Source organism: Fundulus heteroclitus, unplaced genomic scaffold (genome assembly GCF_011125445.2).
Source record: "Fundulus heteroclitus isolate FHET01 unplaced genomic scaffold, MU-UCD_Fhet_4.1 scaffold_42, whole genome shotgun sequence".
NCBI lineage: Eukaryota > Metazoa > Chordata > Actinopteri > Cyprinodontiformes > Fundulidae > Fundulus > Fundulus heteroclitus.
This window is the reverse complement of record NW_023396835.1, coordinates 1076086-1323496: the sequence shown is the minus strand read 5'-3', so window position 1 is coordinate 1323496 and position 247411 is coordinate 1076086. Positions and strand designations below refer to the sequence as shown.

Here is a 247411-nt window from a genome sequence, read left to right as displayed (position 1 = left end):
TATAAATACTAAGCATGACGGCGCGAGGGTTGTAGAGAAAGACACAGTTTTTGTGTTGAGGGGTCAGATGATTGAGAGAAAGCGAGATCTCCCCCCTTGTGTCTCCTCCCGCGCGGCGCTTCGAACAGGTTGAGTATTATTTTAACTGCTTACTGACCGAGTGAACTTATGACCCTCAAACTGACAGGGACCTGTAGAGTGTATGGACTTATTATGTTCTAAGCTGCAACTGGTAAGCGATCAGTAACGCTTGCTGTTTACAGGGAGAGCTGAGGGGTTGCATCGCTGGATTCTGGCTGAGCGAGAACCCTGAGCTTTTTATTTACAGATTCCGGATGGGGAAGCTTATGCGTCTAAACAATTTATATAGTTTTTATTTTTAATCTTTATTTTGAAACTTTAAGTATTCAGAGTCTGACTGCTTTTACGGCTGAAACAAAGACTGATTTCCTCCCACCTTAAAGATTGGGTGCGCGTAACGGAATTAAATAATTCAAAATAATCGTAATAATACTAATAAAAAGATTGGGTATGTATAACGGAGTTAAATAATTATAAATAACTTTAAATGATTACAATAATACTACTAAAAAAGGTTGGATGCGCGTAACGGAATTAAATAATTCAAAATAATTATAATAATACTAATAAAAAGATTGGGTATGTATACCGGAGTTAAATAATTATAAATAACTTTAAATGATTACAATAATACTACTAAATAAGGTTGGGTATGCGTAACAGAATTAAATAATTACAATAATATCAATGAGAGTAGTAATAATATTATTAATGATATGAATATAAATGAAAATAATAATAATACAATAAATAAAAGAATAATTAATTTAATAATGATTAATGTGGGGGGTGTCACATGAGGGGTCACGTGGTGGGGTCATATGGAGGTCACGGTAGGGGTCAATGATAGGGTGTCACATGAGGGTCACGAGCAGGGTCACGTGACGATCATGTGATCACCTAAAAGGTCAATTAAAAAATAAGCCCCGCCCCTTTTTAATCGCCCCGCCCACTTTTAATCCATCAAAATCGGATTAAAAAGTGACAGGAGGTATACCCCTATTATCTCTAATATGAAAGAAAACAGTATTTTACAACCCCGTTATCAATAAACACATTTATACACAAATATACTAGAAAACATTCTTTATGTGGTAATGATGCTTATTCATTTATTCTGGAGAGGAGAGATCAGATATTTAGCTTCTATCTCAGATGTCTTGGTTGGATTTATTTTTTAGTTTATTTATTATGTATCGTTTTGTCAGATATTTCCCCATTTCTCTCCCTTCCCTCATCCTACTCCCATTGGTTTGTGCATCCAGGTCTTTATATGTACAAAGTTTGCTGACCACTGGTGCAAAATGTCAGTTTTCTAATGCTTTTTGAGCCACTTTGTCGTCCAGTTGGCATTGTGACAAGGAGCTCCGTGACACTGGAAAGTTCTCAGATCGTTGACAAACTGCTGCAAGATTAACAGAAGGGTTTTTTCCTGAGGAACATCTTGATCCCGCTCTTTGGTCAGACCACTGTTCTCGGACAGAGGTGGGAGGAAGTCGGGTTCCCTGGGAGAGACGCAACCAAACAGCAGCACCAGAAACAGAAGCTCTGACCTTTTTCCGTTAAAGAAATCATCCCTAACAGTCAAAATGAGGATTCAACAGAGAAAATAGGCATTCTACTATTGTACTGCTGAATTTCACTCTAACCTTGTTTTTGTTCCTGAGCAGCTGTAGCTTCTCTGCTGCCCTGCAGCTGGGCGTGCAGATGCACTCATAACACCTGCTGATGATGTTAAGCATGGTCTGCAACAGGTGGCCGCCCCGGCCGCAGCCTGCTGCACTTCCTCTGCAGCTCAATCTCTCAGCTTAAAGTTCTGGATCCTCCACAGGACCGTTCTTCTCAACGCCATGTTCTCAGCTGCAGTTTCCTTCATGTGAGTTGATGCAAAGCAATGATGGCTGAAGTTTTATTTCTCTGTGGGTAACCACTGCTGACACCAGAGGAATGTCTTCTCAGGCTAAAACCTTTGGCCGAAGATGAATCAAAACGACGTTGGGTGTTCAACACGACGATTTAAACACCTAGAAGAGAATCCACATTCTTGTATTTTTGCTTTCCACTTCCCAGCATTAGGTATTTTATGTGGGAATTAAGAATTTGTTCTCTCGAGGTATTCCATAATTGATTTCAGTCTTGATTGACATTTAAGTTAATCCTGACAACAGAAAACATAAAAACGTTCTAAGAAACATGTAATTTTCAGCTGTTTTCTAAATGCACATACTTAATCTCAACAACACTGGCTCACGATTGGTGTCAGGTGAATACAGAATGAGGTAAAAAAAATATATAATTTAACAAATTCAACACAGACCTTGACATTTCTGAAGAAAACTGCCTTTTATTTTGTGAACTGTGCTTCCTAATTTATTCCAGAGAGATAACTCTTCCGCCTCGGCACATTAGACATTCAGATTCAGCTCCAACTTTATTTGCTCTCTGCATGCCGCGGTTTTATATCCCTGTGTTACATTTGTTCACTGTTGCTTATTTTATGCTACAGTGGGCAATTTTTTTTTTTATTTTTTTTTTTATCGACAACTTATTGAGTGTCCGGCTGTTGCAGCCATGCATGCAAACATCAGTTCTCCACATGAGTCGCAGGATTCATAATATGATTCATATCACGCCCGCTCAGATATGGAGAAAATCAGCTTTGATGTAGAGATAAATACGTAGGTAAGTATCGTAATTATTTTAACTAAATAACCGAAAAAGTGTTTTCAATCATATTTCGGACCAAAGATAGGAACAATCTAAACGCTTTAACTAATAGATATCTGAAGCATAAAGGGACATTTCCCTGTAGCTTCTGGTTTATAAGGGAAATTATTTTACACAGATTTACATATTTCTGTCCTGACTTTACAGACAGTCTGTTTTAATGAATCTAACTTAAATTGTCTGTTGTCACTAATGGGTGAAGGTCCCCTGGGGCTAAAATTAATCAGAGACCTTCCACAACCAGGAGTCAGAAGCCCAGGTTTGAGCAAAAATGTTAGAGGAAACAGTCATTAATGCTTTTGAGGAGGACAGACATAAAATCAAAAAGTCGAAACTGAAATCCTCCTTGTAACTCGTTCTTTAAAGCGACAATTTGTAACTTTTGGCCACTAGGGGCGCTAAACCTGGACCTTTGAGGTTTAGCGCACTTGTAGGCCGCTGGCATGTGGTAGTGTTTGAACTACACAACAGGAGTACTTTCTATATTAGATGGTAATAGAGGATGATCTGGATTCCCTGGATGATGTCACAGCTAACAGGACGCCAGACCAGGTGTACCTTCTATGAAGAGAGAAATGACAGAGAACAAGAAGTTAAAAGCTGAAATGACAACATTCCTAATTTTAAAGTAGGAGGATAGTTGCATTTATCCGTATGAAATAATATTTTATTCTCAAAATGTCTCCCCAGAAAAGGGAAAAGAAATCCCACCCTCCAAAAGGTGGTCACCAGTCTGAGGAATTGTTTGTTTTAGGGGGTTGCAGGCTGAAAAGTTTGGGAACCCCTGGTGTCGATAGCTGCAAGAGGAGTTTGGAAATATAATGCTTAGTAGTGTTTAGGACATTAGCACAGCTTCAGGTTACCTTCCTGGGGGATGTCCCATTGTAAGCATGGCTCTAAGGAATAAAATATTGTAATTTAGCCACAAATTACACAAATTATTGTTTTCACCTGTTGCCCTGACAGCTCAATAAATAAATAAATAAAGGAGAACAGCTGGAGGTGCTTTACGTCCCTGCAGTCCTGCCTCCCTCCAGCTGCCCCACAGTCAGCCCTGGGCTTCTGCCTCCACAAAGCAGAGAGCAGCCGGGACACACAGGGCTGCTGAGGGCTTTTTCTCTTCTTCCTATGCTTTATCTCCTGGCCTGTGGTCCACCCAGGATCTCACTTCCACTGGCTCCAGGCACTTCCCTGTGGTTACTAATCACTTTGTTCTGGCAGCTTCAGATCCTTTGTGATCGACCGCCTCGATCTCAGCCACACGCTGCTTTTACCTCCCTGTATGTCCTTTATATCAGACACAAAAAAACAATCTCAGCTAAAAATAATCAAGTCACAAACAGTACAAAAGACTGGAAATGATCATTATTGCTGCAGAAACATTTTAAAACCTTTTAATGTCAGCTCTTGGTTAAAAGGGGCCTCCGCTAAAGCAGTTTTGGTGGTCATCACTTGAGGGCCTCTTTAGTTCAGAAAATGTATTATTTTACATTCAAGAGATGATTTTCTACAGAGGAAGGACCGCTGTCTGTTTTACTGGATAAAAGTGAACAGATAAATAACTGTTTTAGAGGATAAAGGAATTACAAAGAAAATTCTGTTTTCAAAATGCACACATAGCCCTCCCTTCTCTTCCTTCAGCTCATAATTCTTTCATTCAAAAAATCCTTTTAAATTGTTTTACTTTTTTTTTTTCAAACTTGGATACAGATGGTCCAACTGCTGCTTCCAGATACAAAGTTTTTATTTTTATTTTGTCCTTGCATGTTTCCAGGTTTAAAAATACCAAGAGTTAGAATTTATTTACACTAAGAGAAAATAATAACATTAGTTTTAGATGTTTTAGATTAAAAATTAGAAAAACAAATCAATAGAAATAGTCCATAAAATGTGCAAACTGTCTCTAGAAGCTGAGACTCGCTGTGGAAATGATGGGGCTCATGTTTTTAAATGGAAGAAGCTGCAGTCAGTCAGTAAATCAGGGGGAAGCCTCAGGTTTCCAGTCTGCAGCCTCCAAACCGGAATCATTTACTCTTTCTGTTGTTTTTCCAGCTCCTGTTTTCCCAGAGGCTTTGTAAAACCAGCAGGTTGAGAAAAGAGGGTTCTCCCAGAGAAAACAGACCCAGATCAGAGCCGAGACGACCAACGCCGCCCAGCACAGGCTGTTTTTGGTACGTGGTGTTTGTTGATGTCACGCATGAGAGCTGCGTGGTGGAGGGAAATTCATTACCATCAGTGTCATGCCATCAAGCTTCTCCCCTCCATATCTGCCCGCCTGCAGCGACTCGGCCTCCCGCTGCTCCTGTCGGCTTTCATGTGAGCGTGTGTGTTTTCGTGTGATTACAGGCGAGGATGCAGGGGAGAAGGAGCAGATCTGAGCCCGGCCCCTTCAGCTCCACTATCACCAAATCTTTGCTCCAGCGCCGTCCTGCCGAGCTCTTTCAACGTTTCCGTCCTCGTTGCTCCTGCAAACGTCTCCGCCTTTGTTTGCAGAGTTTCTTTCTTTATTCGCTTCCTCTGCTTCCTCTTCAGCGTTGGTTTCTCCCCTCTTTTCTAGCACCTTGTGCCCAATCACGAGGGCAGAGCAATACAAAGTAGGTCCTGTCTATGAATATTAGGTTATTTAATTCCAGCAAATGGAGTGAGACCAAATTAAGCCTTTAGGGGTGAAAGATGAAACCTTCCTTGACCCCAGCAGAAATGAGAAGAAATTATTTTTATTCTCCTGAATCTTTACTGAAGAGCAAAATATTTCCCTAAAAGCAGCAGATAAGACATAAGAGACCCTGATCTTTTTGTATATCTATAATGAGATCATGTTTAATCGGTCCTCAGGCTTCTTTCCTCCACCAGAGGCCCTGGAGTTTAAATTTTCCTCTAAACAACCGGATCTTTGATGGTTTGATGAACCTTCCTTCAGATGAGCTCCTCTCTCTGCTGTCCTGCGCCTGAACTACAGGAATCACCAGGAATAAAAAGACTAAAGTCAAACCGCAGGTGTTTTATCAGAGGAACAGATCTATATAGCTGTAGTCAGTCAACTCATCAACAAAAGCACTGAAGTTTAGAGCAAATTTATAAAACTTTGTGGTTAAGAGCCTTTTTTTGCAGGTATAATTTGTTTACTTTTGGTTTGCTTCGGTTGATGAGTTTGTTAACTTGTAGCTTTGGATAAAACTCCAGGTGAACTAAAAGCTTTCACTATGAACCAGGTGGGTCAGTTTATCGGTCCTACGTGTCCGCAGCAGGAGAACCAGACCTAAAGACAGGAAGGAAATGCTAATTTAAACATATTATTAGTTTGGTTTTCATTATAATATCATGTAAAAAGATCTGAGCAGTGTGTTGAATGATTTTGAGAAGAAAGTTGCCCAGTTGTCTATTGTTCATTAGCTTGTTTCCCACAATGCAACACGTGCCTGGCTATGGAAAGCCTAGCTTGCTGCTCACACCTGATAGCTTTGTTGGACTGAGGCTGGATCACGGTTGTCAGCGTTATAATTGTGCAGAGTAGAGTAGAGACTGCTCTCTTCTGGGCAGAGATCCTTTAGGTTCTGATGGAGGCGTCGCTGAGCGTTGCTGTTGCTTGGAGCCGTCTAACAATATGGCCGCCTCGTCTTCCTTGTCCACCACCACAGGGTCAGGCAGGGCCGCCTTCACCGGCTCGTTGGTCCGGATGGAAAAGTCCAGCAGGATCTTTGCTGGTTCATCTTCTCCGCCTTTGGTGATGCCTCCACATCAGGACATGCAGCTCAGATGCTCCTGTGCCGTACTCCAGTGACGTTGTTCTCTTTTTGTGTGGATGCTTTATTTGCCAAGAAGTGACAAAAGGTCACAGCTCTTCTTGGAAAATCACAGAGACCTTATGTCTTCCAGATTTTGTTTGTGGATATTTTATGTTCAACATGTTTTTTTTCTCTAATATAAAGTTGCCTTCATATTGGAGAAACCAAACAACCTCTCCACAGACGCATGGCTCAACACAGGAGAGCTACCTCCTCAGGACAAGACTCTGCTGTCCACCTACACCTAAAGGACAAAGGACACTCTGTGAGGACCAACATGTTTACATTTTGGACAAAGAAGACAGATGGTTTGAAAGGGGCGTGAAGGAAGCCATCTACGTTAAGAGAGAAAAAAATATTTTAAACAGAGGAGGAGGACTCAGGTTTCAACTTTCAAAAACTTACAACACAGCAACAGGTTTGATTCCTTCCAGTCATCACCTCAATCCTCACCTCCATGCAGGTGATCATAACATCTCCCCTGTAAGCCAGGCCAATAACGACCTTAACGACTCCCCATTACTAAGAGGTTGACTAGTTACGGGTTAATCTGCATTTTATCTAAACCATAAGGCCTTTTTGGGCAAAGCTATAAAGCTAACGTTTGAATAGAGAAAGCTTTCTGGATGGGAAGCGAAACGTCTTTAAACTCTGGAAAAAAGTCCAGTTGTTTTGTTTTTTTAACTTTTTTTGTGTAGAGACGTTTTTCTTTCCTTTTCAGGGAACTTTGTGCCATTCATGATCACCCCAGACTCCTCATGGGACCCTAACTGGATGAAGCCGGAGCCATTCAGGGCACACGTCATGTGACATGTCGGCTCATCATCACCGACCCCGCCGCAGACAAACCCACCCTCCACCCGACCCACCGGACCTTCCCGGCATCTGGACCTTCTGCCTCAGCCTCCTCGGCCCTCTCCTTCCACCAGACACACATTCCAGCACCCCTTCTTGCTCCCTCTCTCGCTGCACCACACCTGCACCGCTGCATCTCCGGCACCGACTGTCATCTGTGAGCGGTCGCTTTCCGGCGTCCTTTGGCGCGCCTGTTGCCTCGGTCTTCGTCAGGAGCAGCCCTTCCTCAGCAGACACACACACACCCACAGCAGACACACACACACCCACTCCTCCTTGGTGGTTGAGACGCCACGCGCCATCTGCTCCCATCAGGAGCGGCTGATTGATGCGCCGCCGTACAACAGCCACAGGGATGACTCACCGACTCCCGCGGTGAAAAACTCTGAGTGTGTTGCCTGAGAAACCCGCCGCTACGCTCTCCTTCTCAGCGACACACTCCTGGGCTTCACCTCGACAGGAACCAGTCGACTCGTTTCTAATGTAGGAATCGTTTTCGATTCACTTTGTTGGGGTCTTCTCCAGCCTCCAAAGCGGCTTTTAACCTCTTCTGATTATGATGCTCGTTGATATCATGCCATAAAATGCACAAACCGGTGGTGGGGAAAAGGCCCTAAGTGCAGAAGAAAAGTGTTTTTGTTGTCTTGTTGTGCTGCGGATGTATTTTCATATCAGAAAGCATCTGTCCCAGTGTATCGGATTATGCTGCAGCCTCTGAATGCCGAGATGTGATCAAATTCCTCCATTGACATGCAAATGACGGGGGCCAACCTGCTCCAAGCTCAGATCGCCGGGTTTTGTTTGTTCGTTCTGTGATTTTTAACTCATCATCCAGAGCACAGACTAACAGGGTCTCCTCCTCCTCCTCCTCTTCACACGCAGCGGCACAGCCACTCTACCTCTGGGTGGCCTTATTGTGGCGCGCTGAACCGCCATAATGACAAAAACACGATGGCACCCTGTCAGTAAATAATGTTCCTGATGTAAATCAGGAACAATGTTGCAGCTTTAGAGGGCGAGAGATCGCAGTGCAGGTATGGAAATATAACACCTGACAAGCTCTCAGTGTTGCAGAAAAAGGCTGATAAGATGTGTTAATATGTGAGGCAGACACCCCGTCTGCTTTTAACACTAGGCTTGAAACTTTCCTTTTTAACAAAGCTTCTAGTCAGAGTGGCTCATGTTACCCTGAGCTACCTCTATAGTTATGCTGCTCTATGCTTAGGCTGCTGGAGGACATCAGGGCCTATTTTTCTCACTCTGCTGAGTTCTCCTACTGCTCTCCAATCTGCATTGTTTGTTGTTAGTTCAGCTTTTAACTTTTGTTCTCTGTCTTTTTTCTCTTCATAGAAGGAACACCTGGTCTGCCGTCCTGTTAGCTGTGACATCATCAGGGGAGGCAGATCATCCTCTATTACCATCTAACATAGAAAGTACTCCTGGGTCAATGTGAGCTTCTGTGCTTTCTGTGTCTCTGCTCTGTCTTCTCTAAGCCCCAGTGGGTGGAGGCAGATGAGCATTCACACTGAGCCTGGTTCTGGTGGAGGTTCTCCTCCCTGTTAAAGGGGAGTTTTCCTCTCCACTGTCGCTTCATGCATGCTCAGTATGAGGGATTTCTGCAAAGCCATCAACAATGCAGACGACTGTCCACTGTGGCTCTACGCTCTTTCAGGAGGAGTGAATGCTGCTTGGAGAGACTTGATGCAACCTGCTGGGTTTCCTTAGAGAGGAAACTTTCTGACCAACCTGGAGGATCTGATCTGGGCCGGATTTTAGCAGGGGCTTACCGGGGCTGCAGCCCGGGGCCCCGGCATTTCGGGGGCCCCGAAGGATGTTTTCTATTTTTGTGAACGGCCGGCACCACAGCGGCGCTTGGCTGCGCAAACCCCGCCCGCCCGCCGGCCGCCGGTGCGCGGACCCCGCCCGCCCGCCGGCACCGCAACGGCGCTTGGCTGCGAGGGCCGATCGACGCCGCTTGCGGCTTTAACATCCTTCATATGCGGCCTATCAGCGTACCTCGAGTCGCTGTTGCACGTTCCATAACAACAATGTTTAAAAACCATGGTTAGTAGACATCTTAGACTTAGAAAAAAAAGTAGTTTTACTTTTTTAAAGTTTATCTGCTAAATGAAAGTAAAAATTTAAATGAGTGTAGATACAAAACAAAGATTGTGCATGTCTGCATTATAAGACAGGCTCAAAGTTTCAAACTTTGAGTATTGTTTTCTTATTTGGTTTGCGTTTGAGTAAATGTAGGTTGTGTTTGTGGTTCGAGTTCCTACAAAGAAGTTGAATGCAAAAGTGTCATTAATAAATGGAAATCTGTATTTTGTTCTTCATATTTTTCAAGATGTTCTCTGTAAAAACCTTAGTCTAGAAGATGAAAATTGTTCATCTGCACCCACCTCTGCTTTTATTGAGAACCGGGGGCTGTAAAAAATCCTTCAGAGGGCATGAGGGCATATATATATATATATATATATATATATATATATATATATATATATATATATATATATATATATATATATATATATATATATATATATAGGGTAGTTCACGCGTGAAGTCAGCGATACATCCGGGTCCCGCGGGTAGGCAAAAACAGTACTGTTCTCGTCTACTACATGACAAAACGGGTGATTTAGAGCGTACTTTTAGTTTGTTTATTTTTGTAATCTAAGCAATGCCTACGACTTGTTGTGCTCCCGGTTGCACACAGAGGCATTCCAAATCGTTGGATGTACGTTTCTGTCGTATACCGAAGGACGAAGAAAGAAATGGATATTTTCAATGAAAAGAGCGCAGGCAGACACTCCCAATGGACTGGGGGAGCCATCATACTACGACAGAATTTGCAGTCTACACTTCATCTCCGGTAAATACAACTTAATTCTGCTCTAGTCATTGTTCTACTTAAACAGCGGCGGAGGGGAGGTGGCGATCACTACACGGGCAAGAGAAGCAGTAGCAGCAGCAGCCGCTGCTGCTTCAGACAACTGCGGCAGAGCAGGCAGCGGCTGCTCCGCCCGTTCACGGGCTGCGGCAGCATAAGCCAGCGGCTGCTGCGTAAACACTACACGGGCCGGAGAAGCCGCTGCTAGCAGCGGCTTCTCCGGCCCGTGTAGTGTTTACGCAGCAGCAGCGGCTACAGCAGCTGCTGCTGCTATTACGCCCCCATTCACGGGCGCTAGTACTTCTGTGTTTACGCTGCAACGTTGCCGACACCGACACCCATTTTAACAAGACAAAAACACCTAAATAATCCGTAGTGAAAAATGGTTTTTTTAACCTACCAGGCCTCTGCTGAAATGCGGCCTGTGTCCGACGCCGCTTTGTGCTGTTGCACAAACATGTGTGAACAACATCCATCCATCCATTTTCTGACCGCTTAATCCCTCATGGCGTCGCAGGCGTTGCTGGAGCCTTTTTCCTGATATAAAATAATTGTAGCCGTCCAGTGGTTTCAGGGGCTTTCGTGCTCTCTTGTCCATACTGGCCTGCCGTGTTTATAAGGGAGCTGCATATGTCGCAGTACGGAACCCTTGGCCAGCATTTCACAGACTCGCTCCGTCCCTTCAGGCTTTTGCTGTGTGGATCTGGCAATCTGACACCATCAACCATCAACTTACTCTTAAAACGATCTTGTGATACGTTATCTAAAGAAGAAAAATACGTGGAGAACTCGTCAGTTTCGCTGTTTGCGTCCGCCATTGTGTTCGCCTTTTGCCTACCAGTCCGGCGCGCATGCGCGAAAAACCCGCATCAAAACAATAACAATGAACTGGTCTATATATATAGACTCTAGCCCAGGGGCCCCCATCCTGACTCCAGCCCAGGGGCCCCCATCCTCCTAAATCCGGCCCTGGATCTGATTGAGTCTGACTTTAGAAAGAGCCTTGAGATGACATGTTGTGAATTGGCGCTTTATAAATAAAATTGGATTGAATAAAGGTATACTTTATTGAGTGAAGAATCCATCAGCATCAGATAGTGTGTGCCATAGAACGAAGTCCAAACAACGTTGAGCTTCTTGAACAGCTAGCCGGGAGTCAGACCGCCTGCTGCACCTTTTAAAGGACGTAAAGGCCGGATCGAGTTTCAGTTAAAGGAGACGGTTCGGCCTTTAAGAGACGTAAACGGGTCCGGTTGATGTTGGAGGAGCTGCTAATTCTGTTGTCATGATGGAGAAATAAAGAACAATTCATAGACTGAGCCATTTTAACTTTGCTTCTATTATCCAATAACTGTTAAAGTTCACCTTCCCTTTTATTTATATTTCACCTATCCCACTGAAATTCAATCAGATTTACCCAAATATTGTGCAGGAACTTAAAATTTGATGCCAGAGGCTGTGCTAATTAATCTTATTTCTAGTAAAACTGTATTTTATACAATATAAAATGTAACTGCAATCCAGACATTAAGGTATGGAGGAAAACTTTATTTCTCCGGTGCCGGTTTTTGACACCGTCACACCCGAATTCCCCCATTGTGGGACAATACAGGTTTTTCTAGCAAATACTGCCTCTTTATTTGTATACATACCTAAGGGAGACACCAATTAACCTAACAGGCATGTTTCTGGGCTGAGGGGGGAAGTCAGAGCACCCAGACGGGAACCCGCACATGCAGAATGACCCCAGGCTGGGATTTCAACCCAGGACCTTCTGTTGAACCAACAACAGTGCTACCAACTGTACAACTGGGCAGCAAGCTTCAGCAAATCTAGGGAATAAATTATAGTTCTTAAATAGGCTCATATTTTGATACTTAACAACATAAAATCTATTTATGATTCAATGAGACACGTTAGAAATGCACAGTTTGAAATTATTATTTATCAAGCAGAAAATCTGAAATTAAAAAAAATTAAAGATATTTTTGTTTTGTTTATTTGCATGTTTCAGACACCTAAGAGCAACCAGAGGAAAAGTGAACCCCCTGAAGTAGAGGAGTATGGGGTCCCATTTGTGCCAAAAATATGTTCATGCGTCTTCTGACGTGTCCATGTGTCTATGTAAGGTGTGTATGTATCGTGCTTATGTAATGTAAGCTACATATGTCTGATGCATATGTCGTGTCCATATGCTGTGAGCATATGTATTGTGTCTACATGAGGGATCAGGTGCATGGCATTTCTTCTTCAGTTTATGTTGTTTGACCTTGTTGTTGAACCTGTAATCACATGATCTCGGTTTGCTGTTGTTTTCCCCGTCATCTCCTCTGCTGTTACAACCTGTCATCACAACCTGTCGTTTTCCCCGTTATCGGGCCGTGTTGTCTCCTGACGTCGTCATGCACTGCTTTTACACTGTTGGGTGCCTGCTACCCAGACAGGGCGGCATGGGGGGGCCGTGCCCACCCGCTGAGCACGCAGTGCCCACCCTGGACTGGAAGCTGTCTTTTTTTTTTTTTTACTTCGGAGTGGCCATCATTCTATTATTACTATCTTTGATGTGTCAATCATTCAACCAATTAAATCAACGCCTGAAGGCAACATGCTAGCCAACCACAGCTGGAGAGGGGCGGGTCGCTGGGTCAGACATTCAGCCTTCAGAGGCTCGGCTGTGGTTATATATATATATAAATATATACTACCCCTCACTGTCAGCACTCAGTGAGTCTTATGTCCAAACCAAAAAAAAAAACCTGAAAAAAAAAACTTTTTAGAAACATTAAACATTTAAACAGTTTATTGCGAACCAGTAGGTCAAAGGTTAGATTAACAGCCCTGCTCCTTATCCTGCAGGCTGTAAAACCTGATAACCGTCCCTGTTCTTCCTGCTCTCAGACACACCTTGAAGCTGGTGGAGCAACATCTGCTGGAGGTGAAAGCTGATTGGCTGCAGCCTCTCTGCTCTGACACGTGATTCGTAGATCAGAGCTCAGAGCTGTTGCTGTTTACAGGAAGTGAAACTCACACAGTCACTGTGACCGAGAGGAGAAATGGAGCAGAACCAGCTGGACCGAGAAACCTTGTCCTGTTCGATCTGTCTGGATCTACTGAAGGATCCGGTGGCTATTCCCTGTGGACACAGCTACTGTATGAAGTGTATTAAAAACTTCTGGGATGAAGAGGACAAGAAAGGAATCCACAGCTGCCCTCAGTGCAGGGAGACCTTCACACCGAGGCCCGTTCTAAAGAGAAACACCATGTTAGCAGCTTTAGTGGAGCAGCTGAAGAAGACTGGACTCCAAGCTGCTCCTGCTGATCTCTGCTATGCTGGACCTGAAGACGTGGCCTGTGATTTCTGCTCTGGAAGAAAACTGAAAGCCATCAAGTCCTGTTTATTCTGTCTGGCCTCTTTCTGTGAGAAACACCTTCAGCCTCATTATGATGTGGCTCCACTAAAGAAACACAAGCTGGTGGAGCCCTCCAAGAACCTCCAGGAGAACATCTGCTCTCGTCATGATGAGGTGATGAAGATGTTCTGTCGTACTGATCAGAAGTGTATCTGTCTTATCTGTTTAATGGATGAACATAAAGGCCACGACACAGTGTCAGCTGCAGCAGAAAGGACTGAGAGGCAGAGAGAGCTGGAGGTGAGACGAGAAAACATCCAGCAGAGAATCCAGGACAGAGAGAAAGATGTGAAGCTGCTTCAACAGGAGCTGGAGGCCATCAAGCACTCTGCTGATAAAACAGTGGAGGACAGTGAGAAGATCTTCACTCAGCTGATCCGTCTCCTCCAGAAAAGAAGCTCTGATGTGAAGCAGCAGATCAGATCCCAGCAGGAAACTGAAGGGAGTCGAGTCAAAGAGCTTCAGGAGAAGCTGGAGCAGGAGATCACTGAGCTGAAGAGGAAAGACGCTGAGCTGAAGCAGCTCTCAGACACAGAGGATCACAACCAGTTTCTCCACAACTACCCCTCACTGTCAGCACTCAGTGAGTCTACACACTCATCCAGCATCAAGATCCGTCCTCTGAGCTACTTTGAGGATGTGACAGCAGCTGTGTCAGAGCTCAGAGATCAACTACAGGACATCCTGAGAGACGCATGGACAAACATCTCACTGAGACTCACTGAGGTGGATGTTTTACTGTCAGAACCAGAACCAAAAAGCAGAGCTGGATTCTTGAGATATTCATGTGAAATCACACTGGATCCAAACACAGCATACAGGAATCTGTTACTATCAGAGGGGAACAGGAAGGTGACATTTATGAATCAACCTCAGTCTTATTCTAGTCATCCAGACAGATTCACTGGTTGGTCTCAGGTTCTGAGTAGAGAGAGTCTGACTGGACGTTGTTACTGGGAGGTGGAGAGGAGAAAGGGAGTTTTTGTAGCAGTCGCATACAAGAATATCAGCAGAGCAGGAGGAGGGAATGAATGTGGATTTGGAGCTAATGACAAATCTTGGGCATTAGATTGTTACCAAGGAGGTTATGAATTTGGTCACAACAGCATCTGGACCTCCATCTCAGGTCCTGGTTCCTCCAGAGTAGGAGTGTACCTGGATCACAGAGCAGGTATTCTGTCCTTCTACAGCGTCTCTGAAACCATGACTCTCCTCCACAGAGTCCAGACCACCTTCACTCAGCCGCTACATGCTGGAGTTTATGTTTACTGGGTTGGAGGTTCTGCTGAGTTCTGTAAACCCAAATAGACAGAATCCACTGAAGGTTCAGTGAGTTTGATTCTGGTTTTTAAATCTCCAGCAGATTATTTTCTTGATGGTTGTTGTTTTATGTCTAAACTGCACAGAAATCAATAGTCAGAGATTGTCAGCACTTGTTTTCCTTCAGAATTGATGTTCTGGTTCTGTTGGGTTTGTTCATTTCTCATCATTGTTTTATAAACCAGCTGATCAGCACCAGATTATTTGCTGTTTTTCCTCCTTGTTGCTTTTAGCAGCAAAGACTGTGAACTCAGTAATAAAATGTGTTGGGTACCTTGACTTTTTCGGGGGTTTTTTGTCCAGAAATTAGTGAATTATGTGACCCATACGAGTTCTAAAATGCTACCAAACAATCCCCTCTGTCACTGTAATTTTTGAGGGGTGCAGAAATCAATCCACACACTTTGTTTTAATATTTAAGTAACCACAAAACAGAGAACGTTTTATCATTCTCTTCCTTTTATCTCTTCTTTCTTTCACCTCTTCTCTTTCTTTTTTTTGTCTTCTTGTTTTTCTTTTACTCTCCTACTTTCCCATTGTAGTCTCCATATAATTTGAAATTCTCCCTGCAGGAATCACAATAAACTTATTTATATACACAGATCAAGCGGAGCATTATGGCGAAAGCTGTTTGCTCCACTTGTGAAAGCAAAATCTGTCGAGCTCTATTTGGCATTAAGACATAAATTCTTATTGCCACATTGCTAGACAGGACACTGGAAAAAAAAAAAAATATATATATATAAGTAACCAAAACTTGAGCCTCTCCTTCCTGACCCTCCCAGTTTCTCCTGTTCACCATGTGGACCTCTGCAGAAACATCTCCATGTTCTAATCTCCATCAGGACGCTGTCCTCCGTCTCTCTCAGAAAGATTTGCTGCAGAAAAGCTTTTTATCGTGGTCTGATGGTGCTGTTATCACCGTACCCTGGGGCATCTCCAGACGGTAACCTGTGCGATGCTTCAGAGGTGCTTTTGGATCAGGAGACGGCCGTGGTGAACCTAGAACCTGCTTCCAGCTCCTTCACCCTCCCTGAAGAACAGAGCCGTGCAGAGACCACTGAAGGAGCAGGTGCTCAGAGTAAAAAGGGATTCTAGAGCTGAATATTAGTACAAATATCACATCTTTACAGTTCAATGTACCATGATGTATTATAAAATAGTTACCAGAGTTATACGACAGATTTAAATCTAGAGGAAATGATAGAACACAACACCACACATAGATTTGGTCAGTATTTTATTACATTCAGAATTTAACTCTTCAGGACTCCTTTGATTACAGAGAGGTCATTAGAAACCTAGACCATCAAACATATTCTGGTTTTACACAACTGCTCTGTGTTGTGGGAGGTTTGGGTTTATCTTTCCTAAAAAGATAAACAGAGTGGCCACAATACAGCCTGATAGTGAACTGTAATAAAGGCCCTAATAATAAATCAAGCAGCCCAGATGTTCTCTACTTACAGTGGAGGTGTAGACGGCCTGTTCAGAACAGCACAGCTGGATCCATTTTAACATGAAACTGCAAAACAACACATTCCAAAAAAAAAAAAGTAAAAAACAAAACAATTGGACTTGTTTCAAAAGTTTGAAGACGTTTTGCTTCCTATCCAGGAAGCTTTCTCAATTCAAAAAGTCTGGAGTAATGTGGAGTATCAGGTTTTATACTACTGCCCAACAAAGGCCTTGTAATGTCTTAGATAACATGCAGATTCAACAGAAACAGGTCCACTCCTTAGTAATGGTGGGTTGTTATTGGCCCCGCCTAAAGGAACGATGTTTTGATCACCCGTATGAAAACACAAATAAATATTTTTTAAACCATGGTATTTATAATTTAAACTGAATTTGGACACTTGGACTCTTATCCATATTTAATATTCTACGTCGATATTCAGCGTCGGCGACATGTACCTTATCAACACTCCAGGCCAGAACACATGAGAGAGCATGAAAGCCGTGAAATCACTGGACAGCTACAATTATTTCATATCGGGACATGTTTAGATATGTTTGTGTAACATATGAAAGCGGCGTCGGACACAGACAGCGCCTCAGCAGAGAGGAAGACCCGCCGCCGGTAGGTTAAAAAAAAACATTGTTCACTAAGGATTATTTTGGTGTTTTTGTCTTATTAATCCTTTTCACAGACTCATGCCAGAGGGTCTATTATTACGAAACGAACGTTTACATCTTGACTTAAGTATATATCCTAATTTTTTATTTATGTAATTATTTATCTAGAACAATGACTAGTGCAAAATTAAGTTGTATTTACCCGTGATGAAGTGTAGACTGCACATTCTGTCGTAGTATGATGGCTCTCCCAGTCGATTGGGATTGTCAGCCTGTGTCCTTTTCGTTGAAATTATCAATTTCTATCTTCTTTCTTCTTCCTTCGGTAAACGACAGAAACGTACATCCGACGAATTGGAATGCCTCTCTGTGCAACCGGGAGCACAACAAGTCGTAGGCATTGTTTAGATTCCAAAAATAAACTAAAAGTACGCTCTAATTCACCCGTTTTGTCATGGCAGTGGACGAGAACAGTAGTGTTTTTCCTACCAGCGGGACCCGGATTTAGTGCGTACGTAGCTCGTGAAGTCACGCGTGAACTCGTCTATGCTCTCAGTTCTGAACAATTTCTTTGTGCTGCTCTCCGTTTTTATGCCAACGGCAGATTTTTAATAACGGAGGAGGTGCAGAAAATCTTTCAGAGGCAGCTGGATGTGGCGCTGTCAGGAATGTTACTGTTACACTGTTCCATAGTCAGAGACCCACAAGATTAATAAAAGAACTTTACAGAATGAAAGCAATAATTTATTCTGTGTCTAATTTTGGCACTTCCAGCTTTACTTTTCTATTCATATATTTTAGTTTCCATTCACCTATGTTTCCCCCAACACTGTTAGGGCCATTGCACATTTCTTTGCTTAAATCACACCTAGCCTATATGATAAATATAATGTGAGATTGGAACAAAATAAACTCAAGACAATTAATGTCAATTCATTTTTAGAAGGATGGGTGAACAATGCTGGAAAAAGATGAACATATCAGTTATTTCAATAACTCCCACCATCCATCATAAACTGTATATGTTGAATATAGACAATTAATGCTTTAGTTGAGTACCGTTAAACATAAGAACACTTAGAACTTAACTTTACCTGATTAAACTGTATTTTCATACTTCATCATGAGTTTCTGCCATGTCCTTCAAAAGCCTTTTCTAATCAATCCCCCTTTGTTGTTTAAATGAGTGAAGTGTGAGAAAACAGCTGTAATTCTCCATCAAATAACTCTCATATCACTCACGCATTAACTTTTTCAGCTGTTCTCTGCCACCAACTCGCCTTTTCCGCAGCAACATTATTGTTTCTTATGATTTAATATTCTCCATAAAGGTTTCTAACTCCACTCGTGGGAAATTCCACTTCCAGGCTTCTTGTTTCCTGCCGTTTTCATGCTGAATCACCTTATCTGCGTTCAGGAGGACTTTTTTCATGCTCCTGCTCGCCTTCACCTCCTGGTTGATCGGACGCTGTGTTTAGTTACCTGACTGATATCACCTGTTCTGAAACCGGAAACGCTGAGTATGACACAGTGAGGTAGAACTACTCAGAGCAGCAGCTTTCTAATCAGCGTAGATCAGCCATTCTTTCTGAAACGGAGCCCAGAACAAAGACGCACACCGCAACCTGCCCAACTATAAAGACGTCAGCCCCACCCACCAATCAGCGGTGAGCTCCGATCAGCACCTGGCGCTCACAGAGCGAGACCGTTATACCATTGCAAAATGGTATAAAATAACTGTTCACAGTTCAGATTGGATTTTATTTTCTGCGCAGCATAAATTTGCTGTGCGCGCTGAATCCAGATGCCATAAGCGATTGCACACGTGCAGCTTAGAGGGAACTCTGATGTCACGTTTTCAGGCCCTACTTTCAGCATGAAATCAAACATCTCACCCTGGGGCAGACCCGGCGGCATGGGGGGGCATAGGGGGGCCGTGCCCGCCTGCTGAGCACGCAGTACCCGCCCTGGACTGGAAGCTGTCTTTCTTTTTTTTTTTTACTTTCGAAGTGGCCATCGTTCTATTATTATCTTTGATGTGTCAATCATACAATTCAACCAATTAAATCAACGCCTGAAGGCAACATGCTAGCCAACCACAGCTGGAGAGGGGCGGGTCGCTGGGTCAGACATTCAGCCTTCAGAGGCTCGGCTGTGGTTATATTACGTCTCTGGTGGTCACCGTCGCTGTCTGTAGAGCAGGATGGATATTCCGTCTTAAACAATTACAAGAATCAAGCATGAGCGAGCTGGAAGCAGCGCTATTCATTTATGTTTGAAGCGTCAGCATTGAAGTCAACAGTGGAGTAAACGTTTAGCTAGGAGGGTTAGCTAGACAGCCAGGAGCACCAGGAGCAGAACCAAGCAGGAAAACTGCCAAACTGAAGAAACTTGAGTTACTAGCAGGCAGAAGGGAACTCTGCTTTGTTGTGCTCCTTGTTCTCCCTACCTGCTGTAATTACAGAACCTCTTACAGTCTGAATTTTTACGTCAGTGTTCAGCCTGACACCAGCGCTCATGTTTATCAGCGTGTAGCTGATGCTGGACTTTTGAGTTCCAGCCCAAACTCAGATAAAACCTGCCCAACCTAAAAGAAAACCAAGCCCAAATCTCAAACTCTCTTGTGTTAAAAGCACAGAACTATTAAACACATCAGAACATGCCATTATCGCACAACTAAGCTGAAGCAAAGACAAAACCTTTGCATACGGGCTCCGTACAAAATTAACAGCCAGGCAACCAAATAACACACAAGATCACTTTAACAATCATGATATATCAACCGGAAAAAAAAACTTTTATCAATAGCTTCCCATCATGAGTTGTAGATCTACCTTAATATAAACTTAATTTCTCTTAGTATAGCTCAAACAAACATTTCTCTTTCACAGCCATGACGTATTTTTAAGTTGATCAGTAGAACTCAACCCCTCTAGGAGCGTTTACATTGACCAAAACCATGTCATCTTGACACTTGATTAATCATTATTCTTTTCTTGTTTTATTATAACTATTGATCAATATTATTAATTATAACTATTGTTCATTGATGATGTCAGATTCAACTCATTTAAAAACATAAATTGACAAGTAAAATTAGTTCAAGGAGATGGCTTTTTTTTTTTAAATGAAGCTGAAGCGCAAGTTTAATTGAAGAAACTCATCGCCTGCCTCCATACAATCAGAGTCCGATCCGCCTCTGATGTGAGCCAATCAGCTACGAACCGCACTTCCATGAAGCCAATCAGCATCCCGCGCTCATCTTAAAAGCAACTTCAAATCCACGTCTCAGCCTGCTAACCAGCAAGCGCAAACGGATTGCATGTCGGATTTCGAATCAGATGTCCGATTCAAGACGATAACAACTCATCCTCAAATCCTGCTGCTCATAGGAACGCCATCTAGCCGCGCATCCATCCTCTGCAATCTCTGTATTCGCTCCAGCATATCTTAACCAGCACTGACCTGGATTCACTCTATTAGCTGGCCTTCTTCTGCTGTGGCGTCTCATTCCGTCTCCCAACCTCTGTTTTCATCAGCTCCGATTCCTGGCGCTATGAACTTGCAAATAGACCCTTTTCACATGACGTCACTCAACTTCCGTTTTGAAGCGGAGCAGGGTATCTTTACTTCCGGCTACATGCTTTTACATAGAAAATTCGGGAGGTGAAGAGGTGTTTCACTGATAATCAGCGCGATTTCATAAGGTAAGACTGAGACCACAATGTGTCGCATTGACTATCTTTATTTTCCTTAATATTTGTAGCGATCATTGCTGTTATATAGATGCTTTGATCGGGACAGTAACATGAAGATCAAAGCTAACAGGCAGCAGCTTGTTAGCTTACTTTACCAAACTTTTACCTATCAGTAATCAGCGTGATTTCATTAGGTAAGACTGAGAGCACAATATTAAACGTGTCTTATTGACTATCTTTATTTTCCTTAGTATTGGTAGCGATCATTGCTGTTATAAAGATGCTTTGATTGGGACAGTAACATGAAGATCAAAGCTAACATGCAGCAGCTTGTTAGCTTACTTTACCTATCATTAATCTGATGTAGATGTTATAAAATGATTACTGTAGCTTTGCTATTATAGAAATAAATCTTGTTCACTGAGTGAAAAAAGAGACATTTATCTGCTACATTGTTCCCTTTACTTGATTATGGTGACGTGTTATATATATATAATTGCAGGCACTGAATTAAAAAGATCTTATTCCATTTGAATCTTTTTGTTCATTCCTAAAAAAAATTACCGTGGGTCTATTGGACAGTACTTCTGTTTCTGAATTTTCTGTGTATTATAATGAATTTTCTTCATAATATTATTTGCACTTATATTAATGCACTTTTTTTTAGTTTTTGTGCAAAATACTGTATATTTTAAGTAGAAGCCTGAAATTGTTTTTATTATACTGTATTAGTAATGACATGTGCTGCTGACCTCTTAGTCAGATCAACCTTTAAAAAAAGAGATCTTAATCTCAATGGGAGTTTATCTGGTTAAATAAAGGTTTTAAAAAGTATTATAGTTAATCTATTTTTTTCTCCCCTTGTGTCCATCTCTCAGCAGCATCATATCCACCAAGCATGGCACAATCACAGAGAAACCGCTACTGCAGTGTCCCAGTGTTCGAACAACAAAAAAAACTTTCCATATCTCAGTTTTCATGACTTCCCGGCTGATGCTGAGACTGGAGCCCGTTGGGTGACGGCAATAAGAAGAGACGAGGGGCCAAATTTGAAAATCCTTCGTGGCAGCACTTACGCCTGCAGTCAGCACTTCTCTTCCGAGGAGACCTATGTTTCTGCAAGTGGTCTTTAACAAATTAAACTCCATCTTTCTTTCTTAAAGATAATTGAGTTATAAGTTAATTTAGCTATTCCCAAGATAATTTCAGTGGCTCACCACGTAAAATTTTATTAGAGCTGTCAAAATCAATTTGTTAATGAAAGGCAATTAATCTGAGAAATTAATTAATTTCTGCACATACAAATGGTTTTTAAAAATACTCACCTGTACACTGTGATCGCACACTGTCTCTTTCTCCTGCATTGTTTACATTTCAATTGTTTACTGTTAAATCACTGCTGCACTTTATCGTGTAATTTACTGTAATTCTCAAGCTGTATGCAAACGGAATTTCGTTCTGTACGCACTCTGTGCATACATAATGACAAATAAAGTTGTCTAAATCTAATTTGTCTATGGATGAACCCAGAACCACACACAAGGGACTTAAAATGAAAGTCTTTATTGAAGGTTTGATGGGATGGAGGGTGATGTAACCAGCGAGGTAGAACTGCACGGGAACAGGGTGATGGTGTTGGCAGGAGCTGACGGCCCGGAGAGAGACTTCTTGGAACCAGGAACAGGCATCAGGGTCCACACCTCGGCAGAGAATTGACAGTTCAGGGGAGAACCCACCAGAGCTCGGCAGCAGGCTCTTCTGTAAGGCAGAGGGGAACCGGAGCAAGGCAGCAGGATAAACAGGACAGGTAAAATGGACAGAGCTGCTATGAAGTATCTATGTAATAAATAACTAAAATATATGAAGTGTGATGTCTGAAGTTTTTTTAAATCCATGTTTTTTTGGTCAGTTCCTGAAAAATAACAGTATAGGACACAAGGGGTTTGCCTTGACAGCAGCATAATCCATAAATACTATAGTGAACTGATTATTAGTGTGCATGCAGTGTGCTTGCAACATTATTGACAGCGTCTTTCTCAGTCTATGATGTCCTAAACTATCACAGTTTTATCAGGAATGGGCAGAATTATTTTATTAATTGAGGCTCCAGATCTACTGACGAGACTGAGAAACACACTGAACCCACAGAGGAATTTTGAGGGATACTGCAAAAGTCTGCAACCTCAGTAAAATACTACACAAAAAAAAAAAAAAAACGGGAGGGAATGAGGCTCCTCATTTTTATTCATAGAGCTGTGACCAAGTGGCCAACAGCATTGACACTGTTCCAAAACAAAGTAAGAAAAGGCTCAACATTATACATCAACTATATCCCTGGTGTGACTCATTGACTAAAAGCTGTGAAACAGAATAGCTGATATAGCAATAAAGCTAGCGTAGCAATATAATGGAGAAATAGAAAACTAATAAATGACAAAAGTCCTGTTGGTAGCATAGCTATCATTATCCTAGCATCTATGCTAACAACAGAGCTAAGAAGACAAAGCTCTTACCTTCATAATCGAAAAGGTATTGTTCCACAAAGAACTTGTAATCTTTGTGGAGTCTGGAGGCTTGTGTGGCTGAAAGCTTTTGTGCCAGTCTGTGCACGTCTCCCAAACGAAATTTGGGTAGATTGGTGAGGGACTGTGTGAATTCCCTATGTAAAAACACTGCTCGTGGAGAAAGCGGAAGTAAAGATACCCTGCTTCACCGCAGAACGGAAGTTGCATGACGTCACTGTGAAAAGGGTCTATCCCCGCTTTTCACAAGCGACGTAGACGCCGTCCCAACTCTGACTCAGTTCCGGTCCCGCTCTGCTTCGTAGCCGGGAGCGGCTATCGTCCTGCGCAACTTTCAGCCGGATCACCTCTCATGCCCGCTCCTAGCAGCTCAAGGTAACACGTATCCACTCATGTTTTCATTCTTATTACATGCATTTCGCTCATCATGCTCCTGAACTGTCCGTCTGTTAGGCAGAAGTATCCCATCCATTCTGTTTGTTTTCGTTTTCTTCTTCTCCTGGTTTTGGCGGTTGGCAACAGGCTTGTAGTAGCATTACTGCCACTTACTGGTTGCAGTATGGTTCGTGATGGACTCCATTTATCTTCTCTTATTTGATAATTATGTCATTCTAATTTTACTCATTGTTCATATTTTCTACAGTAATTTCTTGTCCAAAGTATGCTTGATTTTAAGTGTTAATTAAGTTTGTAAGCTGAAATGTTACCCTTATCATTCTCCTCTTTTGTTTTTTCCCATTTCTGTGTTCTCTTACTATCTTTGATATGGTAACGTTCTTCACTTCTCCCCTTTATTATCAACCTGCAGGCTGTATTAGCAAATGTCTCAGCATTTTAAATCTCTGATTTTGTCATTCAAAGACTTCTATTGGCAATCCTTCCGCATTAAGTACCTTCAATGTCATTCACGTTCAGTTTAACCGGACAGTAGGGTTGAGTTGTTACTTAACCCATTTTATTTCAGAAGTGCATTTTAAATCCAGCGATTTATACCAATTGTTGTTAAAACCGCTGCAACTCTGGTGCAATTCGGCGTCCGTTTGGAACGGTCTGTACTGGTTCAGACCTCTTATTCATGCTGACCTGGCCACTTTGTCATTCTTGTCATTTCATCGGTCAGTTTTATGTTTTGCTAATCAATTACTTCAGGTGTTGTGAAATTATACACGTTAAAGTTGTTTAAATGTTCTTGTTTGTAGGTATTGTCTGATGAATGTCAGCTGGGAGCTGACGTCAGGATGGCTGTGGGGGATGATTTTAGTATTGGCGATCTTTTAACAGCAATTGCTCATGTATTTTAGGGATTGACATATTTCTTTTCAGGTTCAAGAATCTATTTTAAGATGAACATCCGGAGAGCATCACTGTGGGTGCTGTTGTCTGGTTGATAGTGTTGTGCAATTATACACTGTTTAAAGTTATTTAATGTTTCATAAATAACTCTCTGTCTGTTGGGTATTATCTGGTGATGATCGGCTTTTGGGCTGATATCGAGACAATGGTTGAGAGGGATGAGTTTGAGCACTGGCAGTCTTTTGACAGTAGAACCTGCACACACAGGGTAAAGGAGTAACAGCTTCTTTTCAGGTTCAAGAAATTAGTAACAGGTAAAACGAACATCCGGAGAGCATCACTATGTGATACTGTTTGCCTGAATTAGCACAATGTTCGATTGGTGAATCCTCTCTGCTAGGCTGGTGAGACTTGACTGGGCTACTGGGCAAAATGAAGATAGAGGCTAAGGAACTATTTGCAAACAAAACAAAGGACAAACCAGGGTGGTTGATCAGGATAACCCGGTGAATCCTTGTTCACTGAGGGTCTGATTCCAAGAACATGGCATGGAGTTGAGACATTTGCCATGTATTTCAATCCATTCACAATGCGGGGACCAAGTTAAACAGAACATTATTTGTTGAAATAATGGCTCTGCTGCCATTTGGTCGGGTTGGAGGCCTGGTGTGAGCACGTTCTCTGAACCGGTTGCGGTCCGATTTGAGCAGAGTTTTTCCTCAGAATTCCACAGCTTTCCGCTCCCTCTAGGTTCGCTCCTCTGTACAGGCTGAGTAGAAATACACAGAGCTGTTTCGCATGCAGGATCTTTGCTCCTGCTACCGGTTGTGAGGTCAGGACAGCAATTTAGCTCTGTATTTGCCCAGACATGTTCTCCAGGCGATGAGAGCCTCTCAGATGCTGAAGCAGGTAGTCGAGTCTAGCAGACCCAGGATGAAGCGTGGCTGGCCCAGGCACCTTCCCTCAGCTGCTGGCTTGTGTGTTGGTCAGGGCCGACCAGGCCTCATGGTTTGGCCTTTGTCTGCTCTGAGAGAGCTGCTGAAGAAGTCTGCAGGAGTGAGCTGAAGATAAGAGAGCTCTTCGTCTGTGGGAGGAAGGTTTTTATTTGTAAGGAGGGTTCTCAGCAGGACCCCGGTGGGAAGAAAGCCCGTCCAACCCTTGAGGGTCTCATGTTGCAGCAGGACAAATTTCCTGTTACCTTCCCCATACCACAGTTCAGAATTCAATCCGAGATCAATTATTTATCATGCCGTTATTGCATAACATAAGTTTTCAATTACGGATCCTGTCTGTAGACTGGTGAGGCTAATTAAGCTAATAAGTAATGAAGATCACCAGTTTTATCAGAATGTAGTGCAGAATCTAAATAAAGTATTAATTTATTTTCAAACATCATGGAATGAGCTAAATAGCTTAATCCGTTCATGACAGCATTTAGTATGCGTTCGGCAGTTTATGCATTAATGAGTTAAGCAAACATTATTTGATAAATTATGTCTTAAGACATGTTACCATCTTCATCCTCTTCATTCATTCATCTCGTGGTCACTTCCTCTCATAGATCTTCCTTTTACTATTCTCAGTTTGTCCTTTCTCAAATTAAACCTGTCGGCCTGCAAATCGAGTTCTAGGTATTGATCTCAACTTGGTTCCAGCATGGCTTCCTGCCTGCAGTTCAGCTCTCGAATTCACAAGATATCAGTCTCATCCCATATCAGTTATTTCCAACCGTCAGCTGCCCTCCTTGCTCGGTCGCCTCAATCTCACAAATGCATCATTGCCAGAGTCACGCTTTATTTCCAGGCAGCTCGAGTTCATTAAATTTGTTCTTTCCTTCTTGAACAGGATACTCTGGTTGAGAGCTGCCGTTCTGACCGTCTGGTCTGCTTCTCGCCTGGATCGAAATATATTTCTATAATGCCTTTCTGTCATGGATGTGTTTAAAAATGTACGGATGCTGCCATCCGTAGGTTTTGGGGGGTTCTTTATAATTGTTTCACAGATTCCTGATCACTCAAACAATGGGCCATGGTCATCATCATCATGCCTCACACATCGTTCTGAGCATCCATTCATTTCAGCTGCTCAATGCCCTCTCAGCTTTAAGGTAATCTAACTGCAAATACTGGTGATGGATTGAAACTTTCACATGTCTCGCCAGACCCTTCATGTTTCACTCTTTCAAATTGAGTTTATCATTCATAATCATCACAGTCCGTAACTCTCATGCATGCGTCAAGCATTCTGTTATGCATCCTGTCATGCATCCTGTCACCTGTGTTGCATCTTGTCATGATCACTCATTTCTCTATGTGCATCATCTGCAAGACATCTTCCGCAAGAAAGCATAAGCAAGACATCTTCCGCAAGAAAGCATAAGCAAGACATCTTCCGCAAGAAAGCATAAGCAAGACATCTTCCGCAAGAAAGCATATGCAAGACTCCTTCCGCAAGAAAGCATATGCAAGACATATTTCGCAAGAAAGCATCTCTGCTCACTTCTCCTTGTTCATTTCTTTCATTTCATTCACCTAATCATCTCCCATTCAAATCACTATCCCGTCACACTGCCTTATGAGAATACAGACGCTCTGACCTCAGCATTTTTGGGGGGAACATCCCTGTTGACATACATCTACTTATGCATATTAAAGTATAATTCAGCATTAATGTTCCTGCCGAGGTCTCAGCGCCAAAGACTTAAAATATTGTGTCAATAAAATCCTTCTAATTGCCATTTCTTTCTCTGTGAGTTTTTCAGATTGAAATGAAGCTGAAGCGCAAGTTCAATTGAAGAAACTCATCGCCTCCCTCCATTCAGAGGCCGATCCGCCTCTGATGTGAGCCAATCAGCTATGAACCGCACCTCCATGAAGCCAATCAGCATCCCGCGCTCATCTTAAAAGCAACTTCAAATCCACGTCTCAGCCTGCTAACCAGCAAGCCTAAACGGATTGCATGTCGGATTTCGAATCAGATGTCCGATTCAACCCACCCCCAACCCTTTTCTCCACCATCGTAGCTGAGTTCATCTAGCTTCCAAGACGTTCCTCCATCCTCAACCCATCAGAGTGTTTTCTCCCTTCAGTCTTCAGCACTCCCTATCACCTCGTTATTGGTCCGGCAGAAGACCACCATGTTGGGCCCGGTTCTGCCAGAGGTTTCTTCCCAAAGGGGAGTTTTTCCTCTCCACAGTCGCTTCAAGCTTGCTCATCATGGACAGTTCATGCAAACCTGTGTTTATTAAGTTGGACATCTACCTTAAACAGATCATCATATGGACTGAACAAACTTCTTCTATCTCCACTCCACCACCAGTTTCAGACCTGGGGGGAACATCCCTGTTCTCATACATCTACTTATGCATATTAAAGTATAATTCAGCATTAATGTTCCTGCCGAGGTCTGAGCGCCAAAGACTTAAAATATTGTGTCAATAAAATCCTTCTAATTGCCATTTCTTTCTCTGTGAGTTTTTCAGATTGAAATGGTTTTAGTTTTCTGTCATACATTGACAACTATTTTGATATATTTTGTTAGTAAATCTTTCTAAAAGGCCAACAAATGTTGTGAAAAGCTTCCCAAACTTTTACAACCTGCCCAAAAGCTATTTTTGTTCCAGCTCAATGTGTTCAAAAGCCTAATTGGGGGGAAACCTGCCTAATCTGGCAACACTGAATACTCTATTGCTTTTTATTTGTTAGTTTTTTTAGATTTTGGGACTTTATTGAGAATTTCTTTCTCAACACTGTAGGAGTAGTCGCAGAGCAACTGTTCAGCCTGAAGCATATACATTTTTTTTGTTTTGAAAAAGTGTGCCCCCCTAAAAAATGAAATGCCCCCCTGTAATTTGTTTATGCAGCCGGCTCTGCCATGGGGGAAGGATTGGCCCTGGAAACTTTGCCTTTTACCCATTGTCCGGACTTCTCTGCTTCCAGACCCCCTTTTTAATTTTTTTTGTTTTATTGATCCTCTTCGAGGTCGACCAACCAAATAAAAGGAATAATAAGAGAGAATTCTCCTTTTCAAATCTACCTCTGTCTATATAGAGGTCAGATGCTTAAGCACACCTGCCACTTTCATCCAGCACTGAAACACTGGAGAGCCTCATGCCCCTCCTGACCAGAAGTCTTCTGTTTCCAGGTGAAAATCATTAGTACCCACCTCCCAGCAGGAGTGCTCATATTTCAGCTGAAAATTTTAATTTAATGTGATTTAACTTAAAACTTGTAGTCACTGTTCTGTATTTGTGAATCTTATTTTATTTGCTTTAAGGACTAAATATAATTCATTATTTCTATAGACTTTTGTTTATTACTATTTTGTAGCTAGAGTTTTGCAGATTTTTCTCTCTTATTTTTAAATTTTTTGCAGTATTTTAAATGAGGTTGAAATTTTAAAGCTTGCAAGCGGTTTGAAGCAATGCGGTACCGCGCGCGAGCTATTTTTAGAAACACAACGTCACGATGACGTCACATCACGTGGTACGCAGTAGGGCATGCTTGCATAGTCCGCCGCTGTGTCGCTGTAAAAGAGACGTGCGTTACCCTTGGTTTTACTCGGTAAACAAATGCTTTTTCCAAATCTAAGACCATGGTTTTTAAACATTGTTGCTATGGAACGTGCAACAGCGACTCGAGTTACGCTGATCGGCCGCATATGAAGGATGTTTTCTTCAAGACTGCCAAGGAGAAATGTGCGCTTGGTACACCGGGCGGTCGGCCTACACAACAGTTCAACCCGGAAAAAGTTACCAAATTCACCTACATATGTAGCAAGCATTTTGTCGGAGGAAAGGGCCCAACCGAAGAACATCCTGACCCAATTCCAGCGACATCAAGTCAAGGTAAGAGTATTTTGGTGGCCGACATGTTAATAAAGTAGCGCCTGCTACCATGATAGCATATAGGCTATCATGGTAGCAGGCGCTAACATGATAGCCTGCTACCATGATAGCTTACTCAAAAACATTTCAAATGAGACAAACATTAAACATATACCGATTCCTGGACGGTGATTGCAAACAACAACAAAAAAAAACGGCCGACGCTGCCTTGATCGCCGCGCAGGAAAAAAAAAACAAAGCTTACCGTTCATCAACTCGGCCAGTTTTCCGGTTTTTTAAGCCCTCGAACCTCAAGCCATCGTTTGAGCTGAAGGTTGGTGTGTTCTTCGACATTGCGACCAGTAATCCGTGTGCCTGGGACATCGTCTTGGGAAAGTTTAACGGCTGTAAAGTCGGTCATATCTGTTATCCGTGCGTTCTCTCCTGTATGCCCTACCTAAGCGGCAAAAGGGGCGTTGCTCTTGAGACGGTGACGTCACGTGCGCGGTACCGCATTGCATTTAAAATGTGCTGAAAAATAATCCTCTCACCGTCTCCTGAAAAGATAAGGTTTGAATCTGACGCCCCAGAATCGTCTAGAGACCAGGAGCCACTCCTCGTCCCTTAAATCCGTTCGGGGGATCAGAGACGAGAAAACTTCTCCACACGGCCAAAGCTGCTCCTGTCCTCGGACTCCCTGGCTCCTTGGTTGGAGATTCTGTTCATTGACGCCAAATGTGGTATGAAAATCAAACAAAAGACTTCCCAGACTTATTGAATAAGGAAACGGTGAAGTGGTCAAGTTCCAACACTTTATTGAGAAACGGAACAGAGATCACATAGATGGAAGTAATCACAGCCAACGGTCCGGCTGCAGCCTCGTCTGCCTTGTTTCTGTCTCTCCTCTGCTCTCTCCTCTCACTAATAGCCGACAGCAGCCTTGTGTCAGGAACAGAACAGAGGGACCCAGTATTCAGCCAGACAAGCAGGTAGTATGTTTAAGAAGGTTTATTGTAAGGAGAGGTACTGATCGGGATAACAGGCAGGTAGAGACAATGCCCAGGGCAAGACAGAGCTTGTGGTGGATAAACAGTCCTAAGTCAAAAAGCGGGTAATCAGAAGTGCTAGATCCTCCAAAACAGAATATGGTCTTGCAGTCGGGTAATATCAACAGGTCAATCAGAAGAGAACGCTGGACAAAACTCACCAATCGGCTCATAAATGATCTGACAGAGAACGGAGGAGTGAAGCAGGTATAAATAGGGCAGTGAGCAGGTGAACGCAGTAGAACTGATTACAGGAAACGGGTGGAGCTGATCTGAGGAAGGGTGGTGAGGAGAGATAGAGCTAAACTGATTGGTCGACTGGTGACAGGGGAGTGACTGAAATGGAAACTGAGCTGACTGAATAACTGTCTGCTGAAAATGAACTAAAACACAGTTTGAGAACAAATCAGGACAAAACCAAACTAAAACAGAACTCAAACTATGACACCTTGCTGTGAGACAAAACAGAGACCGTCATATCCTGTTTATTAACCCGCACAGCAAATACGCCAGTTTTGGCCTTGGCAATCAGTGGATAGTAGAGATGATGTGCAGTTCTCGTGTCTCCAGTGCTCACATGTCTGAAGTGGCGTCAGGTCATAGTGACTTTAGGATAATATTCCAGTAACATTCATCCAGAAGTGATGCTGCCTGTTCAGATTTGTTAAATAATCTTTAGTTTAAACCACTAAATGATATTTACCTTCATGTCAGTCATTCCTGCCGCATTGAGCTTAAATCTTTATTTAATGTAAATATTCTTTCACTATTCTGAACCAATTATAGCAATAAATTGTGAAACACCCCCTAATGACCGTAATTTCAGCACTATGTTCAGGGTATTCATCAGTTTAAATGACCAAACTCCAATAGCTGCACTACATCTGTCTCCGTGGAAATAAATACTTTACAATTTTAACTTTTAAAATATGCATAAATTTATTTTCAGTGCTCCACACGTCTAAATAATTTCTGTTTTCCAGACATTTCTTAAACACTCTTTTTCCTCAAGTCCATAAATGATGGACTTGAGCTCTTCTCATTAATAATATGCTGTATAGATCCTGCATCATCACCTTTTTAAACCTAATTCACCTTCATAATAATAAATTTACTTTGAAAATGATAGTGTACTAATCATTAAAACTAAACTGATATGTCTACAAATCTCTAAGAAATTACAATTCCTGGCTTTGTAACCTGAAAATGTTTCCAGATGTTGTGAACACCTGTTGGCTCTTCAAAGCCTGGAAATTTTCAAAGCAGAAAAATAAGCTTAATATAAACAACAACTCCTTCTTAGCCATCAGCCCACTGGTCTGTGAATGGTTACCAAATATTCAAGGATAAAAACATCCCTAACCCTATTTTAATATTCTCAAAACTCCTACATCCTGATCTTATCCTAATACCTAGCATGCTGCTATATTAAGAGCTTACATCTGAATTTGTTCATTAATTCCAAAGTGTTCCTCCTGGTAGTTGTAAAGTCATTTAGAAAGAATAGATAACCTTTTTACACCAATATTTAATGACATTTTAAAGATTCCAAGCATCATCTCGTTATTCAGGCTCATCAGAAGCAAGTGGCATGATTGTTGTTAAGACATAATCTATTTAAAGGAAGAGCAAAAGTTAAATGTTTTAAAATAGTGAGGATTTTAGACTAAAGTGTTTGTCAGGATTCTGCAGGCTGTGCTGTCTGCATGGTCTGTTCTCTGCTAATTCTCCTCCACAGGTGACTGTAGTTGACAGGTGGGCGTGGCCCGCACCTGCAGCTCTGGCTGGAGCTTAAAAGGAGTTCTCAGTCAGCTGAAGGACGCCGGAGTGTTAAACCGTTGTGGTACACTTATTGGCCACTGTCCTATCGACAGTTCGCCCTTCCTGTGAGTCTGATATTCCAGATCCTAGTTCTAACTTTTGTCTCCTATTTCTCTTAGTTCGTTTGTGCTTTCGATTACTCACCTGTCGTGTCTCCGTGCTCTGAAGACTGGTTCCTGAATCCCTGCCGCTTTGATCCTGCTCTGGTATTCCCCTCAATCCCACTTTGTGTTACCAAATTGAACAAAGAGTTTCCTTCCCTGGACTCACCCTGGTTCCTTCAGCTGCTCACCATGCCTACTCTTCGCTGTGGTGCTGCTGGGGCTCCCCACCTTTGCTCCACCTGCCAGCTCACCTGTCGCTCAGTCACCTCGTTCCACCAGAAGTAGAGAACTGCAGAGTCCGTTCTTCCACCCACCCTCCCTGGAGAGGTTCTCCATACCTGCCGGTAAGCTGAGCTTCAGCAGCGTAGATTCTTGAACTAAGCTCTTGTTAACCTGTCCCCTTTCCCTCCTGCAGTGTTTCGGAACCCGACGTTCCCATCTTCATCTGCGGTTCATTTCGTGATAAATTATTTGTACAATTAGCCTAATAATCATCTTTAACTGCTTATTGTTTCCCGACTGTGTTCTGCATGTGGTCCAAACACCTAAAAACCATGACAGGGTTAAGACCTAAAGTTCAGACATTACTCCATTTCACCTCAAAAAATCCTAATTGAAATGAAAATGTTGAACATGTGTACAACTAATTTTAATATTTCTAAAAAACAATTTTGTTCTACTGACACCATGTTTCTTTAATATGTAGGTTAACAAACATTGTTGTTGATGTAGCAATACGAAAATTTCCCAGAACACTATGGATCCGTTTAAGGATATTGTTATATCCTTAATTCTAATTCTAAGGAAATTACAATTAGTCTTTTAAAAGTCATTTGTTCCTGTGTTTTAAACAAGTTAAAAGTGTAATTACCTGTTAGATATTTTAACTTCCCTCTAACATATTGTCATGGTTCTGAGGCGTTTAACCCACATGCAGAATACACGAGAGGAGCAGAGGAGTTTAAGAGGTTTATTCAGTATTGGGTTTTGACAGATGCTGACTGCGTAGATAACCTTCAGCAAGTAGTGCTGAGAAAAGGACGCGAGGATTGGCTCCAGCGATCTGTGGGTGAGAGAGAGTTAGGTTTGCACAGGGAGTGGGGAAATGTGAAGTAGTGGACCTAAGGCTTACCGCCGAGCACTGCAACCTAGCCGGGGGGAGTGGAGTGGAGAAACGGACCTCCGAGACGGCAACAGGTGACTGAGCGGCTGGTGGGGGGCTGGTGGTATCCGTGAAGGGGAGGATCCGAGCAGCGGCGGCGTGGTGGGTGGTCCAATGACAGCTGGAGGAACCAGGACGATCTGGTAAAATCCTCAGCCCGGCTTGGTAACACCAATGGAGCGTTGGGTTAATAATTGAGCACGGGGAACGTAGGAGCAGGACACGGAGGGATCCGAACCGTGCTGCTCGTCTTGGAACGACAGAACTTGGGCAACGCTGGGCACAGGGTCCAGAACGTGAGGCCACCTGAGACACAGGAGACACGTTTTTAGCACAAGAAGGAGGCCAGTTTTCACGAGCCAGGGGCCGTAGAAGCGTACCAAACAAGGTTAACACTCTGGCGTCCTCCAGCTGTCAGAGCGCTGCTCTTATAGAGCAGGTGTACGAGCTGCAGGTGTGAACCATGCCCACCTGCCTGCTGTGGTCACCTGTGGAGAGAGCAGAGAAGGCAGGGCCGGCGGAAAACTGCACGGTGCTGCCTGCTGCATCCTGACACATTTAAGACAAATACAAATTACTAAATTTCCCATGTACAATACCTAGGGAATGAATTCCATGTATTAATCTCCAAAATGTTTTGTTTACCAGTGAATATTAACCTAATATGTCACTTAGGTCAGGTTTCCCGTCGGTCACCACAGGGGGTTGGAGCAGTATTGATTATTTAGAGTCATCTGCAAAACAAAGATAGCAGAGAAAACATGATAAATGATGGTGAGACATAAATCACTGATAATTAATCTGTCTTCATTCACCTCTTCAGTATTTTTCTTATCTCTCACTCTTTTGTTCTTCTTCTCTCTTGTCTTTTCTGTCTCTCTCTGCTTGACTTCATCTCTTAACCTTCTCATTCTCAGTTTGTCGTCATCTCTTTCTGAGTTTCTTTCTCTCCTTCAATTTATCCTAAATTCTTCTTAATTTATCCTGATTATTGTCCTTCTCTTTTTCAGTTTATCCTCATCTTTCTGATTTTCTTCTCTCAGTTTCTCATCATCCCTTTCTCTCTCTCTAAACTTTACTTTGAGAATATTTGCATCAGCGAATCTTTCATATCTAACAATTTTATCATGTGTTGCTCAAATGAAAGAATAGCCAGGAGGTCAGCCTTTCCTGTGTCATGATGGTTTGCATGTTTTACTTTAGAACAGCTTCAACCAGAAGTTACAGTAAGAAGGAACCTAAGTGCAATGCTTAAACTTGGATCCAGGTCAACAATGTTCTCCTTCTAGATGGGATTTAGCATCTCTGATGGTGGGAAGGTGTGTGTGGGGAAGGAGTGAACTGCCCCCTCTACCTCCAGCCTCAGGTCCTGAGCTTCAACATCTTCTGCTGCCTGCTCTGATTTGTGGCAGCATTCAACCAGCCTCCCTTAACCCTTCCTGCTTTTCTTCTGCTCCTTGGAGTACAGAAATCCATGAAGCTGGGAAAACCTTTCTGTGAGAGTGACCAGAGCTTTATCCATAGAGGAAGAACAACTTCTCCTTTGAAGATCTCTTCTGCTGTACCCTGTGTTTCCTCTTCTCCTTGATATTCAAACTGTCTCTGGCCAACTCATTTCTACCTCAATCTCCTGTGTGATTTCACTGGCATCTGTTTTCATGGAGCTGAATCCCATTTATCTGAATTCCTGTAAGAAGCCGGTAACTGGTTTAGTGTGTGACCAGCACAGAGAACACATAATGCCTCGCTGTAGAGATCTAGCACTCTCCTCTGGACCCCCTGGTTCTTACCCTGCATATTGCTGCCATTATCATATGACTGGCCATAACAGTTAGCAAAAACCAAGCCTAGTTTTTCTAGGTGGCCTAAAAATGCCTTTGGTATCAGGGGCCAACAAAATCTTCATTGACAGTGATGCCTTTTTTTTAAAAAAAAATCACAGTTTACGATTTGCAGCCCCACTGACAGCTGTATACTGTTATTAACAAACAATACTGGCTTTATTTACTCTGTCAACAATGGCATCTGTTGTGCACTTGGACACAAGTGAGATGACTTAATTTTTGATCCGACTACTGATGTAAGTGCCCAAGGCTTCTTTAGCTTATATTTGTCTCAGATGCTCACACAAAACAGGGTCAAACTGATCCATTAACCCAACCTGACCCAAGAAACTTCCATTGCTTGATTCTTGTAGTTTGCCAGGATTGCCACACAGAGAAAGACTTCTCTCTGACAGGTAACATATATTTGCCTCTAACCTGGATAAAACCTCATTCCATCATTTTACTTCAACCTTATTATGATAGTCTACTGTTCTTTTTTTCTCGATGTGAGAACTGCTGCCAGCTACCTGCATTTTTTCTGTGCTTTTCAGACCTTTTATAGTTGATTAAATGCATTGTGAGGTTTTACTAATTGTTAAATCCTTCTTAACTCAGTTGCACTTTTTGTTTTTCAAAAAGGCAACAACAAAAGCAAAAAACAAGATCTGCACTTTCAATGTGAACTAGCCACCCTATTGCCATTTTTCATGAATTTTTAATAATTTGCCTTTGTGAATTTGCTGCACCCTTTATTCTGTGGAAAATCTGTCTGTTTTACTCAGATTGGTCCTATTTTCACAACTGAGCATTGATGTGTATCAATTAGAAGCTTGGGCCATAGTGCTGGGTCATTCACAAGTGTATTGAAGTCACTGAGGAGGGAGGGAGAGGTAGGAATGTTGTCACTCACCGTAACCGCTTGTGCGTGATAGTCTTTCCCCTTTGTTTTTTAGTCAGAAAAAATCTTCTGTCAAAACCAACAAAAAAATTTGAAAAAAACTTTTTAGAAACATTAAATATTTAAACAGTTTCTTGTGATCCTTATTCTGAAGGCTGTAAAACCTGATAACCCTCCCTGTTCTTCCTGCTCTCAGACACACCTTGAAGCTGGTGGAGCAACATCTGCTGGAGGTGAAAGCTGATTGGCTGCAGCCTCTCTGCTCTGACACGTGATTCGTAGATCAGAGCTCAGAGCTGTTGCTGTTTACAGGAAATGAAACTCACACATTCACTGTGACCGAGAGGAGAAATGGAGCAGAATCAGCTGGACCGAGAAACCTTGTCCTGTTCGATCTGTCTGGATCTACTGAAGGATCCGGTGGCTATTCCCTGTGGACACAGCTACTGTATGAAGTGTATTAAAAACTTCTGGGATGAAGAGGATCACAAAGGAATCCACAGCTGCCCTCAGTGCAGGGAGACCTTCACACCGAGGCCCGTTCTGAAGAAAAACACCATGTTAGCAGCTTTAGTGGAGCAGCTGAAGAAGACTGGACTCCAAGCTGCTCCTGCTGATCTCTGCTATGCTGGACCTGAAGATGTGGCCTGTGATTTCTGCTCTGGAAGAAAACTGAAAGCCATCAAGTCCTGTTTATTCTGTCTGGCCTCTTTTTGTGAGAAACACCTTCAGCCTCATTATGATGTGGCTCCACTAAAGAAACACAAGCTGGTGGAGCCCTCCAAGAACCTCCAGGAGAACATCTGCTCTCGTCATGATGAGGTGATGAAGATGTTCTGTCGTACTGATCAGAAGTGTATCTGTTATCTCTGCCCTGAGGATGAACATAAAGGCCACGACACAGTGTCAGCTGCAGCAGAAAGGACTGAGAGGCAGAGAGAGCTGGAGGTGAGACGAGAAAACATCCAGCAGAGAATCCAGGACAGAGAGAAATATGTGAAGCTGCTTCAACAGGAGCTGGAGGCCATCAAGCACTCTGCTGATAAAACAGTGGAGGACAGTGAGAAGATCTTCACTCAGCTGATCCGTCTCATCCAGAAAAGAAGCTCTGATGTGAAGCAGCAGATCAGATCCCAGCAGGAAACTGAAGGGAGTCGAGTCAAAGAGCTTCAGGAGAAGCTGGAGCAGGAGATCACTGAGCTGAAGAGGAAAGACGCTGAGCTGAAGCAGCTCTCAGACACAGAGGATCACAACCAGTTTCTCCACAACTACCCCTCACTGTCAGCACTCAGTGAGTCTACACACTCATCCAGCATCAAGATCCGTCCTCTGAGCTACTTTGAGGATGTGACAGCAGCTGTGTCAGAGCTCAGAGATCAACTACAGGACATCCTGAGAGACGCATGGACAAACATCTCACTGAGACTCACTGAGGTGGATGTTTCACTGTCAGAACCAGAACCAAAGAGCAGAGCTGGATTCTTGAGATATTCATGTGAAATCACACTGGATCCAAACACAGCATACAGGAATCTGTTACTATCAGAGGGGAACAGGAAGGTGACATTTATGAATCAACCTCAGTCTTATTCTAGTCATCCAGACAGATTCACTGTTTATTCTGAGGTTCTGAGTAGAGAGAGTCTGACTGGACGTTGTTACTGGGAGGTGGAGTGGAGAAAGAGAGTTTTTGTAGGAGTCGCATACAAGAATATCAGCAGAGCAGGAGAAGGGAATGAATATGTATTTGGGCGTAATGACAAATCTTGGGCATTAGATTGTTACCAAGGAGGTTATAAATGTGGTCACAACAACATCTGGACCTCCATCTCAGGTCCTGGTTCCTCCAGAGTAGGAGTGTACCTGGATCACAGAGCAGGTATTCTGTCCTTCTACAGCGTCTCTGAAACCATGACTCTCCTCCACAGAGTCCAGACCACCTTCACTCAGCCGCTACATGCTGGAGTTTGGGTTGATTATGGAGGTTCTGCTGAGTTCTGTAAACCCAAATAGACAGAATCCACTGAAGGTTCAGTGAGTTTGATTCTGGTTTTTAAATCTCCAGCAGATTATTTTCTTGATGGTTGTTGTTTTATGTCTAAACTGCTCAGAAATCAATAGTCAGAGATTGTCAGCACTTGTTTTTCTTCAGAATTCATGTTCTGCTTCTGTTGGGTTTGTTCATTTCTAAACCAGATGATCAGCACCATAATATTTGTAAAGTTTTTACCTCCTTGTTGCTTTCAGCAGTAAAGACTGTGAACTGACTAATAAAATTTGTTGAGTGCCTCTCCTCTTTTGTTTTTTTTTGTTTTTTGTTTTTTTTTCTGTCCAGAAAATCAGTGAATTATGTGACCCATACGAGTTCTAAAATGCTACCAAACAATCCCCGCTGTCACTGTAATTTTTGTGGGGTGCAGAAATCAATCCACACACTTTGTTTTAATATTTAAATAACCAAAAATTGGCCTCTCCTTCCTGACCCTCCCAGTTTCTCCTGCTCACCATGTGGACCTCTGCAGAAACATCTCCATGTTCTAATCTCCATCAGGACGCTGTCCTCCGTCTCTCACAGAAAGATTCACTGCAGAGAAGCTTTTTATCGTGGTCTGATGGTGCTGTTATCACCGTACCCTGGGGCATCTCCAGACTGTAACCTGTGCGATGCTTCAGAGGTGCTTTTGGATCAGGAGACGGCCGTGGTGAACCTAGAACCTGCTTCAAGCTCCCTCACCCTCCCTGAAGAACAGAGCCATGCAGAGACCACTGAAGGAGCAGGTGATCAGAGTAAAAAAGGGATTCTAGAGATGAATACAAATTTCACATCTTTACAGTTCAATGTATGGTGATGTATTACAAAATAGTTACCAGAGTTATACGATAGATTCAAATCTAGAGGAAATGATAGTACACAACACCAGACATTGATTTGGTCAGTTTATTATTACAGTCAGAATTTAACTCTGCAGGACTCCTTTGATTACAGGGAGGTCATTAGAAACCTAGACCATCGAACATATTCTGGTTTTACACAACTACTCTGGTGAAAAGATAAACAGAGTGGCCACAGTACAGCCTGATAATGAACTGTAATAAAGGCCCTAATAATAAATGAAGCAGCCCAGATGTTCTCTACTTACAGTGGAGGTGAAGACGGCCTGTTCAGAACAGCACAGCTGGATCCATTTTAACATGAAACTGCAAAACAACACATTCCAAAAAAAAAAGTAAAAAACAAAACAACTGGACTTGTTTCAAAAGTTTGAAGATGTTTTGCTTCCTATCCAGGAAGCTTTCTCAATTCAAAAAGTCTGGAGTAATGTGGAGTATCAGGCTTTATATTACAGCCCAACAAAGGCCTTGTAATGGCTTAGATAACATGCAGATAAATAACACCTTCCGTGATTTCTACAAAACTTTATACACATCACAGATAAATCCATCAGACAATGTCATCAAGCAGTTTCTGGATAAAATTACACTTCCTAAACTATCAGATAACCAAAGAACGACACTGGACTCACCGCTGAACAGTTGAAGTTCAGGAAGCTTTAACAAGCATGGCCAATAAAAAGGCTCCAGGCCCAGATGGATTCCCTACTGAGTTTTATAAGGAGTTCTGGAGTATTCTGGCACCAACGTTTCACAGAATGTTGCAAGAAATTCAGGAAAATGGCAGATTTCCAGCTAATATGAACTCTGCCACCATCAGTCTTCTGCTTAAGCCAGGCAAAGATCCTATGTTGCCCACCAGCTATCGTCCCATATCCTTAATCAACGTGGATATTAAAATAATATGTAAAGCTTTTGCAAAACGATTAGATAAAGTCACTCCTTTCATAATCCACCCAGACCAAACTGGCTTTATCAGAGGAAGGCAGTCATCCACAAATACACGCAGATTACTTAATTTAATAGATTATTCCTACAGTACAAATAATAAAACTATTATAATGTCCTTAGATGCAGAAAAAGCATTGGATAGAGTAAATTGGAATTTTTTATTCGCTACTCTGCATAAATTTGGTTTTGGCAATTTTTTTATAAATTGGTTAAAAATTTTATACAGCTCTCCAAATGCCTGTGTCAGGACAAATAATCAAACATCTTCCAGCTTTTGTCTCCAGAGGGGCACCAGGCAAGGATGCCCTCTTTCTCCATTACTTTTTGCCATTTTTATTGAACCTCTAGCAGCAACAATTAGACAAACAAAGGTTATTAAAGGTATAAAATGCATGAATATAGAGCATAAGATTAGTCTTTATGCTGATGATGTATTACTCTATCTTCAGCACTCAAACTCTTCCCTTTCTCAAGTAATTAGATTACTAGAATCCTTCTCAAAGGTTTCTGATTACTCTATAAACTGGTCTAAATCTACGGTACTGCCAATTAATTGCTCTTTCCAAAACCCCCTAGATTTACATTTGCGCTCAGGAAACATCACATATTTGGGTATCACTGTGTCGTCTAAACTTGCGGATTTAGTAAAATCTAATCACATCCCACTTTTAAAAAAGATAGAAGATGACCTGGATAGATGGAAATCGCTTCCAATTTCACTCATGGGTAGGGTAGCTTCGATTAAAATGATGGTCTTACCTAGAATTAATTACTTATTTTCAATGATCCCCAATAAACCATCATCTGACTGGTTTAAATCTCTAGACTCTTCAATCTCTAAATTTCTTTGGAAAGATAAACCGCCCCGTATCAGCTTAAAGACGCTACAGAAAACTAAAGACAGAGGTTGACTAGATCTGCCTAACTTCCATAATTACTACTTAGCAAATAGACTACAATATATCACTAAATGGATAAAGCAAAATCCTTTAGACGAGCCCTGGATAGATATAGAACAGAAAATATGCAATAATATCATGATTTCAGATTTGCCGTTTATTAGCTCAAATATAAAACGGCATACATGCTTTAAAAATATCAATATCAGCTCTACTCTGACAGCATGGTGGGAGTTTCTTAAAATGACAAAGTCGTCACTTATGCCATGCAGTCGTACACCCATCTGGAACAACCCTGACATCCTACAAAATAATAATATGATAAACTTTACATACTGGAAGAATAAAGGTATTGAATATCTGGAACATTTACTTGATGGAACAGAGTTCATACATTTTTCCAAACTAAATATGCAATATGGCATTAGTCAAAATAAATTTTTGGAATATGAACAACTTAAGTCTATAATTAGAAAAAAATTTAAGCATATTAAAGGTGGTTTACAAATTCCAAGTAATATATTAGAGTTCCTAGATTTAAACACCCCCAAACTACTGTCTAAATCATACAGGACACTGACTAAAATAGATGATTCAGTATCTCTTCCTATTATGAAATGGGAAAAGGATCTATCAGTCAGCTTTGAACAAAACTTCTGGGCTCAGATGTGTCTAAGAACTTTCAAATTGACTAGAAACACCAACTTACAACTAATACAATACAAAATCCTTCACAGAGTACACTACACAGGACAAAGATTATTCAAGATGGGTCTGGCACAATCTAATATCTGTCCACACTGCATAGGCAATCATCCTGATAATTATATTCATGCGTTATGGTTATGCACACCAGTCCAGAGATTCTGGACACAGATATGTAAGGACTTATCAAAGTGCTTGAGCTGTAAAATTACACCTTCCCCATCAGTTTGCCTGCTTGGTAATTTTGAGGAAAGCCCTCTGGGGAATAAAATAGTTTACATGGTTTTCACTGCACTATGTATCGCAAAGAAAACTATCCTCATGAATTGGAAAAGTAAGGAGAATCTCAGTATCAATCAGTATAGAGATCTTTTGTTGGATCATATTAATCTTGAGACAGCATCTGCATCCACATCTGTTCGATCTCTTTGGGCTCCTCTGATCAACACCATCACTTAGTGGAATGGGGGGCAGTGGGTTGCTTCCTGCAGGGCGCAGTGGCTGGGTGGAGGGGTTCCTGGGACTCTGGGGGCACTTGGAGTGGGGCGCTTGGTGGGTCTGACTCCAGGGTCTGTTGCCCCCATCTGGGAGGAGCTTGGGAGGCCTACGGGTGGCCCACAGCACCGCTTGCGGCGCTCTTGGGGAGCTACGCGGTGACGGACGTGGGTTACTGACCTGGTAGCTGTGGTGTCGCTGGGTGGGTCCTGGGTGGGTCCGGGGGCCTGGGGTCCCTGGGGTGCGCCGCCCTCGGGCGGGGGCCCCGGCGGGGCATCGGGGGTTCCGGTTCCGGGGGGTGTGCCGCTTGGGGTCTGGGCTGGCGTGCGCCCGGGTGTCTGCCCCTGCACGGGGCCTCTGGTGCGCTGGGGAGCCTCGGGGCCTGTTGAGCTGGTAGGGGGGCATGGTCATTAACATCTCAGGGCAGATGTTCTTCCCCTTCTTTGGGTTGGCACTCTGCTAGTGGGGGGAGGGGAGGGAGGGGGAGTAGTGGCTTACCCAGCCTGGATCTCTAGTGTCGAATGTATGGTGAGATGTTTGAATGTTGGTGTTGGGGAGGGGTTAAATCTATGGGTGGGGTGGGGGTGGGGGGGGGGTTTGGTGGACGTTCTAGTGGGCTTGTGTCCGGCCCCCTGTCCCGGTCCTGGTCCGTGTCGTCTCCCGGTGCGGGTTTCGCCTGGGGGGTGGGGTTTGGAATGGCTCGTGCGGGCTGGCTGGCCAGGGTCCCCCATCTTATTAATTTGTTTGTTTATTTATTTATTTATATATTATTATTATTATTATTATTATTATTATTATTACTTTTTTTTGGGGGGGGGGGGGGGTTAAAGCCAGGAGGCTTGGGGGGTGGGCTGGGGAGGTAGAGGTGTTGGTCCTGGTGGGTGGTTGGCTGGCGGGCCCTGCGGCCTCTCCCCGGCCCCCGGGTTATAGTGGTGCCGCTGGAGGGGCCCCTTTCTCCGGGTGGAGCTTTCGGGGAGGGGGGGTGCCTATTGGAGTCAGTAGGGGAGCTGGCTCCCTGGGTTGGCTCCCCAGTCCTTTGCTCCCCATCCCCGGACTCCTCCCTCTGCCTGCTCCATCACGCCGCCACACATGTAGGTCCTTGGGGAGGGGGCGTTACTGGAGGTTGCCACCTTTTGGTGACATCCCTCTCCCCAATTTTATCATGCATTTTAGACACTTTCACTCCAAACATTTTCACAACGCACATTCATGTAGGTCACGATATGGGGGGTGGGGGGAAGACGTCTGGGGGGGGGGGGGGCTAATGTTGTGTGAGCCTCGCCTCGGGCGGCTCCCTTCACCCCCTCTCGCATTTAGACATTGAGGGTTCTGGGCAGTTGCTTGGAGGGGGTGCACTGGCACCAGCTTCCTTCCGGAGGGGGGTGGGCTGTGCCGTGCACCCCCTTCGGTGCTCCCAGTTTTAAACACACCTGAGATCAACATGCAACAACACAACATCTGAGCGGGCGTAGGGAGGATCGGGGGTCTTTTGCACATCCCCGATCTCCGATCGTGGCACGGAGTCTGGGGCCTGGAGGAGGTGCGGGCCACTGGGTCCGGGGTCTTGGCGGGGGGCTGCTGCGGCTAGCCAGCGGCTTACCGGATCTGGGGCTGATGCCTCTGCTCTCCCCAGGAAGGGATGGGGGGCAGGGGTGGCTAGGGTAAGGTGGGAGGGGGTTTATTTGGTATATAGTGGGTGGGGGGGGGGGGGGCTCTGGTCAGGTGGCCCGTACGGATCGTGTCGGCCCCCCCTCTTTGGGGGGCCTGATCCGGGGGGCGTTTGGTCCGGGGGCGGGGCCGGGGGTCGGGCACAGGCAGTCGTATTGTTGAATTGTGGTGACCCCCCTACTTGGGATTTTTGGATGTGAATGCTATGTGGGAATGTGTGTACAGCGTCCTTTTTTTTTATGTGTCTGTGTGTGGCAAGTGGGGCACAAGGGAGGGATGGTGTGAATGAGTTTTTTTTTTTTTTTCCAGGTTCGGGTTCAGTCCGCTCCCTCTCCCAAGAACATCTCAAGTCTCCGATAGGTGCGGAGCCCATCCCCCCACGTCCTGCCCTTCTCCGTTGCGGTGGCAGGCGCCTTGGCCCTCTGGCGCGTTGACGGTCCCCGGGTTTGGGGCGGGTTCCCGGGTGGGCGCCGGCCCATTCCCGGCGGTGGCTTCGCGGGGCCTGGCCCCCCGGGGGGCGGCCGGGGCCCCTGCCGCGGGGGCGGGGCGCCCCTGGGGCCTCTGGCCCCCAGGGCCCTTGGCCAGGACCACTTCAGCACGGCCGGCTGCCGGCGGAGCCCACGGGCTCGTCCCTGCGGCTCTTGGGGGCGTCGGGGCATTGCGGTGGCTGGGGGATTTCCTCGCGGTCGTCTCTCCTCTTCCCTCGGGGGGGGGGGGTTGCAGATTTCCTGTGAGGGCCCCTCTCAGGCGCACTGCTTTGGGGGCCCCTTTGGGAGTCCTGGGTTACGGGTCCCCTGACTCCTGCCTCTGTGCTCAGGGAAGGTGGGTCTTCTGTTCTCCACAATCACTATCGAACTATTTCCTTCTGGATAATTTTCACCTAAACTAGTGCACTTTCACAAACTCCTACAGGTGCTGGGTCCCAGTTATTAAATGTTCACTTACATACAGAAAGGCTATAATCTATTTATTTATTTTCTTTTACTTTCTTTTTTAGGTATCACATTACACATGTCAGCTTAAAAAGACTTCCGGTGGCGCCCCTGGCGGCAGCAGCCGAACACAGCTCTGTACCAACTCGCGGACTTTTTGCATAAAAATGCATAAAAATGCCGCCAAACTCGCTGGAAACCACTCATCTACCCAGCCGATCAGTACTTGACCGCGAGCGCCTGTTGTAGTTACGATCAAGTTGTGTTTTTGGACTTTTAAATACCACGCTTGACTGCTTACGTGACTGTGGCGTCCTACGGAGACCAGCCCCGGAGGCCTGTGAAGCGGTGGCCTCGACAAGCAGCTCACGCCGGAGGAGAGCGACGCGGAAGCGGTGTAGCCGGCCGAAGAAGCGCGGATGCCGAGGAGGCTTAGCAGCGAGGCTAAAGGCTAACCCATTCAGACCGCCGCTACCATCCATCTGGCTTTCCAACGTTCGCTCACTGGACAACAAAATGGACCATTTACAACTCGAGCTCTCTACAAAGAGGGAGTTCAGGGACTGCTGCGCTCTCATTCTGACCGAAACATGGCTTTCATCATCAATCCCAGACAACGGCGTTAGCCTGGAGGGGCTAGCTACTTTCCGCGCCGACAGACAGTCAGAACTCTGCGGTAAGTCCCGAGGAGGCGGACTACACCAATAACACCTGGTGTAAAAATGCTAGATTAGTCACAAGTCTCTGCTCTCCGGACATTGAGCTTATGATTATTAGCTGCAGACCTTTTTATCTGCCTAGAGAGTTCACTGTTGTTATCATCGCAGCGGTTTACGTCCCTCCCAGCGCTAATACTAAAGATGCTATGGGTGTACTCTATCGGACTATCTCTGAGCTGCAATCTGCACACACAGAGGGTGTTTTCATTATTGCTGGGGATTTTAACCAGGCAAATATGAAGACTGTTCTCCCTCATTTTTACCAACACGTGGATTTTGCAACTCGGGGAGAGAACACTCTAGACTTAGTCTACACAAACATTAAAGGAGCATTCAGAGCAGTCCCCCGCCCCCACCTGGGCTCTTCAGATCACCTTTCCGTGATGCTATTCCCAGCATACAGGCCCCTGCTGATCAGAGCAAAACCTACAGCGAGGCAGGTGAGGGTGTGGACTGAGGGAGCAATGGAGGCGCTCCAGGACTGTTTTGAGTGCTCTGACTGGAACATGTTCAAAGCTGCTGCAACTTATGAGGACAAGATCAACATTGATGAGTACGCCATGACTGTGTCAGCCTACATCAACAAATGCATTGAGGACGTCAGCACCACCAAGACCATCATCACCCGAGCCAACCAACGACCCTGGATTACTGCGGAGGTCCGTCAAGCGCTAAAAGCACGGAACTCAGCCTTCAAGTCTGGAGACAAGGAGGCACTGAGGACAGCGAGAGCCAACCTGAACCGTGCCATCAGGCTAGCAAAGCGGAACCACAGTCAGAAAATCCAGGAGCTTTTCCATGACGCCAGCAACACCAGGAGCATGTGGAAAGGCATCCGGGCGATCACTGAATACAACACGCCCTCCCCCCCGGTGGGTGAAGTTGATGCTGACTTCCTCAATGGACTAAATAACTTCTTTGGGAGGTTTGAGGCACTAAACAGCACTCCAGCAGTGAAAGCTGTTCCCCATCAGGAAGAGAAGGTCCTCTGCCTTGACACTGCCGACGTGTGGAAGACTTTGAGAAGAGTCAACCCACGGAAGGCCCCAGGCCCCGACAACATACCTGGGCGGGTGCTCAAGGAGTGTGCAGGTCAGCTGGCTGGTGTCCTCACAGACATTTTTAACACCTCGCTGGACCAAGCCACAGTGCCAGCATGCTTCAAGTCTGCCTCCATCATTCCGGTGCCAAAGAAACCTCAAGTCACCTGTTTCAACGACTACCGGCCTGTTGCACTGACTCCCATCATGATGAAGTGCTTTGAAAGGCTGGTAAAGGAACACATCGTCTCCAGTCTCCCATCAACACTCGACCCGTTCCAGTTTGCCTACCGACGGAACCGCTCCACTGAGGACGCCATCTCCTCTGCTCTTCACCTGAGCCTGGCACACCTGGAGGAGAAGAACACGCATGTGCGGATGCTGTTCCTGGACTTCAGTTCAGCGTTCAACACCATCTTCCCACAACATCTGGTGGGAAAACTGGAGCATCTGGGCTTCAACACACCCCTACGAAACTGGCTGCTAGACTTCCTCACCAACAGACCTCAGTCAGTCCGGGTCGGACAGTACACCTCTGATGTCGTCACCCTCAGCACGGGCTCCCCTCAGGGCTGCGTCCTGAGCCCCCTGCTGTTCACCCTGATGACACACGACCGCGTCCCCAGGTTCACCACCAATCACATCGTGAAGTTTGCTGACGACACAACGGTGGTGGGCCTGATCAGAGACGACAACGACCAGGACTACAGAGAGGAGGTGGAGCAGCTGGTGGGCTGGTGCAGAAACAACAGCCTGATCCTGAACGTGGAGAAGACGAAGGAGATCATCGTCGACTTCAGGAAAAACCGGCCTCACCATGCTCCACTGCTCATCAACAACTCAGCGGTGGAGGTGGTCAGCAGCACCAAGTTCCTGGGGGTGCACATCACGGACAACCTCACCTGGACTGTGAACACCACGTCACTGGTGAAGAGGGCACAGAAGCGACTGTACTTTCTGCGGAGGATGAGGAGAGCCCGCCTGCCCCCGCCCATCCTCACGACCTTCTACAGAAGCACCATAGAGAGTATTCTGACCAGCTGTCTCTCTGTGTGGTGTGGAGGCTGCAGTGCCTCCGACTGGAAGAACGTGAGGAGAGTGGTGAGGACAGCAGAAGGGATCATCGGGGCTCCTCTTCCCTCCATTAAAGACATTTCATCGCAGCGCTGTGTGTCTCGAGCCCGTAACATCATCAGGGACCCCTCACACCCCCACCATAGACTATTCTCCCTGCTGCCCTCTGAAAAGAGGTTCCGCAGCATCCGCTGCAGGTCCACTAGGTTCTGCAAAAGCTTTTTCCCTGCTGCCATCAGACTGTTGAACTGCTGAAGTATAAAAGTGTACCACACTAGATTCGCTGATTTTCACATTTGCACATTTGCACATTGTATCGTATCCTGCAAAATTGATGCTGCACCTTAACCGGAAACGTACTGCAAAACTGTGTACAATGCAACTGTCTACTTTTAAATCACTGCTGCACCCTACTGCATATTTGTCTACATTTGGTTTACATTGTTTACATTTCAACTGCCTACTGTTCACTGCTGCACTTTATCCGGAAGTAAATTGAAATTTATCCTGTAAGTGACTGCGATTGATCACTGCACTTTATCCTGTACTGTAATTCACTGCAAGGTATCCTGTAGAGTTACTGCAATATTTCTGAGCTGTGTGAAAACGAAATTTCGTTCTGTATGCACTCTGTGATACAAAATGACAATAAAGAAAGTCTAAGTCTAAGTCTAAGTCTAAGTAATAATACATATGATTTAGCAATGGTATCAAGGTGTTACACGATTGTATCTGTTGCTTTATGTCTGTTGGTTGTGCTGTTCTTTTTGTGTCTCTTTCAAGGTGATGGAGCAGACAGAGGACGTTTTATCATTCTCTTCCCTTTATCTCTTCTTTCTTTCACCTCTTCTTTCTTTTTTTTCTCTTCTTGTTTTTCTTTTACTCTCCTACTTTCCCATTGTAGTGTCCATATAATTTGAAATTCTCCCTGCAGGAATCACAATAAAGCTATTTACATGCACAAATCAAGCGGAGCATAACGCAAAAGCTGTTTGCTCCACTTGTAAAAGTAAAATCTGTCGAGCTCTATTTGGCATTAAGATATCAATTCAATTCTTATTGCCACATTGCTAGACAAGACACCAGGGAATAAAAAAAGAAAAAAAAAAAAAGAAAAATTGATGACATCCAGATTAGACTCAAACAGGTCCACTCCTTAGTAATGGTGGGTCGTTATTGGCCTGGCTTAAAGGAACGATGTTTTGATCACCCGTATGAAAACACAAATTAATATTTTTTAAACCATGGTATTTATAATTTAAACTGAATTTGGACATTTGGACTCTTATCCATATTTAATATTTTACGTCGATATTCAGCGTACCTTTTCCAGCTACAGTATTCATGACAGAAATGTTACTGGTCCATTCCCAAAACACATCCCTGCGCAACGCTGCACCTCTTTTAGTTCCGTTTTTATGCTTTTTATTTTTACTTTAACTTTTTTTCCTTTTTATTTTTAGTACTGCAATTTTAAATGCACCCCTTGTTGAAATCTGTATGTTTAATCCAATAATATATGCATGTCATGCTTTCAGAGGCTCGGCTGTGGTTATATTACGTCTCAGGTGGTCACTGTCGCTGTCGGTAGAGCGGGATGGATATTCTGTCTTAAACAATTACAAGAATCAAGCATGAGCGAGCTGGAAGCAGCGCTATTCATTTCTGTTTGAAGCGTCAGCATTGAAGTCAACAGTGGAGTAAACATTTAGCTAGGAGGGTTAGCTAGACAGCCAGGAGCACCAGGAGCAGAACCAAGCAGGAAAACTGCCAAACTAAAGAAACTTGGGTTACTAGCAGGCAGAAGGGAACTCTGCTTTGTTGTGCTTACTTCTGATTTTGCGTTGCAAAGTCAGAAGTAAGGACTTGTCTATTAAACCCACAGAGCGACTGTAAAGTTGCAAATATTAACAGACTTGATGAGAGTTGAATGTCACGGTTTTAACACTCAGTACCCTGCTTGTAAAACGTGTTTCCTGGACTCATTTTCCAATGTGCAACAGTGTAATAATACGACCAATAACTTAAAACCACTTTATTATTTTATTTAGTATTATTTGAACAGTTGTGTCTTTTTCTGTTTTAGCCCACTAAATGAGACGGAGCTGACAGGACCGGCTTTTCCTGGGTCCAGTTAGCTCCGCCTCCAGCTCCGCATCACCCCCGAAAATTAATTTAATCTCACTCATAACTTTTGATAAAAGTTGAGAGGTCTGTCTAAGAATGTGTTTAATGTTCGATGAATGAATTGGTTCTGATAGTAAACCCTAATTAGTTTATGGATATTTTAATGCAAATGGAAAATACTAATATGCTTGAATGATATTGAACTTTTTCTTTTACAAAACTGAGTTTATGAACCATTGAGGTACATTATCTAAATTGTGAAAGTAATGCCTTTATGCACTTTTTTTCTTAATCCAGTATAGATCTCTTGCTTGGTTCATTATTCTTTAGTTTCAGCAATTTGAAACATAAAAGTAACTTCATTGTTCATGTGAAACAATTACTTAATGAATTAGTAAAAGGCAACATTGTACATATTGTTTATTCAGCTAAGACAGGCATGGTCTGTTTCCTTGTTTATTACTTTTATTATTTATTTATTATTATTCCTTTTACTTTAACTGGCATTTACTACAGCTAAGACAGGAACATAACTGACCCTTCATAGACATTCAGGTTTAATGTATTGCCAGAAAACTTAATGAAGATAACAAGAATGGGAGTGGGGCAGGAGCGGGAGTCATTCTGAATGGGAGCGGGATGGGAGTGGGAGTAATTTTACAAGGATTTGGACGGGACACAATTTTTTCAGTGGGAGTGGGATGGGACAGGAGTGAAAATCCACTCCTCATGTCACCCTCTACTACATACACACAACTTCCGGTTCAACTGAGATTTCAAAATAAGAGTCCTTGACACAAACACTTCCTTTTGCAGCAAAGTTGAGCTTCAATGCTATTAAAAGGAGCGCCACCAAATTTGTAATTTCTAAATTTCTCATCTGTTGATATTTAGAATTCCAACCTGTGATGATGCTTAATTATATAGTGGAAAGAAATGATAATTTTAAGAAATATTGTCACTCTGGGGAAAAAAATATTTTCTCTGGATTTTAACCCACACTGTTTAAAGGGAGCAATAGGTTGCACACGTATCCACTAAGAGGGCACAAAGAGAGAGATAAAACCAGCAATCCACTGGTTACAGGATGAAGTCCAACCTCCTGAGGTACTGGCGCTCCCAAACCATGCTTTACTGTATTTAATTTTAAATTGCATGTATTTTGTCGCTGAAAATAAATGGAGAGTTTGAACAACTCATGCTTAGATTCCACCATACTTAGTAAAATGCTACTCTTACCGTTAGGAAGAAAACACAACCTAAACAAACCTCCAGTATTTTCAATAAATACATTTAGAAAACTCCCACATAACAGCTTATTATAAGATAAACCCATAGAAGAGGATAGATCATTTATCTTAAGAGTTTTTTTGGGGGGGTTTTTATGTCCAACTTTACAGTATAACTTAAATTCAAGAAATCTTAGTAACTGGGATAATGTTCGTATACATACTTTCACTTGCTTTGAGTACCTTTAGCCTCAGATTTTTTTTCTTTTTTTATAAATCCATTTTTTTTGCAGAGCACCAACATCTTAAACACATAAGGAACTCTGAAGTATAACCATCTCGTCTTATTAAATATATGCCAAGCTAAAAGTGACAAATTAAACAGTAGCACACAAAACACCTTCACATTTTAAACAAGTCAAATATTTCTAACTTTTTCTTTTTCACCACAATCAGTGGGACCTTTGACACAGCCATAAAGTTTAACATCAGTTAATAGGTGACATGCAGCATCCAAAGCTTCCAACAAAATGTCTACTCCAAAGTACAAACTTGGGTGAAAAGGATCAATTCTTCCATATAGATGTGAAAAAAATAGATTTTTCAGACCTTCAGGTGCCTCTGGAATAGCTACAGTCCCATCACCATCGAAGGTAATTGGTCTCTCCCAATCAATGCCAAAGTCTTCAAGGTTGTCCTACGTCAAATATAAGTTATTCAGCAAAATGTTTTTTAAGAAATGGATCACACTTGCAACCAATAGACAAGTACTAAGAATGCCTTGAAAATTACAGTTTTATCAATGTCTATTTTTGCCAATCAGTAAAATCTTTTTATGGCAATGCTTAACTCATGAAGCAAAAATGACTTTTGAGGACCTCTTCAAATCCAGGGTTGGAGACTGGACATGTTCCCCTCAGAAACCATAGCTGCTGAGGTGAACGTCCACGCCCTGTTGATAGGGAGTGGCGGTCCATGCTGGCTAATCTTTTACATCTCTGTTGAGTCTGGGAAGATCTCAAACCATATCTGCTCTATCTCGTCAAATAGTCACTGAAAGCAGTTTAGAAAGATTTAGAAAGACAGTTTAATGCTGAATGGTAGATGATGGTGACGGCACTCCACACATCTCTCCATAACCTCTATTCTTTGACTATGGACACTTTGGCCAGTAATGAAACTCCTTGCACCACTTAAAACACAAAGGGAAAAGTTGAAATGCATGCTCCACTTTCTTTCTTTCTTTCTTTCTTTCTTTCTTTCTTTCTTTCTTTCTTTCTTTCTTTCTATTGATCGATCGTGTTTTACAGGTAGAAGGTTTAGATGAAGCTAAAATTCCAAACAGTTCAGACACTATCTATCTATCTATCTATCTATCTATCTATCTATCTATCTATCTATCTATCTATCTATCTATCTATCTATCTATCTATATGAATGTATATGTATGTATACGTTTGTATGTCTGAGTTGAATACTTTTAGAAACAGTTTAAAGGGTTAGTGATGCATCTGTTTTTCTATCTGTGGCCTAACATTTATTGCAAAAATGTCAGACATTGGCCCGAGCTATTTATTTATTTAATCATGTAGTGGTTTTTGAAATGAACTCTCAAATGATTGGCCTAGGAACCAGGAAGTAAGTACAGGTTACACTCTGAACCAAAGTAGTTCTGGACCGTACCTCTAGGTTTGAACAGAGAAAACAATTGACTACGAAGTTGTTGATTGAGCGGACCGAATTTTACTTCCATCCCGGTTGACAAATGAGAATGACTTATTTATTTTACTGTAAATACCTTACTTATAGTTATATACGTTGCATTTTGCATTAGACAATGTAGCTCCTGTGTATAATCACCTTCAATGTAGAAGGTGATTATACACAGGAAGCTGGCTCCCCGGTTTATTTTAGAGCTGCGTGCTTTTAAAAATCAGTGTTAGGAAATTGGGGAGAAAATAGCGCTCTACACACCACGAGGAATTCTACCTAATCTGAAAACTGTTGTATAAAACAACCCTTCGCTGAGTTAGAGCAGCACATTTTCTAATCATTAATTGAGAAGAATAAAAGTAATCCTAGATTTCTCTTCAGTAAAGTTGCCAAATTTACCCAGAGTCGTAGCTCTGTTGATCCATCTATTCCTTAAGCAACAGTACAGTATTTTTATAGGATTCTTCATAAAAAAATTATTCCATTAAAAATTAAATAATTGGCATCCTCCCAAACATGATTACCTTGTCCTCAGCAAGTGATGCAGCGTTGGAGGAGTCTTTAGAACCTGTGCAGTGTCTGAACTTTTTAGATTTTTAGCTAACCTGACCGGTGTCTGAACTGTTTAAAATTTTAGCTTCATCTAAACCTTCTACCTGTACAGTACAGACCAAAAGTTTGGACAGACCTTCTCATTCAAAGAGGTTTTTTTTTTTTCATGACTATGAAAATTGTAGATTCACACTGAAGTCATCAAAACTATGAATTAACACACGTGGAATTATTACTTAACAAAAAAGTGTGAAACTGAAAATATGTCTTATATTCTAGGTTCTTCAAAGTAGCCACCTTTTGCTTTGATTACTGCTTCGCACACTCTTGGCATTCTCTCGATGACTTAGGATTTATACAGTTTTGGTGTTTTTCTTACCAGATGCTGTTTCATCATTCCTGTGTTCATATCACTTTGAAATGTTTTGTAGGTCAATTTCAAAGTAAACAAACCATTGCAAACTTTTGAAAATTGTCTTAATTGTTTTACATTTTTACATGAATGTGAAAGAAACATTTTTACAAAGTATGATGAGTTCTTGGTATAGATTGTTGAAAATCCCTTTTTAAATGAAAAACTGAGATCTAAAATGAAATACAAGACGCATGGTGGTGCTCATTTTAATAGCTTTGAAACTCAACTTTGCAGCTAAAGGAGGCATTTGTGTCAAGGACTCTTATTTTGAATTCTCCGTCGACCGGAAGTGGTGTGTACATAGTTTTGTCATGACCCCGTATTGACCAGCAAGTGAGTAGTCACAGCGTTTGCCACAGCTAATTGGTGTGAACAGTCAGATTTAAAGGGAGTTATTACTGTTGTGACATTACAAATTAAAAAATAAGGATGAATAAAATAAAGGTAACTGCACATGCTGACGGCAGCAGGAACCCACCCAACAGTGTAAAAGCAGTGCATGATGACGTCAGGAGACAACACAGCCCGATAACGGGGAGAACGACAGGTTGTGATGACAGGTTGTAACAGCAGAGGAGATGACGGGGAAATATGGGGTAAGAGAGCTTTCTTAATAAACTTGTACATAAAAGGATAGTTGTGTCCATATTAGTCAGAAGTTGTGCATAACAAACATTTGTAAACTCATAATAATTTAAATTGTATTCAAAAGATATAACATACAGGTTAAATAGTTACAACTTCAATAACTAATAAATACAAATTTCAAGTTTAAATTTGTGCTTTACTCTTTATGAACACAAACAGCAGCGGCTGCTTGAGAATACGGATTTTTTCTTTGAGAATACGAATTCACAACAGTGGTCTGACGTCACGGTTTCCAAGGCTGGTTAATGGAGCACAGAGTGCGAAGATAGGAGCCGCGCATGCGCTCTTCAGACTGACCGTCTCTGAATGCACCGCGGCTGCAGCTTCATTCCAGACAGCGCAGAGCTCACAGTGGTAAGTTAAACACTCCCTTTTCTGCTGCTGTTGTTCAAAAGTACGTTTTCAAATCGTTTGAGGCGAGAACATTATACTTTTAAGCTTCCCTATGTGGCCTGTTTACAGAGTTAGTGCGTAATTTTAATAAAAAGTCCGACGTTGAGTGTCTGTGCCAACTGGTAGGTTTTTTAAGATTGACAACCTATTTCCTACTTTTATCTTTAAAAAAAACAACATTGAGGATGGTATTAAACATGTGATCACGTTGAAATTGTGACTATTTATCTGTAAAGAATTAAAATGAAAACATAATTTGTATATATTAGTAACAGTAAAGGGAGTAGAGTTAAGCTACTTAACAAACCTTCACAGCATTGTTCATTAAGGAAAAGTTATTTCTGTCTGCCCACCTTTACCGTGATTACGGTTAGTTCAGTTAATTCTTTCAGTGAAATGGTAGAAATACCAGAGAAGGGAAGCCATTTGTTACATTTGACCCTTTCTTTCTTGAGAACTATAATAATCTGCATGTTAACCACATATAGTTTTATGGTGTGAAAAGGTGAGAATTGAAAAAACAATTATGGTAACATTTGGCATTTTTTATTTACAGGAAGAAAAAGAAACAAAATATGTGAGGATAAACACTTCTGTGCCAATCCTCCAAATATTTTTTAATGAAGGGGACCTGAAACCAGCCTTCAGGCTAAACAGGGCCACCATCGTCCTCCTCCTTCAGCTGCTGCCCATCAGAAGGTCCATGGATGGCCACAGGAGATAGAGGTGCTGGTAACCCTCTACTGGCTGGCCCGCAGTGAAAACAGCTTGCCAGTAAGATCTCTTACCTTCTTGTCCTTAAATAGAGCCAACAATGACACACAATTGATACATAGATTATATTAATTGGATAGAAGATTAAGACATATCAGCATATTACCTAAATTACAAGTTAATTTTATATTTGGTACAGGTCTAGTGGAGGCACGCTACAACAGGCACCACGACAAGGCTGATTAACATCATTGAGCGTGTCTTTGGTGGTCTGAAGACACGGTGGTGGTCCATCTTCTTAAGGGTGCTGGAGGTCCGCCCGACGTTTGCCCCAAAAGTTATTACCGGCTGCTGCATCCTCCACAATATTAGTATAGAGGCAGGTAACTTGCTAGATGAGGAGGTGGACCCAGAGGAGGATGACCATCCGGCGGCTCCAGCTGGCTGCATGTTTAAGTGAACATGACTACATCTAACCTAATGTAGATCAGTTCTAGTCATGTTCACATGCTGCTTCATTTCATTTTTTAAAATTTGTATTTATTAGTTATTGAAGTTGTAACTATTTAAACTGTATGTTATATCTTTTGAATACAATTTAAATTATTATGAGTTTACAAATGTTTGTTATGCACAACTTCTGACTAATATGGACACAACTATCCTTTTGTGTACAAGTTTATTAAGAAAGCTCTCTTACCCCATAGGGAAAATGACAGCAAACTGAGATCACGTGATTACAGGTTCAACAACATGTGATGAATTTAGGAGGACCCAAGAAATACCCGAAAACAAGTGAGTACAAAAATAATATCAGTCTTTATTTTGACGCTGCGGCTCGGTCCCTGGTTCGGCTCGCACTCTGCGACTGGCCGCTCCTGAAGGCAGAGTCGCAGGTAGTGACCAGCAGATATTAACAGGCTTGTTAGAGAGAAGTGAGGTCACTAACCTGGACGTGCTGAGGGCAGAACTCTGACTCCTTGTTACGAAGGCGTCCGAGAGGGGGTTATCCAGGGCTCTTTTGTCCAGGTCCGGTCCAGGTCTTTGTCAGGGGGAAATCCGTTTAGTTCAGGCAGCGGTCTCCAAGGGGGAATCCAATAGAGCGTCCAGGTCCAGGTCCAGGTCAATCCAGAAGGCACAGACAGAACAGGGGGGCAGGCGAACTCGTTTACTCACGGACAGGCTGGGGTCGGAATCACGGAGAGGCAGTCCAAAACTCTGAGGCTGACAGGCAGGACCCAGGCAGGCAGACAAATCCAAAGGGGCAGGCAGGTATCCAAAAAACAGAGGCAGAACAGGTCGAGAGGCAGACAGGCAGACAGGAATTTCAAAAATGCTGGAAGCGCTCACCGTATGGCTAGAGACGTTCTGGCACTGGAGGCTACGAGGAACAGAGCTTTTAAGCAGCCAGGGTGGAGACAGACACAGGTGTGCTGATTGCAATCAGCAGCTCCAGTGCCAGAAACGTTACAGAGCCCCCCCCTCAAGGGCGGATTCCAGACGCCCCAGGTTGGTCTGGACGGGCTCTGTGGAAATCCCTAATGAGGGATTTGTCCAAGACGTGGCGAGCCGGAACCCACTGCCGTTCCTCAGGACCATAACCCTCCCAGTCGATGAGGTACTGGGTGCCTCGACCCCATTTACGGGACTTAAGGATCCTCTTCACGGTGTAAACCGGAGAGCCATCCACCAGGCGGGGGGGAGGTGGGGGCGTGGTGGTGGGAGACAGACTGGAGGTGTTGACAGGCTTGATACGGGATACGTGGAAGGTGGGGTGAACCTTCATGGTTGAAGGCAGACGGAGACGGACCGCCACTGGATTGATGATTTTGATGATGGGAAATGGTCCAATAAAGCGTGGCGCCAGCTTCTTGCTGTCCACCCTCAGAGGAAGGTCCCTGGTGGACAACCAAACCCTATCTCCCACTCGATAGGTTGGAGCAGGAACCCGCCGACGATTGGCTGCACGGGACTGACTCTGAGATGCGGCGAGTATGGCCTTCCTGGCCCTTCTCCAGGCTCGCCGACATCTCAGAGCAGAAAGACGGGCGGACGGGACTCTGGACTCAACCTCTTCAGTGGTAAAAACTGGCGGTTGGAAACCGTAAACCACATAGAAGGGAGAGAGGCCAGTAGAGGAGGAGGGTGTAGCGTTTATCGCATGTTCCACCCAAGGTAAGTTCTGCGCCCATTTAGAGGGGTCTGCCTGGCAGAAAAAGGCGGATCTTCGTCTCGACCTCCTGGTTCATCCGTTCAGTTTGTCCATCTGACTGGGGGTGGAAACCGGAGGAGAGATTTACAGAAATCCCCAGCATCGCACAGAACTCCTTCCAACAACGAGCCACAAACTGGGGACCCCGATCTGACACAATGTCAGAGGGCAGACCGTGCAGCCTGAAAACCTCCCTGGCAAGGATGAACCCCATCTCCTTGGCAGAGGGAAGCTTGTTTAAGGGGACCAGATGGACCATCTTAGAAAAACGGTCAACGACCGTGAGGATGACCGAGTGACCGTCTGAGGAGGGGAGACCCGTGATAAAGTCCATAGAGAGGCTGGACCACGGTCGAGGAGGGACTGGGAGAGGATGAAGCAAGCCAGAAGGGGGACGACGAGACACCTTAGCCTGGCTGCAGGAGGAACAGGCTGCGACAAACTCCCCGACATCTCTGACCAGAGACGGCCACCAGAACTGAGACCTGATGAGGCGAATGGTCTTGCTCACGCCTGGATGGCCGTATAACCAGGAGCTGTGACAGAACTCTAGCACCTTAGATCTGAGTTCAGGAGGGACAAAGAGCCTGTCCTTGGGGCAGGCTTCGGGCATCTGGACAGAGACGAGGGATTCCCTTACCTCCCTCTCAAGTTCCAGGCGGGAGACAGCACACCTCACAGAATCCGGCAAGATGAACCCCCGTTCCTCCTCCGGATCCCCCTCGTTAGCCTCGAAGACCCTTGACAAGGCATCCGGCTTGGTGTTTTTAGACCCCGGTCTGTAAGAGAGGGTGAAACTGAACCGACTGAAAAATAGTGCCCACCTGGCCTGCCTGGGGTTGAGTCTTTTTGCTGTCTTGAGGTACTCCAGGTTGCGATGATCAGTCCAGACTAGGAATGGTATCTTGGAGCCCTCGAGCCAATGCCGCCACTCTTCAAGGGCCAGTTTAACTGCCAGAAGTTCACGGTTGCCCACATCGTAGTTCTGCTCAGAACTGGATAACCTCCTGGAAAAAAAAGCACAGGGGTGCACACGACCATCCTCCCCCTGCTGGCTGAGGATGGCTCCGACTCCAGAGCTAGAAGCATCCACTTCTACTATGAACTGCTTCTCAGGGTCAGGAGAAACGAGGACCGGGGCTGAAGTGAACAGCTCTTTAAGGCGCCTGAAAGCCTTGTCTGCCTGTTCATTCCACATATACTTAGTTTTACAAGAGGTGAGGGCGTGGAGAGGAGAGGCTACCTGGCTGTAGTTTTTGATAAACCTCCTATAAAAATTTGCAAATCCCAGAAATCTCTGGAGTTGCTTACGGTCCACCGGAGTAGGCCACTCCGTTACGGCCCGAACCTTGGCTGGGTCCATGGCAATCTGCCCAGGCGACAGAATAAACCCAAGGAAGGAGGTAGAAGTAGTATGAAACTCGCATTTTTCTGCCTTAACGTAAAGTTGATTTTGAAGGAGGCGGAGGAGGACAGAGCGGACGTGTTGCTTATGAGAAGCCAGGTCCTTGGAATAAACGAGAATATCATCAAGATAAATGAAGACGAACCGGCCGATCATGTCCCCAAGAACCTCATTAACCAGGTTCTGAAAGACTGCTGGGGCGTTAGTTAGTCCAAAAGGCATCACCAGGTATTCGTAATGGCCGGTGGGGGTGTTAAAAGCGGTCTTCCACTCGTCTCCCTCCCTAATCCGGACTAAGTGGTAGGCGTTGCGGAGGTCCAACTTGGTAAAAACTTTAGCCCCTTGGACCTGGTCAAAAGCAGAGTTCATCAAGGGAATAGGATATCGATTTTTAACCGATATGTCATTTAGGCCCCTATAATCAATGCAAGGGCGGAGGGAGCCGTCCTTCTTTTCAACAAAGAAAAATCCCGCCCCAGCTGGAGAGGACGACGGACGGATGATGCCTGCTCTTAGGGACCCATTAATGTAGTCCTGCATGGCCTGGGATTCTGGAGAGGATAATGAGTAAAGGCGGCCTCTGGGTGGAGCGGCGCCTGGCAACAGGTCGATCGCACAATCATATGGGCGATGAGGAGGTAAACTCGTGGCCTTGGCCTTATTAAAGACCTCCTTTAAATCATGGTATACGGAAGGAACTCTGGACAGGTCCGGGTAAAACTCGTCTGCTTTACCTTCGGGAGAGCGGGGAGGGTGAGCAGAGGACAGACAGGACTCGGAGCACGAAGAGGCCCAACCCGTAATCTCGTTACGCCTCCAATCAATCTGGGGGTTGTGTTTGCGGAGCCAGGTAGCGCCCAGGATCACTGGAACCTGCGGGGAGTCAATAACCATAAAGGTGAGTCTCTCTTTATGATTACCTCCCAAGGTCATCTCCACCGGCTCAGAGACGAGGCGTGATTGGTTGAGCTCGTGCCCATCCAGGGCGAGAACACTGCGGGCTGAAGAGGCGTTCTGTAGTGGGATGTTAAGCTTCCTAGCCAGGCCCTCGTCCACAAACTCAGTGTCGGCTCCTGAATCAATAAAAACCGAGAGCCTGTGGGACTGTGAGGAGAAAGACAAGGTAGCAGGAATTAAACGGTTAGGTGGGACAGCAAGCTTGGTGTAGCTCAGTAGGGATGCCCCACCCCCTACTGAGCTTGGTCTTTTAACGGGCAGTTCCGGACTTGGTGGCCCACCCCTCCACAGTACAGGCAAAGTCTCTGCTGTTGCCTGCGCTGGTACTCATCCTTGGTTAGGCCCACCTTACCCAATTGCATGGGCTCTGGCTCTGAAAGCTTGGGCGAAACCGGTGACGTAACAGGGGAAGGAGCCGAAACTCGAGGGGGAACAGAAGACGTCGAACGACGTTCCCTTCGCCGTTCCATGAGGCGGAGATCCACTCTGTTAGCCAGCTCCTCGAGCTGCTTCAGGGATTTAGGGTACTCTCAAGTGGCAAGCTCATCCTTAATCTTATCGTTGAGCCCAAAAATAAAAACGTCCTTAAGGGCATACCCGTTCCAGAGGCTGTCGGCAGACAACAAATGAAAATCAATAACATAATCTGCCACAGACCTATCTCCCTGTCTCAGGGTCAGAAGCCCCCTAGAGGATTCCCGGCAGGGCAGCAAGGGACTGAAAACTCTAACAAGCTCCGTGGAGAAGTCATGATATGAGTGGCAGATGCGCGAGTCATTTTGCCACTCGGAAGTTCCCCACAACCTGGCTTTGCCGGCTAGCAGTGAAATCACGTACGCTACTTTGGACCGGTCTGAAGGGTATGAGGAAGGTTGCAATTCAAAGTGTATCTCACACTGTGTGAGAAAAGCCCTGCAATGTTCTGGATCACCGGAGAACATTGCCGGCGGGGAGAGACGGGGCTCCGACGAGGATGACGTCACCGGAAGTGACGGAGGGCCAGAGGAAGCGGCTTGCGGAAGTGAAGGCTGCGTGCTCCCCTGAGTACGAAGATGGCCTAAAATCTCCGAGACGCCGGCTTCTAATTCAGAAATGGATTTCTCTACCCCCGCGCGCCACTGGGTTTCGGGTACAGGGTCCATGTTTGGCCAGAACGTACTGTGATGAATTTAAGAGGACCCAAGAAATACCCGAAAACAAGTGAGTACAAAAATAATATCAGTCTTTATTTTGACGCTGCGGCTCGGTCCCTGGTTCGGCTCGCACTCTGCGACTGGCCGCTCCTGAAGGCAGAGTCGCAGGTAGTGACCAGCAGATATTAACAGGCTTGTTAGAGAGAAGTGAGGTCACTAACCTGGACGTGCTGAGGGCAGAACTCTGACTCCTTGTTACGAAGGCGTCCGAGAGGGGGTTATCCAGGGCTCTTTTGTCCAGGTCCGGTCCAGGTCTTTGTCAGGGGGAAATCCGTTTAGTTCAGGCAGCGGTCTCCAAGGGAGAATCCAATAGAGCGTCCAGGTCCAGGTCCAGGTCAATCCGGAAGGCACAGACAGAACAGGGGGGCAGGCGAACTCGTTTACTCACGGACAGGCTGGGGTCGGAATCACGGAGAGGCAGTCCAAAACTCTGAGGCTGACAGGCAGGACCCAGGCAGGCAGACAAATCCAAAGGGGCAGGCAGGTATCCAAAAAACAGAGGCAGAACAGGTCGAGAGGCAGACAGGCAGACAGGAATTTCAAAAATGCTGGAAGCGCTCACCGTATGGCTAGAGACGTTCTGGCACTGGAGGCTACGAGGAGCAGAGCTTTTAAGCAGCCAGGGTGGAGACAGACACAGGTGTGCTGATTGCAATCAGCAGCTCCAGTGCCAGAAACGTTACACAACAAGGTCAAACAACATAAAGTGAAGAAGAAACGCAGTCATGTAGACACAATACATATACTCACAGCATATGGACACGACATATGCATCAGACATATGCAGTTTCCATTACATAAGCGCGATACATACACACCTTACATAGACACATGGACATGTCAGAAGACGCATGAACATATTTTTGGCACAAATGGAACCCCATAGAGGAGAGGTGGAGGAGAGGTACAGTAGAGGCGCCTCTGAGGAAATCGATCAGACGTTATAGATTTATTTGCAGACTGAAAGCTTTAGACTTTCCTGCAGACACCGTCGATCTCAGAGCCGACCCGGTCCATGCTGTCCAGCTGCTCGGCACAAAGGTGCGCTGATGGCACGGCGCTGCGTGCATGTTTGTGCGAAGACGAGTGCGCACACACTTTGCTCACAGAGGAAGATGATTTCCAAATGTCAAGTGTTTGTGGAATAAATGTCAACCGGCTGAGGGATGGGAAATCAAAGCCTCCTCAGCGCCGGCTGCAGCAGATATTACAGGAAGAGAGAAAAATGAGCGGACCTACAATGAGTTTTGAAGGACAGGGCGGGGGGAAAAAAAACATGATTGATTTTTCTTTTAAATCAGTCTGTGGCATGTCTGGAGGAGAAACCCAGGAATCAACATGTGGAGGAGCACAATGTGAGCTCAGCAGAACCGGCGATGAGCTGGACGGACCTCCTCGTCCTTTTATTTCAGACCAGACTGCCAAACATTGAACAAACTGCTCATCTGACGTGTTGAAACTGTAATGAGTTGAAGGGAAAGTCCTCCTCGGTCTCCTTTGGGCCCAGTCTGAGCTCAGCAGAGGCTTTGCTTACATTTCAGAGCCATGAGAGAGAAGAGCAGCAGGACTGCAGCTCAACTCTGCCCTCTATGGCCGGAAACTGTTACTGCACGTCTCTGCCTCCATTCTCCCTCACATCTTTTTTCCCTTTGCTGCTTCTAATGAAGCTCAGATAACAAACAAACACTTCATTACCCACTGTGGCATGTTTTCTTATAAGATTTACTCTGGGAAAAAAAAGCTTATGTCAAGTTATAAAAATGATAATTGCTCTTAATGTTAAGAAGAAAAAGCAGCAATCTTATGAATGACGGCTTACGTTGTGAGATTTAAGCGGTTTAAGCCTTGTTTTTTCTAGATTAAGCCAGACAGAAATCACAGCTTCACATCATCATAAATGTATCACATATTTAGCTGAATTCAGATTTTTACATAGACTGCACACAATCTGATTCCCTTCACCGTCTGGCAATAAATCAGACAAAACTTTTCATCAGCTGACGTTACAGAATTTCTTCCTGTTTCTTGATTGAAGCCTCGTTTCCTGCAGGAAAACTGCATCGTTGCTCCTCCTCATCCTCAGCCTTTTTTGTCTCCTCTTCCTCTGTGGAAGATGACTCATTGTTTTCAGTTTTTTTTTTTTTTTTTTTTTGGTGCACAGACGTTTTGATTGATGGCAGTGGGTTTATTTCTAGCTCTGTGTGCTTTGTGACTGCTGCATCGTCAGCTGGAGCGTCACCAGACTCGTCCTGCTGACTTGTCAAAGTTGTCCCGCACTGATCGTCTCCAAACTTCTCCAAGAATCGAGGGTTCCTCTTTGCAGATTGGAGATTTAATAAAAGACCAAAGCAGAAGTATTTTTAAAGCAATGTTTAAAGCAGAGTCAATTGAAACTAGTTTCACCTCCAGTCTGCGAACTCTGCCAAGCTTGGAGTCTGCACATCTGGAACTTTTTACGATTAAAATAAATACTGACCCATAAATCCTGACAAGAACTGTACGGTTTGTGTGTAGAACTGCTTGTGAGGCCGTAATAAACACCCGCATGGAGGGACTGGTACCACACAGCAGTCCCAGCAGCTCCAGGTGCAGAGGTGGGCAGTAACCAGTTACATTTACTCAGTTACATTTAGTTTAGTAACTTTTTGAACAGAATGTAATTTTTCCTTTTACTTAAGTCATAATATTAATCAAGTATCGCTACTCTTACTTGAGTAAAATATCCGTCTACTCTACCTGCTGTAACTTGAATAAATAACAAAAAAGTAAATACATACATTTTGTTTTTAGCAAAGATACACTAGAGAGACAAAAACCTATAGTTTATGTTAAAGTGAGACTTCTTGTTTGAGCACCAGCTTTGTTATTTTAATATTATTTTCTATCTGCTGAGCTTATCGAGCCATTTGGAGGTCAGATTAATGTACAGTAAACAGTAGATATTGTTACTGGAAATACTTTGCACTGTTCTCACATACTGTATATACATTAACTGCTGTAAGAATTGCTTTCAAGATTAATATTAAAAAAACATAAAAAACTGTTCTGCCTGAATTCATTTGTAAATTTCTTTACATTTTCTTGCACATAACATTATATTTATGTTTGTCTGATTGCATAATTTTTAAATATTAAATCGTACTTGAGTAGCCTTCTTACTGAATACTTTTTTACCCTTACTTGAGTAATTTCTTGGTTGACTACTTTTTACTTTTACTTGAGTAAAAATATGTTGAAGTCAAGCTGCTCTTACTTAGGAACTATTTTTGGCTCTTCTACCCGCCTCTGTCCAGATGTCAAACTATCCGAGGGCAGGTTTGTCATAGGGAATTGAAAATATACACGTGTAAATGTTATTAGTTTAATGTTTCAGACAAAAAAAGCTGGATTTTAACATCAGATTATTTTCAGATGTAAAACAAACGCTGTAAATGTACTGTCTGACATTTTTTCTCCAACGTTTCTACCCCGTACAGCTCTCTCTGATATCCTCACTGACGTTTTACCGCCTGGCAGGATTCATAATGTCTGATGCTTCACAGACTGGATCCACTGGTCTGCCGGGTCGAGTCCAGACAAAGTTCTGCAGCAACGCCTTTTATGATGAGCCATAGCTGCAGGGAGAGCAAGAAACCAACTTCTTAAACTCTGTCTGGCAGAACTGAGAGAAAATACAGTCAACTGTCTTCACCAAACTATTTTCCCTGTGTGCTGAAAATCCTACAGTTTCTCTCCCTACTGCTGGGTTTATAGTTTAGATTTAATATTTGGGCTGTTTCTCTTAAATCTGTGGATAATGTTGATTGCAGATACAAGCCCACAATTATCTCAGAGTATATAAAGGTGTTAGTGAGTTGCTGGTCCTGAGAAATTGCTGAACGTTGCAGCTTTTGTCCTGTTTTCGTATATCAGCGGCTTCCTGTTGGTTTAGGGCTGGTTCTGATCCACGTCCTGGACGCTGTTACAATAAGAACCTACATAGTGAATGATCTAGCTCTCCTGTTTCACCTGCTTCACTTACAGCAAATAGAAATAATTTTGGTAACCCTAACTGGGTGATTTAATGACAGCCAGGAAGTAAAAAAGGTGACACCTTTTCTCTTCACCTTCTACTCTGCAGATTTGTCCGTCAGCTCTCCAGGTTGCCACCTTCAGACGTCCTTTGATGACTCTGATGGTCGGTGTCACCACAGGAGGACGAGTCCTAAGCCTAACTCCAGAGTCAGTGGATCCAGAGCTGTGTAGACTGGTACCAACAGAACCACCTCATGTTAAATCCAGGGAAAACCAAGGAGCTGGTGGTGGACCCACCTGAAGAATAAACTGGACTGGAGTCACACCTCCTTACAGGAAGAGTCAGAGCAGACTCTACCTGCTGAGGAGGCTGAGGTATTTTGGACTGCAGGGGGCGCTCCTGAATACCTTCTTTAACTCTGTGCTGGCCTCAGCCTCCTTCTGTGGTCTGCTGGAGCAGCAGCTGATCTGTAGCTGAGAAGCGGCTGCATAAAGTCATTAGGGAAACCATCTCTGTCCTGGGCTGCCTGCTGGACCCAGTGCAGGTGGTGGAGACAGAAGGACAGTAAAGAAAATCCCATCACTGGTGGACAATGTCTCCCCCTCCATGCATGGAGCTGTAGCAGAGCTGCAGATCTCTTTCAGTGACAGACTGCTGCATCTCAGATGCTCTAAGGAGCGTTTCTGCAGGTCCTTCCTCCCAGCTGCTGTCAGACTTTATGATCTCTGCTGCTCACAACAGACTCAATAACTGCTTACATCATGCTGATGGCTGCAGGGGTTCTGATCTGATCATGAATAGTTTACACTGTCTCCAGATGCTAAGGTAACTAGCGCACGCTTCAGCTACTCTGGGTGTCGTTTGTACAATCATACATATTTCTTATTATTTTCCCATCGCTGTATAAATCGGCTGCTGTATTGTTTTTGGTCTACTCCACTTAGCTTAGCAGCTAGGGAAACTGAACTCAGCACACTCAACCTGCAACAATGGGAGACGATCACATTTTCACACAGGGAGGTCGGTTTGAATCCCCCCCATAATAAACACCTTCATGTACACACTGACTTTAGTGTTTTCTGAAAGATTTATGTCCGACCAGTGTCTAAAAAAACAAAGAAATCATGAGGGGGAAGCACTCATGTTCTTACCACTGCATGTGGTAAGACTTTTGACGGTCCCTATGAGGTTCTCTAACTGTTCTTGCTGTACAGCAGTTTTATAGAAATACATTTACAGAAATAAATTTGGCATAACACCCACGTTTACACATTAAAGGACACAAAAACGTCAAGTTTATTTGTAACAAGATTGTCCAAAGTGCTGTACATGAACAGAACATAAGAAAACATTGCAGAGGAATAGTAGCAGCAGGTCAAGATATAAGACAAGTTAGACTATAAACTTCAATATTAACATTTAAAGGCAACTCTAAACAAATGTGTTTTTAATCTTGATTTAAAGAAAATCAGGTTTTTGGCACTTTGACAGTTTTCTGGAAGTTTGTTCCAGATCAGTGGAGCATAGGAACTAAATGCTGCTTCTCCGTGTTTGGTTCTGGTTCTGGTTCTGGTTCTGGTTCTGCAGAGCAGGCTGGAGCCAGAAGACCTGAGTGGTCTGGAGGGTTGATGCCCTGATAACAAGTCTGTGATGTATTTAGGTGCTAATTCAGGGATTTATAGACTAACAGAAGTATTTTAAAGTCTATTCTCTGAGATACAGGGAACCATGGAAGGACTTCAGAACCGGGTCCATGTTCTCTACTTTCTTAGTGAGGACTTTAGAACCGGGTCCATGTTCTCTACGTTCTTAGTCTTAGTGAGGACGCGGGCAGCAGCGTTCTGGATCAGCTGCAGCGTTCTGATCCACTTTTTAGGCAGACCTGTGAAGACACCGTTGCAGTAATCTATTCGACTAAATATAAACGCATGGATTAGTTTTTCCAGATCATTCTGAGACATCAGTCCTTTAATCCTAGAAATGTTCTTCAGGTGATAGAAAGCTGACCTTGTAATTGTCTTTAGATGCTTTTGAAGGTTCAGGTCTGAGTCCATCACTACTCCCAGATTTCAGGCCTGATCAGTGGTTTTTAGCTGAAGCGACTGAAGCTGTGTGCTAACTTTTGATCTCTCCTCTATTGGTCTAAAGATTATTACTTCTGTTTTGTTTTTATTCAATTGAAGAAAGCTTTGGCACATGCATTGGATTTCTTCTAAGCATTTACAATTTTATACTAGTGTTTGAATGGGTTTATAGTCACATGGTCACATGGTGATGCATGTCATGATTTAGGTTTTTGTTTGCTTTGTTCTGGACTAATTAGTTTCCACTCTCCTCAGCCTCCAGTCAGCCCAGTCATCCCCCCCCCACCATTTCCAGCTGTTGTCACTAATTAGTTCCAGCTCAGCTCACCTGTTCATCTGCCTTCATATACCTGCCTCACTGACCCACTCGCTGCCAGATCGTCATTTCACAGCATCGCCTCACTCGTGCCCTGTCGCTGTGTTTTTTTCAGTTTGTCTCTGTGCTCCACCTGCTTCAGTTTAAGGCTGGCTCCACCCACATCTCCTGGTCTGTTTTTGCTTTTTCCAATAAACACCTTTGTGTTCGGCTGAATTTTGGGTTCACCAGCGCTAACCGTTATAATGTAGAACTGTGTCGTCTGCATAGTGATGGTAGCTGATGTTGTTGTTTTTTATGATCTGAGCTAGAGGGAGCATGTAGATATTGAAGAGGAGGAACCCAGGATGGACCCTTGGGGAACCCCACATGTAATTTTTGTCATCTTTGATGTAAAATTACCTACTGACACTAAAAGTCCTTTAAGTAGGATTTAAACCAGTGGAGAGCTGTACCAGAGAGGCCGACCCAGTTCTCCAGGCGTTCTAACAGAATGGATGATCGACAGTATCAAATGCTGCACTGAGGTCCAATAGAACCAGCACTGTGGTTCTTCCACAGTCTGTATTGGGGGGGGGGGACACCTGACAGAAGGTTTTTATTATCCGAGTCAAATCAGTCGCTATGACAGGCGACAATTTCTTAAAGAAAGCTGTGGGTAGGACATCGAGACTTTAGCTGGTGCATGATTTCTAAGCATCTGATTATCAAAAAGCAGCACTGTTAGTGGCACAGGTCTCAGAACAGTGGGCATGGATGTCACAGGTTTAATTAATCCTCTTTTCCACTGACCTGGTGTCCATGTGCTCCCACTGAGGTGCACTGCTATGTCCAGGATCAACGCCGCATACCATAAAAACACAGGTGAAGGATCTAACCAGGATGTAGCCAATGCTTCACTCGTTGAACTCTGGACATATGACACCCCAACAACCCTAAAGAGGGGTAAATAAACATTAAAAAAACAGATGAAGTAAAAAGAGAGTTATATGGTCCAAATCACAGACAACAACCGTCTCTAACTTTTTTTAAAGTTTTTATGTCTTCACTTCTCAAAACATTATCACAAAATGTGTCTATTCTTCTTATCCAAAATGCAGTTTGCATGAGTTATGGTGTGTTTTTTGTCACTTGGGGGCTGCTGCTGAAATGTGAGTCTGGGCTCATTTTATGGGCTGTCTGGTTTTTATATCACCACAGAAAGAGCAGTCTCCACAGGTAAAGGTTGTTCTCAGGGCATCGCTTGGAGCATCGTCATGGATCCTGCCTGTCGCGTTCATGGACAGCAGCTTAAGGCGCAGCCATGCAGCCGACGGTGCCTGGTTTACAGATAATGTGGTTCTGTTGGCGTCTGCCAGCTGTGATCTGCACATTAGAGGATTCCTGAGGTGAGTGGAGAAAGGCCTGGTTCTCAGCAGGACACAGGTGGAACAATCTGGGGGTCAGTCTCTGACTCAAGCAAGGGTGGCATTGCTGCAGTATGTCAGGGTGTAGAAGGAGCTCTGCTGAAAGTTGAAGCTTTTGACAAACAGGTCTATGTCCGTTCCAAGCAGAACGTGATCCTGGATACAAGCAGTATAATATCTTTCAGCAGGAACCAGCTGAGATGCTTAAATTGGATCCCGACGCCTCCTTGGAGTTCGTGTCTTAAAGTTTTCCGCTCACATCCCGCCGGGGCAACTGAGAACTACAAATATTTTCCTTTTGGCCAGGGACAGAGGTGGCTAGTAACTAGTTACATTTACTCAGTTACATTTACTTGAGTAACGTTTTGAACAAAATGTACTTTTAGGAGTAGTTTTACTTCTCTGTACTTTTTACTTTTACTTGAGTCATTATTACTCAAGTATCGACACTCTTACGTGACTAAAATGTCTGGCTACTACTGCGAATTAATTAATAAAGGGCATACTAGTAATACTGCTTATTTGTGCACTAACTTGGTTATTTTACGTTATTTTCTATCTGCTGAGCTCAATGAGACATTTGGAGGTCAAACTAAAATACAGTAAACAGTAGATATTGTTACTGGAAGTACTTTGCACTGTTCTAACACACTGAATTTACATTAACTGATGTAAGTATTGCTTTCAAGTTTAATGTTGAAACAAAATAATTTAGAAAAGTGTTTCTTCTGCCGGAACTTACTTTGCATTTGTGTTATTCTTTGTATATTTTTTTCATTTGTGTCTTTAAATTACCAGAAATTGCACATAACCTTATATTTTCGCCTGCCAAATTAAATTTTTTTAAACATTAAATCATCAGCTGTCTTGATTATTTACTCAGTACTTGAGTCGTCGTCCTCCTTTGTGCCTTAATCCCTCGGATCACCGTCAACCTTCAGAATCCTAGAGGACGGGATGAAACCCAGTCCCATTAAAGGGTCTGAAGGACTCTTCAGTCCTGCTGTGGCCACAGTCTTTCTGGATTTCACCTGCGTCCACCAGTATCTTCAGGTATGTTGGTATCCGGCTCGAAGGACCAAGTTAATGTCAGGTCTAAATACCTAAAACATCATACAACACAGAAAAGCACAAAGACAATTAGTTTGGTTTGGCTTGCGAGGAGAGTAGGAAGAGACCATACAGTTACATTCTCCAACCCACTCTGCCGGTCTCAGCGTTTTCCTCGGTTTTATTAAGTTTGGGGCGTTTCCCTAGTTACATGACTGAGGCTGTACTGAAGGGTGGGGAAAGAGATAGTTACAGCCTCAGTTGTCAACAAAGATACACAGCTGAGTAATCACGTCCAGTCAGCACATAACCTTGTAGCTGAGTCTTCTTGTTTCAGGAAGGGAAGAAACAGAGTGTCTTCTGTTTCTTCACAGGGACATGATTAAGCTATCATGTGAGTAATATGATTATATCAGAAGCTTACATTACTACATCATAACAAGATAAATTGGTTAATGAAGTATAAACATTAATCCCAACACCTTCTTACAGAATACTTTTATCCTCTTGAGCAATTTCTTGGCTGACTACTTTTTACTTGAGTAAAAATATGTTGAAGTAGAGCTACTCCTACTTGAGTAAAGTTTTTGGCTCCTCTGGCCTGAGATTCCCCAATATGAACTGGGAAGTTTCACGGTTCAGCTCCAGAACCCTAAATCAGATAATCAGAAGAACATAGATGGATTGATGTTTTGTATTATTTTTAATCTGCATAAAGCAAACTCTAATAACTAGAATTTTAGTTGAATCCCACCATAGCTGAATGCTGTGCTAGAATCTCTGTTTAAATCAACCTGGGTGACCGCAGCCTGCTGCCAAATCTGTTAATGTTTTCAGCAACCACATGTTGTCAGAAACCACGCCCCTTCCAGCTTCATTTTAATCCTAACTCCGTCACTCTGCACAACGGTGACATGTGGACGGTTCCTGCATTAGAGTAATTACACCAACATCATCTCCTCAACCTCTTTTTTTTTTTTTATTATTTTCCCCCATGAGGCCCGGGCGCTGCCGGCCGTTGTCACTCATTTGACTTTAACACGCTTGGCATGCCATCTGTGAGGCCAAAGCCTTTAATCAGCCTTAAGTCCAGGGGACGGTGCAGCAAAGGTCCTTAAGAGCTTAAAAAGCACAAACGGAGCACTTTCACATGCATTCACACATCGGCCTGGGGAGATGTTTTCACCCCGGCTCTGTGATAATTACCGTCTGCGGGACATTTGTGTCCCAGTGATGATTTTAATGACAATCATTAGTGATGTTGAAGTATTCAGTCATACCTCTTCAGCTTTTATGAAGTTATGGAGGACTATCAAAATGACTTGTGAGACTAAACGCAACAAAAGTTACTCATTTGTAGCTTGAAATGTTGTGGCGGAAAGGATTTTACCTGTCCTGAATGTCCCCATTATCTCCTTTATAACATGCATTGCTAACATCTTCTCTGTCAACCAGTGAGTTATTAGACTGGATGGTGTATTGACAACTTAAAAGCATCATGGTTGGAGAGTGTTGGATGGGTTTATTTACCTGACTAAGATGCAGACCTTCCCCCTGGGGGCATGGTCTGGACAGAGTGTTGCAGACGCACCATCTGCAATCTTCCAATCCACCTCAGAGTCCATAAGGAGCAGTCAGTCAGCTCTGGCCATATCCATCCATTCATCCATAGTGTTCTGCAAGCGCACCATCTGAATCTGAGGTCCAATTTACACGTTTTCTGATGAAAACAACAGTTTGGTTGTGTTTGTACTGTTCATTTACAGATTTATAGATTTTTTTTCTTACAGGCAACACCTGATTAATGTGCAGTGTGACAGAAATCAGCAGAAATTAAGGCGGATGTGCACAACATAATGACTTCTTAGAATTTTTAAACACCACAGAAGAAGCTAAATCAACAATGACAGACAGCGGAGTACTGTTTGAGCCGCTGACTCTTCTGAATATAACCAAAGATGGCAGGGCTATAATTCAAAGTCAACTTAAAGGTAGAGTCAGATTTTTCCAGAAGTTTCTCTAAGTCCCTTTGTGAATAACTGTGCGTGGGCAACACCATCTTACCTGCTCTTCCACTCCTCAGGGGAAACGAGCAAAATAAATCTCCCAAATCGACTCTGGTCTTATTTCTTTATACTGAGTAATTCTTCTTCTTCTAATAAATGTGCTGCTTGTGACTCTCAGCCATGATCAAAGTATACGACGAGAGCAGCAGAGACACAGTGAATGGCTAACTGCTAAGCTAACTGCTAAGCTAACCAGATACATAAACACTAGAAGTGTGCAGCCAGCAAGCGGAAACTAAAAAGGAACGAGCACGCAGACTGGCGTTACATGAAAGTGTCAGAATGATGGCATGTGTCCTCTGACTGTCCCCTTCAGAGGACACCGTTCTGCAGACACACCTTCTGGATTGTCCCCTTCAGAGGACACCGTTCTGCAGACACACCTTCTGGATTGTCCCCTTCAGAGGACACCGTTCCGCAGACACACCTTCTGCTCTGTCCCCTTCCGAGGACACCGTTCCGCAGACACACCTACTGGATTGTCCCCTTCAGAGGACACCGCTCCACAGACACACCTTCTGCTCTGTCCCCTTCCGAGGACACCGTTCCGCAGACACACCTTCTGCTCTGTCCCCTTCAGAGGACACCGCTCCGCAGACACACCTTCTGCTCTGTCCCCTTCCGAGGACACCGTTCCGCAGACACACCTTCTGCTCTGTCCCCTTCCGAGGACACCGTTCCGCAGACACACCTTCTGCTCTGTCCCCTTCAGAGGACACCGCTCCACAGACACACCTTCTGCTCTGTCCCCTTCAGAGGACACCGTTCTGCAGACACACCTTCTGGATTGTCCCCTTCAGAGGACACCGTTCCGCAGACACACCTTCTGCTCTGTCCCCTTCAGAGGACACCGTTCCGCAGACACACCTTCTGCTCTGTCCCCTTCAGAGGACACCGTTCCGCAGACACACCTTCTGTTCTGTCCCCTTCAGAGGACACTGTTCCGCAGACACACCTTCTGCTCTGTCCCCTTCAGAGGACACCGTTCCGCAGACACACCTTCTGGATTGTTCCCTTCAGAGGACACCGTTCCGCAGACACACCTTCTGCTCTGTCCCCTTCAGAGGACACCGTTCCGCAGACACACCTTCTGCTCTGTCCCCTTCAGAGGACACTGTTCCGCAGACACACCTTCTGCTCTGTCCCCTTCAGAGGACACCGTTCCGCAGACACACCTTCTGCTCTGTCCCCTTCAGAGGACACTATTGCAGACACACCTTCTGCTCTGTCCCCTTCAGAGGACACCGTTCTGCAGGCACACCTTCTGCTCTGTCCCCTTCAGAGGACACCGCTCCGCAGACACACCTTCTGCTCTGTCCCCTTCAGAGGACGCTATTGCAGACACACCTTCTGCTCTGTCCCCTTCAGAGGACACCGTTCCGCAGACACACCTTCTGCTCTGTCCCCTTCAGAGGACACTGTTCCGCAGACACACCTTCTGCTCTGTCCCCTTCAGAGGACACCGCTCCGCAGACACACCTTCTGTTCTGTCCCCTTCAGAGGACACTATTGCAGACACACCTTCTGCTCTGTCCCCTTCAGAGGACACTGTTCCGCAGACACACCTTCTGCTCTGTCCCCTTCAGAGGACACCGTTCCGCAGACACACATTCTGCTCTGTCCCCTTCAGAGGACACCGTTCCGCAGACACACCTTCTGCTCTGTCCCCTTCAGAGGACACTATTGCAGACACACCTTCTGGATTGTCCCCTTCAGAGGACACCGTTCCGCAGACACACCTTCTGCTCTGTCCCCTTCAGAGGACACCGTTCCGCAGACACACCTTGTGCTCTGTCCCCTTCAGAGGACACCGTTCCGCAGACACACCTTCTGCTCTGTCCCCTTCAGAGGACACTATTGCAGACACACCTTCTGCTCTGTCCCCTTCAGAGGACACTGTTCCGCAGACACACCTTCTGGATTGTCCCCTTCAGAGGACACCGTTCCGCAGACACACCTTCTGCTCTGTCCCCTTCAGAGGACACCGTTCCGCAGACACACCTTGTGCTCTGTCCCCTTCAGAGGACACCGTTCCGCAGACACACCTTCTGGATTGTCCCCTTCAGAGGACACTGTTCCGCAGACACACCTTCTGGATTGTCCCCTTCAGAGGACACCGTTCCGCAGACACACCTTCTGCTCTGTCCCCTTCAGAGGACACCGTTCCGCAGACACACCTTGTGCTCTGTCCCCTTCAGAGGACACCGTTCCGCAGACACACCTTCTGCTCTGTCCCCTTCAGAGGACACCGTTCCGCAGACACACCTTCTGGATTGTCCCCTTCAGAGGACACCGTTCCGCAGACACACCTTCTGCTCTGTCCCCTTCAGAGGACACCATTCCGCAGACACACCTTCTGCTCTGTCCCCTTCAGAGGACACCGTTCCGCAGACACACCTTCTGGATTGTCCCCTTCAGACGACACCGTTCCGCAGACACACCTTCTGCTCTGTCCCCTTCAGAGGACACCGTTCCGCAGACACACCTTCTGGATTGTCCCCTTCAGAGGACACCGTTCCGCAGACACACCTTCTGGATTGTCCCCTTCAGAGGACACCGTTCCGCAGACACACCTTCTGCTCTGTCCCCTTCAGAGGACACCATTCCGCTGACACACCTTCTGCTCTGTCCCCTTCAGAGGACACCGTTCCGCAGACACACCTTCTGCTCTGTCCCCTTCAGAGGACACCGTTCCGCAGACACACCTTCTGCTCTGTCCCCTTCAGAGGACACCGTTCTGCAGACACACCTTCTGCTCTGTCCCCTTCAGAGGACACCATTCCGCAGACACACCTTCTGCTCTGTCCCCTTCAGAGGACACCGCTCCGCAGACACACCTTCTGCTCTGTCCCCTTCAGAGGACACCGTTCCGCAGACACACCTTGCCTCGGGCTGCTATAATTAGCCGCCTCTCCGTGGCTCCTCGTGTGTTTTGGTTTGTTTGCTGCTCTCACTTCCGTGTTGTGTGTGTCTCCGTAAAGCAGGAAGCAGGGCAGTGATGTGTGGGAGCTAATCTGCTGCTGTCTACCTTCAGGTATGTCCCTCTCTGCTCTCACCGCTAACCTGTGCGTTAAACCTCCGCAGTGTCTCAGCGGCAGCTCGCTGAAACCCTCCCGGACAGCAGGGCTGTCGGTGCGGCTGTAGCTCGGTGTGTCAGCGGGCTTTCCGCCCTGACCGGAGCCGCCTGGCTGTCTGCTAACCGGCTGATTTCTGTGTTTATCGGCCACGGACAGGTGATCTGCGGCTGCCACGGAGTGTGTGTCCGGGCGGCAGGTGAAGCGGAGCGGCGGCAGCAGGAGCTACATGGAGGCTAACTGACGGAGCTGTGCGGGGACAGGCTGCCGTGCTTCAGCTCCAGAATGCCAGCCGGTAAGCGCTGCGTGTGTCCGTGGAGCTGTGGCCGTGGGTGACTGCGTGGACGAGGCTGGAGGAGCGGGCTTCGTGTTTGAGTGTAAAACTGCTGCGTTTATTGGGCTAATTATGACAACGACGCCATGGTTCAAGTAAAAAAAAAAAAGAACTGGAGTGGTGCGTTCACGGACAGCGGCTGTGTGGGATACCTGTTGTTTGGTAATTGACGCAGAGATAAAGGCAGGGATCCTGAACGTGGGGGTCGGGGTCCCACTGTGGGCCGGGAAAAAACAAAATGCGGGTCTTAAAATGAACATCAGTAATTAAAATACATTTAAATTTCCACTTTATTGTTAAAACAGATTAACAGCCTCGACAACCGCCAAGGTCACATTTCCCTTTGTTTTGCTGGGAGCAGATTAGATGGAGTCATAAACTCCAAGACATGGATATAAATATTGACTAATTAATCTGACAATAACTTCCCAATTAGTAAAATTATCCAGGTGTTTGCAATTAACACCAGGAAATATTTGGATTATTAATTTTTGTCCATTTATTTATAATTTAAAAAAATTATAAATAAATGTGTATTTATTGCTTATAAATCTTTTCACAATTTCTTATTCTTTTGTATTAACATCATAAATCCAAATACTAGAAGCAAAATATTCTAAACTAAAAATATTGTAAAAAAAAAAAAAATTATAAACTAAAAATATAATAAAAATTATAAACTAAAATATGACAAAAATAATGATGATTACATAATAATGATGATGGTGATAATAAACACTGTAACAACAAAATAAAATAAGATTCAACCAATAATAATAAAACCAAGATAACAAATTTGTTAAAGTCATAAAATACACAAATTTTAAATTAAAAGAATATAAGAAGGTGGTGGCAGTAGTGAAAAAAAATTATTTAAACAAATATAATAAAATATAGATTGACACAATGTTAATAGTAAGATTTAATGGTCAAGAACCGTGTATAAGTTAAACTCATGACATATCAAATTACCAAATGGTTACAAAACAATGTATGTATGGTATAAACACAAAGAAATAAAGCCAGTAATGGTAACAAACATGAAGTCAATTAACTGGTCCTGAATAACACAATAATCCTATTATAATTAACAAGATGGTGAAAAAAATACTAAGTCTAATAGACTTAGAAAAGCTTTAGACTCACAATAGAATGACGAATATTAAACAAAGTGGATAAAACAACTATAGCTGCTGTCTGTTTATAAAACTAACGTCAGATTAATGTATTGAAATGTGTTTTTCTAAATTATTGCTTGGGACGGATAAAATCAAATCCCATCAAAACTCTTTGTAAAGGATGTATATTTATTAAGATCCTAGGGGGAAAAACAACAATTTCTAAGTCTCAGAATAAGAAAGTTGTACTTTTTCTGCCAAATAGGTGTTGGGTTTATGTAAATATGTAAAGTGCAGGAAATATTTAATAGAAACAGCGTCTGTTTTCACACCAACACAGTCGGCGGCTGGGAGAACACCTCGCAGTCTGACAGCCTCCTGACTGCTGCTGGCTGGGAACCGGCTATATTTAAAACCCTCAGCAAAACAACATGTGCAGGTCACCAAACCCTCGGCGTTTAATAGATTTTCGGAGAAGCCGACGTGCATTTGAGGGACGAGCGGAGCAGCTCTGCGGGGACGCTTTGTGGTCTCAGAGGAAATTTAACAAATGGGTCACTGCAGCAGAAGACACCACAGAGCTTTTCATCCTGCTCTTATCATGTGGAGGAAGAGGAGAAATTAGGAGGGCATGTTGAGGCTTTTATCATTTCTCTACCCAGCAGGTTCTGATTGAAGTCACTAACGGGGGGTAAAATCCTTTCTAAGGGTTCTTATGGTGACGTCGGTTCCTAAGACTTTTTTACAGGAAGGAATCTGCATGAAAAGTGTCCAAACCGACCGACCAGCCGTCTGTCCTGGCAGATGTGTGGCCAGACCGCCTGCAGGGTTTTGTGTTTGCAGTGGTGACACGTCGCTGGTCTGGTCACTGATTAGCCTAAAGGTCCAAACCAACGTTGTGAACCATGACAGCCGGGCTTTTCTCTCGTCTTTGGCTGAAGCCGTAAGACTCGATCTCTGTGAGACTCTGATCTAGACCTGTCAGCGTTTCTAGCTCAGGCCTTCATGGATCTGAAAGTTCAAGCTTTTAGTCATAGAAAAACTAATCTGAGGAACAATCCAGAGCCTGAAACATTGAATTCAGCTTCATGGATCCACCTTGTGCAGATTTTTAAGAAGAAACTCGTTCACTGAAACCTGTTTGTCTTTAATCAGTTTCTGCACAAGACGCCCATCTGTCTGCAGGGAAGCAAAAGCAGAAGAAGAGTAGGGATCTGTCACGTGCCACAGTTCAAACATCGTTGTTACACTAGGGCTGCACCATTAAGCTCATTTGGAATATAAATCGCAATTTAAAAAAACACATTTTCCAAATCGCAGACGTCTGCAATTTTTTGGCTGTGTAACATTTAGTGAATCAGACGCGTCCTTTAGATGTTGGAAAAATTTTTAAAGTGGGTTTACTCCACATGGAAGGGAAGAGAGTGAGATAATCTAATTTTATTGTTTTAGAGTTTATATAATCAAACTGTTTTACCAGAAACCTTCAGGAATCTCACCACAGCGTTAAGTTCTGGTCAACCAGTTTAATACATAGACTTGTTTGTTGGTTGCACTTTATGTTCAACAAGAAATGATGTCCACATCAATTAAAAGCCGTTCTCTTGAATAATATTCTGATTAATAAAAAACATTAAAAGTTCTTGTTTTAAATAGTCCTTGTTCTCAAACATCTTTATCTAGAGGACATTTTTGTTGCTTGTGGTTTAATGCAGAGAAAAGTCAGAATCAAATCGCAGTTTAGGTTGAAATGTATCGTAGTCAGAACTCGATCATTTCTGCTCCGAGTTGAAATGCAGCGGCTCTTTTAGGTCCTGATCTACACAGCGATAAATCAGATTGATGTGTTGTTTGTATGTGTTTAAAAATAAATTATAAATTAAACTGGAAAAAAAATAATCGCATTAAAACGCAATATTAAGACAAAAAAAAAAATCACAATTATTTTTATAAATCGTTCAGCCCTATGTTACGCCATGCAACAACGTTTAGATCTGGGTCCAGCGGCCTTATTAGGGCTGGTCTGAGTCCAGTAGGGGGCGCTGTTCTGTTTCCTCCGCTACCTGAGGATGAAGCTCAGGTAAAAAGCTCCAGTGAGTTCTGCTGGGAGCCGACCCGGTTCTGCCGTAACGTTCCTGTGATTGTTCTCAGGCTGGAGACGAGTGCAGTTCTGTGAAGTGGACCCAGCGCTCAGTTTCCTCTTTTTGTCTTTGCACAACATGATTATTCCACCGTCCTGGCTGGTTCTGCAGAAATGTTTTAGTGTGGCGGCGGTCCGTCCTGTTGGCTTCCCCTCCCAGCCCAGAACCAAGCGGTTCTGGTAACGGGCCGCTCCAAGCTGCCCCGTGTCTCTGTGACGGACTGGGATCGGCTCCAGCCTCGGCTCTATTCATGAAAAGGATTAAGCGGGTATAAAAGAGGCTGGATGAATGGGATTCTCTACGTCTGGTGTTCAGCCTGTTGCTCCGGTTCTCTCACTGTTTAGCCACGAGCCATGTGGAGGAAACATGTGGAGGAAGGTGGGCTGCTGGAATCAGAGTAAAACTAAACACCCTGCCTACATGGAGGAGAACTGACGCTGCACTTGTCCCTGAACGCACCACCCTCACGCTAAAACATGGCAGTGGCAGTATCATGCTGTGGGGAGGATTAAGTTGGACATGAAACCAGAGCTTCAACAGACTGGGTCAGCTCAAAGCACATTCACGTGTTTGACAATGGCCTAGTCAAAGTCCAGACCCAAATCTACCAGGCAGGACCGCCCTGAGTCTCTGGTAATAAGATCCTGCTGGCGTGACGTTGATCTGTTTGCTCGTTCGCCGCCAGCCTTGGACTCGTCTCCGGTTCCGCCCAGGGCGTGGCGACGTTTTAGGCCTGTTGGGGCACGGTGCAGCTGACGGAGCGAGGTGAGGGCGCGACCGGAGATGGAAAACTGAGCCTCATCAGACCTTTTTCCTAAATGATTGACATGTTCTAATGGGCCGTGCAGCGCTTGGCTGCGTCTTTATGTGTGAGGGGTTCTTCTAAAGGTTTGGCTGGTTTAAACCGGCGTTTTATGAAGAAATGGTGCATTTAAATGTAAACGTCTCGCTGTAGGACGGCACTGAATACTTCCTATTGACATCTTCACCGTCACCTGATGCAACAGGAGCCAAAAGCTGGAATTATGTGCTCTGAGTTGAGGGAGAGTCTTAAAATGAAACTTATTTTACTACTTTAAAATACAGTACTTCTGTTAGTCTATAAATCCCTGAATGGCTTAGCAGCAAAATACATCACAGACTTGTTGTCAGCGTATAAACCCTCCAGACCACTCAGGTCTTCTGGCTCCAGCCTGCTCTGCAGAACCAGAACCAGACATGGAGAAGCAGCATTTAGTTCCTATGCTCCACTGATCTGGAACAAACTCCCAGAAAATTGTAAAAGTGTGGAAAGTTCCTTTTTTAAATCAAGATTAAAATCACATTAGTTTAGGATTATCTTTGACTGTTCTAGTTAAACAGTTTTACTGAAATATAATTAGTTTAAGTTTGTAGTCCGACTGTTTTTAATTTTTGCTTTTAGTTTCTATTTTGTCTCTACATCTTATTCCAAATTTTATTCAGTTTTATTTTCCTGTATTTTAATCATCTTTAGCACATTCCTTTGTCTCTGCACTGAAATATGCATTACAGATAAATTTGCCTTGCTTTGCTTTTATTACTAAATGATTAAATGTGTGTGAGCGTTGCATTCCTCGCCTGGTTTAAGTCCTCTCCGTGTTCTGGAGGCTGGTGGCGTGGATGCAGGGACCGTCCCCGGCTGCAGAACATGCATGTGTGCCGTCATGTCTGCTGCTATTCTGAGAACGTCTGCCCCCCCCCCACCCCCCCTGTCTCTTCTCTGGCTCTGACAGGAAGCCAGCTGCCGTTTCATGAGGACTGTTTCTCCAGTTAAATCCCACTCAGCCTCCGAGTCGAGTCGGACGGGAAACCAGAGTCTGAGGCTAAAAAAAAAACCACAGGAGAAGCGTCTCTGTGGATAGAGTGGTGGTGGTGATATTTCAGACTGCTGATGCGTCTGGACGCTGGATCCTGCATCCCTGCCAGACAATCACTCCCTGTGGTAAACTGCTGATTGCATTAGTGGAAATGCGATGACTGTGGTATCGATCGCTGATTGGTCAGAGTGGCAGGAGGAGGCAGCGTGATGAAATGGAGACGCACATTTTAGATCCATCTTAGCAGTTATCCTCTGCAGAAAGTGGCTAAGAATAACCTTTGGAGTCTTCTGTGGTTTATCAGGTTATCAGGCCTGCTGACTGTATTGACCATAGAGTAGTGCAGCGCTGCCCCACCCCTACCTGTTGCTGATCACCTGTCTGAAAGAAGGCTGCTGCACTATTCTCCTGCTTATAACATAGATTCATCTTTTTTGTGCAGATGTCTAGTTGTAGAAACACGGGAATGTGGAAACTGAACCGACTCCTCCTTATAATTAACATAAAATAGTTTTCATACTGCACCAGGTTAGCTACCAGAAGCATGTGCTCTGTGCAGCTGACTGCAGGCTCTACCTGAGCAGGTGTTCTGACTAATTACCCAGCTTGTTAAAGGGGCCATGACAGCAAATGTGATATTTCTGTGGTTCTGGGAGCATAATAGAATCTGTGAATGTCTAAAGTGAATACCAGAGGACCTGCTCAGGGAAGGTCAGCTTTATTTTAAACAATCAGAAAACAGTTTATCTTTCTACCTAATTCACGTTCTCCAATCAGAGCACAGCATCACGCAGACAGCCTTCCCCCTCCAGCAGAGGATGGCTGACAGGAGCTTTTATGTCCGAGGTACTCAAAAACAAGAGAATGAGAGCAGACGAAGTTCCTTTATGATTATAACTCCGTGTTGAACCGTGATGGAGTTAGATTTAGGGTGAACACTGGATACTGGTGACTGTCTGCTGTTATAGTCGGTACAGGGACGCTGATCTGGGGCTGGATATCCAACCTAAAACCTTTTACTGAAGTAAATTCAGGTCGGGCTCTTTGAGTGAACTGATTTTTAAATAAACATCTGTACCAGCTGTGAAGTTTGGGACGACAACGGTGACATTACAACGCTGTTTATTTAATTTCTAAATGCTGTCTCTTCTGATAAACTGCTCTGCCGTCCGCCTCGGGACGGAGAGCTCGCTGCTCTGCTGAGCGCTGAGGGTTAAAGCCTTTGGCCACATGCCCCCCATCCTATGACCCACACCAGAAAACCACAGTGTTAATTTGTAACAGAGTGTTGCACCCAGAAGAGGTGCGTCTGTGGGTTTGACTGGTTCTCCAAATATGCTGGTAGCCAATCAGAACGAAGGCAGCTAGGTAGAGCTGCAGATCATTACCCCACCCAACCTTTTACTGAGGAGGGACATTTGGCCTGACAAAACAACAACACTGCAAACACAGATCTAAAAATAAGTAAAATGTTCTTAAAGTTAATGTATTTGTCCTTGATTTGAGCAGGTAAATAATATTATTAGCCAATGGAATGAGTATTTTGACCCCTAATATAAGATAATTAGACATTCTGCACTTGAAATAAGATGATGGAGATGAGTTGTTCCTATTTGAAGGTCAAAAATCTTGTTCCATTGGCAAACCATCTTATTTACCTGCTCAAATCAAGGACAAACACACATGTTAAGAACATTTTACTTATTTTAAGTTCTGTTTTTGCAGTGAAGATGACCTTATTTATTTATTTATTTATGAAGTGCTTTGGAGAATTTACACATGCAGCGATATCAGCTACATGACAAGGTTTATACGTTGATGTCATGGCAACTTTAACGTTACTTAATCTGATATTCTGTGCAATGAGGTTTACGTTAGAGCAGGTTCTAAATTTTAGGCTTTAGTCGATGTTAAAATGACAATGAATGGTAATAACACTGTAACTAATCTATAGTGAGTCTCCCCGGCCCGTGCCTAGGCTGCAGTATTCAGTAGAAACGCTGCTCCGACTTTCTGGCCATAAAGTGAGGCGGTTAAAGCCAGAATGGCGCTGAGGTCATCATGATAGCTTTGTACTCCACGCTGAGGAGGGAGAGGAGCATTTAGCCTGTAGCCAGCAGCCAGGCCCTGTGACCGGCTGCTTTCCTCTCCTGTGACGTCCAGCAGAGACTCTAACATATGCTGCGTCTTTTCCAGAGACACGCCGACGCTTCGCACCAGAGCAACGGTAAAAAAAAAACACGTTGGGCATGATCAGAAAAGAGCAACAAGCCGATCAGAGGAATATTGCTGGAGCTTTTGTCAGGGCTGCTAGAAACCCTCCTGGTTCTGTTCAGTCCGGCTCCAGCAGCATCCGTCGTGGTCCAGAGGCTCTCATTATCCTTAAGTGTTAAACACCTCAATTAAGTCATTACGCAGCAGCAGAAAGCCGCCGTCGCTCGGCTGCTGCTGCTGCTCTCACTGAGCAGATATGTGATAAACGGAGAGAAATGGGTGGGAAGATGGAGGCATTCCTGCTGGGAGACCCTTTATTTCTCTCCCTGCTATCATGTGGAGACGTTCGTGTTCTCCTGAACTCTGCAAAGAGCGATCTGCTAATAGGAAAAAGCCATTTCCTCGGAAGAACCCAAAGGTTTATTTCAAAGTAAACCTGAGCAACTTGATGCTTTTTGCCTTTATAGATCTGCAGCACACAGATATCCCACTTCCTGGCGTGTATCTTGGTTCTAGCTGTTGTAGATCCTGAGCGCTGCGTCCCAGGCGGAGCAGGAGTCTCTGCAGACGCAGAGGGAACCGAACCGGATCAAAAGCGCTGTTGTGACGCGGCGCCGGCTCATCGCAGATGCAGAGCGGCGCTCTGAGGACGCTTCCTCCCTCAGTTGTTGCCTCTGATTAGTATTCATAGAATAAGACGGGTTTGTTCTGCAAAGCAGGATTTTTGGCCTAAATATAACTTCAAAGGGACGCGGGCCTCCCTCTGTTTTTCTCCGCCGGTCGGGGCTTTGCAGAGCGGAGAGGCTTTTATCGCCGTCTGCTTGTTGTGAGACGCTCAGCTTGTTGCTTTTCAGCACTTTCTGCGAGGATTTGCTCTCTTCTCGCCGTGCTTTTGGGTTCAGACGTGATGCTCGACATCAGGCAGAGATGATGAGCTGAAACGAGAAATATCTGCAGTACAGCACCTGGTGGCTTTTGCTCAGAATATTATGCAAAATAAGACGGGATGGACTGAAACGGAGTGGACTGGCGACCAGTACGGGGTGTAAAAAGGTTTTCCCTGCTTACGTTCCACCTGCGCTTTGGAGCCTTGATGCACGCTGCAGGCAGGAAGCTCGTATTACCTGTGCAGTGTGAGCGATGGCGGCCACCAGGGGACACCACTCCTGTAAGGACGTCTGACGGGGTGTCCAGGGTCAAATATTATTGGATGTTTAGGGCAGAGTGCAACAATCTTCCCTCAGTGTCGTCCATCTTGGACAGGCAGGACCATTAGTGATCGCCTGTCGGGTCAAATTGAGCTTATTGTCTGGATCAAAGAGGGCAAAAGTGCAGATAAACAGATATTAACACAAGCATTTGTGGAAAGTCTGTAAAATAAGTCTATTTAAAATGGAATGGCACCAATTATTACTGCTAAATGAAGTATAATCTGTTATAATTGTAAAAATGTAAGCATGCCAGACGAGCGGCCTGCAGTTTTTAGCTTCTAAGGCTGATGGGTCAGGTTCCTCTAGTTTCCATACCATGACTCCTTGTGTTTCTGTTACTATCAGCTGAATGTGTCGTCTTCTAAGCGCGAGGAAAGGTGTAGGGACCGTTCAGCAATGTGCAGCAACAGGTGGGGGAGGGTGTTGTTACTCTGTGGACCATGCAGCTCTTTCTCTATCATCTTCTTAAAGGACTGTAGCAGAAAATATTTTCTTTTTCCCTCGCTGGTTACATTCTGGAGTCCTGTTGAACCCCTTACTTCGCGTTGGGTCCTCAGAGGTCCAGTAGGCGTATTTAGTGCCTTGCAGGCAGCTAACATCATGGCTACCGATCTTCTACCAAACCAGCTTACTGCAGGGGCCTTTCAGGAAGGAGTACAGGGAAAATGAGCCTTCAAAGTAAAAGCACAGGTTTCACATGGTTAAGAAATTTTTCTTCTTAGTGTTACAACAAACAATCATTAACACTCCTGCTGCATTATCCACGTGAGACGGGTGGAAGCTCAAGGCCACTGGCAGCCATGTTGTTGCTTCACTTCGCCCATCTAGTCAAGTTTATCTGTTTATTACGTTTCAGCAGCAAGTGATTTACACAATGAAACCATAAAAACATCATAAATACACAGAATCAGTCACTGGTTGTGAGACCAGTTATCCAACATTAAATCATATCAGGTGAAAACATCATTATGTTGGTCAGTATTCCTGTTATTATGGCTGAAAGCAGCTCTGAACAGGAGGCTTTACAGTCTGATTTAAAGTGTTTCTGCTGATTTTATAGTTTTCTGGAAGTTTGTTCCAGATTTGTGGAGCATAGAAGCTGAATGCTGCTTCTTCATGTCTGGTTCTGGTTCTGGTTCTGGTTCTGCAGAGTGGACCAGAACCAGAAGTTCTTAGTGGTCTGCAGGGTTGATGCAGCAACAACAGGTCTATAATGTATTTATGTGCTAAGCTGTTCAGTGATTTATAAACTAACAGAAGGATTTTAAAGTCTGACCTACAGAGAGCCAGTGGAGGGACTTCAGAACCGGGTCCATGTTCTATCTTCCAGGTTTTAGTCAGAACGTGAGCATCAGCGTTCTGGATCAGCTGCAGTAGATTTTTTTATGGCAGACCAGTGAAAACACTGTTGCAGTAATCAATGCGACTAAAGATAAACGCACAGAGGAGTTTCTCTCGTTGGGACGTCAGTTCTTTAATCCTGGAAATGTTCTCCAGCTGATAGGTCCACTTTGTGACGGTCTTCATGTTTTCACTGATTAGCTGATTAGATCTGTCTGCTGATGGGAATCACGTCATGTTTGACAACAGATTGCTCTTTGCTCAGACACGCGCAGAGCTAAATTTACCCTGAATGAACATCTGCTTTGCATCGAGCTAAAACATGAGAGGAGCAGTGGAAACGGACCGACCTTTCCTGATAAACCAAATACGAGTGTTTACCTCACAGACGGGAGTAGGAAGCTTTGGGTTGTTCAGCTGAAGTGCGGCGCCGTCATGTGAGGAGACCGGTGACATTTACACCCCCACATTTCTCCTGCATGTCACTCTGACCTGTTAGCATTTACTCAGGGAAGCGCCCGGTCTGACCAATCATTCAACAGAACCTGCAGTTCTGCTGGTTGTTCTCTCTCTGCTGCTAAATGATTTCCATCAGCAACTGTTTTTTAAGGATCTCTGTGACAAACCTTCACATTCCACGTTTTGGTTGTTTAGAAATGAAATACTCACCAAAAGTTTTGAGGCTGGTTTCTCTTTTCCTGTCAGAGACCCGTCGGCTCTGCTGTTTGTCCTTTTTAGGATGCAAGTTGCTGCTGAAGAGGCCTTTGGAGAACACAGATCAACATACTCATACTTTCATCCAAACACAGACACACTGTGTGTTTCCCATTTATTTATAGTCCCGGCTAAAGCTTTTTTTAAGTGACGCTGTTGCAGAAAGTTTGTGGCTTTGGGTTTCTCTGCTGCTTTGTGGAGAACAAACCGATGTATGTATTGGATTGGAAAAAAAACATTTTATTAAAAATAAAAAGCAATTTCTATTGTTTTTTTTTGCTCAAAATGATCAGTAAACCTAATTTTAGTCATATCGTCAGCAAAGTTGAAACTAAAGAGATTTTAAATCCATCAGTCTAAAGCTTCTGTGCTTAAATCTCTCCCTTCCTGTGTTGACATTGGTAACCACTGATGAAAACCATGCGGCCAACACTTGACATCAAAATGTCCCCTCATGCAGCAACTTGCTGCCGACAACTTTGCTGGTTTAGGGTCATGTTGGTCTGACAGATTCCCGTTTAATGGTAAATGGATATTGTCCGTTCCAGGTTTTTTTAAGGCAGAGACCGATACTGATTACTCTGACAATGTCTAGCCTATACCCAATATGTGCTGCCGATTTTTATTTATCCTTTATTTGTATAGTGTCCTGTCTGGCAATGTGGCAATAAGAATTGTCTTAATGCCAAAAAGAGCCCAACAGATTTTACTTCCACCAGTGGAGTATTACTGCTTTTACCATAGTGCTCCGCTTGATTTATATATGCAAGAAGCTTTATTAGACTTTATTCTGGGACTGTTTCATTGTAAATGGACACTGAAATGGAAAGGTAGAAGAGGAAAAAAGGAGGGAAACAGATGAGACAAAATGCTAAAATGGATGAAAAGGTGAAAGAGGAGAGGAACGGGAGAGAGCCATATAACATCCTCAGTCTGCTTCTACACCTGCAAAGAGAATCAGAATCAGACATACTTTAATAATCCCAGAGGGAAATTACTTTTGTTACATAGAGAAATATAAAAAGAACAGCAGAACCAGCCGATAAAGTGTTACAGGTTTAAACAACCAACGCCTTCATACCGTCACTGAACAATATGCAGTATTCATTAATACGACATGTATAAAGTGACAGCTGAAGATAATAATAGGGGTTTTCTGTATGGAAGTGAGTCTGTAATTACCTGAATCCAAGCACCTGTAGGTGTTTGTGCGAGTTTGCTTGTGTCTGTAAGGTTTATCCATCAGAATTTTATTTATTTATTTATTTATTTTTTTTTTTTGGGGGGGGGGGTGATTCTTGAGGCCAATATTTTTTTTTCTACATGATAAAAATGACACAATGACAAAAAACAATTGAACAAGAGTCCATCCATCCATCTTCCAACACGTTTATCCCTGTTGGGGTCCTGAGGGTTGCTGGTGCCAATCTCCAGCTGTCAGTGGCTCAGAGGCGGGGTTCACACTGAACAGTTTATTTATAACCAGCTAATATTAACAATCAGCTTCAGAACGCCGTTTGGAAGGTACAGAGAAAAAACATGCGTCACAACTCTTATGGCAGCGCTTTGTATGGTCACAGCGAGAAAAGAGCTTCTTTAGTTCAGTGGGGAGTAGAAAAAACACTGACCACCATGTATGGACATTATTCTAAGGAAAGTTAGATGCTGTACGCGTAGTGATTGGTAATTACTTTTATGTGGATACATAATTCTCCATGGGAACAAACACAAGCACAGCAGTGGCAGCTCGCCAGCTGGCGAGCAGACGTGGGTTTTTAGATACAGAAACAGACGCACCACTGTTTCCTCCCGCTCATGCTGAGAAAGCAACAGACTTTCAAAGGCCAGATTCAGCTAAATTAGGCAAATAAAACTACATCAAAAGTTGAACATGTGCCCTTGTTGTTGTTGTTGGCACCCAGTCTTGCTTTACCAGCCGCTCTCTGCCAGGGATGGAGTGGTAATGTATGCACTTCACGCGATCTCAAAGCTGCTGAATACGCTAATGAATCGGTATCAGCCTGTCATGATTGGAGTTTTGTTATTGGTTTGTTTTTGTACTTCTTTCTATTTTACCGATTCTGTCCTAGGTTTAGGTTGTGTCTTAGTTTTGGTTTATGGAATAGTTTGAGTTTTGTTGTGGTTTGCTTTTGTTCTTGGTTTTATAGTATCAGTCAAGGTTCTGCAAGCTTTTAGTTCAGTTCTGTTCACCTGCCTGCTCACCTGCCTGTTTTCACCCAATCAGTTTGTCACTCCCCTGTCAGTCAGTCACCAACCTATCAGTTCGGTTCTACTGGTGTACCGACCTTGGATTGTACTCTGACCACTGAGCCTGCCTGTCCCTGTCTTACCAGACTGCCTTTAATAAACTCCTCTAAAGCTCATCTGCTTGTCTGGCCTGAATACTGGGTCCTCTGTCTCTGGTTTCGTGACAAAACGATATAGGACAAAACTGCAAATATCGACCAAAAATATGGACTGGCCGATATATCGGTTGACCTATAATGGTAAATCTTTCACTTGCACCTGAGCTATGGAGTCCCACTGGGTCCAGATTCTGAGCCAGATGCTGTAAAGATAGGTGATCTGAACTTTTGCATTGTTGGTCAGGAAGATCCCCAGATTATAATCCCATTAAGAACCGACGGTTGGTTCTGAAAAAGCAGCTGGAGACACTGGTTGACTCTAACCGCTAAGAAGACACCAACGTTTGGTCACCATCCATCATGATACCAACACAGATGACTTTCAGATATCTGTGTTGGAATTTATGAAACCAAAACTTGCCTCATGTTTCAGATTTAAAAGTAGCCCGCTGACAGATGGAAGTATTTTATCTTTATTACACAACCGCTGAGGCCCACGCATACTTATACCCAGAAAAACTGATGTTCACACGTTCTAAAATGCTGCAGTCCTTCATCAGCAGGTTGTCTCAGTAAGTCAGCAGGACTCCGCTCCAATCAGGTTGATTGAAAAGGCTTTTGACTGTCATAATCCCAGCAAACAAACACTTTGCCGTCCATTGGGCTCTGTTTCCTGTGTTTCTCTCAGAGGAGTCATTAGAGAGTTTAAGGGCGCTTTAAATGCACACACTGGGCTCTGCAGAGCTGCTGCTGCTGCTGTCGGCGAGGGGAAACACAAACACTGCAAGGTCAGTGATGACTGCCGGTGTCTGAGGTAGAGGAGGGTGGCAAAGAGAGGCACAGGGGGAGAGAGACGGTGGGCACAGAGACGGGACCAGACGGAGGCGTCCAAGTCCACCTGGGAGGCCATTCGCTGCTTCAACTCCAGCAAGATGGATTCAGAGAACAATGAGTCGGGTAGGAGGCTGTTTTTTTTTATTTCTGACTCCTGCTTGTGTGTGTGTGAGACAGAGATAGAGTGAGGGAGGTCAAAAGAGTCGTTGAACAAGCCCACGCTCGGCCACGGCCATCGATCTGCTCTGAAAGAAGCACTGAGGCCTAATAACCAATCAGCAGACTGGTTCCGCCTGACTGACGCGCCTTGAGACCAATCAGAGTGAGGGAGCTGATGCCAGGTAACCATAATGGTGAGGGACGAGCCGCAGCAGGGCACTGATTGATGGAGGTACTTGCTTTTTTAATCCCACTGCTATGTGATGGTCTGTTCTCCTCAGCAGCTGCCGTGTCATTGTGAATTTACTCATATTTGTCTTAAAAGGTTAAACAGGGCAAAAAAATAACTAGAAGGTTACAGTTTGTTCTCCTGAGAACCTGTATTTGAGATCTAAAGACTTTTGGCTTGCATTTATTGTTCTGCCCCAAGTGGGGACGTCTTCTTCTGTGGTTTATGTTCATAATCCATATTAATCCAGTTATCCCCCCCCCTCCCCCTTCGTTCAAGAAAAATAAATTAAACTATTTTAAAAATCTGCTTTTATGACAAGCATTTCGTCTGAGAGGTGACCTGAATTCAAAGTGCAACTAAATACAACCTGTGAAACATGCTTGTGAAACAAGATGGCCGTCCTGCTGTTGTAAACAATATAATAATATAACAAAATGTTTGCTGCTGGTGGTTTTACACAGTGAGCTAAGAACAGGCTTCACTTCACTTAACTTCACACTAACTTAACTAAAATAAATGAGTAAATTAAAGTGCCTCGTATTATGGAAAAAATTTTCCTCTTTACAATATCTTGACAGTATATTTTCCTAATCATATATAAATTCAGCATTGCATCCTATTATCTTCATGGAAGCCCAATGAGTGCATTGGCAAAATAACCCCCCCTCCCAAAAAAAAAAATATACCCATATTTTTACGTACAAGGGTGGTAATGTGTTTAAAACAGGAACTCTAGATAATCATTGAGCAGTCCGATAAATGGACCTCTGCTGCATTTGACATAAATCATCAAAAGAAATCTCAAGTTATATTTAAAGAAAACGGTTCTAAAAATAGTTTGTGTGAGTAAAAGTAGAGGAAAACGTACAGAGACATGGGGAGAACATGCAAACTCCACACAGAAAGGCCCCTGTGGAGCCCGGGACTCGCACCCGGGACCTTCCAGCTGTGAGACAAGAGTGCAAACCAATGCACCACCATGCAACATTAACTCTGTTTAACTTTGTTTGATAGTAAAGTTCATTTGAGCTGAAAATGTCATGACGGAGCAGAAGAGTACATCTTTAAGGGGCAAATAGAGTACTTATTCACTGTATGACTCCTCCAATAATTGAAAACTTTGCCGTTTAACATAGATAGTGGTGTACAGTGTGTTTCAGGGTGAATCGGAGCATGAAGGACTGTGCGTGGTTGTTTTGGACAACGTCCTTGAGCTTCATGCTGGCAGATGTTTGATTGGCAGCACAGCTGAAAACACCAGAGGTCATCTGACACCTTTCATGCTTAATTAAGTCCCTTCCATGCTTCCCACTACCTCACTGAGAGCAGGGACAGAATTCCTCTTCTCTCTTTGGTAAACATTCATGTCACGTAATTCAAAAACACAAGCTGGATTAGATGCCTGGAGATGAATAATTCTGGAATGCAACAACAGAAAAAAATGGCACCACAGCTGACTGCTATGGTCTTCTGACTGACAGCTCAGATCTGTTTAACTTTTGCACACTAATAAGATATTCAAGGAAGAGTATATAACTATGCATGTGAAATAAGGTATCATAACTTGGCCCTGCACACCTGAATCAAACGATTGCAGTACTCTCCAGCAGCCATCAAGGGCTGCAGAGGCCTCTGAATCTCCCATTTATCTAAGTCAGGTGTGTGGAAGCAGGGAAACGCCTAAAATATACAGGTCAGTGGGTCTTGAGGAACAGGCTTAAAAACCACTAGCTTAACCACTCTTTGGCTAGTCCATCTACCCATTTTCTGAACCGCTTAATCCCTCATGGGGCTTATGAGTTTAGCCACTCTAGTTGCCATTAATTTAGTAACTCCTAGAATAGCATTAGCTGGGATATTCCTTGGCTAATTTGAGCGTGACTACTCCTAGGCTAGCATTAGCATGTTTACTCCTAGGCTAGCATTAGCATGTCTACTTCTAGGCTAGCATTCGCTAGGATATTCCTTAGCTAATATGAGCATGACTACTCCAAGGCTAGCATTACCAAGGCTATTCCTGGGCTAGCATTAGCATGTCTACTTCTAGACTAGCATTAGCAAGGCTATTCCTAGGCTAGCATTATCTTATCAACACATCAGCCGTCAATAATTTGGTAACTCCTAGGCTAGCACTAGCTGGGATATTCCTTGGCTAATATCAGCGTGGCTACTTCTAGGCTAGCATTAGCATGTTTACTCCTAGGCTACAGTTAGCATATCTACTTTTAGGCTAGCATTAACAAGGCTATTGCTGGGTTAGCATTAGTTTGGCTATGCCTGGGCTAACATTAGCTTGGCTATTTCCATGGCTTCAAAGTTAACATTTGCCTACTTCCTTGGCTTGGATTCCTTGTCTTGGCAGCTATTAAATCTATGTTTTTTCCTATTACAGCTCAGATTTTGTATGTAAAACATATGAATATACATGTTCAGAAATGTTAATCAGTGTTACGTTGTTTTATTTGTGTAATCTTTTGCTGAAAGGTAAAGCTAGTCTAATCTGATATAGGCTGTGGAGCTTTTAATGGAACAGCTCTCCTTGTGAATTAGAAACGTACATTCACTTAGTCAGTTTAGAGACACCCACCAAGTAACACTGGAAAACAGATAGTCTCCATGATCACACATTCCTTCAACAGACATCACTTGAGGAGACCACCCCCTTGGAGGAAATGTCGGAGCTTAGATAAAGCCATGTTTTCTAGGAGATCAGGGCTGTTTGTCTGCAAGATGATGCCTGGAATGGTTTTGTTATGAGTCCAGCGCTGGAAACCTTATTGTTTCTCTGCCATTTTAGAATAAATGGTAAAACTAAACTCTGCAGTTGCATCGTCCTTGGAAGGAATTTAAAGTTGTAAATTTTGTACTGATATCTACTACCAGCTACTAGCCTAGCTACTAGTACTGTAGCTAGGCTAACCATATTAGGTACTTTGCTAATCGTCAATTTGATCAAATATTTTTCACCGTCACGTTGCGCTATTTTAAATTTGGATATATATATCGGACAGAGCAGTGAGTGGGTCACTTGCACCCCACATGGGCTTTGTAATTTTTCTGCATGAGGAACGTCGCATGGCGTGAGTACAGGTGGAGTCAGTAAAATTGTGTCTCACGCTCATTGCATGAAACTTGACAGCTCTGTCTAAAGCTAAGCCAAAATTAGTTTAGCTAATCTTTTCTTTTACCGTAACCTACTGCTCCAGAGTAGATTACATTTTCTTTCTGTTATGTTTGACCACAAATGTAATATGAAAATTCTAAACCTGAGTTCAGACCAGTGAGTCTCAAAACTTGTTCTGTTCTGCCCCTCTGGGAAGATTTCATCATAAAACCTCTGAGCTTTGTCCTCTGTGTGACTGAGGAACTGAAATGGCTAATGGTGTCTATCGAACAAGAATTGTATTGCCTCCTCAATCAGAGGTTAATCCAGTAAAGCAATGAGCAACCAGTTTGTGGCGATGCTGTTCTGGTTTAAGTTCTGGCTACTTTTCATTTTTATTGGGTAAATTGGACTTAAGTCAAGATGTTTGTTGCATGCCAAGGTGCTCATATTGGTGGATTTACCTGTTTCTAGTAGTGCATTAGTTTACTATTTGTATAAATTTTGGACACAGTCACCATATGGATTTTGGGTTATCCATTGCATCAAACCTTAAATGTAAACTTTTACACAATGTTTTTTGAGCTGTTGACTGCATGCTCAATCACACAGCTTTATAAATTGCCTGCAGATCCTGGAGCAGCTACTGTAATGTATCATTGAGAATATTTTCACTCTGACATAGAAGAATTAGATTTTGTACCAATCCTGATTTCCCTTGAGGACCTTTTTTTTGTAAAGGTTTTTCCAAATGGAGAGCTGTCAGAAAATGTAGCACTGGACTTTATTTTAGAACGTGACCTGTTCAGTTTCACACCTTTGGCTTTGGACTGAAGTATCTTAATAGATTTTTAAATTAAACCGGTGTAAACGGAGACGACGCTGGTTCCCAGAACACCCGGATCCTGGAATCAATCTTGCAGGATTAATTGACATTTCTCTTGCCTGTGTGTCCCGGTCATCTTGATTTAGTCTGAGCCTGAGCTGAATTCAGAGACCTGACTGTCTGCTCCATGCTCAGACCTGTAGATTGTTAAGATGGCCCGACATAGCTGCATTGCAGGGCACCATACACGCTATTAACACGGTCTGCTGCTTCGCTCTCCCACTGGAAGCTGAGCCTCATATCTCTGCTGCTGCACTCACATCGTCTACATCCTGATGTTTGGAGTCTGTCGGCTGTCTCGTGTTCCCTCAGGTGTTGTCAGGCTGCTGGTTGAGACAGTTCAGATGTCTGATATCACACTGATTATAATATAATGTGAGATCAGGTATTCACCTTAAATTACATTAAAGTAATAATTACCAGGGTAGCTTCAGATGTCTTTTTTATGCAGTAATGGCTTTAATCTCTCCGTAATCTCCTCATATGTTGTTGATTTTTATTTTTATTTTTTTCCAACATTGGATTTATTGGTTGTTTGGGTGGTTAAAAAGTAAACAGATGAGCTTTCTTTTTTTTTTCTCTTTTTTTTTCTCTCTTTGTAGTAAAGCTGTTAAACTGTCATATTCTCTGCAGGTGTGTTATGCAACAGCAGAAATTAGAGACACAGGAGGGGTTCTGCTTTATGTTTGATAGATCAGAGACTGAAGTTTTGCTGCACATGTCTTCTTCTGACTATTCAGGACAAGCTAACAGACACAGAAAGTTAACTGGTCATATAGTTTCTAACCCCTTTAACCTGGCTGTGATAAACAATTAGGAGAACCCAGTATTTAAGCAGTTAAGATGTTTTAAACTTTGTCCTGATTTGCCACTCATTCATCATTTTCTGCTCCAACACAACATCAGTCGATTTAAAAAGTAGAAAATCTATCACTTTAGTAGTGTTTTATCAAAAGTGGTAAAATTGAGTCTATAACATTTGACTTTGCTCAAAGAACCTAAAAAGAAAACTGACATTTCCCAACTTGTGTGGAAATGTTGTGTTTAAGGTTGAGCTTTATTGTATTTTAGATACATTTTAATATTGGACAAAAACAACTTGCCCTGTGAAGGACTGTGAACCTGTCTAGGGTGAACCTCGGCCAAGATGGCGATGGGCACCAACACCCCCACAACCTTCCACGGATAAACGAGTACAGACAATGGATGAGTGAATGTTCTTCCCCATAAGAGATTATAATTTGAAAAGGACAAACTGTCATGAGCTTTGGTCAAGTAAAATAATGCTGAGTATGACTTACAAATAATCACTGGTCTCTACCAGAAAATCAGTTCATGACCTTCAGCCCACACTCATTTGGATTAGACAGCCACCTGTAAAAAAACAAACAAACTGAAGGTCCTGGAGTGGCCTAGTCAAAGTCCAGGCTCCAGTCTGATAGTGATGCTGTGTTGTGACCAGGTCAGCAACCTTCCTGGAGTTAAATCTGCGGTGCAGCTGTTGAGTTTGGAGCACGAAGCTCCTGATTAGTCCTGATTTCAGGGTTTCAGTCTCTGGTGTTTTTCACACGCCACCTTCTGAAAACGTTCCGGTTCAGTTTGCTTTGTGTAAAATATGATGTTGGGAGGAAAAAATTCAATTCAATTTTATTTATATAGCATCAATTAATGAAACATCATCTCAAGGCACTTTAGAAAGTCAAATTCAATCAGATTATACAGATTGGTCAACAAAGTTCCTATATAAGGGAACCAGTTGATTGTACCAAAGTCTTGACAAGCTGCATTCACTCTCATCGTGCTCAGAGAGTATCAGATAACCTGGTTGCTTCTTCATTTTGATGTTGAAACCTTGTTTTGAAAACGTGACGCTGGACAGAAGATTGTTCCTCTTTTTAAAATCGGTTATTATGCAGCTTTGGTTCCTTCAACCTGTAAACTTCACAGGAAGTGGAGAGTTTCACATGGAAAAGCACAAAGTTCAAGATGCTGACCACAAATTTTTAAAGATAAATGTGACTTCCTCTAAACAACAGATGCATTTAAAAATAGAAGAACCTGTTTACTGATCAGCAGTCAGATCTGATCTGATCAGATTTGAGGGAAGATTCAGGAGCTAAACAGATTAGGATTGAGTCTTTTCCTTCCTGTCCGTCGTCTCCTGTAGTTTCCCCAGAGTCCCCCTGTGGTCCTGATGCTGCGTCAAATATTTCCTGCTTCAGTTTCAGGTTTAGACTTAACCAGCGAGATCAGCTGGATCAGAACCATCAGCAAATTCACTAACCTCAGTGGAAAATAAAAATGTGCTTTGATATTTTTCCTACAGAAAAAGATCAACCATACTAATGTCAACGGGTAGTTATCCTTTTAGGGGTTTATGTTTTTTAAAAAAAAATGGGAACGCAACTAATTGTTCCGTTAAAATAATTTGACTATTTTCCATAAACATACATTGATATTATTTATTTATCCATCATTCGTGACATACTTCCTTTTTGCAGATTAGCTCAGCAGGAAGTTGGACAAAGTGCAAAACTAGTGAATTATTGAAAATAAACCGTAACTCCTATAATTTAACATCATTATGTTCTGAGATTATTGAAACCTGATGTTCCTGATTTAATGGGATAAAATCCAAGCATACATTCTTTACAGATTTCGAGCAGATATGTTACTGCAGCACATAAATATTTCACAGTTGATGTGAATAGTGAGTTTTGATTGATTCCCATAAACCTCCATTCTAAGATAAATATGCTTCCTCACCATTATGTCCTGATTGGTTCTAATTAAGTGGAGGGAAAAATGCAGATTAGGCATCTTCCAGGTCTGCGTTAACATGGAAAATGTCTCATCAGACTTTATTCCCCGTCTCGTTGTCTAAACGTTGTTTCTCAGTCTGACCGACCAGAAACGGGAAGGAATCAGGACGTCTGCGATGGATCACTACCATTAAATGAACCTTAAACTGGAGACAGAGCCCAAGTTTTACAGATTTATTCCTGAATAATTCCTTGTTCTGCTGGTAAAAGGCTAAAAAGGCTCATGTTGTCTCAGCCTTCCCCCTCAGCTTCTATAACTGCTTCACCCCGTTAAATCCAAATGCTTTAGCAGGTGAATTAGTGATTTCTGAAAGGTGCATCCTGTCGGTCTTTAGGGTGAGATTTTGTCCGTCAGATCTCATCAGTGGGTCTGCAGTCCTCTCCAGAGATCCGTTGTCTGGATGTTGATGGAGGCTGGATGCAGGAGGGAGCGCTGACTTTAAATTGGTCTCATTCGTCTCTCTGCTGCCAGCCAGCCTCCTATCTTTCTCCTGCCTTCCCTCCATCTCTCCATCCTGCCTTTGCTCCGTCTCCTGACTCCCTACGGCTCTTTCACATCCTTTCCTCCCGCCTTATCTCTCCATCCATCTCCTGTCCTCCTTTCACCAGTTGCTCTCTCTCCCTGATGGTGGCTGTAATTTGCTCTGAGATGGATGGTCTGCGTCTGCCGCCCCGCCTCCCTGCTGCGTGTGATGGATCCCTGGGCTTAGCCGTGGCTGTGGCCGTCGTCTCCGGGGCCTGTGAGGCGGACTCATGAAGCAGCCGCCTGGAAGGACCGCAGCGCCTGGCTTTAGTGCGTCTGAAGGCCCCAGGATCACCGGGGGGGGGGGGGGGGGTTGCTATGCTGTGTGGGAGCCCCCCGCTGGCTCCTACTGCAGCAGGGAGGCAGAAAGCGTGTGCTGGAGACGATTCTGGAGACCTCTGAGCTTCTAAAGGTTTATTTTGTGATGAGTTCATTAGCTGGGTCCTCCTTTAGCTGTGCAGCATCAGGATGTTCGTCTTTCCTGGGTGGAAGCTGGACATTTGTCTCTGTGTATCCAGCTTTAAAATATTAGTTTTGTCGGTGAAACACGACGGCGTCCCTCATGTCAGATTACTTGTTTTTTTATATTTGTTCGGATCAGAGATGCTGATGTTTGTTAATCTTGACTCACAGCCGATGGTAATATGGGCAAATTTCCCTCAGGGTTAGTGGAGAAGATTTCACACATCTGGATTAGAGTGGAAAATGTATTAAGTTCAATATTTCAAACTCCTTTCTCACTGTCCGTCCATCCATCCATCCATCTATTGATCCATCCATCCATCATCCATCCATCCATCCATCATCTATTGATCCATCCATCCATCTATCCATCCATCTATTGATCCATCCATCCATCCATCCATCCATCTATCTATTCATCCATCCATCCATCCATCCATCCATCTATTGATCCATCCATCCATCCATCCATCCATCTATTGATCCATCCATCCATCTATTGATCCATCCATCCATCCATCTATTGATCCATCCATCCATCCATCCATCCATCCATCATTTATTGATCCATCCATCCATCTATTCATCCATCCATCTATTCATCCATCCATGTATTGATCCATCCATCCATCATCTATTGATCCATTCATCTATTGATCCATCCATCCATCTATTCATTGATCCATCCATCCATCTATTGATCCATCCATCCATCCATCATTTATTGATCCATCCATCATCTATTGATCCATCCATCCATCTATTGATCCATCCATCATCTATTGATCCATCCATCCATCCATCCATCCATCCATCCAGTGCCTCTCAGTGGCCTTTCAGCTCCTTGTTTTGTACAGGACTCATCTCACTGTGACCTCCTTCAGGTCAGGCCTGCATCTTGTTGATGTGTTTTGTTTTCCATGGGTCTCCTTCCCGACCGACGGCTGACCAGCCACATGTGTCTCCAAGGATGACTTGGAGACAGTTTTTGGGATCATCTTCCCCAGAGCTGAGCCGACACAAGGACACGGCGTGTCTGAGGCGTGCCTCCGGCTAACTTGCGCTGTTTGTCCTGAATTAACATTGCATGCTTACAAAACGATGACATCATCACCCTGACTTTGCCAGATTTAGAGCGTCTATCATCATTGTGAATGTGAACTTCAGAATTTAAAGGAGATTATGAATTATCTTCTCATTTTGGCATCTAGCAAAAACAAATTCTAAATCTATCTGACTTAAAACTGGAAAAGTTTATTCTGATTTAATGTTTTGTATGTAAATATCTACAGGAAACAGTCAGCCCACTTTTCCTCTGCAACGTTAGGCTCTTTTTTAAAATAAATGCTTTGGCTTTTTAAGCAGTTGTTTCATTGTTCATTAGTCTCTGCAACGGTTTATTTGCACCTAGTTTTCACTTGTGCTTGTGTTGTTATTTCACACGCGTGTCAACAGCTTCTACCGTTTCACCCTCCTCCACTTCCTCCTCCATCCAGTTAGACGCAAACCTGAGCGTTCAATGCAACACGGTTTCTGTTTCCTTCCTCCTTTCTGTCCTCCCTGCAGGCGGTTTAAACGGAGAAGCTGCCTCAGATCATGGTTCACATTGAACGGATTCATTTTCAGCTGCTGCGGCGCGGCTAAATGCTCACCAGGTGGACGCGTCCACCTGAAAGCGCTCAGCGGTCAATGAATGACCTGCTGTCACACAATATTTATACTAATCCGTTTCTCTACAAGTGAATTAAGAAATAGAACTTCTGTATTCAGCTAAAAAAGGATAAACAGCTTAAGTTTAAGTCTCTCTGAAGAGTATTAAAATGTGGAGAGAAGATGCATTAGATTTTAACTTCTCTTAGAGGGCCAAGGGTGAGACATAAAAAAATGATTACGATAAGGACTGAGCATGGTGGGTCGGGTAAGGCAGGTTTATTTATTTTGGACTATTAATACACAAGCCAATTCCAAATACTTAATAATTAAAGGAAAAGTGGTACAATAATATTGCATGCTTGCAAATAACAGTTTATTTGTTCTTCTAAAACTGGATCTGGAGGCTTCTTCCTAATCCTAATTTAACAAGGAGAGAAAAAAAAAAAACATGACAATGACATAGAGAGAGTTTGACTGGAAATGGTAAATATTTAGGGAAAATCTAATCATTTTCAGTTTTAAATGGAAAAACGTTGACATAAACAGGTTTTGTTTTGTTGTCTGCTTTAAAGCTCCTTCTGCCTGCAGACTCTGAAAAGTTTACATTAAAAGTAAGAGCAATAAATACTGATATCTTTAAAAATATGATTAAATGCAAGTGTTGTGTGTAATTTAGGGATAAAATTGCATTCATTAATAGTTTCCTATCTGCAAAAAAAACCCCACCAAAGCTAGTTTCCTGATAAATGTTCAGTAAGTTCTTTGATGGAGTGTTTTCAGGGCAGTATTTGCTTCGACTGCAGTGACTTGATCTCAAAGCCACACGATCTATTTTAAAAACGACTGCAATGGATTTTAAAATTCCTTTTTTATCATTATTGCAATACAGATCATAAAATATGACGATAAACGTTAAAGCCCATATCGCCAATCATTAAGCGCACAGCATCACTTTTTTATCAGCTAAGACTTCAGTCCACCAGAAACGTCGCGTAGGAAACATGGTCAGAAGCTTCTGGTGGGCAAACATTAACGGTGATTTATGCTAGAGATTTGATGGGTTAATCAGATTCTTCATTTCCTGATGTGAAAGCAGTTCACAGCAGAAATATAACTGGAGGTAATCAGAGTTCAACGGGTCGCTCTCTGCAGCCTGGGGGGTTTGGACAGGAAACCGCGAGTCCTGCTGCAGTGGGAGACAAAAAAACTCTTCATTTGGATGTAAAAACTTTAATTCTAACAGATTAATTAAAATCTTTTCATTAGTGCGCATTAACTCAGCACAGATCATAGAAAACAAACAACAATTGGTCTTAAACTCCGTATAGTTATGTTGTACTTTGTTACGTTCATTCATTCATTGTTTTTTCCATCAACTTTTTAATGAGAATTACTTTCATTGGTAATTTGTAGTTCTCGCTGAAGAATTCAGGTGTATGCTGTAACAAAACTACAAACCCCATAGGCAGGCCCAGCTGAATAGCGTCCAAGCTTCCCCCGTCCAGCCTGTGGAGAAATCTTAATCCTGAAACCGTCTTACCTGTGTTTGTTCCAGGCATAAAGATCAGGACAGTCATGTTGTTCGCCTGCATCCCGGGGAACTGTTTATTTCAGGAGGTTTGGCTTGTAAACGGGGATTTCAGGGGGTAACTAGCTGAAACCTATCTGTGTTCTGCAGGAAGACTTTGGAGCTATCATAACCAGGTTAACTGAAAAAAAAACCCACAGATTTAAGTAAAAATGTACCTTTATATGATGGTCTTATGTACATTTTAATAAGTCAAGTATGTGTATTTATTGAGTCAAATCTTATTCATCTTAAATTTAAATCAAAATGGCCCTAAGAACCTCTTAAAAAGCCTTGCACACAGCATGGCGAGTGATGCAGAAAATGTGCATGTATGCAGAGATCTGTGTGGTCAGGATGAGCAACAGGAGGCCTGCAGATTTATGGCTCATCATCTCTGCTTGTGGACGCAGCCTTCAGGTTATAAAAAACATTACAAGTCAATGAGCCCAGCAGCAGCTTCAGCCAGCCGGCAAGCAGGTCTATAACTACTATTTATTCCCCCATTTGTTTGTTATAAACTCACAGCGCTTTATGATATTTAGTCTGAACAAATGGATATAAAGCTTTCTCTCCTTTTATCTTAATAAAGCAGCAGAAAACGATGCTGATGATGTTGCATATGAAAGTTGGATTCATGCAGAATCGGATCTCATAAATGGGAGCAAATGCATCATAGACTCTACAGGATGAGGTGGTTCTAGATACTGTTGCTGTAATTTATCTTAGGAAAAGTTGCTCCTACATATGGAGTAGCCTTCTGTGGTCCCTTTTCTTCATAATGTTATCAGTTTCTCATTGAAACCATAGAAAAATGGTTAAACGTTAACCATTAAAGTTAAAGTTTGCTGTGTTGATTTGAAAAGTATGTCAGGTTTCCATTAAAACTTGATCCAATGCCTTCACTCCTGTTACGTTTTACTGAATACTCTGCAGTAAAATGTAACACAGTTAATTTTTCGGATGGTGTGCATGGTGCTGTGAAGATCATGATAGTTTCTCTGAAGATGTCGTCAGTTTCATGATTAAGCTCCATAGGAACAGCTTTTCTGAATCACCACATGTTACGCATCCTGACAGAATCCTCCGATTTGCACATAATTTGGACCGAATGCAGAACAGCGATGGGGATGGAAATCAGTCAGATTGCAAGAAGCTGGGATGCCTAGAATCAGCACCACGAGAAAATAAAAGGTGGCAACACTGGTATCATTAAAGCTATGGTTGGTAATCCTGTTCAGAAACACTTTTTGTTATACTGGGTGAAATCATCCTTCTATCCTGAAACTAGTCAATAAATTATGTATTCAGAAAAAGGAGGTTAAAATAGTTCTCTGTGGGAGCTGCAGGCCTGTAAAAACTAACCAATTCCTAACACTTCTAGTGTTTATGGATCCGGTTAGCTTAGCGGCTAGGTTAGCGGCTAGGTTAGCGGTTAGCCTTTCATTGTAGCTCCACTGCTCTCAGCCATAGACTTTGAACATGGCTGAGAGTCACAAGAAGCAAACCGTGTTCATGTTTATGAGAGGAAGAGGAAGGCCTCCATAGAAACAAATAAGACCAGAGTGGATTTTTAAGACATTATCCATTGAAGATGGATAATGTCTATCTTGGCCAGGTCTCCCTTGCAAAAGAGATTTTTAATCTCAATGGGTATTACCTGGTTAAATAAAGGATAAGTAGAAAAAAATAAAAATAAAAAGAGCAGGTAAGCTGGCCTTGCACATGTGAAGTTATTCAAAAAGGGTACCTAAGGAAACTTCCGGAAAAATCTTCTTTAGATTTTGCTCTATATATATAAACTGAACCTAACTGGAATATGGACGAGTTCATTAGATGGAACATGACATATACATACCTAAAAGAGCTTGAATAGTTGTTTAAAATCTTCATGAATTCATGTCAGTTGCAACAGCAAAACTAAAACCGTATTGAGGAGCTAAGGTATAAAACTGCTAACTCTTTGATACATTTTTAATTATGTAATGTACGCTGATAGAAAATGTACCACATTTAAATTCTTCATCTTCATCCACTTTTCTATCAGGGTGTCTGTAGCTGTCTTGTCCCCTGACTCTTCACAGCTTTATCAAGCTTCTATGTTTATGTCTTAAATATATTATCGTTTGTGAATCTTTAAGGGTGTCTTCATGTCAGCTACTCATGGATATGTTGCCCTCATATCCGACCTGAAAACCGGCGTGTTGTGGGAATGATGTCAGTCGACTGTCGGTGCCGTTTTGGCTTTTATGCTGCTGTCAAAGGCTGAAGTATTAATCAGAGGAGGAGAAGGCCACGTTTAATCTGTTCAGATTATGTGCCTTGGGTGTAGATTAAAGCACAAAGCTCTGCTGGTGTGAGCTTTACTCAAACCCTGAGCAAAAGTGTTTACTTCGAAATGTTGTGTACCGGGAACCAGACAGAAATATTCTAATTATTTCCTCTGTGAGGCTTTGCTCCTGATTTATCTGGGCCCAAATGCAGAGGTGGAAGGGTGACAGTTTTAGTCTGGAGGCTTCCTCAGAGGTTCAGATATATGAACAGAGCAATCTTCAACCATCGTTCTCTTCTGACAGTAAACCTGTTGGTGATCTCAATATTTTAGGAAAAGAAAGTGAAAAAGTCCACCTCTGACTCAAGGGATGAGTCAAAGCTGTTGACACTATATCTGACAAAGCACAATATTTTATACCCAAATAGTTTCGTTGGAAACACGCAAATAAATAAATAAATCAAAGACGCACATGTGACTATATTTCTTTTTGCATATGGCTGGCTTCATGAAATTTCATGTTGAGTTTGAAGCAATGGATTTTCATGCCGGTGCCAAACTCCAATGAGTCACGTCCTTTCCCTGTGCTGAAGACAGATGACCAAAGCTTTCAGTGTGCAGTATGATGGCGGAGAGGAGAGAGAGGGACTAACATGAGGTCAGAAAGAACGTGGGGGGTGCAGGGCTGCCATCTTCCATTTCAGTACTAAGGCAGGTTTTCTAAAAGAAAGTCAATGAAAGGCAACTGAGGCTTTACATAAGATGGCCTTCACCAGAAGAAAGTTTGTATAGGTACCATTTATTTAAAAAAAAAAAAAATCAATTTGAGGCTTTTGCATTTGTTGGAAACTTAGAGTAAACTGTAATGTTGTCAGTCCTTATTTTAGATGAGATATTTATAAACGGCAGTTTAATCCTGAGCTGAGGAGAATTTAAACTTAACATTGTACCAGCTTGTTTAGTCCTGGTTCTAGAAACACTAAATAAGCAGATGACCTGATTGCAGTACATAAATTCAGTGATGGGGAGCATGTAGATTTTTAATAAAAGGGGCCCGAGAGTAGAGCCTTGAGGTACCCCAGACACACAGCTGGGGTACCAGACTGTTTTTGTCTGCTGAGAATTAATTTGTGCAAATGTGAAGAAGTGATACGAGTAAAGGCCCATTCATACCTCTCGTAAAAGACGGATACGGATACGTATGGAGTGTTTCATACGTTCTAACCGACGATTTTGTCCGTATTTTGACACGAAAATTGGGAGTTTACGATTACGGACGAAACGGATCAATACGGATCAATACTACCGGAAACGGTGGGGGCGCTATTGAGTTTGTAGTACAAAATGTCAACAAAATCACGAAGAAGGTTATAATTCTGGGCTTTAAACATGGCGGGATTCGAGGAATGACTTGCGGAGCTTGTCCGAGACTACCCACACATATGATGTGTCGTGTCCGGGGCACAGGGACTAACAAAAAGTTTACTTACGGAGCAAATACAACAAAATCACGTCTTGGACCGTCGCCATGTTTGATCAGTGACGAATCATTGGCACGCAGCACTGCCACCTACAGGAAATATTGGTTATTGCACACCTCAACGGACGGAGGTATGAAGGAGTCAACGGATAGAACGTACGGACAGAAATACGGACGTGTAGGCCAAACGTAGGGTATGAATGGGCCTTAAGATTACCTAAATTGTTCCTTTTTTTGTTGTTGTTTTCCATCACTAGATATTTGCCTTTTTAGACCAGCTCTATTTCCAACAGTTTGTAAACACGATACATCGTCTCTAACTATTAGAAATAAACACATTCACAATACTCTCAGCCCTCAACATATTAGGCTATGAATTTGGTCATTATAATTTTTTTTTGTTTTACTTGTGATTTTTCTCATACGAGGCATAATGAACTTAAAGACACTAAGTAATACTGACACCTTGTGGCTCAAACTGGCACAACAGCTTGCTTTACATTTAAAAACTTGCCTTGCCGTTTTTAATTGGCAAGGCAAGTTTATTAATAAAGCACTTTTCAGTAACGAGACGATTCAAAGTGCTGTGAAACCCTGCAGGATTTTTACTACCACAGGACGGGTATATTATGATGTATTCTGTTTTACTTCTGCTCCGCTTCTCTTACTGGCTTCCATGTCTGCAGGCTGCTGCTCTTTTGTCACGATAAAATATCAAATGCTGCGCTCTACTTTAGGAACCCTGGGAACTCTCATCTGATTGGCTCAGGAACCAGGAAGTAAACACAGGCTGCACTCTGAACCAAAGTAGTTCTGGACCGTAGCTCTAGGTTTGACAGGAGAAAAATGTACCTAAGGCATCATTGATGGAGAGGAACGATTATTTATAGGGGACGTTACTTCAGTCCCAGGTGAGAAATGAGAATAATTTAGGTTGATAAAGTCTTGCGTATTGCTCCTTTTTAAATAAAAAAATCTGTGTTGTTACACATAATTTACATTAGGTGGTTCCTCATTGCACACCTGACTGAGTCAGTGAAAACAGACTCGCATCAGGTATGAGCGCTCGTCTGCAACATTTGGTTATAATTTGCATCCCATGTACATGGAAACCTGGCTTCCTACAGCTTCTCCGGTTCCAGAATGGCCCCTTTACCTCCGTGTTGGATCATTTTCCTGTGAACACACAGGCCGGTAACCCGAGCCTCTGCCGTCGAGGCCAACATTAGACCAAGCGGAGTCTCATTTTCGCTCTCACAAAGTAGGGTAATTCCAGGTGATTCTATCACACGGACTGAAGGTGATGCTCATTGGCCGAACTTGGTGTCCATCACCTATGTAAAGTTGGACCAGAAGCAGAGCGGATCTAAAAAGGTGTGGCAGAGATGTTCGCTGCTGCCTGGACTCACCTGTTCAGGTACAAACAGAATCTGCAACCTTTTGGATGTAGCTGTCCCATGAAGATCGTCCGGTGGATTACTTTAAGAAGAATTAATTTTGAGCCTGAGGAATCATCCTTCGGAGGACCGCGGCTGGACTTAAACCCGCTCCCTTCATGCCGTCTCTTTGTGGTATCCTGCGGAGGTACCGCCAGGTGCCTCAAACCGAGGCTGATGGAGCGTTCAACTATAACAGAGCCACAAGCAGAGGAGGCTTCCTCTGCTTTGGTAGGTGGAACCTTCAGGCAAAGCTGAGGGTGGCATAATGTAGACCCTCTCCTCTAGGGTTGGTGTTGAGTTGGAGGAGGTTGTCCTCCCAACCAACCGTGTTGGACCGGGTCTACCATGTTTTCCCGCAGTTCACATCTTCATAGCTCTTCCTGTCACTTGATTTAGGGTGAAAACTTCATCCTCATCTCACTTGGATGATGTTGTCTGGTTCATCATGTTGGACTCTGCAGTGCAAAGGTGACTTCTGCCACCGGAGTCGGTACAGCAGCAGATTCGTTCTGGCTAAACCACTGCAGTCTGTTTCTGCTGCTGGCATGGCTACTGGATGGTTTCTTTGGAGATTCGGTTACGTAAACAAGCTTGAAGAACCCTGATGGAGAGACCGCATGTGGAAAACATCCAGTTTGGTCAGGTCCTGTTTGAGAACGGTACTGGTTTCTTTAACACTGATATAATGGATAAATTATTTCAGTGTTAAAGAAGAATCAGGTTTTCTTCCAGATGGTCCATTGCAGGGATGCTAACCCAAAGTTACGGTGTTGAAACGGTCTTTTCCTCTCAGAGCTAAACTCCTGGACTTGTTGGATCAGCGGTTCTGAGATTGATGTGTCCGTCATAGTCTGATGTGAGGACTTTTATCTTGTTCATAGTGATTTTTAAGTACCAAGATGATGTTTTGAGCACTTGACTCAAATCCTACCAGAAGAAGCCCAAAATCTGGTCGTATGTCCCAAACATGCTACATATATCCAGTATTGGGAGCAAGAGGCTTTTTATCCAATAACAAAGCTGATTTAAACATGTTTGCAAGCATTTCAGTAAACATTTAGCTTTAGGAACCGAGGTTTAGCACAGAGGAAATGCTTAGTATATTTAAGCTTGTTCAGGTGAGTTTTATTGGCGTAAAGCCTTTTATTCAACAGTCTGATGCATATGATGAGTGGATTTCTACAACCAAGGGATCAAGTTCTGCAATATTTTTACCAGCATATTTTATCAGGATGTAAAAAATGCAGTTTAAAAGAGATGTTTAGTAAAATTAAGCTAATTATTTTGTCTTTAAGACTTCACTCTAATAGTAAACACTGATCTTCTAGAACATTTAGGATTTAGTTTTATCATCTTTGTTTCTTTCTAACACACATTTAGGATTAAAAATACAAGAACAAGTAATTAGCCAGAAAGCAAATAAGGGCCTTTTTTTTAAGTATTTAGAGGGAAAAAAGAACACATTGCCTGCAAACTGGTTGTGTTGGTTCAGTTTACAGCTCCAGAATCCTTCCACCCTGGTGTGATTATTTATTCATGGCTTGTTGCGTTCGATGGCCACCAGGGACCTTCTCTGTAGGACAAAGATCGTGTTGGTAACCTTCCCTGGTCTCAGAAGGTCAACAGTAGCTACGTTTACATGGACAAAGGTAATGGGAATAAAAACGTACCATGTAAACACGCCAATCTGAATATTGTGATCGGACTAAGCTCAATCGGAATTAAATGATAACCTGAATGAGAGAGGTGGTTTCTGCTGGTTGATAATCTGGTCAGCATGAATATAAACGCTTGTGAGGCTCAAGTTATTCTGAATGTGGCAAACTTACCCGAGTGCGCATGTTTCTGCGTTGGTGAGTGCTGGACATACGTCGGGAAGCAAAACCGTCGGGGCTCAGATTTGTTGCCTACTCATTAACGATTGAGCTGTAATTAGGAGTCCAGCCTGGACGTTTAGAAGACAAAAAAACTCGTATAATCCTGCTTTGGTTACTGTTTTTTGTTGTTCAGCAAAGACAGAAGTTCTTCTTCTTCTGTGTTTTAACTGTGTTTAAGTGTGATAACTGCGCTGTCAGAGTGGTTCTGTTCTAAATAAAGGCCTGTGCATATATACAACCACGTTATGATTGGATTGTGTGCCCATATAGACGGTACAATCAGATTATGTTTTATTTATTTTTTTGGATTTTATTACCAATACATTTCAGTCTGATTGTGAAACTCCGTGCATGTAAACATAGCAGGTGTGTTGTTATGTATAAAAGCTCTTCACCTTCTCTCATTCCTGTCATTGTAATTCCTACATTCGGAACACTTTGCGCTCCAGGTGTGTGACAGCAGGTGGTCATGTAATTGCTGCAGGTTGGTTTTGATCCGTCCTCGCCGTCGTCGCTGGGTCCCAGCAGGATGATGGATCTGATCGGCTGTAATTGCCTCTCCTCAGCCGGCCGAGTTGGTCGCGTCTCGCCGTTATTCATCAGGCTCCGTGCGCGCCGCAGACCTCGGCGTCTCGGCCCCGCTGTGCGCCGTGATTATGCCGCCCTCTCTGCAGATTCATCGGCGGACACTAACATTGATGCATTGCTTCTATTACAGTATTGAAGGCACTGTGCTCTCAGCCAGAGTGGGCCTAAATGTAATTCAGAACCGCTGTCATTCAGTTTTTGCTGCTTGACTCTCCTTAAAAACAAACAACTGAATACAGTCACAAGCTGCAGGTATATCTAGATTTAATATATACGCATTGTGGGCCTGAGTATCATTGAGCTTTTGATGATTATGTTCCAGAAGCTTAATGTTACCCTTCTTTAGTCATAGCAAAAGTTTGAATGTGTGTTTGGGATAATTTTCTTGTTGGAACGCTCATCTGGGTCCATGGTCCAACCGTCTGACCCAAACTGTCCCTCCAGCAGAAGTTGGTGAGGATGTTCAGGAACAACCGAGGCTCATTGAGCTGGAAGTTGCTGCTGTCTGTAGGGAGGCGGTTTTACTTGACCATGCATGTAGAGGGTCCAGAAATGACACCTACACTGCAAAAAGGGAACTAAAAGTAGGTAAAATTCTCTTGAAATTAGTGTATTTTTCTTTGATTTGAGCTGGTAAATCAGACTATTTGCCAATGGAATAAGATTTTTGTACTTAAAATAAAAACAATTCATCTCTATCGTCTTATTTCAAGTGCAGTTTAGCTAATTATCTTATTTTAGGGTTAGAAATTCTCATTCCATTGGCAAATAATCTTATTTAGCTGCTCAAATCAAGGAAAAAGATACAAATTTTAAGTAGATTTTACTTACTTTTAGTTCCCTTTTTGCAGTGTAGCTAGACTCTGCTCCGCTGATGCCCTGGTGGACAAGCTAGATTCCCTCTGGAGATGTATTATATGGACAGACAAGACAGATGCTGAGCCCTGTAGGCTTCAGCGAGGAGAGGAAGAATGTGATGGTGGAGGCATCTGACCTGAGGGTTAATGTACGGACTGTCGAGCACGGCGGTGGCAGCATCCTGCTGTTCCTGATGTGTTACACAGACGGGATGGAAAAACACCTCCAGATTCTTCAGCTTCACCTCAAATCAACACTTTGGACTCTAAGTCAGACGTTCCACCAGAACAATGATCCCAGTCACTGCCTGCAAGCTGGTTCTGGAGAGGATAAAGGCAAGGCAAGGCACATTTATTTATATAGCACAATTCAGTACAGGGACAATGCAAAGTGCTTTACATGATTAAAATATAGCAAATTAAAACAGAATAAAAGCAAGTAGGAATAACATGTAGATACAAATTAGAACAAAAAAGTGGTGATTCAGGTAACTAGAACAGTTGAAGGCAATCCTGAACAAATGTGTTTTTAATCTTGATTTAAAGGAACTCAGGCTTTCCGCACCTTTACAATTTTCTGGAAGTTTGTTCCAGAAAAATAAAGCAACATAAGCTTCTGGAATGAGCTCCATAGACGTCTGAACTGAAAAATTATGGACTTGTATAGCATAGTCTGTAATTTACCTACAGGTTTCAAGTCAGAACTTTGCAGAATTACGTTGCGCTTCATCTTTCCTAAGCCTAAGTTTGACTTGGGCTTTCTGCTCCGTTCAGACCTTTTAAATTAGGGCTGGAAGATAATTCAATAATGATATATATCGATCAATAGACGTATGGTTCAATCTAAAAAAAACAGGGGTCAATAAAAAGTTAAATAATAGAACAGTGCATTCTAGCCTATCGTGTAGGTTAATATTAAAGTCATTACGCCCTCCCAACCAATCACAAACCTAGGAAAGCTCCATCAGAGTTCAGAGAGCACCTGTTCATTTTTTCCTTTTTAACACTTAGTTTTAGGAAAAAGTTGGGTGAATAAAGGGTTGTGTTTGAATCCATTAAGCATTAAGCAACAGCAGGGCTGCACTTAAAATGTATATATTTTTTTTTTTTTTTTTTCTTTAATTATCGATATCAATCAATATGATTTCTATTTTATCAATATGCTTTTATTCTATATCGTCCAGCCCTACTTTAAACCAGGCTGTTTTACCGCCTGCCTACATGCCTGAGTCATCAGAGCGACCAGCCCGTCCCACCCTGGAGCTTCATCCTCCGGCCGACCTGTCGGCTGTCCCTGAACGCACCGTCCCCGGTGATTTCATCATCGCTGCTGACACACGCGCACACATGCTGCGGTTCTCTGGGAACCCCATCGTGTCTGCAAGGTTGACATTATTTCAGTGTCAGATCAAAACACCGTAAATGAGCCTGACACTGTAGAAAAATCCTGGCTGTTCACCCAGAGGCGGGTTGTCTGTGACGGATACAGTCCGTCATGGTAACGCCCAATAATTAGGGTTGGGTTGCCTCTGCAGAGAAGAGCCGGTCCTGTTGGCTGTGATGGTGAAACTGTGAAGGTTTAAGCTCTACATGGTGTTAAATGTAGAAATAAGCACCGTTTTAGGCTTCAGTCGTCCGTCCAAACTTGATTTCCTGCTAAATTTGGCCTCGGTGATGGATTCACACCCGACTGCTGCCACGGTTCCCCAAGCTGTGCTCTGGTGGCTGCAGACAGTCTTTGAGTCTTTTTTTACAGCAACCGTTTATAACCATTCTGCACAGATCCGTGTTTATTTAAAGTTTCCGTGAGGCAGCAGAAAAGCTAGCCTCGTGAGACCATCCTGATCTCGCGAGCTTTCAAGGTTTCACTCGCAGATCAGTCTGGCTACCCTCCGTTAAAGAAAATTTGGCGCCGTTCACCAAACGAACGTCCAATCAGCGTTGGCTTTGAGGCGGGTTGAGGTGTGACGCAACGAGAAGCGCGACAGTTCAGTCTAAAGAACACGGCGGCTTCAGCCGATGAAACTAGCGTTAGCGTGGCTATCGAGCAAGTTTTATCGGAATTACAGAGTATTTCTCTGCTGAGCTAACGAGCCTTTACCTGCAGCAGCAAGAGTAGCTTGGCTTGTGGTTGTGTTTTCGTCGTCGCTCGTAACAGAGTGATGACGAAGCATGTTGACGAGTACGTCATATGCTTCGTTTATCTGATTGGTTTATTTGGCCCGTCTATCACCAACATAGGCCAATCAGCTAACCAGTATTTTCGCCCCTTCCCAAAGTTACTTCAACGGAAGGTTTCCAGATGGATATGCGAAGCAAATCTATCTGGCGGCGTCAGGTTACAGAAAAGCAGCCTGTTCCTGGTTTTTAACACCACTGTTTACTGTTCAAGGCGTGAATTCAGGCCCAGAGCAGCCGTCTGCGGCTTTAATGGATTCATGTGGTGAGCTGAGCTCCACCTCGTCGAGTCGTTGTTGACCTTAAAGCCCTCTGAGCTCACCTGGCTCTCAGCTGAGAGGAATAATCTTTACACGACGCCGGTTTATTTCTGCTTCAGAGAAGAAAGGATTGATGTGAAAAAGATTTCCCTGAAATCAGGCGGTTGATCATTTGAAAATTTAACGAGGACGAAATGGATGAAACTGAAACGTCCAGAGCTGTGCAACCATAAACTTCACTGGAATAGAGATGTCTTGGAGTTAAGTCTGGACTTTGACTGGGCCAGTTTAACAAATATACTTTGATCTAAACTGTTTATTTAAGCCTGGCTTTATATTTACCAATTATAATGTTGGCAGTTTCTCCAGCCGTATGAGTGTGGGGTACCTCAGGGAACCGTGCTGGTATCTCTCCCTTTTATACTCTAAAATGCAGACGTTTTGATCAAAGGGGCGTGTAAAGCTTTCCAACGACTAGCATAGTTGACCTATTCACAGCTGACAGAGATGGTGGAGAGAAGACTGGTGCCAGTGGAACCATCTCCAGATGTTTGCAGATGTTTGGTGTTCGGCAGGCAAAGAAACACCACAGCAGCAATGCCAAGCATCAAGAGATTGGATTTTAAGATTTTAAACTCTTAAAACAAGCAGTTTCTTCACCTGAATGATGATCTTGGATCTTGTTGTGGCATCAGCTGGAGAATTTGCTCCATAAAAACACATTTATGCACAAATGTGGCCTAGAACATGTCAGCCTTGCTGCCATTATAGCTCTAAATGTTAGAACACAAAACAAATGTTTTGTGTTCTAACATTTATAATGAGGCAGCAGAGTTATATATGCCAGCCACAATTTAAAGACCTTGACTTGTAAACCACTTTGAAAGTAAATCTGCTGTATTTGTTTAAGTCACATTAACTTGTAGACGCTCTGGTCAAAGGACTGAAACATGGCGACTGTTTACTTCATTTATTGATTTATTTGACAGGGACTTTGTACATTAATTAACTGCATATGCACCAGAATTAACCAAAAGGTTATTTTTCATCCGTGGTCCCTGGACAGATCTGTGTACCCTAAAAGAAATAAAAAGATTACAGTTCTACAACACAAATATAAAAAGCCATAAAACATATATAACTCTTGCAGCATCGTCTCACATCAACTTTTTTTCTTAAACTGATTTTCTTCAGATTTTTTTGGTGTTGGCCTATCAAATAAAACAAAAAAAATAAATAATTCTTTAGAGACTTAAATTAAAACTAAAACATTTTCTCATGACTGAATAAATTTACTTTTTTTTGTTTAGGAATGATAAAGACTTTGTAAAATGCCTGTGCAAATATTCTCAAATTGCTCCCCCAGCATCCCACACTTCATTTTATCATTTATTTATCTGTTCTCCAGCCCAAAGCGGTGCCATTCTCGTCTTCCTCATAATTTTCTATGTGGATTTATTTAATGGTTATCGGCCATTCGTGTATTTATTTTCATTTATTCATTTCTTCAATAAGAAATGTGGGCGTATGATTATTGCGTATTAATTATAAGTGGATTAGCAGGCGTATGTCTCCTTGAAGCTCAGATGGAGCCAGAGGTGAATCAGCAGCAGCTCCAGTCGACCCGTCGTCTCCTCTCTGACTTTAACTTTCTCACCTCTCGCTGCAGAGCCGTGACTCTGACTCACGGCTGCTTATTGTCTCCCAGGCTGCACCCCATAATACTAAATCACGTCAGTGACCTGTCACGGGCCGACGTCTCAATGCAGAGGAAGTCGGGATCATGTCTGCGTGAGTCACGTCGGGCCGACAGAAACCGGTTTGAGTTCTTTGGGTTTGGCTGGAGGTGTGAAGCCTCTCCTAAAACGGAAACTTTTGATCTGCAGCATCTGTTTCAGGAGGAGGACCGGAGCTCAGGGTCTTTGTAGGGCCGGACGATAATTCACTAAAGATGTATAAGGAGCGATAGACGTATATGGGCGATAGGGGAGAAAATATAGATAAAAAGTTTGATAGGATAAAAGTTTTCCTTCTTTTTGCATTCTGTCATGTGGGTTAAAATCCTTCTGTTAGTCTATAAATCCCTGAATTAGCACCTAAATACATCACAGACTTGTTATCAGGGCATCAACCCTCCAGACCACTCAGGTCTTCTGGCTCCAGCCTGCTCTGCAGAACCAGAACCAGAACCAGACATGGAGAAGCAGCATTTAGCTCCTATGCTCCACTTATCTGGAATAAACTTCCAGAAAACTGGAAAAGTGCTGAAAGCCTGAGTTCCTTTAAATCAAGATTAAAAACACATTTGTTTAAAATTGCCTTTGACTGTTCAAGTTAAACTGTTTTACTGTTTTCAAATGTTCTTTTTTTGTTTCTACATTCTATCCCCACTTGCTTTTATTCCTATATTTTAATCATGTAAAGCACTTTGCATTTTCTCTGTACTGAATTGTGCTATATAAATAAATTTGCTTTGCCTTGCCTTAATAATACAGTCATTACGTTCTCCCAACCAATCACAACGCAGACCCAGGAAGTTATTTTTTAAGCTTGCAGTTTTGGTAAAAAGTTTGTTGAATAAAGGGTTGAGTTTGAATTCAGTGTTTGTGTCTTTATCTAAAAATAGGTCTCTAAGCAACAGCATAAAATGGCCTGAGCTGCACCTAAAGTCCATGTTTTGAATTTGTTCATAATTATTGATGTCGATTAGTATTTCTGTTGTATGGATGTGCTTGTTGTTCTATATGGTCCAGCTCTAGTCCTCCGTGCTGACGATGCTGTTTTTCTCTCCTGTTCCCAGGGGTGTGTGGCTGCTGTGGGCCGCTGAGGCCGAGGTACAAGCGACTGGTGGACAACATCTTCCCAGAGGATCCCAAGGTACGTTCAGACACAAGGGGGGGGGGGATGGTCTTTAGTCCTGATCCACGTCACCCTGAGCGCTCCTACAGCTCCCTGTTTTCATGTCTGAAAGCATCTAGTTTGGTTTGCGTTTACACTGCAAGAATGAAACTAAAAATAAGTCAAATTTTCTTGAAATTAGTGTATTTGTCCTTGATTTGAGCAGATAAATAAGATGATTTGCCACTGGAATGAGATTTTTGTACTTAAAATAGGTATAACTCATCTCCATCATCTTATTTAGAGGGCAGAAGAACTAATTGTCTTATTTTAGGGGTCAAAATACTGATTCCATTGGCAAATCATCTTATTTACCTGCTCAAATCAAGGACAAATACACTAATTTCAAGAAAATTTGACTTATTTTTAGTTCTGTTTTTGCAGTGTAAAAAGCACCGCAGCAGTGAACAAAGTGTTGGGTACAGAGAGTTACGACAGTCCTGTTGGGATGTAATAAAACCAGAGATCACCCAGTCAAAGACTTTAAAAAATAAAAGCCTCAGTTAAAAAAAAGGACTCCTGTGCAACTTGAAATGGGCCTAAAATAATTTAAAAAAAAAAACATAAACTTGATTAATTTAAGTATAGATTTCACCACACCTGAACTGAGACGGCTGTTAGAGATCTTTAAGGCGTCTGACCCGACTACCTTTTTAAAAGTTTATTTAAAAGATTTGGACAAGATGGCGTCTAAATCGTTGTACGCAGTTTTACCGCCTGACAGAATCACACTGGGTGGAGACAGCAGAACCGGCGACTGCGTTAAAGTAAGCGTGAGAACGAAGGGAGATCAGCGGTCAAAGCCTTTCTCTGGTGTAGATGAGAAACTGCAGGAACCTTTCTCAGGTTTCTGGGGATCCATCAACGCAGGAGGAGTGGAGAAAAGACCTCGAGGATTACTGGAGCTCTTCTCAACAGCAGAAAAAAAATGGTTGCTTTTCTGCTTTTACACCTGAACCGACTCCCAACCTGATAAAACACCTGCTGCCCGTCGTCGTTCCACCCTCCTTCAGTCTAGGGCTGAACGATTTTGGAAAAAAAAAAAAAAAAAAAATGTTTTCTTAATATTGCGATTTAATGCGATTTTTTTTTTTTTTTATTTTATTTTATTTTTTTTTTTCCCCCAGTTTAATTTATCATGTCTTTTTAAACATATACAAACAACAAATCAATTTGTTTCCTCCATGTGGATCAGTTGCTAAAAGACCCACAGCATCTAAACTCGGAGCAGTAATGATTGCGTTCTGCCTACAATATATTTCAATTAAAATTGCAATTTTGACTTTTCTCCGCATTAACCACAAGCAACAAAAATTGCCTCTAAACAAAGACATTTGTAAACAAGGATTATTTAAAACAAGAACTTTTAATGTTTCTATTAATCAGAATATTATTCAAGAGAACAGCTTTTAGTTGATTTGGACATCAATCCTTGTTGAAGATAAAGTCCAACCAACAAGCAAGTCTATGTATTAAACTGATTGACCAGTACTTAATGCTTTGTATGATTATAAAAACTCTAAAAGAAGTAATAAAATCAGATTATCTCACTGCTGCAACTGTCTTCCCTTCCATGTGGAGGCAAACCCACTTTACACATCTTACTGACACCTAATGGACGTGTCTAATTCCCTAATTGTTACATAGCCAAAAATTGCAGACTCTGCGATTTGGAAATTGCGTTATTTTAAATCACGATTATATTGAAAATGCGATTAATTGTTCAGCCCTATTTCAGTCTCGCCTGACTGAACGAGTCGCTTCATTTATCTGTGGACCCGATTCTGACCTGGGTCTCAGTTTTAGAAGGAGCGACATCAGGTTCATCTCCTCCGTAGCAAAGCTTTTAAGAATACTAGAAATGTTCTTAGTCACAGACGGGTAAACCTAAACGTGTGACGGAACAAGAGAACCCACCGAACGCTCTGTGCTCCCCCGCAGGATGGCCTCAGTAAGTCCGACATGGAGAAGCTGACCTTCTACGCCGTGTCGGCGCCGGAGAAGCTGGACAGAATCGGCGCGTACCTGGCTGAGAGGCTGAGCAGAGACGTGGTGCGGCATCGCTACGGGTGAGTAACTCCTGCACAGTCGGCGCTTTTTAAGCTCGTTAAGGTCCGCAGACGGAGGGTCCGCCTGTTTATTACGTGATGCTGGGGGGGAAGAGCTATGAAGACTGAACTGTGTGCAGGAATGTGGTGATCGCCATGGAGGCTCTGGACCAGCTGCTGATGGCCTGTCACTCTCAGAGCATCAAGCCCTTCGTGGAGAGCTTCCTGCACATGGTGGCCAAGCTGCTGGAGTCCAGAGAGCCGGACCTGCAGGTCCTGGGGACCAACTCGGTGAGCAGCACTGTCCTCGTGTCCCACGGCCTCAAAGCTTTCTGCTGCTGACAGCGCGGTGCACTGCAAAAATAGACCTAAAAATGTTTTCTTGAAATTAAAGTATTTTTCCTTGATTTGAGCAGGTAAATAGGACTATTTGCCAATGGAATATGATTTTTGCACTTAAAATAGGAACAATTCATATCAATCGTCTTATTTCAAGTGCAGTTTATCTAATTATCTTATTTTAGGGGTAAATATACTCATTCCATTGGCAAATAATCTTATTTACCTGCTCAAATCAAGGCCAAATACATTCATTTCAAGAAAATTGTACTTACAGGGTTCCCACAGGTCCTTGAAATCCTTGAAAGTTTGTGAATCTGAAAAAATAAATTCAAGGCCCTTGAAAGTTCTTGAAAACAGCCAAAAAAAACCACCTTGTCCTTGAAAGTCCTTGAATTTTTTTGTGGGGTTGAAAGTTCACACGGATGACGACTCATGTGTCATTATTTTACTACCACACGATCTTTTAAAATTATGTTGATTCCGCAGACTTTTAATTTGCAAAAGTACGTTCGCTCTTCTTCGTTAGTTGGTAGGCTACGGTTTAGGCCTACGTGCGTCCAATAGGTTACATTCACGCAGTGTTGCCAACTCAGCGACTTTGTCGCTATATTTAGCGACTTTTCAGAGTCAAAGTCAAAAACTAGCTCAATCAAAGATGAAACTAAGTGAAACAAATTGATATAATTCTGAACATCTCAATGCTGCACTTTTTTCCATAAAATTCCATGAAGCGGTAGGCTAATGTACATCTTATATGTAATGTAGTATGGCATAGCCATGTACTGTGGACATAAATGTAGGCTATGAATATGTTCAATATCAATGTAGGCTATAAATTAAGTCCACTTTCTTGCATTGCTTCTGACCCAACAACTTCTATGCCGTTTAGTCTTTTATTGAATTTGCATTGTATTAAAATATGATAACCTATTCAGCGGTCACAGTAGGTAAATGCCGCCACGTGTGGTCCTTGAATTTGAGGAAATTGGTCCTGGAAAGTCCTTGAAAGGTCCTTGAATTTGATGTTCACCAAGGTGTGGGAATCCTGTACTTATTTTTAGTTCTCTTTTTGCAGTGTGTGCAGCAAGCTGGCGCCGCTACCTGTGACTCTTTACGTTTATCTAAATGAGCTTTTCTGAATTCTTCATATTTCAGCAAAGTCTCTGTCCAGATGTTTTAATTGGTAGAGGAGACAATTAGGCCACGTAAAAAGGCCTGAGAATTATAACAAGTCCAGGATGGATCTTTGGAGAAGTGTAGAACTGGGCTTAATCTTTCTTCATACATATATCACTTTAATCACAGCCTGGAAAATGATCTGTCCTAATTTATTATTATGCTACTTAATAAATAAATACATCTTTACTGCCAGATTTATCCTTTTTCTCCTCCAGTTTACTCCCAGTCAACGGTCCATATATTTTCCTCTCAGGCTGAAAGTGAAGGATCTTAAACTGTGTTCAGTCCAGATGCCAAACAGAGCGTTGGACCTGCAGTTTTACTCTAAACAAAGATCTGCGTTTGATGCAGAGTGATCCAGTGCAGACGTCTCTACGGGTTTTAACTCGTCTAAGTGTAGATGAAAGGCAAGGCGTAGATGATAAAACCCGACTGAGAGTGTTCAGTGCTCCATAGTCCAGAATGTCATAAATGCTGTATGACATAATAAAGTAAATCAGGGAGCTAAACGGCGTGTTTCCACCTCTTCTCTCTGCAAACGGTGTAGAAATGTCCTCTTTAACCATGGGACTGATGGGGGGGGGGGGGGGGGGGGCAGCAGCGCCTCGTCTGGGCTCTCTGCCCATCCTCCATCTCTGCCTCAGGCCTCATATGTCCTGCATGTTGGAGGCGTTTACTGCTGCCGCACACCTGACTCTACAGGATGGGTGGATAACGAGCTTCTGCAGCTCCTGTAGCCGTGCTAGGGAGGTAATGCAATGTTTGATTCAGGAGCGGTGGAGAAATGAAGCATGTAAAGCAGGGGTGTCAAACATACGGCCCGCCGAACAATTTAGTCCGGCCCTGTGGCTAAATGCATAATCATTATAAAAATATATATTTTTAATTTTTTTTTCCCCCAGTGTCCTGTCTGGCAATGTGGCAATAAGAATTGTTGTCTTAATGCCAAAAAGAGCTCATCAGATTTGACTTTCACAAGTGGAGCAGTACTGCTTTTGCCATAATGCTCCGCTTGATTTATGAACGTGAATAGTTTTATTATGATTCATGCGGGGAATATCTCAAATGATATGGACACTACAATGGGAAAGCAGGAGAGGAAAGGAAGAACAAGAAGAGAAAAAAAGAAAAGGTGAAAGAAAGAGGAAATAAAATGAAGAGAATGATAAAACAATTATTGAAAAAAACATGTACTTCATTTAATTAAAAATCTGCAGTTCCTATATTGTCCACGAGGGGCGCTGTGTTTTAATTAGCAGATTAAGCTTCAGGTGTGGAAAAATTTTAATCATTCCTTAATTTTTATCTGTTTGATGTATTTTGTCATGCAGGACAGTGTTTTTAAGTTCCAAAAAATTTGAATAAATGTTTTTCAACATTGTATAATCACTGTGATCAGTTCTTATGCATGATGCACAAGTAAATGTTTAACTGAGTAAAAGTATTGTTGAAACTGCACATACCTTTCTTAAAAATGCTGAGGTTATTCATAATATATTGTGTAAAAGTGAAATTAATTTAAATATAAAAATCAACAAAAAGTCCACATGTATTAGTTCTATTTAATCTTGCAATGAGTTTACTCGTGTGGCCCTCTTGAGATCAGATTAAGCTGAATGCGGCCCCTCAACCAAAATGAGTTTGACACCCCTGATCTAAAGGCTTCAGGATGCAGAGGAACGGTCCAGAGCTGTTCGTGCTCGCCATGATGCAAACGAACAGCTGCTGTGTGGCGTTAGAACAACACTGACGAGTTTTACTGTCATATTCTCTAAATGTTTGTTTTTTTTAGCATCTCCTTTTTTTTTTTAAGCCTCTTTCTGTTCTGATGTTAGTGAGAAGCGTGGCTGAAATTATCCTTCCAGCGTTTTCCTCCAGAAAGTACGAGCTCGTAATCTGCAAAGTTAACTCCTAAACGTGGACTTATTACCCCGTTTTCATAAAATAGGCCAAATATTCCGGTTAGCAGCAGCCCAGAGGCCGATGCTGGAGCTTTAAGAGCTAATTTTGCTCTCACTGTGGCACAGAAAGGGGCCTGTAACACACGCTGATCGACAGACGCCTCTTAAAGCTGCCACCGGATCTGAGCCCTGTTTGGTTTCCTCTCAGGTCTTCTGAAGGTGAAATAAATGTCGTTTTTCTCTCGGTTCCCCCTCCTGCCCCGGCCTGTAGTCCTGGCTATTGTTAGCGCTCCATCTGAGCTGCCGGTTCAGCTGCCTTGCATTATTTATGCGTGGTATTTGGACTGACAGAGGAGAACAGATGCAGCCGCGTCAATGAAGCTGTCCTCGTGGCGCTTTGTGGCTCATTGTTGTTGTTCTCCAAGCAAAGCGAAGAACGTTTGGTTGTTCTGTCGGCTCAGGATCTGTTTAGTGAGTTTAAGACTTTTGCCGACCTAATGCAGTTTACCGTCTTACAGTTTCTACAGCGTCCGCTTAGAGCAACCGGATAGAGATGCAGTTTACAAAGCTCTGAGCATGCAGCAGCAAACTCATTTAGATAAATGCATCTAAACGCAGAATCAGACCCAAATATCCAGCACAGATTGTTGGGCTGTTAAAGGTTACCTGCAGGCTTCTGGTGGCAGAAACATCCTCGTAGTCCTTATGTTCAACCTTAGATCCAGCATGGCTGTGATCAACCAGTGGCAGCAGCAGAGCTTCAGTACTTACATCTGTCTACTAAGAGATTCACACTGCAAAAAGGGAACTAAAAGTAGGTAAAAATCCTCTTGAAATTAGTGTATTTTTCATTGATTTGAGCTGGTAAATCAAACTATTTGCCAATGGAATAAGATTTTTGCACTTGAAATCAGATGATGGAGATGAATTGTTCTCATTTTAAGTGCAGGATGTCTAATTATCTTATTTCAGGGGTAGAAATTCTCATTCCATTGGCAAATAGTCTTATTTAGCTGCTCAAATTAAGGAAAGAATATACATATTTCAAAAATATTTTACTTACTTTTAGTTCCCTTTTTGCAGTGCAACCCAAGTTAATTTAAGCTGGTTTTCAGAAACGTGTGAGCCATTTTGCAGCAGATATTCCCCCCGGTGTTCATCTTCAGTGGTGTGCAGGCCTGTAAAACGGAGGTGCTCTCAGACTCTACCCTGCAGCCCTCCCTGGTCAGCGAGTGCCACCCGTGCTGCGGGCTGAAAGCTTTGAGATCGAGGAGGTTTTGAGCCGCGCCGGCGTGTCGTGGTGGGAACGCAGCTCTGAGTGGCACCAGCAGGAAACCGTGTCTCAATTTCCCTGGAGGCGGATTTGAAACTCGACCAAGTGGCTGCTCAGAGACCCATCATCTGCAGGGATCTGGGTTTATTCTGGGTTTATTTTTAATCTGAAACCTCATAACTCTGCAGTCAGTTTTTAAAAATAAGAATTAGCTGCACATGATTCAATTAGTTATAGATTTTCTGTCTAATCCCCACAGGGTCAAAATGACACCTACCGCCTCCAGAAGTATAAATACACAACCCCTGTTATGGTGTAAATGCCTCACAGTGGGTTGCAGAGAGTCTCCATCGTTTCTGCAGCCATCAGAAAGCTTCTGGCGTCCTTCTCATTGGATAATTGACCACTTCTCTTATCAGAGCTGGCAGGGTTTCTTTAAACTGATTGATTTCCTGGTACGGACCTGGCTTTGGACATAATCCATGTGTTTTCAGCCTAAGTTTCTGTTCCAGTACCAGTTTGGATCATTTTCCAGCTGAAACCGTCTAGTTCAGGGGTCAATAAACAAGATTTTTTTTAATTTCACTTCTATTAAATTATGTTTATCTACATGACCTTTCGCTCTAGATGTGTAAATACCTACTCTGTAGAATATGTTTAGTTTTATCGTGAGCCACAACCTTACTAGTATTGTTAGGCTTTGCAACAAAGGGAAACCTGAAGGTTTTACATTTAGAGAGTAAAGCAATTATCTCAAACTGAATGTTAAAAGTTTATGCCAACTGAAGGAAATAAATAGCATATAGTTTAGAGAACTAAACAAACAAAATCTGCTGTTGAAAACGCTACAAACTGCTAAAATTGGCCTTTTTAAGCATAATATCTTTATATTTAAACACAATGCTCAGTTTCATTTAGTAAGAGCCACTGTGACTCCAGAGCTGAAGGTTACAGAGCTTCAAATGCAGTTAATGTGGAGGTAGACCTCCTCCTCACTGATTATCCACTGCTGCTGATCAGCATCATGCTGCCACCACCGTGTCTGACAGTTTTAGTGTTTCTGACAGTTTTTGGGTCTAAAATCCCAGCAGGGTTCAGACCAGAAGTCCAAAATGTGAAGCTTCAGTCTATGAGCCACTTTGTGACATGGCGCTCCATCGTGCTGGAAAACCCACTGAATCATCAGCAAACAGTTGGAAAAATGACTCGTTGGGAACATTTTGATCCAGATCTACAGTCACATGTTGATGTTCTTAGGCACAGTTAAAGGAGGAGAAGCACCAACCCCCCCCCCCCCCCTTCCACCTCCACATGGGCTGGAACGCGTCACTGTTGAGGAACGGACTCTTTGCAGCTCATCGCCTGCTTCTCCAGGTTTCCCAGCCGGTCAGAAGAAGAGTCATCAGAGAACATGCTGTAGCGTTGCTCCATGCAGAGCCTTCAGGCTTTCCTGGACAAATGTGACGTCTCTGCTGCCGCTTCCTCTCCCTCACATCCTCCTGCTGTCAGCACTGGTGAAGCACTGCGCTGCAGCGCCCTCTTCAGGAGTTCAGTGTAGAGTCCCAACGTCCTCTTCTCTGGACCTCTCAACCTTCCAGTTCCTGGTGGCCCATAAAACTCCGCTTTCAGATAAATATACTTTCCAGCACTTTCCTGCATCCTAATGCAGAATGATTGCATCTGCAAGCTTTTCTTTGGATTCAACTTCTTTTTTAACACCAGGAGACAATTTCAGCAAATCTCCATGAAAGTAACGAATGTACAGAGGACAACATGCTGAGCCTGTCCTGCAGACGCCCTGATGTCTGTTTGGTTGGTTTGAATCTAAGGAATCTGATGACTGGTTGAATAGCTTTGGACGAGGCGCCTTACGTCCCAAACTTTGCACCGAATCTGTTGGTTTTTAAGTTTTCAGATGAGAAGGTGACCCTGGAGAGAAAAACAAGCCCTGGTGGGAGGAGGTGGTGAATCACTCCAAGCAGCATAACAATGATGTTCTTATTCAAACCAAACACTTTTCTTTGCTTCACTCCTACCAGCGTATGTCCAGAGCTTTTTAATTTAAGTTCAAAGGCATCTTTGCTGTTTTTCCCTGCGTCTCCTTTCAAAGACAAAGAGACATGAAACCACGACAAACCCACTATTAGGGTTCTTGGAGGCTGGGCCAGCCAGGTGTGCTGCACATCTGGCCCATAGGTTTAGGAATAGACCTTTAACTATACAGGTTTGCTCCAAACATCCCCGAATAGAATCAGAGCAACAGCGTTCTGGTTTTCTTTCCAGAGTTGAACCAAAAATCAATGAAATGGGGCCGTGGTTTAGGTTTAATCGATTAATTTTAATTTTAATTCAGGTTTAATCGATTGATTTGACTTTACGATTTTAATGTAGAAGATTTAAGTGTAGGAAAATCTGAATTTTATTTTGCCACAGTACTCATTCGGCTTCCTTGAAGAGAATAACAACAATGCTGAATATATGTTTAGGAAAATATATTGTAAATAGGAAACCCTTTTTACCATAATACGAGGCACTGTAATTTACTTATTTATAATTTTTAAGTTAGTTTGAAATTACACAAGAGCTTGTATTTAGTTGAACCTCAATTCAGGTCAACTCCCAGACATAAACACTAATTTTTAAACTCGTTTATTTAATTTCTTTTTGTGAAACAAACAGGAGGCAAAGAATCGATTCATCGGCTATGATATAATAAATAATTTTTAAGCCACATTGCGCAGCCCTAGCTTGGTTCTGTTGGTTTTACCACCCAAACAGCTCTCTGACATGAAATCTGCCTCTTTGTTTGCCGCGCTGTTGGCTTCCTCCTCCTGTGAGTTCACATGTTTCCACTCGGTTCACAGAAGCTCAGAGAAGTGTCGGCTCCACTTAGCGCAGCTAATGTTAGACCCCAGAAATTAATTTCTTTCAACCTTCCCATGGACTAACTCAGAAGGGATTTCATTTAGGAAATTAAGTCTCTTGAACAGTAATACATTTATTAAAAACTTGACAATTGCCTTTTATTCTGAAACTGAATTGTTAACTATCAAAAAGAATGACTTTAGCATTTGAAAGTACAGAATGACATATTTGAACCAAGTAATATAAATAAAATTATATATAAAGAATTTTGAGGTTTTATTTTGGGGAGAAAATCAGTTACTGTGATCACTCCTGGAAAATAAAAACGTAAAGCGGTCCTCAAATTATTGAGAAATCGACACTTTTCATTGAATTTTGGTACAGAAGCAAAGTTTCCTGCAACTTAACAATTTATTTGTTCAAAAGCTTATTTCCCCGAAATTTAAAACCTTTCAGGTAAACTTCGCCAGAACTGGAGTTACTCTCCTAAAACACGAGTTACTCTCCCCGAACGGGAGTTACTGTCCTAAAACACGAGTTACTGTCCTAAAACACGAGTTACTGTCCTAAAACACGAGTTACTGTTCTAAAACACGAGTTACTCTCCTAAAACACGAGTTACTCTCCTAAAACACGAGTTACTGTCCCAAAACACGAGTTACTGTCCCAAAACACGAGTTACTGTCCTAAAACACGAGTTACTGTTCTAAAACACGAGTTACTGTCCTAAAACACGAGTTACTCTCCTAAAACACGAGTTACTGTTCTAAAACACGAGTTACTCTCCTAAAACACGAGTTACTGTTCTAAAACACGAGTTACTCTCCTAAAACACGAGTTACTCTCCTAAAACACGAGTTACTGTCCTAAAACACGAGTTACTGTTCTAAAACACGAGTTACTGTTCTAAAACACGAGTTACTGTCCCAAAACACGAGTTACTGTCCCAAAACACGAGTTACTGTCCTAAAACACGAGTTACTGTCCTAAAACACGAGTTACTGTCCTAAAACACGAGTTACTGTCCCAAAACACGAGTTACTGTCCTAAAACACGAGTTACTGTTCTAAAACACGAGTTACTGTTCTAAAACACGAGTTACTGTCCCAAAACACGAGTTACTGTCCTAAAACACGAGTTACTGTTCTAAAACACGAGTTACTGTCCTAAAACACGAGTTACTGTCCTAAAACACGAGTTACTGTCCCAAAACACGAGTTACTCTCCTAAAACATGAGTTACTGTCCCAAAACACGAGTTACTGTCCTAAAACACGAGTTACTGTCCTAAAACACGAGTTACTCTCCTAAAACACGAGTTACTCTCCCAAAACACAAGTTACTCTCCCCGAACTGGAGTTACTCTCCTAAAACACGAGTTACTCTCCTAAAACACGAGTTACTCTCCTAAAACACGAGTTACTCTCCTAAAACACGAGTTACTCTCCTAAAACACGAGTTACTCTCCTAAAACACGAGTTACTGTTCTAAAACACGAGTTACTCTCCCAAAACACGAGTTACTGTTCTAAAACACGAGTTACTGTCCTAAAACACGAGTTACTGTCCTAAAACACGAGTTACTGTCCCAAAACACGAGTTACTGTCCCAAAACACGAGTTACTGTCCCAAAACACGAGTTACTCTCCCAAAACACGAGTTACTCTCCTAAAACACGAGTTACTCTCCCCGAACTGGAGTTACTCTCCCCGAACTGGAGTTACTCTCCCCGAACGGGAGTTACTGTCCTAAAACACGAGTTACTCTCCCCGAATGGGAGTTACTGTCCTAAAACACGAGTTACTGTCCTAAAACACGAGTTACTGTCCTAAAACACGAGTTACTCTCCCAAAACACGAGTTACTCTCCCCGAACTGGAGTTACTCTCCCCGAACTGGAGTTACTCTCCTAAAACACGAGTTACTGTTCCAAAACACGAGTTACTCTCCTAAAACACGAGTTACTCTCCTAAAACACGAGTTACTCTCCTAAAACATGAGTTACTCTCCTAAAACACGAGTTACTGTTCTAAAACACGAGTTACTGTTCTAAAACACGAGTTACTCTCCTAAAACACGAGTTGCTGTCCCAAAACACGAGTTACTGTCCCAAAACACGAGTTACTGTTCCAAAACACGAGTTACTCTCCTAAAACACGAGTTACTCTCCTAAAACACGAGTTACTGTCCCAAAACACGAGTTACTCTCCTAAAACACGAGTTACTCTCCTAAAACACGAGTTACTGTCCCAAAACACGAGTTACTGTCCCAAAACACGAGTTACTGTCCTAAAACACGAGTTACTCTCCTAAAACACGAGTTACTCTCCTAAAACACGAGTTACTCTCCTAAAACACGAGTTACTCTCCTAAAACACGAGTTGCTGTCCTAAAACAGGAGTTACTCTCCTAAAACACGAGTTGCTGTCCCAAAACACGAGTTACTGTCCCAAAACACGAGTTACTGTCCCAAAACACGAGTTACTCTCCTGGAACTTTTAGAACTTTTTCAGACAGTTTTCCAAAGCTGTCAGATGGACATTCCTCAAACAGAAATCTGTCTGTATTGACGGATTAAAGTCTGGAGCACCTGTTGCTTTGCAGCAAGAAGTTCCTGGGTTAAAATCTAGGCCTGGGGTCTTTCTGCAGACAGTTAACATGTTCTTCCTCTGTATGTGTGGGTTCTCTCTGAGTTCTCTGGCTTCCTCCCCCAGTCCAAAAGCATGATGGTTAAGATTAATTCATCCCTCTAAAGTGTGTGCCTGGTTGCTTGTTCTGCGTCTGAGAAGGACTCGCCTCCGCTTCTCACCCAATGGCTGCTGGAGAAAGACCCCAGACGCCTGCAGTGACGATGGAGTCCACCACTACACGTTAAAGAGTGCACTGCTTTAGATGGGTGGACACAAACGCTAACATCTCCCTGGAGGGTTGAGCAAATTATCAATGTTAATTAAACCAGAACACTCATTCTGGGTTCGTTAAGGACGTTTAAGTGCTAATGTGAGGTAAAAGTTTCCTGTTTACTTGCTTGAAAAGCATCGTTCTAATTCTGCGTAAGAACACGGACAGGATTAAAGGGTTCCTGCAGGAAAAGAGCTCAATGGCGCTGATGGACGGCGCCACTGAGAAAAGCTGATTCCATGCGGAGATAATTTTGATTTTGAGTAAAAATGTCAAGAGACTCGTTTTGAAATCCGCCATAATTGGCAATTAATCTTTTTCTCAAACGTTTCTCATTCTTGTCACAACTAAAATCTCTGCTAATGTCTGAGGGAGAGATGACAAAATATCCCCGTTGGAGATAAAGAGCTTCAGATAATTAGTTTCCATTTTTCTGCATTTCCTCTTTTCGCCATTTATTTCAGTCATATTCACATCTATCCCAGGTATAAGAAATACTCTAAATCTCTCCTGCATCCTGCCTGCAAGGAGGTTGTAGCCACTTCTAAACCTGCACAAAACAGCCTTTTATAGAATAAAGCAGTTAATGGGAATCTGGTGGGCTGATAATGGTCAGTTTCACTGTCATGGCTCACTGGCTTTGGCTTTGAAAATGGATGCTACTTCATTTTACCAATTAGTGGTGCATAATAAAGTTAGAAGCAGCCCATTTCACTGGATGGCTTCACGGCGTCTCATTTTAGACCGAGCTTCTCCTGCCTCACCCAAGGGAAGTAAAACAAATAGTTTGAATCAGCCTCTCATTGCTGAGCTGCCGCGAGGCGTCTATGAAGCACCAGCTCTGACTTTTCTTTATTACCGTTACTTTTTATAATGAGACCACAATTACCTTCTTTATTACAAAAAAAAAATAACGAAAAACCCAATTAGCTACCACAACAGAGAGGACTCTTTTTGTTCTGCTCAGTTTAAACCAGGATTTTAACGCGTTTTAACCACTAATATGTTGCGAGCCGATAAATTGTTTCTTAAGCAAACCCTCAGTCAGGGTTTACTGTAAGGACTCGTCTGAAAATGGGTGAAAGAGGAGTCAAAGGCCCCACATAAAGTTTAAAAGAACATCAGAAGGCCAGAAGTGTTGATTAAGACGCCTTAAAGGACGATAGGTCCTGGTTATATGGGATGCAAAGAATAAACACTGCAAAAACGGAACTAAAAATAAGTAAAATGTTCTTAAAATGAGTGTATCTGTCATTGATTTATGCAGGTAAATAAGATGATCTGCCAATGGAATAATATTTTTGCACTTAATATAGGAACAACTCATCTCCATCATCTTATTTCAAGTGCAGGATGTCTAATTATCTTATTTTATGGGACAAAATATTTATTCCATTGGCAGATAATATTATTTACCTGCTCAAATCAAGGACAAAAACACAAACTTTAAGAACACTTTACTTAATTTTTAGATCCGTTTTTGCATTTAAGGAGTTCAGTGGGTTAAAGGTTTTCCACTCTGTTGTATTTGATAGCCAGCTAATAGAAACTTTAGGTTTTTATATCATGTCAAAGGTCTTGTTCAGTTGGAAATGTGCTTTGCGCCACCCATTGACTCCTGGATATATGGAAACTCTATCGCAAGAAAAACAACAACAAAAAGACAATTCTGCAACTTGGCAGCAAAGCCAAGCCTCTCCATAAGCTTCTGGTTTATCCAGATTCACTGTAACCGACTGCAGGAGGAGAGATGTCCTCACAATCGGATAGATTTGGGGAACTGCTCCAAACACAAAGTGAAACTCAAACACATCTTTAAATTGGCTTTAGCCAAACTGCTAACTTCTTTCTGAAATCCCTGGGATGCCATAAACCTGTAGGTGGTTGTTGATTTTTGCTTGTTTTTAGAATACAGGCTTCCTGGTATAATGTTATGAATGCCAGTCTTGACTAGAGCTTCCCTCCCTACAGCAGAAGGAGATTTCCTGGTGGAGAGTTTCTGAGCCGCTCGTTGCAGTGGAACGTGAGGAGAGGGAGTTGGGAGCAGGAGGCTTCCTCAGGGGGACGCTTAAAGCTGGTTGGAGGCAAATAAGTTATGTTCAGGGTAAAAAGGAGGAGGCTCCTGTGTGGTTGCTTCTATTTCTACCAAAACTGGCTCAAAACAGGTTTTTTAAAAATCTATTTCTTCATCTTGTGTTTAGTCACAATATTCAGAGGAAAGAAAAAACTCTGATGGTTGTTCATGTGTGATGTTTCAGGACACACGGGTCAAATCTCAGATTCTAACTGGTATTTTTTCTCAGAATAAAAAATTATAAAACATTAGATGTGGAGATCAGTATTTATTTGACGCTTATGTTTTTTTTTTGTATTCAGTTGAATTCATCAAAATAAAAATGAGCGGCATAGGGGGCGCCACTGAGCGGAACTGGTGGAGTATTTAGAGTTGGGAACCCTTGTTGTTGGTTTGGGTCAGGACTCTACAGAGCCCCTAGAGGGACATCACACCAGAAAGTCAATTTTTTTTATTATTATTTCCCTTCAATGTGCCTTTAGGGGCTCAGTACAAATCCATGCGGGAGATTTACTCATTTCCCATTAGTTGCTTTAAGATCCTCATGTTCCCATTTCATGACACTCCCACTGCCGTGCCTTACTGCTGCAACTGAGGCTTAACACTAGAAATCTCTGCCAGCCTCACACCAAACAAATCTGATCCAAAATCCTTTAAGATGTGATTTTTTTTTTTAGTGTTTCTTTTATTATCTTTAGCAAACTTTGATCTGAAATGGACCTCAGTGGTGGTGAGTTCGGACCATGTGGCGTTGTGTCGTAGTATTTTCACTAGTGTTGCACCGATGCCATTTTTTGGCCCCGGCTGTGCAGTATTGGCCGATACTGATACCATCTGTTTGAAATTGATGTGTGTGTGTGTGTGTATATATATGAAGTACTGCATACTACATAGGGTAGTAGAACTTTTTATTGCCTACCTGGAATGGGTGACAATAGTTGAATAAACATTTGACTCTCAAAGGCCAAAATAGTGCAACATTCGTGAAATTATAACATGTATAATAGTAGCACAACAGTAAGACAGTAAAATTACATTAATAAAATCTCTTTTAAACCCTGAGTTTTGGCTCTCAAATGCCAAAATAGTGGAACTTTCATGAACTTATATAACATGTATAATACTAGTCGGAAGAGAGAAGGCTGCGTTCAATTGACATTCAAACATCAAAATGTTATCGGTGCCCTATCTGTTGGTACTCGCCGATACCGATACCACCATTTTAGTGCTGGATCGGGACCCAGTCCCATACTGGTATCAGTATTGGTGCAACACTAGTTTTCACCAGACCTCTGTTTTAGTTTGTTGCTTCTTTCTGTTTCTTCCTTACTTACTGCCTCTGATATTTTATCCTTTTTATCGTTGTTCCAGTTCGTGAAGTTCGCCAACATCGAGGAGGACACGCCTTCCTACCATCGCCGCTACGACTTCTTCGTCTCTCAGTTCAGCGCCATGTGCCACTCCACGCACGAAGACCCAGAGACCAGAACCAAGTACGACCCCCCCCTCCCACCACCACAGCAACACACCAGCTTTTATGATATGCTGTGCAATAGTTACTCCATCAACTACCTGGACTTAAACCAGTGAACACACAAGAGTATAGTTTTTTACTGAATTATTTCCCAGGGCTGGACGTTTATTGGAAAATAAAATATTAGTATTTCTTGGGTTGTGCAATATGTTGCAAATTAATCGTCATCTAGATGATGACATCTGTATGATAGACTGGAGGAATTTATTTATTTAACTGACTGGTCCCTCCGTCAGCCGCCTATAAAACGTTCCTTTTTTTTTGGGTCCTCCCTGTGGAGCTGGAGAGTACCAAGAACTGCATGAAGTATGAACCCATTTTGAACCGCTTACATCTTTGAGCCAAACTGTTGCTTAATGTCACTGAGGCTCCGTGGAGCAGGTGTGAGGCGACGTTCGCATCCATAGCCCAGCTGTACTTAAGAAAACGGGCGGCTCGGCTCAGGTAGCTGCTGCACATCAGCAGCAGCGTCTGCAGAGACGGATCGACCCCATCCCACAGATAACCCATTAACAAGCAGATATAAATACATCTCCTGCTGATCCATATTTCATAGCCTCTCCCTTCTGCTAAGACCACATGGCTCTGTAACACCTCCGCACGAGTGCTCCGCTGCACCTTCCTAACAGTGAAATATGAGCACTTTAAAGAGTGTCGACGATAAAGCCAGAATAACCGGCTCCCCCGAGACAAACCCTTCAGTCACACGGCTTTCCATCCTCTTTAGCACGGCTGTAAAGAAAACTGTCAAAACCAAATGTACTTTGCTTGGATGTTGTGCAGAATTAGCTGCGTTTCCTGTGTTTTCTTGCTCTGTTCCTTATATCAGAGGAATCAACACTCTACCCTGACCTAACCCTGTTTCCCTGTGCATGTGGTCTGATCAGCAAAGTGGCTTTTGTGGAAGAAATAAGCAGACTCAGAGTTGGACCAACGCTGTAATATATAATTAGTCATCCACAACAAGAGGCGAGGGGAGCGTTGTTCAGAGCGGCGAGCCCGCAGGATTAAAACCCGAGGAGTCTGACAAGCCTGTTGGCAGGTGGAAAAACCATTCAGAGAGACCAAACAGGCCTTTTTAGAGAAACGTTAATCCTTAAATAAAAGAACCAAGCAGAGTCTGCATGTAGGGATGTAAACAAAGCCTTTATTTAGGTGGACTCTGAACATGTAAGCTGCACATAGCTTTGCATTGAGCGGCTGCAGCCAGGAGAGGCTGTGGAGCTCTGGGAACTAAACACTAAATTCTTATCGTTGCTAAACAGGAGCAACAACCAGAGAAGTACCTTTTTAATTTCATAAGGGATTAATTAAAATGTCATTAAAGTTTGTTTGTTTTTTAGTCAATTTAATTACTTGGTGGCCTTCAATATCAGTTCAGGAACCCAAAAATAACCAACCTGTTAAGCTATTGTGTTTTTCGCATAAAAAAGACATTTGACAGCGTCAAATTTGCTGCTGCTTCAAAAAACGTCAACAACATGGAGCAGGAAGTGTTACATTACTGACTCTAAAAGATTATATAAAACATGTTTTTATGGGTCAAAAATCAATAATACATATTGATATATACATACAGTTTAAAGATAACTGGGTGTTCCACAAGGCTCTGTATCAGGAAGTTATTATTATATGATATTTGTACTGCCGATTATATTTTTAAGTCTTGATATTTGGAGAATAAATTAACTTAATTTGTTCATGGTTGAGTTTTAATGAATTGGTTACAAACACTGGAATAATTGGTGATGGTTCAGAATCCATTTGACAAAAAGAAGTTTGTGATTAATGAAGTTAAAAACAAAATGTAGGTGTTTTAGTGTGACTAGTGGTGTTTTTAGACGTAACATTTAAATGAAAGTCTTAAAATCATTTAAAAGTATTTTACGGATCATTAAATCTAGATCTATATTAATATATTTTTTATTATATATCTATTACATATTACAAGTAGTTTGAATAAAATATGGGATGAAAAATGTTTGACTACATTGTAGTTTTATCTGTGTTGCTACACATTTTAAATTCAATATTAAAGAGCCACAGCAATAACATTTAGAACCTCCTACAATTAATCTAGAATTTTTTACTGGCTATGGATACAGTAAAATAAAGTTATTTTTCATTTTGTAACTATTGGCCATTGCTATTCTGTTCAGTGTGTTTCAGAAACATTTTAATTCTTATTTGTCGTATATCTATCTCTTCAGAACTGACGTGAAACTTAGATGTTAGAGTCCTTAGAGTTAAATGACTGACTGGTCCTGATCAGGACTGAAAAACTAATTGCAGTTTTTGCTCAAAAATGTATATAAAAAGTTAATTAATGGTTCTAATGTAAACCAGGGGTGTCCAAAGTGTGGCCCGGGGGCCATTTCTGGCCCTTGTGATGATTTTTGTGTGGCCGACCAGCGCTGGTGGCTTTTTGACGATGGAGGCTTTTTATTTTCAATTGGGGTAAATTTATTATAGACAACTAAGAATCTTATAATTTAATGTTTAATTGAATGTTTGGTACTGCACAAGACATGTAGTAGTAATAATAATAATAATAATAATAATAATAATAATAATAATAATAATAATAATCTTGTCACTGCAACACACATTCAGATGAAATGTGTTCTCTGCTTTTAACCTATCACTCTTGGGGAGCAGTCAGCTGCCACTGTGCGGCGCCCAGGGGAGAAATCTGGGTTTAAGGGTCACACTTTTTAAGTTTGCTTTAATTTCATAGCAAATATGGCGACTTTTACTTAAATGCAGACTTTGGTGCATTAAAATCTGATTGGAATTAATTTAATACAATAGGCTAAATACAATTTAATTTTCTTAAAACAATTATATTCTGTTGGGCAGCGTTAGTATATTTTTGGTTATGTTATTTATTTTTATTAATTTTTTTGGGCCTCGAGCACTTTGGATTCAACAATCTTGGCCCAATAGCCGAAAAGCTTGGACACCGTTGATGTAAACTGTTGGTGCTGAACTTTATAGTGAAGTTGAAAAAACTCCCCTTCCCGAAATGATTTTATCCAACGTGTATTTATATCTAGTGTTCGGGATTCCCCAGGGGGGTTTAATTAGGTCTTCTAGTTTAGCTTTACTCGGGTTCTTCATGTCGTAAAAGTTCTGTCTGGTAGAACATGCAGAGATTAAGTAATAAATATTTTCTCGAGACGTTGTCTATAGTCTGAAGAGTTACACTCATTGGGTAAATAACATAAAATGACAACACATCTGGGTTTTTGTGCCACTTTCCCAAAATAAAAGTGTTATTATTAAGTTCCTGTAGCATTAAAAATAAATATTATTCTTTATAATGTTCTAAATATTATATGATAATATAACAATATGATAATATAATATCATCTGGTAATATTAGCTTAAAATGACTGAATAAAAAATATGAGCCTGTTTTTATAAATAAGACTGAATTAGCACATAAATCACATACAGGCTTTATTGTTTTGAAGATGAAGCTCTTCAACACTGCCAGCCGTATTATAAGAAGGATAAAAATAGCTTTTAAATGGATGCATTGGGGCTCACGGTGGGCTGCATTTCTACTGGGAGGGCAGCTTTCTGACTCTAATAAAGATGAGCGGTGGATGAAAACAATATCCAAAGCCTCTTCTGTCTCATTTACTGCTAAAATAGCCTGCTACCTTCAGAGCTGCGGACATTATTTGGTAAACCTTTGCAACACCAGCTGAGACCTCGCAGTGGTGGGAATGTTTGCCCATAAAAATGGCCTTTTATTTCCATTTGTATGTATGAGGGTGTGTGTGTGTGTGTGTGTGTTGCTGTTTGGGTGGCTGGGATTATTTTTGAGTTATGATTTTAGACCTTTCTCTATAAACAGCAGGAGTCCTGCTGTTTTTCTGACCTCGCCTGTATTTCATTAGTCGTTCTCTGGCGCCTCAGCCAATAGGGATGAATTCCCAAACAGCATTTCTCAGGAAGCAGTTGGATTTAATTGCTCTGGGTTCTGTCCCCAAAGCTGAAGGGTAAAAAAGTTGGTTTCATGCGGTTTAGACTGGTCCAGGCCTCCAGGACCGACCCGGTTCAGCAGCCCAAAACGTTTTGGCAGCTAAACATTTTAAAAGTTACTTAACTTACTTATTTTCTGTTTGCTTTTATTTGTATAAGGCCAGTTCACAAAAGCCACTTTGCTGTAAATTCCAGTTTAATGCAACAAGTTCAATCTCACAAAAAAGGAATCTTAAATATTGCAGATCGATTTCAATTAAATTTTATTTATATAGCGCCAAATCATGATGCACGTCATCTCAAGGCGCTTTACAAAGTCAGAAAGTTTCCTCTCTAAGGAAACCCAGCAGGTTGCATCAAGTCTCTCCAAGCAGCATTCACTCCTCCTGAAAGAGCGTAGAGCCACAGTGGACAGTCGTCTGCATTGTTGATGGCTTTGCAGCAATCCCTCATACTGAGCATGCATGAAGCGACAGTGGAGAGGAAAACTCCCCTTTAACAGGGAGGAGAACCTCCAGCAGAACCAGGACCGATCAACCCTAACAGACCAATAAAACCCAAATGTTTTTATTTCCAATTAATTATTGTCCAGTAAAATAAAATTTTAATTAATTCCCAATAAAAAAAAAAGTCCAGTTCAAGACATTTTCAGTCATGTTGGCATCCCTGGTAAAGATGTGTAGAATGCTTTAAATATTTTTTCTCTTAACTGCTTTTAATCAGATGTAAAACCAGAAATACTTTATGATCCTGAAGGAGCAACTAAAGAGAAAGAAAAGTGTATAAAACAAACAAAAGCTGAAGATGAAATTAGTAGAAAGTGGGAACGGCGTTTGTCTGCTGTTCGGAAGCAGAACAGCTTGCAGGTCAAAGGTCGCTCTCCTGCTCCGCCTCCTGCCGGCTGCACAGCGACGCCTCTGACCCGGCGGGTCCGCAGCGGGAGACGGATCACGTAGCGTCCGACTGGTCGGAGTGCGCTCCTGTTGCTCGCCGGGCAGGAAGTCTGACGGTTTTAGAGCAGGCGTTAACGAGATGTGATTCGTTCCTGTTCTGCAGAGGGAATGCGTTGAACCAACAGCCCTTTAGAAAAGGACACCAGGCTCTCAGAGCTGTCCAGTTGTTCCAGTAGAACAGAACCTGACGTTCTCCATCAGCGTTAAGCAATGTTCTGTGTCCTTGTTGCCTAATGCTTCAGCTCAGGGTTTCTGAGGGACTTCGGATCCAACATGGTTGATTTTTCTGTCCTGGGAACCATTTCTGTGTGGATATTGCTCTGAAAGAACCGCTGATGACCCATTTCTTCCAATTCACTCTCAGGCGATCTGAACCTCCTGGCATTTAATGGAGGCTCTTGATGCCGTGCACTTTAACGAGCTTCAGAGGAACAGAACCAGGCCCACAGCATCACCGGTCCTCTCCTGTACTTAACAGTGGGCGTCGGGTTCTTATCAACACAGCAGATCCTCCTGCACTGCAAAAACAGAACTAAAAATAGGTAAACTTTTCTTGAAATGACTGTATTTGTCCTTGATTTGAGCAGGTAAATAAGATTATTTGCCAATGGAAAGAGTAATTTTCCCCTAGAATAAGATAATTAGAAATAAAGCACTTGAAATAAGTTGATGAAGATGAGTTCTTCCTATTTAAGTGCAAAAATCATATTCCATTGGCAGATTATCTTACTTACCCGCTCAAATAAAGTAAAAATACACTAATTTCAAGAAAAGTTTAACTTATTTTAGTTCTGTTTTTGCAGTGTGGAGTGTTCACTGGGGTATTTAGTTCACTAGTTTACCGTTGAGAGTTGGACATAAAGCCTTCAGTCTGGCTGGCCTTGATTGGTCACACCGAGTAACTGTGGCTGAGTTCAAGCTTTCTTTTTTCTTTCTTTTTTTTTTCCTTTTTTTTCCCTTTAATTTTTTTCTCTTTCCTTTTTTTTCTTTTTTCTTTTTTTTCTCTTGTTCTTCTTTTTTCCTTTTTCTTTTTTTCTTTTTTTCCCTTTTTTTCTCCAAGCTTTCCAAGCTAACTGAACATAGTCCAGATCAATTATGTTGCCTGAAAACGTATTTTTATGGAAAATAAAATCAGTTAGATTTTAGATAAATTTTATTTTAACTCAAGTTCTAGTGAACTTCTATTAAATTTCAGAGCTTTTCTTTTAGCCCTCTTTGTGCTGTTTTTCCTTTTTTAATGGAAGGTTTGTTACCACTGCATCGGCGCTGCTTAGTTAAAAAAGCAATTTTCCATTAGAAATAAAGACTTTGAGTGTTTAATGTTTGCAGCAGAAATGCACCAAGCAGGTGTAGTGGTCACGGGTGTGAGTCTAAGATCTGTGTCTCTTTCAGGATCCGTGTGGCTGGGATCAAAGGTCTGCAGGGTGTGGTGAGGAAGACGGTGAACGACGAGCTGCAGGCCATCATCTGGGAGCCTCAGCACATGGACAAGCTGATTCCCTCCATGCTGTTCAACATGCAGGACTCTGAAGATCTAGACAGGTGCTGTGCTACACGCCACAGTGGTCTGTCAGGGACCGAGTGGCACGCGTTTCTGTTTTAGGTGCACCAAACCGCTCTGCGTTCGGTGCACTGGGGTTTTGTCCTGTTTTTCTTCATTTCTCCATCACGACTCTGTTTGTCTCTGGTTTAGGCGCCTTACCTTCCTTCCTTCCTCCCCGTCTCATCCGTATGGTTTCCATGTGAACAAAAAAGCTATTTTTGGATCCTTTCCTCTGCTGCTTTCTTATTTCTTTCATCTGCTGACTTTTCTTTCCCCGACTAAAGAAGCTCCCGTGCAGAGAAGACACCCTGCCAGGATGATTGGAAGGTTTTTGGTCCAAAGACGTGGGGGGGGGACGCCTCATTGCATCATGGGTGTTATCTGCTCTGAAACACCCAACCAAAAGTGAATCTGTTGTACAACCCCCCACAGCCCAGATTTAAACCTACAACCGTCACCCAGTCTTTGAGAGAAAAGTCGTTTTCTTATTTCTAACCAAACGTTAATGATCTTTGCTGCAAAAAGAGAACATAAAATAAGTAAGATTTTCTTGAGTTGAGCAGCTAAATAAGATTATCTGCCAATGGAATAAGTATTTTGACTGAGGAGGTCCTTTCATTTTGGAAATAAGATAATTATACTATGTCATGGTTTTAATATGTTTGACCCACATGCAGATCACACTTGGGAGGCAAAGAGCAGTTTAAGATGTTTATTAAAGCACACTGTTGTACAAGGGAGAATGTTCGAATAACCCTCGGCTAAGCTATGCCGGAGCGAGACGCAAGGCTGGGCTCGAGCGATCTGCGGGCGAGAGGCAGAGAGTTAGACAAAGCTTTGAGAATGAAGGTGTGAGAACGTGGTGACGGGGAAGGAGCTTACCGCCGAGTGCAGGAACCGAGCCAGGGGGAGTGGAGCGGAGAGACAGACTCAGTGGGTGACTTCCGGTGATGGCAGCAGATGACTGAGGGGCTGCTGGCTGGGCAGATGGAGTTCGAGCAGGGTCTGAGTAGCGCCGGTGGGAGTACTGGTCCATGGACAGCTGGAGGAACCAGGGAGATCCGATGAGGTCCTCAGCCCGGCTTGGTAACACCAAGGGAGCCTCGGGGTGGGATCCAAGCAGTGAGAGGTCTTGGCTTGAGCACGAGAGAGAGCCTGAAGCGGGATCCAGACCGATGAGAGCCAGGAGGCCTGACTTGGTACTTCAAGGCACGGGATCCAAGGCGTGAGGCAACCTGAAAAAGGCAGGAGGCAAGACTTACACTGGGAACAGGTGAGCTGTCAGGAGACAGTGGCCAACTGAGGTGTACCACACAAGGTTAACACTCTGGCGTCCTTCAGTTGTCAGACCGCTGTTTAAGTACTCCCGCACAGTGCCGCCGAACGAGCCGCAAGTGTGCGCGCCACGCCCACCTGCCAAACTGCAGTCACCTGTGGAAAAAGCAGAGAAGGCAGAACCGGCAGAAAACTGCACGGCACTGCCTGCTGACCCCTGACATACTTCACTTACAACAAGATGATGGAGATGAGTTGTTCCTATATCAAGTGCAAAAATCGTATTCCATTGGCAGATAATCTTATTTACCTGCTCAATTCAAGTGCAAATCCACTGATTTCAAGAAAATCTTACTTTATTTTCTTTTTGCAGTGCAGCCTGTGCATTCCATCAGAGGAATGCATCGTGTTTGTGTCCTCTAGCCGCCCTGAGCCTCAGGCGGATGGGATTTACCTGCTCACTAAAAGGCCCGCAGACGGCCGCAGAGCTGCGAGTGGAAGAAGGGCAGGGAATAAAAACAACGCTAACTTGCTGCTGATTGCTTGGCGCTCCACTGCTGTTGGTGTTCAAACACTCAGCAGGAGTTACTATCCGAGTAGATGTGGGCTTTTTTGCAGGGCTCCAGTTCTCTGGCAGATAAATATTTTCACCGGGCTTCAAGTGGCGTTCCTACGCTGCCTGGAGGAACGTGAAACTTTATATCTGCTATAAATTCACACTAACAACAGTATTCATCCTTATTATATGAAGGTGGAGTATAAAGTTCAACAAATACTGGGTCTGCACTGCAAAAAGGGAACTAAAAGTAAGTGAAATTTTCTTGAAATCATTGTATTTTTCCGTGATTTGAGCAGGTAAATAAGACTGTTTGCCAATGGAATAAGGTTTTTGCACTTAAAATAGGAACAATTCATCTCTAAAATAAGATAATTAGTTTTCCTGCACTTGAAATAAGTTGATGGAGATGAACTGTTTATATTTTAAGTGCAAAAATCTTATTCTATTGGCAAATAGTCTTATTTAGCTGCTCAAGTCATGGAAAAATACAATTATTTCAAGAAAATTTCACTTGCTTTTAGTTCCCTCTTTACAGTGTGGATCAGGTGCTGAGTATGGAAAATATGTTTTTATTTCTAGACTTTACATCCATCCATCCTTCCTTCCTTCCTTCCTTCCTTCCTTTGATGGACAGAACTCTGCTGGTTAGGGTTTGAAGACGTCTTGAACTTTGTCATGAAAAGCAGTGTTAGAATCCAGCTCTAGTAAGTGGCACTCCCCCAAAGCCATAAAATCCTTTTTTAGCACGTTCACCATGAATTTAGCTGTAGTTCAGTCATCCTTCGGGAGTCTTTCCGCTGGCATAGCCTCCATAAAAAACGTCTGTTTCTGAGGGCGAAGGGTCTGCAGGAAAACAAGCTGTTGTTGAACAAACACGCCATCCTGGGATAATGTTGTTCCCAGACACGGCCGCGGTTAGTTTACCACTCGGATCAGTGCGGTGGGACTTCTGCTCAATCCTTCACGGGTCTGATGGACGGATTTCTGTTAATTGCTTCTCGGGGAAGGCGGACGTGTCCAGCCTGCAGAGGGACGTCTGCTCCAGGAGAAAACGTCCGCGCACAAACACAGACGTGAAGGCGGCCGCCGCCTCTAAAATGACTTTGACCTCCAAGCGGTGTGCGTTTGATTCTCAGCCGCTATTCAATCGTTGCTGCAGCCCTGCTGCTTTAAGTGTCTTCATATCTGATTAAACCCAAACAGCCACTGATTGCAAACACAGTGTGGATGAACAGGACAGGTGGGTTTTAATGCATTCACTCAGAGCTGGAGTTAAATGTTCAGGAAGGTCCTTTTCCTCCATAAAGCTTTGTCTTTTCCCGTCTTTTAAAGATTATCATGCAGACGGATCGGATGGTTGTTAATGTATTGAAAAGAGCTGAGAAAGTTGCATCCATTGCAAAATAATCTGATATCCTCGTACTGAGAACAGTGATGCAGTGAACACAGTTGCAGCAGTAAGAGTCCCGCTCAAATCTCTTTCCTCTAAAAGACAATTTCTTACAATGCTGGCCGTCAGAGACAAGTTTGTCTTCACTGTGCACCAGCATGGCCTGATGTGCAGGACACAGCTGCTAGGGATAAGGCCCCTGAAACCCCAGGTCTCTGGATCTGCAGCGGACCACCTCACCTTTAAGTTCCTGAAGAGCCGAAGGCTTCAAGACGTCCTGAACTTTCCTGGGAAGATCTGGCAGGCGTTCAGGAGTGATGGTGGGGTGCAGCGGGGACTTGTCTGCAGTAGTGAGGGCCCTGGGCTACGATCATGACCCATATCTTTCTCACAGCAGTGTGAACGGGCCAAATCTGATATTTTCACCCCCTAAAAATACTATTTGTGCCACTTACATATGTGGCACAAATACTAATTGGGATACGTATCGGCTATTATCGGTCATGTCACATTTCATCCGTCTTTCTCGTCTCTCTCCTGTCTCTCATTGGACATCCACACACAGTAGTGGCTGTTAGCGCTCCATAAAGACCAATGATAGCTGAGCTGCTTTCTTCTTACCTTACTCCGTCTCGCTACGATGTGATCTTAATGTTGTCGCCTCCCGTTGCTCAACAGCTTTCTAATAAATGTGTTTTTTTTTTTAACATAACATCATTGAACACTACTAGAAACAATTACATTCACTGTTTTGATGGTGGTCACATTTAATCACAGTATGAACGGCCACGCCCAAAAAAAACACGATTTCAACGACAAAAAAGATCCTAATTGAGCATGAAGACATGCGGTGTGAACGAAGCCTTTAGATTGGTCACTGAGCCGAGAGGCAAAGCTCCCTGTTTACGTTCTGTCTGAAACATGGATCCTGACTGATTGCATCTTCTGAGGGGCCGTCTGTGTAAACCTGCTGAGGAGGTTCAAGCATCAGGGACACACTGGGAAGAGTCCCCACGGCAAACCCAGAACCTGCTGGAGAGCTTCGCTTGGTAGAGGGATGGCAGGGATTTTTTTTTTTTACTGGACCTGACGGATCCGCATCCTGATGTTAGGAAAGTCAGAGACAACAGATGGACCACACCAGAGCTCTCAGCGCTTCTTCATACGTCAGAGAAGTGAAGGAACCTGAAACAGTCCTTTTCCATCTAAAGGAGTGAGCTTGATCCATGTTCACTGCAAAAACGGAACTAAAAGTGAGTAAAACTATCTTAAAATTTGTGTATTTTCCCTTGATTTGAGCAGCTAAATCAGACTATTTGTTAGTGATAGTAGTATTTTTACCCGTAAAATAAGATAATTAGATATCATGAACTTGATGAAAGGTTTTTATTTTATTCTCTTATTCTATTGTTCCAAAAAAGTAAAAAAACAAAGCAACTGGACTTGTTTTCCGTAGTTGAAGACGTTTCGCTTCCTCTCCAGGAAGCTTTCTCAACTCACAAAGTCTGGAGTAATGTGCAGTACCAAGCTTTATACTACTGCCAAACAAAGGTCGTTAAAGCCATTAAGCCAGCAGACTTTAACGACCGCCCATTACTAAGGGGTGAACCTGTTTCGGTTGAATTTGCATGTTATCTAAGCCATTACAAGGCCTTTGTTAGGCATCAGTATAAAGCTTGTTACTCCACATTACTCCAGACTTTTTGAATTGAGAAAGCTTCCTGGAGAGGAAGCGAAACGTCTTCAACTACGGAAAACAAGTCCAGTTGCTTTGTTGTTTTTTTTACGTTTTTGGAGTGACCATGACCTGGATGACTGAGAATCTTCACCAGCATCGTATTCTATTGGCAAATAGTCTTATTTACCTACTCAAATTAAGGAAAAATCCACTAATTTCAAGAAAACATTACTTACTTTTAGTTCCCTTTTTACAGTGTTCTGGTTGAGAACGTCACAATGAATAGAGAGTGGCCTTAAAACTCCCTCCAAAGAACTCTGAACCTGTCTGAGACGCCTTCTCACCAGGCTGAAGTGACAAAGTGGCTTAAAGATGAGAACCCTGGACGTTTGGACTCGTGTTCAGGAGGAAAACAGAACAATCTGGGTTCAGGAGACCAGAGTGGGTCACCAATCAGGCGGCCACATCCAGCAGGAAGAAGGGTCAAAGCTGGAAATGTCACCTTATTGTTTTAAAACTCTTTGAGATAACCAAAAAAAAAAGATTTATAGATGCAAGACATCCACAAATTAACCAAAGTCCAGCCTTTCCTGCAGAGTTTTTCCTTTTCCCTCTTTGTGTTTTTTTCTCTGTCACTTCTGTCATTTCCATTCTGTCTAGAATGTAATTTTTTCCTGTTAAACTGTTTTTTTTTTTTTTTTAAACCCAGCAGCCAAAATATAGACGAAAACCTAATTTTACTACGTCTGCTCTGCCCGCTTTATTAAACCACAACAATCCACCTTCAATTACAGCAGGGGTTTTCATTTTTGTCTATCATTTCCCCACCTCTAACAAGCAATAAGCATTTAATTTCCCCTGAACCGCTTGTGTGGGCTGACAGTAATTGCTTTGTTTCCCTCCTGAGACGCGGCTGCCTGGAGTCCATCTGTGAGCGGACTCGCTGCCGGGGAAGTCATTTACTTTTACGCCGTTTTTATCGAAAGAACAAATGGCTCCGGCTGCTGCGAGGACGCGCGCTTCCTTGGGCCGCCCTGTGAGAAGCGGAAGAACTTGTCAGGTTGTTATTTTGTCATTTAGGGTTGGAGCTGAGGGATCCACAAGGTGGCTCACTGAGGGAGCTCCGTTCAAGAGGATCAGAGCCCAACCAAGATTTAGAAACTTCTCTGGACTGTTTACCTGTTAATATACACTGCAAAAAGAGAACTGTAAGTAAAATTTTCTTGAGATTAGCGTATTTTCCTTGATTTGTGCAGGTAAATAAGATTATTTTCCAATAGTGTGCAAGTAAATAACACTATTTGCCAATAGGATAAGATTTTTGCATTTAAAATAAGAACAGTGTATTTCCATCAACTTATTTTAAGAACAGTATATCTAATTATCTTATTTTAGGGGTCCAAATACTCATTCCATTGGCAGATTATCATATTTACCTGCTCAAAATCAAGGAGAAATACACTTATTTTAAGAAAATTCCTTTTTGCAGTGTGCCAGAATCTTGACAGCCAGCCACCCAGTTCACACACTGCAAAAAGGGAACTAAAGGTACGTAAAATTTTCTTGAGATTAGTGTATTTTCCTTGATTTGTGCAGGTAAATAAGACTATTTTCCAATAGGATAAGATTTTTGCACTTAAAATAAGAACAGCCTATTTCCATCAACTTATTTCAAGTACAGTATATCTAATTATCTTATTTTAGGGGTCCAAATACTCATTCCACTTGCAGATTATCATATTTACCTGCTCAAATCAAGGAGAAATACACTAATTTTAAGAAAATGTTACTTACTTTTAGTTCCCTTTTTGCAGTGTGCCAAGATCTTGACAGCCACCCAGTTCATACACTATAAAAAGGGAACTAAAAGTAAGTACAATTTTCTTAAAATATGTATATTTGTCCTTGATTTGAACAGCTAAATAAGACTACTTGCCAATGGAATGAGAATTTCTACCCCTAAAATAAGATCATTAGACATCCTGCACTTGAAATAAGATGATGGAGATGAATTGTTCTCGTTTTAAGTGCAAAAATCTTATTCCATTGGCAAATAGTCTTATTTAGCTGTTTAAAACCAATTAAAAATACACTAATTTCAAGAGGATTTTACCTACTTTTAGTTCCCTTTTTGCAGTGCACCATATCCCCGTCAGAAATGTCTGCCTGTGGGTTGTAGGCAGGTGGTCTGACCAGCAGGTGGCCTGACCAGCAGGCGCCGACAGAGGAGGTCCTGGTTCCTCCCCTCCAGGGGAGATGCCCTAGATATCCTAGAAGTTGTCTTTACTGAAATGGCTGCATCGCTCCCTCCCGGTTCTGGCCCATTCTGGGCTTTCAGCGGAGGAGTTCCTGTTCTCCATGGTGGGATGGAAAAGGGAGATTTGTAGACAAATCAGGGCTGCAGCTGCAATGCGAGGAATGAAGCTGTGAGCAGAAAGATGAAGGTCTGCGTTTCATCGCTCATGTTTGCTCACAAGGTGTGGTTATTGAGAGAAGGAACAAAATCCTGGATGTAAGCGACTGAAACCGGTTCCCTTCACTGGAGAAGAGGCTCGGTTCTGCCTGAGGGTTCTGCTGAGATATTTATCCGGGGTGACCCGGATGTAGATTCACTGCTCCTCATCTTCTGGGGTCAGTGAAGTTGCTCTGACCATCGGATCCAGATGGTTTGACATTTTCACTGGCCGCAGGCCGTGGGGTAAAGTTTATTTTTAAATTAATGAAGCCTTTGAAAACCCCAGGAGCTCCAATGGTGGACCAGTCACCTCCACAACAGGATCTCAGATAACTGCAGCACAATGGATGAATGGAACCGATGACACAAAATGCTTATTTTAGTGTCTTCAGCAATGCAGAGTAGAGACTTTATCACGTTTGGTCACCTTAAGGTAAAAAAAAAAAACTTTTAACTTGGTGTTAAGGTAAATGGACACATATGTTTTACCTGATAGTAATCACTGGGTTTGTTTAACTTGTTGTTGGGAAGAACACCTGTGGACAACCTACTGTGAGTATTATCCGCAACATCGCTGTTTTTCCTTCACATCTTTGTTTAACTTTACTATCTCATACATTTGCCTGCATGGCACCACCGTTTGAATCAAGCCCACAAACACTGGGCCGGATCCGTTCAACCACAAAGGACCCTCGCGGACTGGAACCTATGGCTGAATTTATAAAAACTGGAGACTTTTCTCTCCTTCAGTGCTAAACCGCTGCTTTCTTTCTCCACTGGCAAGCCGTAGTCTCTGAAAATGGAGCCGGAACCGCTTTTGTAGGGACGAGCAATTATTAAAGGTATATACCCAAGTTATATGCTTAAAAATAGACCAAAACAGGGTTGATCATGATAAAATAAGGTTATATACACCAAGCCTCCATCTTGATAATGTTTTGTCCTTTTGTTGGATAAAAATGTTCCCAGCACCGGGCACAATTAGCAGATATTAACAGACGTGGCGCCATCTAGTGACAGTATCACAGAACTATCATAATGCCGGTTTGCTTAATTGTTAATAATTAAATAAAATTATCTACAGCAACTTTAAGAGCCTCATATCAGAACATTTACTCATGTCAGTCACCTCTGCTGCGCATGTGCAGTACGTACTTCTTGTTATTAAAAATAAACATGCAAGGCTTTATTTACTAAAAAACTGAGTTGAATCAAAGCATAAAACACCAAAATAACAACTGATACGCCAGCAGGACGTTATAATCTTCCATAAAAAAAAACTTTTTATGCAACCAGAGTGAGCTACTGACATATAAATAAATAAAAACTCACAACGTGACTATGCACCTTTAACTGAAAACTAAAATGACTAAATATTCCAACCTTTCTCTACATCTGTCATTGCCTGCAGGTCAGAGCCCTATAAACACAAATATAGGTGTAAAAGTTAAACTCTGTCTTTATCAGATTTGCTGCTGCAGTTCACCAACTTCCTTAAATAGTACGACTGTGCCGCTAAGCAGTACAAAATGTAATTTTACCATTTTTATCGTAAAAAATATTAGATCAATGAAATCTGTGTGGGGGGGGGGGCTTCAATCCTAACTCAGTTTCTGGATAACTTTTACCATACCTATCTACAATATGATGACTGCCTCTGAAAGCTGCAACTCAACGACCAATCCAGCCGCAATAAGCACCACAAAGAAGAGAAAGGAGAGATCCTTGTCCCAGCAGCAAACAGCAAAGGTCTGAAATAAGAAAACAATACTGTACACTTACTGAGGATGGCATGCGGAAGAAATGAAAGAATTACATGAGATAACACACCAACAGACTAGTTATAGTGATGGAAAAACTATAAAAACAGCAGTTCTAGGTCTAGCAACTGCTGGGAGGAAGGATCTGTGATGGCGCTCCTTTGTGCACCTAGGATGCACCAGTCGGTCACTGAGGGAGCTCTCCGGCTACAGCCGGGGGGGCGCTGTGGTTTTCTGCCAGACTTCCTCTGTCTCCCTCCACCTGAACAGGGTCGAGGGGAGCTTATCTAACCGCTTCCTCTCAGCTGTAGAACCAGTGAAGAACTGGCTCTGCTGTTGAGCACTGGAACCACTTCGGCAGGGCCAAGATCTGCTTTGGGAGACGACAGCGTTTACAAGGAGACAGAGACTAAGCAGTGGTGTTAAATTCATAAAACCTAAATGGTTTTCAACTCTTAAAACTGTAAAAAGCCACGTTGGTGGACTCAGTGAGTCGTGCAACAGCAGCATCCTGAGGCTGAGCTGCTGTTTTCTCCAGAGGACACTAATGATGAAGATCCTCGCAGCAGTGTGAACTCCGGCAGCTCGCACTCCTCGGATTTCACACCTCCGCTCTGAACATCCACCTTCCCATCAGCTGAACTTTGACCATTCTGCAAGACTTCGCAGAAAGTCCGGTTCCATTACAGAGATGTGTGCTTTGGCCTGGGAGGGGGCTTGTTTCTGATTGGTTGTTGGGTCGTTATTTTAAAGGACCAACATGCTCTTCTTCCATCACATAAATGATGTAACATCGGTGACTCCTCTGTTCCCCTGCCGGCAGCTTTTCCACCGTTTCCTCAACACATTCCCCCAGAGCTTCCTGATGAGAACCGCTCGATGCTCTCATTTAATTTACTCCTTTTTTTTCAGCTCCTTTGATGCTTTTCAGCCTCTTCTTCTCTGAGTCGGTTGTTCTCCCATCCCTCCTTTATTGTGTCCTGGATGTTTTTCCTCTCCTTTTTCATCCCCTCTGCAGTTTCTCATTCCCCTTTCTCCTCACAGGTTCTCTGTCTCTTTATAAAATATTGATTCTGGCCCCCGATGCAGGTTGTTGCTACATGATTCTGCCGTTCACAGACAGGTTAACTATATTCAAAGGAAGTTGTTGCACCGACCGTTTTTCACGCTTCCCTTTTAAAGCCTTTACAGCTTTATTTCCAACTTCAGTGTTTCGTTTTATCCGTTCGGTTTTTTCCTGCAGACGCGTGACTGAGGTCATGTTTGCTTGTTCTCCGGCAGGGCGGGGCATCCCAGCACGCCTTCGGGGACGGGTCAGGATGGCGAGGAGAACCCGGCGGTGCTGGCCGAGAACTGCTTCAGGGAGCTGCTGGGCCGAGCCGCCTATGGCAACATGAAGAACGCCGTCCGGCCCGTGTTGGTGTGAGTACCCGAGCACAGGCTAACGCTGCACCAGGTTCTCCTGAAGGTGCCTTTTTTAAGACGTGCATCAAGGTGTCTATGTCTGCTTTACCAGAGTGTCGCTTTAAAGGAAGTATTTGCTCTTTAGTTTGAAACATCTGCTTAGATGCATGAAGTTTTCAGCCATTTGTTTGACTTTGACCAGACCTTTGCTGCACCATGATTGCTTTCTTCCCCTGTTGTAAATTAGCTGCTGTGTTTGGGATCATTGTCCCGATGATGATGATGATGATGATCCCGTTTAGGCCAAGCTTCAGCTGTTCACATGTTGGAGACTTTATGTGATCATGTGGCTACACAATAAGCCCGTCCCTCCACCGCCATGTTTGACAGTTTCTATGAGTTATTTATGCCGTCCTGGTTTTCTCCAAACATGACGCTCTCCTTTATGTCTGTCAGTCTCTCTGCTTTGACTGAAGCTCTGGAGGACGAATGTCTCTTTCTCTGCAAACCTAATTTGCAGAGAAGAGGCCTTTTCCTTCAGTCTTTGCACACATGCTATACTTATTCATCTTTTAATTGTCTTGTAGGGAACTTTAACCTTCACTATGCTAACTGAGGCCAGTAACACCTGAGGTAGAATCCTGGGTTTGCTCCATTTTCGCTGATTCCTGTACGGTCAGACGTTGGGGTGAATTTTCCCAGATGTTTGCTCCTGGGATCGACAGCTATCCTAAATATTTCCTGTATAATGACGGTCTTATCACCCCTCCCAGATCAGTGGTTAGCAGCAGTTGCATCTTTGATGTCATTGCTGACAACTTGACATGTTAGCATTGTGTGAATAGAGCTGTTGTTGAGCAGCAAACCACCTGAACTCTTTCCAAAAAAAAAAGTAAAAAACAAAGCAACTGGACTTGTCTGGAGTAATGTGGAGTATGAAGCTTTATACTACTGCCCAAAAAGGCCTTGTAATGGCTTAGATAACATGCAAAATTCAACAGAAACAGGTCCACCCCTCTGTAACGAGGTGTCGTTAGGGTTGTTATTGGCCTGATTTACAGGAACAATGATAAATTAGGCCAATAACGACCCTAACGACTCCTCGTTACAAAGGGGTGGCCCGTTTTGGTTCAATCTTCTGGCTTAATGGCTTTAACGACCGCCCATTACTAAGGGGTGGACCTGTTTCTGTTAGGCAGTAGTATGAAGCTTGGTACTCCCCATTACTCCAGACTTTTTGAATTGAGAAAGCTTCCTGGATATGAAGCGAAACGTCTTCAAACTACGGAAAACAAGTCCAGTTGCTTTGTTTTTTACCTTTTTTTTGGAATGACCATGACTGGATGACTGAGAATCTTCACCAGCACCTGAACTCTTGATTTATTAGAAATGGGCTCGCTGATGATGATCAGTTATTTAATGTGTCCGACCTGACTGCTGCTTTCACTCTTTAATGCTGCTTTCAGACCAGAGGTGGTCTGTTTGCCTCCTCTAGACGTGCCAGCCATTCTGGTAGTTAGTGATGAAGATTGTTGGGGAGATTATAACACAAGTCAACAATAAAAGAATTACAAGTGAAGGAGACGCAGATAATTTGTGCCAAACTCTTTTCCTTTTTGACTTTACTGAACATTTCCTTGTTCGTTTATCCTGGAGTGACACGTTTTGCCTAAATATGTAACTCAGGCTTGCACATTAAGTCAAGAAGGAAGGCTTTTACCGCTGCTATTACAATCAGTTTTATATTATTATTGTAGCAGCTTGACAGCCACTTCAGAAACTTTGAAGAAATGTGAGAAGAGAAAGAAATTAGTCTGTGTTTTTTTTACCATTTAAATGCTTTTTCAATTTCTTTCTTCTCTGCTTTCCTCTTTTTATGGTCAGAAATGTATAAAATGCCAAAATATTGAAACATTTATGAAGGGAACAATTGTTGGGGCTAATAGCAAAGCACCACAGCTGGTTCAAGAACAGTTGCTAATTTCATATTACCTGATTTAAGGTGCAGATTAGTACTTTTTGTAACTGAATTTGAGTAATTTAACCAATCCAACACCACCAGGCTTCTATATTACGAAATGATGTGTTGTGTGTACTCTTTTTAATATTGCTATTGCTGTCGGAGTTGCTGGTTAGCGCAATATTTAATTGTGAGAATGATGCAAAAAATATATTCAGGATGTTTTCTGCAGCTGCCTTACATAATAATCTCTGTAAAGTGTCAAGACACTAAATAACAAAGGACTGGAGACACATCCCTGAGGAACTCCTCTGCTTACCTTCATGTTGAAAAATACTGCCAAAACAAACTCTCTTTAACTTCTTTGAAAATCCACCTGCAGGTATTTGTATTTTATTTTAAGGTGCAAGAATATTGTGTTTTCCAGTATCTAAAGTAAACATTTATAGCAGCAGGTGTCATGTTCAACAGTAAAGGAAATAAAAGTAGTCTGAGACACAGATTTTGTTTAAGTTAAGGTTAAGTTGTTAAAGGTGTGCACTATATTGAATATTTGTGAGATAAAGAAATACTCTGAAGCCCCTAATTCAACATAATTACACAGTATATTACCATGAATGGTTACTATCAGCTACTCGTTTCCGACTGGACAACAAAAATCATCAACAGCCAGTTGACTAGAAAGCAGAACGTCCCAAACCAAAATTCTTCACATTCCCCCAGATAATATCCAGTGTTAATGTGATAAAACAACTCAAGTACCATGATAGCATTATTTATAGCTGGTATGGTACTGGTATGTTTTTTTTTTAAATGAGAAAAACTCTTATCTTTCTTTCTTTCAGGTTGACTCTATGAGCTGCGTCCAATAAGAACCTTACAGTTTGAGAAATAGATGCATGATTTAATGGCAAAGACCAGATTAACCAGTTATTTCACATTTTAGAGAATAATTTATGGCTTTTGTAGTATTTTAAAGCAATATTAAATTATTTTTCAGCCTTATTGTCACACCTGTGTACATTCCTAATAAACTCGACCATCGATTTATTTAGTGGTTTTTTTTTTTGGTTTTTTTTGTGTTTTTTTTTAATTCAAGCATATCCAAAATAAATAAAAAATAAAAAATCAGATATGAAGAGTAGGTTTATATAATATAATTGAATGTTATTGATCTCACAATGGAAAAATTCACTTCTCAGAGCACAAGCGCGCTGCTCTAACCACCAGACCAACACCTCCCCAGGTTTGGAAGAAATGATGGTTTGAACCATTTCCTCATAATTACATCATATTTAAAGGCTACAAGCATTAAAGAGATTTAGTTTAAATGGGGGTTTAATTGTTGCAATGAAGGAATGATGGCAAAAACAGTACTTGCATCAACATGTAAAGTAGAAAATTCTGTTAAAAGGAAATAATGTGAAATAAAAATATTTTTTACTAAACAAATGTGGAAAAATTGTAAAATGTTATACAAATCAAAGTGCCGTTTAAAAAAGACGAATGGATAAATATTTAATTTTGTGACTGTTTTAGCTGTGTGTTGTTAGTGTTTGAGGTTTTAGTTAATTTTCTGTCCCAGATTTAAACCGCGTCAAATAATCCAGCGGATGAAGCAACAAATTGGTCATTAATTTGGTTCCTGCAGGCCTTTGTTTCACCTCCTGACGTCTCCCATCCATTCTGCTGACACCCAGTCAGTTTTTATCTGAGGTGTGACACTTGATGCAGGCGGCCCACACACACACACACACACACACACACACACACACACACACACACACACACACACACACACACACACCCGACAGACTGCAGCAGTGTGTCATTCTCACACTAACACTTTATTACTGTAAGTGTTTCTGAGTCCAGGCCACAGGTTCAGTTTCACATCTGGTTCCCGGCAGCGTCTCGTTGGCATGCTGCGCCCCCTACAGGCCAGCCGGAGCTGCAGCGCCTGGCTGCTGTAACACTTTTTACAGAACAGCTGAGGATGAATCCTGGAGTTGGGTATGAGTCTGAACTCTGGGATCAGATTTCTGGGGGTCTTAAATATCACAGCCATCATCCTTCTGGCATTTTAGCCTCATTAATGACTTTTAATGAGTTTAGGAGTTGGTTATGCTTCCCCCTTGCTGATGCTCTGTGACGACGAAGAGACCCTGCTGCAGTAAAGGCTTTGTTTAAATCTAATTCTTTTTATTTATATAGCGCCAATTTACACACACGTAATCTTCAGGGACTTCAGAGTGGATTCAATCTAATCCTCCAAACAGTTTCTAAAGTTTTCTAAGGAAACCCGGCCGTTTGCATCGAGCCGTTGACTTGCATAAATGACTCCATTTAATTAATTGTTACAGGCACAATAAACCTGGTTGGATTACTCTCAGTGCCTTTTTTTAAAGTTGCTTTATCTTCAGGTTGGTGATAGCTTTCTACCTCAGAGGGATCCGTCTCAGTAATGGGATTATGAAGCAGGGTGTAGCTGGGAGGAAGCTGGGTGGGTTGACTGGTCCGTCTACAAGTAGCTGAAATTAATATTACATTTAAAGGTGCAGGGTCTGCTGCCTGAGAGGCCTTTCCTTGTCTTTGAATAATCAACTTTGTTCATTATCTTCCAGTGTTTTTACTTCTAAACACCGTTCTCCACCTAAAGCTTCAGACAGAACACAGTCTGGACGATGCCTTCAGACACAGGAGGGCTACCCATGGCATGTGAGAACATAGAAGACTTCCTCCTCACGTTTATGGTCCATGTTTTACCATGGCAAACCGCTGGTACATAGACGGCCTCTAAAGATGTTGGGCATAAAGAAGAAATGCATGATCAAGTCTCCTTCCAGGGCAAACAGCGGTACACTGCAAAAAGAGAACTAAAAATAAGTAAAATTTTCTTGAAATTAATGTATTTGCCCTTGATTTGAGCAGGTAAATAAGATTATTTGTCAATGGAATGAGTATTTTTACCCCTAAAATAAGATAATTAGATATATTGCACTTGAAATAAGATGATGGAGATGAACTGTTCCTATTTTAAGTGCAAAAATCTTTTTCCATTGGCAAATAGTACTATTTACCTGCTCAAATCAAGGAAAAATACGTTCATTTCAAGAAAAAAAAAAAAATATTTTTATGTCTATTTTTGCAGTGTACAACTGATCTGAGTTCAGCACCTTTCCAACGCTGCTCTAATATCCAGGAGCAACGTGTCTCGGTTTTCATTCATGTTAGCCAACGGTTCATTTTAAGCTAGCGGCTGAAGTTTGTTTACCGCATCCCACAATGCAATGCATACCTGGCTGCAGGAGGTCGCTCAGCCAAAGCTTGAAGGGTCGGAGCATAAAGGGAAGCACTCTGGCGTCTGTCTGGTACCATGTTCTCCTGCAGAGACTCGGTACCGGACCGGGTCGGGTGGGTGTGACGAACCAAACCTCGGCTTTTTCTCCACGTTTTATTTTTATCCGTCTCTGATAATTAAGGAACTTCTGTTTCTTTTTCACACCTTTTCTCTGTTTTCGCATTCCCAGCAGACCCCGCGCAGATTAAGCCGCGGCGCGTGCCGCTGTGCCGGCACACTCTGTGAATATTAAACGTGTTGGTGACAGGCGCCTGGTGGAGAATACTAAAGACGCCAAAGCAGCTGAAACGGCTCTGAGTGTTGCCGTTTCTGCCGCCCGGCCTTTAATTTCTCTCTCCATTAAACAGCTGCCTGCGTGTCTGAGGGTGAAACCGGTTTGTCCTCCTGCAGAACTCCTGCAGGCAGCAGCAGCAGGAGGAGGAGGACGGGGGAGCGTCTTCAGACTATAAATAGCCAGGATTGGGGTTAACGGGGGAGGAGGAGTGTTTTGGGGGTTTGGATTGACGTCATTATAGTGAACTGTTCTCATACGAGCAGCCTCCAATCCTCTTTAACGCTCTCAGTCACCTTTTCTTCTCTCTTCCTTTTGTTCCTGCCTTTTTGCTTCTTATTCTTCTTTCTCTCTCATCTCTTTCCTAACTCTAATACCTGATTTATGGTTTCCTCTCTCTGCTCTGACTTTACGTTTAGAGCTTTGAGGCGTTCTTACCTTCCTTCGGGCTCAAAGGGAAGCTTTTCTCTCCAGAAAAAGGTGAAATAAAAAAGGCAACAGCACCTGTTTTTCCCTCATATTTAAAAAAAAAAAGGCAGAGTGGTCCTCCTCGTCAGACGGCAGTGACGTTCTCCTCGGATTAGAGACTGCACCGCAGCACGGTGATCAATCAATCAGCCACCAGCTGAGCAGAATCTGACATCTTTCATCACGGCAGCAACAAGATGATGAAGCAGCCTCAGGCCTGTCTCTCTGTCTCTTTATTGAACAACCATAGTATTCAGAAATGACGCCTATAAACGGCAGCATATATGCAAAGATGCTCTTAGCTGATTTAAGCAAAGAAAGCCTGAATATTACCACAGTTTGCACATGAGATGCACGACATATCGGCATTAGCGTTGGTATCAGCCGATGTTAGCCGTAACGTGGATGTATAAGAAAAGTAAAAGTATTCCACTCACCATTCAAAGACTTTAAACTATTACGCTGATTGCTGGATGAGGGCTCGACGAGTGATGTGGGGGGGCAGCCAATGAGTCCACCTTTACCTGGTCTCTTTCTCAAAGTACTCTCCAGTTTTGATAACTCTCATTAATCGGTCGCCAGGCATGTAGCAAATACCCCCCAGAGCTACCAGGCAGCCTTAAGAATCTCTTTGCAAATATTCCGGTTGAGGATTTCTACTTATTCATGGTAATAATCTGGTTTGTCAATTCAGTTAAATTAAATTTAATTTATGTAGCGTCAATTCATGATACATGTCATCTCAAGGCTCTCTCCAAAGTCAGCCTCCATCAGATCCTCCAGGTTGGTGAGAAAGTTTCCTCTCTAAGGAAACCCAGCAGGTTGCATCAAGTCTCTCCAAGCAGCATTCACTCCTCCTGAAAGAGCGTAGAGCCACAGTGGACAGTCGTCTGCATTGTTGATGGCTTTGCAGCAATCCCTCATACTGAGCATGCATGAAGCGACAGTGGAGAGGAAAACTCCCCTTTAACAGGGAGGAGAACCTCCAGCAGAACCAGAACCAGGCTCAGTGTGAACGCTCATCTGCCTCCACCCACTGGGGCTTAGAGAAGACAGAGCAGAGACACAGAAAGCACAGAAGCTCACATTGACCCAGGAGTACTTTCTATGTTAGAGAAGACAGAGCAGAGACACAGAAAGCACAGAAGCTCACATTGACCCAGGAGTACTTTCTATGGTAGATGGTAATAGAGGATGATCTGCCTCCCCTGATGATGTCACAGCTAACAGAACGCCAGACCAGGTGTACCTTCTATGAAGAGAAAAATGACAGAGAACAAAAAGTTAATAGACGAAATAACAACAAACAATGCAGATTGGAGAGCAGTAGGAGAACTCAGCAGAGAGAGAGAAATAGAAAATGATGTCCTCCAGCAGCCTAAGCCTATAGCAGCATAACTATAGAGGTAGCTCAGGGTAACATGAGCCACTCTAACTATAAGCTTTGTTACATCTAGCCTCTAGTAGAAGTCGATATTTCAGCTTTGACTGACATCAAGCCTCATTAGTTCAGGCAGTTTCCGCTCAGTTAAACGGAGCCTTTGGTTCAGTAGAGACTCGGACGCCTAATGTCGTTGCCCAGTTTGTGAGAAACTACGATGAGACTGAAAGTCCGGCGTCATCTTTGGCTTCTCAGGCCTGGATGATGGTGATGATGGTGCCTCTGTGTGCCGCGTGGAGTAAAGGATGGATGTTGGAAATATTCTCCACGACCCTCTGGCTCTCTCCGCTGCTCTGAGCGGTCCCTAAAGCGATAACCTTAAAGTCCTGAAATAATTTAAAACAGCAGCGGCGATAAGAAGCGGAAGCTGTGGTGTTATAAACAACGCTTAAATAATAAATAACGCCTCTGAAGAGTTGGCAGCATCAGCACTGAGCTGACGGGATGTACAGATGGTAAAGCCTCTGCGTGTGTGTGTGTGTGTGTGGGGGGGGGGGGGTTATATGGCGGTTTTCCAGCCTTCGCTCAGAACAACTGGAGCTTCTGCAGCATTCAGACTAGCAGGAATCCCCATTAAACGCGACCCAGATGTCTGGATAGAGACTATTTAAGGGTCGATGTGCAGAAACATTGCAGTGATTAGTTAACGTGTGACGGTTTCTCACAGCTGTATGTTTTTGGTGCCTTCAGCGATTTAACTGACAAAATAAGATATTAATAATGCTTATTACGTAATGTTATCTTTATTTTTATATCTTGGTTTCTTCATATTTCCTTCCAAAAAGACATTTTAGTTTATTAACTTATTTTTTTATGCACCTCAGCTGTCGTTTATTTACTCTGCTTTTTGGATTCCAGTTTTTAAAAGCAGAAGATTTTGTGTGAAATAAATGGTATAAAAATAAACATGATTTCTTCCATATGATTCATTTTTACGATCTTTTAAATTTGGAGATTTGTTTCTAACTAACACAATTTATAAATAATATAAAATATAAGAAATAAATGGAACTAGGATTGTCACGATACAAAAATGTTAGATTCGAAGATCAATAACCAGGAAAATGTTCGATATGTGATACCGTTTTCGATACCACTGAGATGGAAAAAAAGACAATTAAAGGCAGAAAAATATTTTAGTAACATGAAAACTCACCTTTTTTAATCTCAACATTAAATTTTATTTATATAGCGCCAATTCACAACACATCATCTCAAGGCACATTACATGGAACATGCTTTAAATAAGTGTGCAAATGAATGCTAAATAAATAACCCAAATATAACACGCGCCTAGTAGCATGCTAGCCACAGCTAATCACACAACAGGTCACGCTAACATCCGTAAGACGTTTAATGTATTGTATTAAATTAAATTATGAACATAACTTTAATTTACTAACCTTTCAGAAATCATCATGAAGGGTGTCGGTCTGCGAGATGTTTGGACAACTTTGTTGCTGCTTGACTTCGTTGCCACTTTAAAGCTCTGTTTGCTCACAAGTTGTCAAGATCTTTGGGTTTCCCTTCTTCGTTTGCCTCGTATGCTAAAATATTTAGTATCGATATCGTACCAAATTAGTATTATATCTGGATACAGATATAATATGTTTGAGTTGTCAAAAATATCGATACTCTGAAAAGTATCAATATTTTTGACAACCCTGAATGCAACCCAACTCGGCGGTATTTACCTCGTTCGTTCTTTTTAAAAAATCCTTACTTTTGGTAAAGCTCATAGATGCACATATTTTTGTTTAGCTACAGGGCTGAGTAGAGACAGAATGAGGAGTTTCTTTAACCAGAAGGCTTTTTTGCATGATTTTTTTCCATACACGGGTGGAACATGTTTGCTCCTGCTGCCGATGAATCCAACATGTTTCCTGCAGCTCTGTGTGTTTTCAGGCAGATTTAACAGCATCCACCTATAGATGGGTTCAGTCTGAAGGCTGCAGGGCAGCTCCTGCAGACAGAACTACATTTATCCTTCTCCATCTACCAGTCATTCACGTCTCCCTCCTGCACCCACACAGTTTATTTTTAAACCCGCGACCTGGTGGATCTCCTCGGAGGATGGAGCCCACAGCTCTAGTGGAAGTAACAGGTTCCCTGCGCGTCCCCCCAGAGAGCAGCAGTGGGATGGCACTGATTTTATCCAGTTGAACTGATCCTCCCCTCCATTGCCTTTATTATATCAGACTATTTTTATCCAACTATCTATTAATATTGTTTCATTAACCAGTCGGGCTGCGTGGGGAGTGGCGGCCCGGTGGTTAGAGTAGCGCGTTGTGTTCTCAGAGGGCTGATAGAGGCCGGTTCAAACCCGCGGGCTGTTACCGCGGGTCGCTGAGCAAGACCCTCAGCCCCAGATTACTCCCTGTGAAGCTGCTCCCTAAGGGATGGGTTGAATAAAGACAAATTTCAGTGGAATGTACCATTGCAATGACAAAAATATAGCTCTGGAATCTATTATTGTTTTGCACAGAATGCAAACCTGTTATGTATTGTTGCGTCGTGCCTCAAAACTTTGAAGGACTCATGTTAAAGTCCATCATTTGCTACAATCACTTTACTTTTAATGCCTAAAATGCACATTTCTGTAAATGAACCCCCAAAATCATTGTTATAAGTACTTTAATCCCTCTTTATTTGGGATTCATGAAGGAAAACTAATCTGTGGAACATGGCTCATACATGCAAAAATAGAACTAAAAGTAAGAAAATTCTTCTTGAAATGAAAGTATTTTTCCTTGATTTGAGCAGGTAAATGGCACTATTTGCCAATGGAATAAGATTTTTGCACTTAAAATAGGATCAATCCATCTCCATCATCTTATATCAAGTGCAGGATGTCTAATTATCTTGTTTTAGGGGTAAAAATCCTCATTCCATTGGCAAATAATCTTATTTACCTGCTCAAATCAAGGGCAAATACATTAATTTCAAGTAAATTTTACTTATTTTTAGTTCTGTTTTTGCAGTGTATCACTCGCGAAGAGACTGACAGCAAAGCCCTCGAACTCTGACACAGACATTTGATCTTTTATCTTTTTCTCTTTTGCATGGTATAAAGTGAATAATGTTGTTTATGTGCAGTCTTAGCCGGACTGTCCAGAAAGAAATTTCACCGCTGTAACGCGCGGTGACGATGAAGAATCTTTTAAACTTCTGTAAAACTTGTTAAAGATGTCTCTGTCGTGTCAGAAGTGTGTATTGCTGAACCGACAAACAAAGGAATAATGCCGTATGCACACGATAACACGGGGCCATCGCTCCATTTCTGTCAACAGACGTACGCGATATGGATTTAATGTTGACGTCCCTGTAAAAATTTTTAGAAACTGTGTAATATCCCTGCCACGCCACTAGTAGGCGTTGTTCTTTAAAACTCAGCAACATGCACACGCGTGAAAAACACTCCCTGCTCAAAAAGGCTCCATCACTATTAGACTCTTTTTTATGTCTCTTTAAGTAGCTAAGAGTTTAATTCTTTAGGAAATTGTATTCTTGGTCATTCCAGTCGTAACCTTAAAAAAAGACGAATTCTCCTTTAATCAGTAATGGTCATTAGCTAGTGTTTATGGGTGTTATATAAAGTTAACTGAGGCACATTAATGGAGGGAGTCTTTCAGAATTTGCACACTGCCATAGGTGTCCAGTCCAAAACTTTGCATTTTCTCTCATAAAGTCGTTTTATTGATTTTATGCATGCTTTAACTTTTCTTTTTGTAATGGTTTGTCACCAAATGTCCACAAAATGTCGCCGCTGTTCATCGTCGTCCGCCATGTTTATCTGAACTCGCCTGACATCTGAACGTTCCTGACGAGAATCTGATTGTGTGTAGAGCGTTGTGATCACCGACCGTTTAGTTAAGATGTCAAAGTTAAATGTCAGATTATATGTGGAAAAGGTTTTTAATGATTTATCATGTCATGGATTTACTTTACAAAATCCCCCTGAGTTTAACACTCAGCATTTACAATCAACACTGTCACTCTTCACATTGGCATGACTTCATACACTTGACTGCTATTTTTTGTGTTACTTTCTTTAAAATAAATATCTGCAAATGATATTCTTGTCCTTTCCCATTTTTGTTGTTGTTAAAACCCATGAGCCAGGTTGTGATACTTCTTACCATTACAATTTCTACGTGATGGCAACTAATTTAAAACTATTGTGTTCTGCTAAGTTTTCTGCCATCCAAAAAGTGTTCAAAATGTCTAAGATTTATTTTATTTTTTTGGTTTTTCAGTCACCTGGACCATCATCACCTGTGGGATCCCAATGAGTTTGCAGTGTCCTGCTTCAGAATCATCATGTACTCCATCCAGGTAACGTTTATCTAACCCTTTTATACTGCACTAATTCTTAAGTATTCAAAATTCAAGACAGGATATCAGAAGTTTGTTTTTCCTTTTTTGTGATATTTCATGCAGAAAATCAAAAGTAATGAAGGGTCCATTTACGGTTCCGTAATCCAATATATGGGATTAGATGACAAAAAACCCAGATTAAAGGAATTTATGAGTGATCAGCATTAGTGGTAAAGCTGAGCCTTATTGCCCTTTGTACAGGAAACCTTACAGCCGGGCCTGAGAAGTAATAGTAATGTAATATAGTAAGAAGCATTCGTTGTGTTTCTGTGTGACTTTCATAAGATCTGAAGCGCCGTGAGCTGCGATGAAGTCCAGCACATGCAGCAAATCCTCTGAGCTGCGGGTAGTTGTGAGTGATGAGCAGAAACCAGCAACGCTGCAGTCGCTGGCTGGTTCTGGTCGGGCAGATGGCCTGTGAAAGGAGGTTCTGCAGAAAAAAGTTGAATCCTATCTCTGCCTCTTGTTGTGCCAAAAAATTATTTAATATTTAATCAAATAAACCTCGGTCTGTCAGGTGTTTTCCTGTGAATATAAGACCAATTTGGCTTTGAGATGAAACAATAAGTGAACGAGGGATTAGAGTTCAAGTCTGACAGCAAACTCTGCACACATGGAATAAATTAGTGACAACTTCTCTTAATGTATAGGAATGTATTACCAGAAATAATTCAACTTTAAGTCTAGTATATTTCAATCAATAACTCTTCTTTACTAGGCTGGTGAGACTTAGCTAAAACTACTAAGCCATGTTAAGATCAAAGATACTAAGGAACCTTGTACACAAAAAAATAGAATGAAGGGGCAAATAAAATGGTTGCAAACCATCATCATAAGAATTATTCTATGACTTTAAAGCTCAGTGATAATCTTTGTTCGAGAACCAAAGTTTATCTTAAAGAATATGGAATCAGGTTAAACTAGCTTGTCTAATTTAGAGCAACAATTAGCATGGGTTCAACCCATTCATAATGCAACTCAGAGTTAGATAAAACTAATATTTTAATAAATTTTTTATGAATGATTTGCTAAATTAAAAATCAATAACCTGTATGACATTGGATTTGTATAAATATAAATATTTGGAGGGACACTTTAAGGGGATGGACGACATGACGTTAGTTATGCTGGAGGCATACCTAGGCTAAACAACAAGGCAAATAGCTTGATAGCTTTTTCTTAAGTACCACTAAATACCACTAATCAACACTAATGTTCCTTATTAATCTTACAGAAATGCTCGTGGCTTTATCAGATGATTGCAGAGCAAAAAAAATACAGTTTAAACAAACTGTAGTTATTTTTAACTTGGCTTGTAGCAAGCTAATAGCTGCTAATGCTAGCGGACATCAAATAGCTGTTTAACTGGACTTTTTAGTCACATTTTAGTGTAATGAGGGGACCGGAAAGCACAAATGTTAACATCCCATCAGTGTTTAAGACCCTTATGAGAATAAAGTTTGCCACAACCTTAAAACACAGCCCAAAATACATTAGCATATCTTTGTTTCCATAGCTCGCTAGCAGGTAGGTTAGTTTCAGGTTTTAGCTTCAAAACAGAGTAAAAACGCATCTGAAGTAAACGATCTCAAATTGTTTCATCCCAAACCAAACTGCCATGTTTTCCCTGCCAAACTTGATCTGTTAATGTGTCCCACTCTGGTTAGGGTGACCATATTTTCATTAGGGAAAACCAGGACACCTCGGAGCGGGGGGGGGGGGGTTGTAAGGTAAACGCGGCCGGGGGGGGGGAGGGGGGGGGGGGGGTGCGGGGTGTTGTTGTAATGTAAACGCGGCCCAGCGGGGGGGGGGGGGGGGTGTTGTTGTAATGTAAACGCGGCCCAGCAGGGGTGGGGGGTGCAGGGTGTTGTTGTAATGTAAACGCGGCCCAGCGGGGGCAGGTGAAGAGACAAGCGCGGCTGACAAGAGCGAAAGAGGACGTCACACGTAGTGCTGTGCGCAGCGCCCTAGTGCCTGTCAATTTAATGGTCCAATGAAGGTAATTTAAAAAACAGGACATTTCCTCACTTTCTTAAAAAAACCCGGGACGCCCGGGACAGGACGTGAAATACGGACATGTCCCGGGAAATACGGACGTTTGGTCACCCTAACTCTGGTGATTTGGTGACAATCGGCGGCAGCATCTGTGCAGAATCGAGCTGCTGCGGTGCTGCAGCTTCTCAAATCACCTGTTTTATGATTTTTAAAGGTCCACAGCGGCAGGTTTAGTGAGGTGTACTTATTAAATGAAATACTGAAGGAAACTGCAAGCAAACCTGATGGATTTGAAGTAAAAACGGGTCATAACGCAGGTTTTTATTAGATTGTGTTTGCCTATATTTCAACAACCAACGGCGATGAGTTGGTAAATAATGAAAGCAGACAGTACTTGGCTAAGATGCCAGTTTGAAGACATGTTTGTCCGTTTTGGCCAGCAAACGGAATAATGGTGGGTCTCTGATGCTGTCGGTTTGAATCTGGGGGAAGTTTTGGAGGAGCCAGGAGGGGTGAGGGTGCTTCTAGGAACGTCTCACACTCTCATATTTCTCATGGCGGTTAGATTACAGTCTTATATTTATTTTCCTCAAAGCTGAGGCACAACACTCTATATAGTGATGCAGATAAGTGAAACAAATCTTTCAAATGGTGATGGAAACATAAAGTTCAGTTCATGTATTCTACATCATCTTCATTCTACCTGAGAGGGGAGTTCCACTATCACATGGTTTGGCATGTCATTAAAATCATTCCTTTTTTATGCACCTTTAAAGTTAACAGCTGTATGGAGAAACCTCCTGGTGAACTGGAGGGACAACCGTGTAGAAAAATCAACAACAATGGTGCACTGTTCTCTCGTCTCTGCTCTGTTAGATTGGGCTCTTGGAGTTTAGCTCATATTTATTTTTTTTTATCTTTGCCTCCTTTATGTTTGTTTGTCACTTTTATTTGCGGGGGGGGGAGATTTGCATCTGGAGTCTGAGGAGCCTGTTTGATCTAAGAGCCGCAGAAAAAAAAAACAAGTGATCTCCAGATTTATCCAGCAGAGGCACAGTGGAGCGTTCTGCCGTCAGAGGAGATGCTGCAGCATTTCTCAGCCTCTACCGAGATGAAATCGATCTTTCAAACAGAGGCTGATGATGTTCTGAGATCCATTTCACACGCGGCTTTCAAAAAGAGCAGCAGCCGGCGTAATGTTTGGTTTCTAAAGCCATCGCTCTGAGCCCGTTACTCGAGCCGTCTCCCAGCAGGAAGCCAATCCCAGAATGAGACAAACATTGATTTTCATGCTCACAGCAGGAGGGGACGGTCCAGGATGGCAGCTTTTAATCGCCGACACTTTTAGAGAAACGAAAAAAGGAAATATTTCCACATGAACCAAAAATGCTGCCACAGTCTTCAATCAGCAACGTATGACCAGCTCAAACGTGACTTTAAGGAACATGATGCAATTCCTCAGTCCTAAAATGAGGTTATTTTATCTTAGCAAAGGTAGTCCTTGTGGTTTAGCTCCAGTCATCTCAGTTTTCCTTTGTAGCCACCAAACCCTGACCTCGTATGATGTCTCTAATGGACGCCGGCGCTGGTTGCACTGAGCTATATTATACACTGGATTGCTAATTGCCCGCTTTGAAGCCACCAGCCGCCATATTGGTACTCCCTATTTTCCCCCAGTAACCAGGGAATATGTGCGCTACAGCATCGAATAACGAGGATTTTCTCATGTTCAGGGGGGGCTTAAAACTTTTAAAATGTCAAATGCCATATACTTTTATGTTATGTTCTAAAACTATCAAGTACTGAGAAAGTCATGTGCTGAAATATTTTGCATTTTATTCATATATATATATATATATATATATATATATATATATATATATATATATATATATATATATATATATATATATATATATATAATATGAATAACATGTAAAAAATTTTCAGCACCTAATTTCCTAGTAGTTGATAGTGTTAGTACATCCACTGACTGTAGAATTATCTATGAAACGTTTTCACACAGCCAGAAAACTGCTTGTTGTTGCAACCAAATCCTATGAGATTCTGTGAGAGTAGGGAGTAGCAAGATGGCGGCCAGTGACTTCAGTTTTTCGGCAAAATCAGCACTCCAGTGTATAATATAGCTCAGTGGCTGGTTGTAACTGGAATGATGGATAAATGGAGTCGTGGAGGTTTCTGTGCACTTTTGTTTACGTCACTTCTCCTTTCAAAGATCATAAATATTGTTTCACTCAACGAATCGGAACACTGCTCAGTTTTTTTCGATTACGGTTTAGTTGTGAATTTGTTGTTCAGATTCTGTCCTTTTCTCGGACTCATGCAGGCTCAGCACTCGCACCACGTGATCCAGCAGGTCCTGAACCACCTGGACAGTCACAACAAGAGCACGCCGCGGCTCAGAGCCGGCATCGTCCAGGTGCTGCTGGAGACGGTGGCCATCGCTGCTAAAGGATCCGTGGGTGAGTCCTGGAAGTGTTCCGATTCCCTCATGGAGACGATTGTGCTCCCAGCCGTCTTTAATCTTAATCTCAGGCTGCTGAAGTCGGTTAAAAGATGAGCATTTAATTTTCCAACGTGCTGCAGTGTGCTACCCGGCAGAGAAAATGTCACGGTTCACATGAAGTGTTAATAGAAACGCCTCCCTCTGCTGGGAAGAAGTCCATTTAGCTTCTTCTCTGCAGTCGGTTGGAGAAGAAAATGGCAAATTAGTCTGTTTTTCCTTAAAAAGAATAACTGACATTTCTTAGTTAGGTGTCAAAATAAATCAACGATGAAACACGTTCTGATGCAAACCTGCAAGAACTTGCAAAAATGAAGCACTTCATTTAGTTTTTTCCAAAAAGACAATTATAGAAACTGTCGGGTATAAAGCAGAAGATATATTTTCTCTACTTTGATAGGAAGCTAAAAGTTTAATGTTTTTACCAGACTTCTGTCAGGGTCAGCTTGGTTGATTACTTTGGACAAAAATGTAAAATCATTTTTTTATTCCTCTCAGAATCACACTTCTTTTCTGCCACCCCCCCCCCCCCTCCCTGTTAAAGTATGTGATAATTAAATTATATTTCTAAAACATGAAGGTTGTCACCTTGAGAACAGAATAGCAGAAACAAATTAACAGAAAACAAATTAGCGTTTTAATTTGCCATGAAGTCATTTTTCTGTTGTTAAATGAAGGTGAAAATCTACCACCAGAAGAGATAATTAAAAAGTTTGATTTATTCAGGAAGAACTTGCACCTGTTTATGTTTCAATGAACCTTTTTTTTAGTTTGTGTGTGTTTGTTTTTGGGAAAATAAAACGAAATTCCTTGTGGACAGGAATGATTCACGAGTCCAAGGGAAGCGACGTGTTCAACTTTGAAAGCGAAAACCCGACTCCTCCCAATCTGTGGCTCGGTACAGTACACATACGGTGTGGTTAGATTAAAAATGGCCGCCGCTTTGTCCCCTCACTCACCTGACATCAACAAGCATCCTGAGAAAAATAGAGCTTTCACCAACGCTGCTCACTTTATCCTAAACTGATTGTATTTCCTCTACTTTATCAACTCTGTGCTTTAAAGATCCAGGGTTTAAATCCTGACACTAAATATTAAAGAACAGTTTTAATAAACGGTCAGCCAGTTAAATATATAACGTTTGATCGTCTTTTCTTGTCTTGTTGAGGTAGGTTTTTGTGGAGTAGTTGTTAAGCCTGTTACATACTCTGTGAGAACCAAGATGAAGAACAAGAACAACGTTTGATTTGGCTCCGACTATTCATATTTCACGAAAAGCTCAGCTGCAAAACTCTTAGAAATTCCCATCTCACTGTAGTATGAGAAAGACGACACAACATCACGTGCAGATGTAATAAAAAATGTCCCTTCCCGTCACATTTTTGTGCAGTTCTTATAGAAATATAGCTTTATTCTTAATTTTACAACTCTGATCTTCTAACATTATGACTTTATTCTTAGAATATCACAAAAAAGGACCCCCCCCCCTCCCCCCCACTCGTCTCTGGCACCGTGTTATTTCGGGTGTTTTAGAATGAAAAGTTTTTGAAACCTTGAAATAGATCCTATTTGTGTCATTTCAAGTCTTCATTTTGTAGAAATAGTGTTCATAGGGTTGAAATTCAAAATTAAACACTTCAGATTCACATTCAACTAACATTGAAGATTTCTTTTTAAAATTTTATTTTTGTACTGTTATTTGATGAATGGATAAATCATTTAAAAAAAAATCTCGGAAACAAAAGAAGCAGGAAGGGATGCATGTTGATGCCAGGATCATATTAAACTCCTTTAAATCCCAGCAGGTATGAATGAGTAGTTTAAAAAAAAAAAAAAAAAAAAAAAAACAATGAGTGACCAGAAGCACAGAAGAACCTGGTGGCCTGAATAAATCCTGAATTAAATCATAAATTCTGTTTTTGTTTGACAGCTTTTCAAGATGTTTGACTTTGGCATTTCAGTCTCGCCACAAATTTAGGTGGTTTGTGCTGAATGACGATTTATTTTTCTTAGAAAATGCCCAAAAAAGCCGTAGATCAAAAGATAAAACCATACATTTAGTTTTTTTTAAACTTTAAATGTGTTGTCTGTGGTTCTTCTGGTCACTCCTTGCTCATCAGTAAGTGTGGGGGAAGCTGCAGACTAGTCGTGTTGTCGTGGCGTAGCAGATAGTGATGCGTAGAGCAGCAAGGTGACGTGCTAACGAACTCGCTGCTTAGATTAGTTTCTTTTTTTTCAGAAACCAGGAGCATATCGCATCTCCCCCCTCAGGTTAAAGGTTTTATCCGTGGTTTTTACTCTAGAAGAGAGAATTACATTCTGGAAACTTGTGTTGGTTTTAAAAATAATTTTAAGCGCAGCTCATTTTTAGAGCGCGAGGCCTCGTGGGGCCTCAGGCAGTCGGGGGTGCACCAGTCAGACCTGACTAAACGATAATCTGAGGTGTTGCTTTCGCTGACAGAATAAATTAGCCACGCTGTTACTGCAGGCTGCACTTTTCTGCAGCTTGCTGCAGGTGTCCGCTTGTTTCAAAACTAAATTTATTATAACCGCTCCACATCTTTGCACCGGGAACCAAAGTGTCCCACTGCTGATTTGAATCAGGCACTTTTTGCTCGACATCCACAATTTAGTCTGGGATGTAAATGGGCAGTTTTAACAGAATCATGGTATTACAAACTCATGTCATTGCAAAAGTATTAAAGCACAATTATTACCGCTCAGCACATTATTTTTAGATTGTCATGGTTTTGAAATCACGGTGTTTGAAAAGCCCATAAAACCATCCAAACAATCAGGAGTTCTAGTCTGTTTTTCAGGAGAGCTACTTTTTATATAAACTGAAAAGACAAACTCACTATAATTTAGATTTTACATCAGAAACGTCATTAAAATCTTAAAGGAGCCACTAAAAGTTGGAGTTTATTTAACTGAATTGCCATTGTTTTACCAAAAAAATAAATAGGTTCTATTAAATCTGAAGTTGTAAGTTTCTCTATAATCTGCCGGCTCTCCTAAATCAGACACGTTAAACATAAAAATTAGATAATCTGCCACCATTACAACTACTTTTGGTCTCCACACAGCGATTTTTTTATTTTATTTTTTTTCCTGTATGTGTCTTAATCAAAATCATTATTCCTTATAAGCCTGGGCAATATATTGAGATTTTAAAAATATCTAGATTTGTTTAAGAGTATGTGTATATATATATATATATATATATATATATATATATATATATATATATATATATATATATATATATATATATATATATATATATATAATAAAATGTTTTTTATTTTAAAAAACATGAAACAAAACTTAACTGTTTGGCCATTAAGATTCAGCTTCTTTTGTATAGTTTGAAAACAAATCCAAATTTAAAAGTAACAGGAACAGATTTAAATTACCGAATTATTTAATCCAGATCAATTCAATCTTTTTTTCTGGAGCACTTTTAACTGCTTAACTGGATCAATTAATCAATAAAATTATTTAAAAAAAAAACATCAATCCAGCTAATAAAGTAAAATAAATCAAATTAGGTTGAGAAAAATCAGAACTATATTGTGGTAGGTTGTTTTTTTTCATTTTCAGGTGAAAACGTCCCACACCATGATGCTGCCATCACCGTGCTTTAATATGGGGGTTTAGTTTCGTCCCAAAAACAGCCGTGATGGAGACGATTTCCTCCCTAAAGCTGTTTCTCTAATGGACACAATGATCCTTCGGGAAGCTAAATAAGCATATTTGCACCATCATCACCTAATAAAAATGGCCCGTACAAACTTTATGTAACACGCTGTTCCTTTTCTAGAGCTCCTCTGAGGTTTATAGATTTATATTTAATCTCTGTGCGCTGTGAGCAGGTGTCCATCTTTGTGCACCAGTGGCGGCCCTTAGAGCGGATTCTGTTGAAGGTTGGCGTTCGGGTCGTATAAACCTGCTGGTGTGTGGCTGCAGGTCCGACGGTGCTGGAGGTCTTCAACACGCTGCTGAAGCACCTGAGGATGAGCGTGGACTTCGAGCTGGGCGAGAGCTTCAGGAGGAACTCCAGCAGCAGCGTCTCGTCCGTCCGCGGCAAAGAGAGCGACGAGCGCATCGTCCAGAACGCCATCATCCAGACCATCGGTGCGCTGTCGCTCCTCGCCTGGTGACCTGTTCTTAGAAACGTGGGTGGAGCTCTGACTGGTTGCTCTGCTCCTCTCTGCAGGGTTTTTCGGTGGAAATCTGCCGGATTACCAGCGAGCTGAAGTCATGATGTTCATCATGGGGAAAGTGCCAGTGTACGGGACCCCCTGCCACACCATCGACACGGTTAATATCGGGTGAGTCACTGCCAACCATCCTCGCTGCCAACTTTTACAGAACAGACAGAAGGACGAACTAAAACCCGGTTTGATGGCTGTCCACCTGCAGCCCCGTCTAGAATCTGATGGCTGGATGCGTCCTGAAACTCTTTATCTCCCCTTCAGACGAAGGTTGTCTGCTTTAGGTGGCTAAAAGTGACTTTTTTTTTACCTTTTTCATGAATGCAACATCTTGCATTCATGAAAAAGGTAAAAAAAAAATTAAAAAAAAGTTACTTTTAGCCAAATAAAGGTTCAATTCAATTTTATTTATATAGCGCCAATTCATGAAACATGTAATCTCAAGGCACTTTACAAAGTCAAATCAATCATATTATACTGATTGATCAAAAATGTCCTATATAAGGGAACCAGTTGATTGCATCAAAGTCCCGACAAGCAGCATTCACTCCTGGGGAACCGTAGAGCTACAGGGAGAGTCATCTGCATTGTTGATGGCTTTGCTGCAATCCCTCATACTGAGCAAGCATGAAGCGACAGTGGGAAGAAAAACTCCCCATTAACAGGAAGGAAAAACCTCCGGCAGAACCGGGCTCAGTATGAACGGTCATCTGCCTCGACCGACTGGGGTTACAGAAGACAGAGCAGAGACACAACAAGAGAGACAAAAAAGCACAGAAGCACACATTGATCTAGTAATCTGTTCTACATTAGATGGTAGTAGCGGGTGATCTGTCTTCTCTGGATGATGTCACAGTTAACAGAACGCCAGACCAGGTGTACCTACTATGAAGAAAAAGAGAGAGAGCAAAAAGTTAAAAGCTGAAATAACAACAAACAATGCAGATTGGAGAGCAGTAGGAGAACTCAGCAGAGTGAGAGAAATAGACCCTGATGTCCTCCAGTAGCCTAAGCCTATAGCAGCATAACTATAGAGGTAGCTCAGGGTAACATGAGCCACTCTAACTATAAGCTTTGTCAAAAAGGAAAGTTTTAAGATTAGTCTTAAAAGTAGACAGGGTGTCTGCCTCACGGACCAAAACTGGGAGTTGGTTCCACAGGAGAGGAGCCTGATAGCTAAAGGATCTGCCTCCCATTCTACTTTTAGAGACTCTAGGAACCACCAGCAGACCTGCAGTCTGAGAGCGAAGTGCTCTGTTAGGAACATACGGGGCGCCTTCATTCCCCCGCCGTTATTGTGACCCGACCAGAACCAAGACGTTTGTTTCAGCATCGTCTGACTGCAGCAACACAAAGACCTTCATCCTGCAACTTGGAGCCTCGATCGCTGTTCAGAGAATAAAAGCACTCGCAGTAAAATCTGAATCTGTGCTCACTTCCTGTCCCGGACGCCCCGGCAGAGCGCTCTGCTCCCGGGTCAGCGAGATGGAAAAAGGAGAAACAAGTTAAATCAATCGGGCCTCAGGAGAGCAGGGAGGATAATCCTAAATCAGATGAGCTGTTCTCCTCCTCCTCCTCCTCCTCTTCCTTCGCTGCTGCGGGGCACAGGTTTGGCTCTGCCTCATGTCAGCATCCCTGACTCAACGCTCCAGTGGCGTCACATCATCATCATCATCATCATCATCATCATCAGAGTCGAGCTTAAAGCGTGTCCTGTAGGAGCTTCTCAGCAGGAGATGTTGGGTTAAAGCGTTGCTGTATCTCTGAGGCTGATTCCTTACGTTTGTGTTTGCCTTCAGGCACCAGGGCACCAAGAGGATCCAGACCATGCTGCTCAGCTCCCTCATCATGGTGAGACCTCCTCCTTCTTCGCCTCCTCCGTCCTAATTAGGTCTAAAAACGAGAAGATGTAGATCCCAGTGTGTATCCATCTGTTTATCGTCCTTCTAGCATGCAGAGAAATGAATTAGGTATTTCTTTTTTAGTATTAATGTCGCGCCTCCTTCAGAGGCGTAAACACCTGCGGCTCTTTAGGCGCTCCACTGTGGCTCTTAATAACTTTAAATGTGAAGGTCATTCAAAAGTGCTAGCCTTAGCAGTTTTTCCAGGGTGTTTTCATGCAATAAATGAATAATATTTGCATGAAGAATGACATGAATAGTGCAAGGAATATTTATTTTTATGAAGACATTTTCATTTGCAAACTAGGTGCTTTTTATGACATCATTTCTTCTAAAAAAAAAAAAAAAAAACTTTCTGTTGAATAAAATGTATTAATGTCCTTTATGTAAAAGTTAAACCTAAAAAAAATAAAAAAAATAAACACAAATCTCCTATGGTAGATATTATCAAAATCTGTTTTAAGCAGCATTGTGTCTCTAATTGGATAATTTGTTTTACTGGACTGGGGGTAAAAGTGGCTCCCAGGGTTGTTAAGGTTGGAAACCTCCGCTGTGGACACACATCTTTGTGTTTTGCAGCTTTAAAGCTGTTTCCATGACATATTCCTGCTTTTATAGACGATGTTGGTGAAAGTGTTTCTGACAGGATTCCCCTACAGTCAGGGAAAACTAAGTAAACTCTTCCAGATCACGGTTCATGCATCAGGATATACTAAAATCCTTACAGGGTTTAAATCTCTGAAACAGACAACATATTGTTGTAGATTATGTTAGTGAAATACAGCTAATTAAGCAAACAGCAATGCTTATACAAGCATTACATCTTGCTGATGTAAATATTTTGCCCCAATCATCGACTTTTAGTGTCCCTGCATTCCATTCCTGCTGGATTAAAATGACTGTAAATGAGCTTCATGAAGGCTTTTCTTTCCTCATAATGCTTTTATTCCTCATTATAATCACCTGAAGTCTCCGTGAAGTCGTTTCCTTCCCCATCATTACTTCCTCCGCAGTGAGAGCCTCATCTCACCAGATGAGGAGGAACAGGTGTTGCCAACCAGAGGTGCTAACACACAACCCAGGCTGAGACCGCACACTCCTCTCCTGCTGCACCCTTCTCAGCCTTTATCTCTCGCTGCAACCACTGCTGCGGCTGACGCGTTTCCTAACGCATGCGCTTGGCGTGGAGATGAAAACCCGTCTAAAAGCAGCCGCTGTGCACACGATTCCATCGCCTCTAAGAGCCGACGTGACTCACGCTTTACCCTCTGCATCCGTGTGCATGCAGAAATCCAGACAGCAGCTTTTCCTGCAACACTTTTTCTGTTGCATCCTCGTGCACACGCATGCCGACACGCGTTCCACCGCAGATCGCCGCCACCTGCTTCTGTCTGCAGCTGGATGAAGGGTCTGGAGCATTTATAGCTGACTTAGGCTCGATCTTCCTGCGTTTTACCATTGTCACTAGGGCTGAACGATTTTGGAAAATAATCTAATTGCGATTATTATTATTTTTTATCCTAATATTGCGATTTAATGCGATTATTTTCCGTTTAATTTATCATTTATTTTTAAACGCATACAAACAACAAATTAATCTGTTTCATTGCTGTGTAGATCAGGACCTAAAAGAGCTGCTGCTTCTCAACTCGGAGCAGAAATTTTTGAGTTCTGACTACGATACATTTCAACCAAAACTGCGATTTGATTCTGACTTTTCTCCGCATTAAACCACAAGCAACAAAAATGTCCTCTAGATAAAGATGTTTGTAAACAAATTCTATTTAAAACAAGAGCTTTTAATGTTTCTATTAACCAGAATATTATTCAAGAGAACAGCTTTTAATTGATGTGGACATCAACCCTTGGTGAACATAAAGTGCAACAAACAAACAAGTCTATGTATTAGACGGATTGACCAGAACTTAACGCTATGGTGAGATCCGTGAAGGTTTCTGGTAAAACAGTTTGATTATATAAACTTTAAAAAAAAGTAATAAAATTAGATTATCTCACTGCTGCAGCTCTCTTACCCTCCATGTGGAGCAAACCCACTTTAAACATTTTACTAATATCTAAAAGACGCGTCTGATTCACCAAATGTTACATAACGATATTGCAGATCTCTGCGATTTGGAAATCGCGTTTTGTTAAATTGGGATTAAATTGCAAATACGATTAATCGTGCAACCCTAATCGTCACTGTGCGACCTGAGGTGACTCTGCAGACTGTTGGGGTAAAACGGTTGAGCGTTGCTCGTTAGGTTGAAGGTTAAATCCGGCTGGTTCCCCTGCGAGGTGTGAAAGCTACTTAAGGTGAAACACAGCGAGCAGAGTTCAGCTGAAAGGCTAAAAATGTAGAGTAGTGTCTGTTAGCGTCGGTCCCTTTTTAGTGCATCGCTGCTGAGATCTGCTCACCAGCAGCAGGACAGCAGCTACACTGCAAAAACAGATCTAAAAATAAGTAAAATGTTCTTAAAGTTAGTGTATTTATCCTTGATTTGAGCAGGTAAATAAGATTATCTGCCAATGGAATGAGTATTTTGACCCCTTAAAATAAGATAATTAGACATCCTGCACTTGAAATAAGATGATTGAGATGAATTGTTTCTATTCTAAGTGCAAAATTCTTATTCTATTGGCAGATAATATTATTTACCTGCTCAAATCAAGGATAAATACACTAACTTTAAGAACATTTTACTTATTTCTAGTTCCGTTTTTGCAGTGTAATCTTCGGTGCTTGAACAGATCCTCATGTTGTTGTTGCTAAAGGCAGCAAGTTACCGTCTGAACCATCTCTGCTGCTGGTAGACGTGTTGATTAGCAAACTGTGATCGGCTCTCGTCTTCCCGCTCCTCAGGTGACCTCCGGGTTCAAGTCCAAGTCCATGTCTGCTGCGTTGCCGCCGCCCTTCCTGGACCCGCTCTTCTCCATCTCGCTGATGGAGGACAGCGAGCTGAGGCAGCTGGTCCTCGAGATCCTCCACAACATCATCGACCGGCACGATAACCGCGCCAAGCTGCGCGGCATCAGGTAGCGCCGCGGTTAGCCGCTCCACGCCTCGCTTCTACTCTCTGAGACGCCGGTTTCACAGCTGAGGTTTGTTGTTTTTTTTCTCCCTCTTTTGCAGAATTATCCCCAATGTTGCAGCGCTGAAGATTAAAAGAGAGAAGATCTCTAAGCAAGATGTTGCATTCATGAAAAAGGTAAAAAAAAAAAAGTTACTTTTAGCCACCTGTTGTGGCCATTTATCATAAATTTTGTGGATTGTAATTTCTACCAATTTAGTTTTCTTCTTTGGGTAGTTAGAATATATTTCAGGTAGTTTAGAACCAAAATTTGTAATTTGTAATTAATTTTTATATTTCAAAATGTTTAGATTACGTTGTTAATTGTTAGACCCTCCCAATAATTTGAGTAATTAAGAACACAGCGGTTGCTTGGTGCAGGGCTATTGTTTGGTAAATGTCTGGTGTGGACGGGAGGTTTTGGAAATTATTTTTTGACCACTTTTGGAGCTTCAAACAGCAAATTGAGTTAATTTTTCGTTTTCAACAAGTTGCAAGAAATTTTTTAGTCAATATTTTGTCTATAAATCACATATTTTTACAAATCAATGAAGTCGGAAGTGCGTGCAAATCAAACCACCTGTTACCACCCACGGCCTATGTTGGATTTTTGTTTTTTTGGAACATGGACACCACCTAAAGCAGAAATTAATAACTTGTAACAAACACAGAGGAAGCTCTTTCCTGGGGTAAAGTTAACTTTGTTTCTAAGGAAGGTAAAAACAAAAGTTCCTGGGAAAAGGAACGTGTTTTCTGTTCCAGAGAGAGCTCCTTGGTAAGGTCAATCATTTAAAGTTTCTGGGGTAGGTTCCCCGGAAAGGGAACCTCTACCCATGTTCTCCAGGGAAAGGGAACCTCCCTCCACATTCCTGTGGGAAGGTAACACCCAGGTTTTAATTTACAGGCTAAGTAAACCCCTGGGATCCTGGGTAAGGCAACTAGGTGCAAAAAGGGAACTAAGAGTAAGTAAAAAAATAAGTCTTGAAATTAATGTATTTGTCCTTGATTAGAGCAGGTAAATCTGATTATCTGCCTAAATTTAATTATTATTTTACCCCTAAAATAAGATAATTGGGTATATTCACTTAAAATAAGATGATGGAGATGAGTTGTTCCTATTTTAAATGCATAAATCTTATTCAGTTGGCAGATCATCTTATTTCCCTGCTCTAATCAAGGATAAATACACTCATTTTGAGACTTTTTTTACTTACTTTTAGTTCTCTTTTTCCAGTGTGGGTGTCTGGGAAGGTAACCTGTGAGTTTCATGTTGCTGCCATGTCATTCTGACCAGTGGGAATAATTTTGTAATGCTTGGATCTACAATATTTAAATTTAGTTGACTCAAAAAATGAGACACACACGAAATACAAGAGAAATAAACTTGTCCAACCAGTCTTTGAGAAAGTGTGGCAGCCAAACACTCTTAGATCCCTTTAAGACGGTCTCTGCGCTCATTGACCCCGACGGCATGGGGCCCGTTCTCCCTCTGCTCCTGAATCCTCCAGGTGCTCTCAGGTGCGCTGTTCACCTGTAATTCACACGCGCACCGCAGCCTGGAGAGCGAGCGACCGCAGGACCGGAACCAGCGCCGGCTCTGCTCGTTTGATGGGATCCGACTGTAACTCATTAGAGGTGAACGAGGAGTCGCCGGCCTTCGCTTCCCATTAACCTCCACCGCGAGGCGAGCGTCGCTCCAGCCCGTTTATTTATTTCACGGTCGATGGGAAATCTCCGTCAGCTCTGAAACAAATGTGGTTATTTTTAGACTGGCTCAGAGTTAACTGCATTGATCTGTTTCTCATCCTTTGAATTCTCAAGCAGAGAGCTGCTCTGGGTCTTTAACGTGTTGGTTTTTACACTTCAAAAACAGAACTAGAAATAAGTAAAAAATGTCTTGAAATGAGTGTATTTGTCTTTGATTGGAGCAGGTAAATAAGATTATCTGCCAATGGAAAGAGTCGTTTTACTCCTCAAATAAGATAATTAGATATAATGCACTTGAAATAAGTTGATGGGGATGAGTTCTTCCTATTTTAAGTGCAAATATCTTATGCCATTGGCAGATTATCTTAGTTACCTACTCAAATAAAGTACAAATATACTCATTTTAAGAAAATGTTAACTTATTTTTAGTTAAGTTTAGTCTGTTTTTGCAGTGTATTCAGTTGTATCGTAATTCACCATTAAACCTTTGGCGACTAATGTCATAAATGTCAGGCTGAGGGCGTTGGACGTCTTTAAAACGTCGCGGCTCTAACCCTTCGTTATTCTTTTTCAGTTCAAGGAATCGGACCGACGTCCAAACACAAAGATGTTCTGCTTAGTTGCAGCAGATTCAAAAGTAAATTTGAACAACTTAAGAAGATCGTTTTTTTCCTGAAACTGTTGACTGGTTGAGTCTGAAATGGTTTTCAAAGCGTCGTTGTTGGTTGGGTTCTACACACTGGATGTTGCACCCTGCTGGCTGGAAATGCTCAACAAATGCGGTGGATCAGAGCCTAATGTCTGTTATCCTTCACCGTCGCTGAGCTCCATCGCTGTCCAAAAGCTATTAAGATGCTATTAATGAGACGCATCAGCCCCCCAGGAGACTTGGCGCTTCATTAACGCCAACAAACACTGAGGTTTGTTTGCTTCGCTCCCACAAACGGCGTCCTGCCGCGACAAAGGCAGTCGGTCCAGGAAATAGTCGGATCCCTAATGTGTGCCGAGCTCTTGATGGATTTAAGGTTTAAGCAGAAGAGGGAGGATGGAAATCAGGAAAGATTGACAGAGAATGTGAACTAGCTTGTATCTGATGTTTAGCTTTCACGACATGCACTGAAAAATACCTTAAAGCGTCTGATGGCGCCGAGGCTGGAAGATTTCTAAACAGAAAGCCCAAAAGCTCCTAAAGTCCATCAGAAAGTCTGAGGAGCAGCTTTTCTCTGTCCTATAAGTCTGACTTTAGTCGTCCAGCTTGATGTCAGACCAGAGCTTTTAAAGACGGACCGTGGGACGGGTCCAGGTCTAATGAAACAATAAGATCAAATAAAAAATGGACTCTGGAAAAAAGATGTCCCCAAACTTTGTTCTCCATCCTGTTGTCCAAATGTTGTCGTATGATGACATGATGGATGGAAACATGTTTTATGTCCATTCATTCATTCATTCATTCATTTATCCTGTTGTCAATATGTCTGTCCAGATGTCCCTCAGGTCATCCATCCATGTCTGTTTGTCCATCCATCCATCTCTCCATCTGTTTTATGAAATGTTTATTTCAGGATCGGGAGAGATCGGCAAACACAAAAAAGGACTCAAACACTGTTTCTGTTAGAATATAAGGCACACATTTATTATTCCCCACAGAACACAGCAACACAAAACAGCAAGCACTTCGCACACGCAAAGTAGCAAGCACTTAAAGCCTGGCAAGCTTTCAGACAGGCGTGTTGTTCCATCTCTTACCATGGTTAGGACTGGGAAGTCGGTCAGTCCGGTTAGAGAGCAATCCAAGCGGCCGGGCGTCCATACAACCCACGGCTGACTTCAACAACTGAGGGCGGTCCCCTCCTTTTTATACCAATAAACAAAGTATCAGATGGGAGCGAGAGTGGCCACTTCTCCCTCCATCTGAGCTGTTCGTCCCGTTTCCAAAACAAAAAACGTTCCCAGCATCTCAGCAGTGTGAAGCAAAATAATATTGCAAACTCAGATAATAGCGCAAATATAAGCAAAATAAGGAATACAGAATCAGTCTTTCCCACAACACATTGTCATAGGTTCCCCCCACAAGTTAAAACAAGTTATAACAAAATAACACATGTGGTTCTTAGTTTTATGTGAGCAACATAACAGGCACGAGCATGTATGTTGCTCTTAGTTTAAAACTAACCAGTTTTTCCCAAAATACATAGTCAAAGAACAAAAATAACTCTTTAATATATCACCATCCATCCAACTATTTGTCCATCCATTATCCATCCATCCAACCGTCCATTATGCATCCATCCATTTGTCCATCTATCCATCCATCCAACCGGCCATTATGCATGCATGCATGCATGCACCCATCCATCCATTTATCCATCCATCCATCCATCATCCATCCATCCAGTCTATGGGTTTAGCAGGCTCCATATTTGAGGTCTGATCTTGGTAGAAATCTCTTCCGTATCTTCAGACTGAAGTTGTTTATTCATAAACTAGCATTTTAAAAAGCCTGGTGATGGAGAGTGAAGGAAGGGAGCAGATCCTCCTGCTTGTAGCTTCATCAGAGCAGCAGCTCCCTAAATATGTTTGAAACGTGTCTAAATGTCAAAGTCAGACGAAGAGAAGAAAGCAGCGTCTGAAGCCGGTGCTAACCGGTGATCCTCAGGCAGATTTAAGGCAGTAGTATAGTCACATTTTCATTCCTTATTTAATCCTCGTCTTTGTGTTCTCCTCCCAGCACGGTCAGCAGCTCTACCGCCACGTCTATCTGGGCTGCAAAGAGGAAGACAACAACCACAAAAACTTTGAGCTGCTCTTCACAACCCTGGCCATTCTCACCATCGAGCTGGCCAATGAGGACGTGGTCGTGGACCTGATCCGACTCTCCATCGCTCTGCAGGTAACGCCACTGTTTAGAAATAAACCGGGATCTTAATTGGCCGTGGAGGAGATGGTACCAAATGCTATGCAATTCAATGATCTCATAGAAGAAAAGTGTTCCCAGTGATGTCCTGTGATGGACTGGTAAACTGTCCAGGGTGGCAATGTGTGCGATTTAGACACTTTTTTAGAAATGAAGGCATGTAGAGCAGTGACAACAAGGTGAGCTCATCAAAGCCGACGTCCTGCTCTGAAAGCGCCCCGCCGGGCATCCGTGTCTGCAGGAAATGGCTCTGAACAACGAGGAGAACATGCCCATGTCCATCCGCTGCGGCATCATGGCGCTCGTGGCGGCGTACCTCAACTTCCTGAGTCAGATGATCGCCAACCCGCCGTTCTGTCAGCACGTCAGTAAGGTGCGTCATCAACCAGAAGTTACGCCTTCTTATACACGTTGGGTTGTTTTGTTCATTCCTGCCGTCGCCTCTTCAGGTAATCGAGTTGAGAAACATGGACGCTCCGTACCTCCTGCCTGAGCACATCTTCAGAGACAAGTGTCCGTAAGTGTTTACTTTGTGGCAGATTGTAGGGTTGAATTGGGAGAAACTAAGGTTTGATCTATAAAGTCTGTTTCACTATTGATTCTCTTACGCTGGATGCAAGGTTTGCCACCTGCATCGTATGGCTAAATTCAATTAAATTTTATTTATATAGCGCCAATTCATGAAACATGTCATATCGAGGCACTTTACAAAGTCAAAATCAGTCAGATTATACAGATTGGGTCAGATTATACAGATTGGTAGAAAATGTCCTATATAAAGGAACCAGTTGATTGCATCAAAGTCCCGACAAGCAGAATTCACTCCTGGGGAACCGTAGAGCCACAGGGAGAGTCGTCTGCATTGTCCATGGCTTTTCAGCAATCCCTCATACTGAGCAAGCATGAAGCGACAGTGGAAAGAAAAACTCCCCATTAACGGGAAGGAAAAACCTCCAGCAGAACCGGGCTCAGTATGAACGGTCATCTGCCTCGACCGACTGGGGTTACAGAAGACAGAACAGAGACACAACAAGAGAAACAAAAAAGCACAGAAGCACACATTGATCTAGTAATCTGTTCTACATTAGATGGTAGTAGCAGGTGAGCCGTCTTCTCTGGATGATGTCACAGTTAACAGAACGCCAGACCAGGTGTACCTACTATGAAGATAAGAGAGAAAACAGAAAGTTAAAGCAGAAATGACGACATTCATTTCAATGCAATAAAGGCTTTGTGATTAAAATGTCCATGTGGAATCCAAAACTTCCCAACATCCAGCTGTATATTAAACAGTAGAATGATTTTAATAATGAAGTTTTATTAAAACAAACAACAGCTTGGTGTCAGTATGGTGTCTCTGTACATCCATCAGACTGGACAGGTCTATAAAGTCCAGAGGACGGCTCCTTAGCACCGATGGAGCTCACACGAGAGGTTTTAACTTTTTGGTTCAAACTTTCGGTCCCGTTTTGTGAATGTTTAGTCCAGCCCTCTGTTGAAGTGTGATTAAGCCACAACCCTGTAATATGAGGCCCCAGTCCAAAACAGGGCCAATAGTTTGAAACTGGAAAAAAAAATCTGAAAGTGTAAAAATAAATAAATAAATAAATTATTTACTATTTTGTTTAGTTTCAACATTATTTTCTGTTTAAATTTATTTTTTTCAGTTTCAAATTGTTTTAAGTTTTAAATTTTACATTTTTAAACAAACATTATGAGCCTGATTTAGCTCCACACATCAGTCCTTCCTTTCATACTTTCCATCCATCTGGTGCTCCTCTGTTTCAGTCCGTTGTGTTAAAATAGCACACATTGACCAAAGTGCTTTCCAATACAACACAGAGATGCATAGCCTAAAATAAATCAAACTTTATATAAACTATTAAAGACACAGAAAGGCAGAAGCTGCTTTAACCTGGTGTTAGGGCGGTCTAAGAGCGTCTGGTTACTCAGCCTCAGCGCTCCTACACAGGTGTGGAAGTGAAGAGGCTCTGACAAGTACATGGGTGCCAGTCCGTGTAAAGTCTTAAAAGTGAGTAATAAAAATTTCAAAGGGATCCAAAATAAACCAAGAAGCCAGTGGAGAGAGAGCAGGACAGGGGTTATGTGCTCACACCTCTTAAATCCAGTTAGAAGATGGCCTGAAGACTTTAAATTTAACCATCAGTGGAGATGAGCCAAAACTAACGGAGAAATCCAGAACTTTTACACTGGAAACCTATGAAATGTTGTGGGTTTTTTTTAAAGAGCATTTTGATGTCTTGCATTAGAAAAGGTTCATGGAGACGGCCGGATTTGAAAATAAACAGTTTTTACGCCCCCTGGAGGTGGTTTTGGACTTCACGAAAAAAGAGTTGATGCACGAAACGGGGGATGGAAACACGTTTGCTGAAGGATTTCTGACGTAGCAAAGGTTTAGCTCACATAACTGATCGGCTGTTTCTGCTGTCAGCGTCTTCCTGGATATTCCCAGAAAACATGTAGAGCGGCTTTTCTTACGTTACAGTAACATCGCCAGTACTGGTTGACATATCGAAACGTTTACGACAGCGACGTGTTGCTGAAAACCTCTCTGCTCTCATCGTGCTCCATGCTAGTTCGTAGCCTCTACTTCCTGTTCATTACAGCCATGCCTAATGTCAAATATTTGGCTAAATTAATTCACTTTTAGTGGATGAATACAAGCCCTTTTTTTCTTTTTTGTGATATTTTAAAAGTTTACTCAAAATTTGCTTGACATTTTGATGGAAACGTAGCTGCTAATTGCAGTTCACAACCTTTCCACCAGGGGGCACTAAATGATAATCAGTGCACCTTTAACTCTGTATATTGGATGTTTGAGAACTTCTCTGTTGTTCTATAACCTCTTGCATCATTTCACAGATCAAAAGTTGATGCAATCAACTGGTTTCCTTATATAGGACATTTTTGACCAATCTGTATAATCTGACCCAATCTGTATAATATGATTGAACTTGACTTTGTAAAGTGCCTTGAGATGACATGTTTCATGATTTGGCGCTATATAAATAAAATTGAATTGAATTGAATTGAATTGAAAAGTAATGACCAACCTTTGATCTTCGGGTAATTATTTTGAAGCTTCTTTATTTGAAGGTCCTCGCTACAGACTATAAACACACCAACGCTCTGCTCAGTGGCAAATTAAACCTTGCTCTATAATCTGTGGATTATAAACGCTCTAATCTAGAATCCCCTTTATAGAAAACTGCAGGGAGAGGATTGTTACATGATACATTTTGCTTTATTTGTGGACATGCCAAGTCCTCCTTACTGTCAGTTTTACTGATCGTTATTCAAACGTACATTTTTTTTGTCCCGTTCCAGTCTTCCTGAATCCTTGGACAAAGATGACAGGCAGCTGTATTTCCAAACGGCCGACATGGCCGAGTGTCTGGCAGGGCCGGGGTACAACGTGGAGAGGTTGTCTGTCCCGTACATCCCCCAGGTCACAGGTACGATTCCTGCCTCCTCACACTCTGATAATCACACCAAACAATTAAAGTCTGCAAATTTACATTTCCTTTTCTGGAAAGTGTTAACATCTGACAAAAAGCACCACGTCATCCCAAACAAGCGGCTATACTGTGTGGTAATGTTACTTTAAGATAAAATATATGTTAATACAAAAATAACGGCCTATACTAAGGCATCCGGGAACTTGCATGGTGCTTTCTACAACTTGTAGAACTTGCCTAGGTCTTTCCAGTACCTTCCTGGTACTTCCAGCGAACCTTCAGGATAATATGAACTGACTTGTTACCTGAAAAGAGGCAAATTATTCACCAGCCCAACCATATGGTGATGTACGTTTTCAGAAAAAGCCTAAAATATCATCATGAAGTGTAGAAAACTGCAGAAAATGTTGCACAATTCATCGATACGTTACATTTTATAAAATATACAAGCTGATGGTGACACAGGTAAGTTATTTTCAAAGTATATTTTCTAAACATCCAAGCGTCAGGATGACTTGCAGCTTAGTCGTGACTTTATTTTATCTCTAACCAAAGGTTTCCCTCTGTTCTCTCTGCCACACGTTGGTGTTCAGTGCTTTACACAGTAGGAAAAATCCTCCACAGGTGCAAGCAGACATCCAGAGGTAAAAAGCTAACCTAGAGCTGGAGTAGAGTCCTGTAGCGATAGATTCCTGCTATAAGATACGACCTTCGTTTAGCTCCCTTAAAAGACCCGAGACCGGCTGTTCAAAGTCGCTAGAAATCAGCTTGTGGAGTCCCCCTTCCTCCTTAGGGTCCGGATGTTCTGATTGGTCGGCTCTCATCAGGCTCTGCCCACCTACTCCCATCGCTTTAGCTCAGGTTTAAAAACAATAAAAGAGTTTCCCTGGATGCAAAGTAAAGTTTCACTAGAAGTGGGTAGATTAACCAAAAGTTGTACTAAAGCAAGGGAAGCATTACTTCATAATATTTTTATTCAAGTAGGAGAAAAAATCAGTCAAGAATAAAAAGATATTTAGTAGAATAATTACTCAGGTACTGTTTGATCATAACATCTGATTTAATGTGTACAAAACTATGTAATCAGACAAAAATATAAAGTTATGTGCAGATTTTGGTGTTTTTAAAAAATAGATTTTTAAACAATATCACAAAAAACAAGTACAACTAAATTATACACTACAAAAAGGGAACTAAAAGTAAGTGAAATTTTCTGGAAATTTGTGTTTTTTTCCTTTATTTGAGCAGCTAAAAAAACTATTTGCCAATAGAATAAGAGTTTTGCACTTAAAATAAGAACATTTCATCACCATTATCTTATTTCAAGTGCAGGATATCTAATTATCTTATTTTAGGGGTAAATATACTTGCTTTTCGTTCCCTTTTTGCAGTGTATAATTTCAAAGTAACAAATTCATGTGTAACAAGCAAAGAACCAAATAAATTTTCCTGTAAACATAAACCTTTTGATTCCCATACTTACAGACACTAATAAATGAAGGCCAATAATGATTTATACTGTTAAGTGGATGTTCATCTGAGCTCTAAATGGCTCAACAGATAGAAAATAACTTCATATTGTGCCACTTTTATTTATGAAGCGCTTTAAATAAACCAAGGTCCACAAAGTGCAGAACAGCGTGCTGAATAAAATTAGACTAGTTACAGACAGTCACATTAAAATGGTTAAAATAGAGTCAACCTCTCAGGATGGAATAAAGGCTTCAGCAAATAAATGTGTTTTCAGAAGATTCTTGCTCTCAGAGAGGTCTGCCTGACATACAGAGTTAGCTAAAGTGATGGTAGCCTCTAAGTTTACGCTTAAGCTTTTAGGCACCAGGAGCGGCTGCTGGTTGGCAGACGTAAGGGTGGATTTATGTGACTGTAGCAACACGGAGGGCGTTAGGAGATTTAAGAGCAAAGAAAAGAACCTTAAGAGGAACCCTGAACTGTTCAGGCAGCCCAACGTTAACGCCGGGCTCGTCTGCCCAACATGCTCAGCTTTAACTTTCCGTATTTCACCGAAGAAACGGAGCAGAGTTTGACTTTAGGAGCTCAGATCAGCTGACTTTAGCTAAACGTTTGAGGCTCGAAGCTTTGCATGAACCGGCAGGAAAACTTTTTATTAAAACGACCAACAGTGAACACGGTCAGTGTTTTCTTTCCTTTCCTCAGAACAGAAGCTGTTTATGTAGCTAGAGACGGACCTTAAAACGCTTTAATAACTTGTTGAACCGTTTATTTTATTTTTTTACCTGCCGTTGCTCCTGGACTCACGGTGGTGAGTACATGATGATCTGTGAATAGTTTAGCTGTGTTTGGCGCCAGTCTGTGTTTTCATTCTAGAGTTGGATAAATTAACCGTCGCTGTTTGGTTCTGTTTTTTGGTAGCAGTGACGTCACATTGTATTAAAACCATTAATGCACTGTATTGTACTGGGACACATGTGCTAGTTTAACTCCTTCAGGTTTTAACTGGTCTGATCTGATTGGCCGATACATGAAAACACTCTATAACCTTTTGCTGTTGAGAAAAAGTCAGCTGACAGCTCATATCCAACTCAGCTGCTGTCTGAAAACCTGCTTTTAATTTCATATTGGACCTGCTTATTGATGGTATATGTAAGTAAGGACAGGGTGAAAATGCTGAGTCACTGTTTTCTACGGTGATTTAAAATTGTCTTGAAATTAGTGTATTTGTCCTTGATTTGATCCGGTAAATAAGATTATCTGCCAATGGAATAAGATTTTTCACTTAAAATGGGAATAAAGCATCTTATTTCAAGTGCCGCATATAAAACTTTCTTATTTTAGGGGTCAAAATGCTCATTCCGTTGGCAGATGACCTTCTTTACCTGCTCAAATCAAGGACAAATACACTCATTTCAAGAACATCTTATTTACTTTTAGTTCCCTTTTTGCAGTGTGGGAAGGCAGGAGCCCACAGCATCCCACCCTGCATCAGTGAGAGGAATCTAAGACTGTTTTATGGAAATAATTCCTGAAGTGTGAGAGGAACCTTAATAGAGAAGCTTTAGGTGGAGCGAGTTGCCAGGTTTGGGTTTGGACCTCTCTGTGGGTCATGATATTCCTTTGGTTAAGTTAAACAGAAGTAAAAATGATTCTTGATCTTGCATGGTCTTCATAATCTTTATGATGAAGACAAAGGCTGGTTGTTGCTGTTATCTGTAGGGTTCCAGTCATTCTGTTGGGTGTACACTGACACAGGAGTTAAGATCAATGTTTATCAGGAGGGTTTTTGTGCTAAAATAATTTTCTGACATGGTAAGCTGCTGCAGCTCTGCAGGGACGTCTGTTCTCTTTTAGCCGCTTTTAACCAAAAGTTAAGGTCGAACTGTAACTATGGCAGCGCGATATCTTGCTGTAGTGAGATAACATCAATAAATATTACGATGCCGCCATCGGTTACGATATAAATCTATTTCCTTCGTTCCTCCGGCCTTCCATCACTCCGTGACCGTCAGCATTTTTTAACAATGTCCTCAGTGTCCGGTGTGCACATCTCTGTCCAACTGGCTAAATATTATATTTACATGTGAAATGCAAGTTCAAAACACTTGGAAGATGTTAGCTATTAACTACTGCACACCCGGCAGCCCTTTATTATGAACATTGCAATATGTCCGGGATATATTGTGCAGCGTTAATGGCAACCCGGTCAGTACTGTAGACCATAGACATTATAAATGTAGACGCGTCATTGGGCGGGTTCTGCCTGCTGTGGATGCGTCAGAGCGTCCGCCATGTTGAATGTGGCAAATCTGCAAAAAAGTATCAGAGGGAGTTTCATCTCAGAATATACTTTCTATTCGTAATATTTTTATTTTTGTAATATTACAAATATAAGTTTATTTTCGTATTCCTTTAGCTTCGTTCTCCTGACTTTATTCTCGTAAAGAATAAAAATAATTAAAATGATCTAACCTGGCCCTTTTACTCCAGGACTAAAATAGTTCTGCAAACTGTGACTATTCTGGAAATGTTCCCCCTTAATTCTCATAATACGACGTTCTTCTCATAATATTACTACTTTTGTTATTTATTTTTTTTACTTTATTCTCCTATGACTTTTCTGTCATTTTAGTAATTTTATTTCTTTAATACTCTGACAGAGAGAGAGAGAGAGTGAGAGTGCTATAATCAGGACATACAGTTATATAGAAACACACGCCTATTTATTTATAATACTTCAAAATCTATATATGCACATGAATATCTAAAAACATCGATCAATAGCTCTCTGTTGTGCCAATCTCTATCAATTAATCTATAAATATTTCACTACTTTCTGCCACATACAACATGGCGTCTACGTTTATTTGTGCTGTAGACGGGGAGTAAAACAATCTGCTGCGAAGTTAAAGCTCAGGTATTTGCTCTACAGCGACCCCTGGTGTTCAGGAGGAGCCCTGCAGTGAGGCGGGTTCTTAAACCATTTTCTGCTCTCTCATCTTCTCCTTAAACGGAGTAAAAGATGCATTTAAGGCACATAACAGCTGTTAGAGTTTCAGCCTGGGAAGCTTTTCCCTGTGGTCCAAAAAAAAAATAATTAAAACTGTCTGAATCTTCTGGAAGAGTTTAAGTGAGAGCAAATGTCAGAAGTACAGCAGCGGAGTGAGAGCCGTGTTTTCTGCAGCTTTTTTTAATCTCCCGTCCTTTGGGACGAGTTTCCTCATTAGTGCCGACTGCTGAGTCATTCCTGCTCAGAGTTCGCAGCAAAGGTCGCCGTGACTCATGGAGAAAGTTAATTATGAAGCGCCGCCGCCGCCGCTCACTGTTTCTCCTCTGTTTGCACACCTCGTCTGGCCCTCCTCAGCCAAACTCACAGGAGACTCTCTGGCTCTGCAGAATCCGTCCCCCGTACAAAACCGGAGCGCCGCACCCGGAATCTGAGGGGTGTTCTGTGTCCGGGGACAGAGACGAGCTAAAAAATGTAAAATAACTGGAATAAAATAACACCAGTAGGCCAATTAATGGATGACTGTGCAGTTCTACAATCTCTTTTGAATCCCTTATTAATTTGACTTTTTCCCTTCTTTAATGTTGTTCTGAAAAGTCTTCATTACCTTGAACATTTAGCGCCTTTTTTATACATTTGATTTGTTCTTTTCAAATGACTTCGACTCGTATCACTGGTTTGTTTTGAGCCATCGAAGCTGTTTAATAAAGTTAATTTGAACAGATTTTTATGAGCTTTTGCTGATTTTTGGCATATTTCAGCCATTTTGTTTTTAGTTTTTACTTGTTTATTCTGTTTAAAAGTCCAAATGTCCAAATTATTTCCTTTTTTTTAATGCAAAGCCCTTTGAATCCAGGAGAAGCAGAAGCTTGGAGACCTAACAGACCGGCACACTATGGAGAGATTTAAAAGCTCTCTGTGAGCCCGGTCTGTGTGTGGCAGGAAATCTAAATGTCTGGCAGCATTCAGGTCAACTTTTTAACTTCTGCTTCACTTCTGACCAGCATTTTTACTCCGACTGCCGGCCTGTACATCACAGAGTCTGCAGTGATTATGTGAAACAGAGCAGCGGTGAATGGAAGCAGCTAAAAGTCAGTTTTCCCCACATATTCAGCCTGTTTTTACTCCAATGGTTTCACGGCTCTACGGTCACGTCGCTGTCATTTTTATTCTGGAAACGCAGATGATCAAATCACACAAACTCTGTAAACGTCATTCATTTGGCTCAGACACTGAGAAACACTTCCTGCTCGTGGTCACAGGTGCAGGAAGAACATTTAGAGAAAACTGTTTGTTTAATAATTAGATCTATAGATGTTTGCAGACTTTTATCCATTTATCTTTCCACTTTGAAAGGTCAGTTCAAAGCTTTTTATTTCCTTTTCACTCCATATATGGTCAACAGATTCTGTTTTCTAAATCTTTATTTTCAGGTTCGGTCATTACATCAGATTGATTCGTTAAGTCGTTAATTAGCCAGCGGCCCTTTACACGGGACAATCGTTATTCCATATTTTAGGGGTGGAGCGGTGAAGGCTGAGAGTTCCCTGGTTCAAATCCACTGAGCTATATTATACACTGGAGTGCTGATTTTGCCGAAAAACTGAAGTCACTGGCCGCCATCTTGCTACTCCCTACTCTCACAGAATCCCACAGGATTTGGTTGCAACAACAAGCAGTTTTCTGGCTGTGTGAAAACGTTTCACAGGTAATTCTACAGTCAGTCAATGTACTAACACTATCAACTAGTGTTGATAGGGCGACTGTGGCTTGATAGGTTGAGATCTGGTCTGGCAACCAGAAGGTTGTGGGTTCGATTCCAGCTTCCCCTTGCCACATGTCGATGTGCCCTTGGGCAAGGCACTTAACCCCAAGTTGCCTACCGAGCTGCGTCTCGGTGTATAAATGTGTGTGCGTTAGTGAGAGCGACTGGGTGAATGTGGCTATAGTGTACAGCGCTTTGGGTGGTCAGCATGACTGGAAAAGCGCTATATAAGTTCAGTCCATTTACCATTTTACCATTTAACTACTAGGAAATTAGGTGCTGAAATATTTTACATGTTATTCATATTAGATATACATATATGTATATATAAGTATGTGTATATGTATATATGTATATATATGTATACACATATGTATATATATGTTTTTGTACATTGTTATTTATATATTTATAAATGTTAAACATATATATTTAAATGAATAAAATGCAAAATATTTCAGCACATGACTTTCTCATTACTTGATAGTTTTAGAACATAACATAAAAGTATATGGCATTTGACATTTTCGAAAGTCTTAAGCCCCCCCTGAACATGAGAAAATCCTCGTTATTTGATGCTGTAGCGCACATATTCCCTAGTTACTGGAGGAAAATAGGGAGTACCAATATGGCGGCTGGTGGCTTCAAAGCGACTCGTTCAAACAGCGGGCGATTAGCACTCCAGTGTATAATAGAGCTCAGTGTTCAAATCCCACAGACCAGCCCTGCACACATGTCACACAGAGGACACATGTCATTGGAGACGCAAGTTGCAGTGACTGATGATGATGATAATTGTTAATAGATGTGTTGTAAAATGACTGATACGTTCAGGAGAGCTGAGGAAAAGCCGATGATGAACTATTTGATTCATGCTAACGCTATCTTTGTGTTTCTTTGCACCAAAACACGATGAAATATTCTCCTTCTGTTTGACTCCGACCAGCCGGTTACTGATTTAACGGCCCGTGTCGTTTCAGACGAAGACCGTCTGACCAGGAGGAAGAGCTTTGTGGACACCATCTCCCTCCAAGTGGACATCATGTCCAACAGCCTCCCAGATAAGGTGATAGATAATTTATTTATGACACAACGCCACCCGGTAAAGGACACAAATGTCTTTTTAAACTAGCTTTATTTTATCTTTTCCTGCGTCAGCAGTCGGAGTTGGCGGAGGAGATCACGTTTGAGACCCTGAAGAAGGCCATCGGTAAGATCCTCCGGTTCTGTCAGGAAACTGGCTCCTCTCTGTATTATTGAGCAGATGTGATGACAAACACTTAGTCTTTTAGTTTGACTTTTGTTTTTAATTGTAATAGGCCCAGATCATAAGCCCTCCTCCTCCTCCGTGCTCCACGGTTTGTTCTGATATTTTCTTATTGGTCTGTCAGTGAAAACGGTGCGTTGCTTCTCTGGCCAAACGTCTCTACTTTGGTGTGATCGGTGTTCCAGAAGAATCTGCTGCAGCAGCAACATAATTCCTGCTGCAGCACTTTATTATATTTAATATATTAAGCTTTTCCTTTCAAAGCTTTCCTAACAAACCACACTTTTTCGTTTGTTTTCACATTGTTCCATCATAACCTGCAGAGACCTGCAGGGCTCGTTACTCGTGACGGTGGGGTGAATCCTCTGGGGAAAGATTGGCAGCTGTCCTAAATGTTTCCAACACTGCAAAAATGGAACTAAAAATAAGTAAAATGTCCTTAAAATTAGTGTATTTTTCCTTGATTTGAGCAGGTAAAACAGATGATCTGCCAATAGAATAAGATTGTTTGTCCTTCAAATAGGAACAACTCATCTCCATCATCTTATTTCAAGTGCAGTATATCTAATTATCTTATTTTAGGGGTCAAAATACTCATTCCATTGGCAGATAATCTTATTTACCTGCTCATATCTAGGACAAAAACACTAATTTTAAGAACATTTGACTTATTTTTAGATCCGTTTTTGCAGTGAACTTGGGGAAAATCTTTGTGTCAGCGGAATGATGGACTTCAGATAATTTGGAGATAACCGCCTAGTCCTCCTCAGATTGATGGGTAACAGCTGCTTCTCTGAGGCTATTGCTGATGTCTTTCTGCCCTGGCATTGGTAAAAACCCACCTGTACTCTCCAAAGCAGTAAACTGTAAAAGCTGATGCTCTCCTAATTGCTTAACGAGTGCATCTGACCAGCAGCACATGGATGCTGCTTTTCCCCATCAATCAGCAACGAGGCTAAACTTTCTTTCAGCTGTTTTTAATTAACGAAGAGGTTCGTTTAGTGCGAGCAGGACGTCCGTCGTCTCTTTGTGCCGTTGAAGTTCTCGGCGTCTTCTTTCAGATACAACCGGTTTGGAGGAGCAGGAGAGGGAGAAGAGGCGTCAGGTGATGGAGAAGTTCCAGAAGGCTCCGTTTGAGGAGATCGCTGCTCACTGCGAGTCAAAGGTGGGAAATAGCGCCGACGTGGACCAAACTTTTCACAGAAAGACGCATGTTGTGTTTTACTGACTTTATAACAAACCAGTCCTCTGTCGCTGTAGCAGTTCCAACTGCAGAGCTGACATTTCCAGCTCAGGCCACTCTAGTCCGACTGATCGCTGTGAAAGACGACCTTGGAGTCGCTGCCTTCTTTGTGTTAGCGACATTTAGCTTCAAAGACAAAGAGACGCCATGATCAACCCCCTACAGGGCGCTGCTGCTGAAACAGGATTTTTTTTAAACTGTACCTCATGCATATGAGCCCCAGGCTGTAGGAAAGCTTTTGCCAAGACCAAAAAGTTATTAAAAAGAACTAAAAATTTCGCTGGTGAAGATTCTCAGTCATCCAGGTGATGGTCATTCCAAAAAGAAGTAAAAAACAAAGCAACTGGACTTGTTTTTCGTAGTTGAAGACGTTTCGCTTCCTCTCCAGGAAGCTTTCTCAATTCAAAAAGTCTGGAGTAATGTGGAGTACCAAGCTTTATACAATTGGCAAACAAAGGCCTTGCAATGGCTTAGATAACATGCAGATTCAACTAAAAATTACCTTTTTATAAAATGATTAATGAATTTTAACAAATTGGCGCTAAATGGGCAACAGTGGACTGTCCTCTCTAGTTGTCCTTCCCTCCTGAGAGCAGCAGGCCGTGGCACCGCTGGGCAGACAGGAAGAAGCAGGCGGGGTGGTTTTTCAAAATAAAGTACATTTTAACCTTTTTATGATGTTTAAATTCATTTCAGACTCGGATTATGGTTAGCATAAGTGTGCAAATATAGGCTATACATATAGAGCAGGTGTCACCGACCTTTGTGAAACTGAGAGTTTCTTCGTTGGTGTTGCTTCATACCAGTTCACCTTAACTCTATGTAAAATAAGCACGTTTTGCATGCTTTGTTATTGATATTGTCATTTTTAAATATATGTAAATGCAGGTGTGATTAAACAAGAAGAGTAACTTTTGGGGGAGTGGTGGCCTAGTGGTTAGAGCACATAGCTTTGGTCCCAGAGGTTCTGAGTTCAACTCCCACTAGCTTCCATTCTGGGTCCCTGAGCAAAACTCTTAACCCCCAATTGCTCCCCAGGCGCTGCACAGTGGCAGCCCACTGCTCCCCAATGGGGATGGGTTAAGATGCAGAAGTGAATTTCTCCATTGTGAGATCAATAAAGCTCAATTATTTATTTATTATTTATTTTAACGGAGTATGGCCTCAGTCAATCGTTCCCCCCAAAATGTGATGGACGGTTGTATTGGAAATGAAATTTCGATTACAATGCAAATTGTAGTTGACAAGAAAGATTGATTGATTGATTGATTGTTAAAATAACGTGGTGGTGGATTGTGTTTTTTTTAGAACAGGCTCGTGACCGCCACATGTTGGTGACCCCCTTTTTATATATATATATATATATATATATATATATATATATATATATATATATATATATATATATATATATATATATATATATATATATATATATATATATATATATATGTATGTGTATATATATATATATATGTGTATGTATGTGTATATATATATATATATATATATATATGTATATATATATATATATATATATATATATGTGTATATATATATATATATATATATATGTGTGTATATATATATATATATACATATATGTGTATATATATATATATATGTGTGTATATATATATATATATGTATATATGCTCCAGCAGGAACGTTGCGCTCCTCCTAACTTTCGATGCTTTTCTCCTGCAGGCCAACATGCTCCACGACCGCCTGGCCCAAATCTTTGAGCTAACGATCCGGTAAGTCGCTCATCTCGCCATCAGCCGCATCTCATCTGGGTCTTTAAACCGTCTTTAGTGAAGTAATTTACATTTTTAGGTGTTAAAAAGACGTTTTTATGGTTCAGAACTAAGTATTGATGAAGACCTCATTGGTTCTAGATGCTGTAGCGCCGCTCTAACTGGACCCCCAGTTAAACCAAGCTGCTTTTTATCCCTTTATAAAAACGTAACGCTTCTCTTTTCCTTCCCCTGCCGACCGCCAGGCCTCCCCCCAGCCCGTCCGGAGTGGTCTCCATCTCTACGGGACACACCCAGCATCCGTCTGTCCCCGTCTACGAGATGAAGTTCCCGGACCTGTGCGTCTACTGAACAAAGACGTGACTCCAAACGTAGACGAGGAACAACAGCAGCTGCAACCGCCACACTCTGCTTTTCCTCCAATCAGCGTCAAATCTGACCCAGCAGAGCGCCGCCATGTTGTTTCTCTGACTTCACCGACCCTAAACAGACTCACCAAGAACAAAACCCAGAACAACGCAAACCGCTTTAAGTTGCCGTGGTGACGTGTCGATGCTCCAGCTTCACGCCTTGTAGATAAACTCCAGAATAAACTCTGCTGTTAGGGGAAAAGATTCAAACTACAGGTTTTAGCTGCTTCTTAATAGACACCAGTAGTGGAATAGTAGTAGAAAAATCTAAAGCAGCCTCAGAGTTTAGTCTTACGTTCTGCTCCGCCAGATCTCCTGTATTTACTCTGAAATATCTGCCAATCTTCACACCTGCTCAGCGGATAAAATCACAGTTCAGTTTAAAAGGCTCACGGTTGGTGAAACTAAACCACAGCTCTAAATGTTCAACGTTCTCCAAAGTTGCAACTTTCACGTCGATTCTTGGATTAAAGTCTGGCAAAATTTAACAATATTGCCAAACTATATATCTGATAAAGTTTTTTTTTTGTTTGTTTTTCATTTTTCTCAACAATAAATTAGAAAACGATCTTATAAAAGACAGCTGGGACATAATTTTAGGTGTGTATTTATTCATTTAAATATCAATTTACCAGGAATAATCCAAACAAACACATTTTGCTTCATCTTTGCAAATTAAATATGGGAAAAACTATAAAGACAGGTGTTAAAAATCTGATTATTTCAATAGTTTCTTCTTTAAACCCTGGTTTTCCTGCCCCTGCTGTTCTTGGACTGAGCTGCAGGTTGGAAAACATTTCTAACTACAGGCACAACAACCAGTGGAAACTAATGGTGGAAAATTAATTAAGATTCAAATATCATAAGGATAAAGAAAAAAAGATAAATTCTGCCAAATTTGACTTTGTCTTGTGACTTTATTACAACATCCAAGATCAAATATTTCACATCCGTGGAGAAAAATACAATTTCTTTAATTTCCTCCATCATTATTAGATTTATGAACAGAAAACAGAAAAGCAGAGTGAAATCTAAGCCTCCTAATGCGTCCCTGTGTTTTATTTTTACTTTTCAAAGTGCAGTTCAGGTTAGAAACAGTAGGGGGCAGCACATCCGGATTTAAAGCATGCTATTTATACCAAGTGGTCTGAAATTATGTTACAAATAGTAAAAAAATCTACCAGAACACCTTGATTTCTTTAACGCAACGTTGGAAAAACTTGAAATGTGAACGAGTCGATCACCAGATCTTAACGGCTAGCTAACCCAGAGTGGTGGTAAGTTTGCAGAGTTGGAGCAATTTTTATGTTAACTGTGAAGATTTATGTGTTCTGGCCGGTTATCAGAACTTTCCTCTAATCTGAGTTCAGTGAGAGGAAAACCTGCTGAAGGTGAATCTGGTCCTAATGTGTTGGATGTGGATGTTTGTTGTCAGTCATGCCCACCATGCTACTTGAAAAGTGAATTTTGACGGTTTTTAATCACCAGCCTGAGCCTGTTACAGCTGAACTGTAGATTATTGGTTTCGTATCCGTAACTAGTCTGTGGTGAAGCCGTATCCTGTACGTTTACTTGAATAAAAAAAAGCACCAAAATCAGCAGAACATCTATGACTACGTCTTTATACAGTAACAGTTTAGGTAGAACCACTGAGTCTCTCACAGGTTGTGTAATTCCCCGTCAGTGTAATACCCCCCATGACCACTAGGGGCTCCAAACCCCTCATTCAATGAAAACAAAAAATACTAAATCATTTAACTTTTACTACAAGTCGCTGCAGTCTAGATTGAAGTAAAGGTATTTCTTCACATCTTGTTTAACTATGGCTCCAAAAACCACGGCTGAATGCAGAGTTTGAGACCGGGACGTTATTTGGGTTAAAGTTAACGCTAACAATATAGCTAATAATGCTTCATAGAGCCCGCGCTGTCCTGGGATTCACGGGTTACGGTTGTTTTACAAAATGGTTAATTCTCCAAAACTTATAACGTATTAAGTTTCTCTGAATTTACAGGATACTTTCTCAGTTCCTACATGACACTTAAAATTTGGCAATTTATTTTTTTCAAGAGGCGTAAGTCAGACAACCTGATATCTACATCCTGATAGTTTTCCTCATACTTACAAGCTGCTTTTTTCGTGCTTTTCGGGAATTTGGTGGGTATTATAAAAGGAGACTGGACGGTATTTATATAGGACAGATAGTAGGGAACCAGAAATGTAACCTGTAAAGCAAAATATACGCAGTTTTTACCTGCTAGCTTGTCCGGTTTGAACAATATGCGCTGCGAGTACTAGAAGGTAGGTAAGTTTCAGGAAGTAACCAAAGTTCTCTGTATCCTGTAGGCTCCAGGAGAGCATAGCTATTCCCAACGTTGTGAAAACGCTCAGGTTGAAGTCGGGGAAGTGTTGGTTTAAGAAACTAGATTTGGCTGTGGTTGTTTGGAGCGCCATAAGTCTTTGTAGATGTTGTAAAAAGAACCTGCACGACCCGCTGGCGTAGTTAGACGCTGAAAAGTGTATAAAAGCACATAACCTGCTCGTTGCCTCATGAAATTAGGAGATTGTCCATCTTCTCTTCAAGCTTCCCGTTGATCCACCAGCTTTTGTACAGAAATCTGATTTAAAGGGAACGTATTCTGACCACGAGTGGGAGCGAACTGAGCCGTTTGTCACCTTTAGCCCGTAAACACGTTGGATTCCTGCGCTTTTCTCCACGTTACGTCTCGTTTCCACTCACCAGGGTTAAATCAGCTGACCTCGTAGTTTATTAGCTTTTTTTTTTTCCCTTTTGAACACTCGAGGAGGCGCTCTACATAAAAACTCGCTGTGAAACAAAATCCATCTAAACTCGACCTCTCGCCGCCGACGGGAGAATCGTCTGTTTTTAGATGGAAAACGCAGGGAATGCGTCGTTAAAGCAGCAGATCATATATTTTTGTATATTTTATGCATCGCATGGTTCGGTTGTTGCCTGCTAGAGATTTAAAAACATATCGTATCATTGAAAATGCTGAATCACTGTTGTTTACGTCATTGTCTTGGGTTTAAATCGGATCATGCAGCCGTTATTCCTGCAGGAGAGATTGTCTTTTCTTTTTTTTCAATCGTAGAAATTATTTTATCAATTGAAATGAGCTGTTATAGAAATATATTTTTTAGATCTTGGGTGCAATCTAGAAATTTGCCATCTGTTTATTTTATTCTTTTCCCAAAGATGTCGGCTGTGGTTTTAGTCAGAAATCGTCTCAAAGATCAACGCACCAGCACAGAAAAACGTTTCCTCTTCAGCCGCCATCTTGGAAAAAAACACACAAAAAAACGAGACCTGAAGTCAAAGTTAAAACCCAAACATCAAACGACTTCTTTTCTTTCTTGCACATGAACGTTTGTCAGTATTAGCTGTTGAGGGCAGGTCCTCTGGAGCAGATGGATGCATGAATCTGAGCTTTGTGAGAGAATAGGGACCAGCAGGCTCTGTCATTTCAAACCGAGTCGACATGCAAAAAAACGGCTCAAGGTTGCACTTTGATCTGAAGGTACTGAAGGTACTGAAGCAAAAAAATAATAAAAGAAACTGAGCAGCACAGATGCGTTTGGTACGAATGGATGGTTGGAAATGTTTTTATTCCGATTAAGTCGGTGTAAAATAATGGAAATCTGTGATTAGCTGAGATGTTTCCTCCTCTCCCAGGATGGAGCTCGTTGATTTCACCGGCTACGATCTGCAGCACGTCGAGAGCAAAGCTGTTGACTTTTTATTCGTCTGTGGTCTCTATCTTTGAGTCTGTTTTAGAGATTAAATGTGTCCTGTCTCTGTTCACCTTCACAAAGATAAAACGCTGACGCTTGTTTTGAACACGGTGACGATCTATGACCACTAGTTGGCGCCAAGGCTCCTGCAGCAGGTTCAGGAAATGGACACACTGAAGCACTTACATGTTGCAGATTTTGGCTCGTATGTTTTCATATCCTCTCTGTGTTTGGCAGCACTTATTCCACAAACAAACAAAAAAAAAAGCATTTTCTTGGCCGTCTTGAGCGGCTGACTTGACGAAATCAGAAAATGATTTCCTGAACCACAGCTGCAGCAGAGCCTTGGTGTCTCAGAATGTGTTGGATTTTAATGTTCCAGAGATACAAATAAAATGTTTCTATTAAAGCATTTGACTTGTACAGTTTTCATTGAGGTCCATGTTAAACAAAAATGACCCAGAATGTCGCTGTTTAGTTTTCTTCCTCCTCCTCCTCTTGTTCATAGTCCTCTGCTTCCTCCTCCTCTTCTTCCTCCTCTTCCTCCTCCTCCTGTAATTGTTCTCCCGGTCTCTCCGCTGGTTGTCGGTCTTGATTCGGTCGGTGGTCATGGTTCTGATTCTCACTGACAGTCGGCTGCTCTCTGGTCTCCTCACTGGAGGCAGGAGGAGTTGTCGTCGTTGTTTTGACACCTGATGATCCTGGAGCTGGAGGATCTGACTTCTCTTCATTCATTACATCAGAAATTTGATCACTGCAAAATGATAAAATGTCTTTCAATTAATGGCAAGAAAATCACCAGAGTTTAGAGCTCAAATGTATTGAAATTCAGCTAAAGTTTAGCCAAAAACAAACAGCCCAGGGTTGTAATTCTTGCTACCCTGCAGAAAATATTCAGACAGGAGTTAAAATCCCAGTAGAGAATTTGGATTTTTTGCTAACTTCAGACTAGAAGGTTGTAACTTCCCTACAGAATCTTACTTGCACAAATAAGGAAACCCAATCCCTTCAAATGATCCTACAGGATAATTTCTTGCACTAAGGACAGGCCACAGAAAAAAAAAGTGGACCCAAGCACTCAGCCTTGAGGTGCTCCTGGGCTGAGGCTTGTATTTAAACCTGACTGCAGGCCACATGGCTTAATTAAGCAGGAGTTTTTTTTTTTCCCCAGTTTCCTGTCTAGCAATGTGGCAATAAGAATTGATGTCTCAATGCCAGATAGAGCTCGACAGATTTTGTTTTCACAAGTGGAGCAAACAGCATTTCGCCATAATGCTCCGCTTGATTTGTGCATGTAAATAGCTTTATTGTGATTCCTGCAGGGAGAATTTCAAATTATATGGACACTACAATGGGAAAGTAGGAGAGTAAAGGAAGAACAAGAAGAGAAAAAAAAGAAAGAGAAGAGGTGAAAGAAAGAAGAGATAAAAGGAAGAGAATGATAAAACGAGTTTTTTAGGATTTACACTTCAGCAGAAGCTCACCTGTCTGGATGTTGGGCTGAGGAACTCGTCTGCTGCTCCTCAGACTGTTGGCTCTCCTCGCTGGACGGTGGAGGCACTCGGAGCGGTTTGGGAGGTCTGCTGGCGCGGCGGCAAGGAGGCGCCGGTCCACGGCAGCGTTGGGAAGGCAGGCTGTGGTTAAAGTGTGCCGCCGCCATGCATTCTGCTGTGGCTTTGTCACACACACACTGCAACTTGTCGCATACTGTTACTCCCTGACCTGCAGACGGCACAAACCGTTATTTTCAGGGCTCGGAATGCAATCGATCTATTAAATTTACCGATATAGCAGTTTCAAAAACATGAAGTGCTTCACACAATAAATAAGATAAACATGGTCAGAATAAAGATTATGAGAAAACTTGTGAATGAGAACAGACTGATGGTGCATGAGTGGTACAAGACAGCATGAATGTATTAATTAGCAGTCTCTGATGCAATGCTGATTAAAGCTGAATGATTTAAATGTGCACCTGTTGGCACCTGGTTGCTGCATTTTGGATAAACTAACATTTGTAAGGAGTCGGTCTGGCTCCCAGTTAAATTAGCAATGGAGTAATAAAATCTGGTACTGATGAAAGCATGAATTAACCTTTCTGCTTCACTTTATTGGAAAGAATAGTCCATAGTCCTCTTCTTAGAAATGTGGCAGAGTTGATAGTGAAAGCTCCACTTTGCACAACAAGCAAATCTAAAATGTTCCAATTCCTTGTGGAGAGCAACACAAAGGCTCCTTAAAGCTTTCTGAAGCCGATGGCGTCCCATTAAGACAAAACGTCAAACCACAAAGGTTTTTTTGGCCATAAAACAGTGACTTTGGGTTTTACCTGAATTTAGGGAAAGGAAGTCAGGATTCATATAGATCTTTACTTCAAGACAGCATTATAACTTGCTTAGGTGGTTAATGTGATTTAACTTTCTGTTCTCTCTGCTTTAACTTTCTGTTCTCTCTCTTTTCTCTTCATAGTAGTTACACCTGGTCTGGCGTTCTGTTAACTGTGACATCATCCAGAGAAGACGGCTCACCCGCTACTACCATCTAATGTAGAACAGATTATTAGATCAATGTGTGCTTCTGTGCTTTTTTGTTTCTCTTGTTGTGTCTCTGTTCTGTCTTCTGTAACCCCAGTCGGTCAAGGCAGATGACCGTTCATACTGAGCCCGGTTCTGCCGGAGGTTTTTCCTTCCCGTTAATGGGTGGTTTTTCTTCCCACTGTCGCTTCATGCTTGCTCAGTATGAGGGATTGCAGCAAAGCCATGTACAATGCAGATGACTCTTACTGTGGCTCTACGGTTCCCCAGGAGTGAATGCTGCTTGTCGGGACTTTGATGCAATCAACTGGTTTCCTTATATAGGACATTTTTGACCAATCTGTATAATCTGATTGAACTTGACTTTGTAAAGTGCCTTGAGATGACATGTTTCATGATTTGGCGCTATATAAATAAAATTGAATTGAATTGAATTGAATTGAGATTCAGTGAGAAGTACAACTGGGTATCATCAGCGTAACGATGAACGCAAACAGACGTGACGAGTTTACAATTTTTTTTATCAAGCAACATTCTCAAGTTTTCTTCTTCAAAAAGGACACCAAACAGGCTGTGAAGCAGAATAAAGCAGAATAAAGCAGAATAAAGGTGCCCTGCAGCACGGCGTGCTCACTCACATCGCGGTTTGTTGCTGCCGTCGCATGAAACGTGAGCGTTGAGCTTCCTGTCGGCTCTGCAGCCCATGGAGCCGATCTGCTTCAGGCAGCAGCGATGGAAGAAGCAGCATCTGAGGAGCAGAGCAACATCAGCAGATACCAGCTGGAGCAGAGAAGCTGGAAAATACTCACCGTCAGAGTTTTTAAGTGTTTGAGGAGGAATTACTGAAGTATCTTTCACAGGTCTGCTTGTTCTTTTACATGTGTTCAATAATAAACAGTGACACCAAAGCAGCAGCACATTTTTTTTTTTTTTTATAATTCTAACTTTAAAAAGTCTAAAGTTAAAACACTCAGGAAAGAAGAAATGCCTTCTTGTCCACTCCTTTCTCACTTATGGTTGAATTATTTTGATACCATGTCATAAGTCTCCTCTCCACAGAGAGATATTTTAGCATTTACTTCATTCTTTTGCCCTGGAAGTCGACTAAAGCTCCTTCTAGCAACCAGTGGCTCAGTGACACCATGTATTTTCTGAAGTTGGAAAAGATCAGGTATTTCTGATAAATTTTGTAATTTATATTTATAATTCTTTCTTACATTCTTTTCTGCCCCTTATTGACCCACCCCCTTCCCTTCTTTTTTTTGTGGGCTTTATTTATGCTTAATTATTGCTTAATAGGATTTTCAGTTATTTAGTTGTTACCATTACGATATCTATTATTTTGATTTATTTTCTTTGAGTTGCGTGGTGTACTGTTTGTGCCACCAAATTAAGAGAAACACTCTAGGAGATTGACTGTATGCCACGTTCTTAATTTTTTGACATGCACAATACCTCTATGGTGTCAAAATGTACATTGCTGATTTATCTTTTGTTTTTTTGCTTGTTTAATTTGCTCAATGTAAGTCACAATATGTTCTTCAGATGATAAAGGTGACCGAAGTTTAATTTGTAATTTAGCTTTTAAAAGGCACTAAATCAAAATCTAGAATATTTTCAAAAAGCATTTACTCTGCACAACATTTACATATTTGCACACTTTGCATCATTGCATCTCCATCTAGCGTTATAAATGCTACCGAACTCTTAGTCCTTAAAAGCATCCTTGCACAACCCAATTCTGCACATTTAATGGTTGTATACTGTGACCTTCTCCTGCATTGTTAACATTTCAATTGTTTTTTATAGTGCATTTTAAATCTATGTTTACTTTTAAATCTCTGCTGCACCTAAAACTGTAATCTAACTTTTACTGCAATTTACAAAGCTGTATGCAACGAAATTTCGTTCTGTACGTACTCTGTGCATACAAAATGACAAATAAAGTGGTCTAAGTCTAAGATTTATTTAATGTGTCTCTGTGTTTATAGTTTATACTATTATTTCTTTCCGTAATAAGTATATGCACATTTTTAAAAGTGAAAATTTACATTTTAAATTTAGTTTTAAATGTAGTTGCTTTTTAATAATTATTACTATTAATAAAATAGGTCAGGCTTTGAAATGTCAATGACCAAAAAAAAACAAAAAAGATTAAAATATAAGCACAAAAATTGGACTAAACCTCTGATTACATCTATGTATTTTGATTTAATATATTTCAGGGTTCCCACACCTTGGTGAACATAAAATTCAAGGACCTTTCAAGGACTTTCCAGGACCAATTTCCTCAAATTCAAGGACCACACGTGACGGCATTTACCTACTGTGACCGCTGAATAGGTTATCATATTTTAATACAATGCAAATTCAATAAAAGACTAAACGGCATAGAAGTTGTTGGGTCAGAAGCAATGCAAGAAAGTGGACTTAATTTATAGCCTACATTGATATTGATCATATTCATAGCCTACATTTATATCCACAGTGCATGGCTATGCCATACTACATTACATATAAGATGTACATTAACCTACCGTTTCATGGAATTTTATGGAAAAAAGTGCAGCATTGAGATGTTCAGAATTATATCAATTTGTTTCACTTACTTTCATCTTTGATTAAGCTAGTTTTTGACTTTGACTCTGAAAAGTCGCTAAATATAGCGACAAAGTCGCTGAGTTGGCAACACTGCGTGAATGTAACCTATTGGACGCACGTAGGCCTAAACCGTAGCCTACCAACTAACGAAGAAGAACGAACATACTTTGGCAAATTAAAAGTCTGCGGAATCAACATAATCTTAAAAGATCGTGTGGTAGTAAAATAATGACACGAGTCGTCATCCGTGTGAACTTTCAACCCCACAAAAAAATTCAAGGACTTTCAAGGAGAAGGTGTTTTTTTGGCTGTTTTCAAGAACTTTCAAGGACCTTGAATTTATTTTTTCAGATTCACAAACTTTAAAGGATTTCAAGGACCCGTGGGAACCCTGATATTTGTAAAGGCACTCTGATCATCCCATAAGTCTAGTTGTAATAATCGTGACTGAGGATGTTTCTCCTCTCTGAGCATTTATCAGAACTGTCCAGACGGGCGGACCTGTCCAGCTGGTCCAGAGGCTGTCCTCCTCCCTCCTGTCCACAGTAGCAGCCGTACATCTCGTACTCGTGTGGACATCGTCCCGTCAGGCAGCGCAGCATCTCCCCGAGCGCCGCCATCTCCCGCCGGCCTCCACCGTCGCTGCTGTAGACGCTGAAGGAGTCGCTGCACTCTGGTCACAGGAAACATTCAGGTGAAACACTCCATGGACCGAGGCTGAAACATAAACCTGAAACACTTCCATGGATAGAGGCTGTGGAAGGCGATGGCGGGTCCGGCTCACCTTTACCCTCCGGCTCCTGGATGTCGGTGAGGCCGACGGACTCCAGCAGGGACCAGGCGAAGAACGGCACCGTTCTCCTCTGGGGGGCGTCTGACTCTGAGGGTAAACACAAGAACCTCAGTTAACCTCTGAGCTGCAGGAGCTCCATCCTGCACTGCAAAAACGTAACTAAAAATAAGTCAAATTGTCTTGAAATGAGTGTATTTATCCTTGATTTAAGCAGGTAAATAAGATGATATGCCAATGGAATGAGATGTTTGCACTTAAAATAGGAACAATTCATCTCCATCATCTTATTTAGAGGGCAGAATATCTAAATATCTTATTTTAGGGGTCGAAATACTCTTTCCATTGGCAGATAATCTTATTTACCTGCTTAAATCAAGGACAAATACACTCATTTCAAGAAAATTTGACTTATTTTTAGTTACGTTTTTGCAGTGTGCTGCACTTTCTGCACAGAAAAGCTTACATTACCAGGGTATACACTGCAAAAAGGGAACTAAAAATAAGTAACATTTTCTTTAAATTAGTATATTTTTCCTTGATTTGAACAGCTAAATAAGACTATTTGCCAATGGAATGAGAATTTCTACCCCTAATACAAGATCATTAGACATTCTGCACTTGAAATAAGATGGAGATGAATTTTTCTTATTTTAAGTGTAAAATTCTTATTCCATTGGCAAATAGTCTTATTTACCAGCTCAAATCAATGAAAAATACACTAATTTCAAGAGGATTTACCTACTTTTAGTTCCCTTTTTGCAGTATAGTGCAGGGGTCGGGAACGTATGGCTCGCGAGCCAGATGTGGCTCTTTTGATGATTTCATCTGGCTCGCAGATAAAACAAAATATCAATGCTATTGTTTTCATCCGGGTTTTTCGCGCATGCTCACCGGACTGGAAGGCGAACACATAGCGGGCGCAAAGGAAACTAACCAGTTCTCGACGTACTTTTCTTCTTTAGATATCGTATCACAAGAACGTTTTAAGAGTAAGTTGATGGTTGATATCGGGACATAGGCACCAGCAACCCCCGCGACCCCATGAGGGATAAAGCGGGTCAGAAAATGGATGGATGTTCACACATGTTTGTGTAACAGCAGAAAGCGGAGTCGGACACAGACCACGCCTCAGCAGAGAGGAAGAGCCGCCCGGTAGGTTAAAAAAAAACATTGTTCACACAGGATTATTTTGGTGTTTTTGTCTTGTTAAAATGGGTGGAGGTGTAGGCGACGTTGCAGCGTAAACACAGGCGTACTAGCGCGCGTGAACGGGGGCGTAATGAAGCCGCTGTCTGCAGCAGCAGCAGCCGCCGCTATCTGCTGCTTCAGACAGCGGCTGCTGCTGCTGCTGCTTCTGCGGCCCGTGTAGCGATCGCCACCTCCCCTCCGCCGCTATTTAAGTAGAACAATGACTAGAGCAGAATTAAGTTGTATTTACCGGAGATGAAGTGTAGACTGCAAATTCTCTCGTAGAATGATGGCTCCCCCAGTCCATTGGGAGTGTCTGCCTGCGCTCTTTTCATTGAAAATATCAATTTCTTTCATATTTTTTCCTCCTTCGGTAAACGACAGAAACGTACATCCAACGATTTGGAATGCCTCTGTGTGCAACCGGGAGCACAACAAGTCGTAGGCATTGTTTAGATTCCAAAAATAAACTAAAAGTACGCTCTAAATCACCCGTTTTGTAATGATAGAATGCGAGAACAGTTCTCTTTTTGCCTACAAGCGGGACCCGGATGTAGCGCTGACGTCACACGTGAACTGTTGACTCTCACTGAAATAAATTTCCAAATATTTTGCTTTCATGGCTCTCTGAGTCAAAAAGGTTCCCGACCCCTGCTATAGTGGAAGTGAATGAACTCTTTCGCTCCATACTGGGAACAGCATTTTATTCTGTCCAAATATCTACTCTATTCATCTTTAGTGTGTGGTTTATGAGCTGGAGGTTCCTCTGGCCTCCTCTAAAGGTCAGGCCACATCTAATGCACCTTTTCAGACACAGTTAACAGCATTAAAGCCCTGAACCGCCGATGAGTTCCTCTCTGTTTAACGGCTGTACCGTCTTCCTCCTGCGAGCTGTCTGCCTCCTCTTCCTCCTCTTCCTCCTCGCACAGAGACGTCTCCGTGGGTGATGAAGACCTCACAGCAGCTGTTGTACCTCGTTTAGGTTCAGTCTGGGTGACTGATGGGGGGGAGGAGGTCGTTGACCCCAGATGGTCCGTACCTGCAGCCGGTTACAGATTAACGTCAGATTTTAACTCATTTTATTACTTTTGAGCCTGACTTCCTCACTTTATTTTTTTTATTTTGTAGATATTCAGTATGTTGTTGCATTTTTTTCTTCTATTATTGTTCTGTGTTTGCTTTATTATTCAGTATCTGGTCTGCTGGTCGATTTGCACCCCGCTCTCTGTTGATGGCGCTGAATAAATCAGCAGTAATTATGAAGTGCTCTGTAAACAAACGGATCAAACAGCTCCAGCGTGATCACAATGTTTCTTTGCCAATTAGCCATTTTGAGAAAAGACAAAAAAGAAATTTTAAAATAAGTTAACCTCTGAAGATTTGCTAACTTTCCCTGGGTTGACAAAAAGACTTTAGTTTTCCTGAGCCCTACTTGTCCCTTCATTTTTTGCTACATCAGTCATCCAAAAAATGTTGAAACTACATTAAATATGTGTTTTAGTCTGGAATGCTGTGCCATTGATATTAGTAGAAATACAGATATTCTGGGTTTTAAAGGTGCTTAAATCACAGAAGATGACTTTAGGAATTTCTCTGACTGTATATGGAGGTTTTCTGATTAAACTATCATGCCTTCTTGGCTTATTAGATTTTATTACTGTGTTTTCCACTTTGTTTTTGCTCTATTTGTCAGTAAAAAAAGAGCTTGTGTGTATATTTACTACAACAAAACCAATGCAATGAGTACAAAAGGCGAAGCGATGGAGCCCACAGACATGTACGATGTTATAATAAATGCAAGTATATTTTAATTTTTAATTTTTTAATTGCAAAACAGCACCAATAAAGAGACCGATAGCAGACTTCAGAAACCTCCCACCCCTTCTCTCTTTGAAGGTGTAGCTGGAGGGGATGCAAAGCTCACACTTCCTCACAACGACTGCCAGAAAAAAAAACTTATATATACAGTTTTGCTTGGTACTTCCCACAATTCAGAGCTCCTGCTTTCTCAGCAGTTTCCGAGCCTCGGGCCGCCATTACCGACTCGCTCAAGAGGAAAATAGGCCCTCCACCTGCTGCATGTTTTCTACCTGCCGGGGAAGTGGGGACATCAAACCTGGCGGCTGAGCACATGTTGTTATGAAGCTACAAAGTTCCCCGTCTGCTGGGGTTGTAAATGATTCAGGCTGCATGTTTAGATCAGCCACCAGGGGGCACCAAACGGGGCTGACGGCATCATCAGGCAGTTACCTGAGCACTCGTCAGTAAGTGAAGGTCAACAGAGTAGCTGAAAATAAGAGTTGCATTATCTCAATATATTATTTACTAAAGTAGAAGTAAGAAAGGATCATCCAAAGAAATTATTCAAGGGTTTAAAAGTATTTGGTAAAAAAAATAAAAAAGGCAAATCGGGTTTGTGCATAAAATCAATTAGAATTTTTGAAAAGATGATTATCAGACAAAAACAGAAAGTGATGTGCAAGCATTTATATTTTATAGAATAGTGTAAAAAATATATCTCTAGAAAATAATTTCAGGCAGAAGAGACAACTCTTTGTTTTTTCACAGCATAAAGCTTAAAACTTTATGTATGGAGCTCTTTGTTTAGTCAAGTCTGCAGCAAATTCTCAATAGATAATATATATGTTAGTGTAAAGGGTTCTTTACCATTTCCTAAATTCTCCTGACCTCCAGAAGACTCAGCAGAAAGTTACATCTGAACAACGAAGCTTGTAAACATGTAAGAAGTTCTCCGTTTGGATGATTTCTGGTGGCTAAATCATGCTCAGTCTTTGTTTGCTGAAGTTCAGATTGCTGGATACTGTACCTAAGAGTAGTTTTACTTCAAAAAACATTTCTCAAGTAGAAGGACGGTGTAGTAAAATTACTTCTAGAAGTAGATTTACCCCAAACAGTTAATGGTAGCTGAGTAAACTAGTTCCTACCCAGGTCGGCCCAGAGGATACCTCAACAATGAATCACAGCGTTACGGGCTACACAACATGTCTGCCGGCCAGATGTAAACCCACAGTCCATCTCTCCCGATCAAGTAAACTCAAAAACAGTGGGACCCTTATTAAAGGGTTTTAATAGATTTTCTTGGAGACATGTAGTCCATCCATCCATCTATTATCTAACGGTAACAAAAAACAAAACAATGTCTAATTTGTATAGACATCTGTCTGCTGACCTTCACTTAATGTCTTAAATTCATCTTTATGTCAATAAAGATAAAACATTAATTTTGGTTTTGTTTGCACAATTTTCCTAATTTGTGGTTTTCTTACAGAAGCTGTAATATGTTCTTCCTAATAAAACGTTGTTTCCCACCTTCGTCCAGTAGTGTAGTTCTCAGGGACGTTGTCAGAACCGACGGTTCTCCGTCAGCAGGAGGAATCCTCGTCGCCGTTTGACTCCGCCCATAAAACGCACCGGCAGAGCTGCGCGGTGACGACGGCTCGTTTGGGCTCTCTCCACCAGTGACAAACTGAACTGCATCTGCAGCAGAGATTCAGAGTGTTTCCGTCACAGTCCTGTTTCTTTTACACGTATCAGACATTTAATTTTAAATCCATCCATCAACTCAACACCAAACTCTTCATCCTCCACTCTCATCCTGAAGAAAGGAGCACCTCAGGGCTGTGTTCTTAGCCCCTCTGCCTTCATGCTTTAGATAAACTATTGTGATGTTTTCTGACGACAGCAGGGCATGATGGGAGGTTCAACATCTGGCCCTAACACCTCCCAAACAAATCCATTGTTGTGGATTTTAGGGAAGCCAAGAAAACAGCATCACCCCACGCTATATGTGATGAGAAGGTGGAGGTTGTTGAGAACATTTTCCTTCCCGCTAATGGGTGTTTTTTCTTCCCACTGTCGCTTCATGCTTGCTCAGTATGAGGGATTGCAGCAAAGCCATGTACAATGCAGACGACTCTCCCTGTAGCTCTACGCTTCTCCAGGAGTGAATGCTGCTTGTCAGGACTTTGAAGCAATCAACTGGTTCCCTTATATAGAACATTTTTGACCAATCTGTATAATATGATTGAATTTGACTTTGTAAAGTGCCTTGAGATGACATGTTTCATGAATTGGCGCTATATAAATAAAACTGAATTGAATTGAATTGAACATTCCCTTCCTGGATCTCCATGTCGGCCTGTTACAAGGATAGGGTGACTCTGGTCAGGTGGTGGAGGATTTTATGTGGTTTCACAACTCTCACTTAACACTAAATTTAGTTTAATTGTATTTATTTAGCGCCAATTCACAACACATCATCTCAAGGCTCTTTAGAAAGTCAAATTTAATCAAATCCTCCAGACAGATTGGTCAAAGACTTTCCCATCTAAGGACACCCATCAGGTTGCATCGAGTCAATGACTCGCAGCATTCACTCCTCCTGGATGACCATGGAGCCACAGTGGACAGTCGCTGCATTGTGTCGTTGACTTAGCAGCAATCCCTCATGCTGAGTATACGAGTAGCGACAGTGGAGAGGAAAACTCCTCTTTAAAGGAGCAATAAGTGGTATTTCACCACTAGGTGGCGCTTGAGCACTGTCTGTGTTTGAAGCCAAGCTTCTCTGCCTCGTTTCAGCACTCGGTACCCATTTCCCCTTCTCGCCCATCGGCTCGTATGCAAAGGATAAAAACGGAAAGCAAAATAGCATCACCTTTCAGAATAAAATGTCTAGTGAGGAAGTAACTCCTAACTTTAGAATGCTGTTAGTAAGAGAACGTTTTGATCTGATGAGTGTCCTCTCCGCCATTTTGTGCCTGGCAGTGGCGTTTTATGGGCGGGGAGTGGCTGATCCCTGAGTGGCAGCTGTTCACGTGCACGTACGTGCACACGCAGCCAGCCCGGCTATGCAAACAAGAGAACACAGATAGCTTTGTGAAGAGCTAAGGTATCTTTTTAGATGGACTATGGTTAAATGTCACACTATTTTTAGTTCTTTCTATCTAAAATACTGAAATTTCACTTATTGCTCCTTTAAATGTCACCAAAAGCGAATGTTTGCAGACAGATTTTAGACAGAAGTCCAGTCCTCCACCGTTAGTTCTCATTAAGGGGGAACCAGGTGAATACTATAAGCACCTAGCCGTTATTGACAAGAAGCTGGAAAAAGTACATCAAAGGTTGCACTTTCTATGCAAATATAATCAATTTGATCTGTGCAAAGGGTTGATGACTATTTTCTACAAATCTCTGACAGAATCCGTCCTACTTGCTTTTACCACCTGGTTAGGCGACCAATCAGCAGGAGACAAGAAAAGGTTGACACAAATAGTTATAGTGGCCAGCTAAATTATCGGTACCACATTACCTGATTTAAACTATTTTATACATTCTCCCCCCTCCGTATCACTCACCTGATGCCGACTTTGAGCTCCTACCATCTGGAAGGAGATCTAGACGGCCTAAAGCAAAGACCAACAGAGGGAAAACTCTTATTAGTCCGACCATAATTCAGAGAGTGGGATTGGGTGTAATTGTTTTTAAATGATACTTATGCTGATATTTACCCTGGAGTTTTTTTGTTTTTGCCAGTGTTGCAGCGTGTTTGTGTTTTTTTAATATTGCTCAACAGGAATAATTTCCCCATGGGGAACAGTAATAAAGTTATACTGACACTGGTGTAACAAAGAACTTGAGATCCATCGTTAGCTTCTACCATCTGGTGAGGAAGCTGCAGCAGATGCTTTTCTTCTATAAACTCAACAAGCCCAAACCTCCATTTTGATTTCATCTTAGAGCTTCTAACTCTTCTCTATGTAGATGTTGGTGGATGTCACTGCAGCACAGCCTGGAGGATTTAGAATAAATCTCCCCATCGGAGGAATCCCTGCTCTCTTTTAGAACCATTAAACTTAGGATCAGCATCAAAACAAAGACGTACATCCAGAAAGACGGCGGCGTGTTCTCCCTTCCTGTCGTGAACGAGAAAAAGTTTTTTTTTCTGGCTCACCGCGGCTGATGTCTGCAGGACTGGGGGTCAGCTGGTCTTCAGCGGCGTCCTCCCACTCGGCGGCTTCCTCTGCAGCAGCCGCCTCATCCAGCTCTGTGGACGCAGAGGAAACGTCTGAGCCAGGTGGGTCACTCAGTGGGAAGAGTCCACGGCTGAGGAGTTATTATGGGTGCCATGAAAGCTGTGGAGTTCAACGCTTACCTTTAGAGACCCAGCTGTGTTTTGTTCCTTCCTGCCGTCCCTCCCCTCCACCTTCCTCAAATTCTACAACACAAAGCACACCTGCCTTTAAAAATTTTTCAAATGATGAAGCTCACATGATTGATGCATTGCCCTGACGACCAGAAACTCTAAAAAAGCTTAAATGATGTTGAATGTCTAGAAACCAGCATGTGATTCTGTTATGAGCGTCTTTTAGACAAAATAAGCAGCCTGGTGTAGCGTTAGAAAAGCCTTTAGTGTTAAAATGCGTGCTTCTGGAAAGTGTTGCACAGGTTGAGTTAGTTTTCTGTCTGCAGAGGTACCTGCGGTCTCTGTGACGGTACCAGGAGGAGTCAGGAGGAAGGTTGGTTCTGGAGGCCCGGTAATGCCCTCACCGCCCGTCTCAGCCAGATAAGTCCGGTTTCCCCCCGCTCCCATCACGTCCACCTCTCCTGATTAAATCATGGAAAGTTCAAGACACACTGGAACTGTAATTAGTTGTTTCAGTTTGGTTTAAATACTACTTAAAGTCATTGTCATTTTTAATGAATAACCGTAATCTCAACTGAAGCATTTTTAACCAAAGTTTTTGTTCTACACCCACAACAGCAGCACAATCGGATATAAGAAGACATTTAAATCCAATGACAATAGAAATCTGTGACATATTTGAAGTACTTTTCTGCAACTTAACCTGGGTTAGCATCCAGGGAGCTCCTGTAGGTGCCCTAGGAGTTCTGGGAAAGAACCATGAAAGCTTGTAAAGTTCCTGTAAATTACCCCTAAATTTGAAAAATGCAAAAGTACCCTGTTTATTCTAAAAAAAAAAAAAAAAATAGGCCACAAGTTTGGGAAGCACCAGTAAAAAAACAAAAACAAAAACAAAAAATACTTAAATATCAAAAATGTGTTAGAACAACCCGTTAATTCACGAAGGTCACCTGCAACTTTTACAAAGTTAAGTTTCAGAAACTACCTGTTAGGTCTGTAAAGTAGCTTTAAGTATTAATAATTTCTTAAAAGGCCGAAAAACGAACTAAGATAATATATATTTATAATAAATTTTATATATATATATATATATATATATATATATATATATATATAAATTATTATTATTGTTATTATTATTTCAAAAGTAACCTGTACATTTTAGAACGTAAGCTATAAGTTCCTGGGAAGTCCCTGGAAATCCTCCCAGTTAACTAAAATAAGCTTTTCTCTATGTCAATAATGCATAAATTGCAAAAATTAACCTGTAATATCCTAAAACATTTATCATTTTACTTTTATTATTGCTTATTTTTAATAATACAATATGAAAAGTATAGAGATTATTATGTATATGTTACAGACACATTGCATGTATTCTGTAAAATGATTTATTTACTCCAATCTTAAATTAAGCAGAATTCAAATGTGATAATTAGTTTATAACAACAGAAACCAGTTAAGTTGTTCTGATTATGTGAACAAACAACGTGGATGTCAGTGATTTAGCTTTCCTGCTTCTCAGACCAAACGGATCAGATTTATCAGAAGGAGCTGGGCTGGTCGGCTTAAATCGTTATTCCAGGATTTTCCTGTCATGGTGCTGAAAACTGGATGTTTACCTGCAGCCAGCAGGGAGGAGTTGGACAGCAGATCCGCCGCTGAGCCGTTTGCTGCTGAGCGAACATCTGGAAAGCGGAAGGACGAGGACAGTTACCCCACAGCTCCACATTAACGGGCCGGCATCGGGTCCAACAGGATGCTGGCATCAGCACTCAAAGACCTCCAGCAGGCCTCTCTAACTTTTCTCCACTTCAGCCCCTTTCCACAGTTATATTTAGACACGTGTGGATCAAAGCCTCTTCTTTCTGCTCAGATCACCGTGGGCAGGAGGCCGCGGCCATAAATGTCAGGAGGTGGTGGTTTTAATTGGCTGAGGCGTGAGTCCGCTCTCAGACTCACCTGCTCCGCCGAAGACCTCCCCGTCCTCCAGCACGCCGCCGCCGCCGAGCGGGTCTGAAAGGAGAAGGAGACTAATGAGAGATCCCAGGCAGAGAGGAGGAAGACGCCATGGCGGGTGGAGCTGAAAGGCTGCTGCAGCTACCAGGACCAGAATTTAGCTCACAGACAGGACCAAAGACCTGTTCTCAGTGGTTCAACTACTTTAAATGTCATGAATATCAAGCTTGGGAGTATTCCTGGAGCGTCAGGAGGACCCAGAAGTCCCTGCAGGGACAATACAGCCCGTCTGGAACACCTTGGAGTCCCCAGAAGGAGCCGGAGGATGTCCCTGAAGACGCGTTTACCCTGAGACCTGATCTCAGATCCACAGGAGACGGATGGGTTCTTTAATCGCCTCATCGTTTGACTGGAAAACTGAGAAGATAACCTTATTTTAGGGTAAAAAAACAGACCTGGATGTAAAAATAAATCACCTGTCGCCTCTCCGGCCGAGCAAAATGACTCTGAGAGACCCCTCAGGGTGGAGTTGTAGGGGCTCCTCGTCACGCAGTCGATGGCTGCTTGGTCACATTCACACAGCCTCTGCTGACACGGGTCAGCGGCGTCTGCAGGAGGAGGAACACCGTGAATCCTCAGCAAAGACCTGCAACAAAGACCTGCAGCAAATCTCTGCAGGGCCCCACTCTGCAGGCGGAGACTCACCACAGCTGGTGTTTGCTGCAGAGCAGCTGAAGTTATAAGGAGGCAGCTGCTGCCTGCAGGGGGCAGCATTCTGGTAGCACCGTCTGTGAGCCGCACAGCAGCTGTGGGGGAACAAACCACTGAGCTATGTCTGTTTGAACGAGTCGCTTTGAAGCCACCAGCCGCCATATTGGTACTCCCTATTTTCCTCCAGTAACTAGGGAATATGTGCGCTACAGCATCGAATAACGAGGATTTTCTCATGTTCAGGGGGCGCTTAAAACTTTTAAAATGTCAAATGCCATTTACTTTTATGTTATGTTCTAAAACTATCAAGTACTGAGAAAGTCATGTGCTGAAATATTTTGCATTTTATTCATTTAAATATATATGTTTAACATTTATAAATATATAAATAACAATATACAAAAACATATATTTACATATGTGTATACATATATATGCATATACACATACTTATATATACATATATATATATATATATATATATTTAATATGAATAACATGTAAAATATTTCAGCACTTAATTTCCTAGTAGTTGATAGTGTTAGTACATCCACTGACTGTAGAATTATCTATGAAATGTTTTCACTCAGCCAGAAAACTGCTTGTTGTTGCAACCAAATCCTGTGAGATTCTGTGACAGTAGGGAGTAGCAAGATGGCGGCCAGTGACTTCAGTTTTTCGGGAAAATCAGCACTCCAGTGTATTATATAGATCAGTGGAACAAACAATCAAACAAGATAAACTAAATGCATCAGGAAAACATTTTAGTGACTCCTATTCATTCCTGCAGCAACTTCTTCAACCCCAGCATCGAGAAAAGCACATTTAAAGTCAGCAGCGAGGATTTTAGAACCAGTTTTCATCTGTTCTGGCTCTTCTTACCTGTCCAGAGGATCTACAGGGTTCCCAGACGGCGCGTATCTGCAGGAGCAGCCGTAATCCTCCAGGTCCCGAGGACACGGCCCTGAGGAACACCGCAGCCTGGACACAAAGCTCAGCAGCGAGGGCAGGTTGTCGAAGACGGCGTGCAGCCAGGTGAAGCGCGGGCCCAGGCAGTCTGACGGAGCAGGAAGACGGAGACGCTGGTGTGAGAACTACCAGAGATTTAACCAGAGAGGATCCTGCAGGACAGCCGCAGTCTCAGGAGGTCACAGACTTTTAATCAGCCAACCTTTAATCAGGAATGTGAGCAAAACGTTAAAACTTTTAGGTTTTATTTTCCCCTGAATAAATTCTCTCAAATTAAAAGTTTGAACCTGGATTTGCTGCTAGAACAAATAAATGGATCTTGATTCTTCATGTGCATCTTTAATAGGAGAGAGAGAGGCTAATAGGGATGAAGCACACCCCCACACTCCTCCTCCTCCTCTTGCTCTTTTAGAAACTTTACTCTGATTTTAATTGTGGTATTCAGTTAATGGTGATTATAAAATGCTTTGTATTATTTTTTTATCCCTCTGCTCTGTAGCACTCTGAGCTCTCTCTGAAATTTAAAGTTGCATTTTAAATAAAATATATTATTATGAACAAACTGTCCAATAAGCAGCGACTCATGGAGTTGATGGATTATTGCAGTCGATCTTCCAGGAATAATCAGCTTCTTTAATTGCTAATTAGGTCTTTAGTTTCTTACAGTAAGCAATAGTTTAAATGTAATTTAAGTCATTTCTAAAGTTTTCTAATGTACAATAAGCTGCTAACATGGAGTCCTTTCAGCCGCTAAGGTCATTATCACTTACAGACTAGCAGATGCTCTCTGTGACGGAACCGGGATCCAAACCCGGGACCGGCCGTATCAAAGATGCTGACTTTACCTGCTGCAGCACAGAGGAACACTGAGAGGAGCTTTTACTGCTTTATTTAAACTCTCCACATGGATTTGTGTCTTGTTTGGTTCTTCAGCAGCTCTGCTGATACCAGAATCCCTCCATGCATCTAAACATCATCCTTTAAAGGAAATATTAGTCATAATAATAATAATAATAATTTGTCTCTGTTATGCAGGACTTTGCGCTAATACCTGCAGCACTCTTCGCCCTTACTAGCCTCTCTCTTTAAAGAGAAGATTCAAGATACATTTATTTGTTTTTGCAGCAAATTCAAGTTCAAACCTTCAATTTAAGAGAATTTATTCAGGGGAAAATAAAACCTAAATGTTTTTCTTTTCTTACTAAATTACTGGTGACAAAGGTTTTGGCACTGACAAGTCCTATCAAAATAAATCCAACATTAGATTTTTTTATTTTTATTATAAACATATAAGTCCGACCGTCACAAACACAAACATGGAGAGCTTTCTAAACGGTTGTGGGACTTTGATGGGAACTGAGCTCCTTGGTCTGAACAAACACTCCAGATGGGTCTGTTGGGTTCTTCTGGTGAGTAAGGTGGAGGAGGAGTGATGCTGTGGGCCTGTTGCTCGTCAACCCTCTGCTAGGCATCATAAAATTTAAAATACAAGCAGATTTTAGATAAAAACCTGGCGTTAAAAACTGAAAACCAGCCGTCATTCAGGGGAAAAATCCTCCAAAACCCAACAGAACGTCTTTAGGACAGCATCATCAACAGAAACAACAGATTCAGTCATTCTGAGGGTTATCACACATCTTTTCCAGGCTTGCCAGTAATTGTGGAGTTTTTTTTTTAATTAAAGCTTAGACAGCTTGTTTTAAAAATCAGACGTGAGCGTTGGGAAGGAGAGCTACGACTCCCCAACGCCGCTGCGCTCATAACCAGCAGAGCATGAAACGGCTTCATGCAGGAGCCGCTGCAATCGGATCTGCAACAATCTGCCTCTCTGGGTTTAAAATAAACGAGCGTTTGCTTCACACAAGCAAAATATCGGCTAATTAAACTGATTTATACCAGATTAAAGTCCCTAAAGACAAGAGTTGGGTCCCTGCAGGCCGCCATCCAGCGTCACGTGTTGACTCATCCTCTCGACCCAGTGAACCAGCAACCTTTTAGTTTGAGTCATTAATTACAATCAGGCCAAGCGGGCTGTGTGCTGACCGTTAAGATGCCTGAAGTTTATCTTTCTAAGAGACGATTCTCACCAATTACATGCCCGGCGTGTTGGCTGCTGTCCTCTGGGTCCGCACAGAACCAGGAGCTGCCAGAAAGGCCTGCGGAGGAAAAAAACGCTTTAATTCACGCGCGCAACATTTAACACGTCAGCCGTTTAATTGATAAATCATTGTGTAATTAGTGGGATTACACGGATAAAGCAAAGCGGGGCAGCGGTTTGGAAAAGGGAACTCACTGTTGGGAGCTGCAGACAGCATGAGAACCCACAGCAGGATCATGGCGACTTCCTGCAGCCAGATAGAGAACCTTTGTTTAGAAAAAACATTAGAATCACAACTTTAAACTGAAAGTTATTCTCAGCAGACAGAGAGTGGACCTCCATCTGACGGCCGATCCGCACCGCGCCGGCCCTTTAAGGTCCAACTAAAGTCACAGCAACAAGGCCAGGATCCAGGTTCTGGTTCCTCGGTCCAGGTGGGACGTCTTGGTGCCACGGCCCTGCAGTCATTGTGAAAGCTGCTGCTGTGGGTCTGCATCCTGAAGCCCACTCAGGTTGGGGAGTTTAATTGTCAGGATGTCTCATGTAGGAGTGAGGACAGACTGATAGAACCAGGTTGGGCTTTTCTGCAGCGATGCAGACTAAGGTCCAGAACTAAAAGGTGAGACTGGTCTCTGTCCAGATCCTTCCTGTCTGGCTCCAGGCAGTGCAGGACAATTAAAATGCATTTACCTAATGTTCATGTTAGCTGGCTCCAGAAGGTACACTGCAAAAATGAAACTAAAAATAAGTTGAATTTTCTTAAAATGAGTGCATTTGTCCTTGATTTGAGCATGCAAATAAGACGATTTGCCAATGGAATAAGATTTTTGCTCTTAAAATAGGAACAACTCATCTCCATCATCTTACTTCAAGTGCAGTATATCTAATTATCTTATTTTAGGGGTCAAAATACTTATTCCATTGGCAGATAATCTTATTTACCTGCTCAAATCAAGGACAAATACACTCATTTTAAGAAAATTCTACTTATTTTTAGTTTCATTTTTGCAGTGTAGAAGGACTGACCCTGGGGGACAGAGTACGCTGCAGAAAGGGAACTAAAAGTAAGTAAAATTTCTTGAAATTTGTGTATTTTTCTTTGATTTGAGCAGCTAAATAAGACTATTTTCCAATGTGATGAGTGTTTTTACCCCTAAAATAAGATAATTAGATTTCCTGCACTTGAAATAAGACGATGGAGATGAATTGTTCCTATTTTAAGTGCAAAAATCTTATTCCACCGCCAAATAGTCTTATTTACCCGCTCAAATCAAGGAAAACTCCACAAATTTTAAGAAAAATTTACTTACTTTTAGTTCCCTTTTTACAGTGTAGGGAACTAAAAGTAGTGTTTTCTTAAAATTTGTGTATTTGTCCTTGGTTTGAGCAGCAGGTATAAATGATCTGCCAATGGAATAAAATTTTAACACTTAAAATAGGAACACCTCAAGTGCAGAATGTCTAGTTATCTTACCTGTCCAGAGGATCTACAGGGGTCCAACAGATAATCTTATTTAGCTGCTCAAATCAAGGACAAATCCGCTCATTTCTAGTAGATCTGATTTAATTTCAGTTCCTTTTTTTGCAGTGGGAACTGAGAGGGCATCAAGATGTAACGAAGAGAAGCTGGAATCAAACCCACAACCTTCCAGCTGCAGGACGACTACCACTGAGCCACTGTCGCCCTGAATGAGGGAGATTAGATTATTAGATTAGATGATTGGTGCTCCTGGGCTTCCTCTGAGTCTCTCCAGGTGACTTCATCTTTTTTTCTGCTGAATTTCTCCTGTTAGGACTTTAGAGTTTTTTTTTTATTTCTTTGTTTTATGCTTAGAAACGTCTGCAGAAGAGCTTCCTGCATTTCTTTTAGGTGTTTTGTTGTTGTTTTTGTCGTTGGTGCGGAGCAAAGCCGAGCCTGAAAGCGCAGCAGATCTTCCATGGATCACGTCATCACAGCCGTCACCGCTGCTCTCAGAGACCCGCATTTACTGCAGCGTCTTGCCCCCAGCTCCATAGATTACACCTGTCATCATCATGATTATTACTGCTGCACCAGACGACGCCTTCATCAGGGCTCGCTACATCTGCAGCTAATGGCTTCCAGCAGCTCAGCCCACCTGTGGCTCTGCTCACAGCACCAACCAGTGGAGGATTTCAAACCAGAGCGCTGATGCGTTATGGCTAATCTCTGATGTCCGGTTCGACGCTGACGCCTCTGAGGCGCCGTGATGATGGAGGACGCTGACTTCAGAGACGCTTATCTGCCTTCCCGGGCTGGAACAACAGGAGGTCACGTCGTTTAATGATCGACCCTCAGAGGTTTGGTCAGAGAGAACCTGAAACACTGCTGCAGGCTGGTCCACATGGTTCTCTGGGGTTTCTACAGCTTGAACGCATGCCTGACATTGTTGGGGCTCCTAAGGAGATGATGGATGGTATCCTGAGGTATCTTCTCCTAGGTCCTGGACAGGGTGGTGCCTCCTGACATCTCCTGAGCTCCTGGACAATCTCAACTCCAACCTGGCGGCGTCAGACGGACCTACACTGCAAAAACGGATCTAAAAATTAGTAAAATTTTCTTAAAATGAGTGTATCTGTCCTTGATTTGAGCAGGTAAATAAGATTATATGCCAATGGAATGAGATTTTTGCACTTAAAATAGGAACAACTCATCTCCGTCATGTTGTGCAGGATGTCTAACTATCTTATTTTAGGGGTCAAAATACTTATTCCATTGGCAGATAATCTTATTTACCTGCTCAAATCAAGGACAAAAACACAAATTTTAAGAACATTTTACTTATTTTTAGGTCCGTTTTTGCAGTGTAAACATGATGTTCCAGAGATGTTCTGCTGGCTGTAGGTCAGGAGGCCAGTCCATGGTATCAGGAACCGCCTGTACACTGCAAAAACGGATCTAAAAGTAAGTAAAAATGTTCTTAAAATTTGTGTTTTTGTCATAGATTTGAGCAGGTATCTGCCAATGGAATGAGTATTTTGACCCCTAAAATAAGATAATTAGACATACTGCACTTGACATAAGATGATGGAGATGAGTTGTTCCTATTTTAAGTGCAAAAATCTCATTCCATTGGCAGATCGTCCTATTTACCTGTTCAAATCAAGGACAGATATGCTAATTTTAAGAAAATTTTACTTGTTTTTAGTTCCGTTTTTGCAGTGTATACTCTCCCCACATGAGGCCGGGTGTCTCCATCCAACAGGAGGACCACCGGCACCAGCTAAGGGTCTAACAACGGGTCCTTCATCCCGTACGGGTCTCTGCGTCTCTCCGTAGGTTTGCCTTCCCAGACCAAAACCATCGTGGAGGACTTCTCCAGACCCTTTTCGCTTCTGCTACCTGAGCTCACCTGTAAAAAGAAACATGGGGCCAGAGCAGAACCTGACAGCTCTGGTGGTAAATACCAGACTTCAGAAGAAAACATACTCATTTAGGTGATTTTATTCATGTTTGGACTTTGATGAGGAGTTTTCCCGTGGTAGACGTCAAACTAAGAGCACCGCAGCTACAGAATCGCCATGCGCACCGGTGCAGAGCTTGTTCAGTGATGGCAGCAGCTGGGTGTGAGCACACAGAAAGTGGAGCGAAGGACAACCCATCACCGGCTGAGGTTCTGCAGGACGGATGGACAGAAGGAGGCCTGAATCCTCCTGATTGTTGGGAACATCTGAAGAAGAAAAGCTAAGAGCCACAAGGAGACGAGCAGTAAAGATTCCTGATCCGGTCCATGAGGGAGAGGCTGTTTTCTCCTGGATCAGAACCAAAAATATGGCCGTGAAGAAAGGGTGGGACCAAAAAATGTCACCCAAGATCAACTCCAAGTACTATGAGAACGGGTCGCCTCCCCAGGATTTGGTCCAAGAGTTCACTTCCAACATCCAACCTCTGCAAAAATGTCGTCTTACATCCGGTTGTAAAAGTCTTTGAGTGTGAAGATCTGCCTAAGTGACCTCTAAATGACCTCTTCTATCGTCGCCGTCGTATAACATGCCCCCACTTCTCTTTTTAAAGGGTTTTCTTCTGCATGTTTGTTGCTTTTTCTGAAACATCTTAAAGTTCTTCTTTTCATCGCTTGGTTTCCTTCTGCTAAAAATCAACTTTAAGTTCAACAAATATTTGCAAAACACATTTTTTTTTTAGAATTTTGCGCAAAAAGCATCCACACAAACGGCGAGTTACTTGACTGCATTTGTTCAGCAAACTCTAAAGCCACCAGGAGAATCTTACCTTCTAGAAGTTGAGGTTGTGCTCCTGTCGGGCCTCTGCAGCCGCTGAAGTGGGTCAGAACCTTTTTCTGGGCTCCTATTTCCCAGCAGAATGAGTCCTCGGCTCCTTCAGCTGTTTATCAGCCCTACCTGAGGAGGGGGGGATCAGTTCTGATTGGCTGTCGGCTGATACCTGAGCAGAAGCTTAGCCCGGTGCGGTTCCTGCGCAGGTATGTCGGGCGTTTTCTAGTACAGATGGGGTCCGGCAGGGGGATCCACAGAGCCGCCTTTGTCCAGCGGGGGTCTGCATCGCTGGACCGACCCGGCCTCATTTGATCCTCCCAGCGCTTCAGATCAATGAGAGCAAACAGGAAAGGTGGGGGGGGGGGCTCAGCGAAGCAGAAGAGCTGCTGGTTTAATAACAGCGCAGGTGATAATGGGGCTTTTTTTTCTGGGACAGGTGGAGATGAGACACACAACTGAATGCATTTAAAGAAACACCCAAAATCCTCCTTTTTTCTGGATTTAGAGGAAGAAAGGACCAACATGAAAGGATCTGCAGCTCTGCTAATGCTACAGGCAACTTCACCTTCTTCTATGAATAACTGAACATTTTCGGTGCTTCCAGTCCAGGTTGAGACAGGATCTATTGTCATATTTAAAATTTTTACACAATATGGGAATAAATAGGTCTGATCTAGTTTGCAGAGATTATTCAGATCAGTCTGACCTGATAACCCGCCTTGCAGTGGAAAGCGATTCTTTTCTGTAGGAAGTAGATTAAATGTGTCCTAAATCCAGATTTATTTTGAATTAGAAAATGTTTATCGTCTTTATATTGAGCCTTTATCAGTTCAAGTTCTTCAGTTTGAAAAAAAATTACCTTTTGTGATTAAAATTCACACAAATTACCTGATTAGAACAAACTCATGCACAATTCTTGATGTATGACAAACTGCAAAGATATATATACATTTTTGGAAGGTGTTAACTTTATAAATTCCTGTTACCAGGAATCGTTACCGGACTCTCCGTCAGGCCCGTCCTCGTCCCGGTCCCAGAAAGTCCGCCTGGCTAACGGAGGACCCTGCAGTCGGTGTTAAAATGATGAATGTGGCATTTTTGGAGACACACAAGCACCTACAAAGGACACGTGGACATTTATTTAATGGCTAATAGGCCGGAATGTTTTTTTCGGCATCCTTGTTGGTGTAACCAGGAGGTAGAAGATTGTAAAGGCATTTCACGTATCCCCTCCTTTCAGCGTTTAGCCACATCTCTGCTACACAGCTCAGCCTTTGCTGCAACTCTCTGCGCTCTCTTTCATCCTGCGGACCTGAAAACGGGGTCAGAGCTCATCTGTTTAGTCGTGTTTCCCTCCTAGATGAAGCCACTAGGTGGAGCCAGTCCTGCCATTACCCTCTCCTCACATAGAAAGTACTCCTGGGTCAGTGCTGCTGGGCTCTCTAACCAGAGCAGATGGCCGTTCACACCGAGCCTGGTTCCCGTTCTGCTGGAGCTTTCTTCCTGTTAAGTTGAGTTGTTTTTTTCTCTCCACTGTCGCCACATGCATTGCTTCTGTATTTTTTTTTATAACTCTTTGTCTTGGTATTGTTTATTTAACCAGCGGAACAGTCAGGTTTAACATAAGGTTATAAGGTGCAGAGGATGCTTTGTGATAAAAGTACAGAATGATGCCGTCTAGACAAACACATTAAGCTCAGTGTGTGAAAAGAAAAAATACGGATAAGTTTGACTCAGAAGGTTCAGCTGAAAGGCTGGTTATGAGTTAGTTCTCTACCTTTTAATGAATCTATAATAATTCTTGCGTTCTATTAATCCTAAATAAATCCAAATCGTGTCTCCAGATCCTGTGGGACAGCTCGCCATCAGCGGATGTTGGCAGCTATGGTGCAGGCTTCTGATGTTGGGTTTCAAATTCATCACGTTGTTTTAATCCGGTTTAATTGGAAAGTCATTTTTTAATGAAAGATAAAATCAAGACGACTGTATTTATTTCCCTGTATAGAAACTAACAGTGAGATTTAGAAAATTGTGGAAAATCCATCCCAGGGCACCAAGATGTCCAGGGCTGATTCTGATCCTTTGTTCTGTTGATCGTTAGAGAAATCAACCTGCAGTGTTAAACATCACTGAATATCTGCATCAGACGTATTTTAAACAGCCATGTGCAAGCTTTTTGAACATAAATAAAATTCAAATCACACATTTAAATGTTGTATTTAAACAGGATTTCTGGTGAGTTGAGATATTATGATGGTTACGAGTTTTACTTTAAAAGCAATTTTATTAATCTTTCAAAGTTTGGACAAAAATCTGCTGTAAGGCTTTTTAAACACCTACTGCTTCATGATGCGGGTCATTTTAAAAAGAATAACCTCTAAACTGGAACATCCAATAAAGACTACTGTTAATATGAGTAGTAATGGGGAAAAACAATTTTTTTGTATAAATTACATGGCATGTTGGTGATTAATATCCAGTTAAGAGGAGAAAACTGTAGTTTTTTTTGGGGGGGGGGGAAGCAACCACAACAGTGTGCCAGCTGTTCCAGAAGCTGTTTGGTATTCCCATCACATCCGGCCGGCCATGATGAACGGCTCTTTGTTTGCCTGCGCTTCCTGTCGGGTCACAGTTTGCTGCACATCTTGGACAGGCATCTCTGTTTCAGATCTGTGGAGGGAGGAGGAGAGAGGACGGAGGGTTAGGGCCGGGTACCCGACACCGGAGGAGGCACGTCTGTCCGCTCTGAGCTGGGAGTAACAACCTGAGCACAGGAATGAAGTTTAAAGGATCAGTCAGGGCCGACGTCTGAACAGCAACCACCTCATCCTGATAAAAGGTCCCTGCAGTCGTCTAAAGCTTCACGTTTGTCGGGTAAAATTAGAGAAGAAGCGCCAGATATGAACCTGTTTGATCCTGAACTCGTTAAGGTTTAACGAACCTGCAGGTTACCACGGTAACACTAATCGCCAGCACTTAATGACTGAACCCCTCAGAGTTTTAGAATGTTTTAACACTTTGCTTTGCAAGGACCCGCTTTAGAAAGAATGAAGCAACTTATTCAAGTTATTCAGCACTTTTCAAAGATGAAATCACAGAGTGCTTTACTCTAAAAAAAAAAAAAAAAGCATAAAACAATCAAACAACTAAAATAAATGTTTCAGACAGTGTATTCTAGAAGCCTGTTTGTCTGCTTGCTAGTTTTCAGCTTTTTAAATTTGAAAAGCTTAACTTGGTTATTAGTTGTGGTTAGGCTGTTGTTTTGCTGAGAAGCCGTTTTTATTTAATTCCCTTTTGTTTGTTGTTGCACATCGTCTCTTTTTGTAAAAAAAAAAAAAAACTTCTAAATAAACCTTTTAATTAATTTTACTAACTAGACTCTTTAATTTTATGTTGCCCCGTTCATCCAGCCAACTATGGATGTAACACCAGTTATAATCTTTTCTGTTTTAATGGTATGAAATATTAGTTAAGCAAACATTTATTTAGCAACAAACAAAGGAAGCAGCTATAAAAAAGTTTTTTTTTGTTGCAAAATTAATGTTTTACCAAATTGAAGTGTAGAGTGTGTCAAGCTAAATAAAAATTCTAGATTTAAAATTTGATGATTTGAAGTCACAATAAATCTATCATTTATTGACAGAATAAAAAAGAAAAACGTATTCCCACGTCAAAGCATCTTGGCAGAAAAAGTGCTAAAAAAGTGTCCAGCCAGAGTAACATCACATGTAGAGCTGCCAAAAAAAGATGCTAAATACAACCAAACGATGAAATAGTGATTAAATTGTTAACTGCTGAGCCATTTTTAATGTGAGGTGGATTTTTCTCTTGGCCTGGTGCTGATCAGCTGGAAATTTGTGTCAAAGTGGAAATGCTTTGTGTGCTGGAGGTTAGATATTTACTACTCACAACTTCTCATCAGAACCAGCGTGTACGGTAACCGTATTAAGTTTTTATCGTTAACGTGGAAACAGCATTCAGAGGCTGACGGCGTTTAAAAACACAGGCTTTGTTTTGGTTCAACTCATTTTTTGGAAACATCTTTATAATAAGTCTAAATGAACCTGATCCACGCAGCCTCATCAATGTCTGCTTACATTTCCCTTAAAGTTGACCTCTGACCTCAGGCTTTCTGTAGCAGTCAACGACTTCCTGCCATCACAGACCTGATTTATCCGCTGCTCAACCAGTGTGGATGTGCATTTGGCTTCATCGTCCTGTGTTAGTGCTAAACGGTGCACACCACAGCATGATCCTCCCTCCACCGTGCTCAACCGTTGGGACTTTGCTCTTTGAACAGCGGTAAAGGTTTTAACGTTTACCTGCTTCATCCAGTCCAAACCCAGCTTGGATGTTTTTTTGGGCCCATCGTCTTGTTGGAACACCTCGCATCAAAGCTCAGTTCACTAATGTTCATTTAAACGGCCATTAATCAATCACCAAGCAACACTGACAGCTGTTTTACTTATGGATGGAATCCTGGGTTTTCTCCACTTTTTAAATAGTAAAGAAAATATAATGTATCCAACTGATGAATAATCAGTTAAGAGTTAATGAGTTAAATCTGCTCTTCGTGTCGGATACAGACTTCCAGCTACATCTCAAGGTCCATTCATACTCTACGTTTGGCCTACACGTCCGTATTTCTGTCCTTACGTTCTATCCGTTGACTCCTTCATACCTCCGTCCGTTGAGGTGCGCAATAACCAATATGTCCTCTAGGTGGCAGTGCTGGGCGCCAATAATTTGTCACTGATCAAACATGGCGACGGTCCAAGACGTGATTTTGTTGGATTTGCTCCGTAAGTAAACTTTTTGTTTGTCCCTGTGCCCCGGACACGACACATCATATGTGTGTGGGTAGTTGCGGACAATCTCCGCCATTGTTTAAAGCCCAGAATTCTAACCTTCTTCGTGATTTTGTTGACATTTTGTACTACTAACTCAATAGTGCCCCCAACTTTTCCGGTAGTATTGCTCCGTATTGATCCGTTTCGTCCGTAATCGTAAGCTCCCAATTTTCGTGTCAAAATACGGACGAAATCGACGGTTAGAACGTATGAAACACTCCACACGTATCCGTATCCATCTTTGACGTGAGGTATGAATGGGCCTTTATTCAGTGCAGGTGGAGAATGCACCAATAATTAATAGTTTCCTTACCAGCCGGTCATTGTGAGTAAATACTTCAGTTTATCGCCTCTGCTTTAAGCGATGCAGCATTTTCACTCCTCTGCCGTTCACTTACTTCTGGAGAAGGAGACCCTCTTGACTCTTCGGCACACCTCGAACGTGTGCTCTTCGTACCAGAGGAAGCTGTCTTCACAGTATCTGTAGGAAGACACAGAAAACACTAAAGCATCCCCAGTCGCTCCACCTTTTCTGGCCACAATGGACACAGGAAGTCACTGAGATAACTTCCATTTATCTGAAGATAGACCTGAGGTCAGACCCTTTGCTGGTCCTCTTCTCTCTCTGCTGCCCTCTACACACCGTCTAAACTTAGAAATGAGCGAGGACTCCATATACACGTCCCTCGTCCGCCATTTATTTCGGATTTTGTTGCCGAGGTTACGGTTCCGGGAGGAAAACCCCAGCATCTCTCTCCAGCTCCTCATTACCTTGAGAAAAGAAGGCCGTCCAGCGAGTTCTGGTCCTGCCTTAGGGTTTCCTCCCTGTGGGTCAACACCCCCGAAACCCAAGCGGTCCGAAAAGCATCCAAAATGTGCCAGAACCACTTCGGTAATCTAAAATCTGACATAAGGAGGAAGCTCGTTTTATCTGCTCTCTGTCGGTCATGACCATTGGTGAGGGTTAGAGCTCCTTCTTCACCATGATAGACTGGAACAATGCTCTGCTCGCTGCAGATAAATCAAACATTGCAATTCCTAAAAAAACATGTTTGAGACCCAGCTTTGTTTTCCTTGGGCCCGTTTTACTTTTAGTTGACGGTTTCCTAGTTGGGTTCATGGTTTCTGGCCATCAACCAGGTGAATAGCTATTACAGGACTGTCTCAGAAAATTAGAATATTGTGATAAAGTTCTTTATTTTCTGTAATGCAACTAAAAAAAACATGAAATGTCATACATTCTGGATTCATTACAAATCAACTGAAATATCGCAAGCCTTTTATTGTTTTAATATCGCTGATTGGCGTACAGCTGAAGAAAACTCAAATATCCTATCTCAAAATATTAGAATATCATAAAAAGTATACTAGTAGGCTATTCAACTAATTACTTGAATCGTCTAATTAACTCGAAACACTGCAGGGTTTCCTGAGCCTTGAAAAACACTCAGCTTGGTTCAGTAAACTAAATCACAAGTATGGTAGTGGTTAAGAGACGACATAAGATTCTCACAGTAACTGGTGTACTGACCATGGCATTACTGTCCTTGATTGGCCTGCCAATTCCCCTGACCTGAACCCCATAGAGAATTTGTGGGGTATTGTGAAGAAGAAGCTGAAAGACACCAGAGCCAATAATGCAAATGAGCTAAAGGCCGCTATTATTTCCCTCAGTGGTCTAAGTTTGTGAATTTCAACCATGATCTGGTTAGAGAAGGCTTGTCCGTCAGGTTCTGCTGTTATAGATTACTTAACGAGCTTCCCCAGCAGCCTGCAGCAGTGGGATCTGGATGCAGAAAAGAGAGCAGAGACCTTTTGGCGCGCGTCATCTGGCTGAACGGTCTGCAGAGGCACTGGGAGAAGAACTTGCAGAGCTCCAGGACGCAGGGCTGCAGCTTGAGTTCGCCGACGGTCATCGCTTTGCCGCCAGGCTCCAGCCTCTTCCAGGGACAGCCTCTCAAGAGACAGAGTGAGAGGTCACTTCAGTCAGAGATGGGTCTATTCCACACATTCAGTCAGCATTTCCACGTCCTGCTCCCTCCAAACTACTTCACTATGTTCTGCCTGATGTCAGACTGAGCGCGCACATTAAAATACACCCATTATGATTCATCTGTGGAGGCTGACAGAGGTGATCAGGTTTATCTCATGTATTCATTAGGAGCTCATTAAAAAAGGAGATTTAAATGAACGTTTATGAGAAATTTATTCACAGCTTCCACATAAACTTGCTGACAAAAAATGATTTAATGCCCTGAAGTCTGGTTCAAGTTGTTTTAATCTGGTCCCCATCCAGGATGAGGAGCCGATGAGCAACAGGCACATCAGGAAGTGGCGACTAAAATATAGACTTTTGACAAGACAAAAAAAGTAACAAGAGGAACAATTTAGCATCTAAAAATTAAACATCTGCAGCATTAACTCCAGACTGTGACGGGAGCCTTTTGGGGCATTAAGAGTCTCTTCAAGGTAATTTCACACCAGCTACGTCAGATTTAAGCCCAGACTTTGACTAGGCCATTCTAAAACCTTCCTTTAATTTTATTTTTGAACTTTTACTAAGCTCAAACTGAAAGTCAAATGCCAAATTGGACCCCATCCAATCTAATAATGGCGTCTAACACATATGTAAGGCATCCTCTGAGCTTCACTCATTGTCAGATGCTCTTTTAACTTTCTGCTGGCCCTATTGCTGCCCTGATGAGGTAGTTACAACCTCTAGTTCTAGTTCTAGTTGAGTCAAATCTAACTTCATTTATAAAGCACTTAAAAACAAAATGAGGCCAAAGTGCTGTACAGCTAAAAGCAAGATAACACCAGAAGGATCAATAAAGTTCGAACGTGGAAATAATGCAGACAAACAACGTTAGAGCAACATAAAACCAAGATTAAAAACCAACAGCCTACTTAGTTAGTAAAAGCCCGAGAGCAAATCTATTTTTAAAAGAGATGTAAAATGAGCAGGAAGGATGTCAGCAGCACATCGTAGTTTAGGACCGGCTACAGTGAAGGAACGGTCAGCCACTTCCTGGCCAGGCAACACAAACCAGCTGAAATGTCTTTGAGCTGGTGTTGGGTAGTTAAGACGTTTATTTATACAGCTTTATTTTGCATAATCCCCACAAGGTTTAAGACTCGCTGACACCAAAATAAAGTACATTGCAGTAATCCAGCCGTGTGGTCACGAATGCATGGATCCCCATCTCAAAATGCTTTTTCCTGATTCATCTGAGCCCAAAGAAGCTGGACTTGATGACGGCCTTTATCTGAGTGTCAAATGTAAGCCGATCTTCCATTTTAAACAAACATTTGCTGCTGTTGGCGGCAGAAGCTTCAGCACTGACCACCAAATGCCATCACCTTGGTCTTTTTTTGGTTTAAATTCAAAGCCATCCACCCATTCAAAGCATTAAAACAAATATGAAGGGGCTCAACGAGTGGCAGACGGACTGGGCAACCATTTAAATAAAAGTGAAAAAAGATGCAGGGCTTTTGAAGAATGGACCTAAGTGGGAGCAGATAAAGTAAAAAGAAGGGGGCCTAAACCAGAACCCTGTGGAACGTCATATAAAAGAGAGACAATGGAGTCAGCTCCTGCATAAAATCATAAATATCCATCTCTGCGCCACCTGTGGACCAAATGACCCCAAGATCTGATACAGATCTGCTTTTCCAACAAGGTTATTTGAATTTGTATCTGAAAGTGGCGACGCACTGTACCAGTTACTAAAGCCAAATGTATGAGGAGTCATAAGGGACATTATTCTGAATTTGCTCTCAGCCACACAACTGAAATCTTTTATACATACTACTGAAACGCTCTCACACACACTATTCTATTTTTAAAGGTTGATTTGCATCGTTTTAATATGATCCTTTAGTCGAATTGTGATTTATTAACTGTAGCTCTATATGTTCCACCTATTATATGATATTTTTATTTATTATGTAAAAATAAAAACAACACTACTAATAATAATTTACTCCCTATTGCTGTCTGTTTTTAATATTATATAATATAACAACTTTAAGGTACATACCGCCACCTACTGTAGAAGAGTGTGTAGCTCCAAATGTTCCACCTACTATATTCTATTTTAAAAAAAGTATCATGTAAGAATAAAAACACTTTATTATTGATCCTGATTCCCTTTTATGTCCCTAATATTCTTTTAAACACCGTTCTCTTCCTGTTCCCCTTATAAATTCAGTCTTCACTGAGACAACCTCCGTTTCTAATGAAACACCATTTAGGAACACCAAGGAAATAAACTGAAAACAATTCAGTTTAATTCAGAATAATGTCCCATAGGGCCCCTCATACAAATGAGTGCATCAGCCTCTCAATTAAACTCTTGCAAGGAGCAAAGGTTTAAAGGAACAAACATTTCTGCTATACTCCCCCAAGGAACTTGATTAGCTGCACTTTAAAAACATGTTTAGCTTAACGGACAAGTGAGAATGATTTGGACAGCATTGATGGTATTCCTTTCTGGACACATGGTGAGTTTTTGTGGTTTTGGAGTAAACATCTGCAGAAATATAAAAATGTTTTATTTTAAACAATTTCTAATTTATCAGTCAACATTTATACGAAACAGTCGGCAAACTTTTAGCATATATATATATATATATATATATATATATATATATATATATATATATATATATATATATATATATATATATATATATATATATATATATATATATATAGGAGGGTAAATATTCGCTTCCCCCAAAAAAACCTCAAAGAAAAACAGCAACCCAGCAGCCTTTTCATTTTTTTTTCATTTTTTCCTGTAAAGTTCGACTGTCGGCGGTGACAAAGCAGCTCGGTCCATATTAACGCCCTGTGGCCACTTATTGCTGCCTGGTTTCACCACAGAAGGTGCAGACACATGCAGCTCACCGCCAAACGCTCATTTTTCTGCAAACTAATGACTCCGTGACAAACTGCACAGGATGCTGCGGCCCGCGGTTAGTTGCTAGGCAGAATTCAGAGAGGGAGGAGGCTGCGTGGTGGTGGTTGTTGTTGTCAACAGTGGGACTTTACCGCCATCTAGTGGTTGCGCCTGGGAACGCGCACTGGGGGAAACCATTTCAGCCAAATTAACACTAAAATTCACCAACATAAGTTAACATATTCAAGCCTTGTGTTTTTTTTTTTTTGAAGACATAAATTAAAGAAATACCAAAGAAACGTGGAGTGAAGCATTACCTGGATTACGTATGTATGTAGGCATATATATATATATATATATATATATATATATATATATATATATATATATATATATATATATATATATATATATATATATATATATATATATATATATATATATATATATATATATATATATATATATATATAGACCACTATGAATGTAAATAAGACATCATATTCCAATTCCTATTTCTTTTTGTATTTTTTCGTATTCTTTTTTGATCCATTGTATATATGAAGATTCACTGTGTATAACTGAATGGACCTTCCCTACTCTGCACCTTCTTGTATGAGCCGATGTGACGAGTGAATTTCTCCATTGTGAGATCAATAAAGCCTATCTTATCTTATCTTATCGTATTATAAATAAATAAAATAAAAAGCCTATTTGCTGTCAGGGAAAATGGCCATAAAAGCAACAAGAGCAAAACGTTGGAATGAGTGTAAAATCAACTATGCAGATATTTATTAATTACTCCTCCTTGAGAGTTGATTCTCTTCTGTAATACATCTCTGCCATGAAGGAGGGCTGCACCTCCTGTTGCCATGGCTACCGTCTCCAGCTCTGCTTCCCACATCTCCACCGCTCAAATGTTTCGCACACAAAACACACACACACACACACACACACACACACACACACACACACACACACACACAACCCTGCTCTCCTTTTCAGGGTCGAATTGAATTAGCCGCCGTTGGTGGGCCCAGAAATGACAGCAAACGGATCTCTGATGCGATTACGGCTGTTTTTTTCTGAGAGCGTGTCGCCTGTCAGAGTCAAGCAGGTCAGAGCCGCAGCATCGCGCCACTTAGCCGGGGTACACCTCCGTGTCCGATGCCTCCGGATTATGCTTCTGTTGTTATACAAGAGTCAGGCTCATTCGTCAGCGTTTTTGTTTGCTGTTTACAAACATTCAAACCATAAAAAACGGAATAAAGCGTAATAAAAAACCTTAAATCGAGTGAACTTTTACCAAAAACAGTGACATATCCAAGGAACATTTAAGATCCAACCACTGTGCAGAACATAAGTAGGCGTTGCTTGAGCTTATAAACAGAAGGCTGCTGAGATTCTGTGGGAGTTTACCACTACAGCTTTATAGATGAAACGATGCTGCTTATGAACACGTAATGATGTCCAGCCAACCAGCTCATAAAGAATGCAGATTTTGCATTTGATATCAACCGTGGAGCGGCATGACAGACTGTACTGAGACTTGTTAAAGTGGATGATGGTGCATCAAGGCTGCACAGCGCATCACCATAATCTATGACGGATAGAAAGGTGGCTCCCATTTTATTCGCTGAAAATGGGAAACATAACATATAAAATAAGATTCAGTCCTTGATTTAATTTTTTTGACTGAAGTAGCGATATTTACATTAAGTATGAGCTTTTCATCGATCAATACGCCTGGATACTTATAGCATGACACCCTATTCAGTCAATGCACCATCAACTTTGAGGATTTTAGAGCTTCTACTGGCTTTGCTGTAAAGTGAGCAGATGTGTAGATGATTGTGTCATCAGCATATAAAGTAATTTTAGCCTAAATATTTTTGGGATATCGATAGGAGCCAAAATGCAACCTTGGGACTGAAGTCCAATTTATGGCCTTGGTCAAACCGAGCCCAACTTTTTTTATATAATTTTCAAGTCATTTAGGAGCCTTTGATCTAATAGCAGAATTCAAGAGTAAGTTCAGAAGCAGTTGATGATCAACTGAATCAAATCTTTATATAAATAATGCAGCACAACGTCCTGATGCGTCTCAATAATCCCGGTAGGGAAAAAAGAAGGTTGAATAGGTCCTTGTGGCGGGTTCTTCTTTGTTTAATGGTTTCATCTGTTCTCCTAGAGACTTCAGTCTGAGGAGTTTCAGGTAAACTCAACCTTAGTTGATTAACAAGTTTAAGTGTGACAATCAAAACTGGCTGCTCGCATGAAAAAGAGGACAAGGAACCTATCGTTGTTGCTCTGATGGTCACTAATTGTTCGAAGGGTGGGGGACAGTCATGGTCGCAGTAACAGCATTGTTAGAGGCCTAAAATAAAACAACTGGACTTCTAGTCTGAAGCTGAAGATGTTTCGCTCCCCATCCAGGAAGCTTTCTCAGTTCAAAATGTCTGGAGTGGCCAAACCGCCTCCTTCTAACCTCACACCACAGAAAAGGAAAGCTATAACATCTCTTAGCCAGGACCAAAGTGTCACCATCGTACCAGCTGACAATGGAAGTGTGTGGACGACACTTGGGTCAAAGTCCAGGCAGAAGAAGTAGAAGCTTTAACCAGACACATTAACTAAATGGATATATATATGGAAGTATTGCTCCTCCTACTTGAGTAACGTTTCTGGCTACTCTACCTGCTGTGAGTAACTTCATGAATAAAGAACTGACTTGTTTTAACCAAAAATGCACCAGAGAGACAAAAACCTCGAGTTTATGTTAAAGTGAGACTTATTATTTTTACACAAGCTTTGTTATTTATTTGTTATTTTCTACCTGATGAACTCATTCAGCCATTTGGAGGTCAGACGAACGTACAATAAACAGTAAATATCGTTACTGGAAGTACTTTGCACTGATCTAACATACTTCAGATACATTACCTGCTCTAAGTTTTGTTTTCAAGTTTAATGTTGAAAAACAATAATTTTACAAAGGTGTTTATTTTATTTTTAGTATTTAGTGCATCTTTTGCCCTTGAAATACCAGAAGTTGGACATAACCTTGTATTTTGTTTTCTGTTCGATTTCATAACTTTTTAATATTAAATCATCAGCTATGATTAGTTACTCAGTACTTGAGTAATCTTCTGACTGAATACTTTTTTACTTTTACTTGAGTAATTTCTTGGCTGACAACTTTTTACTTTAACTTGAGTAAAAATATGTTGAAGTTTCACTATTCTTACTATTAAATGCGTGTAAACCCCAGAATACGAGCTGAAGTTAAATCATACGTTTGTTCTTCATTTATGATCCTATAGCCATTGAAATCTGAGTGTGGAAACAAAAGATTGTGACGTAAAAATTGGATTTAAATACGCCCTCCTACCAAAGCAAACCTCCTCTTTCATCTATTCAGAACACTAATAAAACTATTTTTCCCCATTTAAATTAAGCCTTACAGTAGCAATTAGCATTTACCAGGTTTCTCGGTTTCTCTGTACCCGCTGGATGCCGTCGCTCTGCTTGGAGTCGTCTCTATAAGTTCTTCTGCTGGTCGGGTAGATGAAGGCCTCATAGAGGTTGTGTGTAGAGGCGTTTCTCTTGAAGATGTTCTCGTTTCGACCAGATTCATCAGTGCTGAGAGCGCTGTTGTGGCTGTAGGAGGTGGGAGGGTGAGCCGAGGGCCGGCGGTCGTAGCAGTCTGCACCCTAACGGCGGTGGTTGGTCGTCTCGTTGTTCTGGCTGACGTCTGAGATCCAGTTCCAGCTGCTGGCGTTGTGGCAGCTTGTGTCGTTCTGCCCTCTGGAGTTGTGGATCTGTGGCTGGTCCAGGAATTTGCCGTCTCCGGTCTTCGGACAGTAGATGGACTTTCTCCAGTGATACCTGGGAGCACGGAGTATGTTGGATACTGAGGTGTGGCGACCGTCTCAGATGCCGTGACCTTTAAAGTTGTTGAAGATGTTCTGCTTAGATGTGATGAAGCTGAAAAAAAAGTGGGGCAAACAACGTCAGCGCGGCACATTATCAGATTTATCTCCACTTAGAAAGGGGAAACATTTATATAATATTTAAAGTATCTAAAGCAAACATGAATAACATTGGACTTGAAAGTTAGAAGATCAAACTATGTCCTGATCATTGTGTCATATGTGACTGAACCCAATCTCTCAATACCATTCATTCTTGGAAGAATTGAAATGTTTGGGAACCTCTCAGGCTGTCGTATAAACAAGACCAAAAGTACATCACAATCCATCCTTCAAACAAATCCAACAATCCAACAAATTCCCTCAAGTACGAAGGTTACAAGAACCTTTTCTGCTCTTATGCAGTCAAACTTTCTACCATCACCAGATCAACTTAGAAACTAAATTCAGTTTAGGAAAACTTTGCTATTGAGTTGACTTGGGAGGATGAAGGCCACAAAAACTATAATTAATTACATACTTACATCTAAATTTAACGGGGATCCATCCCTCCCAAACATCATAATGTATCACTAGGCATGCGTTTTTAAAAGTAAAGATTTCTTCACCTCTATTTCCAACATCCCTCCCACCGGGTTAGCTGTAGAAGTGAAAGATTGTGTCCCATATTCCCCGCTGCCCTGGTGTTTTTGATAAAATTTGTGTAGTCAAAATCCAACAATATACAATTTAATCTGTATTGGGGAGCAAATTAAATCAGATTTCTCTCACAATTCAATCTTTATTTCAATGCCAATTGTAAAAAATCCATCCTTAGACCCTATTATAATTATTTATCTTGATTTGACTTTGTGATTGAACCAGAATAGGACTACATTGCATTCTTGACCTTTAAGACATGTATAAATCAGGGATTATGTACAAAAAAAACAGGCTTTGAAATAGAACCACAGACAATAAATGATAAATGTTTAAACTGATCTCCATATAAAGACAAATTAATCCCTAATATATACAACAAACTACTACCTCTCCCTCCTCTAATAAGTATAAAGCCAGCTGGGAGAAGGACATGGGTATTAAAATTCCTGAGCACATTTAGAAAGAATCTTATAAATGTATTCCAAAAAAAAGGTAAAAAACAAAGCAACTGGACTTGTTTTCCGTAGTTGAAAACAAGTCCAGTTGCTTTGTTTTTTACCTTTTTTTTGGAATGACCATGACCTGGATGACTGAGAATCTTCACCAGCTTATAAATGTATACACTCCTGTTCCAATAAACCCGAAAATGTCTGATACAATTAAAAGTTATACATACACTCCTTTGTTCAAACTATTTATCATGTTTTTACGAATGCATCACCAGCTTGTTAAATGTCGGTCCTGCACCGCAGCACTCTTTCATGGCTTTTATACTAACCCTAAGGTTGCCATGTATTGGTCTGATGTGTTTAGTATATTTTCAGTCTTGCACTGCCACCAGAACTTTATCAGTCATTCTAGGCACATCTCACTTATCAAGAAAGTTTACTTCAGCACAGTGTTATGAAAAAATATGATTACTTGTTTTATTAATCAGGCATTTTAATGGAAAACAATAAGAGGTATCTTTTAATCCCTAAACTATGTCTTGGAGGAAAGTGGGGGTTGCCCCTCTGAGGGAGAAAAGGTACAGCTCACAGGGTGTTTGTTTTAAGGTCTGAAAGCTATTTTATGGTTCTTGAGGTCATCTGGGTGCTAAATCAGCCTTACTTCATGAAGACTTTGTAGAGAATACTCTCCTTGTTTTGGGAGCAGATAGGACCTGGAGCTTCAATGTCTGCGCCCACAACACCCCCAAACTAATCGGGAGGGGCTAGTCAGTCTATTAAAAAGATGGGTTTGCGGATATGAGGGCAGACATAGAGCTTACAATGGCTGGGGAGAAGGACGTCGGTAACATACTGAAACTAATTCTGTTTAGAATTCCAAATAAAATAAATGTGCATATTTTAAATGTTTGTCTCTGATAATTGTTTCTCCTTTACTACAAAATCTTGAACCGGGGTACAACGGGCCGTGAGGAATGGACATGAGCGGGCCCCATTTTAAAATCTTAAAAACAGCGAAAGCTTATTTTTTTACTCTCTTATCACTGCGACAAAGGACCAGCAGTACCTGCTGCTAAAATGCAGTTCAGATGTTTTCTGAAGGACAATCTGTGACCGTTTCAGAGCATTTGGCAACATTTTACAGAGTTTGTACAATCAGTGTCTGTATGAACACCTAGCATATATGTGGGTACATTTAATCTCAAACGCTGCATTGTTTATATCCCTATAGGTTGTTTAGTTGTTTATTTTTTATTTTTCAACAACACAAAAACTCTGGAGCCCCGTCTTTTAATTTGTAAACTAAAAGAAGTTTAATATAAAATGTTCAATAAAAACTTTATGATTAGAACTATTTCCTGTTTTTCATGAGGACATAATAATCCAGATTTAGCCACAGGGAAATTACAGTTTTGTTCACGGAAATGACTTTCATTTATTCCCAGGCTTGTTGTTGCTCGAGTTCTGCTTTGTAGGGAATCAGTTAATCATTCAGGAAAAATATTCTGGGTTACACTGCATACTACTACTATATTGCTAGCGCTTTCCTGGAAGTTATCAGTTGTGCTCCTGAAGTTTTTGCACGTCATTCCCTGGACTTAGTAGATACTTGGCCCAGACTTTCCTGGAAGCTTTTTGTAAATCTCTTCTGGAACTAACTGGGCAATTTCCAGGACCTTACTAGTCACTCTACTGCAACTTATAAGAAACTTAATAGAACCAGACTATCTTTATAATTAGTTACTTTCTTTGAACTTACCAAGCATTTTCTTGGCTTTTACACCATAATTTTCTGTAACTCTCCTAACTTTTCTGTTACTTTCCAATTCCTTGCTATATACTTTAAAGAACCCGAGTGCAATTCGACCATAACTGTTACCTTATACATTCCATCAAGGTCCTGGAAAGCACCCATGAAGTTATGGAAAGGAATTTACTGGGTTCTTCAAAAGCAAGCAGTAAGTCCCATAAAGGTTTGACAGCGGTATTATGCAAGTTCTGAAAAATGACCATTAAGTTCAGGGAGAGTACTTGGTCGAAAAGTCCTGGAAAGTCACCAATAAGCGCAATGAATGTTTCAACCAATTACTCATGTTGAAGGAAAGGAAAGGACTCAAAACTGCACCAAAGAACCAAAGGGACTGACTCTGAATCCCAGGATGAACAGTTCTCATATACAGCTCCCAGGAAGGAGCTGGACATCTTGGAGCTACAAACTACAAACTCTGGCATGCAGCAGTTCTCTTCTTTTTGTACGCAGCTCTTCAGGCTGCCTAGGCAGGGCATGAGCATGAACATTTAGATCTTGCCGGCTGAGTAAAATACTGCATCTTCTAAGAAACGTTGCATCTAAAATAAGTACAATCTGCTATTGATGTCCCCGGTGACTGTAGGCCCCGAAAAGGACTAGCTGCTTGAGCTCCTACAGAAGGAATCTGAGAGAATTATTGATTCCTTGATATGAGAGCGTCCCTAATGATATTAGCAAAGCGGATTACTCTACTGCCTGAAGAAGACTGCATCAAAACTGCAACCCTGTAGGCTGCCATGTGTGCCAATACAAACAGATGCTTTCCCCAGCTTCCACATCTTCTCCGTTCCAACCACGCAAATCACTGGTCCTATCAGCCTTGCAGCCTTGATGCTGCAAGGTGAAGCTGAGAGTAAATGTCACTTTACTCCTAAAACGTCAAGCTATTCCATTTTGTTTTTATCTTATCTCCTCTCACTAACTTACAGAAAATGTTTCCACGTAGTTCTTATGAGCATGCTAAATTGTGTCTCCGTTCGACCAGCTAATGCTAAAGCTAGAGGCTCTGCCAGTGCCAAGACAGCCGCCGCCGTTAGCTCTGCAGTTTACCACACAGCTCGTTCTGTTCGCACGGCAATTGTCCGCCAGCGCTCAGACACATATTCATATTTCAATTAACGGTTCTTGAAGGTACTAATGGGTCCTGGGTAGGTTCCTAAATAGTGCAACCATCTTGTTTGTTCTCTTTGGTGATCAGCTGAGCGGCTAATTCAGGATGTGATATCACGCCTGCCGCCCAACGGCAAAATTGTGAATCTGCTTTAAGCCGCCATCTTGGTAGTCCATCACGTCTTGTTATGGCTTGTTGACAACATTAAGAATCAATTGTCCAAAAGTTTTTTATCTTTAATTCGGCAAATTAGTCCCTTTCTTGCTTTTTTCTGCGTCTTTCCTCTGAGAGGCAGTTTAAAGTCCCCTATTTATCCAATCTGCAATTAACTTTCTAAACAGGTCATCATAGTTACGTCGCCTTTTATTTGTTTCTCTTCGGTTTGATTTTCTTGCGTGAATGTGGGTTGTACATTTCCTTTTATCCATCAGAGATGTTTTTGATTTAAAAAGCTGCAGTAAATACTGGGAAACATTTGTTTGAATTAGAAAAATAACAGCCATTTATTGAGAAACAAATTTATGCAGATATTTCCTTTTTAGTGATATATTTGAATGCTTTTAGTAGTCGTAGATAACTAGACTGACTTAACCACTAGGAACACTCACCAATGGCAGTAGAGGAGACTTGGCTGGTCAACATGGAGCTTGTCCCAGATGGAGAGGCATGACTCAGGTTTGTGGGCAGTTGGTTCCATTCTGAGGTTTAAAATTAGCATTTGGATCAGAGAGCTGAACAGCTAATGGCTCGCTGATGACTGCACATTTTAAGTCTTAAAAAGGTAAAAATGTACTCACCAATGGGAAGTCGAACAAAGGAGATGTTAGTCACTAGAAAAGAATAGTTCAGTAAGTTTCAGTTCATGAATTTGTAAGAGCATTACTGGTTCAGTTCTAAATGAAATACAGTAAAACAAAGCTAATATTTTATATCTTATTTTTTGCTAGGGTACAGAAATATAATAACAGGATGTCGTTAATTAATGTAATTTATTGTCAGTGAAAAAGAGCTAAAATAATTAATTGATTAATGTCAAATAGGAATATGGAACATCCAGTATTAATTTAGCATTTTAGCAACAACAAAACAGTCTTTAACACCTAGCTTAAAGACTGTTTGTTAGCATAAGCTAAAAACATTATGCACCTCCCCAATCTCAGACATAGCAACAGAGAAATCTTTAACAAGCATCTCTATGTTTTATAATGATACACTTTCTGCTAAAACATGAATGTGTTTTATATTATGCAGATTTACTCTGCTCTAAACCAGGAAATGTTCATATGCTAGCCTTCTATGCTAGCCTAGTCTTGATTGCTTCAGTTTTTGACTAAGGCAACATGAGTAGTTGCCTTGAGAGGCATTCAAAAAAGGAGGCCACAAAAGCACCAGATTAAAAACAAAAATAAACAAAATAACAAATTACATTTTGACAAGTTTTCTAATGCCTTCATATATGTGCCGTAACTGGAGAGCTGGCACTCCCCGCTTGCTGAGGCTGTTTTAGGTCATTTGTGTGGGACTCCACTGCATTTTATCCCACCCTAGAACCTAGATCAGGGGTGTGTAAACTTTTTGACGTGGAAAAATTAAAAAGTAATCCAGGGCCGAAGAAATTTATAAAAATAATCTACAAAAATTATGAGAAATTACTTTTTACCCGCTCTACAGAATATGATTATTTTAACTGAACAGATCAGGAAAGGGATGTAAGGCACTGTAGATCCAAAGTTAAAAGCGGGTTTTAACTTTAACTTTATCAAAAGATGGTCACTCAGTTTGTAAATTATGTTAGACTCTGTAAAAAAAATTAACTAATTAAAAACATATAAAAATAAACAGAATTTTAAATCAGGCAATATATGAAAAGGTTCTGGGTCAGTATGTTTTTGAAAACATTTGCCTGTATTTAGCTAATTCCAATAAATTATTTCAAAACAGCTTTTAAATAGATGTAGTCCTATTATATTATATATTACTATGAAATTAAAGAGAATGTAAAAAGTGTAGTTATTAAAAGATGAATACATTGTGATGTACCCAACATTTTTAGTTGTAAGATCTTAACCTATTTAACTTGGCTAACTTATTTGGCTTTTTTAGCTAAATAATATTAACAAGCTTATTATTAAAACCTGTTATTATAATAACAAGTTATAATAACATGTTACTATGTACTATAGGCAGTCTATAATGTACATTTAGATAATTTCAGCTACCTAAAATTATCTAAATGTACATTTCAGCGTACAACAAATTGCAGCAACTGTTAACTGTTTTAGAAGAATTTTACTAATGAGTTTACAGTTTTATGGCGCTGTTCAAGGCATGGTTGATCTTCTAAAACTATATTGAAAAAAGAGAAAATACATGAGTCAAATTATTCAGGACAAATTTAGAAAAAAGTAAACTGTTAAGCTGTAAAGCCTTGATTTACATCCATCACACCAAGTAATCCACATTTAGATTTATTTTTCCTTTTCTTAATTCTTTTGTTTGTTTGGCAAACATTTTTAAGAATGACCCTGAAAGGCTAAAAGGATTAAATTGTGTTTTTCTTGCTAGGGTCACAGATATTATTCTAGTGTGTGGGATGAATGATGATTGTGCAACCAGCAGATGGCAGCTTTACCTGGATGCAGGTCTACATGATCTAGTTGCTGTAAAACCTGATATTCTTTTTATTTCCAATAGTTTTCAGCTACTGGATACAAGTTTTCTAGCAGCTTTAAGAAACCTTTGTGCGGTCCTTCCACAATGGTCTGGTTGAACAGTGGAGTGACGGAGCCGACATCCCACAACCCGGACACCTCTCTGCCTGGACAAAAAGCAGGTTTAATCAGACAAACAGCTCCATCACTATTCATGTCCTTCACATAAACACTAAAATTAATGTAAAATCCTTTAATAAAACATTATGGTGAGTATAATACATATTTCTCCCCCTCATCTTAATGTTCCTGTTAAATCTTTACTTTTCCACAAACATAAAGCAGAGACTTTTAAAGGGTGACATGGAAGCAAACAGCTTAAAATGAGAGATTATTTCTGATCTGGTGTAAATTAAACCGGTTACCTACCCATCTTCCCGGCCATCACACAGATGTAAATGCAGTTGGAGTTGTTCCTTTGACTGACTGAGACACAAACACAGGACACAACGTTAAATACAATAACGTGTTAAAGTTTGACGTCGTGGCTGAAAGTTCTGGATGCAAATATTGGACTCAGTATCTTTCCACGATAAACAAAACCTTTTCAGGAGCTTAGAAACATTGTTCTCTGCAGACATGAGTCAATATTCTCAACATTGATGCATCTTTATAGCTCCTGTATTTATTATTCCTGTCTTCTTAGTGTGTCGTTGATCTTGTTTCTCACCTGCTGTTCGAGAACTGACACGCCCAAATTTCAGATAGATAGATAGATAGATAGATAGATAGATAGATAGATAGATAGATAGATAGATAGATAGATAGATAGATAGATAGATAGATAGATAGATAGATAGATAGATAGATAGATAGATAGATAGATAGATAGATAGATAGATAGATAGATAGATAGATAGATAGATAGATAGACATGAAGTCTGCAATGAAACCTATAATATTATAAAAAGGAACAGTGACGAAAAATAGAACTAGATAAGATAAGATAGGCTTTATTGATCTCACACGTGAGGCAGATTTGATGCAAAGCAAAAATGGACCATCACTTCTTTAAGTGTAATGGTCACTAATGGTAGTGATGGCAGAAGACGAGAATTTCAATATGCCTGTGGCTCTTTTATAGCATTCGGTCTAATGAATAGACGAGAAATGGAAGTACAGACATGATGCAAAAGTTGCATGAAATGATTAATCTTTGTGATTAATCTGCATCTGATCCCTCTGCACAATAACAGCTGGACTGTGAACCTTTTTGTCAAACACGTCTGTGTCCCCCCCAGCAACCGTTTGCAGCGACGGAGGCGTTTCGTTTTACTTCGACAGGAAGCACCTACCTGACAGAATGGAGGAGGATTTAAACAGCTCATGTAGGTAACTTGATGAGTTTCCCATCACATCCAAAAGAATGGCTGTAAAGTCTGAGAATACACAGGTTAGAATAAGACTCACAGGAAGATCTGCTTTGGACTTTCAGGGAGGAGAGATGATTCTTACCGGTTAGGTCGTTTGTCTCGTTAGTGACACAGTAGCAGAACCGCCTCCTGAACAGGCTGCTTTCTAAACCTTTAATGCTGGAAACTACAAAACGCAGTAAAATAAAGAGAGGTAAAACAGCCCAGAGTCCATTTAAACTGCATTTTCTCATCTATTCAGCTGTTTTTATGTTTCTGATTCCTCAATAATGCATAAAACAACAATTCCTATCCTCCAGATAAACTGGTCTAAAGATTTAACTGTAGTTATAACACATCACCACCACTAGGTGGCAATATTTCCAAATGCACGAGTCGGAGCTTCCACCTTTACCTACACCTGTGCTGCAATAAATACTTTCAGGAATAAATAAATAAAGAAATGCTTTCAGGGTTTTCTGGTGAAGCGGAGGTTTGTAAGGAGATCATATTTACTGTTGTAGACCAACAAGGTGAGTTTATGGAGATCCAGGGAGCTGTAGGAGGTCACACTGAGCAGAGAGAAGAGCTGCCGGGAGCCTGAAACGCACATTTCTGCATTACACCACCATCATTATCATAAAGAGAAATACTAAAACAAATTCAGTGGATCGTTGCCGTTCCTTAAGAAGCTAATTTAAATCCAGTGTTTGCTTTTTTTAAACCTTGCCTTTCATCACAATCAGATTTTCAAATTTCCCCAGAACCAGCAGAATCCATTTCCACTGAGCTAAACCTGAAGGGATCACACATTTGAAGCAGCGCAGCCTACAGTTTGACCTCTGCGGGACAAAGGCAGAGGCCGGCGACAGATTTAGAGCCCAGCGCGTGGCGGTACACAGTGATGCTGTGACAACTTACCAGATTGGCTGGAATTTATTAAAGTATTGACCAGCGGAGTGAGGTCGATGGCCGTGGGGTCGATGATGTTCTCCGCTGGGATTTCTGCGGAGTAAAAACAAAGAGCGAAATCAGATGGCAATCATTCTGGGTTTTATTGCCAGAATCAGCAGAATGAGAAGAAAAAGTGAAAATTAGTCCCACGGTGGCAGGTTATCTAAACGACACCAACAGAAAGCTATAGAGACACGAGGTTCTGTCCACTTTTAATTAATTCTATCATTATTTCTTTACTTTGAAGGCTCCCGTGAATGTCTAAACACAATGGAGTATTTGACTTTTGTGTCTCAGAAAAAGCTATTTAATCATGTCTTTGATTACTAAAGCTGTTTTTTTTAGTGACTTAAAGGCTGCTTTCTGATCCATACAAGGTTCTTTCCTTGTGGGTTCCCAAAGGAACTCTGTATGTTTTAGAAAAGTACTCCAAATTCCAAAAAAACCAAAAAAACATCATATAACAATCTGAAAATTACCTTTTATGTTTAGGGAAATTACCCTAACATTCTAGAAATATAGAACATAGAACCTGATATTCAGCCTGAACACTTCATGAAGAGAACTGACTGGTAGACGGCTAGGACTGAGGTCCAGAGTACAGACCAGGTGTCCGACGGGCGCAAGGCGAGGAAAGAGGAATCCAGGAAGCAGAGTTAGATCAGCAAACCTGGCAAGGACCGCTGGACCTTTACTCACTTTAAAGCTGTGTTCACATTGAACACAAATGTGTCAGGCCAAGCGACAGAATTACATGATATCCCTGTGCAGCACAGGTGCGGCACAGGTGGAGCACAGGTGCAGCACAGGAGCAGCACAGGAGTGGCACAGGTGGAGCACAGGTGGAGCACAGGTGCGGCACAGGTGGAGCACAGGTGCGGCACAGGAGCAGCACAGGAGTGGCACAGGAGCAGCACAGGTGGAGCACAGGTGCAGCACAGGTGCAGCACAGGTGCAGCACAGGAGCAGCACAGGTGCAGCACAGGTGCAGCACAGGTGCAGCACAGGAGCAGCACAGGAGCAGCACAGGTGCAGCACAGGTGCAGCACAGGAGCAGCACAGGTGCAGCACAGCAAAGCCACAGAGGCAATTCCAGCAATGCAAAACACACGATTTTGGCAATCAAAGCAAAGCCAGAGCGACACGAAACCTGCAAAGCCACAGTTACTGGAGTTGAAAAAGGCTGAACCCTTGTTTCTTGTCGCGTCTCGACAACCAATCAGGAACTAGATGTGACGTGGGATGAAGGGCTGCAGCGGAGACAAAGTTTTCGTTGGACATGGAAGACAAGCTGACAGCAGCGGTCTGCGGTCGGTCTGAGCCGTATGACTCAACCAGTTATTGCTACCCAGACAAATCCAGAACGGACCAAACCTGAAGAAAAGAGGGAGGAGACTAGAGAGGCTGTGGGGGGAAGAAATCGAAAATGTTCGGAGAGACGACATTGCACACTTTGTATTTCACTTTTGGAAGGCTGTAGGCCCGGATCTGACTCACATCACCAATGTGTGTTTCTGTCACGTAAAGACGTTGGAGTTAAAGGCTGTCCGAATTTAGCACAGCAGCCTGAAGCTCCTCTCTTCCCCACGATGGAGTTCTGACTGTTGACCCCATGAAAGGTCCGAGGAACAGGAGCTAGAAGCTGTTATTCAGCCCACGCTGAGGACACATCGGCTGTCTGACCAAGTCTGTCTCTGCCTGCTGCACCTTGCCTGCATCATCTGAGCAAGTCGGTCTCTTTCTGCACCATCTGGTCATCTACCTGTTCCTGCCATCATCACCTGGTCAGCTGGCTCAGTCATCAGCCATTCCTGACCGTCTCTTCTGCCACCGTTCACCTGTTTTTACAATAAACCTTTGAAACACTACACTGTGTTGGGTTTGATTGCTGGAGGTTTTTCCTTCCTGTTAATGGGGAGTTTTTCTTTCCACTGTCGCTTCATGCTTGCTCAGTATGAGGGATTGCTGCAAAGCCATGGACAATGCAGACGATTCTCCCTGTAGCTCTACGGTTCCCCAGGAGTGAATGCTGCTTTTTGGGGTTTTAGATGCAATCAACTGGTTTCCTTATATAGGAAACTTTTGACCAATCTGTATAATATGATTCAATTTGACTTTGTAAAGTGCCTTGAGATGACATGTTTCATGAATTGGCGCTATATAAATAAAATGTAATTGAATTGAATTGATTAACGGGTTCACCGCGTACAATCATTACACGTACTGCAGGTTACAGAAAGTAACCTTTCCCTCAAGGAAAGCACCATGTATCTTCCAATAGAGGTTTTAGGTCCTGGAAAGTACCAGAATAATTAAGAAAGTTCTGAAAAGCATCCAGTAAGTGTAATATTCGGTCTTGGTTGCTGTTTATGATTCGGTTAAGTTAGAATTTTCATGCCTTACGTTTACTTTGTGTTTTAAGCTCTGAAGTCCGGTTTAGCCTGTTTATTTTATATTCTGTTCTGGTTCTCGTTTATTGGTTGGTTAAGTATTTTCCTGCCTCTTGGTTTATTTGCGTTCTAGATTATTGAGTTCTGTTTAGCCTGCTGATTATTTTCATTATCTGTTTTCCGTATTAGTTCTGATTTTAGTTCTGCGATTTGTTTTCACTATTGTCCTTGGATTTTGGTTTATTCTCCAGCTCCTGTCAGTTCCGCAATTGCTTCCACCTTTGGTTAATTAGTTTTTCACTCCGCTCACCTGTTTGTCTGTTTATTTAAGCCTCAACCCCTCCTGAGCTAGTTGTCGGTTCGTCTCTCATTCATTCACGCACGCTCCATCCCGTCATTCCCCTGAGTGCATCCTCTGTTTTTGGTCCCGTCTCTGGTAAGAGCTCCCAGCACCTTGGTTCTGTTTTATTGACCCTGTTCTGTCTGTTTTTGCCCAGTTCTGTCCGCCTGCCCCCGTACAAGTGTTGCCTGAATGTTTGCCTTACCTACCATTGGATTCTGTTCTGTTTGCCTGTCTGTTCCCCACTCCTCATCATCCCTCAAATAAATCAGTTAACAACATAGCAGTGTTTTGGTTGAATTCCGGGTTCACCTCCAAGCCAGATCATTACAGTAAGTTCCTGAAAACACCTATGAGAGCCAGAAAAGGACCAATAAAACCAGGATATTCCCCAAAGTCCCCTTTAAATTCCAAAGCACAGCCTAAAAGTTCTGGAAATGTAAAAAAAAGTCACGTGTCATCTCGAGCACCTTTCAAGTACACTGTGAGCTCCTGTAAGACATGTTTAAGTTCTCATAAGTACACCATAAACTGCAGATAAACACCACAACATGCAATAAGTACCATGTTGGTTCTCTAAGCATCCAGAAAACACTAGAGGTTTTGGAGAAACCCAAAATCACCTGCAAGTTTTGAAAATTAAACTGTGACTTATAGATAAAATAAAAAACAAGATGTCTGAAAATTTGTCTAAACTCCATAAAGTACCAAAAGCAGGCTGTGAGCTCTGCAGACCAAACGGGGAGTTTTGAATAAGGACTCATAAGTCCTCAAGATTACTGTAGGTTCTACAAAGTATTACACAACAAAGCTCTGAAAAGCGCTAATGTACAGTATTATTAGTGCATTTCAGAGCTTGCATACTGCTCTAGAACATTCAGATTCTAGGCACTTTAGAACATTCTACAAAGTACTACCAAGTTATGCAAACATACCCAAGAAGTGTACGTTCCTCAAAGTATGCCGTCAGCTCTAAAAAGGATGGTTCACGCTCTAGAAAGTATCCTAATGGCTGTAGAAAGTACTTTGTATGCATCAGGAAATTTGCCTGTGACTCCATTATGTCTGGCTAACCCATGTTCTCATACTTGTCAGCAACATTGTTAAGGGAGATTAAATGTTTCCCAGAAACTGAACAGAAAATCATGTGAAATTTATTTTCTGTAAAAAAGAGATAATGGAGAATCTCTTTTTTAGATTTATAATGGCTTATATCAGCCATTATAACTCGTTGGATTGTAACAATTAATTCATTTTGAGGTTTACCAGAGAAAATGTAAAATGAAGTGTGTTTGAAACAGAGAGAATACCTGTGAAATTGTTGAAGTTTCTCCTGTGCCTCTCTTCTTGCAACCTGCTTCTTAATTCTGTTCATCAGACCACAATTTTTTTTTATTACATTTTTGAAGTAATTCTTATATTACAGACGTCAAATACATTCCAGTAAACACAAGAGCTATGTTAGAATGTCACACCTTTTAGCTCCTGTCACATAAACGTAAAATACTCTAAAAAATACTGTAATTTGGACAAATAAAGACAAACTATGCTGAAATGTGTTCCTGCTTGTAATGAATAAAGCGCAGAAGCTCCAGTTGACCAACCTTGGCTGAAATGCATGAAGAGAAAAGCAGCAGAAACACAGATTATAAAGCAGAAGCGAGGATGCTGCAGACAACTCTGTAAACCTGCCATCATCCTGCAGAGACCATAAACCACACAGGCTGCATCAGAATGTGAAATAAAGGTTAAATACAACTTTAACAAGCTGCTTTAAAACAGTAACATGAGTCCCCCTGATAAAAAGTTCACTTTCCAACTCCCCCTTCTTACTTTCTGTCCTCGGTTTACATTTCTCTGTTTTTATTCAGGCCAAGTTTTTGTTGTTTTTTTGCATTTCTCTACCCGTGGAATTTCCTAAAGGAAAAATCAGAATACGTTGATCTTACCCTGCGTTTCAGCTGTGCATGGCTGTGCAGACGGACGAATGAGACCTTCAGCGCTTTTCCCCGTGTGGCACGCACACCGGCGGTCAGACGAGGGTTAAACTGGGCCTGTTTTCTCCCCTCTGGACGGCAGCTGTTGGCAGCAGGCCGGCAGCTTGTAGAGCTCAGCACAGAAATAAAATCAGTGTGAGGCTGCATGCTGGACACTGATCCTTCACCACCTGCAACGGCTCGCTGTAAAAAATATCAGTCCTCCGGGGGAAACCTGTGCGTCACTTTGGTGGAAAGCAACGATGCACGATGCTGCAAAGATCCGAAACAGAAGCTACAAACTAACACAGACAACAACAGAAATAAAAGTATAGAAATAAAAGTACAGATTAGATTAAATGTGCTTTTATTGAGTTTGACTGCAGACAAACTGAAGTACATGTTTAAGTAAAACAAACAAGTTCCTCTGATCCTTCATGTGTAATCACCAACTGAACGGGTAAAAGGTCCAGAACAAAATCTGAACTGATAAACTGCAGTAACAGAAATAAAATGAGGGGAAAAAAACTGCATGGATGTAAATAATTTACATTTCCCACATATAATTTAGAGGCTGGA

At 42.0% G+C, this 247411-nt stretch overlaps 6 protein-coding genes and 2 long non-coding RNA genes across 18 annotated transcripts; 3 read left to right on the top strand and 5 right to left on the bottom strand.

Moving 5' to 3' along the window:
- Positions 1-13241: 13241 nt before the first annotated feature.
- Positions 13242-15309, top strand: LOC110367855 (tripartite motif-containing protein 16). Its single transcript, XM_036131240.1, has 2 exons — positions 13242-13857; positions 13939-15309. Exons 1-2 carry the CDS (start codon positions 13398-13400, stop codon positions 15060-15062), a joined length of 1584 nt encoding a protein of 527 aa, XP_035987133.1. The 5' UTR covers positions 13242-13397; the 3' UTR covers positions 15063-15309.
- A 21178-nt stretch (positions 15310-36487) lies between these two features.
- LOC118560372 (tripartite motif-containing protein 16-like) lies at positions 36488-38637 on the top strand. Its single transcript, XM_036131346.1, has one exon. The coding sequence runs from the start codon at positions 36700-36702 to the stop codon at positions 38359-38361; it is 1662 nt and encodes a 553-aa protein (XP_035987239.1). The 5' UTR covers positions 36488-36699; the 3' UTR covers positions 38362-38637.
- Positions 38638-64628: 25991 nt separating this feature from the next.
- Positions 64629-65612, bottom strand: LOC118560374. The gene is made up of 2 exons (XR_004929291.1): positions 65388-65612; positions 64629-64895 (listed from the first exon to the last, which is right to left on the bottom strand). It is a non-coding gene; the product is annotated as an uncharacterized LOC118560374 (long non-coding RNA).
- Positions 65613-70533: 4921 nt separating this feature from the next.
- Positions 70534-84401, bottom strand: LOC110366903. 2 transcript variants are annotated; one of them, XR_004929290.1, is made up of 3 exons: positions 84062-84401; positions 75779-75842; positions 70534-71872 (listed from the first exon to the last, which is right to left on the bottom strand). It is a non-coding gene; the product is annotated as an uncharacterized LOC110366903 (long non-coding RNA). The 2 variants fall into 2 exon arrangements; XR_004929289.1 differs by having other exon boundaries at positions 70534-71828.
- efr3a (EFR3 homolog A (S. cerevisiae)) lies at positions 75105-195939 on the top strand. Of its 8 annotated transcripts, XM_036131340.1 has the most exons (26): positions 75105-75252; positions 75452-75587; positions 114562-114638; positions 116601-116728; positions 116848-116998; positions 130611-130732; positions 137112-137261; positions 147661-147801; positions 159541-159619; positions 164004-164139; positions 165001-165078; positions 168150-168317; positions 168400-168514; positions 170197-170248; positions 173162-173334; positions 173432-173507; positions 177805-177966; positions 178232-178363; positions 178440-178507; positions 181339-181466; positions 182063-182113; positions 188701-188780; positions 188873-188924; positions 190043-190146; positions 191932-191981; positions 192227-195939. In XM_036131340.1, the coding sequence occupies exons 2-26, from the start codon at positions 75578-75580 to the stop codon at positions 192330-192332; spliced, it is 2589 nt and encodes an 862-aa protein (XP_035987233.1). In that variant the 5' UTR covers positions 75105-75252; positions 75452-75577; the 3' UTR covers positions 192333-195939. The 8 variants fall into 8 exon arrangements, with proteins under 8 accessions (XP_035987233.1, XP_035987232.1, XP_035987231.1 ...); XM_036131339.1 differs by lacking the exons at positions 75105-75252; positions 75452-75587 and adding an exon at positions 89060-89526 and having other exon boundaries at positions 188876-188924; XM_036131338.1 differs by lacking the exons at positions 75105-75252; positions 75452-75587 and adding an exon at positions 89061-89526.
- A 561-nt stretch (positions 195940-196500) lies between these two features.
- On the bottom strand, positions 196501-204304 carry LOC118560373 (otoconin-90-like). The gene is made up of 6 exons (XM_036131347.1): positions 204135-204304; positions 202064-202159; positions 201781-201952; positions 199317-199426; positions 197629-197866; positions 196501-196898 (listed from the first exon to the last, which is right to left on the bottom strand). Exons 3-6 carry the CDS (start codon positions 201897-201899, stop codon positions 196619-196621), a joined length of 747 nt encoding a protein of 248 aa, XP_035987240.1. The 5' UTR covers positions 201900-201952; positions 202064-202159; positions 204135-204304; the 3' UTR covers positions 196501-196618.
- Positions 204305-209645: 5341 nt separating this feature from the next.
- Positions 209646-219755, bottom strand: oc90 (otoconin 90). Its single transcript, XM_036131218.1, has 9 exons — positions 219410-219755; positions 215356-215407; positions 215150-215218; positions 212976-213150; positions 212088-212188; positions 211859-211990; positions 211386-211439; positions 211046-211111; positions 209646-209884 (listed from the first exon to the last, which is right to left on the bottom strand). Exons 2-9 carry the CDS (start codon positions 215396-215398, stop codon positions 209646-209648), a joined length of 879 nt encoding a protein of 292 aa, XP_035987111.1. The 5' UTR covers positions 215399-215407; positions 219410-219755.
- Positions 219756-221921: 2166 nt separating this feature from the next.
- Positions 221922-247129, bottom strand: LOC105917741 (HERV-H LTR-associating protein 1). 3 transcript variants are annotated; one of them, XM_036131336.1, is made up of 15 exons: positions 246806-247127; positions 246461-246555; positions 246167-246223; positions 242094-242177; positions 241689-241772; positions 241276-241359; positions 241116-241199; positions 240190-240246; positions 239847-239927; positions 237907-237939; positions 237718-237807; positions 232649-233152; positions 226074-226215; positions 224660-224742; positions 221922-222081 (listed from the first exon to the last, which is right to left on the bottom strand). In XM_036131336.1, exons 2-15 carry the CDS (start codon positions 246552-246554, stop codon positions 222038-222040), a joined length of 1521 nt encoding a protein of 506 aa, XP_035987229.1. In that variant the 5' UTR covers position 246555; positions 246806-247127; the 3' UTR covers positions 221922-222037. The 3 variants fall into 3 exon arrangements, 2 of the variants coding, with proteins under 2 accessions (XP_035987229.1, XP_035987230.1); XM_036131337.1 differs by having other exon boundaries at positions 237718-237808; positions 237914-237939; positions 246806-247126; XR_004929287.1 differs by lacking the exon at positions 221922-222081 and having other exon boundaries at positions 226074-226217; positions 246806-247129.
- Between the last annotated feature and the right edge of the window lie 282 nt (positions 247130-247411).

Bases quoted from the DNA above. Each gene is read 5' to 3' on its own strand.
- LOC110367855 (XM_036131240.1), top strand. From the start codon at position 13,398: ATGGAGCAGAACCAGCTGGACCGAGAAACCTTGTCCTGTTCGATCTGT. The intron at 13,858-13,938 runs GTCATGATGAGG...ATGAACATAAAG, and splicing joins CCAGGAGAACATCTGCTCTC to GCCACGACACAGTGTCAGCT.
- LOC118560372 (XM_036131346.1), top strand. From the start codon at position 36,700: ATGGAGCAGAATCAGCTGGACCGAGAAACCTTGTCCTGTTCGATCTGT.
- efr3a (XM_036131338.1), top strand. From the start codon at position 89,502: ATGGATTCAGAGAACAATGAGTCGG. The intron at 116,999-130,610 runs GTGAGCAGCACT...TCGTTGTTCCAG, and splicing joins AGGTCCTGGGGACCAACTCG to TTCGTGAAGTTCGCCAACAT. The intron at 168,515-170,196 runs GTGAGTCACTGC...GTTTGCCTTCAG, and splicing joins ATCGACACGGTTAATATCGG to GCACCAGGGCACCAAGAGGA.
- LOC118560373 (XM_036131347.1), bottom strand. From the start codon at position 201,899: ATGGCGGCGCTCGGGGAGATGCTGCGCTGCCTGACGGGACGATGTCCA. The intron at 199,427-201,780 runs GTCCGCCCGTCT...TCTGCTCCTCAG, and splicing joins CCTCTGGACCAGCTGGACAG to ATGCTGCTTCTTCCATCGCT. The intron at 197,867-199,316 runs GTGAGTGAGCAC...TGCCGTCTGCAG, and splicing joins CGGCAGCAACAAACCGCGAT to GTCAGGGAGTAACAGTATGC.
- oc90 (XM_036131218.1), bottom strand. From the start codon at position 215,398: ATGATCCTGCTGTGGGTTCTCATGCTGTCTGCAGCTCCCAACA. The intron at 215,219-215,355 runs GTGAGTTCCCTT...TTTCCTCCGCAG, and splicing joins GCTGTCTGCAGCTCCCAACA to GCCTTTCTGGCAGCTCCTGG. The intron at 209,885-211,045 runs GTAAACATCCAG...TGATTTAATCAG, and splicing joins CTCCTCCCTGCTGGCTGCAG to GAGAGGTGGACGTGATGGGA.
- LOC105917741 (XM_036131336.1), bottom strand. From the start codon at position 246,554: ATGATGGCAGGTTTACAGAGTTGTCTGCAGCATCCTCGCTTCTGCTTT. The intron at 240,247-241,115 runs GTAGGTGCTTCC...TTTGTGTCTCAG, and splicing joins ATCCTCCTCCATTCTGTCAG to TCAGTCAAAGGAACAACTCC. The intron at 222,082-224,659 runs GTAAGTGAACGG...CTCCCTCCACAG, and splicing joins GAGGGTCTCCTTCTCCAGAA to ATCTGAAACAGAGATGCCTG.